Source organism: Pan troglodytes, chromosome 12, assembly GCF_028858775.2.
Source record: "Pan troglodytes isolate AG18354 chromosome 12, NHGRI_mPanTro3-v2.0_pri, whole genome shotgun sequence".
NCBI classification, from domain to species: Eukaryota; Metazoa; Chordata; class Mammalia; order Primates; family Hominidae; genus Pan; species Pan troglodytes.
Genome location: NC_072410.2, coordinates 54,408,786 through 54,665,714, shown reverse-complemented (window position 1 = coordinate 54,665,714; position 256,929 = coordinate 54,408,786). Strand labels below are relative to the sequence as shown.

The 256,929-nt window shown below is 39.0% G+C and overlaps 4 protein-coding genes, 1 long non-coding RNA gene and 1 pseudogene across 12 annotated transcripts; 3 read left to right on the top strand and 3 right to left on the bottom strand.

Moving 5' to 3' along the window:
- Positions 1-18,390: 18,390 nt before the first annotated feature.
- On the bottom strand, positions 18,391-91,027 carry DNAAF10 (dynein axonemal assembly factor 10). 3 transcript variants are annotated; one of them, XM_063789030.1, is made up of 9 exons: positions 90,697-91,027; positions 80,893-80,993; positions 78,012-78,142; positions 75,113-75,214; positions 72,149-72,264; positions 70,714-70,848; positions 68,125-68,222; positions 64,711-64,879; positions 20,823-21,993 (listed from the first exon to the last, which is right to left on the bottom strand). In XM_063789030.1, exons 1-9 carry the CDS (start codon positions 90,877-90,879, stop codon positions 21,964-21,966), a joined length of 1,065 nt encoding a protein of 354 aa, XP_063645100.1. In that variant the 5' UTR covers positions 90,880-91,027; the 3' UTR covers positions 20,823-21,963. The 3 variants fall into 3 exon arrangements, with proteins under 3 accessions (XP_063645101.1, XP_063645100.1, XP_003309090.3); XM_063789031.1 differs by lacking the exon at positions 64,711-64,879 and having other exon boundaries at positions 18,391-21,993; XM_003309042.7 differs by lacking the exon at positions 20,823-21,993 and having other exon boundaries at positions 63,256-64,879.
- Positions 37,237-42,421, top strand: LOC107973500 (uncharacterized). Its single transcript, XR_001715843.3, has 2 exons — positions 37,237-37,564; positions 42,197-42,421. It is a non-coding gene; the product is annotated as an uncharacterized LOC107973500 (long non-coding RNA).
- On the top strand, positions 56,426-59,298 carry LOC747566 (peptidyl-prolyl cis-trans isomerase A-like; annotated as a pseudogene).
- Positions 91,028-91,261: 234 nt separating the features above from the next.
- On the top strand, positions 91,262-106,759 carry PNO1 (partner of NOB1 homolog). Its single transcript, XM_003309045.6, has 7 exons — positions 91,262-91,577; positions 91,816-91,965; positions 95,117-95,200; positions 95,699-95,759; positions 95,980-96,097; positions 103,177-103,247; positions 104,561-106,759. Exons 1-7 carry the CDS (start codon positions 91,371-91,373, stop codon positions 104,626-104,628), a joined length of 759 nt encoding a protein of 252 aa, XP_003309093.3. The 5' UTR covers positions 91,262-91,370; the 3' UTR covers positions 104,629-106,759.
- Positions 106,760-108,633: 1,874 nt separating this feature from the next.
- On the bottom strand, positions 108,634-182,094 carry PPP3R1 (protein phosphatase 3 regulatory subunit B, alpha). Of its 3 annotated transcripts, none has more exons than XM_003309044.7 (6): positions 181,562-182,094; positions 146,527-146,566; positions 118,292-118,468; positions 117,029-117,088; positions 116,243-116,427; positions 108,634-110,781 (listed from the first exon to the last, which is right to left on the bottom strand). In XM_003309044.7, exons 1-6 carry the CDS (start codon positions 181,562-181,564, stop codon positions 110,734-110,736), a joined length of 513 nt encoding a protein of 170 aa, XP_003309092.1. In that variant the 5' UTR covers positions 181,565-182,094; the 3' UTR covers positions 108,634-110,733. The 3 variants fall into 3 exon arrangements, with proteins under 3 accessions (XP_003309092.1, XP_016804149.1, XP_063645102.1); XM_016948660.3 differs by lacking the exon at positions 181,562-182,094 and adding an exon at positions 180,907-181,555; XM_063789032.1 differs by lacking the exons at positions 146,527-146,566; positions 181,562-182,094 and adding an exon at positions 118,697-118,817.
- Positions 182,095-222,501: 40,407 nt separating this feature from the next.
- Positions 222,502-249,417, bottom strand: CNRIP1 (cannabinoid receptor interacting protein 1). Of its 4 annotated transcripts, none has more exons than XM_009442579.5 (4): positions 249,200-249,417; positions 248,650-248,894; positions 246,600-246,750; positions 222,502-223,518 (listed from the first exon to the last, which is right to left on the bottom strand). In XM_009442579.5, exons 2-4 carry the CDS (start codon positions 248,826-248,828, stop codon positions 223,354-223,356), a joined length of 495 nt encoding a protein of 164 aa, XP_009440854.1. In that variant the 5' UTR covers positions 248,829-248,894; positions 249,200-249,417; the 3' UTR covers positions 222,502-223,353. The 4 variants fall into 4 exon arrangements, with proteins under 4 accessions (XP_009440854.1, XP_054533906.1, XP_515523.2 ...); XM_054677931.2 differs by having other exon boundaries at positions 248,682-248,894; positions 249,200-249,377; XM_515523.9 differs by having other exon boundaries at positions 248,650-249,404.
- Between the last annotated feature and the right edge of the window lie 7,512 nt (positions 249,418-256,929).

The following is a 256,929-nucleotide window of genomic DNA, read 5'->3' as shown; positions in this document are numbered from 1 at the left end:
AAAAGAACAGAAATTATAACAAACTGTCTCTCAGGCCACAGTGCAATCAAACTGGAACTCAGGATTAAGAGACTCACTCAAAACCACTTAACTACATGGAAACAGAACAACCTGCTCCTGAATGACTACTGGGTACATAACGAAATGAAGGCAGAAATAAAGATGTTCTTTGAAACCAATGAGAACAAAGACACAACATACCAGAATCTCTGGGACACATTTAAAGCAGTGCGTAGAGGGAAATTTATAGCACTAAATGCCCACAAGAGAAAGCAGGAAAGATCTAAAATTGGCACCCTAACATCACAATTAAAAGAACTAGAGAAGCAAGAGCAAACACATTCAAAAGCTAGCAGAAGGCAAGAAATAACTAAGATCAGAGCAGAACTGAAGGAGATAGAGAAACAAAAAGCCCTTCAAAAAATCAATGAATCCAGGAGCTGGTTTTTTGAAAAGATCAATAAAATTGATAGGCCACTAGCAAGACTAATAAAGAAGAAAAGAGAGAAGAAGCAAATAGACACAATAAAAAATGATAAAGGGGATATCACCACCGATCCCACAGAAATACAAACTACCATCAGAGAATACTATAAACACCTCTACGCAAATAAACTAGAAAATCTAGAAGAAATGGATAAATTCCTGGACAAATACACCCTCCCAAGACTAAACCAGGAAGAAGTTGAATCCCTGAATAGACCAATATCAGTTTCTGAAACTGAGGCAATAATTAATAGCCAACCAAAAAAAGTCCAGGACCAGATGGATTCACAGCCGAATTCTACCAGAGGTACAAAGAGGGGCTGGTACCATTCCTTCTGAAACTATTCCCATCAATAGAAAAAGAGGGAATCCTCCTTAATTCATTTTATGAGGCCAGCATCATCCTGATACCAAAGCCTGGCAGAGACACAACAAAAAAAGAGAATTTTAGACCAATATCCCTGATGAACATTGATGCAAAAATCCTCAATAAAATACTGGCAAACCAGATCCAGCAGCACATCAAAAAGCTTATCCACCAGGATCAAGTTGGCTTCATCCCTGGGATGCAAGGATGGTTCAACATACACAAATCAGTAAATGTAATCCATCATATAAACAGAACCAAAGACAAAAACCACATGATTATCTCAATAGATGCAGAAAAGGCCTTCAACAAAATTCAACAACACTTCATGCTAAAAACTCTCGATAAACTAGGTATTGATGGGATGTATCTCAAAATAATAAGAGCTATTTATGACAAACCCACAGCCAATATCATACTGAATGGACAAAAACTCAAAGCATTCTCTTTGAAAACTGGCACAAGACAGGGATGCCAGCTCTCACCACTCCTATTCAACATAGTGTTGGAAGTTCTGGCCAGGGCAATCAGGCAAGAGAAAGAAATAAAGGGTATTCAATTAGGAAAATAGGAAGTCAAATTGTCTCTGTTCGCAGATGAAATGATTGTATATTTAGAAAACCCCATAGTCTCAGCCCAAAATCTCCTTAAGCTGATAAGCAACTTTAGCAAAGTCTCTGGATACAAAATCAATGTGCAAAAATCACAAGCATTCCTATACACCAATAACAGACAAACAGAGAGTCAAATCATGAGTGAACTCCCATTCACAATTGCTTCAAAGAGAATAAAATACTTAGGAATCCAACTTACAAGGGATGTGAAGGACCTCTTCAAGGAGAACTACAAACCACTGCTCAATGAAATAAAAGAGGATACAAACAAATGGAAGAATATTCCATGCTCATGGATAGGAAGAATCGATAATGTGAAAATGGCCATACTGCCCAAGGTAATTTATAGATTCAATGCCATCCCCATCAAGCTACCAATGACTTTCTTCACAGAATTGGAAAAAACTACTCTAAAGTTCATATGGAACCAAAAAAGAGCCCACATTGCCAAGACAATCCTAAGCCAAAAGAACAAAGCTGGAGGCATCACGCTACCTGACTTCAAACTATACTACAAGGCTACAGTAACCAAAACAGCATGGTACTGGTACCAAAACAGATATATAGACCAATGGAACAGAATAGGGCCCCTGGAAATAATACCACACATCTACAACCATCTGATCTTTGACAAACCTGAGAAAAACAAGAAATGGGGAAAGGATTCTCTATTTAATAAATGGTGCTGGGAAAACTGGCTAGCCATATGTAGAAAGCTGAAACTGGATCCCTTCCTTACACCGTCTACAAAAATTAATTCAAGATGGATTAAAGACTTAAATGTTAGACCTAAAACCATAAAACCCCTAGAAGAAAACCTAGGCAATACCATTCAGGCCATAGGCACGGGCAAGGACTTCATGACTAAAACACCAAAAGCAATGGCAACAAAAGCCAAAATTGACAAATGGGATCTAATTAAACTAACGAGCTTCTGCACAGCAAAAGAAATTATCATCAGAGTGAACAGGCAACCTACAGAATGGGAGAAAAATTTTACAATCTACCCATCTGACAAAAGGCTACTATCCAGAATCTACAAAGAACTTAAACAAATTTACAAGAAAAAAATGAAACAACCCCACCAAAAAGTGGGCAAAGGATATGAACAGACACTTCTCAAAAGAAGACATCTATGCAGCCAACAGACACATGAAAAAAATGCTCATCATCACTGGCCATCAGAGAAATGCAAATCAAAACCACAATTAGATACCATCTCACACCAGTTAGAATGGTGATCATTAAAAAGTCAGGAAACAACAGGTGCTGGAGAGGATGTGGAGAAATAGGAACACTTTCACACTGTTGGTGGGACTGTAAACTAGTCCAACCATTGTGGAAGACAGTGTGGCGATTCCTCAAGGATCTAGAACTAGAAATACCATTTGACCCAGCCATCCCATTACTGGGTATATACCCAAAGGATTATAAATCATGCTGCTATAAAGACACATGCACACGTATGTTTACTGCAGCACTATTCACAATAGCAAAGACTTGGAACCAACCCAAATGTCCTACAATGATAGACTGGATTAAGAAAATGTGGCACATATACACCATGGAATACTATGCAGCCATAAAAGGATAGGTTCATGTCCTTTGTAGTGACATGGATGAAGCTGGAAACCATCATTCTGAGCAATCTATCACAAGGACAGAAAACCAAACACCGCATGTTCTCACTCATAGGTGGGAATTGAGCAATGAGAACACTTGGACACAAGGTAGGGAACATCACACACCGGGGCCTGTCTTGGGGCGGGGGGAGGGGGAGGGAAAGCATTAGGGGATATACCTAATGTAAATGACGAGTTAACGAATGCGGCACACCAACATGGCACAAGTATACCTATGTAACAAACCTGCATGTTGTGCACATGTACCCTAGAACTTAAAGTATAATAATAAAAAAATAAAGAAAGAAAGAAAGAAAAAATGTGGTCATATCTGTAGATCTTCTGATTGGCCTTAGAGAAATATATATTAAAAACAAAAATTAAAAATATGCCCAAGATTTAAACTCAGAGTTATTAATTGTGGTTTTATTGATTAGGAAGAAAAATAGAGTGTTAAATGCAATTTAATGATCTATAGAGTGGATGCCTTAATAAGCTATGGTTTCATTGATGAGAATCTATGCAGCCATTCATAATTATTAAAAGAAAATAGAACAGCATAAAAGAAAAATCCTATAGTATGTTGTTAAAGAAAAAGCAAGTTATAAAGTACAATCATTTCATTTTGTTTTTTTAAGCATAAATATATCAATGTAAAAAGGTATTTATATTTAATCCTTATCAAATGCTAGTTAAATTCCTGGTACTCTAATGAATGACAAAACTATAATTATATCAAGTGTTCACAGAAAATAAGGATTTACTGGAAAATAAAAAAAAATGTACTACACTTGGGGAAAAAAAGGAAGGCAAAGAGCTTTAAATTGCTAATCTGTTGGGGAAAATAATTAAGTTTTCACCTTCATGTCACCATAAAAGAGAAAATATATTTCATGATTATGTTGAATAATACCTTTCAATTGTATGGTAACTAAACTATTTATTATATATTACAATCAACACTGTTATTTGGGCTATTTACTTTTCAATTCTTAAAATCAGACAATAAAATGAAATATAAACTTCACAATAAAATTTCTAAAAGGCAAAAAAATAAAATAAAGTTTTTAAGTGGCAAATGAGCTCGTTCCTGATTACTGTATAGCTGGATTAAAGACAGCGCTTCTTGCAGAGCTTGCAGAGGATAGCATATATTTTAAATGTCTCCTCTATTTTAACACTGTAGTAGGCACCAGTCTCCCATCACTACATTGATAGGAATGACAGGGAACATTTTAAAGCTGTTTTAGCAAGCCAAGGATGTTCATTTTTAACTAAAATGAAACAAATCATGTCATATTTTCAGAATTCATTTTAGTCCTTCATCAGTTGCTATTTCCAACAATTTATCCTTTAAAGTTGTCATTACGTTTAAATTGTATTTTGATAAAATAAATCAATTCCAGATTTTATACATTGTTAGGATCATGATTACTAAACTAAGCTGAAAATATCACAAATTTTAATGTAGTCCTACTGCACATGACTGGTACACAGTTCATACAACATGGGACTCACCATATGAGTTCAGCAACATCCAAACTAATTTTTGTCGTATTCAAGATAACCGGTTCACTGATCACCATTGTTTCAGCAATGTACAATCGCTATAAAATTCTCTAAGTGATTCTTCTCAATTTCTGCACTCATCTTGTGGAGAGGTAATAACAAATAGCTCACGGACTGACACTTATCCATAGACCATACTTTGAGTAGTGCTTTTGTCCTAAGGAGTTAGGTACAAACTTCAGCGCAAAGACTAAAGACATGGGAAGACTTAAATATCACTCAGAATAACTCAGAACCTGACAGTTTGTCCTAATAATGAGGCTTTAATGCAAATTGTCACACCTTGTGTCATTTGAGTCCTTCAGGAACCAAACACTGAAATGGTGTTAGGAGTACAAAAGGTTGGGGGCAGGGGGCACTGCTCTGAAAAATAAAATGTTACTTCTCTGATCCTCAGTTTCCTCTTCTGGAAAATAGAAACAATAATGGTATCTATTTCTTAGGTACTATGAGGACCAAATGAGACAATGTGTTTCAATGTTAATCCTAGTGCAAGGCACAGAGTAAACACTTAATAAATGTTAATAAACATTAGTAACAGTAGTAGTAGTACTATGTTATCACTATAAAGGAAGAAATTAGAAACTTCTGATGTTGAATTTAGGAAGTTTGTTAAATCTTAGTGTTCAAATTATGAGTAACAAAATTGGCTCCCAAACAATATCAGAATAAAATATTAGAATTCTTTTTATTTTCTGAGTGATAGCATAAGAAAATCACCATCTTACAGACGTCATAACAATAATTGACTTAGGTGAGACTCATTAATAGATTCTGAAATTATTGTGTGAAAGTTTGATGGGGAACAGGATATTTATACCACCTTAAATCATCACAGATTATTTTTGAATTAACTTTATAGTAGATAAATCTGCTAGACATAGAACCAAGTTAACATAGACAGAGAACCAAGTTCTAACTTAGACATAGAACCAACTAGACATAGAACCAAGTTCTGTGTTAACATCACTCATAATGGGGCAAATTGATGTCATGTGCCTCCTTTTGTGATATGCCAGGAAAGACTATAACATTGCTTATGTATTATTCCTGCCAAAAAGGTATTACCTGAATCTGATCCTCAGGAAATATCAAACACACTCAAATTAAGGAATAATATTTTGTTGTTTTTTTTTTAAGAGATGAATCTCACTGTGTCATCCAGGCTGGAGGGCAGTGGCGTGATCATAGCTCATTACAGCCTCCAACTCCTTGACTAAAGTGCTCCTTCAGTTTCAGCCTCCTGAGGAGCTGGGACCACAGGGGTGTGCCACCATGCCCAGCTTTTTTTGTTGTTTTTTTTAATTTGTTTGTTGTTTGTTTGTTTTTGGAGGGCCGGAGTCTCACTATGTTGCCCAGGCTAGTTTTGAACTCCTGGTACTATGAGTGATCCTCTTGCCTCAGCCTCTCAAAGTGCTGGAATTGCAGGCATGTGCCATCATGGCCAGCTGAATATTCTTTAAACAACAACAACAAAAAAACTGGAATGTATATCAGAATGTTAATGTCATGAAAGAAAAAGAAAAGGCTGAAGAACTAGATTTAAAAAGTAAGAGACATGACAGCTAAAGACAATGTGTGATCCTGGATTGGTTCCCAAATCAATTTAAAAAAACGTTATAAAGAATGTTATTGGAGCAATTGAAGAAAATTGTAGATAGATTGCATATTGAATAATAGTTTCAAATCAGTATTTTCTGAATTTCATCATTGTACTGTGGTTATGTTAGAGAATAGTCTTGCTCCTAGGAGATGCAAACTGAAGTATTTAGATTGGTGATAGAGAGGTATTGTCTACAATTTACTCCCAAATAGTTCAGGAAAATTTTTAATAGTAATATTAATGATAGTAATAATATGTGGAGAGAGATACCAAATGTGGCAAAATGTTTGGTTCATAATTGGCAAATCCAGGTGAAGAGTATATCAGAGTTCATTATATTAGTTTGCCATTAAAGTTACCAAAATCGCAATTACTTTTGTGCCAACCTATTATTCTTGCAACTTGTCTATAAATTTGAAATACAAAATAAAAGAAAAAAGCATGAGGAGTCAGGAGATGAGAGGCAGAGCGAGCCTCAGCTGACAGGCAGTTGTTTAGCTTTATGGATAGTTTGCGTACAAGACTTCTTCTGGTCTTGTTTTTTTGACCTTGAGGACCTGGGGTGAAAAAAGTGCCACAGGTTACAGCCTGTGTATTCATAATATTACTTTGCAGAATGTTTTCCATGGTCACTGTCCATAATCCTCCCCAATTTTAAAAAGAAAAGCACAGGCCATACTAATGTTAAGAATTCTAATATCAAGCTTTGTTCCTATATAACATGAATTCAAAGATAACTCTGAATTGGTCCACTTGACCCTGTTGGAAGCATGTTCTCATTAATTAATTTCACTTATTAATTGTTGAGCCAAATGTGGCTGAATCACTCTCCCCCACCCTTCTCTGGTTGGGTATTAAGAGCAAATAGGCAAGTGAAAGCTGGTTTAACACTCAACCTCACCTCACCCCCTTCCATCTTCTATCCTTGCAGGAGAGCAGGCTTTTCTCACACAGTCAGGAGCTGAGGGATGGAAATCCCTGTATGAAGGCTTAGCCCCACTGAGTGTCATGACCTGCTTATTCAGAAGACAATTGTCAATCCACTCTATCTGATTTGACTTTTCCTCTAAGAATTAGCAAAGTTCCAGAGAACAACAGTTTAGCAGCAAATAAGTTCAACAGAAGTGATTAAAGTTCCATGACATCCTTAGGAAGATAGCCCAATAATGAGAATTATCTATCTTGAAACCAAGAATGAGAGGAGCAATTGATGCTGTTACCATCTCTTTGGTTTGTCTAAATAATCTCAATAAGGAGAATGAATGGGTGATATGGTTTGGCTGTGTCCCCACCCAAATCTCATCTTGAACTGTAGCTCCCACAATTCCCGCGTGTTATGGAAGGTAATTGAATCATGGGATGGGTCTTTCCCATGCTGTTCTCATGATAGTGAATAAGTTTCGTGAGATCTGATGGTTTTATAAGGTTGAGTTTCCCTGCACAAGCTCTCTCTTTGCCTATGGCCATCCATGTAAGACGTGCCTTTTGCCTTCTGCCATGATTGTGGGGCCTCCCCAGCCACGTGGAACTGTGAGTCGATGAAACCTCTTTTTCTTTATAAATCACCCACTCTCAGGTATGTCTTTATCGTACCTGAAAACAGAACAAGCAACACGAAAACAGACTAATACAATGGGCTTCTTCCTCTTTTTCCTGCTTTTTGTTTGTTTGTTTGTTAGTCTGGGTGTTCATGACTATTTGATTCATTTGAAACATGCAGGTGGAGTAGGAAAATTTAAGATAGGTTGTCAGCTCAAAAGTTATTCTAAAAACTCTGCAAAGTTGTATTTGTTCACTCATCTTCACCTCTCTGTGCTTTATTTTCCCAAATGGTTTACATCAAAAAGTGGACTAAAGACAAGATTTCAAAACCTTTCTAGAATTAGCCATTTCAAAAGATAATTGTGAAGAGGCAATGCTTATTTAAGAAATTGGTTTGCCATACTCCTTTAAAAACCCCTTGAAGCCTTGCCACACAATAACATCCCTTAAAAAAATCAATGTTTATAGGCATAATGAAAATAAATATATTTATTTATTACTCCAAGTAAACTCTTCCTGTAAACTACATGTGCTGTAATTCCAAAACTGCCTCCTACCATTCCCACATCAAGACTAACCTGAAGAGCTGGCATGGTGTTTCACACTTATAATTCCAGCACTTTGGGAGGCCAAGGCAGGCAGATCACCTGAGCTCAGGATGTCAAGACCAGCCTGAGCAACATGGCAAAACCCCATCTCTACCAAAAATAGAAAAATTAGCAGGGCATGATGGCACACACCTGTAGTCCCAGCTACTTGGGCGGGGTATGGGGAGGTGCCTGAAGCAGAAGGATCTCCTGAGCCTGGGAGGTCAAAGCTGCAGTGAACCGTGTTCATGCCACTGCATTCCAAGCCCTGGGTGACAAAGTGAGACCCTGTCTCAAAAAACAAAAACAAATAAAAAAAACCCCGAGTTTTCTGGACTGACTCTTAAGAGTATTCAGGGAAAGAGCTTTGATCCAGTTGATCCAGGGTCCAGAGACTGGATCTTACCAAAAATGTGGGGGTGTGTGGTTCAATGAAGTGCACTGAACCTATATCAATCTATAAAATGGTTGATTTCTGACCTACTAATTATAAGGAAAAGTGAGACTTTTGTTTCTTGTTAGTGAAGAGAGCACCTGGTGGTCATCAAGCTGACCATGCAAAGACTGTGACCTTATCTGAGGAATTTAGAAGTAATTAGACTTCCCCATTATCCAAAGCAGGCATCTGGTTCCAGGCTTCTTTCCCAAAAATTTATAAGTAATGAGAATTTCTATACATCTCCAGAATGCATGCATGTAGAAACTCATTGTACAACCCTTGCTGACATTAAGGCACCAAAATATCTACAAATGTAATCATTTATCATGACCTACATGGCTTACGTGGTCCAGACTACCCTTATGCTCCCGCTTTAAGGTCCATAGGTACCCCTAAAGAAAAATCCACCATGGCACTCTCAGTCCTCTCTTGCTGAGACAGCCTGCTCCACCCTTCTGCAGCATCCTTTCTATTTAATAAAACTCCTTTTCAAACCTATACTGTTGTCGATAAATCCTTTTACCAACCCATGAGTCAACCACTTTCTGATGCCAGGCCTCTGACACCTCGCCTAGCAGTTGGGAGAATTGTTGGAGGAAAAAAGAAAAGGAATGTGGGAGTACACTGAAAAGTATAAAAATGTTAGGTGTTTTAACACTCTCAGTTGATCCTTAGCTACTGCATGTTGCTAAAGATCATATGGACAATAACTCTTACTTTTAAACTATTCAACTTGGAAATGTTGCGGAAGTTCTCGGCATATTTGAATTTAATTTTCAAATGCTTGAATCTTGTAAATTATTATTATTATTTAGCAGAGTCTTGCACTGTCGCCCATGCTGGAGTGCAATGGTGCAATCTCGGCTCCCTGCAGCCTCTGTCTCCTGGGTTCAGGCGATTCTCCCTCAGCCTCCCAAGTAGTTGGGATTACAGGTATGTGCCACCATACCCAGCTAATTCTTGTATTTTTAGTAGAGATAGGGTTTCACCATGTTGGCCAGGCTGGTCTCGAACTGTTGACCTCAAGTGATTCACCCACCTTGGCCTCTCAGAGTGCTGTGAGTACAGGTATGAGCCAAATATGTACTATTTCTAAAATATGAATGGAAAACTATTTTTCAGAGCTACTTAGACAGAAAGTTTACCTAGATTGCCAACTAGCATCTCCTTTTTATCAGGTTTCTGTTCTTCTCTATGCATCTCATATGTTGTAGCTCTAGAAAAATATAAATATTGCTTTGTGTGTGTGTGTGTGAACAATGACCCCAAAAAGAAATCTAGCTGCTGGTGCAAGTAGTAAAAGTGAAGAGATCAAATGGAAAATGTAATTAAAGGATAAATCTTAGTATGAAAATATGATTTGTAGATAAATCAGAAAATGTAATGTAGAATTCCATATTAGCTAAATCTAAGACATAAATGAGTTCACATATACAGAAGAATTATCTACTGATGATTCTAGCTAGTGCCAAAATTGTTTATCACATGAATAATTTCACAAAAAAAGTTTGTACAAGTCTGAATTGCTGTTGAATCGTTTCTAAAACATCGTGTGTTTCCTATGCAAAGTTTCACACCACATATTAACCTTTTTTTTTAAACTCCCACCAGTGTAGGAGTTATAAAACAATTAAAAGGCTGAAGTCAGGGTGGAGGGATTACAGTTCTCAGTAATGTTTTTCCTAAATTTTATGCCAATAATTAGGTGCTATATCTTATAAATTTAAGGATTTGAAAATGTTTTTATATGATTTCTTATAAGGCCAGGCTCTACTGAATTTTCAGCATTGTAGGTAAGCTAGGCCACTGTTATGAAAAAATTAAATAGTTTAAACAAACAGCTCATTGACTGATGAGCTTTCAGCCCTCTCTTTGACTATGTCTTTTGCCATATGACTTCGTTGTTCCTCCCATCAGCGGGAAGAGTATATTTTCCCACCCCTTGATTCCAAGTTTGATCACTTCACTTGTTTTGGCCAGTGGGGTAAAAGTAGATGTGATACAAGAAGAGGCTTAAAAATGTGGACTTCCCGTGTTGTGCTTCTGCCATCCCAGTAAGAAGGATGAGCCCAGCTAGCGCAGTGTCCCAGCAGGAGGATGAGGGACCCATGGAACAAACCTGAGTTGTCCAGCCAAGATGACCCTCAACTCACAGCTGACTCATGGCCCATTCCCTAGGTACATGAGTGAACCCAGCCAAGATCAGCAGGTAGTACAACTTAGCCGAACCCTTCAGGCTCCAGAGAAATAAACATATATTGCTGTATTCACCTGCTCAGGCTGCCATAACAGAATACCACAGGCTGGTTGGTTTAAATGACAGAAATTTGTTTTCTCACAGTTCTGTAGGATAGAAGTTCAAGATCTAGTTGCCGTCATGTTGGTTTCTGATGAGGCCTCTCTTCCTGGCTTGCAGATGGCCACCTTCCCACCATGTCCTCCTCACATGGCCTCTCCTCTGCACATGCACAGAGTAAGTGAGATCTCGGTGTTTCTCTTCCTCTTCTCATAAGGATACCAGTCCTACTGGATGAGGGCCCCAGTTTTACATGCCATATAACCTCAATTACTTCCTAAAGGCCCTATCTCCAAATGCAGTCACATTGAGGGTTAGGGACTCAACATAGGAATTTTGGGGGCATTCAATTGAATCCGTAACAATTGTATGCCACACAACAATTTGATGGTACTAACTGCCACATTCAGTAAAAATATATAATGGAGAAGTGAGTTTGGCTTCTTGGAAAATGTTAATTCTCTAAGACATAATGAGAATATTTTCTCAAAGTAAAAAATTTAGATTTGCTTTACTTCCAATATATAAGCTACCTATCCACTGGAGCATGGTCTAAAAGTGACATTGTTGAAGTACAAGGAATTATTTCTACAGGATAAGTTTGTTTTCCTTTTTTGGGTGTATGTAAGTCCTACTGGGGAATTTATCTTTAAATAATATTATAGATCCTGTATAAAATGAATTTTTTAAATTCTGAAAATGACTGCATTTAGAAGACACAAACATTTATAAAGAAAAAATATCCTACTCAAAGAACAATATAATATTAATCTTGGTCCAAAAGAACATAAGAATATAATCTTATTAAAATGTCAAAAGAGCCTTCTGCTTATTAGTGGAAAAATCCTATCAGTACTTACAATCTTTAAGGACATGCTGTTTTTAGTGAAGTCAAGAGCAAGTCTTTCTTTCACTTTTTAATACATTAAAAGTCACAGGCTTTTTATAAATTTAACTCTCAAGCTTACTAGCAGTCATTTGCAGCTCATTTCTGTTAGATTCAATTTATCTTTTAATTAGGAAACCAGAGCCATTTCTGAATACTCCTGAAATTAATGAAAGACTCTTTTTTTTTTATAATGCTGCATACCTGTTTGAAGGTATACATTTGTGTAACAAGAGAGTAATGAACATCTGATAATGCAGTACTATCGGGGTATTCATCTGAGGCTTCTATAATGCATCAAAACTATTTTGCTTTATTAAATTATTTTGTATATCTCAAAGACTGCATATTACAGAGTTCCACTGACTATGCAGAAATCAAACTCACTTATTCTTTTCATCCATAGATCCTCATAACATGTTGTTTTAAATATTTTAATAAAGCACTTCTAACAATTTTTGTAGTTGTCCAAGGTGAGTTAGTATGATGGAAGTCAATTAAAGTTTTTTTTTTTACAAATGGGAAGCAAAATTTCATAGTAGCTTGTATAAGAAATGATTTGATTTGAACTCCAATTTGAAAATTGAAATTTAAGATATTACTAAAAATTTATCATTTAACAAAATTCTGGTTATAACTGCAACTCTTTAATTATTAAAATAAATAAAGACTGAATCAAATGTTGATTGGGATTTTTGTTATATAAAATTTTTATGACAAAATTGTTAGGTGCTAAATGCAATGCTGTAGCCTGGATTTGATCCTAGAAGAGAAAAAGGACATTCATGGAGAAAAATCAGTGAAATCTGAATAAAATCGGGAGTGTAGTTAATAGTAATATACCAATGTCAGTTTCTTAGTTTTGACAAATATACCATGGTAATTTAAGATGTTAACATTGGAGAAAACTAGATAAGGGATAGGCAGGAACTCTGTATTATCTTTGCACTATAAATCTAAAATTATTCTAAAATAAAATTTATTAAAAATTATTAGATGACCTGATATGATATTCTTCATTCAGTTTAGCAGCACAGCCATAAAGAGATTCATCTTTGCAGAAATATGTGAAGGCTGTACCAATTTTCCCAAGAGCCTCTCTTAATCCCCTGAAACACAAATCTTCCTTTCTTGAAAGCACACAATCCTTGTCATAATCCTTGTAGATTTTCTCTTCTTTAACAGTAACTGCTCTTGAGTCTGCCATATCCTCACTGTCTATGACTTTCCATTTTATCCATCACTTTGCTCAATTAAATGAAGTCTAACATCCTTTGCAATATTTATGATTGCACTTCGTAGTCAATATGTGCTCCCCACCCCTTCTCATAGCACTTGAAAGGAAAATGCCTGTTAAAAGATGATAGACTCTAGAGTGAAGAGGGGAGAGAAGTTGGAAGGCAGACTAATTTTCTAAGTAGTCAGTTTTTTGTTTTTTTTAACAAAATGGCCTACATAACCTTATAACTATAGGAACACCGGTAATATTTGGAAGGCAAAGAACCTTATGTTTCTACTTTTCCTGTAATGTAAATATATAAAGAATTGAAGAAATAAAGCAGCTAATGAGAATTGGCAGCCAATTAAAAAAGAAAAAAGACTCAAGAAAGATGCAAACAAGAGGCACAAACTATGTACACAGATTTTCTTCCTTCTGTGGAGCACTGTGTCATAAGAAAGACTCCCAGAAACAGATGACAAAAATGGCCAACTTTCAATCTTCCCATAGTTATGTTTCCATAGAAGGTAGGGATGTACATAAACCTACACTCAGGCCTAAGGGAAGTTCAACACAGGCCCTTACCCAGTTATAATGTGATCATTCTGATACCTTTATGTTTGTTTTTTCAGGCTACCCAAAAGGGAAGAACACAGAAACCCAGGCTAAAGTGCTGCGATTACAGGCGTGAGCCATTATGCTTGGCCCTGGCAATCTTTAAGTGGAGACATTTGTAGTAATTTATACAACGTACTGTGCTGTGGTGCAGTGTATGCTGTGATCTTTATTAACTGGAAAATAAATAGCTATTAATGAAGAGGGCCCCATCCTTTGGTAGATTTTCTGTAAAGCCCCTATCCCTAGAGTAAAATACTTGCATCTGTGTATAAGAGATAATGGGTTTAAAAATCTAAATTACCAAAAATTGGCTTAATCTCATTGATAACATAGTTAATTCTCTGCAGTCAGAAACAAAGTATTTTATGTAAAGGAAAAGTAGAGTGTTCTATGGTTTTATTTGCTTATTTTGCTTTGTTTTATAAGGTTGGTAGTGGAAACTTATTTTTATTAGCAACCATTATTGATGAGTGTTTCTTGAATTCCAAATGAGGGAGAAACCTCTGTTTTTATGTCTTATGTCAATAACATATTTTATTCCCTTCATATCAGGTAATAAATGATAACTCTCTAACTTATTAGTGTTATGTTCACTTCATTCCCCAAGTACCTATTAGCCCTAGGGACAAAAATCTTGAAAGGATCAAGTCACACTGAATCTCTCCCATGGTGGCCAACATACAACTGCCCTGGGGGACCCTCCCCAGGGTGATTTCTCTATTACTTACTTTTCACTCTCACTTTTATCAGTGTCCTTGACCATAGCTGCAGTCATCTAATAGCAATTCAAAGGAGGTGGCATAAAAATATAATGTGCAGATAAATGCAGCAGGGAATCCAATCTGTGTCCAGATCTGGCACTTCCTTTGTAAATTACTCAACTAGATTTTGAAGTTCTTAAGGACAATGACCTCTTTTCTGCCTCTCTCGTGTCTTTTTCTGTGCCTGGTATGTTTCTATAATTCTATCTAGTTTTTGACTGGTTAGTTGATTGATCAGATTCATCTTTTTGGCTATCATACAAAAAAGTCTATAAAATGTATATAAACTAGTTAATATAAAGAATTCTGACATCATTTTCTCAGCATGAACAAAAATATAGTAGAAATGTTATTATAACACAATTGTTGGCCAGAAGAAATACATCTGTATTTTGAAGGAAAAAGAATATGTTCTGTTCAATCAGTACAACTAAATGTAACGTGTAGAGAAACTCAGAAAAAAATATATAGTTATATAAGGTAATTATATTTGAGTGATGTTTTTAAATTCTATTTCTCAAATATTCTATGAAAAATTTATATTATGTTAAATGTAAGAAATACAAAGGAAGAAGCATGGTAGACACAATTTCATTGATTAAAAATGTTTCTGCTCTTTCATTAGAAAATTTCAGAATTAATAAATATTTCATTTAAAAATAGGTACACAGAGTCTGGGTGTGGTGGCTCACGCCTGTAATCCCAGCACTTTGGGAGGCCAAGGCAGACAGATTGCCTGAGGTCAGGAGATCGCAACCAGCCTGGCCAACATAGGGAAACTCCATTGCTACTAAAAATACAAAAATTAGTTGTGTGTGGTGGCATGTGCCTATAATCCCAGCTACTCGGGAGGCTGAGGCAGGAGAATCACTTGAGGCAGAGGTTGCAGTGAGCCAAGATCACAGCACTGCACTCCTGCCTGGGCAACAGAGTAAGACTCCATCTCAAAAAATTAAAAAAAATAAAAATAAAAATGTACACAAAAAAAGTTAGCCTTGAGAAACTTTCCACTGTGAAAGAGGAAGTAAAATTATATTGATTTAAAAAATTGTCATCAGTTTATTGGTAGAGCTATGGCTACTATAGCTTCGGAGATCTTAAAAATAGACTTTGCCAAAGCAACTACAGCCACCATAGTATTTCAGATAAAGGATCCTTTCTAAATAGGTGGTATTTACTTTATGTCCTTAATTGTAAACCAATGAATGAATGAACAGTATAGCTGAACATTGAGTACATAACGTTTGTCTTTATCTAAACATTTGCCTTAAACCCTAATCAATTTATTAATTATGCTTACATAATAAACCTTGACCTAGATCAAAATAACATAGTAGGCAGGAAAAACAGGAGAGAATTCCAAAGACTTGTGGCTTGAAAGACAGTGGGACTTGTTGAGATCACCACATTTTTAAGTCCAAACCCCATATCCCTACATTAATTTGTAAACAACTCCTAGAATTGTGTCCCCACAAAAGATGTTGAAGTCTTAACGTCCAGTACTTGTGCATGTGACCTTATTTGGAAATAGGGTCTTCACAGAGGTAATCAAGTCAAATAAAGTCATTAGGGTAGACTCTAACCCAATATGACTGGTATTCTTATTAAAAGAGCAAATTTGGACACAGAGACAGACATGAACATGGGGAGAATGCCATTGAACATGAAGGCAGAGATTGGGGTGATGATTCTACAAGTGAAAGAACACCAAAGATTGCCAGCAAACCACAAGTTATGAGAAAGGCATGAACAGATTCTCTCTCAGCCCTCAGAAAGAACCAATCCTGCTGACACCTTAATATTAGATTTTGGGCCTCCAGAACTGTGAGACCACAAATTTCTGTTGCTTAAGCCAGGGGTGCCCAACTCCTGAAACTAGTCCGTGGCCTGTTAGGAACTAAACTGCACAGCAGGAGGTGAGCAGCAGGTGAGTAAGTGAAGCTTCTTCTGTATTTACAGCTGCTCCTCACCACTTTCATTACCACCTGAACTCCACCTCCTGTCAGATCAGCAGCACCATTAGATTCTTATAGGAGCATGGACCCTATTGTGAACTGTGCATGCAAGGGATCTAGGTTGCATGCTCCTTATGGGAATCTAATGCCTGATGATCTGTCAATGTCTCCCATCACCTGCAGATGGGACCATCTAGTTACAGGAAAACAATCTCAGGGCTCTCACTGATTCTACGTTATGGTGAGTTGTGTAATTATTTTATTATGTATTACAATGTAATAATGATAGAAATAAAGTACAAAATAAATGCAATGCACTTGAATCATCCCAAAACCATCCCCCACCAACCCAGTCCATGGAAAAATTGTCTTCCATGTAACCTGTCCCTGGTGCCAAAAAGGTTGGGGACTGCTGTTATAGACTACACAGGTGACTGAAAGAGGAAGTTTAGGCTAAAAACCAGTGCGGTGTGTATACACACCAAATGTATTGAAAGCTGAGAATATATCATGAGGAACCAAGGAGGAAAGTGCTTTAGGTCATCAGATTTTTTTAAAATAGTTTTTTCAAGATTAATTTACTTACAATAAATTGCATACATTTCAACTGTGCAATTCAATGAGTTTTGACAAACATGTAGACCATCCCAATCAAGCTATAAAACATTTCCCAGAAAGTTCACTTTTGCGTTTTCCAGCCAATCCCCTCTACAGCTATGGCTGCCAACCACTACGCTTCTATTACTGTAGATTGATACTGTCAGTTCTAGAACTTCACGTAAATAGATTTACACAATAGGCACTATTTTGTCTGTCTTCTTTCACACAGAATGATGGGTTTTTATGTTTGTTTTCTTTCTTTTCCAAGACTATTTCTTAGTGTGAACAGCATGATTTTTTTTTGAGTGAATAAATGAGTCGAAAAGCTATGAACATTCAGGTACAAGTCTTTGTATGAACATATATTTTCCTTTCTCTTTGGTAAATACCTGAGAGTAGAATAGCTGGGCCACATGGTAAGTGTATGTTTATTTTTATAAGAAACTGTCAAACTGTTTTCTAAAGTAGCCATACCATTTTATACGACTACCTTTCCTACATCAAGGGTCAACAAACTTTTCCTGTAAAAGGCCAAAGAGTAAATAAACATGTTAGGCTTTGTGGGCCACGTATGGTGTCAGTTACATGTCCTTCTTTATTTTACAACACTTTAAAACTGTAAAAATAATTCTTAACTCAAGTGCCATACAAAAGCAGGCCATGGGTTAGACTTGGCTCCAATGAAAATTCTGTATCAAGTCAGGGTTCAACCAGAAAAACAGGACCACCAGAAGATATATCTAGAATTAGGGATTCGTTACAAGAGTTTGGCAGTATGTAATTGTTAGAAGCTGGTTAAAAGTTTTGCTATTTTCTAAGGTTGTTGTCTCTATATCTTGTCCTGGAGTTTGAAATTCACAGGGCAGGCCATCAGGATGGAAGATGGATGTACAGTGGGGGAGGTTAGGAATAGACTGGACTTCACACATCAGTTGAAGACCATGAGGAGAGACTGACACCTGTGTCAGTTCTTGTTGCCACTGACCTTGGTAGTGTGGGTATCTGACAGAAATCAGAACCTTCAACCACACCCTCACCAACACTTGGCATGGTCAGTTTGTAGATTTTAGCCATTGTATTGAGTGTATACTGATATCTCATTTTGGCTTTAATTTGCATTTCCATGACAAGTAATGATGCTGAGAATATTTTCATGTGTTATTGGCCATTTGTAGGTCATCAGATTTTAAGGGCACTTTTCTTTTCTTTTCTTTTCTTTTCTTTTTGATAAAGCAATATGAGGTCAAGAATAGCTCTACATGGCTGGGTACAGTGGCTCACGCCCGTAATCGCAGCACTTTGGGAGGCTGAGCTGGGCAAATTGCTTGAGCTCAGGAGATCAAGACCAGCTTGGACTACATAGCAAAACATAGTCTCTACAAAAAATAAAAATTAAAAATTAGCCCAGTGTGGTGGTGGGCACCTGTAGTCCCAGCTACTTGGGAGGCTAAGGCAGAAGGATCACTTGAGCTTGGGAGGTTGAGGCTACAGTGAGCCGAGACTGAACCACTGCACTGTAGCCTGGGAGACAGAGCAAGACCCTGTCTCAAAAAAAATAAATAAGTAAAAATAGAAGAGCTCTACAGCTTATTTCAAAAAGCTACTTAGCATTTGGAGTCTTAGTTATCTTCGACATTGCTAGACTGACAGTTAAACACCTGAGCAATATCATCAGGTAGGCCTGGGTCAAACCCTGACCCTGCTGCCTCCTGGCTGTGTGATCTTGGGCCAGTTCCTTAACTTCTCTCAGCTTCAGCTTCTAAATGTATAAAACAATACCTACCCCATAGGTTGATTATGAAGCATGAATGAGATAAGATCAAGTCACTATTTGGGGATTCACACAATATGTTCACATAGATATCACAATCCTTTACAGTCTGGTACAGAGTAGACGCTCAATCAATGGTAGCACATTGTTCTGTGTCTGAAATTTAAACTTCCACCATTGGGATTGTGGAGAGAAATTTAAGAAGGGAAAGACAGTTGTCTCTCCAAAAATGCTGTAGCTGTGGTAGTACACATTTGTTGTTGTTGTTATTGCTGTTGTTACGCTTTCTTTTATCCCTTTTCTTCCTTCTGGATTCAGTGTCCTTCATAAAGTACATCCTTTAGAAGCTCTTTCAGAGAGGGTTTATGAATGGCACACTCTCAAAGCCTTTATTTGAAAGTGTCTTCATTACACTCTGTCATACAAGAGTGAGGACATAATAAAGACCCTTTTACATTTTTATTCTGTATCATACTGTGATTCCAAGAAGAGACTCAGCTCATTAAAAATGACTGCTTCAGCTACAAGAAACCACATATGTTTTAGTTAGGTGAAGCAAGTACTTTTAATTGTTGTTGGCACTGTCATTTACACCCTTTTAAGTGGATCTACCATCTCAAGGAATAAATTTGTTCAAATTTATGTTAAGGAAATTCATCCTTAGTAAGCAAGTATTGAATAATGATGGAAAATATGACCTGTATGCCAGAAATATTCTGCAGGTTTCAGGTTTCCACTGCCCATCAGAGGCAGCATTGGGCAAGGTGTATTCAGCCTTTGCAGAATAGATGAACTTCCTAGAATACAGCTGACCTGGTTTGTATACCTTATCCATGCAGTGAAACAACGTGGTTAGAAAATAAAACCACCACTGAGAATACAAAAATGCAGTGGTTCTCAAACTCGAGCACGCACCAGAACACGGAGGGCTTGCTGCAACACAGCTTGCTGCCCTGTCACCCCAGAGTTTCTGATTCATCAGGTGTGGGGCAGGTTGCTGAGAATTTTCACTTCTGACAAGTTCCCAGGTGACAGTGACACCTGGTTCAGGACAACACTTTGAGACCCAAAGATCTATGGTATTTAAATAAACTGTGGCCATCTATGCTGATCATCAGAATTTAACAGACCTAAGTTCTTTTTGGTTTCAGGATGTAGATAAGTTCTTTCCCTGATATTGATCACTACTGAAAATAATGGAGGAAATGTTTTCAGTAAGAAAAATCATTGCCTATTTGGAAAATTATTTGAAATCAGTTATTAAGGCTTGAAGATCAACTTACTATTTGGGTTTCACATAGTATGAACAATCGTAATGAAAATGACACATTGAGCGAATGTTGAAAAAGCTACTAGAAAATATGTCTTTAAAATGAGACTATAGGCCAAGTGCAGTGGCTTACACCTGTAATCTCAGCATTTTAGGAGGCTGAGGCATGCAAATTGCTTGAACTCAGTTCAAGACCAGCCTGGGCAACATGGTAAAACTTTTGTCTCTACAAAAAAAAAAAAAAATTTAGCCAGGCGTGGTAGCTCATGCCTGTAGTCCTGTAGTCCCAGCTACTGGGGAGGCTGAGGTGGGAGGATCACTTGAGCCCAGGAGGTCCAGAGGTTGCAATGAGCTGAGATCTGCCACTGCACTCCAGCCTGGGCAACAGAGCCAGACCCCGTCACAAAAAAAAAAAAAAAAAAGACAGAGAGAGACTATATAAATAAGTCAATCTTATTCATTTATCTTTGGAATAAATATCCTGGGCTATAGCAGAACTTCAGGCCTGAAGTAGGTTAAAAATATAAATTAACAAATTTAAACAGAAATATTTTTACTTTCTCCTACTTTTTGTCCTTGTCTTTACCTTTCTTTTCATGGTGCACCTTTTGTTTTCTGCTCTTTCTCTTTTGGCTCCACTTTACTAAATACTTCCAATGTTTTTTTTTTCCTTTTCTAGGGTTTGATATGTAGTACTACATACCAAATAAACAAACAGGATAGACTCCTTAAAGGAATCTGTTTCAAACAGCCAGACTTACTGGGTTTGAATGAAGTCCATGTGTCCTCTGCATGGATCTGAATAACTTTTCCAATCTAATGCTATTATGATGTCAAGTGGAAATGGCTTCTCCAACCCACCCCATCTTAATGAGATCCTGACCCTCTGTGCTTATCTAATAGTGTGTATCACACAAAGTTAAGCTGCATGTGTTTAGCCTACACATTCATTCGAAGGGGAATAGCGAAGTCATCGGAGCAGGGCTGAACTATGAAAAGAACAATTCCTTGTGTTTAAAGGAGCACAGAGATTACATTGATTAGCTGGCTCAACCTCTGGCAATTGCATTTTACCACTGTCAAAGCAAACTTATGGAAGCTTAATCTATGTTTTAGGAAAAGAGTCATTGTAAACACAACACCTTACTTCCTTTACATAGTTGATGTCTATCCAGTGAGTTGATCTATTTTATGAAACTCCCATCAGTATGGTTTGTCAGACCCAAACATCTAACTTTTACAGAACCTTGTTTGAACCCAGCCATCTCACTTTGCAGGGACTGGGGGGATGCAGGTTATTCTAATGAATCTAGCACATGTGGGTGCTAAGGCATCGCTTCTGATGGTAATGATCCATTTCTACGGGGCTCTCAGCCCCCACCAAAGGACATGCCATTTGTGTGAAACCCAGAGTCCTTGAATAACAAAGGCAGCTTCTAGCCCTGGGTGGGCCAAACTGAGCGCTCCAGGGTCACAAGCGTTCTCTCAGAGCAGGTGACTCCTGTCATCCTGTCGCCTGTCGTAAGTATACTGCTGTCTATCTCCTCACAAAGCTTTTAACCATATTTTGGTTTCTCTGTGGTGCTCTTTACCAGAATTGATAGGGTTAGAACTTCAGCTGCCTCACTTCTCTCTTGTAAGGTGGGGCTGATAATACCAACCACCCCAGGTTGCCGTGTAGAGTAACGAGGTGATGAATGAAAGCACCTAGAACTATGCCCTGTCCATGGCTCCACAGCTGTTTTGCAAACGTGAGTATCACGCTCCACTTTGATTTTCTACCGATACCTATAAAAAAGAAAAAAGTGAGTTCATTATAACAAGCAACCTCTAACTCATTTTTTAGAGCCCAATTTTTTTGTGTGAGCTGCTTGAAATAGCTGCGCCCCCCAAACCAAAAAAAATGCTTCTCATGGAAGCATTCTATGAGAACACTGCAAGTGAAACTGTCTGTTCAGAAGGTGCTGGCTTACTACATATGTTAATGAATTGTTTTCCATCCTATAGACATAATCTGAATCAGAGACCTGAACAGAAGATGCAACTTCAGGCGCAGACCTCTGGGAGCCCTGAGATGGTCCAGATTCTGTTTAAAGGGTTTGTCTTAAAGAGTTAGAGGTAAAGATGAGCCTCTCCCTGATTTCTTTACATAAACAAAAATATAGGACAGTGGGGTAAGAGGTTTTCAAAACATTTTTATTATAAAAAATTCAAATACACACAAGAGCAAACAAAATAGTGCAATGGAGGGGGTTGTTTTTAAATAGCTGAAATTATATTGCAATGCAGGGAGTAGAATGATAAAAAGAAAATATTTAAATGCTATGTTTATGCCTTCTGTGATGAATAGCTTATTTAAGTAATTATATGTTTCTATTCAAATTGTTATATGACACTCTCATCAGCAGTGACTAGCAGAAACCACAGTAAGATATACACGTGGCCTAGACTTTATGTATGACTAAGACCAAAGTTTTATGAAATGATTCTTAGTATTTGCAGTGCTCTCTTGATTTATTCACTGACTTCTTCATTTGTTCAGTATATGTTTGTAAGATTAAATAAAATAGGTGTTATAACATTTGTTTAGAGAACATCAATATAGAAAAGAGAATACGCACCCCATTTAGTTTCAATTTTCCATCCATTCTTTCTGAAGATCTAACTAAAATTCTCCAGGGTACATAATTTCTTTTCTGCTATAGAACAAAACGTAGCTCACAAATCTAATATTCATGTGGACAGTTTATTGCAAAGGAACTTCTAAGCATTTTTATCATCATTTTGTGAAAAAGAAAACCTAGGAACATAGAACTTATATTCTATGACCTGTCCTTGGTCAAAATGCATAATCTCAAAGGAATGGCAGGACTTCTACCCCAGGGCAACACTCTTTCCACTTCATACTCAACACTGGCCTGTCCTGGTGGATTTGAATTTTCCACTGCAAGGTAATTATGGCCTTGTATATCCAAGCAGCTCAGAAAAGTCCTAAATCTGAAACAATCGAGTGTACTTTTTGCTTAAGCATTAAGCAGACTCCCATTCACCTCTGTACCAAGAGAGACAGAGAACATTTGGATATGTCTAGCTTTGGTAATATAAATTAAATTAGAATTATTCTTTATCTACCCATCTAACACTTTTTCCCTCCCTCTTCTTTTTAAGAAATAAGCACAAATTAGCTCATCAAGATAGCAATGACTATGCGGTTTGAAAGAAGCAGCCCATGTTTGATGTTGCTTTGTTTCTAACAGAATTTTAAAAAAATGCTAAACTCAAACCCTATAATTCAGCCCAACCTGTTGCTATTCTTTGATGAAAGCATTTTTTAAAATAGCAGATAGGAAGCTGAGATTTGCATTGAGATAAAGATAGCATAGATCAAAAGCAATCATACATATGTCAGTTAGATTCAGTGATAAGATGTGGTAAGTGGTAGGTCCCATATCTAGTTACTTTACGTACAACCACATTTGCTGAATGCAGGCACTCTAATAGGCTAGACATTCATAGATGGAAATTAATGGAAGGCAATCTATGATGGTTAGACTGTTTGTTCTGGTATAGATCCAAGACTACATTTCTCCTAATTAGTAATATTACCGTAATTTTTTATAACTGTCTATGCTGCCCTGCCCAGAATAGTAAATTATCTTTGAAACTTTTATCTGGCATTTCTGAGGGGGTCAGCATTATTTTATAAGTACTCTATATCCCCCATACAGAAACTTAGAACTTAGACAATTTCCCCAATTTATTAGAAGGAAAAATATTTTAAGTTAAATTTTAAGGGGAGGAAAAATCCTCCCCTTAAAAAATCCATATAAGGCATTTTAGGGGGGAGGGTGCAAGTAATATAAAATAATGTCAATATCAATAGGACCCAGAAAAGAATGCTAAATTGGTTTTGAGGTGAAGTGGGATTGTGGAGAGGAGAGGATGAGAAGTAATGGTTTACTTGGTAAGTAAAATGGAAGAGTCATACAGTGGTTATTTTTCTGGAAGGCTGAGTTGTAGCAGAAACGTATTGATGCAGACCACGGTTAATGCCACATGTTTCTTTGGGATGCCAGCCATACATTACCACTCATAATGAAGATAATCTTGGATAATCAAAGCCAGGCTATAAATCGCAGAGATTAAAAACCCATATTAGGGAATTTCTATGCAGCTCAACATGGGGGTTGCTTCCTTACTTAATATATTCACTAAAGTCTAAAATTCTACAGCTGAATCTTCTCATTTACTTTCACCAGGCTTGAACACCCCTCGTTTGTAATAATCAAGCCAAATTACCTTTTAGCTAAAGTGGTGTTCTGCCATTGATGATCCAACAGGCCAGGGCTAGTGTGAAGCAGCCGAGGCACTTACCTCGAGCACAAAATTTAAGGTAGGGGGTGCCCACAGCTTCAGTAATCAAGATAAATAACATTTTAACTTCCCTACCATAATCCTATCTCTGTTGAATCCTGTCTTTATTTAAAATTTTGATAGATTGTCCACCATGGATTTTTTCGCATTGAATTTGAGTTTTAAAATATTATTTTTCTTTATTACTGAGATGTGGGGCACTCTTTCAAATTTTGTTCCCTGAAGCAGGTGTTTCACACGGTCCGTAGTAGTCCTGGGCCTATAACCTTATTCTTATATTTACATCACTTCAGATTCAAAAAGTTATTTCTTACTTCTAGCCCAGAGTTTCCCAGCCTCAGCACTTTTGACATTTGGGGCCAGATAATTCTTTAGTTATAGGGGTGTCCTGTGCATGGCAGGATGTTCAGCAGCAACCCTGGCATCTCCCCACTCAATGCCAGTAGCAATGCCAGATGCCTCCCCACCCCCACAGTTGTAATAGACCAAAAATGTCTCCACATATTGCCAAATCATCCCCAGTTGAGAACCACTGATCAAACCAACATCCCTCATGCTGCAACCACTCATTTGCTTCCCATTGCTTTCCCAAGAGAGATGGGAAGCAGCTTTTCTTCATCTTCTAAATAACAACCCCATGAGATTCTTTGCTTTGTAGAGCATGTGTTTACTTTATAATCTGATTAGAGTGATGATAATTACATTAGCATGTCTAGACTTACTAAGGTCAAACCCTTGGCCTCTGTAAAGTTTATTCCTGTCTAATATCTGACATCTCAGTAGACCACTTGACCATCTGAAGCAGTGGCCTCTCCCGCAATTCAGAAATGCCTTGTAATCATAACCCCCTGTCAAACTGTAAACTCAACTCCTTCATTGCATTATGCCACAGGGATTAGTTACTCCCAGCAACATTCTACTCCCTTCAAAGTGAATTTCATCTTGGAATTTATCAGTAACCTTTATGTAAACTATCATCTTTTCTTCCATCTCAGAAGCTAAGGCTCTAATGAGTCAGCTTATATTAACTAATTCAGCAATTCAACTTCCTCTGTGATCTTATATTTTAACTACTACAATTTCAGGAAGCCATTTTGCCTATAATGAGCCAGAAAGATATTTAGCATTTTTCTTTCTGATCATTCAAAAGGAAAATTTATAATGAAATTTATAAAGCCCAGAGTCAGATTATACTGGAAGGTAAAAGTCCTTTTTTGGACGTGAGTTTTGTAAGAATATACTAAAAAGTCCTATAACCATCCATGCAAATTGCCATATGAATCATAAGTAAGTAGTCAGATGGATAAACTAGAAATTGTTCCTAATGATACACAATCTGTCACATTCACCCTCTGCTCTGTTGAACATTCACAAAATTCTGGTTACTTGTGTGTTTTTTTTCTTCCAGGTAAGAATAATGTATGTGAGAGTCTTATATTCAAGATAATGAGTTTGGATATTATACCAGTCAGAGTTGTTTACTGCAAGCAACAGAAAATAACTCTAGCTGATTTAAGCAGAGAAAAGCATGTGTTGCTGTGTTGTTCAATAGCTCAAGGCATTTCAACAGTGTTGGAACCAGGCTTAGAAAAGGAGGCCAGACAAGGGAAGCTAGGCAGCAGGTGGACAACTAAAATCACACCACTTAACCCATCTAATGGGAAAACCACCATCACTCCCCTCACGCTAAACACAGATATCACAGGTTGACTGGCAGCCACAGACACAGGACTTTGAATGTGCTGCTCCACCTCCGTGCCTCTGGATTTGCTGCTGTCTCTGACTTTATCTGTCACCAGCTCCCAGTTCAAAGGCAATAGCAGGTACATCCATTTAGTCAAGCCTGGGTCACATACCTGCATCCTAGCTGCAAGGGAGGCTAAAAAATGTGTGGAGTTTTCAGCTCCTAAAGTGGGAGTCAAGCAGCTAAAAAAAGAGAGATGGTTTCCACTGAGATGCGACAAACGGAGGTAATTAATAATAACAGATGAAGTCTTGGGCTCTGGAGTTAGACTGAATTTGAATCGATGCTATGTGACCTATGTGACCTTGGATAATAAATCACTTAAACCCTTACTTGTTTCTATTTCCTCACTTCTAAAATAGAGATAATACCATTATCTGCATTAGAGACCCTTGTGAGGATTAAATACAAACATCCACGTAAAATTTCTTAGCACAGGAACTGGCACATAGTAAGTATTAATACTTCTATATTTCTGTGTGTGTGTGTGTGTGTTTAAATGAACACATGTTTATACCAACACATAACACTGATAGCAGAGACAGAGCTTCTCTACTCCCATTCTCTTTCCCTTTTAGAAACACCTACCAAATACTGAGAGAGTACCGCATATCTCAGACATTCATTTAGTTTAATGCTAGGCAAGGCAACTCGATTTAACTTTGGTCTCCTCCCTTAAAGCATACATGATCTAGCAGAGAGATACCAAGGATTAAAGAGTTATAATTCTACATATGTTATAATATAATAAAAACAAAAGTTCAGAGAGGGATAAGATTAATTTTATCTAGAGAGCTAGAAAAGATCATATAAAAGGAACTCAAAAGGGAATGCGAAGAATAGATAATAAGAATTTTCCAGAGAATAGAGAGAAATGGTTGTCTACCAAGCAGTGAGAATACTCCCAGCACAGCGGTATAAATGCAGGGTGTCTGGCAATGGGGAAGAATTCAGAAAGACAAGAGCATGGGTTGATGGGAAAGTAAACAAAGATGAATTGAGAAAGACAGATTAGGTCCAGATTGTCAAAACCCTCTGGGGTCACGGTGGTTATCCTGTCACCTGCTAACATGCATGCTAGCAAAACTGCTAGGAACTGACCCAAGGCCCTAGCAATGTGCCACATCATTGGCATCAGTATCTTCATATCTTATTTGTTCTTTTTAAACTCATTATTCAGAAGTTAAATCCCAGGGATTAAGGTTGGCCTAAACAAAACAGTGGAATAGGTAAAGTTTCTCCTACTCGTTCCTTTTGTTGGGTCTTCCTTTCTCCCTTAACCTCCATCCCAGCTCCCCAATGCCACCTGAAAGCCTCTGGCTGTGCATCACACCCATTGCAATGCTGCCAAAGCTTCAGGCCCTCATGTGTATTGCCAGCTCCAGATCCTCCCATTCTTCTTCCTCCACCAACACACCAGAGCCCTGATTTCTGTTTAGCTGTCAAGACTGAGAATGGGCTAAACAGATAAACCAGACTTAACTTCCGTTCCTGTCAGTGGCCCTCTTAATAACACAGTATCCTGATAGTGACAGTGGCCTCCCCAGAACAGTTCCCCAACATCAGTTTCTGTCAGTTGCTACACCTACATCTTCCCCAACCTCTCCACCTCCCCATGCCCACCCTGCCACCGTTAGAACACATGCTCTAATATGGACAAAATAATTCTTGTAGACCACAAAATAAGAATGCTCAAAAGCAGGATTGCTCCAGAAAATATGAGGCTAGCCACTGCTTCCTGGTTTCTTCTCAGGAAACTGAATCTGCTCTTCCCTCTGGACCAGAATCTGATCTCAAGTTCTCTAAGACCATCAACCCGGGGCTAGGAGCCCAGTAGCTCCAGCATCTGCGTGACCAGAAATGGGATGATGTGGCTCCTTGCTGGAGATGTTTCAGCACATTGATTGCAAAACCCAGTGAGTTTCTCTCAGGTTTTGTTTCAGCTGCCAAGAGCCCAGGGCCTCAAGCCTTGTGAGCAGCTCCAGGAACCTCAGGGAATCGAGAAGAGACCCAGGACACTGGCATTGGCAAAATGTTGCTGGTGTGGCCGCGTGTAGCACTGAAGTGGCCTGGAGGGTGCGGCCCATTCGGAAGAGCTGTGGCTGGAAGGAGTTTGTACATAAGGGACAGGTAAAAATGAGCAATTATATTTGAGACAGATCCATTCATTCAGTGGCAATATATTTTTCTTCACATGCTTTTCTTTTCACAGCAAGCAAATGCACATGAAGCCAGTGACTATGAAGTCAGTCAAATTGAATTGACTCAGTTTTTCTCAAGTCTTCAAGCGTGAAGCATTGCAAACCTTTGAGTGTACACTGGGGAAAGAAAGGAAGGGAAAAAAAGGACTCCACGGCAAAACCTAAGGAAAAGCCTGTGAAAAGAAAACGGCAAGATAGAGCAACACGATTTCAAATCTTAATCTCCTGAAATGGTGCTTCTAAAGCTGCACTTTCCACATTTCTAAGTGAGACTCTTCAAAACTCTCTGTCAAATCATGTTATAACCTTGCTTCTTATCTGTCTGCGATGGCTTTCAAGGGCCAGTAATTCCCCACATGCAGCAGAAAAGTTCACAGTAGAGATTTGTGCACTTGGCTAAGCTTCCCGCCTTGCTTTTTGTGGAGTGCTGGTGAAGGAGAAAGATTTCTTTTCCCTTTCAGAACTAATGCAACTGCCAAGGACACAGGCTAGAAGCAAACCAAATCACTCACTTGGACACATAATCTGCAGGACAACAACTTAATATTAGACTCTCTGCTTTTGTCCAGTAAAACACATGGCCTGGTAGAATGCCCCTGCAATTTTTTAAATTAAAAACTGGCAGACAAGACCACAACTACAGGGGAGACTTTTTTGCTGCCTTCTTGCTAGACACCCTCCCTTGCCCCATCACCAGAGATGACCTGGAGTCTTGGGCACTGGCTGCTGGGGTGACAGTGGTGCAGGGGGCTGAGGAAAGAAGAGTCATGGAAATCTTAATAAACTGCAGAGAGAGGGTGTCATCTGCCATAGGAAGGGTGGAGGTCACCTCACCGTCTCTTTCTCTACCTGCCTACTGGCCCTTGGACTGGCCTGAGGGTTTGCACAGGAAGAGGCAGGCGTGAAGAGCTCTGAACAGCATTCCCTGCATCAGGGGCCATAAATACAAGTGTCAGCCAGGGTCTGGCAGGTAACATCAGCAAGTAAAATGGGTGAGGTCTAAGAAAAGAAAAGGAAGGAAGACATTATCTACTATGTTATTTGTTTTTGTTTTTTTAATAAAGACAGTTTTATTTCTTTAAAAAAAAATTAAGATGGCCAAGGCAGGTGGATCACTTGAGGTCAGAAGTTTGAGACCAGCAGGAGCAATATGATGAAGCCCCATCTCTACTAAAAATGCAAAAATTAGCCGGGCGTGGTAGTGGGCACCTGTAATCCCAGCTACTCGGGAGGCTGAAGCAGGAGAATTGCTTGAACCCAGGAGGCAGAGGTTGCAATGGGCCAAGATTGCACCACTGCACTCCAGCCTGGGAGACAGAGAGAGACTCTACTTCAAAAAATAATAATAATAAAAATTAAAATAAAGATGACATTCTGAAACAAAAACAAAATTAATTCCTCTTGGCAAGCTGATACACTTTCTTGTATTAGGCACGAGATGTATTGTTCCCACTTTCCCTTGACTTCCAAGAGGCTCAAAGCTATATTTTGTGCTTCCCTTTGATTTTTTTTGGACCCATCTGTCTTTCTCTCATTCTCACCTGTCTCCTCTCCCAATGTGTACTCACATTTTATACACATACATCATATACACACATATATATGCCACATACCCATATACGAGCATCATAGGCTCTTCTATTTTTACCTCTGGCATTTTTCCCTTTATTGTAAGTTTTATCACAAATCCTTATGACAGTATGCAGTGTGAAGTAATAAATTAATAAAATGAGTGCTTTCTACATTCAGGAGGCTGATGTTTCCAATTCTTTAATCAGACTACCACACCATTAGCTGCCAAGGAATCCAGACAACCTGAAAACACAGATCAGATTCCACCCTTGGTTCCTAGAGTGGTACAGAGGACAAGACCTACAGGGTTCTGCCCACTCTTAGGTGAAAAAGGACCAAAATAGCAGAATCCAGAGCCCTATTTTTTAACCACCTTGAAGCACACTCTCCTATTCCTCCCACTCTCTCACTCTCTTTCTCTCTTTCTCTCTCTTTCTCTCTCTCTCTCTCTCTCTCTCACACACACACACACCTGGTAGTCTACACAGATGTGGCATAGATAACGGAAGTATAATACTAGTTTAAACATTCCAGAGTTCTTAATTCCTTACTATCAAGCCCTGTATTAATATGTGCCAAATTGGCCAGGCATGGTGGCTCACGCTTGTAATCCCAGCACTTTGGGAGACAGAGGCAGGAGGATCATTTGAGCCCAGGAGTTGGAGATCAGCCTAGGCAACATAGCAAGACCACCATTTCTACAAAAAAAAAAAAATTATAATTAGCCAGGCATGGTGATGCATGCCTGTAGTCCTCACTACTTGGGAGGCTGAGGAAGGAGGATCACTTGAGCGCAGGAGTTCAAGGCTGTAGTGAGCTGTGATCGTGCCACTGCACTCCAGCCTAGGCAACAGAGAAAAACATTGTCTCTAAAATACACACACACGCATATATAGAGAGAGATACATATAAATAAATGCCAATGTCTTATTTTTTATTTTCTTCTGTTTTAGGCTTTTGTTTTTGTTTTTGTTTTTATTCTGGAGATGGAGTCTCACTGTCACCTAGACTGGAGTACAGTGGTGTGATCTCATCTTATTGCAACCTCTGCCTCCTGGGTTCAAGCAATTCTCCTGCCTCAGCCTCCCGAGTAGCTGGGATTATAGGCGCCTGCCACCACTCCTGGCTAATTTTTGTATTTTTAGTAGAGACGAGGTTTCATCATGTTGGCCAGGCTGGTTCAAACTCCTGACCTCAAATGATCCACCTGCCTCGGCCTCCCAAAGTGCTGGGATTACAGGTGTGAGCCACTGTACCCAACCCATTTTAGGTATTTCCATATAAAACTCTGTACCAAATGTCCAAATTCAATGGAAAGGACCATTAAATTAATTCCAAATTCTAACTCCAAAAGTATTCTGATTTTTAAAACATCTTTTTATTTTCATTTTAAGGATTCGAAGGATTTCTCTTTGGAAGTTTGTTGCTTTTATTTCTATTTTTACTCACTATTTTCTCATAGAGATGATATACATTAGGAAGGAGCTACAGATTCAAAATTAATCTCCACCAAAGTTAATTCCTGCATAAATTAAGCTGAATTTGTTTTTTCAACACCATGAATCAAGTTTAATAGCTATAAATAAAACATGAATTTGAGTTTCCTCATTTATAACTTCAAATCCATGACACTTTAGCATAGGAAGGGTAACGTTTTCTTTTTTCTTCTTTTTTAGAGCTCTGAGGCTAGTCATCTGAGAGATTGTAGTAAATATTGTTGATTCAAATAAATTCCTCTCTATGGCTGAAAAAGCTAATACTAAGAAGCCCACAGAAAAATTATCTCTGCATTCCTTTGTATGCTTATGCAAAACATCATGATCCTCCTCTTGGGACCAGCAAACCAGTAGAAAAATTGCCAGAGATGTGAGCTTTGGGGGTTGGGAAGGCTATTCTGCTGCATGAAGCGCATGGCTGGTTGTTGGCCTCAGGTTACTCTATGGCTATAATTAGTTCTTGGAGAAATCGTGAACTGGGATTAAAATAGGATGTCAGGATGACCCTGTTGAGACCTAACCTGTAGTAGGTGCTGTGGTGCATCCCTACCCCCTTTGCTTGGCCCAGTGCACCCTCCCCAGCTGTGTGAATGTCTGGTGCCAACACACTTACCACAGAAATTATGCCCCACCCCACCCTCCCACCAAGGCCAAGGCAGCCCACAACCATTGAGAGCACAAGAGGACAATCCCCTTCCCTCAATTTTGTCTTGAGGTTTACACTCCATAACTACATTGTTTGATGTGGTAGCCATTAGCCATATTAACTATTTAAATTTACATCGAATTTAATTAAACATTTAGTTCCTCAGTTATACTAGCCACACTGCAAGTGCTCAATGGCCATAGGTAGCCAGTGACAACTCTACTGGACAGTGCAGATTCTATAGAACATTTCCATTATCATGGTAAGTTCTACTGGCCAACACTGCTTTAGAGTCTACCCCTATGGATCAGACCAACGTGAGGCTTCCCCTGAGGCAACGTCCTTGCTCTCTTTCCCTCTCCCTATCCTGCTTTCATGCCGCCCCTTTACGTTTTTTAATTCTGTTTCTGAAGAACACTCCCTCAATAAGTCTTCTGCATTTGAATCCCTGTTTTGGACTCTGCTTCTAGGGAATTCTATCCAAGACACTATCTCTATTGCTTTCAGCTTATCGTAAACCAAGGAGTAAGCGTTTAGGCATGGAAGCCTTGGATTTCCTTACTCTAGAGATAACATGTAGTCATGCTTTCTGAAGTATAGCCTCGAAGAATCAGTGGGCCTAAATTTCATAAAAGGAAAGGGGTTCTGAGAACGTAATGGAAAGTTTCATTTTCACACCTGAGAGGAAGTGACTGAGGGGTGCAAGTCTCTGCAAGAGGCCGGGTCCTGTGCTCCACTTGCATGCAATGGCAAGATGGGGGCACTAGCTGAGGCATGCTGGGAGAGTCCACAGTAAGAGCCACGGGTGTGAAAGCAGAATACATGGTCCGCGGTGGGAGACAAGCTGTTGATGGTAGAACCAAGCAGAGGAAAGGGGCAGTGGTAATGATGTGGCCAACAAGGACTAAGCGGTAGGCCCCCACCACATTTGTATCTGGAAGTAAGGTATGCTCTAATGACAGAGGGGAGGGAGCCCCAATACTAATACTGAATAACCAGCCTGGTGAGTGGACTTTCAGAACTGGATAAAATGTGTTATAAACACACATGTGTAGCCATCAGGGAAATGTAAATCAAAACCACAAGCGGATTTCACTTTACACCCATGAGGATGGCTACGCTCAAGAGGAAAAAAACAAATGTTGGTGAGCACGTGGAGAAATTGGAACCCTCAAGCATTGCTTGTAGGAATGTAAAATGGTACAATCACTTTGAAAAACAGTCCAGCAGTTCCTCAACAAACTACACATAGAGTTACCATACGACCCAGCGATTCCACTCCTAGGCATGTACCCAAAAGAAATGAAACACATGAAATGATACAAAAAAAAAAGTGTGTAGGTGAATGTTCATAGCAGCATTGTTCATAACAGCCACATAATAGAAACAACCCAAAAGTCCATCAACTGGTGAATGGATAAATGTGGTATAACCACACAATATTATGCAATGACCAAAAAGAATGGAGTATTGACATGTGCTACAATGTCAATGAACCTTTAAAGGACACAACATGAATGGATCTTGAAATGTCAAGAATAGATAAATCTATGGAGACATAAAGCAGATTAGTGGTTGCCAGGGGCTGGGGAGGTTTGGAGGAAGTGTGGAGTGACAGATAATGAGTTACAAAGTTTCTTTTTGGGGTGATGACAATGTTCTAAATGTGATTGTAGTGATGGTTGCGCAACTCTGAAAATACTAAAAAAACACTTTAAATGGGTGAATTGTATGGGATATGAATTACATCTCAATAAAGCTGTTAGAAACACACACAGACACACACAAGCAATGTGAGTTTTTTGCACTGTAGCTGTGTGACAAAATCATTTACATTGCAATATTTGTTTATCTTTAAATTTATACCTGGGGACCCCTCCTGTACTTTTTCAGATGAGCCCGTGACTCAGGCTGAATGACTGGCAAAGGCACAATAACCTCTCAATTTCTTGAACATGTTCTATTTTATCTCTCTCTTCTGAAGTAACTGGTCAGATAAATATTAAATCAGACATATTGTCTGATGAATCGATCACCAAGAGATTCATGCAAGGAATGTAAAAGCTAGTGTGAAAATAAGGGCATGCCACATTCATCCTCAAACAGGAACACATACTGGGAAGATTATGAAATGTAATAGCCTCAAAATAAACTTTCTCATCCTAAACAGGAAATAGATGTTAAATAGAGAAAATCAATTTATTCCCTATTCTGACCTAAGTCTTCCCTTTGAGTCTTCAAATAAGTAGGTTTCCCCTTCCCAAATAGTCCAACCTGGAACTGTTCAATAGAAATAAAATGCAAGCCACACATGTAATTTTAAATTTTCTGAAGGTCACATTTTAAAAAATCAAAATAAAACTGTGAAATTAATTTTAAGAGTATATTTTATTTAACCAAATAGATCCAAAATATTAACAATTCAACATGCAGCCAATATAAAAAATTATTGAGACATTACTTTTTTTAGTATTAAGTCTTCAAAATCCTGTTTATAGTTTACACTATTAGTGTGATCTAATAATAGATCTCAACTTAAACTACATTTCAAGTGCTTGTGGTTGCTGTATTGGACAGTGCAGTTCCAAATACTACCTTAAACTTAAAATCTATCCATCACTCTGCCAGGTGCAGTGGTTCACGCCTGTAATCCCAGCACTTTGGGAGACCAAGGTGGGTGGATCACCTGAGGTCAGGAGTTCAATATCAGCCTGGCCAACATGGTGAAACCCTGTCTCTACTAAAAATAAAAAAAATAAAATAAATAAAAAATTAGCTAGGCATGGTGCCAGGCACCTATAATCCCAGCTACTTGAGAGGGTGAGGCAGGAAAATCACTTGAACCCAGGAGGCAGAGGTTGCAGTGAGCTGAGATCACTCCATTGCACTCTAGCCTGGGCAACAAAACTGAAACTCCATCTCAAAAAAAAAAAAAAAATCTATCCATCAGTCAGTAGACCAGTGATTATTTTCAGTGATCAAGCACAGATAAGTTTGTCTTCCAGGGCCTCATCTAAAACTACCTGAACCTTAAGATCCCTTTAAGCTATAAAATTCTGAGGCTCTAGGATTTCTCATTCTAAAATCTCCTCCAGCATATCTAACCAGTCTGATTTTTAGTCATGCCTCCTACCAATCAACCAAGATTTGAAATACTTTTGTATGTGTTTGGGCCTGTGTAAAAATTGGCCCATTTTCAGATGATGTGGTCCATCTGCAAATTAAGGAATGAGACAGGCCGAGGAAAAGAGAATATTTTGGTTCATGGCTTAAGGATAATTAAATCAATTTTTAAACCATTTTTTATTTAGTTTAAAAGCAAAGAGCTTTACCTACATGTGTGTGAAATGTAATAATGTATCCATTAAGTAAATACAAACATATAGGCTGGGTGTGGAGACTCACACCTGTAATCCCAGCACTTTGGGAGGCCAAGGCGGGCAGATCACCTGCGGTCAGGAGTTTGAGACCAGCCTGGCCAACATGGTAAAACCCCGCCTCTACTAAAAATACAAAAATTAGCTGGGCGTGGTGGCAGGTGCCTGTAATCCCAGTGACTCGGGAGGCTGAGGCAGGAGAATCGATTGAATCCAGGAGGCGGAGGTTGCAGTGAGCCGAGATGGTGCCACCGCACTCCAGCCTGAGTTACAGAGTGAGACTCCATCTCAAAAACAAAACAAAACAAAAACAAACAAAGAAACAAAAAACAAGAAAACTAACAAACATACACACAAGGATATTTATTGCTGTGCTTTTATTATAGTAAAATACTAAAAATTAATTAAATGTTCACCCAAAGACAGTTTTTTTTAAATGAGTGACACAATTCCAGACTAAGGTTGAAAGATCCCCAAGATATTCTGTAAACTGAAAAAAGCTAGATCCAGGACAATGGATATCTTTACGTGCATGAGGAAAAAAATGTGTTTTTATAACATATTTTATCCAGTTCTGAGCCAATTTCTTGCAATTTCTTATAATAATTTCTTACAATTTCTTACAAATTCTTATAATAAATTTATACACATACACACACATTTAGCTATTGATTCTATTTTTCTAGGGAACCCTGACTAATATAGGTAGTTCATACAAAAGCCCATCACACAGTGGTATTAACAAGTGTTCAGTAAGTGGTTCTGCGGTTAAGGCTAGCTTCTTGTAACCTCAGGCATTCCTTGATTTGTACATTCATCGCTCCAATCTTCCATCTTTACATGGGTATTTTCTCCCTGTGTGTCTTCACATTACCTTCCTTCTGTGCATGTCTATCTCTATGTCTGAATTTCCCTTTTTTATGAGGACATCAGTCACGTTAAATAGGGCCTAGCCTAATGCCCTCATTTTAAACGGACTGCCCTTTTCCTATTAAGTTGCATGACCCTATTTCCAAGCAGTTACCACATTCTGAGGTAACTGTGGGTTTGAACTTCAACATCTGTTTAGGGGGACACAAATCAATCTATTACATGATCCAATGACAGCATCCAGGGAAGACAAAAACCTGAGAAAGGGTTGGGAGCCAGCAGCCACAGGCAGAATTACTACATTAGTCATCATGCTGTAGATTGCATTTCATTAGAGAGTTAGGGTTTGGCGGGGAATGGAGGCAGCTAGATATGAGCACCTCCTTTCATCTTTGTTTCTAGCCAAGGAAACCAACTGCAATTCTGAAGAACAAAAAGGGAAGCACTCCAAAACATACTGCAAAATACCTATTCCCTGAGGCCAATGCAGTTGGCCTGTGCTGTACTGAAACTAAAATGAAAAGAAAAAGTAGGGGAAAATGCAACTTTGTACTTATTTTTCTCCAGTCCCAAGGATATAATAAAAACAGACACTTTCAGCTCAAGATTTTGCTGCCAGGATTCTAGCCAGATTTGTCATAATGCCCTAGACAACTATACATTCATTATTTATTGGGAATCCAAGTTCCAAAGGAGGCATTTTCACAACCCATTCAGATCCCATCAGCATCCAAATCTTCCTAGAGGGGATATTTGCTGATTTTATTTCATCCAATTGAGTATCCTGGTTGGAGCCCTTAAGTAGGCATCGCTTAGATATTACTCACTCAGAGTTTCATTAAGGACCAAAGAAAGCCATCCAAACACATTCTGAAGCAATAGCCGGATCTGCTGAGCCCTAAAGCAAGGAAAATTCTGGCCTTTCATGCTTAAGATTCTCTTCTTGGCAACCATCTTTAAAGACAGAGCATCTTTAAATGGTCTGTCAGACAAGCCCTTGATGCTGTTCATGTTTATATTTGTGAGATTACTTGTGAGGTGGGAGTGGAAGGAAGAAGGTAAAGATGAAGGCAAAAAAGGTGAGATACGCTGGGGAGGTGAAGGTGGAGATGAGTGTATTGACACCCTGACAGATGGTAATCAATGGCCTTGATTACACACAATGACCGCTGTGAGGGTAAATTCAGAAGTAAAAATAATAATAATAATTTATCCTTGCATTTACTGAACACTTATTAAGTGCTCTGAGTATTATCTTATATAAGCCTCATAATAACTATGAAGTGGGAACTATTATTGCTCCCATTTTAAGGATGAGAATACTGAGACTTAAAAAGATTAAGTGATTTACCCAAGGTTGCACAACCACTTAAGTAGTAGTGCCCGGACTGAAAACCAGACACTCTGACTTGGAAGCCAGCCTCGCAACTCCCACTATTTATTATTTTTTATGTAATACTTGATATATACAATGTATATATAAGACACATATGTTATCGTCTTAGTCTGTTTTGTGTTGCTATAAAATAATACCTAAGGCTGACTACAAGAAGCATGGCACTGGCACCTGCTTGGCTTCTGGTGAAAGCCTTGGAGTGCTTCCACTTATGGCAGAAGGTGAAAGTGATCCAGCATGTGCAGAGATCACATGGAAAAAGAGGAGGAAGCAGTGGCAGGCTGAAGGGAGTGGCAGGGAGGAGAGGTGCCAGGCTCTTTTTAACAATTGGCTCTCTTGGAAACTAATGGAGTGAGAGCTCACTCACTCTCAAGGGAGGGCATTAACCTTTTCATGAGAGATCCACTCCTATGACCCAAACACTTCCTATTAGGCCCCACCTCTCAACAGTACCACACTGGGCATGAGGTTTGGTGGGAACAAACAAACCATATCTAAACCATAGCAGTTATAAAGCACAGTAATAACATAAACACCTGTGAACCTATCATGCAACTTAAGAACTGTCCCTCTTTGTCTGATACCTTTAAGTCACCTATGTGCCTCTACTCATCCCCTCTCCTCTCTACCCCAGCAGGATCCATCATTTTGAATTTTGTGTTTATCATTCTCTTGGTTTTATAAAATAGCTTTACCACATAGGTAAATATCCTTAAAATTTTAGTTTTAGTTTGTTTTTTGAGCTTCCATAAAATGGGGTCAATCTTCTATATACAATTTCTGTCACTTTTTTTTAACTCAATGTTATTTACCTAAAATTTGTTAATGTTGTATCAGTTAGCTGTACTTTAATCATTTTCACAGAGTCCATTTGTATAAATAGACCACAATTTATTTATACATTCTCCCATTGAGGAGCATTTGGGTTATTTCCAGTTTTTGCTGTTACAAGCAATGATGCTATAAACATTCTTGAACTTGCTAATGGGTGCATATGTGTAAGAATTTCCCTGGGGTATTGCATGGTGGTAAAGCATAGTTAATTTTATGAGATAATGTCAAATTATTTTCCAAAGTTTTTATACCCATTTACACTCCTCACTCATGTTGTAAGAGTCCTTGTTGCTCCACATACTCACCAAAAATAGATATTGTCAGGCTTCCTAGTGTTTGCTAACTTAGTGGGAGTAAAATGATATCTCATTTGGTTTCAGTTTGTATTTGTACATTATTACTGTTATTATTGTTACTATAAGTCACATCCAGACAATATTTGTTTGCATTTACCTCAGTTTAACCCTCATGTTTACTGGGTATTTCTGAAACTGGCCCAATATCCCCATATAACTGATGCTTATGGTCTTTGGATAGACATAGAAATTGACCCTCTTGGTCTTAAAGCTTGAAATTTACATTTGTCTTATCTGAGTTCCTTTCTCAGGAAACTGATCCTCAGGCCTCCTAGATAGTATCAAGGAAATGAAACTTACCAGATCACCACATCCAGACAATAAGACACCAGACCCCTCATCTGTCATGATTGCTTCCTTACTGTTCCCTAATTCCTGTTTTCCCACACATAGTTACATTTCTTCCCTGCTATATAAATCCCTAATTTTAGTCAGTTGAGAAGACAGATTTAAGACTTACCTCCCCTTCTCCTTGGCTGCAGCACCTTGATGAAAGTTTCTTCCCTGGCAGTGCTTGTTGTCTCAGTGATTGGCTTTCTGTGCAGTGAGCAACAGGACCCAGATTGAACCCCTAGCATTTCAGTAACATTTCTGTTCCTCATTTTTGCTTATATTTCTGAACTCCCTACTGGAATAATTTTTCTTCTTCCTGAATTACATCCTTTAGAACTTCATTTAATTAAGAACCATTGGTTGTAAATTATCTCATTCTTTGCTACTCTGAAGATGTCTTTATTTAGCCCCTTTTCCTGGGAAAGTACGTTTCCTGGAACACAGTAAGTTAATCAGTTTGAAGATATTATTCTATTGTTGTCTAGTTTCCCTTGTCAAGGAGTCTCCTGTCAGCCAACTTGTTTTTATTTTGTAGGTGATCCTTTTCTCTGGCTTTTTTAAAAGATCTTCTTTTGGCCTTTAATATTTTGTTCTATTATATAAAAATGTGTCTAGGTGTGGAATTTTAGTCTGCTTAGTGTATGTTGGTCTTCCTATAGCTGTGGATTCATGGCTGTCATCATATTTGGAAAATTATAATCCATGATATGTCAAATGTTGTCTCTCCTCTATTTGTTCATTCTATCTTTTGTATTGCTTAACTTCTCTGTCATACTTTTTATCTCCCTATCTAGCCCTTATCTAGCACTAACAATAATTTCTCATATTTTTTTGATAGCTCACCAATTTTAACCAATCCGTTGTGTTATTAATATCTAGGTTATGGCTGGGTGTGGTGGCTCATACCTGTAATCCCAGCACTTTGGGAGACCAAGGCAGGAAGATCACTTGAGCCCAGGAGTTTGAACCTAGCATGGGCAAGATGGCAAAACCTCATCTCTACAAAAAATTTAAAAATTAGCCAGGTGTGGTAGTGTGTGCCTGTAGTCCCAACTAGGAAGGCTAGTATGGGAGGATCCCTTGAGCCCAAGAGTTCAAGGCAGCAGAGAGCTGTGATCACACCACACCACTGCACTCCAGCCTGGGTGACAAAGTGAGACCTCGTCTCTATTTTTTTAATTACAAAAATTTTATATATATATAATTCATATATATATACTTATATATATATATCTACTTACCACTCAATGCTATGTATACATATATATATATATAGAGAGAGAGAGATGTTATAATTTTTCATTTCTTCATTTTATTTCAAATGAGAAAATGAATGCCATTTCTGATTTTCCAGGTCACTTTATAGTCTCTTCCATGCACATTTTCTAAGTAAATTTTTTTTATCTTTGAATTTTCTTTAAAATGCTACGTGTCTAATAATTACAATGTCTGAAATCTGTGGGGTGTGGGTCTATATCTGTTTTTAGTTTCAGCTGACATTCAATATGTATTCATTTCCTAGTGAGTTCTATAACAAATTACGACCAAATTGGTGACTTAAGACAACACAAACTCTTTCTCATACTGTTTGTGGGGTCAGAAATCCAAAAGCGCTAAGCTAAAGTCAAGGCTGATTCTTCTGGAGGCTGTAGGAATGATGTTCCCTTGCCTTTTCTAGCTTCCAGGGGCTTCCATCATTCCATGGCCAATGACCCCTTCCTTGCATCATTCCATACTCCAACCTCTTGCATCTTCTACTTTATTTATTTATTTATTTATTTATTTATTTATTTATTTATTTTTGTAAAATGAGATGAGGTCTTGCTATGTTGCCTAGGCTGGTCTTGAACTCCTGAGCTCATGCGATCCTCCCACCTCAGCCTCCCAAAGTGCTGGGACTACATGCATGAGCCACCTTGCTTAGCCAACATCCTCTACTTCTGTAGTCACACTTTCCTCTGCCTCCCTCTTATAAGAACACTTGTGATTACATCTAGGACCCATTTGGATAATACAGAATAATCTCTTCATTCAAGATCCTTAACTTAATCACACCTGCAAAGTCCTTTTTGCCATGTAAGGTGATACTAACTAACAGTGCGGTGTGACAGGCTGCCCTACCAGGTTACTTAAAAGTATATGCCCGCTGCCTGAACCCTGAAGGCCAGATAGTAAGTCACGGCCATGGTACCCAGCTGAGGAGCAGGTGTCCCTGAGAGCCTAAACATCCCAGGGAGTATGTGAGAACCTACCAAAGGAAACAGTACCATCACACAAACACAGTAGGCAAAGAGCCCGAAAATTAGCTTAAAAGCAGCTTAGAGAAGGGAGGTGGCACAGATCTCTTGAGCTGTGCTGCTGCCACTCAGGAGTGCCCTGCCCTGTATGTCTCAATAAACTCATCTACTTGCCAAACGCAACTTCTCTAAATCATTCTTTGGTCTTTCGGCACCTTCCCGACTTGGGAGGGAAGGGGATGTTACAGTCTCAAATTTTTCTCATAACACACGGATCCAGGGCTTAGGACTGAGATATTCAGGGGTGCCATTATCTAGCTCATTACACACTTACTGTGTCAGAGACTCAGTTGACGACAAGCATCCATTCCCCGACTCCCTTGCTAGTAAGGAAAATACTAATTTTTAGTCAAGCTTATTGTTGGCCAGTTAAAACTCCCTAGTTTTTGTTCACATCAAGATGTGATCATTGTGGTTAAATTTTTGACAATAAATTTTAAGTGGCAGTACTGTGTGCAAACTTCAGAATGTTTTGGTTTTTTTTTTTTTAAATAGGCCTGCCCTTCATCCCTTTCCTTCCACAATTGGCCTGGAATGTGCGCATCTGGAGCTCTAGCTGCCATCTTGGGTCACAAGAACAAGGAGCATAACGTAGATCTGGGATGATTCATAAACTGTAAAGAAACAGGTCCCTAATGAATTTCTGATGAATCTGTCCTGGACACCTACCTCATGACATCTTTTAGATGAAAACAAATAAAACTGTGTGTGTCTAAGCCACCATTATTTGTTTGTTCTGCTGTGTGAGGCTAAACTTAGTCCTAATTCATATCATCATTATGTCTTTTGTTTCTTTGTATATTTGGGGATTTTTTCATTGTAATTATCCATTTGGTTTCACATAGTCTATAGGAATCCTGAAATCCTGAATTAATGACACCTTCCTCCAAAAGGGATTTGAATTTATATATTTCTGGAATTACGTATGCTAACAACAGGGGACAGCTTTAGCCTCCTTAATTAGGACACAGGGCCTGGTAGCAGCCTCAGAGCTTAGCTTTCAATCCCTCATTTGTGACTGACATTGGCATTTCTCCTCCAAGTTTTGCAGTTTGCTTACCACTCAATGCTAGTTTTAGCTTACTATGCATGTTTGCATGTTGTTTTATTTTGTTTTGTTGACATTGGAAAGTTCCCTTTGTTTCTTTTAAGAGCTCAACGTATTTTAAAAAATGTTATAATCTGACTATGTTGCCATTGTAGTGGACTATTACTTCAGAGGCATGTTCACCATTCACCCAGAAGCGGCACTGACACCCTTCCCATGCCAGTTTCACCATTAGATGTGCTACGAAGGCTTTATGTCAGATTGACCCATCCAATACTTTGATGCAAGCTTGGTACAAGCAGAGCTCTTCTGAAAACAATATTGTTACCACTTTCTATGTGGTAACAATTCACTCATTTATTTGTATTGGGGATTCGGTTTGCACTCATTGCTATTACTTTCTTTTAGAGTTTCTGGGACCTCTTTCAAATTACACGAGTTCATTCCTCTGCCTGCAAAGATTCTGATCCATCCCCAGGGATGTGTATAATACAGTCCTACTAAGGGAAATACACTATTACTCTGCAACTTGCTTTTTTAATTAATAATATGTCATTTTGCCTTTCAGTACTTATAGTCACCTCATTCTTCCTTCATAGCCGAATAGTATTCTGTGGTACATACCACAATTTATTAAACAATTTTACCATTGATAGACCTTTAGGTTGTTTCCAATATTTTGATATTATTAATACTGCTGTGCTATAATAAGCATATATATACTTGTATATGTGCACATATTTCTGAGTAAATTTATAGAAAGGCTCTGCAAAGATATACTTATTGGTTCAAGGGGTATGAATATTTAACATTTTGATGGATGTTGCCAATTTGTCTCCACCAAAAGCCATGCTAATGTAATGTGTTTGTGACAGAGACTACTAATGCCAACCTAATATTAATTTTCCCAAATTCTATACTGAAAGAATCCCTATTTTGTTTCAGAGCGGTGGTATGCCTAGCCAAAGGCAACATTTCACAGTCTCACTCTGAGCTAAGTGTGGTGACAGGACTAACTTCTGTCCGCTGAACTATGAATGAAAGTGTCGTGTGGGGTGTGCTGCAGTGCCACTTACTGGAAGATGTGCCACTTTCCACCCTTCTACCTTTATTCCTTCTTCAAACCTTCTCAGTGGTTTGATGGCAAGGTCCTTGCAGTCATCATGAACCATGAAATCATCTTGAGGATAGGGGTAGTGGAGAAAAAAGAATGGAGCCTGAATCATGGAGAGCCACTGTGCAACTTTAGACTACCTACAGCTTGACTTTCATTATAGGGGAGAATTAACCCATTATTTTCCAGGTCTTTGCTACATGCAGGTAAATACTATTTCTAAATAACACAGCGCCCCTTTCAATCATGTAAACAATACACCAGTCCCACTGAGTACTTGCTGTGGTCCCCATCATGTGCTGTAGACTGTCACCGCAGAGCCCTTGCTCACTACCACAGTGGCCATCCTTTCTGCATGGGTCAGTGCAATCAGGTAGGTGGGCTTGTACATTGACTCCTCATCCTTTCCTTCCCAATTGGTGACCTCGGTTCACAGGACTAGTAGAACAAACTTTAAATTTTCATTTTTGGCTCAGATCATCTAGGGAAATTAGTCTACACAAATACACACACACACACACACGCACATCCAGTACATACAGAAAACCAAATGGCTTTTCAGAATCCACAAATCTTCCCATACTTGAAGCAATCCTTACTTCAGTCTGAAGAGTTTTCCAAAATAACCCCTCAGCCCCTTTTAAGAGAAGACCTATCTAATGAAAAATATAAACGTTCTATGGAATAAAACATTGCAGACTTAATAATTCAAAACTGCTACTAAATCAATGTACTGCTTGTTGGTTTGTCAATATAGCTTTTTCAATTAGACAATTTTATTACAGTGATGAATACCAATGGCACAATTAAGAGACTGCCATTCTAAATTATGGTCTCTTTAGCCTAACGATCCATATTTGCTACTGAATAAATGTGATGACTATAGCCTCCTAAAGATGAATGGGCCTCTATTGGCAGCTGCACCTGTCCCTGGTGAGGACTGGGCAGGAATGACTCTCATCATATTCCTTCATGGGATCCTTCTGGCTGACCATTGTAATGGTATGTCACCTCCCTTCACAGTGCGCTCTCCTACACCAGAACACCTACGCTGCTGGTGATGGGTGTTGTAGATAGTGCCTGACAAGTAAGTTCCGAGTTCCACACCAAATCCCACTTTTCCTGGTAAATGAAAACAGCACATGAGGTGAGGCACATTGGCTCTTTTTCCCAGCACTTAGGGAGGTCAAGGCAGGAGGATCGCTTGAGGCCAGGAGTAACAGAGCCTGGGCCGGGCGTGGTGGCTCACGTCTGTAATCCCAGCACTTTGGGAGGCCAAGGCGGGTGGATCATCTGAGGTCAGGGGTTCAAGACTAGCCTGGCTAACGTGGCAAAACCCCGTCTCTACTAAAAATACATAAATTAGCCAGGTGTGGTGATGCGTGTCTGTAGTCCCAGCTACTTGGGAGGCTGAGGCAGGAGAATCACTTGAACGTGGCAGGTGGAGGTTGCAGTGAACCAAGATGGCGCCATTGTACTCCTGGTACAGCCTGAGTGACAGAGTGAGGCTCTGTCTCAAAAAGAAAAAACAAAACAAAACAAAACAAAACAAACAAAACAGAGCCTGGTTTCCCTTTCAGTAGAATGAGGATAATAATCTCTACTTTCTAGAGTTGTAATAATCACATTATAAGTGTGTGTGCATTCCTCTGACACATAGCAGATACTCAGAAAAGGTTAGTTGACTTTGAATCTATCAAACATATGGATACAGCAATCCCTATTCCTCGAGGAAGGGGCAAGAGCCTCCACTTCTCCATGGCAACATTGTGTTATTGCTTTCCTCCTCATCCTTATTAGAAGTACCTGCTTTGGGGCCCATAAATATCAGTGGGCAGCATTTTTGCTTCTTCCCTGACTTTGCTGCAGGCTCTTAGCTTCCAAGTCTTCCATGTTTAATGCCAAAACAGGGTCACCTGCATTTAAGTGAATGACAAAACACCAGAAGGCAGACAACTTGGCTTCTTTCCTTGTTTTATGCCCCCAAAGCATGGGCAGGCAAGGTCCGAGTTGTCTCTGTTTGCCCTCCGTACCCACCCTCCCTGACACACTTCTGGGCCTCTCCTGGGAGGCTCTACAGAGGACAATTCAATTCAGCTCATAAAGGTGGGGTAGAGCAACCAACTTATCTTGCTTTTCCTGGGAATTTCTGTTTTTCACATTAAAAGGCCAGCAGCATCCCAGGACAGATGGTCACCTGAGGTGGGGGGCACCACGGGCATGTGGATCTGAACGGCTTCTTTTGGGGGGCTTTGCCTATTGGGTGTGAAGCAGGCCTCGTGAGTCAGTGCCTGACCCTCTGGGTTTCCACTGGCTTCCGTCTTGACTTCAGAGACTCCTCCCTAAGGACCAGCACCAGGGTCACCGCCTCTGGTCTTGCTAGGCCTTGTAAATAACAACCCAGCCCGAGGGAACAGCCATTCTCAGCGTGCCCTTTCCTCATGGCAGATTGGCCGTTAGACGTGAGCTGCAGTACTTAACAACCCCCATTTTCCCCTCACTTTCCCAGGTTGCTCATAACAGAACCATGAGGAGAGGGAGTTCCTGGGGCCCCAAACTGAAGCCTGGTCTCCCCTGCTGGTAACTAATGAGAGTCTCCAAGGGCTGAGGCCCGCATTTGTTACTGTGTTGACTCTTTTGTGAGCTATTTATCCTTTGGTAACATATGCCCTCATATAACTATATAAATATATATATATATATATATATATATATATATATTTTTTTTTTTTTTTTTTTAAAGGTGTAGTCTCACTCTGTCTCCCAGGCTGGAGTGCAGTGGCGCGATCTCAGCTCACTACAACATCCGCCTCCCAGGTTCCAGCAATTCTTCTGCCTCAGCCTCCCAAGTAGCTGGGACTACAGGCACGTGCCACCACACCCGGCTAATTTTTTGTATTTTTAGTAGAGAAAGGGTTTCACCATGTTAGCCGGACTGGTCTCGATTGCCTGACCTCATGATCCGCCCGCCTCGGCCTCCCAAAGTGCTGGGATTGTAAGTATGAGCCACCGCACCTGGCCTATACCCTCATATTTAACATCAAATAGTTACTTAGCACCCACACTAGCTGCCCAGCATGGCACCATGGGGCATATTCCCCTGCCCTTGAGGAGTCCCTTGTCTTTGTTCTTATGTCCTCTTCAGGGTTCTGTGACACCCATCCTAGGCACTTTATTTCTCACATACTTGCTCTGGCTGGGTGCCATGGCTCAGGACTGTAACCCCAACACTTTGGGAGGCCAAGGCAGGAGGATTGCTTGAGTCCAGGAGTTCAACACCAGCCTGGGCAACATACGGAGACCCTGTCTATACAAAAAATAAAAAATTAGCTGTGCATGGTGGCACATGTCTGTAGTCCCAGCTACTCAGGAGGCTGAGTTGGAAGGATTGCTTGAGCCTAAGAGGAGCTGCAGTGAGCCATGATTGCACCACTGCACTCCAGCCTGGGTGACAGAGTGAGACCCTGTCTCAAAAAACAAAACAAGGCCAGGTGCGGTGGCTCACGCCTGTAATCCCAACACTTTGGGAGGCTGAGGCAGGCGGATCACTTGAGGTCAGGAGTTCAAGATCAGGCTGGCCAACATAGTGAAACCCCATCTCTACTAAAAAAACACACACACACACAAAATAGCTGCATGTAGTGGCACGTGCCTGTAGTCCCAGCTACTCGGGAGGCTGAGGCAGAAGAATTGCTTGAAGCCGGGAGGCAGAGGTTGCAGCAAGTGGAGATCCAGTCACTGCACTCCAGCCTGGGTGACAGAGAAAGACTCCATCTCAAAAAACAAAACAACATAAACACACACACATATACTTGCTCTAAGTGTTCTTTCTTGTCTGATCAGGCTGGTCTTCTCTTAGCAATGGCTCTTAAGATTTGCAGGCGGCTCTGTCTCTTCAGAGAGCCTATGCAGACCTTATCCCGTTTGATTGGCAGACTCTCTACCGCCCGTTTTTCGGGTTGCAGGTAGAGGCCTGCAAAGGTGGAATGACTTATCCAAAGATCTAGAGTTCATGAAGAGCCAGGCTGGAACTGAGCCCTCTAAAGGCATCTGCTGTTCTTGCCTGCCCAGTGTCAGTTCCCCTTCTCATGGTGGCAGCCTGACTTTGCTGTGGGAACTACCGCAATACCCTCTCTGTTGTTTGAAATTTGTGGGCTCATGATTGGGCCTGAATAATGAGAGCACCCATTCTCCTTGACTGTCACAATTAGCTCAAGGATGGGCCGGTAACCCAGCCAGGCCAATGAGCCTCAATCCCAAGGCTTTTGCAGGAACTCATGGAGGGGAAATTGTTCTCTGCCCACTGGGGTTGCTCAGCTGGGATGATATACACCCAGTCATTTTTGCCACCGTGGAGGGAAAGCCTGCCTGAGAATACAGTCAACCCAGAGGAAAGAGATCCAAGACTCTAATAGACACTGCCCTGGCAGCATGATTTGAGCTTTGCACATTTCACTCAGCCATGCCAGAAGATAATTTATCCCTGCACTTCATGGTTTCACACCTCCTCTTTTTGTATTAACTCAGTGTGAGTTGGGTTCCTGCATCTTGAAGCCAAAAAGTCATTACTAACACAACCACAGCCTCTTTCTCTGTGATCAGTGTCTCTCTTTCTCCCAATATGCCACATGCATTCCCATCATCAACATCTTCACTCCAGCTGATCTCCCCTGGCCTGTCCCACCATCCCTCCACCCCCGGCCAAGTCTTCTTCCTCTCTGTCCAGCCTTCCTTAGCTTCCGCGTCCTTCACTGCTCTGACCCCTTCTCAATTTCTGTACATGCTGGCACCACACAATTTCACACTTAATGCCACAGTTGTTGGCTCTTGTTTCCATATGTTGCTCTTGTCTCCAATTAAATCTTAAGTTCTTCAAAATCAGAGATTGTGTCCCACCCTTCCACAGATCCTGAAGCAATGCTGGGAAATAGTAACTAAATTTGTGTTGAGCACATACCGTAGGCCAGTCACAGCCCTAAGACCATTACATGCATTAATCATTAAATCCTCACAACAAACCTGTGAGGTAACTATGATCATTACCCCTATTTTACAGATGAGGAAAGCAAGGCATAAAAAGGTTAAGGAACTTCCTCAATTGGCTAGGAAGGGGTAGAATTAGGATTTTAACTCAGGCATTCTGGGCTCCAGAGCCCAGACTTAATTACTACACTACACAGCTTCTTAATGCATCTTTGATAAATATCAATTGATTCAACATACAGAATTGCAGAGTTACACCAAACCTAAAACAGTAGGTGGTAACCTCTAGGGAGTCACTCTGATCATCTGAAAGGTTTTGTACCCTTCTAGAAAGTGCATGTGCACACACACACACCACATGCACACCACACGCACCCCTGACAGAAAGAAGAGTGGTAACCAGAAGCCCTGATTCTGGGGCTGCTTTGCTATCTTCACCCTAAACTTCAGTCCTTTGTTATGATTAGGTATTGGGAAAAGTATGAGAAAGATGTTGTCTCCACTCTCCAAAAGTTTGACCTCAGAGTAAGGCTAGAAGCTGACATGAGCAGCAAACAAATTGGTTTTCAATGCCTCCTGCCTCCTTATTCTGTAGCATTCATGGGGCAGTGAGCATTCACCACGTCTGCCTACCCAGCATCCACTTCCCTCACTCTCATGACAGTGCTTTGATTTCCATTTGGGGGACCACCACTCCCCCATTGCATGCAACAATATTGGACAGTCAACCAACTGTCCACCCTCCTCTGGCCAAGGAGTAAGTACATGACCCACATGAGCCAGCTGGACTCTGCCCTGGGAATTTGAGCAATACAAGGAGGAAATTCAGTTGGAGGCAATTCAAAGACTTAGAGCATGAGTGCCCATCTGCAACACCAAACCGCTGAGCTCCTTTGCTTTCTTTCCTGTCCGAAACCTGATTCTTGAGCTTTCCCCTCAGTTCCACATGCTACCTGAGGTGGCTTTATAAATGCCAACCTGGCGAGGCTGAATTACATTTCCCAGAATTAGTTTTCCTGTATGTTTCCAGTTAGGGTGGGCCATGTAGAAGCTCCTGGCGTGAGATTTGCAGGGTGGAAGTGAAGCAGCAGCAGTTTTTGTAGCTTGCACACATTGTCACTTTCCGCTGGCTCACCGCGTCAGCAGGAGGCAGGGGCTGGGCCTGTAGCTGCTCTACCCTTCCCAGGATCCTCCTTCAGCTTTCCCGACTTCTGAGCCAGACAGGTCTGCTTAGCACTGTGATGAAGTATCCTGACTTCTGCAGGAGAACCATGCCACCCAAATCAGAGGCACGGTTTCCGTCCCTCCTCATGGTCTCCAGCGGGTGGTTTCCAGCTTTTTCTTGTTCACCCCCACCTTACACTCATCTCCCTGGCCCAGCTGCCTGCCCTGCGGACTGCAAGCTTCAGCATCAGACCTGAGGGCAAGAGCCTTACAGAGACTGTGTCAGCAGCTCCCATGGGTAGGTAAGATCAAATCCTGGTAAGAAATCCCTAGTGCTGATTCCTGTTATGGCTGCTTCCTGGAAGGCAGTGTCACGTGGAACCTCTAAATTGCAGCATTCGGGGCTCCAGGAAGGGAAAATTTCAAGTTAAATAGAATTCTATATACCACGTCTTTGGAACCTTCAGCCCTCAAGATTCCAACATCATGACCTCTGTTTCAACACCTTTGTCCTTAGTCCTCATGTCATGCCTTTGATGCTGCCTGTTGTCGAAGCAGTAGAAGCCTGCGATGCAATCACTCTCTTGTTAGGTGTGGTTCTCAGCATTACAGGCATTTGTGCTTGCTTGAAGGTATATACAGAAAAGAGATAGGGCAGATGTGACTTTGAAGGGTTTACTGAATCAAACCTCACCCTGAAAACCTTTGTGCTATTGAGGCTAAACCTGAGCTTTGGTATCTGACAGTTTCCAAGAATCAGTAAATAAGGGAGTTTTACATTCGTCATGGTTTCCATGAAATGGGAGCAAACAGATACATATATAAACATTAAAAAAAGTTTTCTTTACAACAAATAATGCACTGAAAAATGCAGCCTATAATTTGTATTTGCTGTTTAGAAAGGAAGTCAAAGAGGTAAGATGGCTGAAATTGACACAAGTAATATTTCATAGTTTTAGAATTCTCAAAGCATGTGAAATAGGAAGAAGGAAGTTGTTGCCTAGAATCTTAGGAAACCATCACTGTTCAGTTATAATCACTGCCTCCTGAATCATTGAGGAGTCTTTTCTCCATATTTTTATTCGATTTTTGTTTTGTTGTCTTTCAAGGTAATATTGTATTTAGATATCAGATAGCCAAAAATGGAAACTTTTATCTCTGGGGGAAAAATGTTTAGAAAAATGTATTCAGTGTATCTAATATTGAAGTGAAATGCAGAAAAGATTTAATATTAAAAAAAACACTATAGACTGGGCACCGGTGGCTCATGCCTGTAATCCCAGCACTTTGGGAGGCCGAAGAGGGCAGATCACCTGAGGTCAGGAGTTCAAGACTAGCCTGGCCAACATGGTGAAACCCCGTCTCTACTAAAAATACAAAAATTAGCTGGGCATGGTAGCACGTGCCTGTAATCCCAGCTACTCAGGAGGCTGAGGCAGGAGAATTGCTTGAACTGGGACCCAGACCCGGGAGGAGGAGGTTGCAGTGAGCTGAGATTGCGCCACTGCACCACTCCAGCCTGTGCTACAGAGCAAGACTCTGTCTCGAAATAATAAATAAATAAATATAAAAACCAGAAAAAACAATATTGACATTGACATAGAAAAGAGATTTAATGTTAAGAAAACAACTTCATATTAACTGAGTACATCCTCCTGATGAGAAGTACTATAGTAAATATAAACCCATTATGTTATTAAAAAAAAAAAAAGAAAGAAAGAGGCTGGGTGCGGTGGCTCACATCTGTAATCTCAGCACTTTGGGAGGCTGAGGTGGGCAGATCACTTGAGGTCAGGAGTTCAAGACCAGCCTGGCCAACATGATGAAACCCTGTCTCTACTAAAAATACAAAAATTAGCCAGGGGTGCTGGCACGTGCCTGTAATCACAGCTACTTGGGAGGCTGAGGCAGGAGAATTGCTTGAACCTGGGAGGCAGAGGTTGCAGTGAGCCAAGATGGTGCCATTGCATTCCAGCCTGGGCAAAGAAGGGAGACTATCTAAAAAAAAAAAGAAAGAAAGAAATCCCTAGTGCTTTGCTTCTCTAATTGATCTCTGTCTAATTAACTACCCTAAATCTTCCTAAGAGTCCTCTTTCATATAAGTTATTCAGAGTCTATTTCTGTTGCTTGCAGCCAAAAAATTCCAAACTGTAGACACTGCATAATATATAAGAAAATATTTGCAAATTATAAAGCACCACATACACGCATGTCCAATTACATTTGTTAGTATAGACCATGCTGGAAAGATGAAGTCTTGGATCAGACAGATTCAAAACCGAATTCTGCCAGGTAATATTTGCATGTCTTTGGACAAAGTTACTTACTTTCACTGAGCCTGTTTCCCCTCTGTAAAAATTTTTAGAAGTTAGCAGCTAGTAGTTAGGGTTAGGTCTCTGCTGTGGTTTAGATATGGTTGGTTTGTCACCACCAAAGCTCATGTTGCAATTTGAGCCCCGATGTGGTGCTCTTGGGGCACGGGGTCTAGTGGGAAGTGTTTGGGTGATAGCGGTGGATCCCTCCTAAATGGCTTGGTGCTGTTCTCCCAGTAGTGAGCTCTGTCTCTTGTGAGACTGAATTAGTTCTCGTGGGGATGGATTCATTCCCCTGAGAGTGGGTTGTTATAAAGTCAGATGCCCTTCGGCTTTCCCTCTCTTCTCACATGTCTGCTTCCCCTCTGATCTTCTCCACCATCTTGTGAGGCAGCATGAGTGAGGGACCTCACCAGAAGCCGGGGCTGTGCCCTCGAACTTCTCAGCCTGCAGCACTGTGAGCTAAATAAACGTCTTTCTTTTATAAATTACCCAGCCTCAGGTATTCTTTTATAGCATCACAAAATGTACGAAGACATTCATTCATGAATACAAGGGAAAGCCCTAACCTCTTATTGGCTTAAACAAGAAACAAGTATTTTTGTCTATTGTCAAAGTCATCAAGGTAAACAGCCTAGGGCAGGTATGGTGGCTCCCAAATCACCAGGGCCAGACTCCTTATGCTTTTGTTTTTACCCCCTCTGGACGACAGGCCCATCCTCATGCTATCAGCAAGGCCCATCCACACCTATCAGCAAGGTGTGGACAGGGAGACTGGGAGATACAGTCTTTATTATGTGCTGTGATTAAAATGGGCTCCTGTTGTTGAGGTGGGAGGGGAGAGTGGGCATGGGGAGGCAACCTGCTGCTCTGCTGCCGTGGAGACGGTAACAGGCTGTGGCGAGAGTGTGTGGAAATCCCTTCCCCCTCCTCCCCTTCTTTCAGGCTCCTGTGCTCTTTCCCTGTTCTCCCCAGCACCCTTCCCAATGCCAACATTCACTGTGACAACAATTTGTAATAGGACTTTCATCCTTAAGTCCAAGTAGCAAAATGGATGAAAAAAGTGCTCTGACAACCTCCACTTATATACAAAAATGGTGAGGTTAAGAGTTTATTATCACGCCTGTAATCCCAGCACTTTGGGAGGCCAAGGTGTGTGGATCACCTGAGGTTAGGAGTTCAAGACCAGCCTGGCCAACATGGTGAAACCCCATCTCTACTAAAAATACAAAAATTAGCCAGACATGGTGGCTCACACCTGTAATCCCAGCTACTTGGGAGGCTGAGGCAGGAGAATTGCTTGAACCTGGGTAGTGGAGGTTGCAATGAGCCGAGATCATGCCACTGCACTCCAGCCTGGGCAACAGAGTGACTCCATCTCAAAACAACAACAACAACAACAAACAATAGTATTTACCCCAGAGTTTTGTGGTGGGGATTTAAAAATACAACATGAGAGAAACAATATAGTAAGCACTCCACAAATATTAGCAGCTATTATTATTATTATTGTCAACATTATCATCTTTAGAAATGTGATCCTGATCAAGACTCTAGAGACAGGCCACTGGTTTCCCTCCAAGTTTACTCTTCATTCACTGTCTTTTTTTCTTTCTTTCTTTCTTTTTTTTTTTTTTTGGAGATGGAGTCTCACTCTGTCACCCAGGCTGGAGTGCAGTGGCGTGATCTCGGCTCACTGCAACCTCTGCCTCCCAGGTTCAAGCGATTCTCCTGCCTCAGCCTCCTGAGTAGCTGGGACTACAGGTGCAAGCCACCACATGCAGCTGATTTTTTGTATTTTAATAGAGATGGGGTTTCACCATGTTGGCCAGGCTGGTCTCAAACTTCTGGCCTCAATTGATCCACTTGCCTTGGCCTCCCAAAGTGATGGGATTACAGGTGTGAGCCACCTCACCTGGCATATACTGCTTTCTTTAGCTTCCATAGCCTCAAAAGTGAGCAAGAGAATAAGGCTTCTGACATTCTTCCTAGGAAGCTTTACGGAACAGATTGGAAAATTCATAACAAGCCCTAAGTGGCCCATAGTGGATTAGTGGGGACTGTGGCCGTCAGGACTCCCCCTAGCTGAGGCTTCTGTGTCTTCTGTGTCTGCTTTCTTAGGGTCCTTTAGCCTGTGAGCTCTTAGGAATGCAGGAAGACCCTCTCTTTCCCCCTGGGTGGTAACAAAATTTCCCCTGGTCCATCATTCCTGAGCCCTAGTTCAGTCCGTGTGCGGCCAGGTCAGCGCTCAATAGGGTTCCAAACCTGTTGGCTGCAAGCACAGACTCCGAGTGTGAATGTTATCTCTCACCAGATGAGGGATGTGCTCAGCCCAGATCAAACACTTGTTTATCTACAGGGTGGTGAGAGCCAAAACTCTGCTTCTGTTTCTCCCTGGTGGTTTATTTGCTTACCCTTATCACCTCTGAGCAGTGGTGTTGTTTGCATAGAGTTCTCGGTTTCTGGCATGTTAAATTTAGAGGTACCCCGGGCTTCTCGGAGGGATCAGAGTGTTGAGCAACTCCTCAGGGAGGTGCAGGAGAATATCACTGGATGAGGGGTCAGGAGATGAGGGCCTGGGTCTGTCTTCAAATGCAGAAATTGAGTGCAGAGGTCTCAAAGGCCTCTTCTGGCACTGACGTTCTGACTGGCCATGAAAGCCTTGGGTGTCATAAAGAAGAAAAGTTGAAGACTTAAAAGGAGGAAGTGTGAGTGTCTTCAGCCTCCGGTGTGAGGGAGAGCTGTGAGTCTCTTTTGACCACAGTTTATTTTGCGTTGCTTCTTTTAGCTGCATGGTCCATACGCCAAAGGTGGGCAGGTGGAGGGCTGCTACTCACTAACTTGGTAGTGCAGAAATGGCTTTTAAAAACAGTGGCTATATGGCTGCGCACGGTGGTTCATGCCTGTAATCCCAGCACTTTGGGAGGCCGAGGCAGGCGGATCACTCGAGGTCAGGAGTTCGAGACCAGCCTGATCAACATGGAGAAACCCCGTCTCTACTAAAAATACAAAAATTAGCCGGGCGTGGTGGTGGGCGCCTGTAATCTCAGCTACTTGGGAGGCTGAGTCAGGAGAATCGCTTGAACCCAGGAGGCGGAGGTTGCAGTGAGCTGAGATCGTGCCATTGCACTCCAGCCTGGGCAACAAGAGCAAAACTCTGTCTCAAACAAAACAAAACAAAACAAAACAAAACAGTGGATCTGGTGCAAAGAAGATGGAGAGAAATTCTAGAATTCCTGCAGGAAGTTAAGTGATGGTATAAAGAAGTCCTTACTCTGAGAAATGCTTCGTTAAAATCAGAATTTACAGAATAAACGGTTGGTAGGAGATAGAGGCATGTACTATTTACTTTACAAAATAATTCCTCACTTTATAAAAATCCAAATATTTTCTCTTGGAAGTTAGCCTTGTGATGCTACCAGTAAGACTGAATCTATAATAAAGCTAATGATCCAACTTTTGGTTAAAAAAACCATTCTGTAAAAACAAGCATAGGCATGCTATGCAGTGTTGTTATATACAAAGTGGGTTTTCTTCATAAACACAACCACATTTTTGGAAGACATTTCTGTAAGATAATGTCTTTCTCAAGGTCCAGTTTGGCTTGCGTGCCTCCTGGGAATTAAACAGGATAGATTTTTCCAGCTGCATTTGAAAGACAAATTCCGTTTCCTTGTGTTGAAAGGTCTGCAATGCCCACATCTCCCACAAGGGGGCAGCGCACCACTGGGTCTTCAGGTACATGGACGGCCTGGGATTCGGAACGTGCGGCTGAGGGGCCTCCTTCCCAGGGGAAGAAAATCCACTGAAAGTCGTGAAGAGGCGGACCTTATGTACCACGACATAATTGAATTTCATATCGCACGAACCGTGCGTATTTGCCAGAAACTTTCGGGCCGTTCTCATTCAGAAAAGGATGAAATCATTTTGTGTGTTGGATAGTCCTTAGACATTCCCAGAAAAAAAATTATTTTTCATGTATATATGCAAAGTGTATCCAGCTAAATCACAAGAAAAAGTGATTTTAAGCAGGTACCAAGACACGCCGGATCATAAAGACACTGTTCTCCCTTCAAGCTCCTTTGGTGAGTTTATGGACACGCATGAGGTAAGCTGCACTGTTCATGTTCTACTGAGCGTGACTTTGTACTGCCCCTGAGTGGAAAAGGTATTTGGGATTCGAAAGAAGTTATTATTAAGTACAAATAAATTCCCAAGAAAAGAAATGTAGTATGAAGATCAATTTGAGTGTGTAGGGGGAGTTTTCCTTTCCTGTTTTTGTACTGGGCTGGGCTTGCATTGGTGCACATAAAGGATAATAAAAGTAACTTAAAAAACCAAGGGATTCCATGGTGTCTGGTTTACAACAGCTGATGGAGAAGATACAATTGCCAAAAGGGAGTATTGGGTGCCAAGACCCAGATCTGGCCTAAGGAAGCACGCATTGGTAGCGCCCTAGTTTTCACCTCATGGGAGGACGCAGCCAGGGAGGCCGTGCTTGACGGCTCTGTCAGGGCGGCAGAATCCAGTTACACCGCCCAACATCCATTTCCCTGCTTCCTCAGGACCAGAACTCCCAATTGGTAGCCGGGTATAACACTGCACACAATCAGGTTTATCCTTCTCGGTCTCTCTGTGATAGGTGAGACTGAGACACAGGACCAAATCATGACCAATGGATACAAGCAAAAGTGCTCTTCAAAGTGGCAAGATGTTCTTTTTCTTACTTTTCCTACTTTTCTGATGTCTGGAATGTGGATGTGATGGTTCAACTGGAACAGGCACACTGGATAATGCGTAATCTTTATTTTGGGTTTTCAGTTACCTGCAGCTGAACCTAACCCTAATCAACAACAATGCCTTCAAAAAACAGGTCAGAGGTTAAGATGGACTTTTTTTTTCTGATTACTTGTTTTATCATTATTTTATCATTTTAATCACCCACCAACATTTGCTTTTATATATTTATTTATTTTTGAGACAGGGTCTCTCATTTTCCCCAGGCTGGAGTGCAGTAACACAGTCACCACTCACTGCAGCTTCAACCTCCTTGGCTCAAGTGATCCTCCTGCCTCAGCCTCCCAAACAGCTGGGACTATAAGCTGTGCTACCACACCCAGCTAATTAAAAAAAATTTTTTTCTGTAGAGACAGTGTCTCACTATGTTGCCCAGGCTGGTCTTGAACTCCTGGCCTCCCAAAGTGCTAGGATTACAAGCGTAAGCCACTGCGCCTGGCCCAACATTTATTAAATGTTGTATTAAGGGGCCAGGGGCAGTGGCTCATGCCTATAATCCCAGCACTTTGGGAGGCCGAGGCAGGCAGATCACTTGAGGTGAGGAGTTCGAGACCAGCCTGGCCAACATGGCGAAACCCCATCCCTACTAAAAATAAAAAAAATTAGCTGCGCGTGGTGGCACATGCCTGTAATCCCAGCTACTTGGGAGGCTGAGGTGGGAGAAGTGCTTGAACCCAGGAGGCGGAGGTTACAGTGAGCCAAGATCACGCCACTGCACTCTTCCTGGGTGACAGAGCAAGACTCAGTCTCAACTAAAATAAAAAAGTGTTGTATAAAGGGTATTGCTGAGTGATCTGGTTTTAAGTTGGCTTAGGGATAGAGTTGGATCAGAACACCATAAGCAAAGTTCAGTTGTTAAAGAATCCTTCATAAAATTCCTCCACCATGACTGTATAAATGCAGCTGTACTTGGTCACAGCCCTTTTACCTAGAATCTCCTCTTATGCTTTAAGTTAAAAACACAAAGTCAAAATCCTGTTCCTTCATTCAAGCTTGATGTTTGATGTAAAATATACAAAACCTATGGACAACTGCATTAATGGCCATGCACTGTGAGGATAATCTGCATCTGCTTTCACTGTGCTGTCCTGATTAATAACCATTTTTCTGGTTCTGGGGTTGAGGACAAGGGTTTAGCCTCTAGATCCCTACACAGTAACAAAGATTCACAGTTTTCATACTGCCATTTGTCCATCCTAGACCCAGTAGGGAAAATGGATGAGTAAAGAATTTCTCACCACTCCAGGCAATATGCAGGTACTTAGGGTGGAATAATAGAGGACATTGTCCTAGCAGCCCTGAGTCCTCAGCTGGTTGGACAAGGCACAGGGCTTCTGTCAGCAGGTCCTGATAAGTCTGAGTGCAGCATGGGCCCAGTGCCCCCAAGCTCTCAGAGCAGCATTAAGCCCCGTTTTATTGGGACTGCTGGGTATGGCCCTGAGAATGGCGCCTGGCAGTCTGGTCTCATCCAAAGCAGGGAGGTGGGGCTCCACAACACAGTGAGAGTGGCCAGACATTCAGAGATAGAGGTTTCCTGGGTAAGCGTAACCAACCCGCCTTTTAAAAAAACATAGCTAGCAGATGCCGACGCCACTGGAAGCCCTGTACTACCAGCGTGGTCAACTCCACCGTGTTCTTAGAAATTGCCATCGACAGTGAGCCCTTGGGCCGCATCTCCATCAAGCTGTTTGCAGACAAGATTCCAAAGACAGCAGAAAACTTCTGTGCTCTGAGCACTGGAGAGAAAGGATTTGGGTATAAGGGTTCCTGCTTTCACACAATTATTCCAGGGTTTATGTGTCAGGGTGGTGACTTCACACACCATAATGGCACTGGTCCATCTATGGGGAGAAATTTGATGACGAGAACTTCATCCTGAAGCATAAAGGTCCTGGCATCTTGTCCATAGCAAACGCTGGACCCAACACAGATGGTTCCCAGTTTTTCATCTGCACTGCCAAGACTGAGTGATTGGATGGCAACCATGTAGTCTATGGCAAGGTGAAAGAAGGCATGAATATTGTGGAGGCCATGGAGCACTTTGGGTCCAGGAATGGCAAGACCAGCAAGATCACAATCGCTGACTGTGGACAACTCTAATCAGTTTGACTTGTGTTTTGTCTTAACCACCAGACCATTCCTTCTGTAGCTCAGGAGAGCACCCCTCCACCCCATTTGCTCGTAGTATCCTAGAATCTTTGTACTCCCGCTGCAGTTCCATGCTTTCCTTATTCCCTTCCATGCCTAGCTGGATTGCAGAGTTAAGTTTATGATTATGAAATAAAAACTAAATAATAACAACAGCAACAAAAGCATAGCTAAAAGCCAATTGCCCACATATTTTTCGAACGAGCCATAGCGCCTGATTGCAGATTGCTATGTTATAATCAGGTTGCACAACCCAGCTTCATATCCGAAGCCTGCATGTTTCACTTACTTTAGAGGACAGTCTGGTGGCCAAAGGAAAAAAGAAAAACTAATTACAAAGTAGCATTTCCCTGGAAGGTTCCAGGCCACCCCATGAGAATTATTCCAGAAATCCCTTACTAAAACACTCTATAATTTACCACCACACTTAGCAAAGTGCTGTAAGTTAAAGAATGGAAACATATTTGCAGTAAAAATTGCACAATAGCCTAGAGCTTCAGGGTTCTGAGACGGTTTTGTTTTTTTTTAGGCTTCGCTAAGGTCTGGATGCATTATTTTAAATACTGTCAACACCTGTCTCTAATTCCACTCTCACAGAAAGACTTCAAAACAATTACACAGAATCTCAGATAAATGGAGATGAACAAGGTTCTCATTTGGCAAACCTAGGCATTTTGGCACCTAAGGGTTCATCCCTCACTACATATGAATGATGCGCCATTTTGGTTTTTTCATCAGTTTGGTTTACATGGTCTAGTGCTGGAGAGCCTCATCATTTCTTGGCATACTGAAACACAAAGCCACGGATTAGGGGAGAGGAGTGTCCAATGACTCCTGGTCCAGGAGGCTACCTGTTTTTCACAGGGCATCACTCTCTAGATTCAGGAGAGTAAACCCATTTTATCTCACTTGCCAGCAGTTGGTAGTGGCTCCTAGCAGAGTGTGATAAAGCTTGTGAGGCTCAGGAAGAATGAGTGGCATGATTGATTAGTCATGTCTGCAAAGGGAAGGGTGTACGTAGATGGGGTAGGAGTATCTGCATTTGAAGCAATGTATTTCATCAATTCAAATGAGCACATCCTTCTGCCCATTTATGCATCTCTGAAATTAGGATGCATCTTATAATCACTGCACCAGATTGTCTTTTCCAAAACTAGCCACAGTATTTCAAGTCTCACATGCTTTTTTTTTTTTTTTTTTCTGTTTTTTGAGACGGGGGTCTCACTCTGTCGCACAGGCTGGAGTCCAGCGGCACAATCTCAGCTCACTGCACACTCCGCCTCCCAGGTTCAAGCAATTCTCCCACCTCAGCCTCCCAAGTAACTGGGATTACAGGGGTGTATGACCACGCCCGAATAATTTTGGTATTTTTAGTAGAGACAGGGTTTCACCATGTTGGCCAGGCTGGTCTCAAACTCCTGACCTCAGGTGATCCACCTGCCTTGGCCTCCCAAAGTGCTGGGATTACAGGCGTGAGCCACCACGCCCAGCTCACATGCTCTTTCAGAACCTAGCCAAGACCCCATCAAAAAGTAGAATTTACTTCATCTCCACAGGGAATTTTAAACATTTAGCTGGGTGTTGCAGCATACACCTGTAGTCCTAGCTATTCTGGAAGCTGAGGTGGGAGGATTCTTTAAGCCCAGGAGGTTGAGGCTGCAGTGAGCAATGATGGTGCCACTGCACTCCAGCCTGGGCAACAGAGCAACAGAGTAAGACCTTGTCTCACACACACACACACACACACACAAAGAAAAAGGAAGTAGAATGTATGTACTCTGCCCTTGAACTTGGGATAGGAGGTTGTGATTACCTCAACTAATAGTGTGGCAAAGTGATTGCTAAGTAAATTATGAAGATAGGTCATTAAAAAAACAAGATAGCTTCTGCCTGGTCTTCTCCTGGGATGCTCACCCTTGGAACCTGGCCACCATGCTCAGGAACCCTATGCCATGTGGCGAGCTCAGCCCTTGCTTCTCAGATCTGGTTGAGGTCCCAGCTAACAGCCAGCACCAACTTGCAAGTAATATGAGTGAGTGCCATCTTGGAAGCAGGTCCACCAGCCTTTAGTAGAGCTGCCTGCCTCATGCTATATGGAGCATAGATGAGCCTTCCTTGCTGAACCCTGCCCAAATCATAGACTCCTAAGCAAAATAAATGATAGTTAGTGTTTAAGATATGAAGGTCTGCAGTGGTTTGTTATACAGCAATAGGGAACTGAAATAATCGTGGTCAGCCAGGCTGCAGGCTTGACAGTTGTCACTGCCTGCATGTATGTATACACAAAAACATGTTGAAGAAGTGTCAGTGAATTGAAAGAAAACCCTGAAGGCAATAGTGGAACATGTTTTAAAGAAATGCTACATCACAAACACTTTTATGCACAAAGGACAATATTATAAGGAAAACCATGAACACTGATGGCTCTGAATTCAAAAAGTGATTTAGAAGAATTAAACTCTGAATATGAAGGAATCTAAGGAATAGCATACCAAATTTATTTTGTATAAATTTTTCTTTAATTTTTTTATTTCCATAAGTTTGGGGGGAACAGGTGGTATTTGGTTACATGAGTAGGTTCTTTAGTGGTGATCTGTGAGATTTTTGTGCGCCCATCACCCGAGCAGTATACACTGAACCTGATTTGTAGTCTTTGATCCCTCACACCCTTCCCATCTTTCCCCGAGTCCCCAAAGCCCACTGTGTCATTCTTATGCCTCTGCATCCTCACAGCTTAGCTCCCACTTATGAGAACACACAATGTTTGGTTTTCCATTCCTGAGTTACCTTACCTAGAATAATAGTCTCCTGTTTATGTTGTTCTTTTTAAGGATGCACACAAGTGATACACAATGGAAAAAAAACTATGTGGAAATAAAATTAAAAGAACACTCAATTAATATAAAGCAAATAGTAAGTGATAAAAAGAAAGCATTTTATCACAGTTTCATCATACCAGCCTAGCATCAGTGATATCAATGACATCTTAGATTTAATGAAATACAGGTGTTTATTGTTGTTGATTCTATTATATTACCAAATACAAGTGTCCTAGGAGAGATTTCCACAAATTTTCCATTTTTTTCTTTGCAAATTAAAAAAAAGTAGATATAAACTTTTTTAAAAGTTCAATTTAATTTTTACTTTCATAATTATATCCCATTGTTCTATAAAACATTGGGGCTGGGTGCGGTGGCTCACATCTGTAATCCCAACACTTTGGGAGGCTGAGGCGGGCGGATCACCTGAGGTCAGGAGTTCAAGACTAACCTGGCCAACATGGTGAAACCCTATCTCTACTAAAAATACAAAAATTAGCAGAACATGGTGGTGCATGCCTGTAATCCCAGCTACTCAGGAGACTGAGGCAGGAGAACTGCTTGAACCCGGGAGGCAGAGGTTGCAAGTGAGCCGAGACCGCCTGGGTGACAGAGCAAGACTCTGCCTCAAAAAAAAAAAAAAAAAAAAAAAAAAAAAAAATTGGAAACAACAACAAAAAAAAGCTTAATTTTCTCAACGTAATATTCCAAATAAGTGACTCTCCATGATCACCTGAAATCACATAAATTTTACATATTATGAATGTTTTAGTTGGCTCCGTTTTCTTGAATGGCATAGCATCAGTGATATTGATGACATCTTAGATTTAATAAAATACAGGTATTTATTGTTGTTGACTCTATTACCAAATACAAGTGTTCTAAGAGAGACTTCTAAAAATTTTCTAAACTAAAAAAAAAAAAAAAACCTTAATTTTTTTAACTTAATATTCCAAATAAGTGACTCTCCATGATCCCCTGAAATCACATATACTTTACATATTGTGAATGTTTTAGGTGGCTGCGTTCTCTTCAATGCAGGTGGGGGAGGGTAGGCTTAATGAAAATGTGGTAAAGTCAATAATTCCAAAAGGCTTAGCTAAAGATATGTTGAACATTAAAGAAACAAAGTGAATTAAAACTACTAATTAAGCATTTATAAAGCAAAATGATGTGACAATGTTAACTTTATTACTACTGTTCAGGTAACAGAATCTCAAAAACAGAAGTTTATTCGTAAAATGCATTTTTAAAGTATGACCAAAAATAAGACTACAAAACCCCTACAATCTTGTACATTTCACCATCACTTACCACAGTCAATAACCAAAAGTCTCACCAATTCAATTCCTGTATTTTAAGTAAAAAAGAGCTCTTTAAAATCAAAGCATTTTGTTTTATGAATTAAATTGCAGAAAATAGCTACCCAAATCTAGACCAACCGTGCCGTTTTGAGATATATATATATATATTTGTTTTTTTTTTTTTTTGAGACGGAGTCTCACTCTGTCACCAGGGCTGGAGTGCAGTGGTGCAATCTCGGCTCACTGCAATCTCTGCCTCCTGGGTTCAAGCAATTTTCCTGCCTCAGCCTCCCAAGTAGCTGGGATTACAGGCGCCTGCCACTAAGCCCAGCTAATTTTTTGTATTTTTAGTAGAGACGGGTTTTGACCATGTTGGCCAGGCTGGTCTCGAATTCCTGACCTCGTGATTCACCCGCCTCAGCCTCCCAAAGTGCTGGAATTACAGGCGTGAGCTACCACGCCTGGCCCACCATTTTGATATTTTATACAAAAATATTATGTCCAGAAAATTACTCACACTGAAATCTCTCAAAATGTACTTATGACGGTTAATTCAGTTTTTCCAAGGCAAACTCTTTTAAACCAAATGAAATGATTCCCACCACAACATTATAGACACTAAAACAACACAAGCATAAAGATAGAATATGGAACTTCAGGGACACAGAACAAATCTGAAATATGTTTAATTATAGACAACTATTGACTTAGAAATGGAAGGGAGAGAAAAGAACTGGCCCTGGAGATAGTTTACTTGGTGCTTCTGATACCCACGTGCAGCAGCAAGTCAGCAAACACGCCCCGAGAGAGGCTGGAGGCTGGCCCAGAGGCTTGTGGCTGGGGTCTTTTATCATCAGCCAAATCCAGCTTTGTTCAATGAGGGTCAGAGGACTCCAGAACCTATCTTAAATTGTGTGAGTGTTCCTCTGGAAGGTTTCAAGTCCAAAGTCTCTCTTTTTTTTTTTTTTTTTTTTTTTGAGACAGAGTCTTGCTCAGTTGCCCAGGCTGGAGTGCAGTGGCACAATCTCGGCTCACTGCAACCTCCGCCTCCCGGGTTCACGCCATTCTCCTGCCTCAGCCTCCCAAGTAGCTAGGACTACAGATGCCCGCCATGATGCCCGGCAAATTTTTTTTTATATTTTTAGTAGAGACGGGGTTTCACCATGTTAGCCAGGATGGTCTCCATCTCCTGACCTTGTGATCCACCCGCCTCGGCCTCCCAAAGTGCTGGGATTACAGGAGTGAGCCACCGCGCCCAGCCTCAAGTCCAAAGTCTTGAAGTCAAATTTTATTGAGCTTTGTAACGATCAGTACTCTCACCGTTTGGTCAAATGAACTACAGACGCAGAGACCCCTTTTATCTGGACTCCAATCCAAACTTGAAATGGGCTGGGTGGACAACGTAACATTCTGCAGAAGGCTTACAGAACCTGCGACTCCCATTTCTATTCCCTCAGAATCTTTCTTTGACCGCTGAATAGGGTATTCACTGAAAACAAGATCAAAATGGTAAGAGCGCATAAATCTTAGCTTTCACCATTTTATTTTTATACATACACTTCAATGACTCTATTTCTCAGTTGGTTACTGGGACTAATAAATACTTAAAGAATCTTTCTAATACTCAGTAGTTTGCAAATAAAGAGACAATTTCAACCTCAATCCTATCCCAAAACACGTCATAAAAAAGGGTTATTAGTTCTACTAAAAACTTCTAAAAGTCATTTCTGCTCAACGTGTATCTGTATTTTCTCTTTTAATATGAAAGTTCTAGGTTGATCTAGGATTCTTTAATACATTTACTTGGTGCTTTTGGCAATCTTTTATTTATTGTAATTTTTCTCCAGATATAGATTGCTGGATATCACAGGCAAACAATGTGCAAAGGCAATGGCTGTAAGTAACATTTGCAGAACTTCATCTAAACACTTCCAGAATGAAAAACTGATGCCAGCTTCTAACCCTCGAGCTCCATTACACGGACCCAAGCCTAAGGACCTTTTGTGTACCATTTCTATGGGAAGGCGTCACAGGGTGGAGATGTTAGACCTAAATGTAATTGTTTCAAACAAGAAAAAAGTGGTTCTGAGAACATTTTTTTTTCAGCTGAAAATATAAATTTATACAGTAAGAAAAGCAGAAGGTTAAAGTCATAAATCCTATTTGGTCTAGATTTGAAAAGGGGAAAGAGAACACTCCTCCCCAATAGAGATGTGTTCCTAATAAAATACAAAAGTATCACTCCTCAGAAGGCCTTTTAAAACCTACTACTATCAATTATGACAACATCTTTATTTCATACATGCTGGCAAAGGCCAAGAACGTAAGAAGCACAAAGCCAATCAGAAGCAGAATGGAAATGGAAGAAGAATCTACAGGTGGATGATCTACTATTTTCTCTTCCTCTCAAACCCTACAAATCATTTTGATGAAAAAAAATAAAACATTCAGATGAATAATGGTTTAAATACAGACACCTTTCACATATCTCTTGGCAAAGGTTGCAGTTATTTAGTATTCAAAAGATAACATAAAAAAATTTTAAAACTCTCCATATTATCTGTTGAAGTTTTAAAAGAATATGTGTATATGATTCAAATACTTGAAAAAAAAAATCAGCATGTTGAAGTTTTTCATTCAAAAAACAAGTCGTGAATAACTAGATGATTTCTTCTAGAAGCTGTTGGTTCAGTGGTCAATAAATATTTACAATTTAATTGCATTACTACCAAGACAGACTGGCAAATGAAAATAAAGCTAAATATCATTGTACTTAAACCAATTCCCTTTGCTGGTACAATACTTGACAGTAAAACTCCAAACCGATTTGAAGATTAGACTGGACATCTGTTCTGGTTAGGTGTAAAGTTTACATTGCGCTAAACTTCAAATTTGCATACAGACCTAACTTTACTGACGGAACTAAATCCGCTGTAGTAAAAAATTCCAGTTGCGAAAGTGTTCGTGTGTCTCATGGAATACAAATCCATGTGTAGATTACAAAGAAAACTGGGACTAGTTCTTCAAGTGAGCAGCCTAAAGAGTTTGGTCACCAAGTAAAATAGTGACGTGCCATCACATGGCTTCACTAAGGGGACTGGCAGAGTCTAACGTGGGGAGGAGACCGGGATGGAAGAATTAGGGAAGAACAACAGGCAGAGGTGCTAGAAGAAGGGAAAGTAGCAAGTGATCTCTCTACCCCACATTCTCCCAGAACGCCTCAAACTTTTCCTCTGCTTTTCACTCAGAAACCATACTGGTTGTTTGTTTGTTTGTTGAGACAGAAAAAGTCTCTGTCGCTCTGTCTCACTCTGTCACCCAGGTTGGAGTGCAGTGGTGCGATCTTGGCTCACTGAGACCTCCACCTCCCAGATTCAGGCAATTCTCGTGCCTCAGCCTCCTGAGTAGCTGGGACGTGTGCCACCACGCCCGGCTAGTTCTTGTATTTTTAGTAGAGACAGGGTTTTGCCATAATCATACTGTTTCGATCTAAAGCGTTCACTCTGGCTGGGTGCAGTGGCTCACGCCCATAATTCCAATACTGTGGGAGGCCGAGGCAGGTGAATCACCTGAGGTCAGGAGTTCGAGATCAGCCTGGCCAACATGGTGAAACCCCGTCTCTACTAAAAATACAAAAATTAGCCAGGCGTCGTGGCGGGCACCTGTAATCCTAGTTACTCGGGAGGCTGAGGCAGGAGAACCCCTTGAACCTGGAGGTGGAGTCTGCGGTGAGACGAGATCATGCCACTGCACTCCAGCCTGGGTGACAGAGCAAGACTGTCAGAAAATATAAGATAAAGCGTTCAATCTGCTTTTTGCCAGTGGTATCCCTGCACACAGTACTTTAACAAGTACTTTCCAACTGTAGCCCTGTTTTTCAGAACCCCTTCCAGCTTCTCAAAGGAGCTAATAGAGAAGAATTTTATAAATGTGAAAGTCCCAGATATATGGAGGATGGTGTTTTTCTTCTTACATTATTAATGAAACTTTATTTTTGAAATATCCTTCATTTATGGGCTTGCTGTTTTTTCCCTGAGTGATGTTTAAGAAAGATGTAATTTTTCCCCTCCAAGTACATATTGCTTAGCTAATAAAGTATTCAGAAGTACCATTAACTCACAATTTTTATCAGACCTTTAATTTTTGTTTTGTTTTGTTTTGTTTCCTTTTCACAGGCCAACCCTGAGCAAGGATATGAGACCTTTTAAATGATCTAGTATCTGTGATGTTAGCACCCTTGGGATTCAGAAAGTGGTGTGCATAGTAAAAGCTTTCATTGTAACTCACCCTGCCTAGATATGCAGAAAGCAAATTCAGTGATAAGATCTTTCCTGGAGACCAATCAGGAGCCTCAGGCTCTGTTGGGGTCTATCACAATGATGTTATCTAAATTTAGGCAAGGAACCCTTTCCCCATCTTTTAGAGGCAGTGAGTGTTCTAATCACTTCAAGACAGTATCTGATAAAAGTCTTGGGCCAACTTTTTCATACTTAGAAGACACAACTAAAATGATATACTAAAATGTATCAAAAGAAGATTAGTGTACACTCTACTAAGTGTAAAGTATATTCATACAAAATGCTTAGAAAACAAGTTATGTAACACCATGAAATTTTAAATCATATCAAAATGAACTAAGTCAAAGCAGGAAAAAAAAGAAAAAAAAGTTCAATCTAATCCTACTTTACACCCACAGGTAACTTTAAAAGGAGCAGTGTGCACTGGCAGACTTACTACTTCCAGAGGTGAAGGCCGCCGGCGCCTCCAGCTGTCAGAAAGAGCTCCCTGTTCTGCGGCAGGTGTCGGACCTGCCACACAGTAGATTTATGAGCCTAAATAGAACAAGAGGCATACAACTGGTTTATATGCTAAATGGTGCCCTGGAAGAGAAATGCTGCAAATAAAAAACTCTTACAACTATAATTTCAATGGTTATAAAAGCAATTAAGGTTATTTTCTGGCACATCTCTTTATAATGTCTATAGAGATTTATAGGAACACATAAGAAATTAGAAAAAGCATCATTTTTCTTTATTGCTTTATGAAACAAAGTTCTACTGGATTTTTAAAAAGACAGGTATTAAAATCCATTTAAGTTTATAGTATCAAATACATTATGAAAATAGATTTTACATATTTAAATACCTCTAGTTCATTCTGAGGGGGAAAACGAAATATAAAAACATATACTTTTGTTTATATATACGAAAAATGTGGACTGAATTAAAAAAATACACTTTAGTTCTGAGAGCAGTTTGAGGTTCACAGCAAAACTCAGCAATAAGTATATAGACTGAATTTTAACTAAAATTTATAGACCGAAATTTAACTAACAGCTCCCAGAGCCTTATTTTCAATTTATTGCCATTTACCTGTCCAGTCTTCAAAATAAGGACCATGAGGACTTACAGACAATGTTTATGGTCATAATAAGCTAAGGTCTTTATCATTCACATTAGACTAAAAGATTAAAAACCAGCAACTGGAAGGTTAACAGGTTGTTAGCACCTCAAAAGCAGCCAGTAAATCCATCCCGGCGCCACTGCATTAACTGGGGGGAACTTAGGGGAGAGAGAGAGACAGAGGGAGAGAGAGAAAGGAGGCGGGAGGGAATGAATGACTGCTGCTTTGTAGAAGCAGTGGGGCTGGCTATCGTGGTACACCACATTTTAGTGAGTGATTAGTCTTGACCTTTGATTTCAATAGTCTTTTGAGAGAATTACCATTAGCAGATAAAGACTCATATCTCAAAACACACATTTTGAGTGTGTAACAGTCTCTCAGTGATTAGGTTCAAGCTGTCGAAACATTTTATTTTGTAGCTTAAACTTCTCTTCTTCTTCAGGAAGTTGAGAAAAACACAAAAAGCAAGAGGGGAAATGACCTCTTAAAATACACCAGAGTCTTCTATTTGGCAGATTTAGCAATTACTGGATTAACTAAATATAATTTTAAAAAACTGGGCCAGGTATAGTGGCTCACGCCCATAATCCCAGCACTTTGGGAGGCTGAGGTGGGAGGATCACTTGAGGTCAGGTTTCAAGTCCAGACTGGGCAACACAGCAAGACTCTGACTCTATGAAAAAAAAAAAAATTCTAATTAGCCAGATATGGTGGCGTGTGCCTGTACTCCCAGCTACTTGGGAGGCTGAGGCAGAAGGATCACTTGATCCCAGGAGTTTGAGACTGCAGTGAGCCATAATCATGCCACTGCACACCAGCCTGGGTAAGAGGGCAAGATTCTGTCTCCAGAAAAAAAAAAAAAAAAGCCAAACAAACAAAACAAAAAACCAGAGATGACACTATTATGTATAGATAATGAAATATGTGTTGCAAATTATACATGGAACAGTTTAGTAAAGTGATTTATGGTGTTGATAGATAATATATTCTGAAATGACAAAAGCAAACCAATATTATAATTTATAGCTATCTTGTTAAGAATTTAGTTTTCATAAGGAAGTGACAATAATTTACACACAATAATAATAATGAGACAAAATAGAAAGGTTCAAGAAATCCTACTGAATCCACAGGAGAGAGAGAAGCAACGGAGTAAGTTCTTACTTCCTGAGCAACTTGTATATTTTAATCTTATGGAAACAAGGAATCTGTAACTGATCTTTCTTTCTTTTTATACTTGAGGAAGTTCAAATCACATTTCCAATCCATTTCTTGTGAATGACAGGACCTTTCTGCATGAATTTTCTGTAATCCCCCCAGTCCAGAAACTATCTTTTTTTTAAACCAGTATTTTCCCTTTGCCCTGCTTTCCTCATCTATTGGTCTAATGCCGTAATACCGTATTTCCCTCTCAGCTACCTCAAATGCAAGGCAAAGTTAAGTAAGTAAATATTTTTGAACATCTACTATAACCACAGTACTCAGTGATTCAAATAATTTCATTTAATATAGCAAACTGGAATATAAAACAAAGTGTAATGAAATGACATCATGTACATATAGTTTATTTTGAAAAATATATAACCAGGTATTAGCACAAATATTATATACTTATTAGGAAACACCAGGCTGGGTTTTGTTGATCAAATTCCTAATATCAGCTAGGTTTCTTCTAATTGCTCCTAAACTACAAAATAAGATTCCTACCTGAGATCTTTATTATAATCAAGAAGTCTAAAGTTGATAAACTTTGGGGAAGTACTCTTTGCACAGAAAAACTTGTCAAGATCTCACAGGAATATATCAAAAATAGCTCCCTTCACATAAAGACCTGGAAGAAACCTTGGTGACTAATGCTACTTATCAGTCTAAACCAAGCTATCATTCTTCTTCATAGAAAGACATTTCCCTCATATTTACCTTTTCTGAAACAGAGGCAAAACCTTTGGTTGGATGCTGTGTTCTCATGTCAAAAACATGGAACTTTCCTTCCAGAGATGTGGCTACTAACTTATTCATACTTATGTCTTTTCTGTCAAACTCCAAGCTACACACCTGAAAACAGAGAATACTTATTATTGGTAGTCTCACCAGTATTACTCAGGAGGCTCTTTTATACTAAGTAAAACAGCTTTAAAATGGTCAGATAATGTGAAAGCACTCCAACAATCATTTTATCTTTTAACTTTTCCCATAAAAAATTTTTTCCAGCCAGGCGCGGTGGCTTATGCCTGTAATCCCAGCACTTTGGGAGGCCAAGGCAGGTGGATCACGAAGTCAGGAGATCAAGACCAGCCTGACCTACATGGTGAAACCCTGTCTCTACTAAAAATACAAAAATTAGCCAGGCGTGGTGGCGTGCGCCTGTAGTCCCAGCTACTTGGGAGGCTGAGGCAGGAGAATTGCTTGAACCCGGGAGGCAGAGGTTGCAGTGAGCTAAGATCATGCCACTGCACTCCATCCTGGGCGACAGAGTGAGACTCTGTCTCAAAAAAAAAACATTTTTTTTTTGGCCAGGCACAGTGGCTCACGCCTGTAATCCCAGCACTTTGGGAGGCCGAGGCAGGCAGATCACGAGGTCAGGAGATTGAGACCATCCTGGCTAACACGATGAAACCCCGTCTCTACTAAAAAATATGAAAAATTAGCCGGGTGTGGTGACAGGCGCCTGTAGTCCCAGTTACTCGGGAGGCTGAGGCAGGAGAATGGCATGAACCTGGGAGGCAGAGCTTGCAGTGAGCCAACATCGCGCCACTGCACTCCAGCCTGGGCGACAGAGCAAGACTCCATCTCAAAACAAACAAACAAACAAACAAAAAACCCATTTTTTTTTCCATTAGTAAGATCAACAAAACAATCTTGGGTTCCCATGCTCAGTGAATGCCTTTGGGGAATCATTATTTAACTTTTTACATTATTTAACAGTTAAGTAAAGGCTAACAGTAGAAAACAGGAGGAAACCACATTCTTTGCTAAAGGTGCACAACTAAGGAACCAAAAATCTGAGCTGGGGAGGTGACTACTGTTTCAGGCTTTCTGATATTGGCATAAAAAGACCTTTTACTTGCTTATTTTGAAATCTTACTACATGGCCCACAGGGGTCTGCAGACAGGCTGAAGGGGCTGGTGACTCCCCCAACACTGTGCAAACCACATGTGGGTGTGAGCTCATTTTCTGAAGAGAGGATCCAGGATTTTCATTAGATTCTCAAACGGATTTGGCCTCAAAAAGTTAAGAACCATTGGCAGAGGGGTTGACTCAGATGAGTTACTAGAGGTGTTTTCCTTTTGTAGTAGTTCAGAGGTGAATGGAAACATGCTCAGAGAAACCAAAAAGCCTCAGAATGTACTTTACCCCATTTTTGATGTTTGTCTCCCACCGTAATGCCATATTTCTGAGATCAAATAGTTTGATATCCCCATTGTCATAGCCAGCACAAACAACACGTTCTTCTTGATTATAAGCATTGCCTGGAAATCAAGATACAACATTTCACATCCTTATAAATGCATCCTTATAAAGGCTGCTTTAAAAAAATCTTATGAAACTACACATAAAACTTATATTAAATCAGATTTTAAAAATCACACTGGGTAGAATCCCATCTTACCAATCCTGAGAGGACATCAAGATTATTAATGTGGTATCCATTAGTTTTTTGTTTTGTTTAAATTTCTGATAGAGTTTGGATATTTGTCCCCCCAAATCTGATGTTGACGTATGATCCCCAATGTCGGAGGTGGGGCCTGATGGGAGGTGCTGGGTCATGGGGCTGGATCCCTCGTGAATGGCTCAGTGCAGTCCTTATGGTAATGAGTTTTCGCTCTTCTAGTTCATGTGAGGTCTGGTTGTTAAAGAGTCTGGCACCTCCCTCCTCCCCTCTCTCTTGCTCCCTCTCTCGCCATGTGACATGCCTGCTCCCCTTTTGCCTTCTGCCATGAGCAGACAATTCCTGAGGTCTCACCAGGAGCAGATACTGGCACCATGCTTCTTGGATACTCTTGCAGAATCATGAGCCAAATAAAACTCTTTTCTTTATAAACTACCCAGTCTCAGGTATTCCTTTATAGCAATAAAGCAATTCAATGCAAAGCGGACTAACTAATATAAGCTCATTCACTGTAATTCCATACTGAAAGGATATGTGAAAGTGTTTATTGAATTCAATTTAAATAAAATGCTTTATAGGAGATCGAGACCATCCTGGCTAACACAGTGAAACCCTGTCTCTACTAAAAAAAAAAAAAAAAACAAAAAAAAAAACAAAAAATTAGCCGGGTGTAGTGGCAGGTGCCTGTAGTCCCAGCTACTCGGGAGGCTGAGGCAGGAGAATGGCATGAACCTGGGAGGCAGAGCTTGCAGTGAACCAAGATCGCGCCAATGCACTCCAGCCTGGGCAACAAAGCGAGACTCTGTCTCAAAAAAAAAAAAAAGAAAAGAAAATGCTTTCTACTATATCTTGGAAAGGCTAGCAGGCCAACTACAGCTCAAACACAAAGGGGTCTCAGAGAATAAATACAGTTATACCTCTATTGCTTTCTTGGCAGTAACTATATTTGAATGCAAACAGAAACTTTAAAACTAATTTATCTTGAAAAATGTTGTTCTGGTGTGATTCCATCTTTACAAGGAAATCTGAAATAAGATGTAGCACACTGTGACATATTTTTAGTAGTGTGGATGATCATACCTGAAGTAAGTTTATAATCTGTGGTTAAACTCATCCTCCTGGAATTAATTCAAGGATTTTTTTCCAAGTATCTCTTGCTGAGGAAAGAGTGTTAAGTGAGAAGGAGGCCCCTGTCACTGTGCTATGCTATCTGGGCATCCTATCCCAATGCTTTCATTCCCTACTGCCCCTAACTTCGTTTTTCTCATAAACTCCAGCCCTGCATTTCCACTGTGGGCCCCACCTAGATGGTACACCATCATCTTAAACTCATGATGTCCCAAAATGACCTTACCATTTTCCTTTACAAATTATCCCACCCCTTGTATAATTTTTTCAATTAATACCATCATTCACCCCACAATCAGCCTGAAAACTCAGTCATCTTGGACATTATCCTTTTCTTTGTTCTTCATATCCAAAAACATTCCCAAATTCTATGTATTCTGCATAATATTATCTTCTGAATCATCCACTCTGCTCCCTTCTCAGTGCTTGTAACTTAGGTCTTCCCTGGAATACTGCAAAGAGCTCTTGAACTCATATTCTCTGTACCACTCATCACTCCCGCTAAATACCACTAGTTCATTTTCCTAAAGCTCGGATTTCATCTCTTCTTTGCAAACACCATCAAAAACTTAGAACTATCTTCAGGCCATCCTAACACCTCTGGCCATTGTCCTGAGCCATCTCTAAGGATATTCCTACTATTACTCTCTTCTACCGTTGGCCCTCCCTATCCATGGGTTCTGCATCTACAGGCAACCAACAATGGATCGAAAATATTTGGAAAAAAATTTGCATCTACACTAAAAACGTACAGACTTCTTGTGCTTGTCATTATTCCCTAAACAATACAACAATGACTGACACAGCATTTATATTATATTAGGTATTATAAGTAATCTAGAGATGATTTAAAGTATACGGGAGGATGTGTTAAACCATTCATGAGAACTCCGCCCCCATTAATCACCTCCCACCAGGCCCCACCTCCAACACTGGGGATTACAATTGGACATGAGATTTGGTGGTGACATAGATCCAAACCATATCAAAGGGCAAATGTCAATTAGTCTTCCAAAATCAATATTCATTTTAAGTAAATTAATGAAGGAATACAGTTATCAAAATTTATAAGAAATAACTTTGTAATGGCAAACTATTTTCTAGAAAATAAACATACTCCGTATATAGCGTAATGTATGATTTGTTAGGTAACCGTTTGCATTTGAGGCTTGGTTTATCCCCATTAATGGTGTCTGACTTTAAATTAGGTCAATATTATCTAGTTAAACAGGAACACATAATAATAAGCACAATTCTCAGCACTTTACATGTAATTAACTCATTGACTCTTCATGACAACACAACTAAGTAAATTCTATTATTAATTCCATTTTATAAATGAAACAACCAAGGAACAGATAACTTTGGTAACTTGCTCCAGGCCACATGGCCAATAAGTAGCAGGTGAGAATTCAAACTCAGGCCCCAGAGGCTGACATTAACCACCACGTGTATTTGCCTCAGTAAACTATTAGAATAATCCACAAAACAGACCATAAAGAGACTACTGTGAAATTTCTTGCAGCATCGTGCTTTTTACCATCTGATAATTCAAATGCAAGAATTCTTCAGTAATTTACCAAATGCCACAGTCCAACAGTCTCTCTTGTTTTCTCCTTGTACAGGTTCCATATTAGCAACAGGATCATCTTTTTGCCTTGGGTCCCACACCTTCACAGTTCCTGCCATGCATAAAAGTGAGTTGGCAAAAATTCAAAAGTAAATGATTATGTTTCTTTTCTACATTCTTCTTCTATGGCTTCCTGTGTACATGGCAATATGACAGATGTTATGACATCTGAAAATATCCACATTGTTCTGACTTCTAATTGGGTAAGTTGTATTTAATATCAGAGATATCACCCATATGTAACTATCTGACTTGGTTTCCAAATTAATAGACACACAGAAAAGCCAACAAGTGTTCCTAAGTTATCTACGAGTGATGACTGACAAGGCAAATGTGAATGTTACGTAATTCAAATCATGAGCCTAAAATGAATGTGTTATTTTTTAGGGAAAATACCAGTGTTGTTTTAATTTTTACTTTTTTCCTTATTACCCATTTTAACCATTGGCATGAATACACTCTAATTTTGAATTAATGGTTTCTTATGTGAGTTCTAGAATACTATTTCTTTTTCTTTCTTTCTTTTTTTTGTTTTGAGATGGAGTCTCACTCTGTCACCCAGGAGTGCAATGGCGTGATCTTGGCTCACTGCAACCTCCGCCTCCTGGGTTTAAGCGATTCTCCGTCCTCAGCCTCCCAAGTAGCTGGGACTACAGGCATGCACCACCACGCCCAGCTAAATTTTGTACTTTTTTAGTAGAAATGGGGTATTGCCATGTTGGCCAGGCTGGTCTCAAACTCCTGACCTCAGGTGATCCACCTGCCTTGGCTTCCCAAAGTGCTGGGATTACCGGCGTGAGCCACTGTGCCTGGCCTGGAATACTATTTCATATACAGTTAAGTTTAATTTTCCTGTGGCAAAAGTGAAGAGGAAAATGTTAAATAAAATTAACAAATTCTCAATTTAATTTCAACCCCCTTGTTTTAATTCATATTATGGGACTACTTACTAAAATAGTGTCACTACCTACAAAAAATGCAAATGCATGTAATAAAATGGCTAAAAGGCAAGTACCTGAGAATAAGAAAAGGGCAAAAAAAAAAAAAATCCTTAAAAGGAAAATAACTCAGGAAAGGTGGAGGTACAACATTAGATTTATCTCCAGGGATAAAATAAAGTTGATCATTAAAAGGCTGCTTTACTTTAATATTTATTTATTTAGAGACAGGGTCTTGCTCTGTCACCCAGGATGGAGTGCAGTCGTGCGATCATGGTTCACTGTAGCCTTGACCTCCTGGGTCCAAGTGATCCTCCTACCTCAGCCTCCCAAGTAGCTGGGACTATACCACCATGCCTGGCTAATTTTTAGTTTTTGTAAAGATGGGGTCTCCCTATGTTGCCCAAGCTGGTTTCAAGTGATCTTCCCACCTCAGCCTCCCAAGTGCTGGGATTACAGAGATGAGCCACTGCACCCACCAAAAGCCTGTTTTAAAAAGAAAAAAAGAAATCCCATATATAGAGATAAGAGATTATCTTTCTCTATAGGATTCACACAAATTGATAAGATCTCAGCCCACTTCAACCTCCCACTGCCAGGTTCAAGCAAAACTTGTGTCTCAGCCTCCTGAGTAGCTGGGATTACAGGTGTGTGCCACCACACCTGGCTAATTTTTGTATTTTAGAAGAGACAGGGTTTCGCTATGTTGCCCAGGCTGGTCTCAAACTCCTGGTCTCAAGTTATCCGCCCGCCTCAGCCCCCAAAGTTGTGGGATTATAGGCGTGAGTGACTGTACCTGGCCCAATAAATTTTTTTAAAAATCATAAAATATATTTATTCCAAAAGAGTTACACATATGACAATACTCATTTACTCATTATTTTTAAGCCACTCTCATAAGACAACAAACAAAAAAAGCAAACCGAAGGCTTATAAGGGAATGGTTAAGTATGGCCATATGATGGAATATTATATAGTCATTAAAATGATAACTGTGGAAACAGCAACATTTGCATATGACAAAACATTAAATAAAAAAAGTTTCTAAGATACAAATTCATATTCACACTTATAACTATGCAAAATTATATATAAGACCTAAAAGGAAAAGAAAAATCTAATGGTTGTGGTAGTGTGGTAGACTGAATGTTATTTTTCCCTCTATACTCAATATTGCTTTTATGATTAAAAAAAATAAGTGATTTCTAAAACACAGCTGCTCTTGAGTACCCACTAGAAAATTATATCTCAATTTTCCTTTAAAGCAATTTCCTCATGGTCTTGAGCAGCCATTAAACAACTAGCCAAATCAATTATAATAGGTACCAAATTTCTCATGTTGTTGCCTCGTGAAGCAACAACATTTCTGACTCTATTAAAGTCATGCAGTACCACTTCGGACACCAAAAGACCTGGCCCTTGTTGGTCACTGCAGGGTGGAAGAGCTGAGTTGGTGCCTTTGGAACTCTCTATAATGCTTAGTGGATGGATCACAGAACTTCAGTTTTCAAGCAGCTGTCAATATGACAATTTTCACAAGTACTAATTCTGCCTTTTAAAAAAAGAAAATGAAAAGCTGCCACCCACATTATATAGTCAGCTGCCTCAAAAACCTGTAAAGACATTTTAAATCCTTCAAGGTTCAGAGGAAACCATCATTGTTAGTAGCTGAACCAGCTCAACACTAAAATAGTGTTAATAAGTGCTATGAATCTATCTCAAAATAGCCAAAAGTCTGAAACAATCGAGAGATAAGCAATCAAACTTGCCTGTTAAAAAAGTAGCAGCAAGACTGTTAGATTTAGGGAGTCAAGGTGACTGAAGGGGATTTTTTACTCAGAGAGGATGTACTGCTGCATAGAGATTTCCATTAAAATAAATAAACAAAATACATAGAATACAGGGACTCACCATCTCGGCTGCCAGTCACAATTTCCGGTGCTCCTTCTCCAATTCCTAGTCCACCTACGCCATCTATGGCATTTATAATTTCTTTATGGCCCTTTACAGAATATACTGGCATCTCTGGAGCTTCTAAATTCCTAAACAACAAACACAGCTTCTTACACCACATATCCCAAACATTTAAGTCTACTACTGAAATTCAAAAAGATATATTATAGTTAGATTTTTTCTGTATAGAAATTAAGGTTTTGCTATGAAGATAGTTTATACATTTATTTACACTTCTGAAATTTTCTCTCCATTCAACTTCTTTCAAGCCCCCAATGAGAACTGTCATCATTCAACTTGAAATTCCAATCCTGAGCTCACCATACTTAGTGTTCTTCAAAGACGATCTATGCAAGACCCCCACAGATGAATTACCAGGTTTGCTTGTTGATAAACGTGGACTCATGGGCTCCTCCCCAAACATAATGAATCAGGATTTCAGATGGGTCCCCAAAACAATGACTGTGGTACACTGAAGTCTGAAAAAATACTGCTTCAAATATAGAGTAAAGCCCAGGGAGGTCAAGGCTGCAGTGAGCTGAGATCATGCCACTGCCCTCCAGCCTGGGTGACAGAGCAAGACCCTGTTTCAGAAAAAAAAAAAAAAAAGAAAAGGAAAAAAACAACCATGTATCTGAGGACGTGGCTCTCAGGACAGTTTTTTTCAATTCTGGGTTTTAGTGGCTGTTACAAAAATATGGGAGGTGAATAGAAGATGGACACCATTAGCTGGCCTTACTAAATCATCATACTCATTGTTAAATTCCACCCACCAAATATGCAAAGGTTTTTGTTAAAACGCAGCTAGTATATTTCTATCTAAATATATATATATGTAAATTCAAAGTGATATAGAATTCTTCCAAAGTAGGCCTCAGTAGTTGGATCTTATGACCTTTTTAAAGGATAAAATATGAGTAGTGTTTACTTTGTACACATTTCTTCCTTTATAATGTACTATTTTCCCACTGAAGTCCACACTGATTTTCTACTGACATATTTTTCAGTGTGTCATCATACTGGTAACAATATGTATTACTGCAAGACAGGCTGAAGTTCGTCTAATAGGTCAATTCACAGAAAGGCATTCAGGAAAGTACTGATTACCACAACTGCACTACTGGGCAATGAATGGCTTGACTAGGTGATCCTCACACATTCCTTTTCTTGCCCATCTCCATTTCTCCCCTTCTTTTGCTTTTCTACGGGAACTTCTATTTACATTTCTCTTAATAATTTAGTTTTCAATAACTTACAGATTTTTTAAATGAATGTGACTATACATGAAATATAATTCCAATTTATTATTGGGCCAAGATTTATTAGTAAAACCTTACTAATAAAAAATCTGTGGCCAGGTGCAGTGGCTCACGCCTGTAATCCCAGAACTTTGGGAGGTCAAGGTGAGTAGATCACCTGAGGTCAGGAGTTCGAGACTAGCCTGGCCAACATGGCGAAACCCCATCTCTACTAAAAACACAAAAAATTGCCAGGCGTGGTGGTGGGCACCTGTAATCCTAGCTACTTGGGAGGCTGAGGCAGGAGAATCACTTGAAACCGGGAGGTGGAGGTTGCAGTGAGCCGAGATCGCATCACTACACTCCAGCCTAGGCAACAGAGCGAGACTCCATCTCAAAGACAAAAAAAATTTTTTGAGATATTTCAACCTAGTTTAGAAATGACATTTATCATCATTATGAACTAATCAAGAGATTAAACAAGATTGTGGTTCTACTTGAAATGACTGTTTTACTATTTTATAGACTTTAAAACATTATTTTTTAACATGAAATTATAAGATTTATCAATGAAAGTAAATTGGTAATATCTGTACTATACTAGGAAACTGTATTAGAAAGATGGTCAATGGTACTATCTAATATTTTGAATACTCTTGTGTTGAAATATATTTATTTTTTAAAATAGCATTCAAACTTGCCTTTCTCACAGTATCTCTCGAAGCATATGACAAAGCATCTAAGAACTAATGAATACATGCTAATTTAATTATTAAGGAGTTAAAGCAAGGAGAAATTAAAGTAGTTCCATTTTGTTTAATGTTATGATTCTAAGACAGATAAATATGTTATAAGTAATGTAATTATAAAGTAGCAGGTTCTAAGCGAGACTCAAGAAAGGTCATGTTAGAAAACATGATGCAGGGAAGATGGGTTTTCTAGAACACTCTAGAACTTTCTCCATAATATTTTAGAACACTGCTGTATACTTTAAATGATTAAAATAATAGATTTTCCTGCAAAGTAATTAAAAAGGAATTTCAATTCATTCCACTCTAAATAAGAAACAACTCTAGGTAAAACACGAAAAAGGCATTTGGCAGAATTGTGATTTTGCCCATTCAAAACAAGTTTATTTTGATTTGTTCAACAGATATGTTTCTAAAAAGTTGTGCTTAGATGTTAAAGCTTTAAAAAACAAACGTTCTGCAGTGCTAAATCTCTTGCTGAAATATAAATAATATCTACTTTTTCAGTGTTATTCATATGCATTTTTATATACTGTATTTTTAAAGTTGGAGGGGGAACAGACCTTTACTTACAAATACATGGCATTAAATGCTAGCACCAAACTGCGTGTGTGAAAATAAGCATTGATAATATTATCCAAAATATCTAAAGAAAAATAGGTTAGTATTTTTTAATGGATTTTGAATATGAAATCTAGAAATATATATTAGAGACAATTCTCATATTTTTATAGTTAAAATGGAACATAGAAAGATTTTAAAATTAAAATTCTCTCTTTCAGAGAAAGAGTAATGAAACTATCAAATAAATTGCCTATCTCATCTGTCTGAATACTGACTAAATCATCTTACCATATATGAAGGTTTCCACCAAAATCTCCAGTAGCTAAATATCTCTGCTGTAAAGATGTTGCACCAAATGTTCCACATTTAATAGGTTTGGCCTTTTCAATCTTGATAGAAGGGAGGAAGAGAGGATATATTATTTATGTAAGCAGATATTTATAATCTATTAATATCATATTTATGGCTCTATTATGGCATTTAAATAAGACAATATAAAAGGCAATTAAAACATCTTCTGATGAAAATAATCTTGCTTTTTCCTTTACTCATTTTTCTTTAAAATATGTAACTGTCAAAAAGAAAAAGTGTTAATTTGCCTTTCCTCTCCTCTCACTAATGAGACATTCAAATGCTGACAGCTCTACAATCTCTATTGCAAATATGAAAGTTTCAGCATTTCATGTGATATTCTTTAAGATCCTCAGCAGAAATGAGAACATAATGAAGATATTATCTTTCCAGATGGTTATGGGAACAAAAATGTTATGTGTCTCTTATAGTTTTCCCTGCAGAACCCTATAAACTAAAGATGTTTATGTCCCACTTTCTCTGGGGCCTTTTCAATGCAGAGAGATTTATAAACTTGTGTGTACCAAGGCGCTACTATTAGTATGGATCAGCCAATCTTTTGAGGTTTCTTTACTTTAAAAGGCTACTGCACCAAGTATCGTATATAGTCACATTAGTAAAACAATCACATACGAATATATTATTTAACGTATGGGGTTTATGGAAATCAGGTGAAGAAGACTATGTAGCCAAAAAGGTCCTTGGAAAGGATCTAACACAATACCCTCCTGTCATAAAAGGAGACCAAAGCATAGGGCTTTACAGATTTGCCGAACTCATACAACATTCAACATTTAATGGTTTCTACCACATGCAAGTCACTGAAGTAGGCAAAAGAGGATACAAAGATGAATGAGATTGGCCAGTCCCTCAAAAAGCTAACAACTCAAATATCAGTTCTTATCTGGTTCCTCCAAAATATACATATTCGTTATACTACTCCTATGCCTCCCTGGGTCTTCTATTCACCTTCTTTTACTTCCTGATGTTTCTGATTTCTCCATGGCCCCTCCTGCCGCCAACTCTACCTGCCCAGGTCACTGAAGTCCCTCCTACAGTCTAACTGCTTTTCCTGCTGCCTTGGCTCCCGAGATCTCTGGAATCTGGAATTAGATGAGGCCACTGATATCTGTCCCACATCACACTCTTGCCATATAACACTTCCCACTGACTGTCAGCCTCAATGGGGCAAAACTATTCCTCTTGGTCTCTAACAATTTTTACATTTTTAAATTCCTAATGTTTATAAAAGTAATACCTGCTCCCTATAAAAATTCAAACAAAACAAAAGGATGGAAGGAAAAAGTGAGTCCCTTTAACAATCTCCAGAAGTAATCCCCACCCTTCTAGGCCTTCTACGCATTTACAAACACACATGATTTTGTTTCAATACAAGGCAGATCATGGTACACTGTCCTTTGATTTGTTTCACTTAACAATACATCTGGATAAACTTTATTCCTTTTGCAGTGTTCTCCAGTTTCCAGGACATCTCCCCTTGTAACTCTTCAGTTCTCTTCATCCCTCCCAGGTTGGCCTGTTTCAAATAATTTTAAAAATAATTTCCCTGCCACTTTCAATGTTTATCCAGGCATTTCCATATAGGGTATATTATCCATATAAGGTATACATAGCAATTTTCACGAATAAAATAGAAGTCACTTAACACAAACTATAACAACTTTCTTTCTCTGATTCAAAGGTTACCATTATATGGTATAGGGCTTTGGAAACTCCCAGACTGTTGAACTTTCCTATTGTTTGTGATCTAGATAAATTGGAGTTACTACGTGGCCAAGTCTAAAAGCACTCATACCTTCCTCAGAATTGTCTAGTAAACGAAATCAGCCATGTACAGTAACATGTTTGTAAAAGACCCTATTGATGAGAAGCACGGAACCACAGAATGTTTCTCTTTTTAATGCACAAGTGGACTGAGATGGCATCGGTTATTCACTGCAGCAGAAAATTAATATTCATTTATTCCCATTTTTTCCCAATTTTATGAAAAAGAGTATCTGAAAATGGGGCAACACAGAGGATCAAAATTTTGTCAACAAAGCACACGGTTTCTAACTGCAGGCAATTTATGTTTTCCTCACCATTCCCCTCTCCTCAAATAAAAGTAGCTGAAATAATATATTAACAGTGGTAAAGCACTTAATCACTATTAGGGCACGATTTCTATGGTGAAATTAATTCTGAGCTCCAACCTATGCCAACTGGTAAGACGGCTATCCACTCTTTCCTCCCCTTGGTCTCACACTGAACCTGGGTCTTGCCAGCTCTAAGCCACTGATAATGGCTTCCATGTTCTGAGGCAGAGGGTGGAAGCAGACCCTCTGAGGTAAGAAACTGGTGGTCTTCATGCACAGCAATGTGGTTCCAGGAGACAGGGGATTAGAAGCTGTGGAGAACTTGCATCATCTATTGACCCAATTCTCTGGGAACATTTTTCTCAGAGAAGCACTGGGAAGACTGGTCTCCCATTTTCTTCCCACCAACCAGCTAAAGCATTCTGCTTCCCAGAATTCCACTGCTGTCCCCTCAAACCTCTGATGAGGGTTTCTGTGATTCCTAGGCCATAGAAGAGGTAAAAACTAACCTACACTCTTTGGTTCCCTACAGTGTTCTAAAATTTTACTGCTGGATAAAAATTAAAAACTGGAAGCAAAAACTTTCCTCCCTGTTATTCTTTTACCCAACTTTCACTTTTAGACCCTTTAGACTAGAGAATCTCAAACTATACTCCTGGAACACACTGATCTTCTGTTACTAACATAATACATTAATCAGAAAATTCACCAAGAACAAAAGCTGATGCATGTGTTGTTTTCAGATTTTAAAGTTTTTTTAAAAATAATTTTCTTAGCTTGCCTGGTAGAAAATACTAGCAAATGAACACCAGTTAAAAAAACTTGGACTGTGTGCAGTGGCTCACGCCTATAATCTCAGCACTTTGGGAGGCTGAGGCAGGCGGATCACCTGAGGTCCGGAGTTCAAGACCAGCCTGGCCAAAATGGTGAAACCCCCTCTCTACTAAAAATACAAAAATTAGCCAGGCGTGGTGGTGGATGCCTGTAATTCCAGCTACTGGGGAGGCTGAGGCAGGAGAACTGCTTGAACCCAGAGGGCGGAGGCTGCAGTGAGCCAAGATCTCATCACCGCACTCCAGCCTGGGCGACAGAGAGAGACTCCGTCTCAAAAAATAAAATAAAATAAAAAAATAAAAATAAAAATAAAACCTTGGAAGTGAAGACTTAAAAACTGTGTGGTTACTTGTGATGTAAAAATCGGAATCTCTATCTATTTATCTATCTCTATATATAGTCAGATTTTTCTGCTGAAAATCTCTTCCCTGTGCAGAGATAGAACTGACTACTCCAATATTTTATGGTGTTCCAAAAACAGCACTGCAATGTGCAGATTCTTTGACACCTGCACATGTCTGAGAATTGCTACCTTCAAAGGAAAGAAACCAAACTGACAACCAGTCTACACAATAAGCTCTATACATTTTCACAGTTGTCATTGCATCCCTTCTAAAAGTATGTCTTTATTACAAATATAAAGGAAAGAAGTAAAATGTATCTACATTGAGAAGCACAGACTCACAAGAGTGGCATGAAGGCCTATGGTATACAAAATGCAAAAAGTCCTTTGGGATCTGGTCTTGTCTGTGTGACTTCATTTCCTGTTTCTTGCCTTCTCTACTAATTCCAGCCACACCAGTCAGCTTGCTTTTTGTTCTTCATACTTGTCAAGGTCTCTTCCACTTGGGCCATTTGAATTTGCTGTTCCCACTGCTTGGACTACTTTTCCCAGGTCACCATGCCTCTATCCTTCTCTTCATTCAGATTTCAGTTCAAATGCCACATCTCCAAAGAGGTCTTCCTTGTCCCTCCAATCTGAAAAACCCCTAAATTACTGTCACTCACCCTGTTTAATCATCCATTATACTTATCAACAAAATTATTTTATTCATGCAATTATGTCCCCCTTTCTAGAATGTGAGCACCATGAGAGCAGGGCCTTGCCTAATTTTTTTAACGCATAGCAGGCATTCAACATTTGTTGAATGAAGGTATAAATGACCATCCATGAATCTCTCAGCCCTAACACTAGGGACAGACAAACCAGGGCTGGAGTTCACTTTCTTTGCTCTCTCTTTTCTCCTACCATACTTTCATGTGCCAGGGTTCTGACAAACTGTTCAGTTTCTGGTGTCATTGACATGCAATCATGAAAATAGCAACCATCTATTGAACACCTACATTTCAGATACATTTTAGATATTCTTCCAGTCTAGACCATCCCTTTTCTAATATATACAACACTGCAAACTAAGTGTTCAGAACACCACTTTCAAGATGACAAAACAGGTTCAGAGGACTGAGTGACTTGCCTAAGGTCCCAAGAGCCAGATACAATCCAGACTTTTTCCTCTAAACTAGGCTGCCTCCAGGCTTATATGTAAATCAATTAAATAAACATTTTATTATTGGAGTCCTCATTCTGTAAACCTGAGCGTTATTGGAAGTATCAAAGAAATGTTCCGATCTTGATTGCTGAGGTAAATGGCACAACGGCATGAATTAAACCTACTTTCAGATCTCTGCCCTTTGGTTTTTACCTTCATTCATGTCTTTACAAGATATAAATATATGATATTATGCTTCCCTCATGTTCTTTGTCCTTTCCTTAAAGAAACACAAAGATATTTATAGTCATTAGTGGTCTGCTGTGCAAGAACCAAATTAAACTCAAACTGTATATCTTCAACGTATTAAACGTATTATGAACATATTAAACGTATTAAAACTTATCATTTGTGTGCACTGAGGACTGCACTTTGCTCAGAAGGGCCGAGCTCTGTTGGCAAACTGACTTACAAAAGTAGCCATGTTTCCTCTTTCCTCACACATTCATGGAAATAATAATAATAGCTAAATTAAGAGGACACTAGTGAAGCTAATTTTTCATAGTTCACAAACGGGTTCCCTCTCTGCCCCATTAGATAGTTTATCTACAGAAAAGAAAAGATGAAAAGAAGTTGGTGGTAAATCAAAATTTTTCTTGCTGGAAAACAAGCTGGCAAAAAAAAAAGTAGCTCTATCTTGCAAAAATTGTTCAACAAAGAAAATCAATATATACTAACAATTTTTGCTATGTGATACTGAAAATGGCCATCAATGATGGTCATAATTGACCTAGCTGTTCATTTTCTTGCTATAAGAAGTTAAAATGATTAAAGAAGCTCAAGATCAGTAATTCCTGTGTGAGCTATTTTTGTTCTGCATGTGGGTGGGTCTAGTACAGCTTGTCAGTATTTCCTCCTCCACATCCTGGCAATACTTAATTAACATTAAAAGATCTAGCCAACCAAATGCTAACAAGCAGTAAATTCGGTAGCACAGGGGCTAAAAAAGCAGAATTTTATTAGCTTAGTGCTATTTTTTTTTAATATAAACATCTACAACTGTGTTTCCATTTTTCAGGGCCATCCCTAGTCCATATGGTATCTTTGTGCCAATGAGAAAAAAGTTGCCTTTTATAGGCTGATGAAGTCTCACACATGTAAGGCTTGATGAAGGAAAAAGAGCTTTTAGCTCCCACTTGAGCACTCAGCCAGACACCTTTGTGTGGTGCAAAAAACTGCTCAACTGAACACGGAGGCCCTGCCCTCCATTCCCTATATATCCTTTTAGAACTAAGATAAAGAAGACTTCAACAAAGACTGATATGCTGATATGCTTCCTTTACATCTTTTCTTCTTAGATGCACGGGCTTTGTGAGCTCCAAGTCAGTGATAAATTAAAAAAAAAAAAAGAACGATGCATGAGTTTTGGAGCACATGACTTAAGGGTAGATCTACGATGATACATCAAGTCTGTTTCCTAATATTTTAATAAATGACCCATCTAGCTCAATGGTTCTCAGCTCTGAGACTCATTAAAATCACCTTGCGGAAGTTTAAAAATACTCTGATTTCTAAACCTTACTCCAGATGCAACAAAGTTGTACCACTGTGTCAGAATTTCTAGGGGTGGGACCAAGGCACAAATGTTTTAAAACACACACACACAAGCCACAAAATGCACTCAAATGATCCTGATGCACAGTAAGGAGTGGGAGTTACTGGACCAGTATTTAACCTATATTTAAAAATTTTTTTCCATTGCACCAGAACAGCCAAACACAATGAAGTTCTTTTTTTTTTTTTTTCTGGAGACAGAGTCTTCCTCTGTCTTCAGGCTGGAGTGCAATGGCGCGATCTCGGCTCACTGCAACTTCTGCCTCCCAGGTTCAAGTGATTCTCGTGCCTCAGCCTCCTGAGTAGCTGGGATTACAGGCACGCACCTGACCACGCCCAGCTAATTTTTGTATTTTTTAGTAGAGATGGGGTTTCACCATGTTGGCCAGGATGGTCTTGCTCTCCTGACCTTGTGATCCGCCCGCCTCGGCCTCTCAAAGTGCAGGGATTACAGGTGTGAGCACCGCGCCCAGCCCAGTGTAAGTTCTTAAAGGTATTTTTGTATTAGTTTTACCCTCTTTTTGGACAGTAGGCTCTTTAGGAGAAAGGACTCAACTTTTAAATCTCTTCAGTCCTTGTTAAACACAGTACCTTGACATAGTGTGTTCTCAGACAACTCATAGTAGAAAAAAAGAATATCCAAAGGATCCAGGTGAAAATATACTTCTTTTTTCTTTTTTTATTTTTTGAGACGGAGTCTTGCTCTGTCACCCACGCTGGAGTGCAGTGGCGCGATCTCGGCTCACTGCAAGCTCTGCCTCCCAGGTTGAAGCCATTCTCCTGCCTCAGCCTCCTGAGTAGCTGGGACTACAGGCGCCCGCCACCACGCCCGGCTAATTTTTTGTATTTTTAGTAGAGACGGGGTTTCACCGTGTTAGCCAGGATGATCTCGATCTCCTGACCTCGTGATCCGCCCGCCTCAGCCTCCCAAAGTGCTGGGATTACAGGCGTGAGCCACCACACCCGGCGTGAAAATACACTTAGTGGTTATTCCTGGCATTGAGATTATGGGTAATATTTTCTTCGTTTTCCTATTTTCTAAATGTTCTATCATGGACACATATTATTTTTGCTACAAAAGAAAATTATCTTTTTAAAATTTGCTGAAATTCCCCAGAGTCGCTACAAAAGAGAAACTACTCTATTCCACTTGATGGAGTAAGTGTACTTTTGAAATACATACAAATCATATATTTTCATTTTATTATTTTTTGAGACAGGGTCTCTCTGTCACCCAGGATGGAGTGCAGTGGTGCGAACACAGCAGCCTTGACCTCCTGGGCTCAAGAGATCCTCCCACCACAGCCTCCCAAGTAGCTGGGACTACAGGCTCGCATCACTATGCCCAGCTAATTTTTGTATTTTTTTTATACAAAAAGTAGAGACGGGGTTTCCCCATGTTGCCTAGGCTGGTCTTGAACTCCTGGGCTCAAGCAATCCACCCCACTGCCTCCCAAAGTGTTGGAATTGCAGGCGTTAGCCACTGCACCAGGCCTGTTCTTATTTTAAAAAGTCACAGGTCTAAGCCCTGATCCTGCCACTGCACTCCATCGTAGGCAAGAGTGAGACCCTGTTTCAAAAAAAAAAAAAAAAAAAAATTTCAATCATGTCCCATTTTTCTTAGAAAAAGGAATAAATGGCCGGGTGTGATGGCTCATGTCTGTAATCCCAGCACTTTGGGAGCCCAAGACGGGTGGATCACCTAAGGTCAGGAGTTTGAGACCTGCCTGACCAACATGGTGAAACCCCGTCTCTACTAAAAATACAAAAAAATTAGTTGGGCGTGGTAGCATGTGCCTGTAATTCCAGCTACTAGGGAGGCTGAGGCAGGAGAATCGCTTGAACCCGGGAGGCAGAGGTTGCAGTAAGCCAAGATCACGCCACTGCACTCAAGCTTGGGTGACAGAGCCAGACTCCGTCTCAAAAAAAAAAAAAGAAAGAAAGAAAAGAAAAAGGAATAAATCCTTTAAATACCTTTTCTTTTTAATGGTGGCTCACACCTGATCCAGCACTTTGGGAGGGAGAGGCGGGAGGATGGTTTGAGCCCAGGAGTTCCAGGCTGCAATGAGCTATGACAGTAGCACTGCACTCCGGACTGGGACAGAGCTACGCCATCCCTAAACAACAACAACAAAAAACAAAAACAACCCAAAATGCAATGTAAAGAAATTTTACTTTGTGTAGAAATCAGAAAGGGCATCATACATTAGATAATCTGAACTGAACATTAGAATAGCAACAGGTAGCCAGGCTTGGTGGCTCACGCCTGTAATCCCAGTATTACGGGAGGCCGAGGTAGGCAGACTGCTTGAGCCCAGGAGTTGGAGACCAGCCTAGGCAACACGGTGAAACCCCATCTCTACCAAAATAAAAAATAAAAAAATAAAAAGTACAAAAAAATTAGTTAGGTGTGGTGGCACACACCTGTAGTCCCAGCTACTTGGGAGGCTGAGGTGGGGAGGCGGAGGTTGCAGTGAGCTGTGTTTGCACCACAGCACTCCGGGCTGGGTGACAGATTGAGACCCAGTCTCAAAAAAAAAAAAAAAAAAAAAAAAAAAAAAAAAAAAAAAGCCACTGGTTACCAGAAGCTAAGTGATGAACAATACAAGGAACGAAGGAAAGGTAGAAAAAAATAAGCCATGTTTCATGTTTGTCATTCAGGGAAACTTAAAGCGGGATGGGGTCTTACATACTTTCTATTCTAGGCTTAACAGTCCAAATTGTATTCATCCTTTATCTACCAGTTTAATCCCTACCTCCTCCAAGCAGATTCTCTCCATAGATTTTGATCCCCAGAGTTCTTAACCTACCCTGCACTTGTAGTCTATTACAACCCTGATCTGATAATGACTGATCATTTTTTCAGGTAACAAAATCAACACTTTTTAAAAACTCTAAACAGCTATAAAATGCTAGTTACTATCATTATTCTCTAATTCTTTCACTAGTAATCTTCAAAAAACCTTGCAAACCTAATCTTTCCACACCCTGCTTAAATCCTTTCAGTTGTGTCCGTTTTTTCTTAGAAAAAAGGCATAAATCCTTTGAATGTCCTACAGATCTTGCAATGTCTGGTTCCTGCTTATCCCTCTAGTTTCTTAAGGAGATAAACTTCTTCCCATCACTGAGCTTCTGCATGTGCAGAAGCCCTGGAAACCTTGTCCTTTACTACTAGTTTGACCTAGTTAGCTTCTGCACATACCAAAATTTGTTTTCATTCACCCCAAATCTGTTTTCACTCTCATTGAACCGTAACCGTGTTCCTTTGTGTGAGACAACTCATCTAGGTTTGTATTTATGTATCGTTGCTTTGATTATTGAACCGAGTATCTCTCCCACTAGAAAATAAACTCCATGAGATGGGGGACATTGCCATTCACATGCCTGGGAATACCAGGCACTCAGTTGATACCTGTCGAATGTGTTAGGTTGCCTCTTCCAACCACACTGCAGGCATCCTGGTGCCCGCTTTGGCTGGACTGCACTGGGGGTGGCAGGACGGTTGGGCGCGGAGGAACTACCCCGCGGATGAGAAGAAAGGTTTTAAATAGGAAACATTCCTCAGTCGGCGGTCAGCTTCTCTGGTCTCGCGCGGCTCAAGCCATGCTTTGGGGGACGCTGGACGAAGGCTCTGGCAAAGAGGAATGCAGACCCCAGGATCCGCACTCGCCCCCAACGGCAGTCCGGATCCTCGACCCGGCACCCACCTCCCGAAGCAGCTTCAGGTCCCCGTGCTGGATCTCGTACAGCTGAATGACGCCGGTGCCCCGTGCGAAGTTGCCCATGGTCACAAATTTGGCGCTGCAGGGCACCCACTTACAGTCAAACACCGTGTAGTTGAAGCCCTTCTGGATATGGGCGATGATCTGAGGCTTCTCGAAGGCCGACATGGTGCAGCCAATTTCAGCTACGGCAACCGCCACACCCAGAGCCCCCAAAAACGGCAACCTGGAAACCAGACTCCAAACATTGGCAATTTGTCCCTCCCGCTTTCCGTATTCTGCCCCGATGCCCTGGCATGTTGGCTGTAGTTATCCCCGGATAATGCCAGATGCGCTCCTGCGATCGCACAGAATGTTCCTTCACAACAGCACGAATTTGTTTATCGCCTTTACCCACTGCCTTTCGCACACATACATACTAGAGATTACAAAATACTTGGGCTGGGAGTTGCGCGGCTGGAGTGAGCCCAAGAGCATCAGGCATATCTTAGGACAGCCTAACCCCGTTTCCCCCCGCCCCCGGCCCCAAATCCTGCAGGTCCCCGGCCTGTGACGTTTTAGGAAAGGGGCGGAGCTGCAGGGGTGGTTGGCTGAGGCTGGCTTCTGCGTGGTGCAGCTGCGCACGTGTTTCAGCCGGCAGCGCCTTAAGATTCCCGGGGATGGAATCCGAAATGGAAGCGCAGAGCGCCGGGGCAGAGGAGGGCTTTACCCAGGTCACCCGCAAGGGTGGCCGACGGGCGAAGAAACGACAGGCTGAACAGCTGTCCGCAGCGGGAGAGGGCGGGGATGCGGGCCGCATGGACACAGAGGAGGCCAGGCCGGCGAAGAGGCCCGTCTTCCCACCCCTCTGTGGGGACGGGCTCCTGGTATGTGGCCGGGACCCTAGGACAGCAACGAGGCAAAGGCCAGACGCGGATCAAGCCGATGGCCTCTGGAGAATGTTGAAGCTGCCGTGGGGCTGTTCTGCCGTGATGCTCAGAGAGAAGTGATTCTTTGAAGTGTAACTAGTTCAGTTAAAGGAGGCCCTTTGTGGATCAGATGTCATTTTAAACTCCATCACCGTCCCTCCATAGCCTTCTGAGTTGTGTGTTCTTTTATTTACAGAGTGGGAAAGAAGAAACAAGGAAAATTCCAGTCCCAGCTAACAGATACACACCATTGAAAGAAAACTGGATGAAGATATTTACTCCTATTGTGGAACATTTGGGACTTCAGATACGCTTTAACTTGAAATCAAGGAATGTAGAAATCAGGGTAAGGAAAATCTCAACCATTTCCCAATACACCAGGCTTTCTCTCCTACAGAGATGAAAAGGCATGAATAGGCTTTACTTAATGGGACTTTTCTGTTGTATGGTTTTTGTCCAGTTTAAAAATTTACCGTATTGAGTTTGAACTTCCCAAATGCCTTAAAAATCTGCATTCGATACAAATATTAATTGAATTTGTAAATTAGTTCTGAGATCACACCAAAATACTGGCTCTTCTTCTGTGTATCTTTTATAATGTTCTATGTCAAATTGAGAAAAGGTCGAGTAAAGAGATTATCATAAACAGAAGCAGGTAAATAATGAATATAAGCACTTGCTGCTTTACAAGAAGTATATACAGTCAGCGTCGGGAATATGTTCTGGGATATGTTTTGTCAGATGACTTAGTCCTTGTGCGAATATTATAGAGTGTACTTACACAAACCTAGATGGTATGTGTATATTTGTTTATATATTTTTTTCATATGGAAAACCAAATGTCCCAGGACCATTACTGAATATCAGTCATTTCATCTACTTGATCTGCATTGCCGGTATCCAGTGCCATATATCAGGTTTCTGTATATTCTCCATTATACTGTTATGAGACCACCATGGTATGAGCGGTTGGTCACTGATCAAAATGTCATTATGCAGTGCATGACTGTGTTTTAATGGTGCTCTTTTGATTAAAAAATGTATTATTTTGATAAGAAACATGCATATATATGTGTGTGTGTGTGTGTGTGTATATATATGTTTTTATTTTGCTCTTTCACCCAGGCTGGAGTGAGTGGCATGATCTCGGCTCACTGTTAACAGGTGCCCGCCACCAAACCTGGCTAATTTTTGTATTTTTAGTAGAGACTGGGTTTTAGCATGTTGGCCAGGCTAGTCTCGAACTCCTGACCTCAGGTGATCTGCACATCTCGGCCTCCCAAAGTGCTGGGATTACAGGCGTGAGCTGCCCCACCGAGCCTATGTATATATTTTAAATTCTGTGCTATCAATCCGGGAATTAGACATTTAAATTTACTTTGGGCTTTCTTTTCTGGGTGCCAATTTCATACCAGAATCGATAACCGAAATTAATTATATTTTCCTTTTTAAGGATTCTTTTACCATCATCCGGACTGGTATAGTCTCATCTCTGTTAATGGAATATAATAATGGAACAAAGAAAGGCACTATTCTAAATAGTTGATAAAGTGTAAAATATCATAGAACATGATAGAGTAACTCCTCTTTGTCCCTGTTGCCATTCTCTCATTCAGGCTTTTATGGTTTCCTGCCAAGGAGTGGTTTCGTTGTAGGTTTCCCTTGCTTCATTGTTTGACGTCTCTCCTTTCTCCACTCATCCATCTGCCAGTGCCAGATTAATTTTCCCAGATCACAATGCTTTTATGACATCCTGGCATCTTCAAAAAACAAAAAAAATTTTTTTTTTTTTTTTTTTTTTGAGATAGAGTCTTGCTCTGTTGCCCAGGCTGGAGTGCAGTGTCGCGATCTCGGTTCACTGCAAGCTCCGCCTCCCGGATTCATGCCATTCTCCTGCCTCAGCCTCCTGAGTAGCTGGGACTACAGGCACCCACCACCACGCCCAGCTAATTTTTTGTATTTGTTAGTAGAGACAGGGTTTCACCGTGTTAGCCAGGATGATCTTGATCTCCTGACCTCATGATCTACCCGCCTCGGCCTCCCAAAGTGCTGGGATTACAGGCGTGAGCATCTTCAACATTTCTAAAGGAAAAAGTTTTGGACTTAACTTGCTTTTCAAGTAGGAGACTCAGTCACAAGTTTGTCTCTTACGGATCATAAAGTTTGTTTATGTCCATACTTTTTGGGGGCTTTGGCCTTTGAAAGAGGTCCTCTCCTCCCTACTCCTTTCTCTTTATACTTCAGTTCCAGTATCTTTCCGGGTCTAGCTCAAGTTCTTTCTCTGTTATGGTATGTCCATTTTTCAGTCATATCTTCAGTGCCTAAACTTTTCATGTGCTTTATTGTCCTATTTATTGCAGGATAATCACTTTGGATTCCACTAACATTTGTTGATGCTGCCATATACCAGACACACAGTGGTATTACACCATGCTCTACATCATTTAGTCTTCAGGATATTCCCATCTTAAAGATGTGAGGAAACTTGGCCACAGTCATCAGTCTAATAAGGGAAATTTTCTATTATACTAGTAGGGAACACTCAGGATCTTCTACTCTGACCTCCTCATTTTACTGATGAGAAAACTCAAGACCTAAAGTATCTATGGGACTTGTCTAAGGTCACATATAGGATTGGAACTAGGGTCTAGTTTTAAATGGGAAAGCTCTGGGGACTCTCCCATTACACAAGCCCATATGGTTTTACATTTGTTGAATACGTGATCTCTTCAACTAGACTGTGAATGTGCATGGGACAGTGGAAATAACAGTTTTGAAATCAGATCTGTGTTTAAATCTTACCTTTTTTGCTTTTTAGTACTTCAGTTTCCTCACATACGAAGGTAGTCATATCACTTAACATTCAAAGTTGTTGTGAAGGTTAGAGTTATGGTGTGTAAAGCATGTTATTTATAGTATGTGTTATTTACAGTGGTAGGCTTTTTATGAATAACAGTTATTTCTGCATTTCTCAAATAAACTTTGAGGACAGGTTCAGTGCTTCATTCATTCTTTATTTCCCCAATCAGTGCATGCAGGTAGTTAGGCCTGGAGCTGTTGGTTTAAGAAACATCAGCATATAAATGATAACTAAGAAGATTAAGTCAGGAATCCCAGGGAAGACTGCCTTGAGAGAGAAGAGAAGAGGACATTGGGCATTGAAGGGATGGACAGAAGGTAGAGGTTCTTCAGAATGCGAGAGATTGGGTTGTGCCAGAGTAGTCTTGCTGTTAACCCCAAAATCTGATCATATAGTGCGGTTAGTTATTTGACACTCTTTGGGTGGAACAGCCAAGCTTTGGAGCTGAGAACGTTTTGTTTTGCAAATAAAGTACAGCACTTATCTGACCAGAACCTGTGTCATACAGAATATATTAGGGAAAGGTGGTGGTGAAGGAAATTCTCCAATAATGGGAAAGGACATTTCTAGTATTTTGTTAGGACATTTTCTGTTTGATTCTCAACGGTATTTTGTACCCTTTTTTGTTTTTTAACAGACTTGTAAAGAAACCAAGGATGTTAGTGCTCTGACAAAAGCAGCTGATTTTGTGAAAGCTTTTATTCTCGGCTTTCAGGTGGAGGTGAGTAATTCCATGATATCTAAAATGGGGACTTTAAAAATATTCAATGTGAACATTTCAATGGATTAGGCATTTAAAAAAAAAAAGGCCAGGCACAGTGGCTCACACCTGTAATCTCAGCACTCTGGGAGGCTGAGGCAGGTGGATCACTTGAGGCCAGGAGTTCAAAATAATCCTGGCCAACATGGCGATACTCTCCATCTCTACTAAAAATACAAAAAAATTAGCTGGATGTGGTGGTGCATGCCTGCAGTCCCAGCTACTTGGGAGGCTGAGGTGGGAGAATCACTTGAACCAGGGAAGCAGAGATTGCAGTGAGCCAAGATCACACCACTGCACTCCAGCCTGGGCGACAGCGTAAGACTCTGTCTCCAAGGAAAAAAAAAAAGCTTTCTAGCTCTAGAGTTTGTGGATTTTAGTTCCATAGTGCTTTGCACTTTACTCTTTTTCAGGTATGCAAATGGAAGGGGCTTCACGGTGTTTGTTTTTATATTATAGGATGCACTTGCTCTCATCAGGTTGGATGACCTCTTCTTAGAGTCTTTTGAAATTACAGATGGTGAGTGTGTGTTGGTCTGTGCTCTTGTGTCGCTGACTTTGTATTGTGATGTGACTCTCAGTTTTCTAATAGCATCAATTGAGCTGTATTTTTAGCAACTTTTATATATATATATACACTTTGTGTCCTTTAGAGAAATTTAGTTTATGATTAAACTTTATGTGGAATGGGTGGTACACTAGAATGGCTTGCCTCCTGAGATCTTGCTTTTCTTGTTTAGTTAAACCCCTAAAGGGAGACCATCTATCCAGGGCAATAGGAAGAATCGCTGGCAAAGGAGGAAAAACCAAATTCACCATAGAGAATGTGACACGGACAAGGATAGTTTTGGCTGATGTGTAAGTATCTGATCTTGAGAAAATTATTGTCATAATTTATATTTGATCTTTTGTTTTAAGAAAGTCATAACAGTTGTATTTTATGCATAATGTTGCTGCTAAATCTTTGTCAGTGCAGATGCTCCTCATAAATCCATCATAAATTGAAAATATCATAAGTCTAAAATGCATTTAATATGCCTGACTTATGGAACATTATAGCTTAGCGTAGCCTATCATAAACATGGTCAGAACACACATTAGCCTGCAGTTGGGCAAAGTCATCCGACACAAATTCTACTTTATGACAGAGTGTTGAATATTGAATACTGTACTAAAAATGAAAAACAGAATGGTTGTATGTGTATTTGAAGTAGAGCATTCTGAATGTGTATCACCTTTGCACCCTTGTAAAGTTGAAAAATCCCAGTTCGAACCATCTTAAGTTGGGAATCATCTGTATACTTTTGGGTGAATAGATGGTCAGCAACTTTGAAAGAGGCTTAAGTTGAGAAAATTTAAGAAATTATATATTCTTTTCTCATTTAACAATGAGGAAATGCTATTAAAAGAAATTATTACAGGTGAAGATTTAAATAATATCTCGGGTTGGGCACAGTGGCTCACGCCTGCAATCCCAGCACTTTGGGAGGCTGAGGCGGGCGGATCACCTGAGGTCAGGAGTTCGAGACCAGTCTGGCCAACATGGTGAAACCCTGTCTCTACTAAAAATACAAAAATTAGCCGGGCATGTGGCATGCGCCTTTAGTCCCACCTACTCGGGAGGCTGAGGCAGGAGAATCACTTGAACCTAGGAGGAGGAGGTTGCAGTGAGCCGAGATCATGCCACTGCACTCCAGCCTGGGCAACAGAGTGAGACTCTGTCTCAAATAAATACATACATACATACATACATACATACATACATACTCAAGGGAATCTATTAAATCACTAGGGGAGAACAAGCAATCACTATTTCAGATGCCCTTGTGAGTCTTTAGAAGTATATATCTACTTTATATATATACATATATATGTTAAGGCCTTTTATAAAAGGAGGGGAATATCGTACATTAGGCAAAACTAGAGAGCAGTTATATGTAAACATAAATAAGATGATAGGGGCTTAAAATAAAGGTGCCAGAAGTGAAGCTGGGATTACCCCTGTCTGAGGTTGAAGCTGCCCAGGCTGGGGATCTTACTGGCAGATGGCTCAGAGATTATATAATGCCATGAAGTTGGGAAACTGAACAGTTGACTGAGAGGAGGAGGGTTCTGCCTGTGACTAAATTCTGAAATAATTTCATTTAATATCTCAATTTTGCTCCATACTGAAGGACTCTTCATTATATAGAACCTAAATTTTGTACATTCTTTACACTTTAAGGATAACTATACTACTGTGTTGGTGGCCCTCTTTACCTGAAGCCAGGCATATAATTATATTGTTTGATCTGTTATGGATTGAGCCTAGAGTCAGAAATATGGAGCCTTGGGAGAAGCTATTTTGAACTGGAAATGTGCAAATGCACACCACATTTAAAAATATGGCCAAGCATGGTGGCTCACATCTGTAATCCCAGCACTTTGGAAAGCTGAGGCAGGTGGATGGCGTGATCTCAGGAGTCTGAGACTAGCCTGGGCAACATAGTGAAACCCCTTCTCTACAAAAAAATACAAAAATTAGCCGGGTGTGGCGGCCCACACCTGTAGTCCCAGTTACTTGGGAGGCCGAAGTGGGAGGATCACCTGAGCCCAGAAGGTTGAAGCTGCAGGGAACCACGATCATGCCACTGTACTCAACCCTGGGCGACAGAGTGAGACTCTAACAAAATAAAAATAAAAATACCACATATAGTCTGGGCTCAGTGGATCATGCCCATAATCCCAGCACTTTGGGAGGCCAAGGTGGGAGGAAGGAATGCTTGAGCCCCGAAGTTCAAGACCAGCCTGGGCAACATAGGGATCTCCATCTCTACAAAAAATATAAAAATTAGGCGTGATTGTGCACACCTGTAGCCCTAGCTGCTCAGGAGGCTCAGGTGGGAGGATTGCTTGAACCAAGGATGTCAAGACCACAGTGAACCATGATGGCACCACTGCACTCTAGCCTGGGTGACAGAGTGAAACCTTGTATCCAAAAAATAAAAAATTAATTAATTTAAAATCCATATACAGATGTTCCTCAACGTATGGTGGGGTTACGTCCAGATAAACCTGTTGTAAATTAAAGATCTCATAAGTCAGAAGTTCATTTGATACTTCATTTGATATCATAGGATACTTCTCTTTGAAAACTGAAGAGCATTCTGAGTGTGTATCACTTTGGCGCAATTATAAAGTCAAAAAAAAATCTTCAGTTAAATCATCATTAAGTCATGGACTGGCTGAGTAGCCCTGAAAGCTTTCATGAATTTAGAAATCCATGGCCCGGCACGGTGGCTCACACCTGTAATCCTAGCACTTTGGGAGGCCGAGGTGGGCGGATCACCTGAGGTCAGGGGTTCAAAACCAGCCTGGCCAACATGGTGAAACCCAGTCTCTACTAAAAAAACTAGCTGGGTGTGGTGGCACATGCCTGTTATCCCAGTTACTTGGGAGACTGAGGCAGGAGAATTGCTTGAACCTGGGAGGCGGAGACTGCAGTGAGTCAAGATTGCACCACTGCATTCCAGCCTGGGCGACAGAGTGCGACTCCATCTCAAAAAAAAAAAAAAAAAAAAAAAACGGCTGGGCGTGGTGCCTCACACCTGTAATTTCAGCACTTTGGGAGGCTAAGGCGGGTGGATCACCTGAGGTCAGGAATTCGAAACCAGCCTGGGCGACAGTGAGACTCTGTCTCAAAAAAAAAAAAAAAAGAATTTAGAAATCTAAAACTGTAACTGATTTGCCAATGAAATTATATAGTCTGTCATTAAGTTTATTACTGGTAAATTTATAAGTATATTTATAAGTGTTAACCTAAAATTTACTAGTTAAACCAATGTTTTAGAAGTTTATTGTGGCATAATTTACATACAATAAAATTCTACTGTTTTAAGTATCCCATTCAATGAGTTTTTGGCAAATGTATATTGTAGTCCCATGACACTCATACAGTTCTCTTACCCTGAAAGTTCCCTCGTGCATCTTTATGGTCAGTTGCCTGCCCCCACCCTTTTCTGGGACAACCATTGCTCTAGTTTCTGTCACTCTTATTTTGCATTTTCTAGAAATTCATATAAATGGAAATACACAGTATGTAGGCTTTGGTGTATGACTTCTCTTAATTAGCATGTTATTTTGGATTTCTCCATTTTGTTGGGTGTATCAGTAGTTCCTTTTTATTGGCAAGTACTATTTCATTGCACAGGTATACTGTTGACCCTTGAATATTGCAGGGATTAGGGATGCTGAACCCCTAACATGGTTGAAAATCCATGTATGTATGACTTGACTCTCCCAAAACTTAACTACTCCTGCTTTTGGCTGGAAGCTATACCAATAACAAACAGTTGATAAACACATATTTTGTATGTTATATGTATTATATACTGTACTCTTTCATAAAGTAAGCTAGAGAAAAGAAAATGTTATTAAGAAAATTATAAGGAAGAGAAAATCTGTCTACTCTTCATTAAGTGGAAGTGGGTCATCATAAAGGTTTTCATGGTGAATAAGCTAAGGAAGACGAGGAAGAGGGGTTAATCTTGCTGTCTCATGGGTGGCAGAGGAGGAAGATGTGGAAGGCGAGGCAGGAGAGGCAAGCATACTCTGGAACTTTACAGAAATACATTGTAATTTCTGACTTTTTTGCCCTTTCACTTCTCTAAAAATGTTTCTGTAGGGTACCAATCCTCTTCCACAGTTTTTAGTTTCAGTGCCCACATCATAAAAGGGTCTGTCATAAAAGATGTCAAAAGCATCTTGAATAATCAGAAACCTTCTGCCAAATTGTCTAATGTCACCTTGTTTTCTGACACTGCTGCTTCTACATCATCTTCCTCATCACCCGGCACTGCTTCAGAAGCACTCACCTCCATCAAGTCGTCTTCTGTTAATTCCTCTGGCATAGTGTCTGTTAGCTCTTGATTTCTCCGTGATCCATATCTTGAAACCCTTCACCCCTCACTTTTGGCCATATCCACAGTCTCTTTCATGATTTCTTGTTTGGCTCTGTCGTAAATACTGTACTGTCATGCAAAACCTCTGGACATGGTTTTCTCCAGCAGGAATTTATAGTTGCAGGCATGAGGCTTTCACAGCTTTTTCCATAATAATGACAGTGTCTTCAATGGCATGGTCCTTCCAGACTTTTATGATGTTCTTTCCATCGAGTTCTCTTCCATAGCATCGACGCTATTTTCCATAGAGTAGTGTGTGTAATGAACCTTAAAGGTCTTTATGACTACCTGTTCTGGAGGCTGAGGCAGGAGAATGGCGAGAATCCGAGAGGCGGAGCTTGCAGTGAGCCAAGATTGCGCCACTGCACTCCAGCCTGGGGGACAGAGCAAGACTCCGTCTCAAAAAAAAAAAAAAAAAAAAGCCAAAAATTTCTACTGCCTACCTCCATTTCACCCTTTTCAGGGGAACCAATTTCAACTCTTTTAGCTTATCTTAAAAAAGTATTTCTCTCTGTATTTCCAGATATTTTGTTCATATACAGCCTCTTATTTTTCAGATTCACTATTGACTTTCTACCATCAAAGATGAAGATTTAGCTGTCTTTCACCCTCTTACTTCCACTGCACACACTCAGCCTTTCTGACACTCCGATTTATTCTTCTCTGTCCTCCTGATGGTCCCCTTGCGGTTTTTGTTAGATTCGTGTTCAGTATTACCTGAAAACAGAAATCAGTGCTCAGTGTACTTATAGCTGAGCCAGGTGAAATACTGTGACTGCCTTATCTTTCTTTTGCAGCATTGTTTTCACTTGAGGAAGTAACTCTTATGTGTCTATGTCCTTTCTTCATTTTCATCGTACTAATTCAGTAAGAAGCTATACGTTGTCTGTATCTCCTCTTGATGTATTCGAATGCATCTAATATTTGAGAAATCTCTGCTGGAGATGTCTGTTCCAAAAACGCCCCCATGCTTTCTGCCTGCATTCTGGCTGCACAGCCATCATCCTGGGTTCCCTGTCGCCTGCCTCTTGGAGTCTCTTTCCCAGAGTTCTGCTTCTTGATATTCCCGCTGCTGATTTAGGCATCAGTTGACTTGGGTCTGCACAGTCAGTTCCATCTCCTCCATCTGCTTTCCACCTTTTTGGACTTTGCTACTGTTATTACTCTCTTCTTCCTTTTGGGCTTACATCTTTCCTGTCATTTTAGTGGAGTTTGAGGAAGGAGCATTTGTAAATGTTTGTTTTGTTCATCTGCAGGTGTCTGGAGGAAGAGCATTACAGAGGAAGGGGAAAGCACAAAGATCTTGAGTTGAGGGCACATCTGGCAGTGAGCGAGGAGGCTTGACCAAGGATGAAAGGGAGAGAGCGGAGAGTGATAGATGAGTCAAAAATAATAGGGCCTCACTGAGGTCATCATAAGGACTTTGGCTTTTACTTGGAGTGAATAGGAAGTCATTGGATGATTGTGAGCAGAGGAAGGGAGGTGGGATGTGAGGGGGCGAAGGGCAGTGAAGGTGAGTAGGATCCATAGATGGGAGGTCCTGGGGTAGGGGTGAAGGATTATTTGTGTTGATATGAGCTGGAATGACAGAAAGTGGTGAAGGGAGAGTTGGATGTTTGAAATCGAAATTATTGGGGGGGTTGCAGTTTTTGGTAATGACCAAGTCCAGGGTGTGACCATGGATGGAAGAGGCTGGAGTAAGGTGGAAAACAAGACCCCATGTTGGCATAAAGGATATCAAGGACCTGAGAGGCTGGCATGTTGGGATTATCATCTTCATGGGTATTGACATGATCGAGCATGGTGATGGGGAATAGCAAGAGAAAGACAGCGAGCCAAGAGCTAACATCTTCACAGGTGATCTGCAGGGGCAGCTGAGGACCGCAGCCAGGCAGGGTGGTGGGTGATGTGGCCTCAGAGCAGATCCAAAGCCAAAGGGTTTTTAGGGAGGCAAGAGGGAGAGCATGTGGTCTGGATGTGGCATGAAGACACCTGCACCTCCCCCAGGCCAGAGGTACCTGGTTTGTGGAGGAAGAACTGGCCACCATTTGAGATCTGGCCTTAGTTGAAGCCAGAAGGTGAAGGGAATATTAACAGGGGTTGAAGATACAGAAGCTTTAGCTGATTTGTACAGGGCACAGTGAAAACAGTTTGGAAGATGGACTCAAAAAGGCAAAATTGTATCTTGTCAGTTTTGTCATTCAGTAAAGGATGCCCATTAAAAGGGTCTAAATGATCCTCAGAGCCCTGAAGAAATTTAGATAATCTTTAGGAAACTTTGCAGTTGAAAACCAATTATGTTGAAATTGAGTACAGTATTGCATTTATGGGTATTCAGTAACCAGCTCTGCCAGTGTGTCATCTTGGGCAGGCTTTTTGATTTCTTATAAACTTCTCTCCTCGTCCGTAAAACAGGAAGGTCATGTGAGGATTAATGAGGGCATGCATAGAAAGCCCTGGCACATAAAGCACTCATAGGATGGGAGCCATCATTAACCAAGAATCTTCACAAATTTTTCTTTTTCAAACAATTCTTTGTCTTTTCTAATAATTTTTTAGTGGGATACAATTCATATACCATAAAATTCACCCTTTTAAAAAGTGGTTTTTAGTATATTCATGGAGTTGTGCAGCCATAACCACTGCCCTCATTAAAGAATCTGACTCAAATATCATGATTTTCCAGCATTTTTGGAGTACAGGACTTAGGTAAGGAAATGCTTTTTTGTTTACAATGTCTTTTTTTTTTTTTTTTTTGAGAGAGAGGGTTTTGGTCTGTCACTCAGGTTGGCATGTTGCACTCTACAGGCACGTGCTACTACACTCAGCTAACTGTTGAATTTTTTTGTAGAGATGGCGTCTCATTATGCTGTCCAGGCTTGTCTCAGACTCCTGGCCACAAATGATCTTACCTGCCTTGGCCTTCCAAAGTGCTGGGATTACAGGTGTGAGTCATTGCATCCCAGCCACTAATTTGTCTCATTTTATTTCTTTCAGGAAAGTTCACATCCTTGGCTCCTTCCAAAATATCAAGATGGCAAGAACTGCCATTTGCAACCTAATCTTGGGTAATAGCAGTTTCTTTCTTTGGTGTTTTCTCTGGGAGGGATAGGAAGTTAATTGAGGAAGTCAAAACCACATTTGCAAAGCGATTTAGGGTAATATTAAAGATCGCAAGTAGAAACCCTTGGGAGTTGGCAAAGGTGGGCCTAGAGAAGGAAGTAGAATTTTTTTTTTTTTTTTTTTTTCTAAGCCAGAGTCTCGCTGTGTCGCCTAGGTTGGAGTGCAGTGGTGCGATCTCGGCTCACTGCAACCTCTGCCTCCCTGCAACCTCTGCCTCCCAAGTTCAAGCGATTCTCCTGCCTCAGACTCATGAGTAGCTGAGACTAAAGGCGCCCGCCACCTTGCCTGGCTAATTTTTGCATTTTTAGTAGAGACGGGGTTTCACCATATTGGCCAGGCTGGTCTCGAACTCCTGACCTTGTGATCCGTCCACCTCAGCCTCCCAAAGTGCTGGGATTACAGGCGTGAGCCACCACGCCCAGCCAGAAGTAGAAATACTTTTGCTTAGATTCCATTTGTCTGCAAGAGAAGAGAAGGTGTTTATTGGGTAATATTGCTTAAATCTTTGCTGCCTTCTTGATAAGGTGCAGAGAAAAACCATTCCAGAATAGCAGGGAACATCACATTTTAGGTTCAACAAAGGAAGAGCTGCTGAACAGCTTCAGGCAATTTAATTGATCCACTTAACCCATTTTCTTGATCCTGCAGCAAGTTGCAGGATCTTAGCGGCTTGCTCAGAAAATTGGGATTTTCTGGTTCTCAGGCCTCAGTGATTGGCTTCTTTTTGAAATATTTTAACAACTCAGTGCCTTTCGCTTAGAAGTTTAAAATATTTTTTGGAGAATATTTGGGTATTATTTCTGTTAAGGTTTTTTTTTTTTTTTTTTTTTTTGTAATTTCCAATTAAAATGTCTCTGTTCTTTTTAGGGTTCTAGACCCTTTTTCATGTACAGTCTGCCCTCTGTCTGCAAGGTCCACATCTGCGGATCGAACCAATGGCAGATCAGATACACCGAAAAAATATATATAAAAATAATGGCAAATTAAAAATAATACAAATTTTAAAACAATACAGTACTAACTATTTACATAGCATTTGCATTGTATTAGGTATTATAAGTAATCTAGAGATGATTTAAAGTATATGGGAGGATGTGGGTAGTTAATGTGCATATTTTTTATATAAGAGACTTGAGCATCCAAGGATTGTGGTGTCTGTGGGAGTCCTGAAACCAGTCTTCCTTAGACACTGAGGGACAACTGTAGGCGCTATAAATGTGAGTTTATTTGTGTATATACTTTTTTTTCCCCTTTGCAGGAAATCCTCCTTCCAAGGTTTATGGCAATATTCGAGCTGTGGCTAGCAGATCAGCAGATCGATTCTGATTTCAAGTCAGAGACTTTTTATCTTGCCTTTGGACTCTGGTGAAAAATACTTTACAGTAGTCGGTCACAAGAAACCATCTGAACAATTTCAGTCATTTGAAGCCTCCGTCCCTTCTTCCATTCTCAGCCAGAAGCATAAACAGAAAAGAAAGATTTAAGAGTATTCACACTCAACAGGTTTTAGGATAATTTAAATATCAAAAATTGATTCTGTTATACTTACACATTAGGTATAATTTATCATTTATCTGAAATCACATGTAGCAGATTGCATAGGCTAATCCTCTCAGAGGGAAACTTCTTCTTTAAACAGCTCTATATGGATTTATACTTTATTTATAAATTTATAACTTCATACAAATTTATAAACATTTCTTTATAAATGGTAATTTAATAGATTATCTTAGAAAAACCTCTCTGAATGATGACCCTTCCTTAATACTGGGTGATGTGTGAATATTTGTTTGTTGGCAGACGGGGTCTCACTTTGTCACCCAGGCTAGAGTGCAGTGGTGCAATCTCAGCTCACTGCAGCCTCTGCCTCCTGAGTTCAAGTGATCCTCCTGCTTCAGCCTCCCTAGTAGCTGGGACTACAGGCGTGCACCACCATGCCTGGCTAATTTTTTGTATTTTTTGTAGAGATGGGGTTTCGCCATGTTGACCAGGCTGGTCTTGAACTCCTGGCCTCAAGGGATCCGTCCGCCTCAGCCTCCCAAAGTGCTGGGATTACAGGCATAAGCCACTGCGCCTGGCCTTGATGTGTGAATATTTGAGAGGTCATAAGCAGTGGTTTTGGCCATAGCGTATTATACCATATACATCAGTAAGAGCTCATCTTGGAACCTGTTTTGCAGTTTCAAAAATTAAAGACCTACATCACAGGGTTGATGTGAAGAAAGCTTTATTTTTCAAATGAGTATTTAATGAAAGTATACATAACCAATGTTGGGTATACAGATGCTTCTCAACTTATGATGGGTTTAGGTCCAGATAAGCCCATTGTGAGTTGAAAATACCAAAAGTCAAACATCATAGCTTAGCCTACCTTAAAAGGGCTCCGAACACTATATTAGCCTACAGTTGGGCAAAATCGTCTAATACAAAGCCTATTTTATAATAAAGTATGTTGAATATCTCATGTAATTTTTGAAGATTACATTGAAAGTGAAAAACAGAATGGTTGGGTACTTGAAATACAGCTTCTACTGAATGAATAATTCTAAAGTTGAAAAATAATAGTAAGAACCATAAGTCTGTTTCTTCTAGTAAAGGTGAAATGATGAAAGAATGCTTTTTTCCCACCCAAAAAACTATGCTCTATAAATGCAGATTAGCTAGTTTCTGCCTGTTTAAATGGTATTATTTTATACATTACAAAATGGAAGGAACTTACTTTATTAAACTTAACTTTGATACTTCTCTTATGCATCTCTAAAACCCTTGATGAAAACATGTAAACTTCAGTAATGGCAGTATTAGAAAGTTCATGTAGGAACTAAAAGAAAAATTGTTAAGCTTGTTTCCTTTGTATCAGTTACATATCCCACTGTTCTAAGCTAGTTTGTACAGTATGTGGGATTGGATATACTTAGATATTTTTTAAAATTTCATTCATTAATGCTTTTTTTGCAAAATGCTCAACTGGGAATCCAACTGGAAATTGCTGAGTATGTCCCACCTCAAATTATTTTTTTATCCTTTGGCAACAGCAGCATGGAGCAAGGATGTGTACAATGATATCAGATCCTTTTACTCATACCTTTTTGAAAAAGATTTGGGACTTTTTTATTCTGGAGTCTGAACAGGTTTTCAGAGGTACTTGCCTACCTTCATCCTTTCCCCAGGAAGTTAAATTCAAAATTGTGACTATTTCATTTACTTTCCTGGGGAATGGGCCCATGCCTGTAATCAGGTTTTCCAAGCACTTGGACTGAATTGAACCATTGCTAGGTGACCATAAATGTTTTGAATCGACTTTCAAGGAATGGAGGAGGCAGGAAGTTAAAAGCATCATTTCAACTGCGAAAATATGGGTTATCTGTATTAAAGGGAAATAACGTTTTGGTATTATCCAAATTACTTCCCCTTTCGAATAAAGAGAGCAAATATATTTCCCTGGCAGCTGCTAAAATTTGGAATGCTGAACGTTGGTTTAAGGAGTTGCTTTCACCTCCTCCCCACCCCCGCCCACCGCTTAGTTAAGCGTTTGTATCTCCTGTTCCCCAGTAGTAGTAGTAGTACTACTTGGGGCTTTTGAAAGGGAGAGAAAATGTTAGGGGAACCCAATTAATAATTCTTGGGATGGGAAAGTATGAAGAAGGAATAGAGGTAATAAATTTGACTATCATACTGGCAGTTGATCTTAACCTGGGTCAAATAACTTCATTAAACCCTTCTCTAAGGCCAAGACACTAAATCTAATACTTCCAACCTTACCTGTTTCTATGGCGCTTGTCACTCTATATTGTAATTATTGTGTCTGCCTGCCACCCTAAGGCTTATATTTTGGATACTCAGTATCTGGTATGATTTTCTGACATATACTTTACATATGTATTCACTGATACATTGCCTGGAAGATGGGCCTGAGAGAAGAGCATTTTCTTAGGTATTCGTGGCTGGCAAGAGACCCATGGAGTTTCCTCCTAGTCACTCGCTCCTGAAGAGTTGGGCTCCAACTCTCATGCCACCTAGAACTAGGAATGGTATGCAAGAAAGCTCATGCTCCTTGGATAGTCATCTTGTCTATTTTTAAGACTGTCAGAAGTAGGTTTAAAAAAAAGGGCCGGGTGTGGTGGCTTAAGCCTGTAATCCCAACACTGGGAGGCCAACATGGGAGGATCGCTTGAGCCCAGGAGTTCAAGACCAGCCTGGCAACATAACAACACCCTGTCTTAACAAAACAAAAACAGCCAGGTACTGGCACGCATCTGTGGTTCCAGCTACTCTGGAGGCTGAGGTGGGAGGATTGCTTGACCCCAGAAGACTGAGACTGCAGTGAGCTGTGATCATCCCACTGCACTCCAGCCCAGATGAACAGAACAAGACCCTGTCTCAAAAAAAAGAAAAGGAGCTCTGGGCCTTAAATCCATCTACTTGCTTAGGTCTAACAAACCTTTACTCCTGGGATGTTTTAACAAGTTACAGAACCCATTGTAACTAGTGCACATCTGGTGATACAGGTGTTCTGGATATAAAACATCCCCAACTTATCTGGCCCAGGGATGTCATTTGCCACAGCATCTCAAGTGCCTATTACAGTGATGGACATGTAGTAGGGACTGTAAAGTTGAATAAATGAAAGCAAAGTTACCAAGTAAATGTAATCTCAAGAAATGCCAATTTTACCTTTTAAAAATACTGAATAGCATTTATTATAAAATCACAACCTGCATAAACAGGGTATCACATTAATTTATTAATTATTTATTGGGTAAACACTAAGAACTAGGTTATACTCTGGACAACTGGGCTGGGGCTATCAGTGAACAAGAGACAAATCACTACCCTTTTGGAGCTTTCATTTTATTCAGTAGTCAGGGAATACAAAATACATAAGTAAACTGTGTCAGAAAAGAATAAATGCCATTGTAGAAGGAAAAATATAGAGGAGGAAAGGAGAGCCAGGTGTATCTGTATTTTTTAATAGGGTAGCCAGGACAGTTCCTTTTGAGCTAGGCTGTAACTGAACAAACACCTGAAGGCATTAGCTATGAGATACTGGGAAAGGAAAGGGGCAAAAAGGGACTGATAGCGCAAGGGCCTAAGAGACACAAACCCAAGACTCCAGGTACCACAGGAGGCTAACATGGCTGGAGTAGAGAGAGGGGTAGTAGTAAGGGAAGTCATGGCAGGAGGTGATGGGAGAGTACTACAGGAATTTGTAGGTTTTTATAGAGATTAAATGTCACTTTACCAGACTGTTTTTAAGAATTTAAAAGACTGAGAGGAAAAAAAATTCTCATAGCTATGGAAAGCCATCAAAGACCACTGAATACATTCAAGCAAGTTTCAAATATTTTATTTTCTTATTCATACAGTATGAAGTTTTCTAAAGATCCCACAACATGACATATCATGCAGAAGAAAAACTAAACATTCAACATAAACCATCCCCTCCCCTACCCACCCCCACACACAAACTAAAAAAAAAAAAAAAGAAAGAAAAAAAGAAAAAACCCTCATTCCCCGGTAAGGAAATAATGTTTACACTATTTTTCTGTAACGCCAGCCAAGATATGCACAAGCAAGAGAAATAGAAAGCATTTGCTAAAATATTTGTAACAAATACTTATGTACAAAAAATTCACAAAAGACTAGTTCCCCCTTGAAGCAGAGCACATGGCAGTTGACACTGGAACAGTTCAAACCACTGGCTGGGATTATAAGCCATGCCACTGATCCAGAGGAAGAAAGTTACATGTAGTGGAGATTTTCAGTCTGAACATTAACATTTCCAAAGTTTGGCAACATTATCTTTTAAGATTATGCAAATTATGTAAACAAGAGGTACATTTTAAATTGATCTACATGCAAAACTCCATGTCATGCAAGGACACCAAGCACCAGGATTTTTCTCTCACAGACAGAGCCCATGATGTGCAGCACTCAGTTGAAGGAACAGCGATGGCAGGCAGGTGTGCTCAATTTCAGATTGATTCACCTTGATTCAACCTGCCCTTTTCCACTGATTTTAAAACCAGTTTTTATAGAGAAACTATAAAGGGAAAGACTACTGTCATACAAAGCTAACCAAAATGTTTTTCTTCCAGCCAACAGTACCTTTGCAGAAATGGGAAGGGATAAGATCAAATGGTAGAACATGATACACTACTTTTATATCACACAAATTTATTAAGTTATCCATTACCAATTATATGGGCAAATCAAGAAAAAAAAACCAGTATGCATGCTCTATCCCTCGTGGTAAAGAAATTCAAGTGGCATAAATTTGGATACAATTTTGCTCTTCTGTGGCATATAGGTTAGCAAGATTTCTCACACTTAAACCACAAATATATATGGGTGTTTAGATACATACATGCATATTAAATATCACCAGTTTTTTAGATTAGCTGCAAGTCTTTTGAAACAAGGGAATTCATGATTCAAACACAAGTTTAATGACAAATTATTTACCCATGTAATCAAACAAATGGATATCCCTTATAAGTAGTTACATGATCACTTCAGGTATTCTTCAGTAAGTGATACATACAATCAATCATGATTGCCTCAGACAGCTTCTGGCCTTTATGTATAAAATCACAACTAGCACTTAACGTTACTGAGGGACATTTAATAAATGCAATGGCTCCTAGTTACAAAGTAACAGAATGAAGCAGCTATAAGCCCTGTGCAGTTACTATATGAACACAAGAACTAGCTCTTGGCAGTAGCAATGAACTAGACTTTCTCCTCAAGCAGAGGTATTAAAAGCTGCTCAGCAATGAGAAGTAGTCCCTGGATATATTCATAAGTATAAATAAAGTTACAGACTCCTTTGTTACAAAAATGTAATTAAGGTAAATAATAGGACGTTAACAAATGCTTTGTCAATCTCTCAAAGGAGAAAGCACAGGAAAAGGAAAATAGCTGGCCTAACACCCGGCTCAAATTGTACAGTCTTCTATCTATATATAAAACTGTGTGAAATAAAAGTAAGGATGTTTTATGTTCTGCTTGGCACTTTTGTACTCTATTGTTTTGTTTCTGAATCAAGTATATTAAATTAAAGCCAACCTACTACATATAAAGCTACATATATCTATATATAAATATTTACATATGTATATATAGATACTTTCTTGTTATAAAAGATGAAGAAAAATAAATTAAAAAGCCAACCCCTTCCCTTTCTCCACCACATTGATATGCTCTTTTCATGTTGCTGTCCTTCAGACTTTAAAGTGCTACACTGAGTTATTGAGAGAATTACAGTTCAATAACACTTAGTTGGCTTCATGAGGCTCATGTTGGAAAATGTGGCTTCACAGAGAAAAATACTTCCATTTAAATACACAGAGAGCATTGCTGGACGTCTTGAGCAGATCTTCAGAGATGGAGAAGAAAGCAAAAGTGTTGGGTGGTACTCTCTGATAAGAGTCACACATCTACCACCATCTTTTTGTGGATATCTAGGCCACCTACAACCTGCAACAGACAGGAACAAATCAAGCTTCACAGTGTCTGAGAAACTCCTCATTTGTGGTCTAACTACTTCGAAGATCAAATTACAATTTTAAAAAATATTACTAGGGGGCTGGGCGTGGTGGCTCACACCTGTAATCCCAGCACTTTGGAAGGCCAAGGCAGGTGGATCACAAGGTCAGGAGATCGAGACCATCCTGGCTAACACACGGTGAAACCTCGTCTCTACTTAAAAAATACAAAAACTTAGCCGGGTGTGGTGGCGTGTGCCTCTAGTCCCAGCTACTGGGCAGGCTGATGCAGGAGAATCGCTTGAACCCGGGAGTTGGAGGCTGCAGTGACCCGATATCGCGCCACTGCACTCCAGACTGGGCAACAGAGCGAGACTCCATCTCAAAAAAAAAGAAAAAAAAATTACTTTAGCTATATTCAGAAGGTGAATTTAAAGACACACAAAAAACCAAAACAACAAAACTTGAGTGACCTCCAGTTAGAATTTTCATGGTTTCTTTCTCCTAGGATAACAGGCATTACTTTTTGGGTGTTCTTGTACAAGGGCCAGTCTTGTAGGCTACATGTAGTTTCTTTCACATTTTCCTTTTTTTTTTTTTCAAAACAACACTTCAGGTAAAAACGATTCTTAGTTCAAAGACAGACATAAACAGGCTATGGGCAGGATCTGGTTTGCTCTGTAGTTTGCTGGCCCCTACTTCAGTAGTTTAATATTACACGATAACCAGATATTATGACAAAAACTGTCCTCACAATCAAATATGTGTGTCACTCTCAGTCTGTTCTAGACAATTTAAAAAGTACCAAGTGAATAAACATGTCTGTATATTATTTTTCTGTAGAGTCAAATACATGTAGTCATACACATCTCAGTGAATACTGACATGGTAATGTGTAAGTGTAGTATCTGTATCATTTGGGGGGAATGTTTTATTACATTTAATCTACATAAAGAGAATGCATAGGTCATAAATGTCCACAGTTTGATGAATTTTCACAAAGTAAACACCCAATAACCAGCACCCAGATCTTCCAGTCACCAGACATCTCCCCTCCTCCCACCCCCCCCGCCCCCCCCCCCCACACACGACCAGTAGCTACTATTTTCTGTTTCTGTACATTTTATAAATGGAATCTCTTTCGTGTCTGGCTTCTCTCAACTTTATGCTTGTGAGATTAATCCATATTGTTATGTGTATTTGTTATCTGTATTATTTTTAAATTCAAACTAAAAAAATAGTCCCTTTATTTGAAAACTAAAGCATAAAGTGCCAACGAATTCTACAACTCCTGCTGTGGGAAAAAAAGCAGTTTGTCACCCTGCCCTCATTCTCTATTTGCTTTTATGCAGTGGCAATAATTTAAAGTTTTCAGCTGACTTGCACTATTTACCTCCAGGTCTCTTAAGATTTTTAGCTTTCACATACTTCTCTTCCCTCTATCTCCTACCCTACACACTTCACAAACTCTGTACCATTCCAATGGCTTTATCTTTATTTTCATCAGAAATTCAGCATTTTTCAGCCGGGTGCGGTGTCTCACGCCTGTAATCCCAGCACTTTGGGAGGCTGAGGTGGGCAGATCACTTGAGGTCAGGAGTTCAAGACCGGCCTGACCAACATGGTGAAACCAGGTCTCTAATACTTAAAAAAAAAAAAAAAGATTAGCCGGCATGACTCCAGCCTGGGCAACAAACTGAGGCAACACTCCCTCTCAAAAAAAAAAAAAAAAAATCAGCATTTTTCATTGTTATAACTATACAATACAGATAAACAGAACTATGTATTATGATTACTTTTTCTTTCCTGCACATTTGTTTGGTACACAGTTAATTCCTTTGCTGGGTGTTCTATGTAATTATAATACAACCCCTAACTTTTGTTCTAAATACATTCAACTAAAAATATTATGTAATTCTATCAATTTTATTGTCTTGAAAGCACTCTTTGAGCCTTCCAACCTGCTGCACTCTAGACTTTTTGTCTCCAGGCCTGTCATCTCTGGCGCTCTTCATCATATTGGGGATCCTCCCTCTCACCATGCTGGACCCTCTGCTTCCTGGATCCTACACTCTCTACTTGTTTGATTTATGACCTTATTGCAGTGGGAGCACATCCTCCAGTAGTTTCCAAAATGAGAAGGCCTTACATACCTAAAAGTGTCTTTCTACTACCATTTGAGTGTATAGAGAATTTTAAGTTGGAAATAACTGTCCCTCAGAATTGCAAAGGCAAAATGCTCCATGTTCTTGTGGGTTTCCCACACTGCTACTAAGAAATCTGGTGCCATTATGACTCCTGGTTGTTTATATGAAGCCCTTCTCCCAGCACTCCACCCTACCACCCCAGCTCTTTGGAAATCTGCAGAACCAGTTATTTGTTCCCACTGTCTCAAAATTTCATGACAGTGTGCCCAGGTCCAGATTATTTTTACAGACTATGCTAGATGCTCCATTAGCCCTCTCAGAAAACATATTATTTTTGGCTTTGGAGTATTGTCTTGATTCATTTTTGATGATTTATTTCCCTCCATTTTCCTTCTGGAATCCTGGCATTCGGGTGTTACAACTCCAAAAATAGGTATGTAAAATTACATTCCCAAGAGCTTTTTTATATATTATCCAACTTTTGTTTCAAAAATTCAATATACAATATCCCCAAGGATAATGACAGGTTTCAGTTTTCCTTTTAAAATTTTTACTGGTCTTGTCTAATCTGTTTGTTTTGAACTTATTTTTTTGGACCTGGTTTCATCTTTATATTCCATACACAGAGGTTTCCTTCAGTGTTTGGTGAGATCCTTGGCTTTGCTTCTGTAGAAAGGGCACTGGAACTCTGGGTGAATGATGGGGCTGTTGAGTGAGAGTTATACTTTGAATGATCTGGTAGCACCATTTCTTTGGGGAGATAAGATTTCCTAAAGAGGGCTCTTTCCCATCTCTTACCTAGACAGTGTAAGTCCAGCTGCTAGGGAGTCAGGAAGTCAGGTACAGAACAAGGGCACAGATGCCAACATGCAAATATGCTTACTGTCACTTAGCTCCCCAACACATATACCTCATCTCTGCCTCATGTTTCCCAGCCTAGAGACTCTCCCCAATCTCTTGATAGGGTGCAGGAGAGAGAGCTGTCCAGGGGAACAGAGTAGGGAAGGCGATCTTGTGTGTTCCAATTCCTTCTTAAAACAGACTTTAACCAGTCTTTCTGTTTTTAGCCTCACTTTCATCCTCACTTCCAGTTGCTTGTGCCATCAATTTCTGAGCCTTTCACGGATTCTCCATTATAACCCAGCTTGTTTCTCAGATTTCCAAGCTGATAAAGCTTAGAATCATTCTGCTAGGTTAGTTAACCATTCAACTTTCTAAACGTTCTAAATTACCAAATTTAGAGCTGTCTCTTCTCTGCTCTTCATTTTTGTCCTTGTGAGTTCATAACCCTTTCTAATTCATTGCATTTTATTGGAGTTTGGGGAGGAGGTAAAAATAAATTATACATGGGTTCAATACACCAACTTTAAGCCTGTCACTAATCATCTGTAAGAATTATTTGTATACATTAAGTACTCTGAAAATTTTAAAGTACATATATAGTATGCAATCTTTTAAAATAACTTCCAATCTTTCACTGTTATAGCTTGAGAAGTCAACATAAAAAGAACTCAATGAAGCCAGTTACAAGCGCTTGATCAATGTTTAGAAAAGTTGGTTTTAAAAACACAACGAACATTTTTCTCCACTCGTAAACTATGCCCCTTAAAAATACAAGCAAAAGGCAACTGATTACAAATACTGGTGGCCAGACACAGTGGCTCGTGCCTGTAATCCCAATGCTTTGGAAGGCTGAAATGGGACGATCGCTTGAAGCTAGGAGCTGGAGACCAGCCTGGGCAACATAGCGAGACCCCTGTCTACAAAAACTTAAAAATGGGCCAGGCGCAGTGGCTCACGCCTATAATCCCAGCACTTTGGGAGGCCAAGGCAGGTGGATCACAAGGTCAGAAGATCGAGACCATCCTGGCCAACATGGTGAAACTCCATCTCTATTAAAAATACAAAAATTAGCTGGGCCTGGTGGCATGTGCCTGTAATCCCAGCTACTCAGGAGGCTGAGGCAGGAGAATCACTCGAACCAGGGAGTCGGAGGTTGCAGTGAGCCAAGACTGTGCCAAAAACTCCAGCCTGGTGACAGAGTGAGACTCCGTTTCAAAAAAAAAAAAGAAAGCTTAAAAATAAACTAAAATAAATATTGGAAAATAAACTCGAAACTTAGCTTATGTCTTCAATATAGATAACAGCATTATTTCTATATATAAAAGATATATTTTAATTTCCTTCCATTGATGTGATATACTTATTACATTTTATATTTGCTAAATGCAAGTAATCTTCATTTATATATTATATTTATATATTTATATTTCTTATATTTATATTATATTTATAATTTATATATTATATATGTAAAATATACATAAGATATATATGATATATTATATACATATTATATATATCTCCCCTCTTCCAATACCATTGAAGCCAAGAATTTTCCATTTATTTTATTCCCCTAAGGCTTAGAATTTCTCTTCTTTCCTTCTTTTGAAAACTGGCTGCTATTTATGATGGCACAACCAGCCTGGTCTCATGTCACACTCCACCAAATGCCAGTTCACAGTGATCCTTGGCAATGGTGAAGGAGGTAAAACGGAAGGGACAGAAATGGCTTGCGGTAGCGCCCCCTGGGAGTAGTTCAGTGTCTTAAAAGTCTCAAACCCATCTAACTCTTCCAAAAAAAGACGCAGTCTATTCTTTACAGTGCCACCCCACTTTTTGAAAACATAATAAAAAGATGGTTTTTGCTTAAGGATAATATGAACTTCTACTTAAAGGTCAAAGTAGCTACACTTCAGTTCTCGCATAACACACAACTATCAAAATCACTTGTTTTTCCTTAGATGATTTACATTTAAAAATAAAAAGGAGGAAGAAAACCTTTCTATGGAAGCATCCAATCATTACTGACAGAAAAATTTCAGAACTTTGTTATCTTTGCCTCTACTCTGGATGCTCTAGTTTTCTCTAGTATCTCTAGCTTGCAGTTTAAAATCCTTGTAACACATCAAAAAGCCTACTCTCTGTTTTTAGGGCATAAGTAGAGAAGAGAAGCTAAGTGGTTGTGGTTGTGCTTCTGTTCAGAAGCAATGAGTGATTAAATGAACCTTAAGAGTATAACCTAGTTGTAATTTGAGAGGCTACCAACAATAAGTAAAGTAGTATCCTTGGGAATAATAATTGTTAATTAATAATTACAATGAAGAACACATTTCAAAACAATACGGGCAATTAGGAAAAATCAAATATTTAAGTTTTTAGGACAAAATATGGAAATTCTCTATTAAGTGGTTTTTAAAATATGTTGCTGAAACATAACGGAAGAACCAGCTCTTTTGTACTTACAGCACAGAATTCTTCAAAGGATATTCTTCCATCTCCATCCTTATCTGCATTTATTATGGTTTTGTCTACAATTTGCTGTAACTGTGTATCTTTCAGATTGTTCCCCACCATCATCTTCAATACCTGGAAGAGTTCCCCATTGGAAATATAGCCATCTTTATCCATGTCATAGATACGGAAAGCAACTAAAAAAAGGGAAGGAAAATCAATTCCAATTACAAAGCAATCACAAGTAAATGCTTTCAGTAAGAAAGAAAATAGTAAACTGACAAACATCAAAATTATGACTATGAGGATGTCTCCTTCCTTAAAATAGAGTTGTCCTTAGGCACAGTTTAACATAGTTGGTTAAAAGTATGGGCTTTTGAGACTGCCTGAGCAGATTTAGTGGAGCTTAGAGTAGGTTAACTATCCCTGCTAAGCTTCAGTTTCTACACAGATAAAACTGGATATAGTAACAACTCCAACCTCTCCGGTTCTTTAGAACATTTCTTCCCACTTTCACTAAAAAAATCTCTTCTCTAAATTACATATGTAGTTTACATGGCTGTTTTCAGCAGAAAGAAACTGTTTTCCTTCTATCCAACTAAAAGCAGCAATGACACATTATTCAAATATAGTAGTTGCAAATGTCCTAAAAGGATTTTCACCAGAATGTAAAATTTCAGTTATGTCTAAGGATCTGGAATAAAAGACATCTTTTTCATTATTTTAAAAAGCATTCTATAATACAGTATGAAATGATGGTAGTATAAGAGAATGAAGTCAGTGAAGAAAAATACTTACACCTCAATTTCTGCTCCTTATCTCCTTTGACACTGAACTGAGAGACGCCCTCAATGAATTCTGAATAAGAGTTAAAAATGTTCACAAATCAGAGCTTCCAATTTTTTACACAAAAAACATATTTACCTTACATACCCACAAAAGGATATTTCCTTGCTGCAAAACAGAAGTACTACTAGCAACGTTTAAAAATAAAATTGCCAAATTTGAAACCTCAACAAACAAGGTCTCTCTGTATTTTTTTTATTTGAACTTGGAGTAATCTAAGGTCAATCAATTTGAACAAACATTTGTTAAGTGCAAGATAAAAGAACACTCAAAACATATTATTTAAGTTGTTTAACTCTTTCCTCTTAGAATATGACTGTAACAAGGGGCTTAAAAAAAAAAAACCCACTATAAATTGTTCTGACACACACAAAAAACTTTAGACTTGTTTCAAAATTGTGAATCAAATATGCTGTTAGAAGTTTCATGACAAATGATCATTTTTCTTCACTGCCTGATAAGCACTAAATCATAATCAGTTTTATATCCCTCCACTTATAATTCTGTTCTCCAAACTAAAATAAAATCTATTGACAAATCCCTTGTGAAATGTTTATTTACTTGTTAAAACAAACAAAAAAAAAACTGGCTTGGCCCAGTGGCTCATGCCTGTAATCCCAGCATTTTGGGAGGTTGAGGCACGTGGATCACTTGAGGTCAGGAGTTCGAGACCACAGCCTGGCCAACATGGTGAAATCTCGTTTTTACTAAAAATACAAAAATTAGCCAGGTGTGGTGGCACATGCCTGTAATCCCAGCTACTCAAGAGGCTGAGACAGGAGAATTGCTTGAACTCAGGAGGCGGAGGCTGCAGTGAGCCGAGATTATACCACCACATTCCAGCCTGGGCAAAAGAGCGAGACTCCATCTCAAAATAAATAAATAAATAAATAAAAGGAATTGCAGCTTCTAATGTATATACGAATATACAGTATTGCCCTAAAGTGAGATTAATTTTCTAAAAAGAAAGGAAATACTGAGTCTCCCCTGCTTTTTGGTAGATTATACTAAAGAATGACTTAATCATTTATGAACCACAAAGTAAAATGTCCTAGTTCATTAAGGTGTATATGCCACAGACGCTGAGGTTTTAACATAATCTATTATTGTAAGGTCACAAGGAATATAAGCACTTTTTTTTTTTTTTTACACAGAGCTGTAAGAATACAAATAGGTTAGATAACTTGTGGTTATAAAAAATAACTACTTTCTTACCTTTAAAGTCTACTTCTCCATTCCCATCTGTGTCGAATATATCTATTACTCGCTGTACTAAAGGATTCTGTTGTAACTCAGGCAGAGACATGAACTCTTCCACACTCAAAGAACCAGAATTGTCCAAATCAAGCTTCTTAAATCTCTTTCCTAGCCTTTTAATTTCATCCGCATCAACTAAAAGCAAACAAAAAAGGAAGCAAGAATTTTTTAAAAATGTTCCCAAATCCTTTCTAATGGGCAGTAGCAAGATTTTAAAAAATTTTGTAATAGTTATAGGGGGGAAAAAATCCAACAGTTATCCAATAGTTTAATTTCCAATTTGATAAAAAGAGGTATATATTATAATGTTAACGAATTTATTCTAATAGAGTAAGTACAGCATAAATACTTGTATTTGGTTACCTTTCTGTTTGTTTGCACCTGCCATTACATACATCCGCTGTATGCTGAGTCTCAAGATATTCCAGGCCGGATAATGCTAAGCTGATCATGGAGGTCACAAAAGATTATTTCAGGACTGACAATGCTAAGCTGATCACGGAGGTTCTACCAGACAGGTTCAATCAACCTCTGTTCTGTAAACCGAAGTACTTTCATTTTCATTTTTCTTGTTAAATTTTAATTTACTTTATTTCTAATAGTTCATGGCTCAAAAATTCAAAGGGTATTCAAAATTCAAAGTTTCCCTCCCTTCCCACCCCGAGATATCCATTTCCTTTCTCTGAAAGCAACGTTGCCAGTTTCCTAAATATTCTTCCAGAGATACTTTGCAAGTTTGAGCAAATAAGCCAGTTTTTACTTAACAACCAAATAGCTAACAAAATTCACTTGTCAACACTTTAAAAGAGAAAGAATAACTAAAAAGAAATGTTTACATTAGTTTGTAAGTAATCCATAAAAATTCAGTGTCAGGTCTCTTATATAAATTCTTGAAACAACAGGTTTAAGCTATTTTCTTCTAAATTACATCATTTTCATTCCTTTAAAATATCTGACTAATATACATAAGTAATTTTGATCATGACTTTATAGAAATAATTACAAATATATTTTTTAAATTAAATACAATGGGCCAGGCGCAATGGCTCACGCTTGTAATCCCAGCACTTTGGGAGGCCAATGTGGGCAGATTACTAGAGGTCAGGAGTTACAGAACAGCCTGGCCAACATGGTAAAACCCCACTTCTACTAAAAATACAAAAATAAGCCGGGCATGGTGGCACGCACCTCTAATCCCAGATACTCACGAGGCTGAAGCAGGAGAATCACTTGAACCCAGGAGGCGGAGGTTGCAGTAAGCTGAGATCATGCCACTGCTTTCCAGCCTGAGTGACAGAGTGAGACTCCATCTCAAAAAATTAAAAATAAAAATAAATTAAATACAACAACTTTTAAAAAGAAAATTAAGAAGGCAAATGTTATACTGCCCATGAGTATATATGTATTATGGCCCACAACACTAGAAAAGAGTACAAATACAAGCTGTTTTGACAGCTTAAATATATGGCATCCTCACTGTAAGAACTTAAAAATTAAAGCATATATTTTAAATATAAATTATATTAAAATAGAACTATATACTATCAAAGTAAAAACTACAGCTACAAGATGGTGTTCTAATATGAATTAGTTCACACGTAATTCGTAAAGAGGAAGGAGAGTAGTATTGTCAGTAATCATGGAAATTTCATTGGTTCACAGGGATTTTTCACAGTAAAGGATCAGGGCAAGTTTCTCTAAAAAAAAAAAAAAAAAAAAAGGCTGGGCGCAGTGGCTCACACCTGTAATCCTAGCACTTCAGGAGGCCAAGGCGGGTGGATCACCTGAGGTCAGGAGTTTCAGACCAGCCTGGCCAACGTGGTGAAACCTCGTCTCCACTAAAAATACAAAAATTAGCCGGGAGTGATGGCAGGGCGCCTGTAATCCCAGGTACTTGGGAGGCTGAGGCAGAAGAAGCGCCTGATGGGAGGCGGAGGTTGCAGTGAGCTGAGATCGCGCCATTGAACTCTAGCCTGGGTGACAAAAGGGAAACTCCGTCTCAAAAAACAAACAAACAAACAAAAAAAACCCCTCAATATATGAAGACCTTAAGAAAACAATAGTGAAGAGGTGCCTTCCTTTAGAGAAAACAAGTTTAGGGGCTTTAAGAACCTCAAGTCTTTCTAAAATTGTTATGTTGTCTGGTGAAAACTAAGGACACAGATGAAGTTGTGAAGACAATTTCTTTTGTTTTTATGCTCCCCCTCACCCCCACAACTATTAATAAAGGTAGGCATACATTGGCTCACTACTGAATTTTAGAAAAGTAGTTTCTACTAAAGCAAATAACTTCAACCTGTACCATACCTTAAAAGAAGCACAAGTCCCCGTTTAAGGCTCATAAGTGATGGGCTATGGTGTTTCATTTGTACAGTTAATTTGTACTTGCATTTTTAAGATCATTACTGTTTATGTTAATACTCTGTTACAAACAAAGCTGCGTAATTTGAATGGTCTACTCTATCCATATTTTTCCCAGATGTGATTTCATGGCATCTGAGGTTTTCTAGAACACATGTATCAGAAATGCTGTGATGAAAAATTTATCTAAATACTGCTGCAAACACCAAAATACACATACAGTCAGTCATGCGTCACTTAACGATGGGGTTACATTGAGAAACACATCATTAGATTTCGTCATTGTATGAACATCAGACTGTACTTACACAAACCTATGTGGGACAGCCTACTACACACCTAGGCTATATGGTCCAGCCTATTGCTCCTAGGCTACAAAATCTGTACAGCATCTTACTGTACTGAATACTGTAGGCAATTGTAACACAATGCTAAATATCTGTGTATCTGAACATATCTAAACATTCAAAAGGTACAGTAAAAGTATAGTATGAAAATTTTACTTAAATGGTACATCTGTATAGGGCACTTACCATGAAAGGAGCTTGTGGGACAGAAGCTGCTCTGGGTGAGCCAGTGAGTGACTCGTGAGTTAATGTAAGGGCCTAGGACATTACTGTAGACTTTATAAACTCTGTACACTTAGGCTACACTAATGATGCATTACTCAATGCAACTCGTTGTTAAGTGACACATGACTGTACATGTATTTTCAGCTCCATTATAATCTTACGGAACCACTGTGTATATGTGGTCAGCCACTGACCAAAAATTATTATGTAGCACATTAATGTATATAAATAATCTGATAAAAAAGTTCATATAAGCACTTCATAAGCACATCAACTACACAAGCATTTTATCCCTCTATTAAAGAGTATTCCTTCTTTAATGGAATATGTGACATAACTGCAAACTGTTCAAATAAACCTTATTTCCCCATTTTCTATCTATAAAATGACACACCCTTACTCTTGAAAGAGAAAAAATATAATGAAAGTCCTACAAATGCTTTTCGCTTATTTATTTATATGTCTACTCCACCTCAGGGCAGAGTCCATGACTTTTTCATTGGTGCTCTGAGCATCACATATAACAGGTGCTTAATTATGGTTTTAATAATGTTTTAAGTATTAATAAGTATTTCAAATGTAAAACTTACTGATTAAAATTCCATCAGTATTTAAAACTACTAGCTAACCAGGTACCAATCAGCAAACCATTCAGAACAGTGTCTCAAAGTTCATAGATTTTGCTGAAGAGCTACCCTCTCCACGCTTGCCTTAATTTTTTACACATATACCAAGGATTAGTTAATTATTTTCTTCTTCCAATCTTGAGTTTTGCCTTAGTTTACAACCATAGACTAGGAAAGGTGACAGGGAATTTAAACATAATAGATCACAAAGGTGATCTATTATGAGTAGATAAGAAAAGATAATGTCTCCACAAACTTTAAGTGGACAAATCAGGATCATTTCTTCTAGGCTGTATGATTAATGGGAAGAGGAAAAGCAGAAACGTAGTATCATAATATTTATGCAAACTATTTATTAGTCTATTTATTGAAGTGGGGACATTAATTATAGTTTAGAAAGTTGTTTATCAAGAAACTAAAATTTAGGCACTTAAAGGATTGTTTTGGCTACTCAGAAAACTCCTCCAATCAAGAAGATAGCATTTCAGTCTTAATAAATGAATAAAAAATATTAAGAATACTTGAAAATCATAATCATAAATCAAATAAATATATGTGGTTCAATCCATCTTCTTTACATTGCCAACAGTAATCTTTCTAAAAGGCAAATTCAGCCAAATGGCTAGCTCCTGTGCTTTACATTTTCTAGTGGCTTTCTAATACAAAAAGTCTAAAGTCCTTGGCAATACTTAGCCTCAAATTTAAATTTCCATCTTATCTCTTTCCCCATTTCCTTTTCTTTGGCTACAATGCTCTTGGCACATCTCTGCTAAAGTATAGATTTTATACCTCCATTTCCTTATAAACCTCCTGCTGGAATGTCCTTGCCTGAATTCTCCATTTATGAGACACCTATCAATTTTTCTCTGATAAAAGAAAGGGGTTACTAATGATTTATCTTATAGTTGTATCATTATCTCACTCCCTGGCAAAGGCCCTTAGAAGGAGTAGTTAAATTTTATTTACTTGTTTTAATATCTTATGAAACATTATAAAGTAGTTGATATCTGCTCTGGATGAGTAGTCAAAACTTTCCTCAAAGGCAAAGCAATGTGCCAGTGATCACATTTTACCTTGACAATAAATGACTTCTTAAAAAGCCCCTTTAATATGACTAGGAGGGAACAAGCTCTATCTAATCTTTCCATTCATCATCATTCCCACATACCCCATGTAGCTAAAACTGATCTTGAGCTAAGAAGCCAGTGCAGCATGTATGGAGGCAGTTATCTTTTCTCCAACCACTCATTTATTTCCTCATCTCCCTCCCCTCCTTTCAGCTACGATTACGATGATGAGTAAGATGGACTAAATACTCAGTATTTACAATCTAGTCGAGGCTGAGCAACTAGAGGAATCCATACCTAAATATCCAGAATATTTTTAAATGGCCAGCTTGGAAAGCAAAGCCAGGAAAAAATTTTAAAGCCAAGATCTACGAAAGTCAGCTTTCAAGAACAAATGGTAAATATAGTTATTTTAGGTATCAAACAAAATGATTTATTTGGTCATTACTGGCACCTGAGGGGCAGTTATTTAAGCACTTCCACTTGCCAGCAGTGTTGCTGTGCTGCAGTAGGATATTAGAGTATGAAACAGAGTTTTAATTCTTGAAATATCGGCATTAGCAATCACCTACAAATTAGGAACAGATCTCTAAAGCAGATCAAACCCATCTTGTTAGCACCATTAAATTTAGTTTCAGTATATTTATAGAAGATCTGCACTTAGTACCAGTTAAATACTGAAGAACAAATTCTAACTTTTGGTGCCAATTTTCATTAAATATATTTTTTTCCTACTGCTTAGGATCATATTCCCTTAAAAGAGATGGACAAGGAAAAACAAACCTCACCCTCTTGACTCATCTTGTGACTCAGAGATACTCATTTTCATATGTTTTGCCAGGTTGAAACTCATGTTATTTTTCTACTTTTTGGAAGGACAACTTTGGGAGGAATGCCTTAACAGTTGAAAATGCCTACATATTCAATTGACATTATATTAGACAAAATATTAAAATAATCTTCAAGTCATATACTGTTATCTAAAATTTAAGCAAGGTGGCAAAAACTTAGATATTTTAGTCAGAGTTTATAAAACATAAAAAGTTACTAATAAGGAATTGGTAGATTGTTTATACAGAAAACAGGCTGTTGAGACTTAACCTCGATCAATTGCACTCTGACGGTTCTCACGGATAAATGTAAAATTCAGATGGTAACTCATTTTAAAAAGTGACTTCAAGAATCTTGTTAATGTTACTACATAAAAGTATTAAGAACTTGCTTTTAGAGAGCTCATGTTGCTACACTAAATTTTAGTATTTTCAACTGGACATATTAATACTGCAGCAATATAATATTAATAGAAATAGAAGGTTACATATTCATTCATCACACTTTCAGATGATGAAACATAAATCATTTCCCTTATATATTTCTCTCATTTAGAAAAAAAGAATACAAGAAATTTCAAAATAGTAAGGAAGAGACCACAGTCTTCTGGTTCTGAAAGCATTGCTATTAATACATACACACCAAGCTGCTATTCAACTGTTGGGATTAAAAGTAAAGACAACTTAAAGCAGTGTGAACTGTTTTAGGTGATGCTAAAATTTTTCAGAATGAAGAGAAAATGAAATAAACAGAATGGTAGAAAAACAAAACTTTCCTCAAATTTTAGCCAATTCCCAATAACTGTATAGTAGAAAAAAGCAACAAGACTATTGCTTCATCAGGAAATTCTTTTAATAGCTACTTTACAAATAACTTATTACCTATTAATACACCAACTGATTTAAAACAAAGCAAGTATCTCTAAATTCTAACAATAATATTTTGAAAGAAACAACTATATGTAATGTGGGATCCAGGAGAGAATCCTGGAAAAGAAAAAGAACACTCTCCAAGTTTCACCATTTTTTTCACTCATGTATGTGGTTTAATATTCTTTAGCCAATGTTAATTTGTTGATGTTGATAACTGTACTATAATTCTGTGAGATGTTAACATCCCCACTTGGCTGAGGGGTATTCAAGAACTCTATTATCTTTGTAACTTTTTTGTAATTTCTCCTGAGTCTTGGCTCCAATTTGTGACAACTCTTGATTGATTGTCTTTCATGACCTTGAAACTTTTGATCCAGTATTTTGTAAAACTTCCCTCAGTTTGAGCTTCCTGTTTTCTCATGATTAGAATGCATTTAGGCATTTGGGGTAAGAATACCACAGAAATGATATTGTGTCCTCCAGTACACTGTATCAAGGGGCTCATGACATCAATATGTCTTATTACTAGTGATGTTAACTTTGATCACTTGGCCAAGGTGGTGGCTGCCAGATTTCTCCACTATAAATCTACCATCTTTTCCTTTGCAGTTAAAAAAATATCCTGGGAGGAGAGGGGGTAGGGAATACTTTGAGACTGCGCAAATACTCTTTTCTCCTCAAACTCTGACCTAATTTTGGCATCCATCAGCAGGTCCTGTCTGCCACATTTATTACCGTGGTATTTGCCTAATAATAAATTTATTTTCCCGTCTTTCTTTCTACATTAATTGGGATGCTCCTGTAAAAAAATACAAAACCAAAACCAGTGCCTTCTCCACCATTTATTTATTAAAATACTTACATCAGCATGGACTCATGAGTATTTTAGTACATGAATTAAAATCCAATACTATCATTATTTTGTTAGTCAAATTGTTCCAGCTTTATTAGGTCTTTATTAGATCTTCAGGTTGGCTCCTATGCGGCCTTTCCAACAACCTCTTTTTTTTTTTTTTTTTTTAGTACTTCCTTAATTTCTGGCACCATAATATGTTCAAGGCTTATCCCAACTATACGTACTATTTCTAAGACATGATTCTCCAATCTCTTTTGTACAGCAAGAAATTTAGAACCATATTATAGGATGAGAACTATTAGAAACTACTACTCCAATACAGGATCCCGGAATCTGACTATCTTAGAGGTATTTTGGAAAAAAGCCATCAGACATGGCAAAATTATCTATGGAAAAGCTTGTACTGAATAACTCCTGTGAAGATCACAAAAAAAAAAAAACCTCATAGTGTTATCAACAGAAGTTACTGAGAAGTTTTTCAACATAAAGATTAACTTAAAAGCTTTACAGTTTTTTATAAAGACACCTCCTACGAAGGTAAATGGCTGTATTTTCATGTGACCCCAATGAGAAGTAAAATCCACCAGGGGGCGCAGCAGATAAAACCTTCAAAAAGCTCCAAAAAAATTCTCCAGTTTTATAATGATCTTGTTGTGTACCAAGTAGAAGTTTAATATTTATATTCTGCAGAGTTTGACTACCAAATGAACAAAGCAAAGAGAGCACCCTATCAGTATTATGACAGACTTGAAATAGTATATTATGAAATGAACACAGGTCATACATGTATGTGTTGTACCTTTTCTTAAATACATGAAAAACTCATCCACTTAAAAGGTCTACATTCGAGAAATATAATCTTAGACTGCAAAAAGTAATGAGTCTTTTTGGAGCTCCTAGATTTTTTACATACTTTAAAGATTATCATGCAATTGTCAAATATGCAAAAACTCGGTATCACCACCAACAAAAGAAGTATCAAATTTTAATAAAAATGCTATTTTTTTTTTTTAATGGAGACTCACTCTGTCACCCAGGCAGGAGGGCAGTGGTGTGATCTCAGCTCACTGTAACCTCTGCCTCCTGGGTTCAAGCAATTCTTCTGCCTCAGCCTCCGGGGTAGCTGAGATTACAGGCGTGCGCCACCACGACCTGCTGATTTTTGTATTTTTGGTAAAGACGGAATTTCACCATGTTGGCCAGTCTGGTCTTGAACTTCTGACCTCAGGTGATCTGCCCACCTTGGCCTCCCAAAGTGCTGGAATTACAGGTGTGAGGCACAACGCCTGGCCTAAACATGCTAAAATAATTTAAGCCAACTTTGAAAAATAACTACCTTCAAATGATGCATTATTAAGTATATGGTTCTATAGGTTTTGACAAATGCATATACCTATGGAAGCATCACTACCATCAAGATAAAAGAACATTCCATGACCCCTAAACACTCCCTTGAGCCCTTTTGCAGTCAATCACCCTTTTCTTACCACCCTAGGCAACCACTGTTCTTTCTATAACTAAATTCTATCTAGAATTTCATGTCTACAGGATCATACAGTAGGTACTCGCGTCTATCTTCTTTTACTCACCAAGTTTTTGACACTAATCCATGTTGTTGCATGTGTCAGTTTGTTCCTTTATACTGCAGAGCAGTATAGTCCATTATATGGATATACCACAATTTGTTTATGCATTCATCTGTTGACAGACATTCCTGTAAAGCTACTATAAATATTAATGTGTATTTCTGTAAACAAATGTTTTCCTGGAATTGCTGGGTCACAGGGTTAAGTTTTCAGAAACTGTCAGTTTTCCAAAGTAATGTACCATTTTACTCTCCCATCAGCAATATATGATTATTTCAGTAGCTCCACATCCTTGCTAACAAGTGGTATTGCCTATTTTTTCATATATTTTTATTAGTGAATTGTGCTTTTAAAAAAAAGCGTTATCTAAAAGATTTGTGAAATTCTCTATATACTGATCCAAGTCCTTTGTTAGGTATTTTCTAATAGTATTTTCTCCCAGTCTGTGAGCTTGCCTTTTCATAGGTGTATTTTTAAAACCAAAACCTTTCAATATTAATGAAATAGAATTTTTTCCCTTTATGATTCCTGTTTTGTGTGTACTAAAAGTCTTTACCCATCCTTGATCATGAAGATTTTCTCCTGTTTTCTTCTAGATGTTCCATTGTTTTATGTTTAAATCTATGACCTACGTTATATGCCTTTTAAATATATGATACATATAGAAAAATAGATGACTTTTTATTCCATACAGAAATATAGCTGTTTTGTTGAAAAGGCTCCCTTTACAACGGCATCTTTGGCAAAAAAAAAAAAAAAAAAAAAGCATATATATATGTAAACATATATATGTAAATATATGTAAACATATGTTTACATATACAATACACATATATGTAAAATATATACATATTATATGTATATATAATATATATTTTACATATATGTGTATACATATATACATTTTACATATATACGTATACACATATATGTACATATATACATACATATGTGTATACATATATATGTATACACATATGTATACATGTACACATATATGTGTACATGTATATGCATATATATGTATGCATGTGTATACATATATGTATATATGTATATGTATATATGTATATGCATATATGCGTATATATGCGTATGTATATATGTATATACATATATATGCATATGTATATATATGTATATACATATATATGTGTATACATATATGAATGAATGAGTCTGGACCCTCTATTCTGTTTCATTGATTTTAGTCTACCTTATGCCAGTACCACAGTGTTATGTTTTATGGTAAATCTTTAAATCAAGGAGCTGTACTTTTACTTTGTTCTGTTTAAAAATGCTGACTCTTCTAAGACCCGTGCATTTCCACATGGAATTAACCATCAGTTTGGTAAATTTTTTAAAATCTTGTTAAGAATTTGATTGGGAAGGTCTTGAGGAAGCTATAGATAAGTCTGAGTAGAACTGACATCTTTGTAACAAGTCTTCTAATCTATGAATGCGGTATATATCTTCATTTGTGTAGGTCTTTTTAAGTTCCAATAATTTTCTGTAATTTGGAGTACAGATTTTACACATATCTGGTTAAACTTATACCTGAGTATTTTACAATTTTACTCTATTATGCATGGTACTTGTCCATTTCATCTTTATTTGTATTATTATTTTTTTAAGATGGAGTTTTGCTCTGTCACCCAGGCTGGAGTGCAGTGGCACGATCTTGGCTCACTGCCACCTCCGCCTCCTGGGTTCACACCATTCTCCTGCCTCAGCCTCCCGAGTAGCTGAGAATACAGGCACGTGCCACCATGCCCAGCTAATTTTTGTATTTTTAGTAGAGATGGGATTTCACCATGTTGGCCAGGATGGTCTTGATCTCCTGACCTCGTGATCTGCCCACCTCAGTCTCCCAAAGTGCTAGGATTACAGGCGTGAGCCACCGCTCCCAGCCCCATTTCATTTTTAATTGTTCTTTACTATTATATAGAAATTACACTGTTTGGGTATATTATCCTTGTATCCTACAATCTTGCCAAATTCACATCAGTCCTAGTAACTTAACATTTGCTATATATATAAAACCATGTCATCTGGGAATAAAAACAATTTTACTCCTTCCTTTCCAATCTCAAGTCTTTTTCTTTTTCTTGATCATGTTGTGACTAGGACTTCAAATACAACGTTGATTAGAAGTGGTCAAGAGTGGAAAATCTTGTTTTCTTCCCCAATCTTAGGTAGAAACCATTCAGCCTTTCATCATGAGATATGAGTATGAACAAAGTAAAGGTTTTTTAGTAGATGCCCAATATCAGGCTGAGGAAGTTCCCTTCTATTCCTAATTCGCTAATATCATGAATAGATATTACATTTTGCCAAACACTTTGCTGTAATTACTGAGAAGATGTTTTTCTCTTTTGTCAAAATAGTAAATTACATTAATTTTTGAATGTTAAAATCGCATTCCTGGTATAAAAATCCCCTTGGTTGTGTTTTATCATCCTTTTTACACACCACTGAATTTGACTTGCAAATACTAAATGATTTTTTGCACATATATTCTCAAATAATGTTGGTTTATATTCCATACTGATTTTATTATAATGTCTTTGGTATTACCATCAAGGTAATGCTAGCTTCTATTTTCTAAGAGTCTAGATAAGACTGGGTTTCTTTCTTTCTTTTCATTAAATTTGATAGAATTTACCAGTAAAGCCGTTTGACCTTACTATTTTCTTTGTAGAAAGATTTTGAAATATGAATTCAATTTTATTAACTAATAAAAGGCTATTAAGATTTACTATTTCCTCTTATTGTCAGTTTTAGTAATTTGTTTTGCAAGGAATTTGTCCATTTCATCTAAGGTATGGAACTTATTGGCATAAAATTGCTTCTAACATTCTTTTGTTATCCTTTTAACATCTGTAAGGATCTGCAATGATTTCAGTGCTTTCATTACTGATACTGTGATTGCGTTTTGTTTTCTAGATTGCTCCTTCAAAATATAAATACCACATACCACTGACTTCCTCCTTATATAAAAAAATGACTAAAAATGACCAACACACTAGAACTCATTCACCCAATGGTGTCCAAAGATGTCACAAAAGAAGCTGAACACTTATAACAATCCTAAAAATACATTCTTAGAATTATTTTCAGTGCTCAGTGAGTTTCACGAGAAAATCTAGCATAGAAAAGCCATGTAACGTAAGCAGTCACAAGAAACCTTGAAGATGACAAACTCAAGATGAGGAAACAAACCCAAGGAGTGAGGTAAGCTGCTCGATGTTATAAAGCTTGATGACAAAGTGAGGTGACTGGGATTTCTTGAAATACTTTCTGATCTAATTTCTTTTCCTATGTTAGTTCCATCTGAAGAGTCAGCAAGGAGCCTTAGGCATCATTTCTATTCCCCCAACCTGCATTTCTGGGCTAAATGTGGAGAAAAGAGAATAAGAGTCTTCCCACTCTAGGTTGATAAAAATCAGACCATGTTTTACTAAGACGTCCTTTCTAACCCTTCTCTCAACATGTATATTACCGTTTTTCCTACTGAAGGCCTGTGTGTTATTGTTTTTCTCCTTTTGGTTTATCCACATTATGGTTCAAATCAATACAGGCAGTAAGTTAATGAAAAGCATGTATTCATAATATCATACAAATATACCTTCAAGTATTCTGTTATTAATAACCCTGCTTAAAGATATACTGTTTATTTTTTTAAACTAAAATGTATACTGCTTAGTTCAATGATACATCTTATTCAAAAGATCTGGCTCCTAAAGCATTTCTTTGTTCTATATATTAAGTCCAATCCCATCCCATTACATCACATTTTCCAGATCTTCCTCTTATTTTATCTACTGTTCCTATGTGATGTTGCATTTGAATGTTAGCTGCACCTTTCTTTAGCTTTGTACCACACTCCACTCCCCACCCTATTTTCCTTTAAAAAAAAATTATATTTCCACAAAAGAATGCATATTTAAGAGTCTTCTTTTACTTTCAGCCTCCATTATTCAAGACTTACTTACACGTATGGCTCCTCCAAAGCTTAATGTGGTTTACTGCCAAGAATGTCATACTGCATCCCCCAGTTTCTTTTTTTTCTCTCGTTGACTTTTATCTTAACATTAAAAAATTCCACCACATAATTCATATAACGGCTTTTACTTTCTTCTTGAAGACATTCTTCACAGACAACTCTGCCATTTCGTTCTAATTTGAACCAACTGCTTTCTAGGCCTATGGCATAGTTGTTATCCTGAGATTTTCACTGGTGTGTTAGTTAGGAATTCCGTTTCTGGGGTCTCATTTCATCCTCTTTCTTGAACTTCTATTTCATTTTGCTAGGTACATATTCAAGAACTCGTTTAAGTTAACCTTCCCAAGTCCTTAAATTTCTGAAAATGTCTTTTTTTGTTCTCACATTTGAGTGATCATTTGGCTGTTATCAAATTCTGGATTAGAAACTCCGAACTTTGAATGTATTACTCCACTGCCTTCTACCAACTACTGCTGCTGTGAAGAAGTCCAATGCCAGTGGACTCCTATTCTTTTTAGGTAACAACTTCTATGTCTGGAGGCTTTTAGGGTTTTTTTACTCTTGAAATTTCAAAATTACAAAAGTTGAAACTAAACATAGATGTTCTTTCATCTAATCTTGGCAATCAGAATGCTTTTAAACAAAAGATTCAATTTTTCAAGAAAGAGAAATTTCTCCTTTTATTTCACTGATTATTTCCCCTTCTATGTTATCTAATACAGCTCCCGAAATTTCTTTCAGTCAGCCGCTATCACTCTGTGTTCTCCAAATCATTCTTTCCTTGCACATTTTTCCATATCTTTTATCTTTTGCTCTAACATTCTGAGAAAGATTCAAGAAGTTTTATTTTTGTTACGCAGATAGCTAGACTTTTTCACTAGCTAAAGTAACTGATTTCTTCAAATTACTCAAATTTGTGCTAGATAACGAGATTACTATACGTCATGAACCTCATTACCGAAACTACAAATTTCTTAGTGCTGCCACAATACCAAAATTTGACAGTGTGGATAAAGCAAAAAAAGCTAGTCCTTCCTTTTCTTTTTTCGTTTTGTTTGTTTGTTTGTTTGTTTGTTTGAGATGGAGTCTCGCTCTGTCTCCCACGCTGGAGTGCAATGGCACAGACTCGGCTCATTGCAACCTCTGCCTCCTGGGTTCAAGTGATTCTCCTGTCTCAGCCTTCCAAGTAGCTGGGATTAAGGGCACCCACAACCATGCCCGGCTAATTTTTCTATTCTTAGTAGAGACGAGGTTTCACCATGTTGGCCAGGCTGGTCACGAACTCCCGACCTCAGGTGATCCACTCGCCTCGGTCTCCCAAAGTGCTGGGATTACAGGTGTGAGCCACTGTGCCCGGCCAGTCCTTTACTTGAGACTACTTGTTTAAAAACTTGAAATATTTAATATATACTAGAGAGTTCAGGGAATTTTTTTTTTTTTTTTTTTTTTTTTTGAGACGGAGTCTCGCTCTGTCGCCCAGGCTGGAGTGCAGTGGCATGATCTCAGCTCACTGCAAGCTTCGCCTCCCAGGTTCACACCATTCTCCTGCCTCAGCCTCCCGAGTAGCTGGGACTACAGGCACCCACCACCATACCCGGCTAATTTGAATCCAGGGATTATTAAAAACCGTCTGTAACACTAAAACAAGGTAACCCAAACTATTTAAGTTCATGTACTATACTTAAGAAAATCCTTTGTTCTTCTCGTCATTACTTAATTCTAATGCTTTACTGAGAGCAAGCAAAGCATAAGTAATTCTCAGTGACTAGGTGAATTAAATCAGAATTCAGATCACTAAATTACCAAGTAAATGATAAATGACAGCTGGTAAATTGTCTAAGAAACATTAACTGTATAATAAATTTATGAAGATGTTAATGTAAAGCAACAACTGCACAAGTCAATTTCAAAATTAATGGCCTACAATGTTTTAACAATAAATGGCATTTTAGGGCCAGGCACAGTGGCTCACACCTGTAATCCCACCACTTTGGGAGGCCAAGGCGGGTGGATCACCTGAGGTCAGGAGTTCAACACCAGCCTGACCAACATGGTGAAACCTTGTCTCTAATACAAATACAAAATTAACCAGGTGTGGTGGCACACGCTTGTAATCCCAGCTACTCGGGAGGCTGAGGCAGGAGAATCGCTTGAACCCAGGAGGCAGAGGTTGCAGTGTGCCGAGATCGCGCCATTGCACTCCAGCCTGGGCAACAAGAAAGAAACTCTGTCTCAAAAAAAAAAAAAAATGCTGAAATGAAAGAGGAAATCAAATTAACTACAGATAACCTTTTTCTCTGAAAACACTGTTTTCAAAACAGCAAACCTCCCTGAGACGAATGTAATTAAGAGCAGACATTAACAGCAAAGTTATTATCCTTAAACTTTCACATCACCTGTAAATACTCAAACCAGAAACAAAACTGCTTGAATGTGAAACTGTTTACTAAAAACAGAAACAGCGTTCTAACGGCTAGAAAGGTTTCTACTGGCAGTTCATTATGCAAAAGGAGAGGTTCCTTCAGAGTCTGCCAAGCTCTTCTTAGGGGACCTTCTAACAAAAGAGAGATGAGACATCTTTTTAGATAGAAGATTTAATCTTTCACCTACATTTAGTCTACAAAACAGCCCTTGTGTTTACTAATTTTATCTAAACCATTCAGAATTACACTGGCTTTATCAAAAATTAGCTGAATCTGATTTTCCACTCTTACTTTCAATTGTGCCCCAATCTAGTCTTCTGCTTAAATTATCTAAAGTAATATCTTGCACTCAGTCACTTTTCCAAAGTTATCATGCCAAGTTAGAACTAAGGCTTCCACTTTGAGCAAATCACCTCAACAGAGTACACATTTCCTAGTCCAGAGAGGTTAGCCAACAGACAGAAATAAAGTCACAATGGCCTAGAATAAATTCAATAAAAATCCAACACTGAATTGAATGACATATACATATATATACACACACACACACACTATATATATATTCTGATATATATATATTCTGATATATATATATCAGAATACCTATGTCTTAGACAAATCTAGTCTTGCCTAGAATTATTCATGTAGACAATTATAACATTAATTTTGTAAGATTTACTGAAGACAGACTATATAATACTATGATTAAAAATATTGACTATGAAACATGATGGCCTAAGATCAAATCATGGCTTTGTTACTTCACCTGCTGTGTGACTTAAGCCAGTTATTTAAAGTCTCTTTGCTTCTATTTCCTCATCTGTACAATGGGGAAAGTAATTGTGCCCCTCTCCTGAGGCTAATATGAGGATTAAAAGAATTAACGTATGTAAAATGCTTAGAATAGTTCCTGGGACATGGTAAGCACCCTACCATTATGGATTGTTATTATTTATGAAAACAAATGGGGTGACTAGTAACTAGGTTTTCCCAAAGGTATACAGCCTTTAAAATTATCCAACGAGTTGTCTATGTAATCCAGCTCTGAGCTCTTGCTAGCTGATTCAGTCAACCAATATTTACTCAGCATCTGCTTTATGCCAGGCATTATGCTTCCACTGTCAAAGTCCCAATTCTTTTACTGGTGAAAATTAGTTTGAACAGCCACTTATTATTAAAGTTTACAGTCTGCATGCCATTCTGAATTGTAATTAAATAATTATTTCTTATTGATTTTATTCTTGGTTACTTCCTTCTCCCCTTTTCCATTTATTTAAAAAGCCCCAACTTTTCAATAATAGAAAATTTCAAACACACACACAGTTTGAAAAAAGACTATAATGAATTCTATATGCTCATCATCCAGTTTCAACCATTAAACATAAGAAAAATGTTATCTATATCCCACCCCAGTTATTTCAGAGCAAATCCCAGACATATCATTTCCTTGTAAGTAATCAGTATTATCTTTTTTTTTTTTTTTGAAACGGCGTTTCACTCGTTGCCCAGGCTGCAGTGCAATGGCGCAATCTTAGCTCACTGCCACCTCTGCCTCCTGGGTTCAAGCTATTCTCCCGCCTCAGCCTCCCAAGTAGCTGGGTTTACAGGCATGCACCACCATGCCCTGCTAACTTTTTACATTTTTAGTAGAGATGGGGTTTCACCATGTCGGTCAGGCTGGTCTCGAACTCAGGTGATCCACCCACCTCGGCCTCCCACAGTGCTGGGATTACAGGGGTGAGCCACTGCACCTAGCCTAAACAGTATTATCTCTAAAAGATAAAAACTCTTTAACACATCGTAACATTATCACACCTAAAAATTAATTATTTGGTATCAAATAATCAGTGTTCAAATTTCCCCAAAGGTCACAAGTGATTTTGTAGATTTTTTAAATCAATCCAGATGTGGCAATTAGACAATGTGTTGATAAAATGAAGATGACCTTGATAGCAGTGTCAGTGGAGTTATAGCAGCCGAAAGCCAGATTGCAGTAGGCCAAGAAATTAGCAGAAATAAGGAAATAAAGGTGATTGTGTAGGCTCTTTTTTTTTTTTGAGAGGGAGTTTCGCTCTTGTTGCCCAGGCTGGGGTGCAATGGCGCGATCTCGGCTCACAGCAACCTCCACCTCCTGGGTTCAAGCCATTCTCCTGCCTCAGCCACCCGAGTAGCTGGGATTTAGGGATGCGCCACCACACTCGGCTAATTTTGTATTTTTAGTAGAGACGGGGTTTCTCCATGTTGGTCAGGCTGGTCTTGAACTCCGGACCTCAGGTGATCCGCCCGCCTTGGCCTCCCAAAGTGCTGGGATTACAGGCGTGAGCCACCGCGCCCAGCGGCTCTTAAGAGGTTCAAATACGTGAAAGAACAGAGAGAAACTTCCAGGTACATGCAGGATCAAAATCAAAGAGAAGTCGACTGTGTTTATAAACTGAAGAGAGGAAGAAGCTGAAGACATATGGGAAAATAAAGAGAAACTTAACAAAGTAAGATCCTAGAGATGAGACAGCACAAGATCAAAAGCACAGGGGAAGGGCTAACCATGAAAAAGGGAGGCCTGATACTGAAGGAAAGGAGGTTAAGATTAAATGTGAGATCAGACAAGTTTCTCTTGTGGCAGGCAGAGGTGAGGGGGGAGGCCAACACTTAAATCATCCCCAAGTTTTCTCAGTCCCTAGTTTTCTCAAGCATTAGGAGCAAAATCATTTATTAAAACCAGGTAATGCAGGCAAGTTTGGGTAGAATGCTGATGATGTGGATAACATATAAGGAGACTGAGAGAAATAACTACACAGGTCAAAGAATTAATCCACATTCTAATCCTACACAGCTTTCAAATGTCACCCCTTCCAGGAGGCTTTTCTTAATTTCCTTAACCAAAGGTAATTTTTCCTCCTTGGAACCTGTGTTTTTATTTCTCATAATAGTTTACCCATACTGTAATAATCTATGTATTTCCCTTTTTCCCAGTGGCTAATCCATAAGTACTTGGTAGGTGCTTACTTATCTGTGTGGCACAGGAAAGAATACAGTATGTTACAGCATATAATTTAGAGTCCTGTTAAACTTTTTTAAAAAGTAGCACAACTTTACACTGAAAGAAAAAAAGCTGAGAGGACACTGTGGCTGGGGCAATTAAATAAGGCCAAACAGAGAACACTGGCTTGAGCTAGGTATGGAAGGGATGAGAAGGCATGACAGGAATTAACCTAAATAGGGAAGTATAAATAGTGAAGTGTGTCAAGGACTGATTTCAACAATCTTATAATATGAAAGTACTATTCACAGATAAAACTAAGCTCTTCCAATAGTAAAGAGGTTTTGGGGGAAAAAAAGCAAAAAAAAAATTACTACAATGTGTGGGTGAACAAAAAAAGTGGCAGTTTTAATGTGGAGAAGGTCATTTTTGGGAAATTGATCCAAATAGTAAGGAAAATATGATTAAAAAAAAAAAAGCATATAAGATTCTAGTGAACCAAGCAGGAAAAAAGAACTATGTAACAGACAAAATAATTTAGATAGATTCACAGCTGGCTGAACAATGACAAGTATAGATCTTTAGTGACAAGGCTCAACAGTTTAATCAAAGTATAGATTAAAGTGATAAGAAAGAAGACTTACTACTAAGTTCTGAGGATTAACTGAAAAGGATAGCTTTAACAGTGTATGAAATCTTATTTCAAATGCTTATCACACAAATAAAAAACCATGACTTTTGCCATCCCAGATGTACGTAAGGAACATCCATCTGCCTTTTCCCCTAGGACATTTTTCTCTGGCCCTCAGTCCCAGATTTAAAGAATGAGCAGCAGAAAAGAATCTGGGAACTATGGTTCCCTCAAGACTTCTGTTCTTTGACGGAGAAATAAAAAATTAATGTCCTAGTACCTCAATCCCCATTGGAGTTTATGCTAGCCACAACCAATCCCAACTCTAATGCAGCCTAAAGCCTAATTACAGACCTCTGCACCTCTTTCTTTCCACTATCAAGTGGAGGAATAATTCATGTCACATGCTCAAACTAAATGGTAAACAGAAGCTCAATTTTGAGTGGAACTCTTTCAATTCTAGAGAAACTATAAAACAGACTCATTGCAGGGCGCAGTGGCTCACGCCTGCAATGCCAGCACTTTAGGAGGCCGAGGCAGGCGGCTCGCCTGGGATCAGGAGTTCGAGACAAGCCTTGCCAACATGGTGAAACCTCATCTCTACTAAAAATACAAAAATTAGCCAGGCGTGGTGGTGGGTGCCTGTAATCCCAGCTACTTGGGAGGCTGAGAGAGGAGAACTGCTTAAACCCAGGAGGTGGAGGTTGCAGTGAGCCGAGACCACGCCATTGCACTCCAGCCTGGGCAACAAGAGCAAAACTGTTGTCTCAAAAAACGCCTGACTCACTGACTTTACCAGAGACAAGTATTATAGATCTACATAACACCCAAAGCACCAGTCTGTAACTTCTGTCTAGATCATATTCTGTAGATAAGTTAACTGTGCAGTAATGACTCAAATAATAGTTCTCAAGTCCAGAAGCCCACTATAGTCTACAAGAGTGTTCAGTAAGCTTTTTTCTAAAAGGCCAGGTGGTAAATATTTTAGGCTTTGTTGACCATATGGTCTCTGTTGCAATTACTCAACTCTGCCACTGCAGCACAGAAAACAGAAAAATGGGCATGGCTATGTTCCAATGGCTATGTTTTATTAATAAAAACTGCTGGCAAGCAGCAGTTTACCAATATTCCTGGTCTAGAGGCTAGTAATTAGGTCTAGTTTTGGTCAATTCTAACACTATTCTAGATGTAACATTTTATTTCATGTTTTAAAATAGAAATATACATGCCCTCATATGATCCTAATTATATTAAAAATTCATAAAAAGGTTGGGTACAGTGGCTCATGCCTGTAATCCCAGCACTCTGGGAGGCCAAGGAAGGTGGACTGTTTGAGGCCAGGAGTTCGAGACCAGCCTGATCAACATTTTTCTACTAAAAATACAAAATTAGCCAGGTGTGGTGGCGCTCACCTGTAATCCCAGCTTCTTGGGAGATTGCGACACAAGAATTGCTTGAACCTGGGAGGTGGAGGCTGCAGTGAGCCGAGATTATACCACTGCTCTCCAGCCTGGGTGACAAAGCAAGACTCTAAAAAAAAAAATTTTTTTTTTTAATTAAAAAAAAATCATTAAAAAAAGTCTGGGAGGAAATAGCAAAATAAAATGTAAATAGTGATTGGGATGGAAAGATTATGGATAACTGGTCATAGGTATCGCCATTTTTTTTTAATTTAAAAAACTGTGGAAGTTACAAAATAGCAGATAAATTAATAAATAAGTAATTTGGGTTTAGGTCAACTGCTATTAAAAAAAAATAAAGGCCAGGTACAGTAGCTCATGCCTGTAATCCCAATACTTTCAGAGGCTGAGGTGCATGGATTGTTTGAGCCCAGAAGTTTGAGACAAGCCTGGTAACATAGTAAAACCCGGACTCTACAAAAAAAAGTTTAAAAAACTTAGCCAGGAGTGGTGGTACATGCCTGTGGTCCCAGCCACTCCAGAGGCTGAGGTAGGAGAATCGCTTGAGCCCCAGTGAGCCAGGCTGCACCGAACCATGGTAATGCTACTGCACTCCAGCCTGGGCAACAGAGGCCAACTTTGCCTCCCTCTGTCGAGTTTTAAACTCCCTCTATCCAAGTTTGTAAGACACAACAACAACAAAAAAGCCCCAACAAAAACAACTCAAGGTACTTATTAATACCTGAGAGTTGAAGGAGAATGAAGTTAGTCAAATAAAGAGCTGACCAAAGACCACTCTACCCAAACTCATAAACAAGCAAAGGTGGTAATAGGAATGAAAGAAATTGACAAGTGTTTTGGGGGGAAAAAAAGGAGATTGCTGAAACATAATGAGCAATGGGGAAAGTGGTCTTAACAATACAAAACAGAAGTGACACCTCATCTCAAGGTAAGATGTCTCCTCAAGCAAGGCAAGCCCAGCCTCATGAAACAGGGGCTGAAGAGGCTATGTCTGCTTGCAAGGAAGGTTCAGAATGGTTGTGGCAGTTCCAGAACCTCATATCTTAATCTATTGGCCTCTATTCCAATTCTTACAATCTCCTCTTTCCCAACCACTGTCCTTTCACACAAAAGATCTTATTATTTCTCTCAATTAACATAAGCTCCCTGGGTCATCTTAACTGGTCCTTCATTCAAGAACTTCTAAGCATGTAATTTTCTTTAAGTTCTCCAATACAGCCAAAAGTAACCAGCCCATCCACACTCCTTATACTCCTCATTCTCCCCAGCAAATATTTGACAATAGCAATTTGGTCTACCGAAGTTCTGCCTTCAATAAGAACTTTATTTTACGCAACCATAAAATAAGTTAATGTTCCAATTTGTTCATGATAATGGGATCATTATTATCTTCAAATCCAACTAAGTCAGACAACCAATCTAGATTTCCATTACTTTGAAAGTGTGCAGACTACAGCATTCCTGGAATTATATTTTTCGAGGGTTCAACAGACAAAAAAATCTAACTCTAGGTAGTTGAAGCAAAGGTTGTTTTTCAATGTTAGAAATTGTTAGGAGGCTAAAAAATTAGTCTGGGTTGAACTTTTAGGAAAAATTCACAAAACCAAACTACAGAACGAGGCCATCAAAAAACATACAGTTTGGCCATCCCAAATCCAAAAATCCAAAATCCAAAATGTTCTGAAATATGAAACTTTTTGAGTGTTGACATGGCATGCAAAAGAAATGGTTTTTGGAGCATTTTGGATTTCAAATTTTTAGATTTGGGATGCTCAGTCAGTATATATAATGCAAATACAGGCATACCTCAGAGACATTTTAAGTTTGCTTCCAGACCACCACAATAAAGTGAATAAAGCGAACTACATGAATTTTTTTGTTTTCCAGTGCATATAAAAGTTATGTTTACGTATTACTGTTGTCTACAAAGTGTGCAATAACATTATGCCTAAAAAACAACACATATACCTTAATTTAAAAATACTCCATTGCGGCTGGGCGCGGTGGCTCACGCCTGTAATCCCAGCACTTTGGGAGGCCGAGACAGGCGGATCACAAGGTCAGGAGATTGAGACCATCCTGGCTAACACAATGAAACCCTGTCTCTACTAAAAATACAAAAAAATTAGCCCGGCGTGGTGGCGGGCGCCTGTAGTCCCAGCTACTCAGGAGGCTGAGGCAGGAGAATGGCGTGAACCTGGGAGGCGGAGCTTGCAGTGAGCCAAGATTGCGCCACTGCACTCCAGCCTGGGCGACTGAGCGAGACTCTGTCTCAAAAAAAAAAAAAAATACTATATTGCTAAAAAATGCTAAGGATCACCTGAGCTTTCAGTGAGTTGTAATTGTTTTGCTGTTGGTAGGTCTCACTTCAATGTTGATGGCCACAGACTGATCGGGGTGGCTGTGACAATTTCTTAAAATAAGACAGCAATAAAGTTTTGCCACATCATTTGACAATTCCTTTCATAAAAGATTTTTCTGTAACATGCAATGCTGTTTGACAGCATTTTGCCCACAGTAGAGCTTCTTTCAAAACTGGAGTCAATCTTTTCAAACCCTGCTGCTGCTTTATCAGCCAAGTTTATGGAATATTCTAAATTCTTTGTTGTCATTTCAGTAATGTTCACAGCATCTTCACTAGTGGACTCCATATCAAGAAACCACTTTCTTTACTCACCCATAAAAAGCAACTCCTCATCTGTTCAAGTTCTATCATGAGATTGCAGCAAATCAGCCACATTTTCAGGCTCCACTTCTAATTCTAGTTCTTTTGCTCCTTCTATCACATCTGCAGTTATTTCCACCATGAAAGCCCTGAACCCCTCAAAATCACTCATAAAGACTGGAATCAACTTCTTTCAAACTCTTGTTTATACTGATATTTTGACTTCCCATGAATCAAGAATGTAATTAATGGCAAATCTATAATAGTGAATCCTTTCCCGGTTTGTTTGTTTTTTTTTGGAGACAGGGTCTCGCTCTGTCGCCCAGGCTGGAGCGCAGTAGTGTGATCTCTGCTCACTGCAACCTCCACCTCAGGAGTTCAAGCCATTCTGGTGCCTCAGCCACCTGAGTAGCTGGGATTACAGGCATGTGCCAGCATGCCTGGCTAATTTTCATATTTTTGGTAGAGATGGGGTTTCACTATGTTGGCCAGGCTGGTCTCAAATGCCTGACCTCAGGTGATCCACCTACCTTGGCCTCCCAAAGTGCTAGGATTCCAGGTGTGAGCCACTGTGCCTGGCCCTTTCCAGAATGTCTTTAATGTACTTTGCCCAGGTCCATCAGAGGAATGCCTATCAAAGGCAGCTACAGCCTTACAAAATGTCTTTCTTAAGTAATAAGACTGGAAAGTCGAAATTACTCTTTATTCCATGGGCTACAGAATGGATGTCGTGTTAGCAGGCATGAAAACGTTACTCTCTATGTACATTTCCATCAAACCTCTTGGGTGACTACCTGCACTGTCAATGAGCAACAATATTTTGAAAGAAATCTTTTTTTCGGAGAGGTAAGTGTCAACAGTAGCCTTAAAATATTCAGTAAACCATGCTGTAAACAGCTGTGCTGCCATTTAGGCTTTGTTGTTCCATTTATAGAGCACAGGCAGAGGAAATTTAGCATAATTCTTAAGGTCCTATGATTTACAGAATGATAAATGAGCACTGACTGTAACTTAAAGTCACCAGCTGCATTGGTCCCCAAGAGGAGAGTCAGTGCCACCTTCATCTTCTGGATAACTTGTTGCAGCTTCTGCATCAGCACTTGCTGCTTCAACTTGCAAGTTATGGAGATGGCTTATCTCCTTATACTTGAAGAACCAACCTCCACTAGCTTCAAACTTTTCTTCTGCAGCTTCCCCATCTCTCTCAGCCTTCAGAGAATTGCTCTGCACTAGGCTTTGGCTTAAGGGAATTTTGTGGCTGGTTTGACCTGCTATCCAGACCATAAAAATTTACCCATATAAGCAATAAGACTGTTTCATTTTCTTATCATTCGTTTGTTCACTGGAGTTAGCACTATTAATTTCCTTTAAGAACTTTTCCTTTGCATTCATGTCTTGGCTAATTGTGTGGCACAGGAGGCCTAGCTTTTGGCCTATCTGGGCTTTTGACACACCTTCCTCAATAAGCTTCATCATTTCTAACTTCTGATTTAAAATTAAAGATGTGTAATTCTTTCTCACTTGAACAATTAGAGAGCAGTGTAGGGTTATTAACTAGCCTAATTTCAATACTGTTGTCTTAGGGAATAGGGAGGTCTGAGGAAAAGGAGAGAGTTGTGGGAATGGCCAGTCAGTACAGCAGTCAGAACATAGACAACTGGACTAAGTTCACCATCTTACATGGACACCGTTCATGCTGCCCCAAAATGATTACAATAGTAACATCAAAGATCACTAACCACAGACCACCATACAGATATAATAATGAAAAGGTATGAAATACTGCAAGAATTACCAAAATGTGACACAGACAGGAAGTGAAAACATGCTGCTGGGAAAATGGCAGAGACAGACTTGCTTGGCATAGGGTTACCACAAACCTTCAATTTGTAAGAAACACAATTATCTGCAAAGTACAATAAATCAAAGCATAATAAAATGAGATACACCTGCATACTACCCAAAGCAATTTACAAATTCAATGCTATTTCTATTTAACTACCAATGACATTCTTCACAGAATTAGAAAAAACTATTTTAAAATCCGTATGGAACCAAAAGAGCCAAGGCAATCCTAAGCAAAAAGAATAAAGCTGGAGACATCACAAGACCTGACTTGAAGCTATACTACAAAGGCTACAGTAACTAAAACAGCATGGTACTGGTACAAAAACAGACATACAGACCAATGGAACAGAATAGAGAGCCCAGAAATAATGTTGCACACCTACAACAAATTTGACAAAAACAAGCAGTGCGGAAAGGACTCCGTAATTCAATAAGTGGTGCTGGGATAACTAACTATATGCAGAAGACTGAAACTGGACCCCCTTCCTTATACCATATACAAATCAACTCAAGGTAGATTAAAGACTTAATTGTAAAACCTAAACTATAAAAACCCTGTAAGCTAAGCTAGAAAATACCAGTCTAGATAAAGGATCTGGAAAGATTTCATGACGAAGACGCCAAAAGCAATTGCAACAAAGACAAAAACTGACAAATCAGACCTAATTAAACTAAAGAGCTTCTGCCAAAGAAACTATCAACAGAGTAAAACAGACAACCTACAGAATGGGAGAAAACATCTGCTAACTACGCATCTATCAAAGGTCTAAGATCCAGAATCTCTAAGGAACTTAAACCTAAAAGCAAAAAAAACAACCCCATTAAAAAGTGGGTAAAGGACACGAACAGACACTTTTCAAAAGAAGGCATACATGCGGCCAACAATCATATGAAAAAAATTCTCAACATCACTAATCATTAGAGAAATGCAAATCAAAACCACAATTAGATACTGTCTCACACCAGTCAGAATGGCTATTACTAAAACATCTAAAAATAACAGATGCTGGTGAAGATGCAGAGAAAAGGGAACGCTTATACACTGCTGGTAAGAATGTAAATTAGTTCAGCCGTTGTGGGAAGCAGTGTAGCTATTCCTCAGAGAACTTAAAACAATTACCATTTGACCCAGCAATCCATTACTGGGTATATATCCTAATGAATATAAATCATTCTAACATAAAGACACATAGACACATGTATTTACATTATTCACAATATTATTATTCACAATAGCAAAGATATGGAATAAACCTAAATACCCATGAACAGTAGACTGGATAAAGAAAATGAGGTACATATACACCATGGTATACTACGCAGCCATAAAAACACGAGATCGTGTCTTTTGCAGCAACACGGATGCAGCCGGAAACCATTATCCTAAGCAAACGCATGAACAGAAAACCAAATACTGCATGTTCTCACTTGTAAGTGGGATCTAAACAACAAGAACACATGGACATAAAAATGGGAACAACAGACATCAAGGCCTACTTGACAGTGGAGGGTGGGAGGAGGGAGAGGATCAAAAAACGACCTATCAGCTACTATGCTTATTACCTGGATGGCAAAATGATCTGTATACCAAAGCCCCGTGACACACAGTTTATCCATATAACAAACCTGCACATACCCATGAACCTAAAATAAAAGTTTAAAAAAAAACATGAGGTACACCTATATTCCAAAACCCCCCCCAAAATTCAAAACCCAAAACATTTCTGGTCTCAAGATTTTTGGATAAGGGATACTCAACCTGTATTCCCTGTCCATAAGGAAGCCGCATAGTAAATTTGAAAGCTTCGGGCTCCAGAGCATTGCACACACCAACAAATCCAAATCACAACCAGAATCCTACCAGCAAAAACAGTAAAAATAGGAAAAGAACAAACTCTGACTCACTTCTACCTTCCAAATCTCACAAGTATATCTGTGGCAGAAATAAAGTAACATTATTAACTCTGACTGCAAAGGGATCTGAGATATGTACCTGTGAGTTTTACAGTTTCTACATACCAGAAAGTTTGAATAGTATTGAATACCTTTGGTAATATAACATGAAACTCTGGTTTCCACACCAACAAACATACTACAATGGGAGAATATAGAAGACAACCAAATTAAGGGAATGAAGTTGCTCAGAGGATATAAAGAAATTAGGATTTGAAGATGGAGGGGAAAGTGGGTGGGGAAAGAGTAGAGTAGATAGGGCTAAATAAATAAAACTACCATGTATATGAACAGTGTAAACAAGGACTTAAGAACTACTAAGTCCTTGTCTTGTATCAGTAAATACTAAATTATAAATAAAACACACTATAAGAATAAATGTTGTTTTATACATCAATTAGTTGTTTTTTAGACTTAATTCTTAACCCTAAGAGCTAACAGTAACCAAATAAAACTAAAATTTATATTGTAATGGAAAACCATAGAGGGACGATCCTGTATTTTTTAAAGGGATGGCAAAATGAACATGCCCTTTATACAACGTCCCATTAACAGGTACCATCAAATTGGATATGGTAAGTGACCAGACCACTGGTCTAAGCTAAGTCTTAAAAAAAAAAAGGAAAAAAAGCTTACTGGGATATTAATACAAGCAAATTAATTCTAAATTAACATCCAATCTTTCAAACATTAAGCTTCTATCAAAGATATACATTAAAGACCTTTTTCAAACTTAAAAATAAGACATTTTAAACATTAGAAAAAGGCTTTAGACAACAGAATTTTATTCTGAAAGTTTCCTGTTCAGTCAGAGAATCACCCCTACCCATCCCTAAAATGTGAAAAACAAAAAACTTAGTGATTCTATTTGTTCAAAAAATTAAAAAAAAAAAAAGGACTTAATGAATGCTGTGTGCCTTGTCTGTCTCTTCTTCCAGAAAATACGGAAAGCTGTACTTTCAAGCCCCAACAGTGGCTGCATACCTAGCTCTGTCCCATAAATATGAAATATGAGCACCAGTGATATAAATCACCTCTGGGCCAAGGCAGATAAAAGCATTGCCTACAGGTCCTTGGATTTCCCTCTTCCTCAGTGATCTTGGGAATATGCATTAGAGATGGTGGCATTCCAAGACAAGGGAGCCTGGATCACTGAGTCACCAAAGAGAAAAGAGTTCCTACAAATCCACTTTGAAACTTCACTTGAAAAACTTCTGTTAGGTTAAGACACTGAGATTTCACGGTTTAATTATAACTATAGCACAGTGTAGATATGAGTAATAAAGAAGTCTATTTAAAAAAAATGTTCCTACTCTGGTAACATAAATAGACTGTATGTCAAATTCACTATCCATTTTAAATAGTTAAGGGCTAACATTGCTACAAAGGTAAGTAAATATACATTACAGAGGTATGATACACACACACACGCGCGCGCGCGCGCAGAGAGAGAGATAAGTGAATAAAAGTAACTTTTGGTAACAAGAAGATGACTTACAGTGTGAGCACATTTCCAAAGGATAACTTGCCTCATTTCCCTGGGGGGAAAAAAAGAAATAATTAGTCATAAAATAGGCACAAATTTGTTTAAAATATTAAACCTAAATATTTTAAGTCAAAAAACATAGGGAAATAAGCCATAAACTAATAATATGACATCTATAAATTACATTTATATTTTTAAAAAATAAGAAAACAAATGATAATGCTGTAGAAAGAGTTCTTGAATCAAACTGTTCTGACTTATGACTCTGTCACTTAGGATTTACGCAAATATTTGATTGCAATATATTTCAAATATTTTCTAATACCCTAAATAAGTTATACGCCAAATTTTAACACATTAGGGACTGTCAATGTTCCAACATGTCTTGCTGGATGAACTGATTTTGCAGTAGAGATTAGAACAAAGATTCCCTTGCCAACTCTAACTGAAGAGTTTCCTGAGACTGCAAAATGAGCTGTTAAAAACAAAAAAACAGAAACCTGTTACCATTTTTCCCTGCATTGAAACATAATTTTCTATACGCTGAGCAACTAAAATAAGAAAAACATTAATGGAAAGGTGAGTCTAACTTGACACCCAGCCACTTGAAAACCATTTCAAATTTTTCTTTTCATACAAAGTCTTATTTCATGAATAGAATTAACATAATTTATTCATATTAACATAATTAACATAATTTATCTGAGCTCCTAATTTATATATAAAAAAAGTAAAACTATCCGTTTTCTATACTAGGATTTTATGTGAAATATATTTAAGAAAAAAAGTGTTCTAGAAAAACTAGAGACCTGGGTCAATGCCTACATTTAACAACTCTTGAGAACTGGGACCAGGGAGGTCAAATATCTGCTGGAAGATCACACCATTTGATTAGCAGTGGAATCGAAAGTACTTCTAAATCTAAAACAGTAATATCTCAAGTAGTATAACAGACTCAGAGGTAGAATCATTAAGGTCTCTAAAAACGTCTACAGAATTTAAAGTAATATAAATTAAGTTTTTAAAGTTCAGTGGTAAATTGAATACGAAGCATCCTATATTCTATTTATCTAACCTTGACCCTGCCTAGCAATTAAATAGCAGTAAGTATACAGTTGCTATTAATTTAAGTGTACAATTAACATGGGCATATTTAAATATATATCTTCAGAAGCTACTGAAAACCTGAATTCTTTTTTTTAGTATGACTGGCTGGCTTTTAAACTCCTCAACGTACCTTTAATCCTATGTAAACTTAAAGGCTAATCAGTAAATTACCACATTCAATTAACTGACATGTTGCCAATGGCTAGTCTTTTTCTTGCAAGTTATAGCAGATAATTGCAATTTTCCAGAACTGGTTAATTTAATATTAGGTCACTTCAAATATCAAATATATGTTAAAGTGAGGATAAAAGAAAGCAAACATTAATAAAGCTTGATATTAATGAACAGAGATGGATTTCTGCTTACTTTGCACATTACTTAATTGATCTTCTTACCATGATTCTTATCTTCACTGCCTTACATATTCTCGCTTGTCTTAATTTTTTTAATGTTTTTTTTTCCTTATTCCACTCCACCTTAAAGTTAAGTATGTTTCTTGCAAGACTCTCAAGAGCATACCGGTATTTTATTTACTAAAATTTGCACTGTCACTGTGAGTTGTTTTTTTTTTTTAAATAAGTATCATTACTGTTTTATAAGTAAAGGTAAAAAAGTGTTATGTGGTGGTTTCAAGTAGGATTTTAAAACCAGGTCCTTGTTTCTCCAGTTCACTGACCTTTACAGTGTTATCAATTCTTTATAAATGATACCATCTATCTCACCTATTTATCTGTATCATTCCCAACTAGACAACGTCCACAAGACCTAAGAACCAACCAGTCCAGGGCTCCTAAGGACTTTCCCATTAACAAAGAATAACTCGTCTTGCTCCTAAACTTGGAAGGCATATATCCAAAACGCTACTGCAACCACAATCTGTCCCAAACTGACCACATCACATCTCTGCTAAAATTCAATAGCTCCCACCTGCCTTCAGAATAAAAACCAACACTCTTTAGAAAGCTAAGTAAAGTCCTTTAATTAAGAGAACTCGTATCTCTGTAGTCACTCTCCCAAGCAGCACCACCATCTCTATCCTACACTCCCCACTTTTTACTTCAAATTCTGTATTGTTTGAACTTTCACAGCAAGAATGTCTTCATAGTCTACCTTCCATTTAAAAAAGGAAACCAAAGCAAAACATGGCAATATAAAGATAATTTTGTCAATATGGTCAATATAATTTTGTTCCACGTTCAGTCTTCCTCATGCTTAGTCATTAGTAAAAACAGGAGTTTTGGAGATTCCCCTTTATACTCCTCTCCACACCCCCTCACGTTCAGCTTCTTAAGCTACTACCTGGGAGTATTACATTTATCAGTAATTGTTTCATTCAGGTTTGGTGTGTGGGCTATAGTTTATTGATCCCTGAACCTAATGCATAATTATATTTAACAAAAAATACACATCAGTTTGTAAATTATTATATCAGACTTAACTGGAAAAAATAGCATTTCTGAAGGTAAATTAATTCTGCAGTGAATTTGTAGCCAATAGCTCCAGTCTAGGGTTGGGAAATACTAAAATAATGATAGATACTGTGAGAGACATACCCAATAAGGTACTGACATTTACTTCTAAGAGAACCACTCAACTAAACAAAACCATAAAATTATATCTAAATATGAAAAAAAGTTCTAAAGCTAACATGTTTTAAGTTTACATAAGAACACTTGAAGAATTCAAACATCATGCCACATGACCAAGTTACTGACAAGATCACTTGATGATGAGGTCCTTAAATAAATCCATTTGCCTGAAGTTCAAGATAGACTCCCCTTACACTATACTGATTTAAAAATTCAGTAACATCTGCCCATGAAGGAGAAATGCTATATGAACCACTTGACCAGTGTTAAAAAAAACTAGTAAATCAGAAAAATTTTATCAAACAACATTTATCAGGCATTATCTGTGATCACCTATATAAGAAAACAAAAGAGGTAAAGCCCTTAGGATCTATGTCCCAGCTTACTGTCTGGAGAAAGTTTCCAGGTTGCAGCACAGGAACAGAGAACAGAAACACAATCCCGAGACATCGCCGAATTGAGAAGTCAGAGATACATGAAGTTCGTATGGCCAAGGAGGTTAGACTTGTGAGGAAGAGTACTTCAGAAAAGGGAGACACATGAGAGACCTTTGGAGATCTGCATAAAAGTCTCCTCCAGTCTCTGCATAAGTTTGAGAGGAAACTCCCCAAGTCCAGGAAAAGAACTAGTAGCAGGTTGAATAACTTTTGGGAGTTTGCACAGAGCTAGGAATACTTCATGATCCCATGGGCCAAACTGGAGAAACTTGTAAATACACAGGGAATTGGGTCCAGTCCTCAGAACGACTATATTGGCCATGAATTAAAGGCTGTTCTTTACTTACCTTAAGAAAGATAGAAACAAGTCTCAGATCAAATTTGGGTCTCAGTAACTTAAGTGGATGGCAAAACAAACTCTTACGTTCTTTAAAGGAATAAAACAAAATCTAGCACAACAGCATAAGATTCACAATGTATGTATGACATCCAATATAAAACATAATAGGACGCTACAAAATGGATGAACTTCAAAATCATGGTAAGTAAAAGTAGCCAAAAACAAAAGGCCACATTTTATGATTCCATTTATATGAAATATACTGATAAAGAAAATACACAGAAACAGAATGTAGAGACTGGTGGGTGCCAGTTACACAGAAACAGAATGTAGAGACTGGTGGGTGCCAGTTGCTGGGGGAGGACGAATGGTGAACAATTACTTTTTGGCTATGGGGTTTCCTTTTAGGGTGATGAAAATATTTTCGAACGACATAGAGGTGGTGGTTGTACTACATTATAAATGTACTAAATGCCAGCCTGGGCAACATGGCAAAACACTGTCTCTACAAAAAATACAAAAAAGGCCGGGCATGGTGGCTCACGCCTGTAATCCCACCACATTGGGAGGCCGAGGCGGGCAGATCACTTGAGGTCAGGAGTTCAAGACCAGCCTGGTCAACATGGTGAAACCTGTCTCTACAAAAAATACAAAAATTAGCTGGGCATGGTGGTGGGTGCCTGTAATCCCAGCTACTCGAGAGGCTGGGGCAAGAGAATCTCTTGAACCCGAAGGTGGAGGCTGCAGTGAGCAGAGATCGCACCACTGCACTCCAGCCTGGGCAACAGAGCGAGACTCCACCTCAAAAATAAAAACAAAAACACGAGCCAGGCATGTTGGCATATGCCTGTAGTCTCGGCTACTCAGGAGGGTGATATGGGATAACTGCTTGAGCCTGATAGGTCAAGGGTGCAGTGAGCCTTGAGCACACCACTGCACTCCAGCCTGGGCAACCAAGCAAGACTTTGTAAATAAATAAATAAACAAATGTCACTGAACTGTTCACTTTTAAAATGACTTTGTTATGTGAATTTCACATCAATAAAACGTTTTATATGCTGTTTAAAGAAATAATGGCCCCAAATCTTCCAAATTTGATGAAAACTTTAAATCCCCAAATTCAAGAAGTTCAATGAACTCTAAGTAGAAGAAACATGGAAAAAAAAAAAAAAAGCCACATAATAAATTGCTGTGACACAGAAAATCTTAAATATAATCAGAGGGGAAAAAAGATAAACTACATACATACAACATAATTACTACAGCATATTTCTCCTTAGATACACCAAGGACAGGAAACAATGGAATCTGTTTAAAGTGTTTAAAAAAAAAAAAAACTATCAGTTTTTATATCCAGCAAAAATATCTTTCAAATATTATGGCAAATGCTTTTTCCAGATAACAAAAACTGAAAGGAAAGATTAGGCTTCAATATGTGTTCACTACAAAAAAAAAGTCAAAAGAAAATTCTTCAGGCAGAAGAAAAATGATACCAGATGGAAAGCTGGATCTAGACAAAGAAATGAAAAATATCAGAAATGGTAAATAAAATAAAATAAAAGATATTTTTCTCATTTTTAAATGTCTTTAAAATATGACTTTTAAAAGCAAAGATAACGTGTTGTGGGGTATATAAAGTGAACATATGACAACAGCACAAAAGGGTAGAGAAAAAATGGATGTATGCTGTTGTCAGGATCTTACACTGTAAGAGAAACACTGTATCATTATTCGAAGGTACAGCATGGTATATTAAAGATGTATATTGTAAACTCTAGAACAACTTAAAAAAGGAGACGAAATAAAATGGTATCATTGTGATGGTTAATTTTGTGTCAACCTAACTGGGCCAAGGGATGCTCAGATATCCAGCTAAACATTATTTCTGAGTGAGAGTCAGCTAGGGTGTTTGTGGAAGAGATTAGCATCTGAACTGGTGAACTAAGTAAAACTGATTGGATAACATCCTATCTGTCCAGCACCTAAATAGAACAAAAAGGCAGAAGATTCAATTAGTTCTCTGCCTCACTGCCTGAACTGCAAAGTCAAGCTTTTCCTTACCTCAATGCCCCTGGTTCTCAGGCCTTCAGACTCAGACTAGAATTTATACCATCAGTTCTTTAGCTCTCAGGCCTTCAAGCTACAGCACCAGCTTTCCTGGGTCTCTAACTTAAAGACAGCAGGAACAGAACTTCTTAGCCTCCATAATCATGTGAGGCAATATCATATAATAAATCTCTTTCTAGACATATGTATCTCCTACTGGTTATTTCTCTGGAGAACCCTGACTAATACAATCAGAAAGAATACTCAATCCCACGAAAGGCAGACAAATAGGTACAAAGAAAAAGCAAATGAGAAAAAAAAGAAAGTAAATAGTAAGAAGGCAGATTTAAAAGCAAACATTTTGAGAATTATACATTTCATAATGCTAAAAAAGAGCCAATTCATCAGAAAGATGAAGTCCAAAAACATACCAATCCTACACAAATTATTTCAGAAAGCAGAAAGGAAGGGTACTGTCCTGAACTCATTTTATGAAGCCAGCATTACTGTGATGCCAAAATCAGACAGTGTCACAAAAAAAGAAAACTATGGCCGGGCGCGGTGGCTCACGCGTATAATCCTAACACTTGGGGGGCTGAGGCAGGAGTATCACTTAAGGTCAGGAGTTCAAGACCAGCCTGGCCAACATGTTGAAACCCATCTCTACTAAGAATACAAAAATCAGCTGAGCATGATGGTAGGCACCTGTACAATCCCAGCTACTTAGGACGCTGAGGCAGAAGAATCGCTTGAACCTGGGAGGTGGAAGTTGCAGTGAGCTGAGATCACGCCACTACACTCTAGCCTAGGCGACAGTGCGAGACTCTGTCTCAAAACAACAACAACAAAAGAAAACTATATCTAATGTTTCTCTATGACCAATAATGTAAAAATCCTTAAAAATATCTTAGCAAATTGAATCCAAAAATAAACATCATGACTGAGGATTATTCCAGCAATGGAAGGTTGGCTTAATATTCAAAACCAACGTGATTCACAACATTAACAGAGGGAAAAAAAAGAAAAAAACATGGTCAACCAAACAGACGCAATAAAAGCATCTGACAAATTGCAACATCCATTTTTGATAAAACAAGAGTAACTCAGCAAACTAGGACTATTTCTCTATCTATAAAATGTTATCTACAAAAATTCTCCAAAAAGTGTCATATGTAATAAGATTCTCCCTAAGATTAGAACAAGATAAAGACATCTGCACAAATACAAAAGGGAAGACAAAAAAAAAAAAAAAAGTATACAGATTGGAAAGGAATAAATTGCCTTTCGTTGCAGATGACATAATTGTGTATGTACATAAATCCTAAGCAAATTACTAAAAAGCTATCAAAACTAATAAATGAATTAAGCAAGACGGCAAGATAAAAGGTCAATATACAAAAGTTAAATATATTTCATATTCTGGAAACATGGAAAATGAAATTAAGAATGCAGTTCCATTTACAAAAGCATCAAAAATACAAAATAGTTAGAAACAGTTAATAAGAGATGTGCAGGGAGTACACATGAAGACTATAAGACATAGCTAAGAAAGAGATCTAAGAAAACCCAGCTATATTTGTTCATAGATCAGAAGGCTCAATGCTGTTAAGATGGCAATTCTTCCCATAATGATCTGCATATAGAAGACAATCCCAATAAAAATCCCAGAATATTTTATAGAAATCAATAAACTAATTCTAAACTTCATATGGAGATGCAAAGAACCTAACAGCCAAGGGATCTGAATGAAAAAGAACAATGGTGAAGGACTTAACAATATCTGACTTAAAGAGTTATGAAGGGCTGGGTGCGGTAGCTCATGCCTGTAATCCCAGCACTTTGGGAGGCCAAGGCGAGTGGATCACTTGAGGTCAGGAGTTTGAAACCAGCCTGACCAACATGGTGAAACCCTGTCTCTACTGAAAATACAAAAAAAACTAGCCGGGCGTGGTGGCAGGCGCCTGCAATCCCAGCTACTCGGGAGGCTGAGGCAGGAGAATCACTTGAACCTGGGAAGCAGAGGTTGCAGTGAGCTGAAATCGCGCCACTGCACTCCAGCCTCGGCAGCAGAGCAAGACTCGTCTCAGGAAAAAAAAAAAAAAAAAGTTATAAAGCTAGTCATCAAAAGAGTGGTACTGGTGTAAGAACAGACAAATATCAATTGGACAGAATAAAGTAAACACACACACACAATTTTCAAGAAAGGTTTCCAGGTAATTAAATGGGGAAAAAAAATCTTTGCAACAAATGATGCTACAACAACTGAATAGCAATATGCAATTAAAAAAAAATGACATGAAGACTTGAATAGATATTTCACAACAAAAGATATGATTAACATCAAATAAACACATGAAAAGACGTTTAATATCACTAGACATTAGAGAAATGCAAGTTAAAACCAAAGTGAGATATTACTATACAGGCAACTGGCATAATAAATATGGCTATAATTTAAAAATGGACACACAAAGTGTAACTGAAGATGTGGAATAAATGATTATGTGGTGAACAGAATTCTTAGGTAGCCCTTTGAAATTCTGAACCCCCTGTATACATACAATTTCTCCCAATTACTAAATCAAACACTCATCTAGTTACTGCTGCAGAAGGATTTTGCACATGTAATTAAGGTCCCAAATCAACCACCTCTGGATAAGATTTATCCAGGTGGCCCTGACCTGTAAGAGCCCTTTAAAAGCAATTTTCCCTGTGTGGTCTAAGAAGGTGAAAATGAAAGAGTCAAAGCAGGAGAGGAATTCAACACAAGGGAAGTGGAGAGGCCACATGGCATTGAGTGCAGGCAGCCTGACGGGGATAAGAGTGACCTCTAGTGAACAGGAGCAAGGAAACAGAGTGCTCAATCTCATAAGGGCAAAGAGCTGAATTCTGCCAATAACGTGAACAGCTTGGAAAGCAGACTTCCCCAGAACCTCCACAGGAGAACTTGGTCTGGATGGCATCTTGATTTCAGCCTTGTGATACTCTGAAGGGAACCCAGTCATGCAGTGGTGAGCTTCTGATTTGCAGAACTATGAAATAATAAATGAGTGCTGTTTTAGACTACTATGTTTATGGGAATTTGTTACACAGCAACAGAAAACTAATATCCAAACTTATAGTGTATGCGGCTAAAAATAAAAACACTGACATACCAAAGTGTTGGTGAAGATGTAGAGCAAATGAAAATTTTATATCTTGCTAGTGGGAACTCAAAATTGTACTGCTATTTCAAAAAAACAGTGTGTTGGACTCTTAGTGTAACCAGAAATGAAAACATGTCCACACAAAAATTTGTACTCACATGTCCGCAGCAGCTTTATTCAGCTTTATTCTTAATAGACCAATCTGCAAACAACCTAAATGTCTTCAACTGGTGAACAGATAAACTGTTATATCCAGACAATGGAGTACTATTCAGTAATGAATAGGAAAAGACTACTAATACACCCAATAACATAATGAATCTCAAAAGCAATATGCTAAGTAAAAGAAACCAGACACAAAAAGCTATGTGCTGTATGGTTCCATTTATAAATGCTACAAAAAAACAAACTACAGTAACTGAAAGTTAAGGTGTTGTGGGGTAGAGGGGGAGAACAGGGAGTGAACACAAAAGGGTACCAGGTAACATTTCAGGGTGATAGACCTATTCTACATCTTGACTGTGGTGATTACAAAACTATATACATTTATCAAGGCACATTAACTATGCACTTAAAACTAGTTAGTTTTTACCATAGGTAAGTTGTACCTCAATAAAGCTGATTTTTATAACTCAAAATATTAAGGACCTTAGTCCCAAATATAATGGAATTGCTTAATACATAATTTAAGTCTCCAGTTTAGAATCAATCTCATCACTTTCTTTAAAACAATAAAGTTTCACAGCTGTCATATTATTCAAAATTCAAACTATATGGATTTATTTTTATAAGACACATTTCAAGGTAATGTATTCATAGCAAATAACATTTTCCAGATTAATCTTACAGAATCATGAGACACCAAAAACTATTTACACTTACAGTAATCTTGACATTTCTAATTCATCCCTTAGTCTCCTTCCCTGATTTTAAACTCCATGAAGGCACCAACTGTCTTACTATCTTTTGATATCCTTTGCCAGATTTAACATTGTCCTAAATTTACTTTAAAGGAAGAATTTGATTAGGTGCATGGTAAAAGTCTGGAATGGTTTAAGTCCTAATTAAGCATCAATGCGTTAAAGTACAAGGTTAGATTAAGGGCACTAGAAGACCCGAATTCTTAAAAGTCCAGTTATTCAAGCACTTTAGATTTTCTCTTTCCTTTTGATGCTCACTTTTTATAATGAGTATTAAGCATTTGGATCTGCATACATTTTAAATAAGCAAACAGTACTCTAATACTGAAGTAATATTTATAGTTCACAAAGAGTCTATAACCAAATAAGGAAATGTTGTCATCTCTTAAACTCTACTAGATAAAGATAAATGTCTAAATATTCTGACTGCATATTCTCTGAAATATTCAAAGCTTTACAGAATGCATCTATAAAATTTATTTTTATTCTTTCAAACCTTGTCACTTTAAGATCAAAGTAACTCTAAACCAAAGAGAACCAAGTTTTTTTCATTTCTTTGCCAGAAAATTTCTTTAGACATTTTCCTGATTCCTACTGATTTGATCCCAAAACTGACAATCGTAATAGAATATTTTTTTAAAATGTTGAATAACATGAACTTGAAAAGTAAGTTATCTTAGGAATCAATCCAAATGTCTTTACCTGCTGAAAGCTTGATGACTGCACAATTAATGTAATTATTATAATGAAATTAATTTTTTCTAGGGTAAAGTCACTGACCATCTTAGTAACTGTTCTAGAACAGATTCTTCTTATTCTTAAATACAAAGCAAAAGGCATTTGGATGCATGAATGTCGGGGACAGAAAAGATCAAAAGACAGAAACAAGAGATAAAAACCAATCATACCTATGACAGATCCAAGCTTCTTTAATGATTTTAGGAGGAAAAAAAAAAAAACCTTAAAATTTCTAGTCTGATAAATGCTGCCATAATTACAATCTATAACTTGCGTGAATCCATCTAGCAAATGTTTGAAGGCACATAATATGTTTAACTATTTTAAAGATCCTATTACTCACTTTGACAGTTAAACTATATTTCCTATTAAATGACACCTAAATTACCCCCATTCCTGTTTTTCCTTCTACTATTTAATGTTAACAACAATTTTTGTGTTTATCTTGTATTGTGCACAATTTCGCCGAACTTATTCATTAGTACTTTTATTTTTTGTAGATTTCTTGAAAATTTTCTATGTAGATAGTCATACCATCTGCAAACAGGATCCGTTTTTCTTCTTTCCAATCTGTATGCCTTTATATTCTTTTCCTGCATTACTGCACTGACTAGAACTTTCAGCACTACGCTAAAAAGGGCAGAAATCCTTGCTTTGTTACAGATCTTACAGAGAAAGTACTGTCTTTTGCCATTAAGTATAATGTCAGCTGTAGGTTTTCACAGATGTTCTTTATTCAACTGATAACATTTCCCTCTATATTTTTCTAAGTTTTTGTTTTATCTTGGGTTTTATTCTTTAGCCTATTAATATAATTATACAGACTAAGTTTCAAATAGTGAACCAGCCTTGCACCCATAAAACCACCATAACTGATTATGGTGTATAATCTTTTAAAAATATTAACTCTATTTGTTAATGTTTTAAGGATTTCTGCATCTACACTGACATGAGGATGTTGGTCCATAGTTATCTTTTTTGGATTTTGGTATCAAGGAAACAGGGCTACTCAAATTCTATTTCACACTGGAAGAGGTGTGATAGTTTGTGTTTAAGGAACTGGTTCATTACTTCAAAGTTGTCAAATTTATGTATATAGAATTGGTTATAGTAACCCCTTATCTTTTTTCACATCTGCAGGGTCTACAGTGATGTCCCCTATTTCATTCCTGATAATGGTAATTTGTGTCTTATTACTTGTCAGTCTTACTGATGTTTTTGAAGAATGAGCTTTTTGTTTCTCAAAGGGTTTTTCTCTATTGCTTCTGTTTTTTATTTCATTTACTATGTCCTTCCTTCTGCTTGCTTCAGGTAGATTTTTCTCATCTTTTTTTCTAGGTTCTTGAAGTGGGAGCTTAGATTATTGATTTGAGGGGGTTTTTCTTTTCCTCTTCTCAAATGTGTGCATTTAGTGGTATAAATTTCCCTCTCTAAACTGCTTTAGTTGTATCCCACAACTTTGGTATGTTGTATTCTTATTTTCATGAAGCTCAATGTATTTTTTAAAATTTCCCTTGAGACTTCCTCTTTCACTCATAGATTATTTGGAAGTGTTTAGAGATTTTCCAGGTATCTATTATTGATTTCTAGTTTGATTCCACTTTGGTAGGAGAACACATTCTTTGATTTCAATTCCTTAAAATGTGTTTATGTTTTCTGGGGGGTTTTCTGAGACAGGGTCTCACTGTCACTCAGCTTGAGTGTAGTGGCATGACATGGCTCACTGCAGCCTCAAATTCCTGGGCTCAAGTGATCCTCTCCCACCTCATCCACTCAACTACAGGCATATGCCATCATGCTCAGCTAATTATTTTTTTTTTTTCATGGAGACTGAGTCTTGCTACATTGCCCAGGCTCGTCTCAAACTCCTGGCCTCATGCAATCCTCCCACCTTAGCCACCCCAAGCATTTAGGATTATAGGCATGAACCACCATGCCCAAATGAGGTTTACTTTTATGGCCCAGGACATAACTTTCCTTGGTATATGTTCTCTGGTCACTTGAAAAGATGAAGCATTCTATAAATTACATAGCACTGGTTGATTACATATGTTGAGTATCTTTCTATATCCTTGCTGATTTTCTTGCTTGGTTACTCCACCATTTATTGAGAAATAGGTGTTGACGTCTCCAATTATAATTTTGGACTTGTGTATTTCTCTTTTTAGTTCCATCAGTCTTTTTTCATATATTTTGCAGTTCTACTGCTAACACATTTAAAACTGCTATGTCTTCTTAGTGGATTGATTAACCCTTTTATCATATAATGCCTAGTCACTGTCTCTGGTAACTGCTTTGTTATGAGGTCTACTTTATCTAATATTAAATATAACCATACCTGCTTTCTTTGGATTAATGTTTGCATGATATATCTTTCTCCTTCCTTTTACTTTCAACATGCCTATATTGTTACATTTAAAGTAAATTTCTTACAGAAATCATATGATTGGGTAATGTCTTTAATTGATTCTGCCAGTATGATTAATTGCTCTGTGTGTGTGTGTGTGTGTGTGTGTGTATGTATGTGTGTATGTATATCTATATGGGTGTGTGTGTATATGTGTATATATATGTGTGTGTATATGTGTGTATATATGTGTGTGTATATATACACACATATACACACACATATATACACATATACACACACACACACACACATACATATATATATATGGAGACAGGCTGTCACTCTGGAGTGTAGCGGCACAATCTTGGCTCACTGCATTCTCCACCTCCCAGGCTTAAGCAATGCCCCCATCTCAGCCTCCTGAGTAGCTGGGACCACAAGCACTCGCCACCATGCCCAGCTAATTTTTTGTATTTTTGGTTGAGACAGGTTTCACCATGTTGCCCAGGCTGGTCTCAAACTCCTGAGCTCAGGCAATCCACATACCTTCCAAAGTGCTGGGATTACAGGCGTAAGCCACCATGCCCGGCCTTCATTTCTGTTTTCTTTATCCTGTCTCCTGGTGGGTTAAACATTTTTTAAATTCCATTTTGATTTATCTATAATGCTTTTGCATGTATCTGTAGAGCTTCCTTAGTGGTTGCTCTATGTACATTACACAGATAACTTTTCACAATCTTATTGGTATCATCATTTTACCCTCTCCCTGCTTACAGCTATCTTAAATATTTCCTCTACGTACCTTTAGAACCACATCAGTATTGTAATTTTTGCTTCAACACTCAAACATAATTTAAAAACTCAAAAGGAGAATGTCTATTGTATTTACCCATACTTTTACACTTTGAATTGTTCCTTCCTCTTTCCTGATGTTCCAAGATTCTTTCATCATACCCCTTCTGTTTTCAGAATGTCTTTTGTTATCTTTCTAGGGTAAGTCTGCTGGTGACATATTCTCTTCGTTTTCCTTCATATGTCTTGATTTCCCTTTCATTCCAGAAGGATGTTTTCTCTAGATACAGGTTTCTGAGTTGACAGTCCTTTTCTTTCAGCACTTGAAAAATGTGAAATTTCCTTCTGATGAGAAACCTGCTATCATTTGAACTGTTTTCCACATCTACATGAAGTGTAATTTCTCTTGTGCTGATTTCAAGACTTGTCTTGTTTTTATAAGTTTTACTTTGAGATATCCTGGTCTGGATGTCTACAGGTTTATCCTGTTGAACATTCACTTGGCTTTTTAAAACTGTAGCTTAATGTCTTTTGCCAAATTCGCAAAATTTTCAGCCATTATTTCCTTAAGTACTTTTTCAATCCTGCCCTCTCTCTTCCTCTCCTTCTGTGACTCTAACGACACAAGTGTTAAATCTTTTTATAGACTCATGGTTCCCTGAGGCTCTGCACATTTTTTTTTTCAGTCTGTTTACCGTTGTTCAGACTGGGTAACTACTTCTGCCTGTTAGTTCACTGATCTCTCCTCAGTCTGGTCTATTTGATATTAAGCCTACTCACTGGGCTACTGTATTGGTTATTATATTTTTCAGTTCTAAAATTACTATTTGGTCTTTCTTTATGTCTTCTATTTCTTTGCTTAAGTTTTCTTTCTTTTTTTTTTTCCTGTTTCATGTACGTCAGTTTTTTCTTTGAGTGACACAAGCTTGTTCATTTTTGAGAAAATGTGTGCCAAATACTCAAGTGTGAATAATAGATTTTATTAGTTGTTCTCACTAGTAGTTTTGGTATTCTATGAAAAAAAGCAGCTAGTTCAGCTTACAAATCACACAAGTGCTTGTTTTTCCTCAAAACTACTATTACAATTTCACATGTACAAGTAGTGCTTTACACTTTTATCATTTTATCATGGAGAATATTTAAAATACGTGTAGTTATTGGTTGAGATTTAACAAAATATTGCTTTATCAGTGATATTCTTAAGCAAAAGTGGTGTTTTTTAAAATTGCAAGTACACAGTAATAAAGAACACAACTTCTAGTAAAGTAGGGTGCTTCTGTTTTGATTCATGCTAAGGTACCATCAAGTTTTACTAATGATTGCTTTTGCACCATCAGTATAAATATAAACAGTCAAGACAGGTAATGTTTTAGTGTTATTATGAAAACAATTTTGACCTCATGTGCTCCCTAGAAAGTGTCCTGGGGATCCCCAAGTATCCATGAACCACTCTGAAAACTGCCAATCTAATCTTAAGATCTTATTTAGGCGGGGCGCCGTGGCTCACGCCTGTAATCCCAGCACTTTGGGAGGCCAAGGCGGGCAGATCACCTGAGGTCAGGAGTTCAAGACCAGCCAGGACAACATGGGAATACCCGTATCTACTAAAAAAAAAAATATATATATATACACACACACACACACACGTATATATACACATATATGTATATATATACATATATGTATATATATACACATATATGTATATACATATTATATACAATATGTATATAATATGTATAAATGTGTGTGTGTGTGTGTGTGTGTGTGTGTGTGTGTATATATATATATATATATATATATATACACACACACAAAAATTAGCCAGGCGTGATGGCAAGCATCTGTAACCCCAGCCACTCAGGAGGCTGACACAGGAGAATCAGTCGAACCTGGGAGGTGGAGGTTGCAGTGAGCCAAGATCACACCACTGCACTCCAGCCTGGGCAACAGAGTGAGACTCTTGTCTCAAAAAAAAAAAATCTTATTTAGATTTTGCCATTAGAGAGTATCAACATGTAAAGAACTGAAAGAGAAATGTATCAAAGAAAAAGAAAACCCATACAGCAACAGAACCAGTAGACTATGGATCTACTCTATTTGTCCTAATATTCTATTACAGTGTTTTTGTTGTTGTTGTTGTTGTTTTTGAGACAGAGTCTTGCTCTGTCACCCAGGCTGGAGTGCAGTGGCACGATCTCAGCTCACTGCAATCTCCACCTCACAGGTTCAAGCAATTCTCCTGCCTCAGCCTCTGGAGTAGCTGGGATTACAGGCATGCACCACTTTGCCCAGCTAATTTTTGTATTTTCAATAGAGATGAGGTTTTGCCATATTGGCCAGGCTGGTCTCCAACACTTGATCTCAGGTGATCCACCCACCTCAGCCTCCCAAAATGCTGGGATTACAGGCTTGAGCCACCACACCTGGTCTCTACTATATTTCTATAATAATCTATATTATCCTGTAATACATATCACAAAGATATCCTAGCCAGGCTACTATCTACTGTAACCTACTATAATATACAATCACGAACACTTTCTTATTTACTTATTCTTTCTTTCTTATTTCTTATTCACACAAAAGCAGACCACATTATTCTGAGTTTCTCTCTTGTAGAAAAATATTTTCTCAGTTACCACACAATTACTTTGGCTACGAATGAGACAAGATTCTATCTTAACTAAGACCTAAATTAAATGCAAAGAGATGTTTCCACACATGGCATCAGTTTCTCATTAACTCACTATACTTTAAGCTCCATGACAGCAAAGCACTTGCATGTTTTGTTTACTCTTCAGTTCATGATACAGAGAAAATAATAAATATCTTTGAATTATCATTAAATATGCTTTTATAAGTAATTATTAAGTAAATCCCTTTTATTTCTTTGGGAAAACATATTGACTCCAGAACAACTGGAGTTTTAGCTTCAGATATAGTTCACTTGCAAGTGGATCTTCCTCTGCATGCCAACCTCAATTTTTCTAGGAATGAGACTTCCAACATTTAGGCAAATTCTCAAAATACTGAGTATTATGTCCCAAAAGGTAAAAATAATATTTTACAAACTGCTTAGTACACTGTAAGCAATCAATTAATAAATCCAAATATTCAAAATTAACACCTCACTCCCAAAGGTGTATTTCCCAAATCGTAGTAATTTTTTTTTAAGTCTACAAACAAAAAAAATCTGATAGCTTTTTTCTTCTGGTTTTCTTCTAACCATGGAATTTCTTTTCTACTATTCTTTAAGTTCTAAAATCCTTCAGATACCTCAGATAAACTAATTTACATTTCAATGACTTTTTTCAAACTGAACATAGAATAAATGTTGCTTTATCAAGTTTCAAAATTTTTTTTGTAGGTAGAAACTAATGGACCTAGAAAGTAATCCTTAAAAGTTAAAAGTTAACTCTGTGACTATAAACAGGGATGGAAAAAAGAAAGTTAACATTTACTGAATACAAAAAAAACAGAGAAATAACATTTACATGCTGAGCACTCTATTAGAGACTTTACATACATTATCTCATTTATCCTCCCAAACAATCCCCTGGGTAAACAGAGGTTATAAAGAAGCTTAAGGCCGGGCACGGTGGCTCACGCCTGTAATCCCAGCACTTTGGGAGGCCGAGGCCGGCAGATCACGAGGTCAGGAGATCAAGACCATCCTGGCTAACACGGTGAAACCCCGTCTCTACTAAAAATACAAAAAATTAGTCGGGCATGGTGGTAGACACCTGTAGTCCCAGCTACTCGGGAGGCTAAGGCAGGAGAATGGCGTGAACCTGGGAGGCGGAACTTGCAGTGAGCCGAGATTGTGCCACTGCACTCCAGCCTGGGGAACAGAGTGAGACTCCGTCCAAAAAAAAAGCTTAAGCAGCTTGCACAAGGTCACGCAGCTGGGTAGTGGTAGAGACCAAATTTGAACTCAAGCTAATATAAATCCCATAACATTCTTACCAACATATCATAAAGCCGCAGCCATTCTGTATTATACAAGAGGAGCAAGAAGTTATTACAGCCATTTTCTTCTCATCTTAGAACACTTAAATTCAAGTGGCTTGTTACTGCCAACTCACACTGGCATAGCAATTTTAAATGTCTTCCATATATCTAAAACAGGAGTCACAATCGCAGAAACATGACAGTGAGAGGGTGTCAGGTGAAGACAGCTGAGGAGTAAAATGGATGAAAAACGTTAAATACTATTACATGGAAACTTTCCAACAACTTCCTGCAGGTAGCAACAATAATTTGGTACTACTTTCTAATTTAAAAACATATATAATAACCCCCTCAAAAACCAGAAAATGATATATGTATGGCATTTTCAATAATTATAATTGAGAAAGTAATCTCAAAACAAGAAATAAAGTCCTAGCAATGGGACAGTTCAGATAATGATAAGATACCATATTGACTATGGCTATAGTAAATAGCTGAAGTAGAGAGAAAACTAAAGGTTAGTAAAATGGAGGTGGTCAACAAACACTAAGGCTAGAATGTCCATAAAGATGTAACCTGATGGTGGAACACAGAGGGAAAATGTGAGACAAGTATTTAAATTTTGAATGAAAAATTGAGTAACGAGAAAGATTTGAGTTAGCAATGAGAACAGATAAAGAATGGCTTAGCAGGAAAATGAAGAATAATCTATTATGGGTCAGCAAGCTTTGGCTTGCTGGTCAATAAGCCTACCACCTGTTTTGTTTTATTACCGCTTTATTGAAATATAATTTATATACCACACAAACCATCCATCTAAAGTATACAACTCAATGGTTTTAGTACATTCATACCATTGTGCAGCCATCACCACAATCAAATTTAGAGCATATTTATTACCCACAAAAGCCTGTATCTACTGGCAGTCATTCCCCAACTCCCCCTCAGGCCAGCCCTAAGTAATCACAAATCTACTTTCTGGCTCTACATATTTGCCTATTCTGGATATTAAATACAAATGAAATTATACAATATATGATCCTGTATGACTGGCTACTTAGTCGAGTATTTTCAAGGTTAATCTAATGTGTTGTAACAAGTATCAACACACTTCTTTTTACTAATGAACATTTCATTCGTATGAACATACCATATTTATTTATCAGTTAATAAACATTTGGACTGTTTCCATTTTTGGCTATTATGAATAATGTTATTATGAACATTCATGTCCAAGTTTTTCACTGCATTTCACATGTTTCATTTCTTTTAGGTATATACCCAGGAATGGAATTACCAGGTCATATGGTAACTCTATGTTTGACATTTTGAGGAATTATTTTCTAACGCAGTTATAAACATTTACATTCCCACCAGCAAGGTTTGAGGGTTCCAGTTTCTCCACATCCTTGACAATACTTATCAGTCTTTTTTGATTATAACAATCCTAGTGGGTGTGAAGTGTTATCTCGACATTTTGATTTGCAACTCTCTAATGACTAATGATGTTGAGCATCTTTGCATGCACTACTGACATCTTCATATCTTCTCTGGAGAAATACCTACTCAGAACCTTTGCCCACTTTTAAATTGAGTTGTCTTTTTATTGCTGAGTTATAAGAATTGTTTATATATCCTGAATAGAAATTTCTTATCAGATAACGATTTTGAGAAACTCCCCCTTTCTGAGAATTGTCTTATTTTCTTGTCTTTTGAAGCTTAGATTTGTTAATTTTGATGATATACAATTTATCTTTTTTTCTTTCATTGCTTGTGGTTTTGGTATCATATATATTAAGAAACTATGTGAACATGCGTTTGTAAAGTTTTATTGGCATACTGCCACGCTCATTCATTTATGTACTGTCTATAGCTGCTTCACACTACAATGGCAGAGTTGAAATGGTGCAACAGACTGTATGGCTCCCAAGCCTCAAATATTTATTATCTGGTCCTTTGCAGAAAGAGTTTTCCAACTCATGATCTGAAACAATGCCAACAACTCCTAATTACCCCTAACCTAAAATGAACAGCTATGCTCCACTTGAAAGAGCTTCGGGGAGACGATAACCTTCAGAGAGGAAGTAGAATTTTGGTTACAGTAACTAGACAAAATTTTTGGTGAGGAGAATGACAACATGAGGGATAGCTATGTACTGGTGAGGGAAGAGGTCAGTATAACATCAGAAGCCAGATATAGCTTTTACTATTTAAGATCCCATCAGTAATCTGGGACCATTATTCAGAGTACCTAATAAAATACTGATGAGGTTGTTTTTACTATCATATGGCCTAGACTCTGGTGATGGAAAGTAACCTAGGGCCAGGTTATAAAAACTTAAATGCCAGAGTAAGGAATGTGGCCTTTTTCTAGTATGCAAGAGCCATTGAGATACAATGAGACCTAAGGAAAAACCTCCTATGAGACTTTTAAGAAAGTTTTGCTCCCTAATAAGTACTCTTCTTCGGCCAGATGTTGGTATCTAAAATTGGGGCAGCCCAAAGTAAGCAAGTCTTATGTTCTTGATGAAACTGAACTGCTGAACCAACCCTGTAACTCTCTGGCTCTGAGCTTCTCATTCTGTGAAATAACAAACTGCTTATTATTTAAGTCACTTTTAGTTAGGTATTGTTACTTGTAGCCAAAAATACCCTGATACATTCTTGACTTTGTTAATCACTACATTTCTGAATAGTGGGCTGCAAAGAAATTAGGATTATGAAACCTAGACCTGCCAAGAATACTACATACTGGTTTCCAGTAGTTCAATTGATTCTTTAAAAAATGTAAAAAGCATTTTACAATTTATCAAACATCTTAAATAATTACCTACACAAATACTCAGAAGAACTGTGAATCGGGCAATCTTGTGGTGGTTATTTTACAAATATAACTTTTTTTTAATTTAGAGTACTCCAAAACAGGCCTTCCAATTCCATAGCCCAATCTTGCTCTACCATATCATGTTACTTCTCATAATATCAAATTAAATTTACTGATAAGCAATGTAATCAACAAAAAAATTATAGTATTCTTTCAGCACTTGAACAATTACTTGACATTATACAACTCTATGAGTAATGTGACGAGAATGAATAATAAAATACCAAAACAGCTGCTACATGTTAAGTTCAAACTGGACAAGCAGAGTAGCCAGAAGAAATCTAGCACTTCATAGTAGCGCTACTGAAGCACTTACTATAATATTTCCCTCCACAGTTTCTGGGGCTGTATCTTTTTTTCATTCATCTTTATACCTGAAACTATGTTTGATATATCTAGTAAGTGAACATTAAATGTTTGCTAAGTGAAGGATATCAAAGATGTAGACTTGCACTAACACTTTATTAGCTGTTCTAGAATCTCCAGAACAGCAACAAAAAAAGGTTACAATAAATCAGCTTAGGTAAACAAAGGTAAACACTGTTCATAAATTTTGAGTTTCCTTTATTTATGAAAATGTTTACTTATTGAAAGTAACAATCTGACATATAAGTCTCTACTCAGATATGTAACAAGAATTTTGAAGCATAAAAGAAGATCTCTTTTACAATCAATAGCAGTTTCCTTTCTGGTAGCTCTCCTATTTGTGCCTAACACACTGGGGGTTTTCTAAACATTTATCCACAGGACTTGCAAAGGTCTCCCTAGTCCTAGACGACTAATATAACTTAGCTCCATTGCACCTCTGCATTAAGTGACAGATACCACAACAGGGATTAGATTTACAAAGATGATAAAAAAAAATGCATCCACCGCCCTCGAGGAGCCAACAGCTTAGGAGGGCAGGCAATTAAACATAATGAAATATGGAATGTACTACAGTGAAAGTTACTTACAAATGGCCATTAACTGCCTGGGAGAGTTGGGAACATTTTCACACAATGCCACTGTGGATCTTGACGTTTGCCACACAGAGAAAGGGGAGAGACATTGCCAACAGAAGAAAGAGTACAAAGGCATCAATAAGTGAAAAAGGATAAGGAATCTGAGAAAGCAGCAGTTTGAACCAGTTACAGCATAAGGATGGCTAGAAATAAGGGTCAGAGCCCGACTGTCATGCAGAACAGTTTAGATTTTTAATTCTCAAAGACGTAGCCTTGACTTTCAAATGAAAGCATTGACATAAGATTTCCTCATCCAAAGAAAAACTCTCATGGCAATAGGTAAGGCAGAATGAAGGAAGAAACCACAGGCAAAAAGAAAAAAGTATTATGTGGGCTATCAAAATAGCCCACCTGAGAAATAAATGGTAGCACAATGATGTCAATGGCAATGGGGATGAAGAAGTAGCAGATTCAAGTGGCATTTGGGGGATCTAAATGAAAAGACACGTTTGCTATATAACATGATATTTATGTCCCTGAAAAAAACCTCGTGTTCTTAAAACCACCCATTAAAAATAACATGGCTTAAGGAAAATTCAGTCCGGAACAGACACTTAAAACCTATGCAACTCTGTAACCACAGTACTACAAAAACAATACAAATCCGAATAAAAATACTAACAAAGCTGTGCTGAATAATAAACATAATAAAATACTTTTAAAGGTACAGACGAAAGTAACAGAAAAAGATGTAAGGATTATTTGAAGCAAAGTTATTAAAACAAGGAAAAATGCATAAAGATCTAGAAGAGTTGTGCAATAAATTGTTCCAACACAGATAAATAGCCAATATGAGTCAAGAGGAAGGATGTGAACTAAACGGACAGTATACAGTACCGTATTCTGTAGCTTGCTGCTTTCAGCTGTGTTCCTATATTTTGGATTCATCTACCACCACTTGGTGACACAAAACATAAATATGCTGGGAATATTATGTTTCCCTGTTTACTGACAGAATATAAGTCAATTTGTGTTACAGAAATAAACAATATATGAAGTGCCACTGAAAACTGCCTTAAGACTTAGTAGTGAAGAGAGTAAAAAAGTATGACTGTACAAGGTTTCCAGGTAAAAGTGCATGGATAGACACTGTTTCCATTAAGAAAAAAACAAATAATGAAGCATCAACATGAAGATAAATGAATGTGGTTTTGGTTACATTTAGTTGAGTTTGAGGTGTCTTAGAAACAACCTTATTTAAATAGTATCCAGTAAGCAGAACTATGGACTGGAGAAGAGAATGATGTGGCCTGAAAAATACGAATGAATCATCAGTACACAAGAAATAGATGAAACTTTGGGGTGGGGGGAAAAAACAAGGAATTTGTGCATTCACTCAGGAAATATTTACTGAATTTCTATAACGTGTAGGGTCCTATGCTGGCAGCAGCGGCATATAAAAGTTGTTAAATTAGCCTAAATTTGGCCTCAGGATGCCTCTGCATTTGAGTCCTTACATAATCACAGCCTAGCTCAGTAAACCAAATGAAAACCTAAGAGTATACAGATGGTCGCTAACTTAAAGCGGTTGATTTTCAACTTTACGATGGTACCCATAAAACCATTGTTTTTCACTTTCAGTACAGTTTTCAATAAATTATGTAAGTATTACAAAACAGGCTTTGCGTTATCTATTTTACCAACTGTAGGCTAATGTAAGTGTTCTAAGCACATTTAAGGTAGGCTAGACTAAGATGTACATTAGGTGTATTCAATGCATTTTCAACTTACAATGGGTTTATCGGGATGTAACCCCAACGTAAGTCAAGGAGCATTTGTAATTTTATAACACAACTGAGTCTCAGCCAATTACAGCAGCTGAGCTTCAGTCAATCGCAGGCAACCAATGACTCAAATAAGACAAACGACCTGTAACCAATTAAGCTCTGTACCTCACTTCTGTCTTATACTTCACTTCTATTTTCTACCTATAAATACTACTAGACCATGTTGCTTGTTGGAGTTCTTAGATCTGTTCTGATTCTGAGAGCTATCCCATACGCAGAGTTTTCTTTCTCAAACTCTGCTAAATTGAACTTGTATGAAGATTTTTTTCCTTTTAACAGATGAAAAACAAAACAGACAAGATGCCCATTCTCACAGAGTTCACATTAAATCATGGGGAGACAGAAAGCGACCAAACACCTCAAAACTAATCAATTATGTGCTACAAAGGACACATTAAAGGTACTAAAAGAGTGTAACATAGAACATGACCTGACCTGCTCTGGGAGTGTGTGGCTCCCCCTTAGTTAACTGAGGGACTTTTGAGGCATTCCAGTAGCATATGCAAAGGTTCAGATGGTGAATAAACATAGCAAACGATACTGGGTGAATGACACAAGGCCGAGCGGCTAGAGCACAGAAAACAAGTAGGAACATGGTGGAAGGGACAGAAGTAAGCAGATGCAGAATTCATGGAGTCTTTTAGGCTATGTTGAAGATTTCAGTCTTTATAATGCCGGAATTTTAAACGGGAAAGTAATACAATCATATTTGAGAGAGTCTTGGACCAAACCTACATCAAAGGCTGGAAACAGACTAAAAATGGTCAGAGAGGTAGAAATAGCAACTAGCAATAGTAGAAAAGGTCGCAGAAGCCAAAAGAGGAGAATTTCAAGAGTTCCCGACAAGGTCCAACATTACAAAGAAGAAAAACGTTAAACCAAATGCATTTAATGAATACCTATGGGATCTCTAGACGCTCTACAGTGGTCCCTCAGTATCCACTGGGAACTGGTCCCATTTCCCCACCCCCACCTCTTAGAAACCAAACTCCACAGATGCTCAAGTCTCTGATATAAAATGGCATAGTATTTGAATGTAACCTATGCACACATCCTCCTGTATACTTTAAATCACCTCTGGATTACTTGCAATATCTAATACAATGTAAATAGTATTTATACTAAATTTTTATTTGTATTATTTTTCATTGCTATTTTTTATTTTTTTTTCCCAAGTATTTTCAATCCATGGATCCAGAACTCATGGGCATGGAAGGCCAACTGTATATGTCACAATTTAAGGTGTTGTTATTCCCACTTTTTATACATATGTACTGCACTAAATAAGGTCTAGAGAGCTTATGATATTTGTTCAAGGTCACATTGCTAATAAATGGCAGAGCCAGAATCTAAATTCAGATCTTCCCAACTCCAAATCTCATGCTGGTAATTAGAAGATTACTGACAATGTGGCCGGGCACAGTGGCTCAGGCCTATAATCCCAGCACTTTGGGAGGCCAAGGTGGGCGGATCACCAGGTCAGGAGCTGGCCAACTTGACCAACATGGTGAAATCCCGTCTCTACTAAAAATACAAAAATTAGCCAGGCACGGTGGCACATGCCTGTAATCCCAGCTACTCAGAAGGCTGAAGCAGGAGAATCACTTGAACATGGAAGGCGGAGGTTGCAGTGAACCGAGATTGCACCACTGTACTCCAGCCTGGCCCACAGAGTAAGACTCCATCTCAAAAAAAAAAAAAAGATTACTACCAATGTAAGTTTCATTGACATGCAGGTGCAAAATCATTGTAGACAAGCAGTATCTAATGGAAACTTCTGCCACAATGGATACATTCTTTATCTACACTAACACAGTAGCCACTACCTACATGTAGTTATTGTGTCCTCGTAGATATTGTGAAGAACTGAATTTACACTTTTACTTAACTTTAATTAACTTTAAAATTTAAACAACCACATACAGCTAGTGTCTACTGAATTAAACATCACTGAACTGTGGTGGACTGAAAAACAAGAAATGCACCAGGCGCGGTGGCTCACGCGTGTAATCCCAGCAATTTGGGAGGCTGAAGCAAGCGGATCATGAGGTCAGGAGTTTGAGACTACCCTGATCAACATGGTGAAACCCTGTCTCTACTAAAAATACAAAAATTAGCTGGGCGTGGTGGTGCGCACCGGTAATCACAGCTACTCGAAAGCTGAGGCAGGGGAATCGCTTGAACCCAGGAGGCTGAGGTTGCGGTGAGCCAAGATTGCGCCACTGCACTCTAGCCTGGACAACAGAGCAAGACTCCGCTTAAAAAAAAAAAAAAGAAAAGAAAAACAAGAAATGTACGAACAGACGTTAACAGTCCAGAAGCAAGGTAAAAGCAGCGTGACTGCCAGACAGCAAGATACAGCTGAAGTATTCCTCTGATTATAAGCTCACTCTTTACTTGAGAAAGAGTATAAGTTAGTTTATAATTCATGAAATTCTATTTGTTAGGGAACACAGGTGCACCATGAACAAATATGTAAGTACAGATTTACCTTATTGCCCATTATCACGTGTTTTTCCTGAGATTCCAATTTTTATTAAAGATTGCCTTACAAGAAATACTAGACAATGCCAGCATACTGCATGCCTAAAATAGGGGCTTGCTTATGGCATTACACTCAGGAGGATATGAAAGAAAATCATCCCTGAATCTAGACAGATTAAAAATAAAATACTAATGGATAGCGCTAGTAAGGGCCAAGGGTAACATCCTTTCTGTAGGCTGCTATGCTTCATTCTATTGTAACTAGGTTTTAAAATGCATACCTAATTCTAACATAAAAATAAAAATGAATACTCTGTGTTCTTTAGAAAAAGAGCTGGTCAACGCACCAGTGATGTTACCAACACCAGAAAAACAAGTCAATGTAACATCTCATCTACAGGAATGTTTTTTTGGGATACCAACAGGGCTACCAATTTGGCCCTCTTTTTACTACTTACAAGAAATATTTAAAAAACAAAACAAAACTCTATGAGGAAGAACAGTATAGGAATCTATGAATTGTTTAAATTATTAGTGCTAAATTTCAAAAGATTTCCTACAGAAATCTTCAAACATTTTAAATATTTCATAGTACAAGACTATAAAATCCAAAGACAAACCCAGGAATACATTTATCAAAATGTTATTCCTGCGCCAGACCTATAAATTAGTCAGAATTATACTGTCAATTCACAAACACTGAGGAGATGTTGACCATGAGTTTCCTTTATTATGGAGTCTATGGAGAAAATTCAGAAAGAGAAGAATAGATGAGGGCTACTGGAGAAAAGGCTTACTTGGAAGGGTAAAAATGAGGAATAAATTTTAAACAATCAAGCTTGAGTTTAAAAAGACGCTTTATCCATTATACTTCAGAAGTTATTTTCTCTTTTAATAATTTGTTATCCATGTGATGTTTAATAAGATATTAGGTAGAAATAAGTACAAAAAAAAAGTTCTAGTAAAATGTTATTTTCCCCAGAGTAATTTCTTAAGAACATGGTCATAGTTCAGACCCTCGTTAAAGTAACAACCTCTATCATTATAAAATTGCTACCTAATTAGATTTATCAATTATTTCTGACTCATTGTTTACATTTAAAATACCATTAAAACTTTGGACTAAAACTGATTGTAATGAGTAAACGATGAGTTTACTTATAGTTTGTAATAAGTAGCATATCATTAAAACTCTTTTACGATCAATCTTTTTAATAAGAACTAAATTATAATAAAATCCATATGTTGCCATAGGCGGGAAAAAAAAGGAAGGAAAAAAAACCCCACACAAAAAACTCTTCGAAGAATATATAAACAAGAAACTTAATACTGGGGGAGGGGTGGCCAGGGAAGACTTACTTTCCATTTTAGATCTTTCAATCTCATTTGAATTTTTAAGTGACTACATTAATGTAGTGTCTTTAGAACTTTAGGGAAAAAAAATTAACATACGGATCTAAAACATGTTTCCCCTTCCTTAAAAGCTGAACTCAAAAAATGATTCCTTTTAGACCTATGTAAATTGATCAGAAGAACAAATAAATCTGAGTTAATAAAGCAAAGACTGCCAAAGTATTAAGCTCTTTTCTGGTTAAAACCCCTGTTTTCTAGATTTATTTCCTAGGTCACTGACCAACTGCTGCCTTCTCCTAGGTCCTAGCTACCATTTAGTTATATTTATTTATTACCTTGTTAACTGCCTAACAATTCCCCAAACTGGATAACATGATCCTCTTCCACAGCCCTCACCCCTCAAAACCACCCCAGTTCCTTCAGGCTCAATGTCAACCTCAGCAAATTAACTTGCCTCAAATTATCCTGAGATACTAAGATGATTTAGGCCACCTGCTATGAACTCCATTATTAAAACATATCTGTTGCCATGGCCTATTTCTCTTCACTCTGATTTTTTCTCTCTTTTTTAATGTCTATCCTTTCCTTTTATCCTCTTCTTTTTAACTTTTCTAGAGCTCATTCCATTAATCACGCTCTTACAGCTCCCTCTCCTGGCTTTTCTAATTCTCAAGAATATCCCCATCTTTCTCTTACCAAAAAAGAACTTACTCCAACTGTAAACCACTGAAGTTAATTATCCTTTGTCTTTCTTTCATAAATGTCTCAAAAAAAAAGAAACTGACACTCACTGCCTTCAATGTCCGATAAACACCTTTTCCTTTATTCCACTTCACATACTCCTTCAAATAGTACTTAACATCTACCATATACCAAGTATCTGGAATATAAGAACGAAAAGACAAAGACAAGGCTTCTGCATTCACAGAGTTTACATTCCCCTGCAATCTTATGTTTGTCACCTAGGACATGACTGAAGTTAGTCTTAAAAATTATCAATATTCTTCTAATGACCATTCCATCAGTATTTTCTTAATCTTCATCTTTACAACTATCCAATCAGCTATTACCCTGACTCAAATATTCTACTTCTAGGCCAGGCCTGGTGGTTCACGCCTGTAATCCCAGCACTCTGGGAGGCTAAGGTGGGCAGACTGCTTGAGCTCAGGAGTTTGAGACCAGCCTGCGCAACATGGCAAGACCCTGTCTCCACAAAAGTTAGCTGGGTGTAGTGGTGTGCACCTGTAGTCTCAGCTACTTGGGAGGCTGAGGTGGGAGGATGGCTTGAGCCTGGGAGGTGGAGGCTGCAATAAGCTGAGATCGCACCACCGCACTCCAGCCTGGGCAAAATAGCAAGATCCTGTCTCCAAAAAGAAAAAAAAATTATTCAGTTTATTTTCCAAGTACATTATCACATTTGTTAAATAATTACAGTATAATGTCTCAAGCCTATCAAATTAACTATCTAAAACCAAGCTCACCTTCTTCTAACACTACTTTTCACCAGCAACTCACTCTTACTTTCCTGGTTTTATTTGTAATGTGCTATCTTTACATCTAATCACTAGGTTGGGTCATCCTTCATGACTGTTTCCTCATCATCAGTTTCTAACTCTTTTCAACTCTATATTTAAAATGCCTCCATTTTTATTTGCTTTCAAATCCTTATAACTTCATACTTGTAATACTATAAAGCAGTATTCCTTTGTGGAACTCACCTCATCTAGTTTCCACCCTTTCCAAGTCACCCAGCATCTTATTTCCAGATTAATCAATGGTTCCCCAATGGGACCAAACTGAACTCACAACAGTTAAACCATTTACAACTTAACACATGACTTCCTTTCCAGCCTAAACTCTTATATGACCTACATAATAGTTTTCATCTTTTTCTCCTTCTCTTTCATGTTAAAAGGATGAGAAAAATTCCCCTTCTTGTCTAAGGAGAGTCATAAACTCCCTTCTACCTCCTTGGAGACATTAAGTTGTCAATAATCCTGTCTTTTCTCTTTGAAAAGATTCAAAAGATAATCTCTCCCTTTTTACTGACTTTTTCTTTCTTTCTTTTTTTTTTTTTTTTTTTTTTGAGACGGAGTCTTGCTCTGTCGTCCAAGCTGGAGTGCACTGGTACAATCTCAGCTCCCTGCAACCTCCGCCTCCCGGGTGCAAGTGATTCTCCTGCCTCAGCCTCCTAAATAGCTGGCATTACAGGCACGCGTCACCAAACCCGGCTAATTTTTGTATTTTTAGTAGAGACAGGGTTTCACCATATTGGTCGGGCTGGTCTCTAACTCCCGACCTCATGATCCGCCCGCCTCGGCCTCCCAAAGTGCTGGGATTACAGGAGTGAGCCACCGTGCCCGGCTCTGACTTTTTCTTTCAACCCCAAGATAAATCCTTCCTCAAAACTAAATTCTCTAGCTTTCACCCTCTCTGCTACTCAAAGCTTTAAAAAGCAATCTAAATTCAATGTCTCACTACCTCCTGGCTTCCCTTGCCACCATTACAACAAACTACTATTGACCAAGTCATCAAAACTCTCCTGTTATCTCCAAAAGACATCTTTAAGTTCTCTTTCTTGATCTCTGCAGTATCTATTCACTGCTGACTCCTTCCTCTTTAAGACTCCCTTCAATCTGGCATCATGCTATGCTGCTCATTTCCCAACTATCTCTCTGGCTATTCAATGACAAACTTCACAGGCTCCTCATCCTCTACCTGCCTTTTTACATGCACCATCTTTAGAGTTCACTCTCTTCACGTCTCATTTTATATTCTCTCTACACAGGATTTCACCCAGTTTCACGGCTTCAACTACTACCTAATATAAATGCACAGACAATGCTCAAATCTTTAATGCAAGCCCCAGATGTCTCTTATGAGCTCCAGATATAGGTAGCCAATTACCTGTTGGCCATAATCACCTAGATAACCCAAGATTACTATTCCCTGCCCACCTCCCGCCCCCCAAAACAGTCTTGCTCTGTCACCCAGGCTGGAGTGCAGTCACACAATCTTGGCTCACCACAACCTCCACCTCCCAAGCTCAAGCCATCCTCCCACCTCTGCCTCCTGAGTAGCTGGAACTACAGGCGTGTGCCACTGTGCCCGCCTAATTTTTGTATTTTTGTACAGATGGGCTTTCACCATGTTGCCCAGGCTGGTCTGGAACTCTTGAGCCCAAGATCCATCTGCCTCGGCCTCCCAAAGTGCTTGGATTGTAGGGATGAGCCACTGTGCCTAGCCCACCCATGATTCCTTTAAATTCAGCATGTGCAAAAATAAAAATTCTCATCACTCCCCCAAAACCTTCTTCTCCTACATCTCCTAGGAGAATGTGCATTTCTAACAAGGTCCCAAGTGATACTGATGCTGCTAGTCCAGGATCCACTTCTTGAGAATCACTGTTCAAACACATGTGCCTCTTTCTACCTCCAGGCTATCAAGTTCTTTCTGTTTCTCCTAGGCCATGAGATGTATGTAGCAGGCACTGTTAATATTTCACAGCACTCTATCCTATTGAAATTGGAGTCTTGCAACATAGCATCCCAAGCACTAATTACCAAATAATAGAAGCCTAGAGATGAAACAATAGTCATCCCAGCAAACTGGAAGTTTCTCGAGGACAGGAACAGTATTCCCCATGTATTCCTAAAACCTAACCTAAACCAAGTAGGTGCTCAACAAATATTTGCTGGGTGGATAGCATTATCCAAAGCCAGAAACCAAAGCAGAATTCACCACCTCTTTTCTTCCCCATAATCCAATAGTTACCAAGTTCTTTCTTCTACCGCCTAAATGTATCTCCTGTAGGATCCCTACTATCTATCTGCATTGTTACTGTATTCTTTCACATCCTTCTGTCTCATATAAATTACTATAATTATTTCTGAATCCTCATGTCTAGATTCATCTATCCTATTATCCACACGGCCATCAGAATGGTCTCTTTAAAAAAGTAAATGAGACAATGTCATTCTCCTGCTTGAAAATAACTTCCCACTGCTTTTAGGAGAAAAAAGATTAACTCCTTCATGATATGCAAATCCCTCTATGATCTAGTGTCAATCCACCAGACACTACCCCCTTCCTCTCCAGCCACGCTAAACTAACACTGTAGTTCTCTGGATGGCTTGTATATCTCATGCTTCCATGACTTCGAACAGAAGCTATGTGGTGTGCCCTTCCTCAATGGCTAAATACTCATCCTTTCAAGACTCAGTTCAGACACCATTTCTTCCAGGAAACTTTAAGTGACATTCATCCCCAAATGTGGATTAAGCCTCTTCCCTGCCATGTGCTCTTACAGCATCCCATGTTTAGTCTGTTAATAGCACATAGCACACTGCATAATCACTGTCTTATTTACCCTACTTGATTAATTTCCTTGTAGATAACAATTATGTCTTAAGTACATATAGTTAGTGCTAGGTACATTAAGAGACACTTGACTAAACTTTACACATTCCTTCCTATTCTCTAAACAGTGGTTCTCAAAGTTCAGCCTATATCACAATCACCTGGAAGACCTATAAAACTTCAGACTGCTTGGCTCATCTCCAGAATTTTGGATTCAGTTGTTCCAGGGTGGGGCCTGACAAGTTTCCAGATGATGGTGTTGCTGTTGGTTCGGGAACCATCAGTGCTCCAAATGTACATTGTCTCTTCCTCCCTTTAGGATTTAAAGTGCCTTCTTCTAGATGCCTCCAACTCTGCCTACTGCAACGCTGATCTTTTTAGACCCAGCTAGCTCAATTATCACCTCCTTCATAAAACTTTTCCTAATCCCAGGTGAAAATGATCTTGCTCCTTCTTAAATTTCTATCATGCTTTGTGTGTACTATTCATATGACACTCATCACATGCTAACTTACTTCACGGTTACTGGCATTTGTCTTACATTCTCTACTTAAATGAAGGTAGGAAACCTGCCTTAATCATTGCAATATCCTCCACAACAGACAGCACAACAACCAGTAAACGGCAGACAAAATCTACGAGTATTTGTTGATAGGAATGAATCCCTGTTGCTTGCCCCAGACTCCGGGCCCACTGTCTGACTTAATATCCTCCTGGCCCAAGGTGACTTCCTTATACTGCCTTACTACCTATAACAGTTGCCTGATCCTTCCATACTTGTCTGTCCCTCTCATTGCTGACTGACCCTTAGTCAGCTTCTTTACTTTATACCTTGAACCATTTTAATTTTCTCATTCACTATGGGACAAAATGAGTGAATAAATTTTCTCAGGACAGATGTGAATTTTAATTCCGCTGGTCATAAGACAGGTTTTTTTTTTCTAAAAAGTGGCCTTTGCCACAGAATCTGAACTAGAATATGTTGTGTAAAATTCTACATACAGTTATAGACGGCAATAAATTTGTTTTAAGTTCTAGATGCAGATCATGGAGATAACAAAAATTTAAAAGTTTAAAAGCACAAAGACATGAAAAGGCCTTTATAAAATTTAAAGTTCCCTTAAGAAACAAAACGTAAGACAATTACCTTTATATTATGTTCATTTAAGTATCCAGAACAAAATCCGTATTATCTATTTCAACAAAAACATATATAAAACACCTCGTTCAGGGGAAATTCCTAGGAGCTCACTATTTACAAGATTTTTTTTTTTTTAACATATAACCTTCATTCTCCCTGGACGCTTAACAATTTAAAACTCAAATAAGGGTGAAGGGAGGGAAAGACTTTAACTTTCAGAAAAAAAAGAAATAAACTACGTTTAAGGCACCAACTAAAATTAATACCTGTCAGAAAAGATCCTTGAGAGTACATTTAAATCTTACAAGCCTTTTTACTTTCCATACTTGAATTAACTAGTGATATTTCATAAATACTGTAAATGCTGTTGACAGAATGTAAATAATAAGAGTTCTAACAGAGATTTTCCAAAGGGTGTGAAAGTTTTCAGAATTGTATGTTCATTTAACCAGAAAAATTAACCAGATCACTCCAAAGCCTGATTTATTTGGGTTAATCGACATCCCATATGGCAAAGTTGAGTTATGGGTATGGTCTTGATACTTTCAAACCAGTACTGTATTTAGCAGACCAAAATAACCCTAAAGTTGGAAAGCCACTGCCAACATTACGTAGGTCCTGAAATGGTATTGGGAGGATGAAAGAGGAAAAAAAAACCCAACAGTTGAATTAGGAAATAAATAGTGAAAAGGGAGCTGGGAAGAAAAGGAACATAATGACCTCGCAGGAAACAACATCGTCTGATACACCGTAAAATATTTTAAAAGACAAGAAAACAGAGTTAACAGGAAAATAAGAAATTTAAGAGCTAAAAGAGAACTTCCCAGTTTCAGTCTGTTGTTCAAAAAACAGAGGACGCGGTGCACCGCAAGAGAGTTACTATTTGGAAACCATACCACTTCGCTGTATAATATATAAACAACAAAAGGCTAGATCATTGTTCCTCAAATGTGCTGTTTATAAAGCTAAGTAAAAACATTCCCTGCAATGAACAAAGATCTTCAAGATCCTGACCTTCAAGTAAAGCATGTGCATAAGGAAATTCTATTAAAGCACTGAAATGCAATTCTTCACTTCAAAAGACTATGCCAACAAAAAGATTATATGATGAATGGCTATGATCTTCCTAAATTGTTTTGTGACTTTCGAGTGCCAAAGTTGCCTCTCTGAGCTGCCTCGCAAGTTGGCAAGGAAAAACTTTCTCTACACATCAAAATCGGCAATCATTTAAGTCTGCTCTTAATCTGGGTTTTAAGTGCACCAGTAAGCACTTACTCATTTGCCCTATATTTTAAATAAAAGCTGACTTACCTGAATATTCTAATTTCACGTTCTTCCCTTAAAATCGATTTCACCAAATTGATTTTAAGTTGTAAGCAACAGCATTCCTCCCTTCAGTAATCCACCACATACACTGAAGCACTTAAATTCTACATACTGGGTGGGATACCATACAGTGAAAAGATGCGAGAAATTACCCACCGTCAACCAGTTTAAGTCTTCTGACAACTGTTCAAAGACTTTTAGAGAAAGCCTAATAACTGAATCACATGATGGAGTATCTGATATACGCCGAATAGCACTCTGAACTTTCTCTACTGTGTATACAACTCTTGATTACAAAGAGGAAACTAACGACTAGGGCTTCCCCGAGCGAGAGAACCGGTAAGGTAACAGGCTAAAAGGGCGTCGTTGATTTCTTGGCTGCAGCGACAGAGGCGGGAGACACACCCCTAGCGTCGGTCTGAAACACTACAGCAGCGAATTCTACCTAGGGATTAATGTGAGGGTAAGGAAAGACAAATTAAAATCGCCATGATTCAAAAACAACCACTCCAAGAGAGAGACACAAGAAGGTAGCAAAGAAAATGAAAAAACCCTTGGTAGTAAGGGAAGCATGAAAAATTAAGCGCCCCCATTTCTCCCAGACCAAGTTCGCGTATGTTTTCGTGAACAAACACCTTGGATCTTTCCGGTTCGCCAGGGCAGCGAGCAAAGCAGCAGCGAAAGGAAACCCCGCAGGGCTGCGCACCGCAGCTAAACCGACGCTCGCAGGAGAGGGGAAGTGAGTGGCAGGGTTCCCTGCCAAGACTCACTGCTGGGAAATAGGCAGTGAGTGGGAGAAGCAGCAGCTCTGGAGAGAAAGTGGGTCTTATGTAAAGTGCCATTTGCCACATATTGTTATTTCCAAAGGATTTCAGAATACCCTCGAACTCGAAAAACAGAGTGAGTGTGGAGGGGAGGGGGGTGCTCCACGTGGAGGAGGGTCGCGAGACGGCGAGTGCGCCGGGCTGATGGTCAGGGGTGCCCGCGGGGGTCGATGCCGGGCGGGACCGGCGGCGCGGGGGTGGGGCGACGGCGGGGCGGCGGCCGAGCGGCAGAGGGGCGCCCCGCAGAGGCCGGGGGCGGGCGCGGGGGCCCCGCCGCCGTCCTGTCAGCAGCCGCCCCGCCGCCCTCTCCGGCTCGCCCGCAACCGCCGCGGGACCCGCCGGGGCCGGGTCTCTGGAATTTTCCACGGGGGACAGCCGACCGGGGGCGTCGGGGCTCGCCCCCGCACCCGACCCGGACGGCGGCAGTAGGGGGAGGGATGGTGCATCGAGGAAGCCAAGGTCTCACCATTTTGCTCGGCGGGTCGGCGGCTCGCTGGCTCTCTGGCTCGGAGAAGTGTTGCGCTCAGGCTGGCTCGCAGGAAACGGCGGCGGCGGCCCAGCTGCGGCCCTCGGGTCGCCGGCGGGGAGGGGGCGCGCGTGGGGGAGGGGAGGCGGCGCCGCGGGGCCCGCGCCGGCCGGGCGATTGGGCACGCGAGGGAGCGGGCAGGGTAGGGGGAAATAAATTAAGGTCGAGATTCAGAGCCGGAGAGCGCGGGAGGAGCAGCGGGGAGAGGCAGGAGAGGCAGAGAAGAAGAAAGGAGGGGGAGAGGGGGCGAAGAGGGCCGGGAGACTCGGGGGCTGCAGCCTCGCGCTCGCGCCGGAGCCGTGACGGACTCACTGCAGTGGCTCGCGCTGACCTGCAACCTCAAGGCACGAAAAAGGGGGAGGACGGAGAGGGAGGGGAAAGCGGAGTGCTGCAGCGCGCGGGGCGGAGGCGGGGGCGCGCGCGGGCCGGCGGCGGGGGCGGGGCTTCCGCGAGCGCCGCACATCCGGGAACCCGCGCGCCCCGCTGGGCGGCGAGTGCCGCGGCGCTCTGGCGAGCTCTGGTTGGGGAACGCTGAGCGCGCGGACCACGTTCGCCCCTCAGCCGGCCGCCCCTTGCGTGCAAGGTAGGGGGAGGCCAGGGGCGGGGGCGCGGACGTCGGTGACGTCGCGTGGCGGAGCCCTTCCGGTCATGTGGCTGGAGGCGGGCGGGGAAGAAGGCAAGGCTGGGAGGGGAAGGAGGAAATGCGAGGGTTCCCTGGCGGGAGGAAGCGCGAGGGGTGCGCGAGTGCTAGCGAAAGGGGGACAGGGGCCCTGGAGTGGAAGCCTTGCGGGAGAGGAGGAGCAGAGGAGCAGTCTTAGGGTGTCAGAACCACCCGGATGCCGCACCAAAAAAACAGGAAAAATCCAAGTCCTGCGAGAGGCAGTCAAAGGTATCTGTGCATCCGTGTACCGACTTGGATCCACTACAGAATTGCACGGCCCGTCAGGACTGCTGTCACCCCGGTGCAGCACCCGCAGGCCCATCTGTAATATGAACTGGCAGAGTCAGGAACCAGGTTGCAAAGACAGAGAAGCGAGCCAAAGCTGGCCGCAGCCCGAGGCGTGGGGAGAACCTGGGCAAACGAGGAGAAGGGATACTTCCCACTCGTAGAAAGACTTTCCACCCAGCTCTGCATTCCCGTAAACCGTCCAGACTCCCCTTTGGCGGAGTCCATCAGTCTTTGTTTAAAAAAGAAAAAAACTCGAATGTAGATTGCCCGCTTATCCTTTTAGTAGAGCTATATCCACTCCTGTGGCAATTATCTTCCCAGAAAATTCAGATTACAATAGGAAATTACATCCAGAAAAGCATAAGAAGGGAATTTATGTTCGAGAGAAGAAATAAAGCTGTCAGGAGAGGTGTGATGAGGATAACGAAGAAAACATTTTGCAACTATTTTAACCAGTTATTCCTTTACAAGCCTTGATAATCGCCCGCACTCGTGTGTGTTTGAGAGTGTGTGTGTGTGTGTGTGTGTGTGAGAGAGAGAGAGAGAGGATGTTTTCTGAGTGATCGGAAACTCCTTATTGATAAAGCCTTTGAGTCATTTTATAAAAAGCCATTGTGTTGTTTTTTTTTAAAAAAAAGTCTTAATGCTCCTTACATGAGAACTTTATTCTTTTTATGTGCTAATTATTTTTCCATATGATGAGCATGCATTTTTTTCTAATAAACGCTCAGCGATTTGCCCTAGGACTAAATGGTTCCTGTCTCTCTTTCTCTCTCTGTCTTTCTCTCTCTCTCAATCCCCTCCTCCCCGCCCCTCCATCCCTCCCCTTCCCCCTTCAGGAGCTACTTTGCTTCTGTGTCAGGATGAATAAGGAAAAGAACTTAGACATAACAAGCTGTGTCACACAGTGAATGTATCAAGGAAAGGCCAAGAAGGGACACTTTCTTCCACAAGTTTCTTGATTTAAATATGTTGCTATTTGACACTAACATATTACAGAACAAGAAAAAGTCCCTAGGGTATATGTGTAACGTTTTCTAGGTATACTATTTAAAATTAGTTTTTTATCATAAAAAGACGTGCTTTTTAAGAAAAAGTACTGTATGCAAAATTCTTCCTCTCTCCACTTACCAGAGGTAATCATGCTAACTGCATTTGTTTGTGTCCCTTGGACATTTTCAGTGAAAATCAAATTATCATTTTAACTAAGGGGTATGCACTAAGAAGGAATTCGAGCTATTTGGAATACAGTGGATTTAAAATAACCCATAATTTTGTTGTGTTGGAGGCAATTTATACTAGTCTCAATTCAGTAAGATAAGTAAATCCAAAATGCACCTTTAATAGGTTTTTCCTCAAAAGGCTGAGGGGAAAAGTATGGTAAGTAGTCATTCTCCTTTTTGTCTCTTTCCATTAAATTTTGATGTAAAGCTTAGTGTGAGTGGGAACAGGTACCAAACAGTCCTGCAGAAGCATATGTGTTTTTAAATATGTATGTACCAAATAGCCCTGCTAAAGGCATACATGTTTTTAAATAACTAGATAAATGAAGAGGTAATGGACATATCTTTGTGGCTTATTTTTCCTAGAAAATTTAACAAGCTCTTAGATGATTATCAGAAAGAATTATGTCAGATAAATTGAAGGGAGAAACACTTAAGACAGGGATGCCAGTTACAAGAATTAGTAACAGGTAGGCATGAGGTGATAAGGGATACCAATGGCAGAGGAAAGGAAAGGCGAGTATGAACAACATGAAGCAAAAATGGACTGACTATGCAACATAGTGGATGTGTGGAACAGAGAGGGAGAAATAAAAGGTGACCAGTTTTCGTTTTGATGACAGGAAATAGTGTTAACATTAAGAGAAATGGAGAGGTCCAAAGTTTGGCTATTGAGTGAGAAGAGATGAGTTTAGATTTAAAGATGCAAAGTTTTAGTTGCTGATGAGCTATCCCAGTGGAAGCACCCAAATAGAAGCTGAAAGTGCAGGTTAGAAAGGAATAGAGATATGGGAATCAACTTTTAAAAAGATTAAAATGAAATCTTCAAATTTTTCCTTATTTAATTAGTGATAGGAGAAGGAAAAGACCCAGAGATGATAATAAAGCTGCTAGGTAGAAAATTAAAGGAAAAGAAAGTTTTAAGAAAGAGAGAGTAGACGGGGCAAAGTGGCTCACGCCTGTAATCCCAGCACTTTGGGAGGCCAAGGTGAGTGGATCACCTGAGGTCAGGAGTTCAAGATCAGCCTGGCCAAACTGGTGAGACCCTGTCTCTACGAAAAATACAAAAATTAGCTGGGTGTTTTAGTACGTAGCTGTAATTCCAGCTACTTGGGAGGCTGAGGCAGGAGAATTGCTTGAACCTGGGGGATGGAGGTTGCAGTGAGCCAAGATCGAACCACTATTGCACTCCAGCCTGGGCAGCAGAGCAAGACTCTGTCTCAAAAAAAAAAAAAAGTGGGTAATGTTTACAGTCATGTTTGACCATAGGCAGCCTCAGACTTCTGTGTCTCCACAATTACCATTAGGAAGTTAGAAATGTCACAAGATATTATTTCCTCTGTAGACCTTTAAGATAACAGTGACATCCAGAAAGTTGCCTTACTCTTAAAGGACTGATCACTGCCATTACTTTATATATAATATTTAAGGGTTTCAGGAGAAACAAATTACCATTTCTGTAGTTGTTTAAGGTATTTACAGTATTACTCCCCAAATGGCCACTTTTAGTAATGATTATATTTACTAACATCAACTAGAAACTATGTTTGATTTTTCTACTCTTCTTGTACATAGGAAGAAAATGCCAATCAAAAATGAAAGTCAGTTAAAACCACTTGAAAGCAATGTCTGTTCCTTTTTAGAATGGAAAGTTGGAGGAAACTTCAGCCTCTCCTCTTAGATAAAATGCATGCCCCAGGTTAAGAATACTTTGTACCTTTTTGCCACATAGTTCCATACCACAAGATTCCCTTCTCAGTGGACACTGAGGTTGCATAGGGAATAGACCACCTTCCTTCTCAGAATTTTTTTTGGAATGAGGAGAACGCAGGGATGCAAGCTAGCCCCCTACTCCAGGGTGTGGTTGAGAAAGGGCTCCCAGGCACCTGAGATGCCAAGAGAAGTGGGTCATTCCCTTCCTGCTAAGCAGCAGAGGTTTTTGCCAAGGATCTAAATTCCATCTTGGAAACTCATTTCTCCATAGAAACCATTTCACAAAGAGTTCTATAAACAATGGCCTTCCTGCAAAAAGCCTACTTAAATTACAATGTAGCTGAAATTCTGTATATTTGCTACTAAAAGTTCAATAGTAGAAAATAATACTCTTAAATATATATATCTTTTTGAATTAATGCATTTGGGAAAAAATGTATTCCAAGTACTAGATGGGTTTTTTTCTTTAATTGTACATATAATTACTTTTAAAATTATGGACTTTGTATAACTTTTCCAGTTCCCACAAGAGAATTAAGAATATTGAATTTGTTCAAAATTAAGCCTTCTATCACTTACTTTTTAGATGAAATACAAATTAGGACAGTTTTTAAATTAGGAGTTTCCTAATAAAAAAATTATATGATAAATTAGTTACATAAGTTGTTTCCATACTATGCACTGGAACAAAAAGAAAAGGAAAGAAAAAGACTTCATAAGATTTATTCCTAAACCTCTTGCATTCACACTAATTTTGTGTGTTAGAAGAAAAGCCCACAGTGTTTTTAAACACAGTTTGTTAACACTCTTTACATAATGAGCTTTATTCTTTTTCTATGCTAATTATTTTTTCATGTATGAGTACATTACAGTTGGGTGATTATCTACATAAAAATGACTTGAAATCAAGAAAGAGAGGACGGAGATCAGAGAGTTTAAACAGTAAAGACCTGGGGCAAGGCAGAACTAAAGGGAGCATCTACGTTTGAGTGGCAGAAGGAAAAAGAAGTGATAGGAAAGATGATGAGCAAACCAGAAGGGCAAAAGACCCAGTAAGGATACCCTGGAAGCTGAAAGGGAGGAGTTCAAGATCAAAGGTTGATCAACATCATCTAGTGGCTGGGGGGTCCAGCAGTGTGGTCAGAGAGGACCAAGACAGATGGAGGTGTCCATTGAGGTGTCCTAGATTATGTCATGACGTTGTTTATCTGAATTAAAAGTGTGTCTCATTTATTTGGTCTTTTGCACATAAAAGTGAATACCAAGAAAAAGCCTGGTTATTTGGACTTTGATAGTATTTCCATTTTACTAGTTTAGTAAGAGTATTTTATACCATCTTCTTAAACATAACAGAAAATATAATGTAAATGTAAAACAAAACTATTATGGCACTAGAGAATACCTATCTGTCATACTTGTTGACTCACTAATGCATGTATGCACTCAAAAATATCTGCGTGCTTAGCTCCACACATGAATCAGTGAGACTGGAGTGAGACCCTAGTTCTAATCTCACTTCTGGTTCCAGGACATTCCTGTGTGAATTTTGGATAGTCATCTAGCCTAAGTTGCCTAATATGATAGTCAGTAGCCACTTTTAGCTATTTAAGTTTACATTAATTTAAATGAATAAAAATTCAGCTCTTCTGTCTTGTTAACTACATTTCAAATGCTCAGTAGCTGCATACCTAGTGGCTATGGTATTGGACATTAAAGAAAGTTCTTTTAGGCAGTACTCATGTAAGTTCTTTGCCTCAAAGTGTTCATCACCAACCACTGATATAATGCTTGTTTATTATAAAGGTAGGCACATTTCAAATGTAATGAGTTAATTTAAACTACCTTAAGTGCTCTTAACAATTTGAACAAACATGCAATTAAATCCCCCTTTAAAAAAAAAAAAAAGGCCGAGCGTGATGGCTCATGCCTGTAATCCCAACGCTTTGGAAGGCTGAGGTGGGCGGATCACGAGGTCAGGAGTTCAAGACCAGCCTGACCAAGATGGTGAAACCCCGTCTCTACTAAAAATACAAAAATTAGCTGGGCATGGTGTGTGCGCCTGTAATCTCAGCTACTCAGGAGGCTGAGGCAGGAGAATCGCTTGAACCCGGGAGGTGGAGGTTGCAGTGAGCTGGTATCACACCACTGTGCACTCTAGCCTGGGCAACAGCAAGACTCCGTCTCAAAAAAAAAAATATATATATATATATATATATATATTCAAGCAAATGAAAACATACTAATATCAGAATATATATATTAGATTTTATAAATATGAGAGACTGAAGACAAATGTTGTCAGTACTTTTACCAAAATTCATATATTCTTTATTAAAATGTGTCAAACAATATATTACAATGTAAAAAGATATTTCGCAACAAATGCAATAGAAAATGTTTAATTTATAAAAATATTTTAGCAACTGCATAAAATTAATAGTTAATTTACTTCAGAAATTGTACTTTGTTTTCATGAAAGATTTTTATTTTTCCCTATAATCCAATTTTCACATTTTACCCAAAGCCTTAAGATATATTTCAAGTAGCAATCAGAACACTATAGAAAAATTTTTAATGGCTGGGCACGGTGGCACACGCCTGTAATCCCAGCACTTTGGGAGGCCAAGGTGAATGGATCACGAGGTCAGGAGATTAAACCATCCTGGTCAACATGGTGAAACCCCGTATCTACTAAAATACAAAAAATTAGCCGGGTGTGGTGGCCCACGCCTGTAGTCCCAGCTGTTTGGGAGACTGAGGCAAGGGAATTGCTTGAACCCAGGAGGCGGAGGTTGCAGTGAGCCGAGATCGTGCCATCACACTCCAGCCTGGTGACAGAGCAAGACTCCATCTCAAAAAAAAGAAAAAGAAAAAAAAAAATTTTAAATGCAGAGGGCATGTGGTAAGGGATATTTGGGTCATCTCACAAAAATTCTTAAGATTCTTTAACAAAGGATTAGGATTTCAGTTGTATATTCTATCTAAAAATATAAAAATAACATTTCATAGTACTGAATCAGGACTTTGTGCATGAACATACTGAATCCAGTTCTTTCAATTGTCAAAATTTTTCTGAGGGAACTTTGATGGTAGACTGTGGCTTCCAAAGAAAAAATAAGAGTACAAGCTATTTTTGGAAGAAAAGAAAATGAGTAAACTAGTTTAAAAAGATTGGTTTGGCATGGAATATTCATTCGTTAACTTAACTCATCTGATGCTTGAAAAGGTATATACTCCAGGATCAGGCTGACCACTAGAAAAGGGAACATTATTTTCAAACTATAATTCACGTGTACTAGGGATTAATAGGTTTTGGATGGCAGACCTCAAAAGTCCCCACTGACTCCTCTTGGGAATAAGGAGCAAATGCCACTGCAATGCCATTCAGTCGTGAGTAAACAATGACGAGAACATAACTTAGGGTGGCATTTTCTAGGTGGGGATATATACAGAGCAGGGGACACTGAGGCCATATATTGGGCATTAGTAACCTGCGTTTGCATGTCCTTTACTTCTGTTGTTTCCACTAGAAGAAAATACTCTGAACATTGCGCTATTGTTTTTGAGCAAGCCTGTTCTCTCTTTTGCCTGACTCTGGACACTGCATAATTGTTTAATGGCGTAAATGGAATAGCTTAATTCTAAAAGATCCTTAGGCGAAACAGTACTGGATCATTAACATGGTTATTATAGAAGATGTTTTAAATACGGAAAAGGGTAAAGAAAGGAAAACCATCTGTAATCATAACACCGTAATCACTATGTTTGGATGTATAGCCAATCATATATATATAATGTATAGAGATGTATTTATTAATTGGGCATGTACTGTTTTATTAAATACTTTTTCACTTAATATTTGGGGAATATTCCTCACATCTTTCAATATTCTTTATGAATATTTTTGATTGTGTATATCCAATTATGTTAGTATATGCCTTAATTTATTTAACAAATCCTTTATAAATTTTGATTTTGGTTCTTTTCAGTTGTTTTCTATTATAGACAATGATATATATATCTTTTTTTTTCTTTTTTTTTTTTTTTTTTTGAGACAGAGTCTCACTCTGTCACCCAGGCTGGAGTGCAGTGGCACGATCTCGGCTCACTGCAAGCTCTGCCTCCCGGGTTCACGCCATTCTCCTGCCTCAGCCTCCCAGATAGCTGGGACTACAGGCGCCTGCCACCACGCCCGGCTAATTTTTTGTATTTTTACTGGAGACGGGGTTTCACCGTGTTAGCCCGGATGGTCTCGATCTCCTGACCTCGTGATCTGCCCACCTCGGCCTTCCAAAGTGCTAGGATTACAGGCGTGAGCCACCGCGCCCGGCGGATATATATATCTTTGACAAAGTCCCACTTTGTGGCCAGGCTGGCGTGCAGTGACACAATTGCAACTCACTGCAGCCTCAGCTTCCTGGGCTCAAGCAATCCTCCCTCCTTAGCCTCACAAGTAGCTGGGACCATAGGTGCGTGCCACCATACCTGGCTAACTTTTGTATTCTTTTTTTGTAGAGATGGGGTTTTGCCATGTTGCTCAGGCTGGTCCCAAACTCCTGAGCTCAAGAAATCAGCCTTCCTTGGCCTCCCAAAGTGCTGGGGCTATAGGTTTGGGGCACTGCACCCGGCTGGGCATAAACATTTTCTTAAGTTTGTGACCCCGTATATTTGTGCACCCATATAGGCTGAATAATAGCAGTACTAATATATAACCCAAACATTACCATCTTTAACCTAATTATTTATTTTATCCTAACAACTACTGCATTCCTAGCACTCAATCTGAATTCAAGCACCACAGCCCTATTACTATCCCACGCCTGAAACAAACTAACATGATTAATATCCATAATTTTATCAATTTTGTTATCCCTAGGGGGCTTACCCCCATTTACAGGATACCAGCCTAAATGAATTATTATCCAAGAATTTACAAAAAACAAGAAGCACCCATTTTTCCACAACTATACAAACTATATGTTGATATTTCCTTTAAATATAGGCTTTTAAACAAGTGGCATCTCATCTTAATTTGCATTTCTTGGTTTTATGGTAATATTGAACATTTTTCCAAAGTTTTGATCTTTTACATCAACCACTAAGAATATATCCCTGTGACTTACCTGTTCAGTGCCCACTTTTCTTGAGGAAATTTGTCTATACATTTTGTATATGAAGGATATGAACCCCATACATTTGTTAGGATGACTCCACCAAGTTTATAGTTTGACTTTTGATTGTTTGTGGCATTTTTAAAGTTTATTTTTCATCCTATATATGGGAGAAAATACAACATACAGATGACAGCTAAAGAGCTCATATCCTTAATATATAGGTATCCTAGTTAATTGAGAACTATTTTTTCTTATTAATCTATGACTTCTATGCTGAAAATTGCATATGTATATTCAATGACTAGACTTGAAGGTAAAATAGTAAATAAATAAAAACTTTTACTTACAGAACATGGGTTAATTCTTACTTGACATTGGCTACTTTACTATTGAATAACTAATCAAATTCATCGAAAACTTCATTTTTACCTTAAAAATAAGCAAAACTAATGTATCCATCATTTTTTCAATGAAGGGTCAAGTAATGTATGCAAATACTACATTAAGGCCACATAAAGAGCTACCCATACAACTGACAAATGAAGTCTTCAGAGATTTTTTTTAGAAACAGCTGAAGATAATATGGTCTGAAAATGTCATATGATATAGGGTCAACTGCATGTGTTATTTTGTTATAATTTGTACCAATTACACACATAAACCACATATGCATCTGGTTATAAAATGTTCTATATGTCATATACATTGCTGTACCGCATTTCTCTATCCAAGCACATACACCATTCTAAAAATTATGCAAAATTTTTTTGGGAGGCTAAGGCCAGTGGATCACGAGGTCAGGAGATCGAGACCATCCTGCCTAACACGGTGAAACCCCATCTTTACTAAAAATACAAAAAATTAGCCTGGCATGGTGGCGGGCACCTATAGTCCCAGCTACTTGGGAGGCTGAGGCAGGAGAATGGTGTGAACCCGGGAGGCGGAGCTTGCAGTGAGCCGAGATTTCGCCACTGCACTCCAGCCTGGGGTACGGAGCAAGTCTCCGTCTGAAAAAAAAAAAAAAAATTATGCAAAATTTTATATCATATTGTTCTTTCTCTCCATGGTACCCTAAGTAAAGTAATTGACAGAAAATAAAACCAGCCACTTATTTGTACCTAAAGGTAACTGCAACATTGTTCCTCTATATCTATGTTCTGTGAATGTAATAGAAGGATTTGCTTCAACAAAAGTAACATCATAACTAGATACAGTTACAAGTCTGATTTAAGTTTTAGGTAGTTAATTCTTTCTGTTTTCCTGGTAGAATAGATAATTCCTTGTGCATATTCTAAATTAGAAATATCTTTTATAAAAAAGAATTGACTGCTTATATCGGTTCTCTTTGTAATAATTAAACTTGTCATATACATTTGTTTTTTATTTTAGAGCAAACTTGTTGGAACCAAACTCAAAATATTCACTAGCACATTATCTATAATGCTGTTCTTCCAGGAAAATGAAAGTAATCAAAAAGGTATATTTCAAAGAAATATACTTTTAGAAATAAATACATATGATATAATTTATGTATATATGATATTGTAAATTGTTAAGATATAGTAAATGAGCCATGCCTCCTTGTTCAAAATTATATCACTAAAATTAATCAGTGTGCTTTAAAAAAGTCTACTCTTTTGAAAATAATTTATAAATTTGTATAAGATATATAAAATTTATAATACTCTAAGAATTTATTTTTGCATAAATGGCAAATTGCACTAGTGCTAAAATTCTCAAGGTCAGACCTGAAAATTGCACTGTAAATACATTTTGTGCATTTTATCAGAATGGGGAAGTTGGTTGCATTTCTAAGAAAATATTTAAAATTGTATATTTTTTAATAAAAATGAAATGTTTGGTAAATAAGTTTTTTTTTCAGTGAATTCCATGTGTTCTTTGATTTTAAAGAGCATGTTCAATTCCTCACAAAATCAAAAAGAGTTCTGTTAACTACTCAAGTGACAAATCTGAAGGAAGAGAGGCATTAAAATGTAAACAAATTACCTATATTCAAAAGCAATAGAGTTTCAGGGCCCATTCCACTTTAGGCACAAATTTTGTCAATGGTGATTTTGCTTAGTTTCAATTTGTTTTTCCCATTATATATCAAAATTGTTGCTCATTTTAGTTCCAAGACATCACTATAGTCATTAGTTACCCTGTCTAAGAAGAAAAGATTCTTACTTTTACTATAAATCAGTGTATTTACAATTAGCAGGGACCTGTGTCCTTTCCCATTGTCGGCATCTGTGTAAGCATGGTTTGCCAAGAAAAAAAAAGACTTTGCAAAAAGCAATGGGGAATAGTGAAGTGTGAAGAGTGAAGAAGCAGTAGAGCCTCCAGCATAACAATTGCAATCAGGTCCTCCCAGAAACTCATGCTCGAGCTATATACTTTCTGGCCATCATCCCTCCTTTCTTGCCTACACTAATCTCAAATCCTGAGCTTTGAAATCCCCAACCTACACCTGTTTCCAACCCAGTCTTCTATCCTTGATTCTTTTTATGAGATCCTATAAAGCACTGAAATTAGCAATTATAGTGGATCTACCCAAGAGCCAGAGGATGGTTTTATTTGCAGAAAGCAGGTAACAGAAAGCACTTTAAAATTGATTGTGCTGTCTACAATGCTGTGTAAACATTTGGTATGACTAAACAGAACCTCCCCCTGTCATGTAATTGGATAAATTGCAAAGTAAGAGTACAGCCCACCGTGATATTTTGTAATCTCCTTTTCATCACAAAAACTGATGTTATAGAAAAAAGACCTTTCTTCTAACTTAGAAGCATTAGACCCTATGGTCCTTCTTTAAATGTGACTACATTTCTTATTTTTCATCTATCTTTCTTTCTTTTCTTCTTCTTTTTTTTTTTTTTTTTTTTTTTTTTTGAGACAGGGTCTTGCTCTGTCACCCAGGCTGGAGTGCAGTGGTGCTATCTCAGCTCACTGCACCCTCCACCTCCCGGGTTCAAGTGATTCTTGTGCCTCAGCCTCCCCAGTAGGTGGGATTACAGGCACGTGCCACCACACCCGGCTAATTTATGTATTTTTAATAGAGACAGGGTTTCACCATGTTGGCCAGGCTGGTCTCGAACTTCTGATCTCAAGTGATCTGCCCGCCTCAGCCTCCCAAAGTGCTGGGATTACAGGCATGAGCCACCACACCCATCTTATTTTTATCTATCTAAGTTATACAGCAACACAAGAAACTCTTCTTAATGGTATATCATAAAGAGAGATGGCATAAATGAAACATCGCATAATGGTATTCATTTTAAATTAAACCTAAATATGTAAATATCCAAGGTCTAATTAGCAATGGATATTCTTAGTGTACAATAAAACTGCATTAATCTGGACACCAAAGATGTTGAATCATTCGCCTTTAGAAGATGCTTTGAGAAGATTGGTCTTTGGAGACTCAAACAAAAAGATCCTGGTGTTCAAAGGATATGTGTTTAAGAATAAGGATTTATGAAGTTAAGGTCATGAGAGGAGTCTCAGAAGACTCAAATCAAGGAGTGATAGAGATGGGCATGTTCTTATAATAGAGTAACATAGGCATTGGCTAAAAAAGTTCTACAAGATGTTTAGATAGTGATGGGTAGGCAGGTTAGACACTGTGAATACTGAGTTTAAGAACTTTGAACCACAACAGCGTACTCCGGGACCCAGCATTGGTGGAGAAGCATTGAGAGGTCTGAGCCTGGCTGGTTAGTGTGGAACGAAGAATCACAGGTATGGCTGGAAGAGCATGGGAATGAGTATTTGTAGTTTATAAAGACACAATTTTAAGCACTTTGAAGCCTCTACCATGTGCTATTTTTAAGTCTTCTCAGTTGATTGAGTCTGAGAAGAGTGAAGATTAAGTGCTGGGGCTGAAAGTTTAACCTAGATCTGTGTGACTCCAAAACCCAACCTTTTCAGCACTATGTTATACTGCCATTTGGTGCGTAACTATGGGACGGGGGGTGCAGATGTGCGTACACATGCATTATACATTTCATTATATATTTCATTTTCTTTTTTAAATAAAATAGGATCATGCTGTTTTGTAACTGTTTCTCTCATCAAATCTTGTGTTCACATAACGCATTAAGTTTTGGAGAGCTTTGGTAACAGTGGTTCAAGATACCCGAACGTAAGCCTAAGAACAAAGTGTAAATAAAACCCAATTCCCTCCACAAAGAACAGTCCCAGAAGGCCATACTAAAGGTACCAGTGACTTGGGCAATTTGTCTGTCATCCAATAAGCCCAGAAGTTGCCATGAGAAGAGAGAGAATGGTCCAATTTCTTTGACTTTGTCAAAACAGTCAAATCATGGAGACATTTTAAGACATTCATGACCACAAATTCAACAACATTTTCCCATTTAGAACATTTTGGGCTATTATGCAGAAATCGCAGAAATACAATCTTCTCTATTGTTTCCAAATAAGTTTCTACTCATTAGATGGTAATATGCAACAGTAAATTTTTTAAGAGTTACAATGTTGCTTATACAATAAATAAATAAGTGTATTTCCAAGATATATGGGAAGCAGATATGTGGAGTAAGAAAATGATTTTTTAAACTATCATTTCTTTGTTTAAGCCACAATCATGCTTTGGTCCCATTGCTTGCACATGTAATCCTGCCGAATACTGTTTTGTTATTTCAAAGTTGGTGGTTGTATATATAAAATATGATATTGAAATAAAAATCTGAGAAGTAATTGAAATGAAAATCTGAGAATAAGGTAGTGAAATGAAAATCTGAGAAGAAAAAGTTTTTAAAAATCCATTTTTATTACTCATATCTCCAGTTTCACAAGTTTAACTGTTACTCTTTTAATAAAATCCATGAAGCCCATTATAGAAATCAAAAGAGGCAATAAGCAGCTCATAAATGAAAGAGCCTAAAAAAGGAAACATAAGAAAACAGAATAGGGAGAGTGTTTTTGTTTTGTTTTTTTTTAAGCGGCCTTTGTACAGACCTCTTCTCTTATCTGGAAAGGCTAGTAGAGCATTTGGGATGTGGGTGAGGCCATGTTTTAAGTTAAAGCCTTTATTTTTAAAGGAATGATTTACTTACTATTTATTATTAATAAGGTCATTATTGAACAAAAGCCAGAGATCTTAGTGATTTTTGAAACGTGAAAACTTTTCATTACTTTCTATTTAACATTATCATTTGTATTTCACTCTTTCCAATACAGAAAGCTAAAAGAAATACCTCCTCCCTGAAAACAACATTATCCTTAACTGGTAACTGTTCAAAAAGTCCATTTTAATTTTTTCTGAAAGTCTTTCTTTAAAGGCTAGATGATAATAAGATGTACTATGGTGATATGTTGGTTTTAGACACAAATTTCATTTAAAACTTAAGATTTCATATTTGGAAGTTTTTATCAGGTTGGTTCTGTTACTTGAGGTGCTATCCACATTTTGAAGTTGTTCTTAATTTATAATGATAAGGGAAGTTTTTAAATCAAGGTAAACAATTTGCTCCTAAATAGAAACAGACTGAAGTTGATTATCAAAATCTTAGCATGGCAAGCTTCATTTATTTACGATGACAATGTGGGTACTTAAAATCAGCCTTAAATTGTGACATAATTTTTTTAAAAAACAACATACATATGACATCCTAGCCAGATCAATCAGGCAAGAGAAAAAATAAAAGGCATCCAAATTTGAAAGGAGGAAGTCAAATTATTTGCTAGCAATATGATCTTATACCTAGAAAACTTTAAAGACTCCTCCAAAGACTCCTAGATTTAATAAGTGATTTAGTAACATTTCAAGATACAAGATCAGTGTACACAAATCAGTTGCATTTTTATACACCAATAACAACCAAGCTGAGAACAAAATCAAGAAGTCAATTCCATTCAGGATAGCTCCAAAAAACAAAACAAAACAAAAAAAACCCCACACAAGATGCCTAGGAACGTATTTAACCAAGAAGGTGGAAGATCTCTGCAAGGAAAACTATAAAACATTGATGAAAGAAATTGTAAATGACACAAACAAATGGGAACATCCCATGCTCATGGATTGGAAGAATCAATATTGTTAAAATGGCCATATTGTCTAAAGCAGGGCAATCTACAGATTCAATGCAATTCCTATCAAAATACCAACTTCATTTTTCACAAAATTAGAAAAAAAAACAACTCTAAGATTCGTATTAACCAAAAAAGATCCCAAATAGCCAAAGTAATCCTGAGCACAAAGGACAAAGCTGGACGCATCACATTACTGGACTTCAAATTATACTACAAGGCAAGAGTAACCGAAACAGGATGGTACTAGTATAAAAACAGACACATAGATCAATGTAACAGTATAGAGAATTTGGAAATAAAGCCAATTACCTACAGCCAACTGGTCTTCAACAAGATTGACAAAATCATATATTGGGAAAGGAACATGCTATTCAATAAATGGTGCTGGGAAAATGCGGATTGCCATATGCAGAATGAAACTGGACCCCTATCTCTCACCATATACAAAAATTAATGTTGATTAAATACTGAAATGTAAGACCTGAAAATATAAAAATACTAGAAGAAAACCTAACCAAAAACTTTGCCAGACATTGGCCTTGGCAAAGAATTCATGACTAAGACCTCAAAAGCAAATGCTACAAAACCAAAAATAGACAAATGGGACTTGATTAAATTAAAAACTTTTGCACTGCAAAATAAGTAGCAGAGTGAACAGGAATCCTGAACAATGGGAGAAAAATATTTGCAAACCATGCACCAGGCAAGGGACTAATCCAGAATCTACAAGGAACTCAAACAACTCAACAACAACAAAAACCAAGTAACCACATTAAAAAGGGGGAAAACGACATGAGCAGACATTTTTCAGAAAGAGACATATAAATGGTCAGCATCACTAATCATCAGAGAAATGCAAATTAAAACCACAATGAGATATTATCTTATGTCAGTCGGAATGGCTATTATTTAAAAAAAAAAACATGTTGGCAGGAAAAGGGAACACTTATACACTGTTGGTGGGAATGTAAATTAGTACAACCTCCATGGAAAACAGTATGGAGATTTCTCAGAAAACTAAAAATAAAACTCTCATTTGATACAGCAATCCCACCCAAAGGAAAAGAAATCATTATATCAAAAAGATACCTGCACTTGTAGGTATCTATGGCACTATTCACAATTGCAAAGATGTAGAATCAACCTGTTTCCATCAATGGATGATTGGATAAAGAAAATATGGTGTATATCTATACCATATATACTTAGCCATAAAAAAGAATGAAATCATGTTTTTTGCAGAAACATGGATGGAACTGGAGGCCATTATCTTAAATGAAATAACTCTGAAAGTCAAATACCACATGTTCTCATTTGTGAGAGCTAAAAAATGTGTACACATTGACATAGAGTGTGGAAGAACAGACACTGGAGACTTGGGAGGATGGGAGGGTTGGGAAGGGAGTGAGGGATGAGAAATTACTTAATGGGTACAATATACACTATTTGGATGATGGTTACACTAAAAGCCCATACTTCATTACTATGTAATATATCTGTGTATCAAAACTACACTTGTATCCCCAAATTTATACGAATAAAAAAATGGGCCTCTGAATTTGGAACACCAGACTTTGATATCCTAAGAATATATCTCTATTTTGGTTTGTGTATTTCAAAATTATCAAGTGTATATATTTTAAGTCGCTTACAGTTTGCAAAAGAAACATTTTTGCTTGTGGTGTTGTGGCTTCTATATATGGATTGAGTAGAACATCATATAGATGTCCTTCTCACAGTAACATAGTTGGAGGATGGCAGGCCTGTAATTAGGGAGGAGTGATGTATAAAACTGAATTCAAAGCAGTTAGCGTATTTCATCGTCCTAAAATGTATCAAACATCAGTTAATATAGGATGTTTAGTTGAAGGACAAATCCCTCAGAAATGCTCACGGAGGCTGGATGAATATCAGTCCTAAACATCATTAAATCTTGTTTTGGTATTTTAACATTCATTATTTGAATCTGATTTCTCCTCTTCAGCTTTTTCAAATGTGTTTGAATTAAGATCACTCATTGGTTTATCAGACATAAAATGAGAAAGGGGTTCCCGAGGTGGGTGCAGTGGTGCAGATGTGTAATCTCACTTAACTGGGAGGCTAAGGCAGGAAGAATGCTTGAGCCCAGGAGTTCAAGGCTGCAGTGCGCTCTGATGGTGCATGTGAATAGCCACTGCACTTGAACATGGGCAACATGGTGAGATCTGGTCTCTTAAAAATAAGAGACTTCTTATGGAAGGAAGTAATCAATGCATTCTTAAAATCAGGTAATGTGTTTTATAAATACAGAGGTTGGTGAATCAAATCCAGGTCTTTAAGTTTTGTTCTGTATTTTGCTCTGCATTTTCTTAGTCCTTTCATAGGAACAAACTAAAACTTTGCCCCAATTCCTCCACCATGTGGATAGAGCAATCACAGCACATTTTGGGGTCCCAGTCCATTGGTAGGATATAATTTTTTTTTTTTTTTTTTTTTTTTTTTTGAGATGGAGGCTCCCTCTGTCGCCTAGGCTGGAGTGCAGTGGCGCGATCTCCGTTCTCTGCAAGCTCCGCCTCCCGGGTTCACGCCATTCTCCTGCCTCAGCCTCCCGAGTAGCTGGGACTACAGGCGCCCGCCACCATGCCTGGTTAATTTTTTTTTTTTTTTTTTTGTATTTTTAGTAGAGACGGGGTTTCACCGTGTTAGCCAAGATGGTCTCGATCTCCTGACCTCATGATCCGCCCGCCTTGACCTCCCAAAGTGCTGGGATTACAGGCGTGAGCCACGGCGCCCGGCCGGATATAAATATTGCTAAAGTGAACTTGAATTAAAAATGGCCTTTTAAAATGAGCAAAAAGTCCAGTGCAGTGGCTCATGCCTATAATCCCAGTGACTCTAGAGGCTGAGGCTGGAGTATCTCTTGAGCCCAGAAGTTTGAGGCTGCAGTGAGCCACGATCGTGCCACTGCAATTTAGACTGGGCAACAGAGCCAGACCTCCACTCTAACAAAAAATTTTTCTTTTGTTTTTGAGACAGGGTCTTACTCTGCTGCCCAGGCTAGAGTGCAGTGACATGATCTTGGCTCACTGCAACCTCCACTTCCCGGGCTCAAGCGATTCTTATGCCTCAGCCTCCCAAGTAGTTGGGATTACAGTGCGTGTCACGACGCCCAGCTAATTTTTGTATTTTTTTGTAGAGACAGGGTTTGACCATGTTGCCCAGACTGGTCTCGAACTCCTGACCTCAACTGATCCGCCCACCTCGGCCTCCCAAAAGTGCTGGGATTACAGGCGTGAGCCACCACGCCCAGCCCAAAAAATTTTTCTAAAAGGGAAAAAAATAGAAAACACTCCTCTCAAAATCACAGTCCCTGTCTGGGATGCTTTTTTCTCATCTCTAAACTGAGAAGCTTAGAAGAGATGAAGGCTAAGCTTCATCCCTTCCACTTCTAAAGGTCTATGCTTCTATTGTTTCCAGCAGACCTTTTGAAACCTAGCAGGGAAAAACCAGGCAAGGTCCAACTGCAGCCTCTAAGAGGAACACAGAAGAGCCTCTTAATTTCTTGGGCTCAGCAACCGTTTTACTTCAGAATATTATTTTAGTCTTCTGGCTACAGAACTGAATTTCCAACCTGAATCACATGGATCAATGTCAGAGTGAATCAGGCATTCTTATTCAAAATATACATGTGAACATATATTTTAAAAATAAATCTAAATAATATACCAATATAAAAATGTTCCCAGAACAATTTTTTTTTTTTTTGAGATGGAGTCTTGCTCTGTCACCAGGCTGGAGTGCAGTGGCACAATCTTGGCTCCACGTCCCAGGTTCAAGTGATTCTCCTGCCTCAGCCTCCCGAGTAGCTGGGACTACAGGCCAATGCCACCATGCCCAGCTAACTTTTGCATTTTTTTAGTAGAGACGGGGTTTCACCATGTTGGCCAGGATGGTCTCGATCTCTTGACCTTGTGATCCACCAGCCTTGGCCTCCCAAAGTGCTGGGATTACAGGTGTGAGCCACCACGCCTGGCCACAAAATGATTTTTAAAAGGGAAGACAGGTAAATGGATCGTCATGCATGCCTGTAATCACCATTTACTTGGAAGGCTGAGACCGGCGAATCATTTGAGCCCAGGAGTTCAAGGCTGCAGTGAGCTATGACTGCGCGACTGCACTGCAGCCTGGGTGACAGAGCAAGACCTTGTCTCTAAAAAAAAATAAAAAATAAAATTTTGTAAAAGGGATCATCAGATATCTCTGAATCACAAATTGCTTTTATTCCTGGGAATAAGACAAAACCACCAAACCTCCAAAGACAGCATTCAAAGATGCCTTTTGCAATTTCGAAAGATCCTTATTTCTGCCATGATGCAGCTAATAGAATATGTACAATGGCCTTTTTTCTCTTTCTTTCTTTCTTTCTTTTGTTTCTTTTCTTTCTTTCTTTCTTTCTTTCTTTCTTTTTTTCTTTCTTTTCTTTCTTTCTGTCTTGGAAGAAGAAAGGTCAGTAGTAGATTAGACTCTAATGTTTCAAGAGATTTCTTGGCATAGAAATTATTTTCAATGCCCAGAATGATGGAGGAATAGAAGATAAATGGGAGAGAAAACGGTTTGGATATATTTAGAAATAAAGATCTCCTAAAATAGCAAACACAAAAGGAGAACTAGTGGTAAATTTTGTGTAATTGTGGAAGATGTTTAAAGGCTTTGTTGTCTTTCTTCACTTATGACCAAATTATTTTCTAAATTGTTAAAACTCAAAATACTCAATTTATCCTATATGTACTTTACATGCATTAAATTATTATGTAATAATAATTTTCTTGAAGATTCCATCAGCAACACAGTAACAGTAAATGCATGGTACAAGACCTCATATTATAAATCATACTTAATGTACAGTATCAAAAATAAATTCACAACCTAACAACCAATCTGAAATCTAACTTCTCGTTGGAGGAATGAGATGTATTTTAATTATAGGTAATTGATTAGGTTTAATAACAAATTTAGAAAGCTTCCAGTTTGCCAGCAGTCAAAGTTATAACTGGGGCATACCAGCAAAAGGTAGCACTGGAATTAACACACAGACTCAAATGTTAGTTCACCCACATTCTGCCTACTATCCCCATTCTCCTCCTGAACTACACCCCCATGTGTCTTTTGCACACAGAGCTCTCTTTGAAGCCAGCAAGTGTTTCATGCGTGGGAAATCAGGGGAATCAAAGCTACCTTATACAAAAGCATATGGTTAGGAGGCCAGGGGATGCTGAAAAAACACTGCATACATACTTACAGTGTCCCTATGGGGAGCTCATCTGACTATGAGACCCTCAAGTTTTGCATTTCTTATGCCTACGGTGTTTAAATTGGTGGCCTCAATTTTATAACACCAGGGTTTGTTTTCACATTTAGTTCCCTGGGATTTTTTTAAACTGACTTTGACAAAAAGGAAAAAAAGAAAAAGAGAGTGCAAAATAGGAAAAGAAGGCAGGGAGTGGGGAAAGAATAAATCATTATGCAGCTCTCAGCCTCCACAGGGAAACAGCAGTCCAAACCCACAGATCCAGAATTGTCAAGCAATGGGGCTGTTTGTTTACAAGTCACAGAATCAGTTATGTAACTAGGGAAGTTAAAGAAACCTAGTGAGTGTGTGAGAGACCGATTCTTTTGAAATAGTCAAGAGACTTCATCTCTGAAATAGATTCATACAGATGTTCTGTTTTCTTATTTTTGGTTGCTCTATAAATTTAGTTTTTGAGTTTTCCATGTAGATAATGACCCTTTATTCTTTATTATTATTATTAGATACACTAAAACACTTTCTTACCATGGGAGTTGCTAAAGTATCAGCATGTATTTTTAAGGGAAATTGGAATAGCTTTTTATCTTCTGATGTATTACGTTGGTAAAAAAGTAATTGCGGTTTTTGCCATTGAAAGTAAGGGCAAAACCGCAATTACTTTTGTACCAACCTAATAGAATTCTTGTCTGATTTAGCAGGAAAAATGTATTACATGACCAATAGATCAGTTCCAATTTCTGTCCACCCTTCACTCCGTTACTTCTTCTTTTAAAAAAATTGTTTTCACTTTTATTCTCAAAGGAGGTGATCTTCTTTTTTTAATTGATTTTTTTTTGTTTGCTTGTTTGTTTAAGTTCTGGGACCATAAAGTGTTTATAAGATGCAGACCTTTAAAAATATTTCCATGTAAGCCAGGAACAGTCGCTCGCCCTTGTAATCCCAACAATTTGGGAGGCTGAGGCAGGAGGATCACTTGAGGCCAGGAATTTGAGATCAGCCTGGGCAACATAGCAAGACCTCATCTTTAAAAATATAAAATGTATTTCCTTGTAAATACATTTTGTTTTAGATCTGAGACAGTGTAAAAAATTCAACTCTAAAGAAAAAAATTAGAAAATCAAATGATTTAAATAAATCATCATATTGGGTTATAGTAAATTTCATAAATAAGTTATTCTCAACAAACACCTTAGATAAGAAAGTTTTTATGATCTGTTTAGTTAATATCTGCATTTATATTTAATACACTTTAAAAATGTGATTTTTTTCCTGAAAACTTAGAGCCACAATTTCAGGGCTATATTGGTAAAAATGGGAATTGACTCTGAAAGATTATAATTAATCAACTTCTGATAGCAAATTAAACTCAAACTATTGAGGTTGCAAAGTCAGTAACTTTATGAGACATTGTTTTTCTTTCTCATTCAGCTAACTCATTCTTCAGTGGGGTCAGTTTGGTGTCATATGTTACTCCATGGGGAAAAACCCTAAGGGGATTGATGGAGAAGGAAAAATCCTAAGGGGATTGATGGAGAAGAATTATGTTTTTCACCATGCAGAAAAAAGCCCTGAATTTGGTCCCTCAGGAATCTTCTCAGGGTATTTTCTGCTAGTAGTACCAGAGCCCTATGGCCCTATGGTGCCAGAGCTCTATGCAGTTCCAGGAGGGAACTGCGCCACTGAGACTCAATACCCAGAAGGCTGCTCAGCTCTTCTTGTTCCTGCTACAATCGACACTGAGGATAGGGATTAAAGCCTCATTAGTCTTTCGAGGTATGTGAGGAATGGCTATTTTGTTTTTGTTTAATTAGGGTGTTGGTATACAGCAGGACATTTAGTGGCCTATGTCCTTCTGTCCAATTTAAAGGTAGGGCTGAGCTGATTCACTCTCTAGAGATGAGTAGTGCAATGAGCTACAATTAAACAAAAATAATAATAAGAACCTTTGCTCAGGGAGAATGTTTCAGTAACTTATATGTTCCCACCAGCAGCATCATAAAGCCTCTGCAGTTGGGCGTCTGATATTTACTATCTTAGAACAGTGGTATGAATTAGCCAAGGTGTCTCCATTTATTTGGTTGTCAGTGAATGCTAAATAGAAATAAATGAGTCAAAATTAAAGGAAAAGATGGATATCAACTTGGCATGAACTCCTCTGAATTATTATTCAAATTCTTGGGTCCTTCTGGACTTTAAGACCATATTTTTTCTATAATGGGCAAGAAAGATGATTTATGCAATTTAGAGGTAAATTTTATGGACAAAATTTTATACACATCCATACAATATGTGAGTTATAATCATTGTTTTAAGAAACAATGATAGCATACAGAGGTGCCTGCAAAGTTTTTATTTAAAGAGTCAGGGTCTCTGTCACCCAGGCTGGAGTGCAGTGGCGTGATCCCGGCTCACTGCAACCTTGAACTCCTGGGCTCAATCAATTCTCCCTCCTCAGTCTCCCAAGTAGCTGGGACTACATGCACATGCCAACATGACCAATAAATTGTTTTTTATTTTTTTCAAGATGGGGTCTCACTATGTTGCCCAGGTTCAATTTTAAATATTATCTTTATCTTTTTTGCCTGCTGCCCAAAGCCATAAGAAAATGTATCATTATTACTTAAAATGAAATCATAGCTGTAATAATACTTTACTAATAATATTTTAATTTCAATATGGAGCTTAAACTTTCAAAGCACTCTTAGATATGTAGGCCAATTTATTCATTATTTGAGTTCTTTAGTACACATAGTACATTCCTCTGAGATATGAAATGGCAATGATATGTACTCGTCTTATTACAAAGTGAAGATGGGATAGATTTTAGATATTTCAAAAAATGAGTGTACTTTATTTCTGTTTGTACAGTAGTCCCCCCCTTATCCATGGTTTCACTTTTCATGGTTTCAATTGCTCAACATACAATACAATAAGATATTTTGAGAGAGAGACCACATTAACCTTTATTACAGCATATTGCTATAATTGTTCTATTTTGTTATTGTTATTGTTAACTTCTTACTATGCCTAGTTTATAAATTAAACTTTATCAAAAAGTTATGCATGTATAGCAGAAAACAGTATCTATAGGGTTCTGTACTATTTGCCATTTAGGCGCCCAGTGGGGGTCTTGAAATATATCCCCCACGGGTAAGGGGGAACCACATACTTCAATACAAAGTTGAAAAAGCTCTGACCATATAGTATTCATGTTAATTTGATATTAAAACATCACTAAAACTCAGTGAACTAATTCTCAAAAAAAAGGATATGTGTAGCTTTTGTTTCTTCAATAACAATGTATAGAAGTGTCTTTTAAGAGTGATTTTAAACTACTTGTCTTTCAAGATAACTTTTAACTGATGACTTGGGGGCACTCATAAGCTCTCTGGGGATAAAACTGAGATTCCATTAGAATATCTTTGTTTAGGTTGTGGACAGGGGCTCTTGCCTGTAATCCCAGCACTTTGAGAGGCCAAGGCAGGAGAATCGCTTGAGCCCAGAAGTTCGAGACCAGCCTGGGAAACATGGTGAGATCTCTTCTCTTAAAAAAAAAAAAAAAGAAAAGAAAAGAAAAAAAGAAAAAAGAAAAAAAAATTGGTTTAGTTTCTAAGTTCAAAGAGAGAGAGAGAGAATAGGGATAAAGAAGAGAAGAAATTCCTTTCTGTACAGGGCAGCTTTAAGTATAACTTCTTGGCGGTGTCTGAAGTGGCAGAGAGAGAATGGCGTCTGGGATTTGATTCTCTGCACTGTGATTTAAGTTCACTGAACCTTGGTTTCCTCATCTATAAAACGAGAATGTTGTCTTGAAGAGCAGGTGCTTAGTACTATTATAGTAAGCAAAGGAGTTCAATTAAATTACTTCTTGGGTTTCTTTTAAATGCCAGAATTAAATAATTGTAAAATAGATGAACCAATTTCCCTTCAATTGTGAGTAGTTTAAAATGCCACTGAAGATGGCAGAATAAGCCATTAAAATGGCTTTTATAAAACTTTCTTCCTTCTGCTTTTATCAACTATAAATTAAAGCTATTCTATTCATAGTCTAAAGCTGAGGAAATAAGCTTTTGTAACCTGCTAATATTTTCACCCCAGGAAAATAATTGTTCTTAGAAAAGCTAAAATGGTCTGGGCACCATGGCTGTCGCCTGTAATCCTAGCACTTTGGGAGGTGGAGTCAGGTGGATCACCTGAGGTCAGGAGTATGAGACCAGCCTGGTCATCATGGTGAAACCCCATCTCTACTAAAAATACAAAAATTAGCCAGGCGTGGTGGCAGGTGCCTGTAATCTCAGCTACCCAGGAGGCTGAGTCAGGAGAATTGCTTGAACCCGGGAGGCGGAGGTTGCAGTGAGCTGAGATCGTGCCATTGCACTCCAGCCTGGGCAACAAGAGGGAAATTCCATCTCAAAAAGAAAAATAGTAAGAAAAGCTAAAATGTTCCTATGCTTAATCCTACTGTTGGAAGCATAAAGAATTGTTATATTTCTTGCATGGGTTTAAAAACCAAGGACTGTTTTCAAAACTTAAAGCAATGATCAGGTGCCATATAACTGTCAAGTTATACATCACCTGAGGACCTTAATGGAGCACATAATAAATACTAATTAATTTAACCAACACCCCTGTGGTAAACGCATTATTACCACTACTCCCCTTTGAACAGGCAGGGAGACTGATTCCATGAGACCAAGCAACTCACCCTGGGGATGTGTGGAAGAAGTTGCTGAGCCAGAAAAAGGAACCCAAGAGGTTGGAATCTGAACCCTATGTATTTACAACTTAAGAAGAGTCTCGGCCGGGCGCTGTGGCTCACGCCTGTAATCCCAGCACTTTGGGAGGCTGAGGCAGGCGGATCACGAGGTCAGGGGATCGAGACCATCCTGGCTAACACAGTGAAACCCCGTCTCTACTAAAAAATATTCAAAAAATCAGCCGGCGTGGTGGCGGGCGCCTGTAGTCCCAGCTACTCGGGAGGCTGAGGCAGGAGAATGGCGTGAACCTGGGAGGCGGAGCTTGCAGTGAGCCGACATCGCGCCACTGCACTCCAGCCTGGGCGGCAGAGCGAGGCTCTGTCTCAAAAAAAGAAAAAAAAGAAGAGTCTCATTCCTTATGGATAAAAACATTTCTGCTCCCCTTTAGATTGATATATGTGTGAAGATAGAGTGGATTGTGTATATTACTGAGACAGCCACCCTTCCCAAATGTTAGCTCTTTGTTTCCAGGATGTGCAATGACAAATAATTTGTTGGTAATGCTAACACTTCAATTAGTTAGATCTACACTTACTTAGTAAGCTTCAAATTGTTCCTATAGATGGATTAGAAAATGGAATTTAATAAGAACAATGAAGACTGAAAGCAACAAGGTAAATAAAACAGATTTCTCCATTAAGCAGGTAATTTTTTTATATTTTATTTTTTGAGACAGGGTCTCACTCTGTCGCCCAGCCTGGAGTGCAGTGGCGGAGTCATGGTTCCCTGCAGCCTTGACCTCCTAGGCTTGAGTGATCCTCCCATCTCAGCCTTCTAGGAAGCTGGGACTACAGGGGTGTGCCACAATGCTGGGCTAATTTTTTGTATTTTTAGTAGAGATGAGGTTTTCCCATGTTGCCCAGGCCGGTCTCGAACTCCTGGACTGAAGCGATTCCCTTGCCTTGGCCTCCCAAAGTGTTAGGATTACAGGTGTGAGCCATCACGCCTGGCCATGCAGATAATAGATTTGCTTTTTTATTGTGATTTTACTTTTATAATTTTTTTCAATAGTTGTTACTGGTAAGGTAGTCTAGGAATTATTTTGTGATCTCCTCTCCTGTCCTACCTCCTCAGTTTATAGAGGGCACTCAATAAGGACTTATTGGCTGAAACATAATACTCCTCCCAGTCATACATTCATCAGTGACTAATATAGAATGTTGTACAATGGTTAATACAATGTTTGAGCAATTTACTCATTCTAGCATTCAGTTAATATTGTGCATTTACTCATTTGATCAGATAATTTGTGATTAGAAGAATCCAAGAAATAAACCAGAACTAGCCATGTTGATTTCAACTCAGTTAACTTTGACAAACACCCAGTACAATTCTTTAGAAGCTAAAAATTTGATGATTTGGTGACTATGACTTATGATTTCTAAAAAACAAAAAGAGATTGAATGTGTCGAGAGCCAGTATAACATACATTTGCCCAAATTTTATTTTCCAAAACATCACTTTTCCTAGCCAAGAATAAATGCTAGAGGCTGCCTGACTACCACTATTGGGTAGCATAAAGAAACAGAATTCACCATCATTGGGTAGTTTTTTTTTTTCCATGCTACACTGCAATACTGGTTTATTTAGCATATGTATAAGCTCCTTTCTGTCATACTTTTGGAGTTTTGATGTATAAAATAACACCTTGAAATTGTTAGTTATAATACAGAAAAATAAAATTGAATTTGGTCAACATCAAGGTACTGCAGTGTACTTCTGAAAATAAGCCTTGCAAATGTTTTTCCACTAGAATATTTATGGATATAGTAATTTAGGTAGTCATTCACTAGAGGAGATTATGACATGCCAGTAGCTGAAAGATGAGAATAAAACCTACGGTTTCCAGTTGCAACTAGAGAAAGATGTAAAAACAAAAACAAAAAAACCCAAAACACATGCACTTTTTTTAAGGACCTTTTTTTCCTTTTCTTTTCTTTTTTAGATTGGTACTAAGTTTAAGAGGTTTACACATTTGGAAAACTGTATGACTATTTCTGAAAGACCACATTCTTTCCTGTTTAAAGTTAAATAACTCCAGAGATTTTAATTTTAGTTTCTCAAGCAAGACAAAACCAGTTGAACTGCTTTATATTATTTCCTGAGTCAGGAATTGAGGCCAACAGTATTGAAAAGGTAACCAAGAGTTGACTTTTTGTGTTTTGTAGGTTAATACTAGCAAAGAAAAGGGCAAGTTGTTTATGTCCTTAAAAATAATTTCAGAAGAAATTAAAGAGTCTTCATCTTACTATTAATCACATTCTTTCTCACCCCTTTGTCAGAGGAAGAATTTATAAATGTCAGTAAAGTCCTTTTTATGCAGAAATTATTGAATTTAAATACATGCTAATTGCTGCTACTGATAGCTCTATCTGCAACAGGATTAAAGCTGTTAGAATATATTTTAAGAGTCTTGGCAGATGAATGTTCTTATAATCATCACATTTTAGAGACCTTTCTAAATCATGAGTTACGTGAAATAAAGAACCTAAAACAAATAAGCAAGATCGTTTCATTTGTACGTATTATGTGCCAGGTATTTTTTGAAGTAAAAAAAAAAAATTGTTTCAGCAGGCTTCCCTTTCCCTCTGGGGCCTATTAAATACTATACAAACAAGTCTGCCTCTTACTTTGGCTTATTTGGCGTTGGTACACACCTCTTAGGCAAGTGGGGCCAGCTCTCTAGAACTGGCTGTCTTGTCTTGAACAGTTTGTTATTCATATTTCAGTCCTCTTTTTTTCACACCTGTTTTTCATTTCAGGATATCAGAGTATCTGATATTGATCAAATCAATGGAAAGTAAACTGGGATACAAGCATTTCAGACTAGTACATTAGGACTGGGTTTATCTCACTCACTGACACAAGCTGTATGATATCTGAAAGGGAAAATATTTGTTCAGAAATGTCTTTTCACCTCTCTGTCAGGGTTACAATGGCTTGCCAGGCCAAGCATTGAGCAGAGAAGAAGGGCATCCATTTTGAGAAGCCGCATACTTTAGATGACATATGCAGAAGCAACATGCATTGGCATTTCATCATTTAGAATCTTATCCCAGTGCCAATATTTATCGTAACCTGGAAGGGAAGGGTGCCAAAGTAAAAAAATGTGTTTACTTTGGCCTCATGAAATTCATGCTTGGGCAAATCTTAGGGGTATACAGTCTTCTGTACGTTCATGTGTAACACCCATTACTGTTAATAGGAGTTACCACATAGGTCCAAAAGAAAACATAGCCTTTAGAATTGAACTTAGACCTTGGGGATCAAAAGATCTCCCTAGCTAATAGCTGATGGGAATTGTGCAGTTTCAAATTTGCTCCCTGCTAACCTGACATCATTGAATTTGGAGAAGCAGAGCAAGGTTCATTCAGGGGTGGCAGAGAGAGAGAAAGTGGAAAAAAAACTGTTTTGAAAATAAAAGTGATTATAAATCAGGCTTTTAAATTAAGTCACAGAAATCCCTACCTAATTATATCATGAAAACAAGTTCCAGCTCATAGTTCTTAGAAAAGAGAAGGTTGTGACAGATTTATTCTTGTTTACTACTTTCAACCCCAAGCACTCTTGATTAATTTTTCTCAAAACAATAAAATGAGACTCAGCTAATAAAATTAGACTCATCTAATAAAATAATATTTAAATTTGGAGTCAATTTACTTTTAATTTTCAGGGATTCATGGTAAGGGAAATCAGATGGTCAAAATAATCTGACCTACACAAAAACACAAATTTTGATTTATATCCCATTACTAACCTTCTCAACCCCAAATGTGAACAAGGGGCCAGCCAGTTACTGAAGCAACAGAGTGTTAAGAAACTGCTGTGGGCGGAACATTATGGGAGGTGCTGAAGGGAGACAAATGTAATAGAAAAGCATAGTTCTTGTATTCAAATAAATGTATAACTAAGGCTGAATGTCAGTACAAAGCATATGGATAGGTTTACATTTACTTTTTTGCTTTGACCTTGTCTCTGTCCTTTGAAAAGCGTAGTGAACTAGGGGATAAGGGGGAAAAAAGTAAGGTCCTCAGCAGTCTATTAAATGGGGATACGCAAAAATCTCTGAACAATTAGAGCCCTTAACTGTCTTCAAAATAGGATAGGAATTAAGAAGACAGGTTTGAAAATAGATAAGCCTGAACCTGTTGCTTGAACCTTTCCAAGTCCCTGTTTTCACATTTGTAAAATGGTAGCAACAATGCTACTTTTCAGGGCGGTTGAAGAAATTGAGTAAGAGAAAATATATGAAGAATTTAGCACGGGGCTTGGCAAATAGCAACAGTTCAAGTAAACAGTAGTCTTCATGGCCAGGTGCAGTGGCTCATGCCTGTAATCCCAGCACTTTGGGAGGCTGAGGGGGGCAGATCGCCTGAGGTCGCGAGATTGAAACTAGCCTGGCCAACATGGTGAAAACCCATCTCTACTTAAAAATGCAAAAATTAGCTGGGCGTGGTGGTGGGCGTCTGTAATCTCAGCTACTCAGGAGGCTGAGGCATGAGAATCTCTTGAACCCAGGAGGCGGAGGTTGCAGTGAGCTGAGATGGCACGACTGCACTCCAGCCTGGGCAACAGCACAAGACTCTGTCTCAAAAGACAAATAAACAAACAAAAAATAGTCTTCATTATTATTAACGACGGATAGCGGCTAATATCCATTTAATAGCTAATATCCTATGCATGGAATGTTCCTGACTTTCTTCTCTAGTATTTATTGGTGGCTCAAGTGACCACTCAGGGAATGTCAAATACAACTGTATAACCTTGGTCAATTTCTTCTTGGGTTCCATCCAAAGACTGACTCTGCAAACTGCCCCTGCTGGAGGTGACGGAGTTTGGGGTGGGGTGGGGTAAGGGGGTGAAGAATCATGCTATACTCTGTGAGGATTACAACCAGGAGCATGTCTTAGCCAAGTCAGAGCCACTGCAGGCACCTCTTGGCTTTGCACCTATTAGGACTGAGTAGCGTTGTGTGTGCCAGGCTGGCCCCGTGGGTATCCTTAGTAGATCATGTGAGTGTTGTCACTGTGTCCGTTTTAGACTATGGAAACTCCAGTATTGGGAATCTCATTTTGGAATGAAGTGTTGTTTTCATACAAAGGAAAATACAGTAGCTAGTTCAGACTATTCCATGATATAAGAGGCAACGAACCCTGCTTAAAAGGAAAAAAAGCCCCCAGAAGTGAAATCACAAATGCTGCATTATCATGGGTTGCAATAAACATGGGTGTGTGTAGAAAGAGGCTGTGGCAACACTTTTGTCTCCTGCCATGTCAACCGAGGTGATGGAAAACATGACAGCCTAAAATAATTAAAAGTAAGTGGTTGGAAAGAAAAGCCAGTCTTGGAATTAGGGAAAACAGGTGTATGGTGCCAGCACAGAGTTTCATTCTTTTTGTGCATGTGATTAAGATTTGGATTGGGAATATCATTGTAAAGTGAAGAGCCTGAGAAATATCTAGATATATGTGAACCAAACTGTGTGCAGCTTAGATTGATGCAGAAAGAACACTTTTTTACACTTGCAAATGTTTTGATACAAATTAAATACAGAAAATACTACATGTTATATTGAAGGAGAAAGAAAAATAGTCTGTGGACCTTGACCCCTAAGCTCTGAAGACACATGCTAATAATAATTGGCAAAGGTATTTGTTTTACTCTATAAAGTTAAGAAGTTAAACCCACATGCAGGTGTCTAAAATTCGATGGATATGCAGGTGTCATGGATGAACGCAGGAAGCTTAAAAGCTGTCCAATCTGTCCTGCCACTAGTACCACCTAGTGGTAGCCAAGAAGATGTGTAAGCATCTTTTTAAAAATTGCTTTAAAAATTTTTAAAAGCAAGCATCAATAAAACTCATTGTTTAAAACAATTGAAACATGCACAAGAATTCAGAGTAAATTGTCAAAGGTCCTTCAATTCCAGTCTCTCCCAACCCCACTGTTCTTCCTTATTAATAGTGCCTTTCCTATGCATTTCCTCAAATTTCAGCCTCTCTCTGTCCCCTTTTTTTTTCTCTCTCTCTCTCTATGCGCTTAACATTTTGAAAACATAAATGGAATCATTTAATCATATATTTTATGGGTGATGTTTTTCACTTAACAAATATCTTTAAACTTATTCTCTAGCACAGTAGAAACTATTGCTAATGGGCGCAGACACTAGGATTTGCTCATAAGCGCAAGTATCAGGTCTACTTTCAGATTCTGAGCTGGAAGAGTTATCTGGCTATTGAAAATGCCTTCCCTGGATGAGGTTCTTGACTCAGACTAGCCTTTATCAGACATGGTCAGCTTCCCACCTCCTCCTTCCCTCGTGTACTCTCATCATCTGTTACTCCACCTCAGAGACCCCAGCTGCCATCATCCTTATTTAGCTTCCCCACCCCTCACCACTGCAGAAGACTCTGTTCTTATCTCCTGCCTCCAAACTGCCTCCAGGAATATTGCTTCATAACTCAAATATCATCCTATCATTTAATATTTAAAAACTTCCTCTGGTTCCCACTTTCTGTAGAACTAAACTTAAACTGCTCAGCATGTGTAGAAGGCTCCTCATAGCCTTGCCCCAGCCCATGCCTCTCTCTTCCCTATGCTCCAGCCACACAGATCCACTTCTTCCAGAGTGGATCATGTATTTTCACATGCCAATATCCTGCAGTACCTTCTCTGTGCCTGAAAGCAGCTCAAATATCATCTATGAAGCTGCCTCCAATTCCCACAGACGACTCCTCAATGCTTTGATGTATTTTGTATTTTTTCTAGTATAGCACTTGCCTCATTTTATTGTAATTATTTGGCCATAAGCAACTTGATTACTTATCACACTCCTATTGCCATCTCCTGCCCCCACGGGACCTGGCACATGAATGCTTATTGAATGAATAACTGAACTTTAATAAGAAGGAGTACAGTGAGTAAACCCTTGGGTAGTGTTTTCCAAACTTAAATGTGATAAGAATCACCTAAAGTGCTTAATAAAATGCAGATGCTTTGGATTTACTCTCAGAGAGTTTGCTCAATTTAAGAGGTCTAAAAAGGTAGAGTTTAGGAATCTACATTTTAACAAGCATCCCCAATAATTCTGATGGCCTATGAGAAGCCCTCCCCTAGAATGCAAAGCAAATAATTTGGAAAAAAAAAAAAAAAAAAGAAAATTTGTTCCTCATGATGGCACACATTGAAGAATGTGCTTATTCTTCACATTCACATGTAAGAGAGATCTCTTGGGGTCGTTGTTCCAGGCACTCCTGAAAATAAATAGATACCAGAATAAGTTTGAGAAAACCACAGTTGGCTAGGTGCAGTGACTCACGCCCGTAATCCCAGCACTTTGGGAGGCCAAGGCAGGCAGATCTCTTGAGGTCAGGAGTTCGAGACCAGCTGACCAACATGGTGAAGCCCCATCTCTACTAAAAATACAAAAATTAGCTGGCTGTGGTAGTGGTGCACCTGTAGTCCCAGCTACTTGGGAGGCTGAGGCAGAGAATCACTTGAAGCTGGGAGGCAGAGGTTGCAGTGAACCGAGATTGTGCCACTGCACTCCAGCCTGAGTGACAGAGCGAGACTCTCTCAAAAAAAAAAAGAAAAAAAAGAAAACCACAGTGAAGCGAATTCTGTGAAGACTATAAAGAAGCATCAAGCTCTGTGTAAAGGGCTAGATTGTTTCTTTGTAAGGACAATTGTCGTCAAATCCCATATGTTTGTTTTGTTAAAATAGCCACTATTTAGCCAGGCCCAAGCTGTTTTCACTAATACACTGCATTTGTGTCAAGCTTCTCTTTGGATGTTCTCCAAGCATTTTAGCAGCTTTAAGCCTGTCTTCCCTTGTTCCCTGAGGGAGGAACAAGCACAAGTTCACGCCAACTCATTAGAGAGACATTGCTCAAGAGCAGCTCCTGGGGCACCAGATGCAGGCAGGAGCGAGGGAGTGGGATCCCTTCCAGGCCCCTCCCCTCTGCGCTGTCTCATTTTCCCCACCCACCCTCCCAAATGCTCATTATTGTCTTCAGCAGATGGCTTCCACCCCTGCCTTCAAGTCTGCTCAGACAATCTCCCTCCCAAGATAGACAAGCTCCAAAAAGATTCACAGGTTCTACACAATGCAGAACTGCCAAGGACCACGTTGGCCAAAGCAATGTCTTCATACAATCAATCTTAAGGGATTTTGCAGAGACAATGGTAAACGTGGATTAGGCTTTTGATCAGAAGGCAGAATATTCATGACCAGCCTGGGCAACATGGTGAAACCCATCTCTACAAAAATTAGCTGGATGTGGTGGTGGCCGCCTGTGGTCCCAAATACTTGGGAGGCTGAGGTGAGAGGATCACTTGAGACTGGGAGGTTGAGGCTGCAGTGAGCCAACATCGCACCACTGCACTCCAGCATGGGCTGTTACAGAGCAAGACCCTGTCTCAAAAAAAAAAAAAAGAAAAGAAAAGAAAAGAAAAGAAAGAAAGGCAGAACCTTTAGGCAGCAGATGTCCACCAGAGGTATGTGTGCATGTGTGTGCATGTGCACGTGTGTGTACAGCCATATGAGTTTTAATACATGTATAGATTCATTCAACCACTGCCGCTATCAGGATACAGAACAGTTCCATCGCCCCAGAAAGCTCCCTCCTGCTACCTTTTTGAGTGTATCCAAGCTTTATTTTAAGGCTTTAATCTTATAAAAATCTCCAGGGAAAGGTGAAATGCTATAGAAAAGTTAAAGATAGTCTGTGTTCAATTATTTGAAGAAACTTGTCATTCAGGGTTAGATTATTTCTATAGGGTGAGGACAAATTCCCATTACCTATATAGGTACTTACGTTGTCTTTTCAGGCAAATTTGGTTAGCTATCCCCTCCTACCCTGTCAAGCAGTAGCTATCTAGCCCACAATAAACTCTCTGAGTGGAAGCCTGATGATTTAAAGTTATGTCTACCATACCCATTATTTTTCGACTAACAATAGGAATCCAAAATCATTAGCTTGTAGCCATGAAAATTCTGAAAATAGACTCTCAGTGTGGCCATATGAATTACATTTCAAAGTGTAACCATCTAGATTTGGGGAAATTAAGGACCTTACGAACACACACACACACACACACACACACACACACTCATATACACATTATATAGATCTACTTCACACCAAACACAGGCATAAAAAATAAACTGGGAAAAGATCAAGATTCCAACTGGGTTTTGAGTTGGAAAAAACAACATTAGTATTTTAAAATATATGTTTTGTCAAAGAAAGTGACTATCTGATAAAGGTAAAGGAAAAATCAGCTGTTTCAGTTTTGGGAAATTCACAATGCTCCTTTGTTTAGTGGGCTTGTTGAACTTTTCTGAACATTCAAAAAATATTTTTGTCAAATAATTTGGACATTTCAAATTCTGCTTCAAGCATGAAGGGAGGTTGCCACTAACACCATTGTTACCTCTTGGGCCATGGTCCCCCTTGGGATGGTCATTTCAGTGGGAGGAAATACCCTTGGCTGTCAGAGGCCAAGGGTCTATAAACTTCTAGATGAGGGTAAGCGTGTTGAAGTCATACTGATTTGGATTTTCATTCTGTCTCCTCTACTCACAATAGCTATATGACCTTGGGCAGGTAGCCTAACCTCTCTGAGCTTAATAGCCTCATTTTAAAAATGGAAATCATATGTACTCTTCAGGGTGATTTTGAAAATTAAATGAGATCATATATATAAAATGTCTGCCATACAAAAGATAGTCAATGAATGCTAATTTTGTCTTTCCTTTCCTCATTTAATTCATCTCTCTACCTCCAAATACAGCCTTATCAAAACTAGGTCAGTCATAATTTATCTTATTTTTTAAGACCATGGAAGGAAAAAAAGATGGTTTAATCCTTCTCCTAATCCACATTGTGACTTCTAACTTTCTCTGGCAGGAAATGATTTCTTAGAACCAACTTCAGACCATTACTTTTTTCTTTTTGGAGAAGTTTTACTTTACTGTCTTCAGCAGAAAAGGAGAGTAGGTGGTCTGGATTCCCCAGATGTGGATCAGGAAAGGCAAGGTTATGCTGAAGTAATGAACAACCCCAGAATCTTAGTGATGGTTTATAGAATAGTTTCTTGTTCATCTCTCCACCCCAAAAAAAGCAGATTGATACAACATAAAGGACAGATAAGGGATAAAGCAAATATAGCAAAATGTTAACTGTGAAATCCAGGTGATAGATATGGGAATGTGTGTTATGCAAGTCTTTCAACTTTTCTATACATTTCAACATTTTTCACGATAAAATATTGGGAGAAAAGTTTATTTCTCACTTATGCTATGGGTCCAACAAAAGGTGGCTAGGGTTCCATGCCGTATCTTCTCACTCCAGGACCTAAGGTGATCAATCATCTTGAAAGTGGCTATTTGCCATGGCAAAGGGAAAGAGAGTTCTGTTGGCATTGCACAGACTGTTGGATAATTTCAGCCTGAAGTGACATGTGTCACTTCTGCTTACAACTCATTGGCCAGAGCTACCAGCACATGGCCTTAGCCCAGGCCATGGAGGTCAGATCCTATCATGTGCCTCGACGGGGGAGGGCTGGAAACATTTGGTAAGCAGCACAAGTGATTACCCTGATGAAAATAAACAACTTCATAAACTTCAAAGAATAACATACCTTAGGACTATCATTAATAATACGAATGTGACAAGGCAAATTCACGGGAAGCAACGTCAGTAAAAGAATTCAGAAACTTTTTTCTTTCTCATCCACTTTCCTTCTTTTAGTCTCCTTTAAAGGGAGCAGGAGAACTAACCCCGTAAAGGCTAACAGATTGCAAACTTCTTGCTGGCTGGTTTGCAGCCGGCCGACCAGCCAGCCAGCCAGCCAGCTCTTTCTAGAATCTCATCACCTTTTTGTTGAGTCAGCTCATTTTCCCTGAGTCAGTAAGAAGATGTGGAAGCTGTCCAGAGATCTTAAGAAAAGCAGAAGTTAGGTTGAGGGTGGTAAAGCTTTTCAGAAATAGGATAATAAAATATCTGAGTAAACAATATTTCAATATTTTTCTTGACTCAACGTTTTAGAGGAGTCAGGAAAGACTTCATAGTGACATTTAAGCTGGCACTTGAAGGCATTTGCAAGGTAGGAAATGGAGTAGGGCGTTCCAAGCAGAGGGAACAGGCTGTGCAGTGGCAAGGAAACTGCTTTGGACTTGGTAGATCTGCAGGAGAATAAGAAATTCACTATGACCAGAGACTAGAATGCCTGTCAGGATTACTGTTAAAGTACTAGCGTAGGGCCAAAAATACTGTATTTTTCATTTGTTAGCAAGTGGGAAATGAAATACCCTACTTGTTAAGGAAAAATTTTAGTCTTACCTAGTGCTCTAATAGTAGTTAACATGGCTTCAAAGAGAAAAGATTATATGCAAGTAATTTGCTATAAAGAGAACTATAGGCAAATGAGTTTCTAGCAACTGAATACTTCTGTTTGTTGGCAACAATTGTTGGCAACAATTAATATATCCACAGAAACTTTCTTTGGGAAAACAAGTTACCTGCTAGGCTGCAAACAAATTAAGGCAAAACTACCAGGTTATAAAAACAAACACTGCAGGAGAGTGGGCAGGTAATGAGGTGATTTTAAATGAAATACATTTGTCAAGAGAACAGTGATGGGGAGAAGAAAAACAAGGAGCTTTACGTATGATATATCATTTAATCCTAACACATGTTGTGAAGTGAATGTTATTATCACCATTTCATAAATATGAAAACTAAAGATCAAATAAAGTAGCTTCTTATAAAATGAGCTGTTTAAATTTGAGCCTTATTTTTGAATCTCTGAGACATTTTTCCTCTGTAAAATGGAGACATGACACATCCTGCCTACCTCACAGGGCGGTTAAGAGGATTAAAAGAAATGACAAAAGAAATTGACATCATTCTTGACCTTGACTTTTTAATCAGAAAATCTTAAGTTTTCTGATTCTGTCCTGATGTTTGTATATTCTTCAAAACTATGTCTTTATATAGGAAACTTAAGATGGCTGTTTGTGGAAAAAGTCTTTCTAGCATATCTTAAAATATGCTATTTTAAACTATTTTTAAATACTTAAAAATTTTACCTTTCCAAGCATCAAAATAGAGTATAACATTTGGCCATTATCTGAAATCCATTTATGGAATATTTTAGGAAAATAAGTTTTATTTTTTAAACTCCTTTAGTTTTTCTCTTGGCATTTTAAATAATTTTGTTTGAAAATGTATCGCTCCTTTTCTTTTTCTTTTTCTTTTTCTTTTTTTTTGAGACAGAGTCTTGCTGTGTCACCCAGGCTGGAGTGTAGTGGCAGGATCTCAGCTCACTGCAACCTCCACTTTCAGGGCTCAAGAGATCCTTCCACCTCAGTCTCCTGAGTAGCTGGGACCACAGTTGCACACCACCACACCCAGCTAATTTTTGTGTTTTTCATAGAGATATGGTTTGGCCATGTTGCCTAGGCTGGTCTCAAACTCCTGGGCTCAAGCGAGCCACCTGCATTGGCCCCCCAAAGTGCTGGGATTACAGGCATGAGCCAACGTGCCCAGGCTCCCTTTCTTTTTTAATGAAATATACCAAATAATGATGTTATGTGCCAGGAACTGTTCTGAAAGTTTAATGCACATTAACTTATTTAATCCTCATAACCATTCTGCAAGGTAAATACTATTATCTCCATTTTCCAAATGAGAAAATTGAGGCACAGAGGTATTAAGTGACTTGCCTAAGACCACACAGCTAATAAACAGCTGAGCTGGGATTTAAATTGAGGTATTTTTGCCCAGAATCTGAACTTTTTTTTTTTTTTTTTTTTGAGACGGAGTCTCCTCTGAAGCCCAGGCTGGAGTGCGGTGGCATGATCCCGGCTCACTGCAACCTCCTCCTCCTGGTTTCAAGTGATTCTCCTTCCTCAGCCTCCCAAGTAGCTGGGATTACAGGCGTGCACCACCATGCTGGGTAAATTTTACATTTTTAGTAGAGACAGGGTTTTGCCATGTTGGCCAGGCTGGTCTTGAACTCCTGACCTCAAGTGATCTACCCACTTCAGCTTCCCAAAGTGCTGGGATTACAGGCGTGAGCCACTGCGCTTGGCGGAGAATCTGAGCTTTTAAACACTGAACCATGATACATTACTGATGATAATGGGCCCTCTTTCTAAGTGAATCAGGAATATCATTAGGCTTATCAATTTTTATTTGATATATACAGAAACTACTGTGGTTTAATACAGGATTATTTATGTACCTACAGGATACAGTTGTTCCCATCTACTGTTCTTTTGACTTACTTTGTCTGCTTTTATAGTTTTCTCTGTCCTCTCTGAAAAAAAAGGAATATTTTCAGTATATCTACCTCTACAAATTGTCTTCTTCCCTTTCATGTTCTACTTCCAATTTCATAAGAGTCAGAAACCAGATCACCCCACATGTTAGAATTGTGTCTAAAATAGGAGTCAAGAGGCCTTGAGAGAAGCCCCAAGCCTTTAGTGAATGGACTTTGTGACATCTGTGACAGGGATCTTTATTTTTTGGCATGTTTTCTGTTCTTAACTGTGATCCAGATAGTTTAGATGGCTGGATAAGTGACTTCTCAGTAAGCGAGGTGTCACAAAATATAAACTCAAGGCATTTCTATTCTTCCACCTGTTCAAAAGTGTTTTAGTCATCATCATAATTGGAAGGATGGCCTAGTTCCTCAAGCTTCTGGGTAGCCATCTGATGCTTGGAGGTAGAGAGACGTGGCTACAACTTGTATAAAAATAGCCCTTCCAGATGGCTGAGGGGCAAAGTTACAACTCAGCAGCTCGATATAGCTGAGCACTCAAATTTTGGAGTAGGAGGAGAGCTATGTGAGAAGTAGCCAGAGACTGGGCTGGAGCCCAATCATAAGTAGAACAGTATATGCCAGGAGAGATCACTTAACGTGCAGATTAGCTGTTAAGTTTTTCTGTTACTTCATCTCCATCTCCACCCCACCTCCCTTGATTCAACCTTACTTCTGGCCCTAAGGAAACACATACACATACGACATACACAGATATGCACACACACTTTCCCTTTTTTTTTTTTAAAGGAGTATAAAATAGAGGAACAAACCATAACTCTTAAAAGGCTTCAGAATTCTACTAGTCTAACCCTTCATTTTAGAGATAAGCAAACTGAGGCAGAGAAAGGTGTGGTGACCATCCAGGATGTGAGCAGGACTCCCACGCTCCAGGTGCTCTGCCAGGGCTCATCTTCTGGCTCGTTTGTGGGACAGTGATAACAGCGCAGCTATCCCAGGACATGTTTCCTCCAAGTCTGCTTTGACTCATTTCAAACTCTAAATAAAGCCTTTAGTTAAAAAAAAAAAAAAAAGTATGGGCCCAGCGTAGTGGCTCACGCCTGTAATCCCAGCCCTTTGGGAGACCAAGGCAGGTAGATCACGAGGTCAGGAGTTTGAGAACAGCTTGACCAACATGGTGAAACCCCATCTCTACTAAAAATATAAAAATTAGCTGAGCGTGGTAGTGCACGCCCGTAATCCCAGCTACTCAGGAGGCTGAGGCAGGAGAATTGCTTGAACCTGGGAGGTGGAGGTTGCAGTGAGACAAGATCATGCCACTGCACTCCAGTCTGGGTGACAGAGTGAGACTCCATCTCAAAAAAAAAAAAAAAAAAAAAAAGAGTGGATTATTGCAAAAGTCATGATAATGTCTCCACCCTCAACACAAATACTCAAGCTCTAGTCACTGGCTTGAAAACCTGTTTCACCAGTGAAAATATTTACTAATCAAATTAGTAAATATTAAATTAAAATGTGTAGTTCCCACTTTTTATTTTAAATCTTTTATTCACTCTGCATTTCTATTGGATATTCTGGAAGAAAAACCTCTGTAGTAAATCCATTGTTTTAAATATCTCAATGTCTGTTCAAATAATTGAGTGTTGGTTTTAAAAAATAGTGATTAGGAATGGGTTAGTACTTATGTTTTAGCAATTGTAATGAAGACTTTAAAAACAAACAAAAAAACAAACAAAAAACACAAGCTTATTGAGAAACATGTTACACTCCTTTAACATCATTTATGATCCCCAAAGGCAAGGCATTGCTGTTCCCTGGTGGCTGTACAGCATCACTGCAGGTAAGCGATTTGGAGGTAGAAAAGGTGTTGAGTGCCAGCCTTTCAAATTCAGTTCTACAATGAATCAACTTTTTAAAATACTCCCAGTAGCTTGCATTTTCTTATAAGAAGGGTTTACAGGTAGCAAAAACAAACAATCCCCAACCAACTTTTTCCAATACAATAGGATTTGTGCTGCCCAAGTAAATATTACATTATTGGAAAATAGCATGTTACTTTTCAAGAGGAAGTTTACTTCCTTCTTATGGAATTTATCCTTAAACTGTATGGTATATGGGCTTTGTGCAAGGTGCTGGAAGTAGGCAAGGAGGCCTCAACCATGATGTACACACACTATTATAGCACCATTGCTCTCCTGCTGCTGAGCCACATAGCTCACCAACTGGGGAGGGGTCACCACAGAAAGAGTAATGGAGCGAGATAGGTACAAGCATTTTTTGATTGCCCGCCAAGCACCTGGGCCTGTGCTAGCCCTGTTAAACTTGGCTGGAGCAATCCTGCTAAAAGGTCAGGCTTGATTCATGAATAGGTGTGCTAATTCTACTCCGGATACATCCCCCTCATCCTGTAGCATACAGGCCTGAGTAAAGCTGGCCTAGAGCAGGGATTCACCTGCTATATAATTATTGCCCAAATTAAGAATGCAAGTCAGGGCATGATTTTCAACGCCTTTATTAAGAAATATCAAAAGTTGATTACAGGTCCATATGCAGTTTTACAAAGTTCAAGTGAAGAAGACTGTAGGGATGCCATCAATGTGCGTGTCTGAAGACTATGGAAGCTTGTCAAAGGGGTAACCCTACAACTCCTGTCACTTTAACAATGGTCCACAGCAATGCTTTTCCCCCATTTCTACTAGGCTAGGCCATTGCACAATACCTTAAGCTACTTAAAAGAGTTTTAATACGTTATAAATACGTACATATTTGTCCTTCTAGTTTGTTACCATCCTTCCCTGAAAGAGCGGAGCTGTTTATAGGAAGCACAACATTTGAGTCCCATTCACTGCTGTTTGTATTACATTTTCACAAGGCCTGCTTTGAAAGCTGGCAAACACTGCAAGTTACATGTTACCATATTACACATGGGAGGACCCATACACATTGTTATTTTTAAATTTAACATTGAACAAAAAAAAGGAGGAATCACTTAACTTGGAAACAAAACACCAAAGTTAGTCAGTGGAATGGTCAAGAGCAGGACAAGCCTGCCAGGGCCACTGAACTCCAGTCACAAGTGGTCAAAAGTATGACCGAGAACAACTGGATGCAGGAACATCAGCACAAAATACAGATGGGAATATTCTCGGGAGTGGTACATCACCATCTTGTATGTGAGGGATATTGTGTCAGAGGGGAATTACACTTTCAAAATAACCAGGGCTAGTAGGTCATTAGTACCAGATGGGGAACAGCAATGGTGTGGCATGCCTTGTTTAAGGCCTGCGCTGGTTTATCTAAAAGTAGATTTCTGAAAAGATTGTCCAGTAGCATCAGAAAGAGCCACTTTCAGAGGAAGGACTCCTTGTTCACCCACATCAGACTGCGTGTCTCGTTGGGCTTGCATTCATACTCAATGACAGAGAAGGGGCTTCCCCACTGGCAGTGATCCCGCTTGTGGTAATTGTAGAACTTGACTTGCCACACTGTCTCGAAGGTCCCAATGTCTGTGAACTGAGGGAAGAGAAACATGCCTGATAAAAAACCTCATTCTGCCACGAGCAATAGATGAGAGCTAACATTAGTGATGTAGCTCCTGGATAATCAAGCAGACCCAGTCCAGATTCTCTTGGTCTGCAAGGCTCGGAAGGCTTTCCTTTAGTGGTCTAGCTCCCTCCTTTATGATGGGAGATATTTTCCTAAAAAGCTGTCTGTAAACCATTCTTCTCTATAAAATCTGATTCCCATTGCAAACGTGCCACTCGCTATCATATTGCTTTTAATAAAAATAACTGCAAAGTTTATCTTGTTTTTCAAGTTTAATTTTTTGAAAACTTAGAATTTTAAAGCTTACTCTAAAATGGCCCCTGCTGGCCAGGTGCAGTGGTTCACGCCTGTAATCCCAGGCTGAGGCAGGATGCTAGCTTGAAGCCAGGGGTTCCAGAATAGCCTGAACAACAAAGCAAGATTCTGTCTCTAAAACAAACCCCCATGTTCATCCCCCAAATGGTCCCTGCTACAGAAGGGGAATGGCGAAGGGAAGAGAAGGAATAAAGTTTACTGGCTTTTCTCAAAATACAATGGTACAAAACAACCTATCTACAATACATCTACATAAGATATAATTTCCATCATTAGTTTCAATTCCAAAGAAAAATATTTCATTCAAAGTGATAACCGAAAATATTTCATTGGAAGTGTTAAAGGCCGTATTTTAACTATTAAACATTGAATACTTATAAGTCAGGAGTCCATGCCTACATCTTGGGCTTAGATTATACATTACCCAGAACCATATTTGAGTATCTGCTATGTACCTTGCATGTATAAAAATTCGTATAAGGCAGGATTGTTGCTCTTAAGAAGTTAGCATTCTACTTCCAGAAGGTAGGCCCTGTAAATCACTGCACAGAACTCTCCTGAGGTATAAAGTACACATTTCTCTTGCAGCTGAGAAGAATACATGGAATACCCTGGAGGCCACTGGGCAGATGCTCAAGTGGCCTGTGGGGTAGCCTGACCCTGCTACTGCCTTCTGGAGCTATTTAGGGGATCTGGCATTAAACTGCATGATGCCTGTCGTTATTTTCTCCTCTGACCCTCCCCTGTCATGGGAGGGGACAGGGACTGACTTGGCAGGATTCTTAGACTTGTCTGGAGCCAGAAGACGTGGACAGAGGAAGGCAGTGAGCATTAGGAGTCTTATGCTTCTTGCTGATACAGGAGGAGGGTGATCAGGTGCTTTCCAGATAGCTTTCCAAGATGCTCTCAAAATTATATCTTGCACCATTGCCTCATCCTGCTAATTTGATCCCAAAACAAGATCTAGGCTTTCCTTTGGGAAATTTGCTTGATTTGAAATAGTGGATGATATACCTAGAGTCCACAGACCTCCCAGGTATGAAAGTGGATTACCTCTTTTTAGAGAGTCATGGCTTAAAGACCTATATAAGCATACAGCAGCTTTATTCACAATAGCCCCAGGTTGGAATTGACCCAAATGTTTATTCACATGTTGATAAGCAAGTTTGGTATATTTATAAAATGGCCTTTTGCTGAACAATAAAGGAAGACATGCTGATTCAAGCAGCAACAGGGATGGATCTCAAAGACATGCTAAGCAAAATAATCTAGGCCCCCAAAATACATGCTGTATGAATCCATCTACATAGTGACAGAATGTAACCTACACTGACAGGAAACATCTGTGGTTATCTAGAGCCTGGGGTGAGAAGGGGAACTGATGCAAATGTGCAAGAGGGAACTTTTTAGGGGTGATGGAAGCATTCTGTATCTTGATTGGGATGGTGGTTACATGGCTGTACATATATGTTGGTCAAAACTAATTGAACTGTATGCTTAAGATGAGTCCATTTATTACATGTAAACTATACCTCAAAGTTAAGAAAAATAGAAATATCCATTTTTAGTGAGCTATAAGAAAACAGGTATTCTAAATGCTGCTAATGGGAATTGAATTAGCCTTTTGGAAGGATCATTTGCATGAAGTTAAAGGTGTGAGTACATTCAGGCCCAGCAATTCCATTTATAATTTATCTTAAGAACATCACAAAGTTTAGAGTAGTAAACAATGCAACACTAAAGATCCATCTTTAAGGCACTATTTGTGGCATATCTATATAATGGAATACCATGTAATATTTTTAAATGTAAAGTATTTAACAGTTTTTATTTTATATTGTTACATGAACTAAGCAGAATACCATGAAGAACATGAAGTATTAATTCAGTTAAAATTAAACTTGGCTAGGTGCAGCAGCTCACACCTGTAATTCCAGCACTTTGGAAGGCCAAGATGAGAGGATCGCTTGAGACCAGGAGTTTGAGACTAGCCTGGGCAACATAGTGAGACCCTGCCTCTACAAAAAATGTTTGAAAATTAGCTGGGTGTGGTGAGATAGGAGGATTGCTTGAGCCCAGGAGTTTGAGGCTGCAGTGAGCTATAATCATGCTACTGCATTCCAGCCTGGGCAATAAAGACCCTGTCTCAAAAAAAAAATGTATGTGTATATATATGTGTGTGTGTGTGTGTGTGTGTGTGTGTGTGTATTTAATGTTAGAAATCCTGATGGACTGTTTTATTTTCTCCTATGTTCTTTTTTTAATTTTTATTATATTTTTGAGATGGAGTCTAGCTCTGTCGCCCAAGGTTGGAGTGCAGCAGCACGATCTCGGCTCACTGCAACCTCTGCTGCCCGGGTTCAAGCAATTCTCCTGCCTCAGCCTCCTGAGTAGCTGGGATTACAGGTGTGTGCCACTACGCCTGGCTAATTTTTTTTGTATTTTTAGTAGAGACGGGGTTTCACCATGTTGGCCAGTCTGGTCTCGAACTCCTGACCTCGTGATCCACCCACCTCGGCCTCCCAAAGTGCTGCCGTGAGCCACCACACCCGGCCCGACTTCTATATTTTTTAGCAGAGACGCGGTTTAACCATGTTGCCCAGGCTGGTCTTGAACTCCTGACTTCAAGTGATCCACCAGCCTCGGCCTCTCAAAGCGCTGGGATTACAGGCATGAACCACTGCACCTAGCAGATTTTCTTCTATATTCTTATTTGTATTTTCAAAATTTAACGATTACTTTACCAGAAAAAAAATTAAACCAAAACTGTATTTCCCAAAAGTATTACCAAATAGTCATTATCCTTAATATAAAGGACCATATGCATTATTAGTAAGTACTATGAGGAACATTGGAATAAAAAATTGGAATGGTTCATTAAAAACAAAACAAAGCAAAGCAAAAACCATAGGCTGGGCGCAGTGGCTCATGCCTGTAATGCCAGCACTTTGGGAGGCCAACATAGCAGTACCACTTGAACCCAGGAGTTTAAGACCAGCTTAGACAACATGGTGAAACCCTGTCACTACAAAAAATTAAAAACATTAGCTGGGCATGGGAGTGTGTGTCTGTAGTCCCAGATACTCAGGAGGCTGAGGTGAAAGGATCGCTTGAGCTCAGGAGGCAGAGGTTGCAGTGAGCTGAGATCTTGCCACTGCATTTTAGCCTGGGCAACAGGGCAAGACACTGTCTCAAAAAAAAAAAAAAAAAAAAAAGGAAAAAATGACTAACACCTGCAAAAACATTCAAATGTAATTAGTAATTAAAGAAATATAAACTTTTAAAGAGATACTATTCCTCTAACAACTTAGTGACAATTTCTGAGTGCCAGAAACAATCTAAGCATCCAACATTAGGAAAATATGAAAATGGTGGCATATCCATATGATCAACTTACAGAGCAATTAGGAATTTAGGGTTGTCGATGATTCAAGGAAATGCTTAGAACAATGTTTAAAGGAAGATGAATTGGAATGGTTTATATACATTATGAGCTCAAATATGTAAAATAAGATGTATAGAAAAATGAAAATTACCTTCTAAGTAAAGAAATTGAATTTTTCTATCTTTACTCAGATTTTTTCTACAATAAATGTTACTTTTAAAATCAGAAATTTTTTAAATGGTGAAATGGATTTATCATCTTACAATAATATATACAGCCTGCAAGCCTAAGGGATTTTATAAATTCTATTAAAAATATGTACATTCTAATGAAATTATGACTTTGTTCACAATAGGTTAGTGGTGGTATGTATAAATCAAAATCTCATTTTATAATTTACCAAGACTTTTAAAGAGGATTTAGTATTGATTATTTTTGACCAGCACAAGGCATTGCACACTTTAAATGCAACTGAATTTTACAATTCAATTAACATTTTAATTCCAAATTATAAAAATATTTTGTAATAAAATATACACTGAAATATAAACTTTATACTAAAAATATTTTATAATACTTTTCAAATGCCAGCTAATATTTTGAAGGAAGCAGCTTAAAATCATGCTAGGTAACAGAGAAACAACACTGAGATTTTTATTTTTTGAAATAAAAGTTGGTTATAAAAATAAAAAGCCCACCAAGCTGATTACAACCAGACAAGAAAAACATAAGGCTTATGTCTAAAAAAATTTTCAAAAGTCTCAATCTAAGAATTCTCAGTAACAAAGGAGACCAAAGTTAAAATCTGCCAATAGCAACAGTCATAGCTAAAGATATATTTAAGTGTTCATATTAATATTTCAAATTTGGTTTATTAATGTGGGACCTAAGGTCACGTTGAAGTAAATGTAACTGCTGGTAACTATGCATATGTCTTCCTCTCCCCGATGCCTTAGCTGTTTATACTTCTCATTAGCCGTCTTCCTATTCTTTCTTTTGGAGCTCTATTTCCTGGGCCTCTTACTACCTAGCTCAGAATTTCTTCTTGTCTGGCTAGAAACAGATGGGGTCTTGAAAGCTGACATCCTTCTTAAAGAACAGGAACAACTATACAGGCTCTTCACTCCCTCCCCGCCCATCTGTCCCTTCTAAGGAGAATGTACCCAGGCAGGCTCCTGGGTGGTACAATTTATGCACAGGTATAATTCTGTATATTTGTGTAGCACCCTATTTTATGTGATACTTTCACATACATCATTCCACTTTAGTCTTGTGCCTGGTTTTATTATCTCCAGTTTATGGACAAAAAAACTAAGATTCAGAGAGGTTAGATGATTTGCCCTCAGTCTAGACTCCAAAGCCAGCCAATGATAGGGAGCAGGACAAAAACCTAGGTCTCCTAATTCCTAGCTTAGGAGCTATTTATCACTGTACAAAACTGCTGATATAAATGGTTATAGTGGACAGTTATTTTTCTCCCTGAATGAGAAATTACATGAATTGTCACAGGTAGAATGCTTTAGGGCATTGCTATGGACTGAATGTTTATGCCCTCCTCCAACCCCAATTCATATGGTGAAGCCTAAATCCTAACTGTAATGGTATTTGGAGGCAGGGCCTTTGGGAAGTATGAGGGTCATGAGGGTGGAGCCCACATGAATGGGTTCAGTGCCCTCATAAGGTACATGAGAAAGATGATCTCTTCTTCTGCCGTATGAGGATACATCAAGAAAGTGTCTATGGACCAAAAAGAGGGTCCTCACCAGACTACTGCCTTGATTTTTGGTCTTCCCAGCTTCCAGAACTCTGAGAAATAGATGTTTGTTGTTTCATCCATCCAATCTATGGCATTTTGTTTTAGCAGCCCCAGCGGAGACAACACTCTACCTGGACATTTTATTTGCTGTAGTGTTCTTACGAGTTGCAAGCCTGGTCCACTTTTTACTTCACAACTAATGTGGAAGAGAACACATCTGATTCCAAGGAGAGGAGACTCATCTCTTGTCCTCAATAACAAATGAGGAATCTGAAGAGCTTGTTTTAAACAATTTTGGTGGTCTTACAACCCACTGGCATAGAATCTCCAGTGTACTTCTTTCTATTCACCATGCCACCTACTTCTACTGCAGACATGAAATTAATCAAGATCACGTAGAAATCCATTGGCTTGGGAGGACAGAACAATCTTATTCATTGAAACATGATGTTACTTTATTAGTAAACAAATTCAGTATAAATATGCATCTGTGACTTTTAGTGTGGTGTGACCTATCAATTTCCACTGAATTTCAAGCCTTTCTATTCCTGAATTGTTTGAGGTTTTATTAGTAAATGTTTCCCATTTCTCTTCACTAAATAGGACTAAAAGTTCTAGGTCTTATAAAGTACATTTGTCTTTATAAGCAACTGTTAAACTTTTCCTAAGTGATTGTGCCCATGTTATAGTCTCACCAGCAATGAGAATTTCAATTGCTCTATATCCTCTCCAATACTTGGCACTGCCAGTCCTTTCAATTTTAGCCAGTCTGGTGACCATATAGTGATAAGACAAAGAAAGGAAATAAAGAGGCCGGGTGCAGTGGCTCATGCTGGCAATCCCAGCATTTTGGGAGGCCAAGGCAGGTGGATCACAAGGTCAGGAGTTCAAGACCAGCCTGGCCGAGATGGTGAAACCCCATCTCTAGTAAAAATACAAAAATTAGCCGGGCGTGGTGGTGGGTGCCTGTAATCCCAGCTACTCCGGAGGCTGAGGCAGGAGAATCGCTTGAACCTGGAAGACGGAGGTTGCAGTGATTTCAGATCACACCATTGCACTCCAGCCTGGGCATCAGAGCAAGACTCTGCCTCAAAAAAAGAAAAAAAGAAAAAAGAAAAAAGAAACAGCAGAAATCAATGAATTAGAAAAGAAAGACTATAGAGAAAACAATGAAACTAAAATCTAGTTTTTTTGAAAATATCTTTAAAATTGATAAAACCCTAACAAAACTGAGTAAGAAAAAATACAAATATTAGGAATGAAAAAGAGGACATCACCATGGATCCTATAGACCTTAAATTAGGAAAACCTTATACTAATAATTTCAACAAAATGGACAAGTTCTTCCTTGAAAGACACAAACTATGAGTTGACATCTACCTAATGAGGAAATTGAATTTCTAGTTTAAAATCTCTCAGGCCCAAATGGCTGCATTGATAAATTCAGACATATAAGGGGAAAAAGCCACCAATTCCACATAAATTCTTTCAGACAGCAGACAGAACAGTTCTCAAATAATTTTATGAAGCCAATATTGCCCTAATTCCTGACAAAAATATTACAAGAGAAATTATAGACAGATTCCTCATGGGCATATATGTAAAATTTGTTTATAATTTTTATTTGCTTGAAGTATTGGTAAATCAAATCTAGCAATATATACTGAGAATAATATATCAAAACCAACAGGGATTTATCTTCTGAATTCATAAGTGGTTCAACATTTGAAAATCTACCATATTAACAGAATAAAGGAGAAAAACCATATAATTATATCCATAGTTGGAGAAAGAGCACCTGACAGTGCATCATTGATTCTATTCTCAGCAAAGGAAAGTTTTTCAACTTCATTAAGGGGCACTGACAAAAAACCTATAGCTAACTTTATCCTTAATGGCAAAAGACCGAGTGGTTTCCCTGTCAGATGGGAAACAAGGCAAGAATATGTGTTCTTACTGCCCCTATTCAGCATTGCATTCCAGGTCTTAGCCAGTACCTTAAGGCAAGAGGAAGAAAAGGGCGGTGGGGAGAGTAAAACGGTCCATCCAGTGAACAACTGTGTCCGCTAAAAATACTAAGCAATCGCCGGGTGAGGTGGCTCACGCCTGTAATCCCAGCACTTTGGGAGGCCGAGGCGGGTGGATCAAGAGGTCAGGAGATCGAGACCATCCTGGCTAACACAGTGAAACCCCGTCTCTACTAAAAATACAAAAAAATTGGCCCAGCGTGGTGGCAGGCACCTGTAGTCCCAGCTACTTGGGAGGCTGAGGCAGGAGAATGGCGTGAACCCGGGAGGCGGAGCTTGCAGTGAGCCGAGTTTGCGCCACTGCACTCCAGAGCCTGGGTAACAGAGCGAGACTCCGTCTCAAAAAAAACAAAAAAACAACAAAAAAAAAAACTAAGCAACCTTAACAAATAGCGAGTAGAATAAGTGAATTTAGCAAGGCTTCAGGATACAATATTAACTTATAAAATTCATATTTCATAAAGAAATATGCCAGCCCTGAACAATTATCTTTATTATTTCACCAATTTTACATGAAAGTTGACATTGTATTACTTACCAATAGTGAGATAAAACCATTTTTCATATATTTATTGGCCACTTGTATTCTTTATAAATTGCCTATTTATATCTTTTGCTTATTCTTAATTTCCTACATCTTATGATTATCTCTTACTCATTTCTAATAATTTGTTGTGTAAAGTCACAGCTTTCACCAAATACTAGACCAGACAGCTGTCATGAGAACCAGCTTCTATATTTGGAAGGCTATTTCCCTCCACTCACACATTCTCAGCCTCATTACCACCTCATATACCTCCCTGCCTTCGTCCTCCAAACTCTCACCAGTCTCCCAGTGAAGAGGGCCAACAAAAGGGATTATGATGATGATTCGTGCAGACAGACTCTCTATCTGGCCTTTCTCCTTGGAGGGACTGACTGGGAATTAGTCACACTGCTCTGTGAAATGGGGTTTGAGAGGCATAAAGTTGGGTATCACTTTATTAGCTCCCAGTACCAGGGCCTCTAGAATTATCTGAAGATCATTGCCATTAATCTAAGTCAGATGGCATTTGACTATTTCCTGACTTCAGTGGCCACTCACAGCTTCAGCAGGCAGTAAAGGGCTGTGAAATGTCATTGACAGTAGCTGCAGTGTCACGATGGGCAGTGGCAAATCAAGGCAACACAGCTTAGGAGACTACACATGTTACCAATGATTTTTTCACCAGTTCACTTCGAAGTGTGATATCAGAAAAGAACAGTAACGTTTCCCCCAAATAGCCAGTTATCCCAGAATCATTTATTCAATGATTTGAAAAACTTTTTTTTTTTTTTTTATTCAGACGGAGTCTCCCTGTCGCCCAGGCTGGAGTGCAGTGGCGCGATCTCGGCTCACTGCAGGCTCCGCCCCCCGGGGGTTCACGCTATTCTCCTGCCTCAGCCTCCCGAGTAGCTGGGACTACAGGCGCCCGCTACCTCGTCCGGCTAATTTTTTGTATTTTTAGTAGAGACGGGGTTTCACTGTGTTAGCCAGGATGGTCTCGATCTCCTGACCTCGTGATCCACCCGCCTCGGCCTCCCAAAGTGCTGGGATTACAGGCGTGAGCCACCGCGCCCGGCCGAAAAACATTTTAAACTACTTAGTATCAACTTTGGACTCTTAAGCAAGACTCAAAAGACAATAATAGCTAGGATATGTCATCAGAGTTGAAAGGAAATATTAACTTAAAGCAGAACTGCAAATACTAAAATTGCCAGAATTTTAATGAGGTCTTAGAGGGCCAATAAGCTACCTTTCACTTAAAATATCCTGAGCACTGGGTAAGTGTGGAGAAGGTCATCATAAATGAGACTCTTTCCTCTCTTCCAAGTACTCAGAGGGCAGAGAGGAGACCTCCCCAACTCCTCTCTGGAGCTGACCTGGCTTGGGGAGACCTGAGCTGTAATTTCCTGTTCACCTCCTCATGCTACTACTGCTCCCTCTGGGCCTCTGGTCTTAGCAGGTCGGATTCACACTTCTTTTGCTTTAGATGTAAACAGAACACTAGGAAAGAAGATTAATTCAAACAGTTTCAAAAGCACTCGATTCAAAACTTCTTCCTATTTGGATCTGTAAAGTAAGAATTTCTATATCTTTTTGAATAGCTGAAGCACAGGGTCTTCTTTTGTTTTAATGTGAAAATGATTCAGACTTAGTCATTAAAACAAAGATGTTATTACTTACCATAAGTCTTATTTGCCTGTCCAGGCATCCATTAAAAGGTTGGAGAGTCCAGGCGCGGTTGCTCACCCCTGTAATCCCAGGACTTTGGGAAGCCAAGGCAGGCAGATCACCTGAGGTCAGGAGTTCGAGACCAGCTTGGCAAACATGGTGAAACCCTGTCTCTACTAAAAATACAAAAAATTAGCTGGGTATGGTGGTGCATGCCTGTAATTCCAGCTACTTGGAGGCTGAGGCATGATAATTGCTTGAACCTGGGAGGCAGAGGCTGCAGTGAGCCAAGATCACACCACTGCACTCCAGACTGGGCGACAGAGTGAGACTGTCTCAAAACCAAACAAACAAACAAAAAAGCCAGCCAGGTGCAGGGGGCGCATGCCTGTAATCCCAGCACTTTGGGATGCTGCGGCAGGCAGATAACCTGAGTTCAGGAGTTCAAGACCAGCCTGGCCAACATGGTGAAAACCCCGTCTCTACTTGAAAAAAAAAAAAAAAAAATTAGATGGGTGTGGTGGTGGGTGCCTGTAATCCCAGCTACTCAGGAGGCTGAGGCAGGGAGAATTGCTTGAACCTAGGAGGTGGAGTTTGCAGTGAGCCAAGATCACGCCACTGCACTCTGGTCTGGGTGACAGAGTGAGACTCCATCTCAAAAAAAAAAAAAAAAAAGTTGGAGAGCCTTAGCTTAGTTACTAGATGATTTGAAGGTATGTTTTAAGAAAAAGGTCTGCGGTCCCTAACTGTAACTCGTGAATCCAGCAGTAAAGGCTAGGTTTCTATATGTGAATTTTCACATCTAGAAGCAGCAGCTGATTGACAGTTGATTGTTCCCCACCATGATCACATAGGTTTTGGTTTGAGCACTGGTCATCTGGTTGTATCTTTTTTTTTTTTTGAGACGGAGTCTCGCTCTGTCGCCCAGGCCGGAGCAGTGGCGCGATCTCAGCTTACTGCAAGCTCCGCCTCCCGGGTTCATGCCATTCTCCTGCCTCAGCCTCCCAAGTAGCTGGGACTACAGGCGTGTTTGTATCTTATTTCTAATAGGCTGATAATAAAGAAAATGATTGAAAATATAGGTTTTCTGATCAAGTCACCAGCTCCTATATTAAGTTCAAATTTTTATTCTAGTCTTGAAGCTTTCAGATAGCCAACACAATCCAATGACATTTTAAAGTCACCAACATTTCAAACTTATGTATTAAAAAATATAGACACTGGGCCGGGTGCGGCAGCTCACGCCTATAATCCCACCACTTTGCGAAGCCGAGGGGTGTGGATCACCTGAGGTTCGGAGTTTGAGACCAGCCTGACAAACACGGAGAAACCCTGTTTCTATTAAAAATACAAAATTAGCCGGGCATGGTGGCACATGCCTGCAATCCCAGCTACTTGGGAGGCTGAGGCAGGAGAATTGCTTGAACCCGGGAGGCAGAGGTTGCGGTGAGCCGAGATTGAGCCATTGTACTCCAGACTGGGCAACAAGAGTGAAACTCTGTCTCAAAAAAATATATATATATATATAATGTGTGTGTGTGTGTGTGTGTGTGTATAAAACATATATATTTAATATATATTTAAATATATATAGACACCACACTCTCATGGACAATTGTGAAAACTTGACATGTCCAAGTAAATCCAATCAATTAATTAGCAAGTCCCTGGATTATTCAGAGTTCGTCAAGGGAAATGTCATCAGTGTGGGTGCCTAAGAAAAGTCAGAAATGTCAGAATTAAAACGGGAAGTAGGCCGGGGGCGGTGGCTCACGCCTGTAATCCCAGCACTTTGGGAGGCCAAGGCGGGCAGTTCACGAGGTCAGGAGATTGAGACCATCCTGGCTAACACGGTGAAACCCCGTCTCTACTAAAAACACAAAAGAATTAGCTGGGCGTGGTGGCGAGCACCTGTAGTCCCATCTACTCGGGAGGCTGAGGCAGGAGAATGGCATGAACCCGGGAGGCAGAGCTTGCAGTGAGCCGAGATCGCACCACTGCACTGCAGCCTGGGCATCAGAGAAAGACTCTTCCAAAAAAAAAAAACAAAAACAAAAACAAAAAACAAAAAACACACACACACACCTGGCAATAAAGAAGATATTAAGGCTGGGCACGGTAGCTCATGCCTGTCATCCCAGCACTTTGGGAGGCCGAGACAGGAGAACCACTTGAGGCCAGGAGTTCAAGACCAGACTGAGCAACATAGCAAGACCTTGTCTCTACTAAATATAAAGAAGTTTTTCTGGGTATGGTGGTGCATGCCTCTGGTCCCAGCTACTTGAGAGGCTGAGGTAGGAGGATCACTTGCCAGAGGTCAAGGCTGCAGTGAGCTAGAATCATGCCACTTCATTGCAGCCTGGGCAGCAGAGACCTCACCTCTACAAAAAAAAAAAAAAAAAAAAAAAAAAATTAGCTGGGTGTGGGTGGTACGTAGTGGTAGTCCTAGCTACTCAGCAGGCTGAGGTGGGAGAACCGCTCGAGTCTGGGAGGTCAAGGCTGCAGTGAGCTATGATTGCGCTGCTGCACTCCAGCCTGGGTAACAGTGAGATAACAGCCTGGTAATAGTGAGATCCTATCTCAAAAAAAAAAAAAAAAAAAAAAAAAAGAAAAAAAAGAGTATCAGGATACTGTTTACCTCTAATTAACTGTGTGATCCTAGACATATCTGAACTTGTCGGGCCTGAGTTTTCAATGAAAAGTGTATTCCACTATCTAATCTCTAAGGCCACTTTTAGCTCTATCATGGTATAAAGATTACAAATGGTGACCAGGCACAGTGGCTCACTCCAGTAATCCCAGCGTTTTGGGAGGCCGAGGTGGGAGGATCACCTGAGGTCAGGAGTTTGAGACCAGCCTGTCCAACGTGGTGAAACCCTGTCTCTACTGAAAATACAAAACTTAGCTGGGTGTGGTGGCGGGTGCCTGTAATCCCAGCTACTCGGGAGGCTGAGGCAGGAGAATCACTTGAACCTGGGAAGTGGAGGTTGCAGTGAGCCGAGATTGCACCATTGTACCACAGCATGGGTGACAGAGCAAGACTCCATTTCAAAAAAAAAAAAAAAAATTACAAACTTACCCTTAAGGGTATTGCATTAGTTATTTTTTGAAGAAAGTCAGATTCTCGAATACTGTCATTTACAATCACACCAAACAGGACAGAAGGCCATTCAAGTCCCTGCAGAATTCCTTTTTGGTTGGGCACAGAGGAGAAGGCTAGGAATGTGTCCCAGCATCTTAGATGATTTGCATGATTTTAAAAAGTGAAATAAGATTCATAAATTTAAGCAAATTTTTAAAGTGGCAGTAATCCTTACATTTTGATTCAGTTGATTTTCAGATCCCCTTCACATATACATATTTTACAGTTGCAATTATTTAACATTAAATGTTATACAATTGTATGTATTGTCTAACTACATATCATTGTTACAATTTTGTCAAAATGTTATACAATTGTATATATTGTCAAACTATTCATTGTTACAATTTTGTCAAAATGTTATACAATTGTATATATTGTCTAACTACATATTCTTTGCTACAATTTTGTCAAAATGTTATAGGATTGTATATATTGTCTAACTACATATCGTTATAATTTTGTCCTTGTTTGTTGAGGCAGGATCACTCTGTGGCCCAGGCTGGAGTATAGTGGTTAGATCATAGCTCACTGCAGCCTTGAATGCCTGGGCTGGAGTAACCCTCCCACCTCAGTCTCTGGAGTAGCTGAGACTACAGGCATATGTCGCCACGCCTGGCTCATTTTTTATTTTGTAGAAATAGGATTTTGCTATATTGCTCAGGCTAGTCTTGAACTCCTGCCCACATGCGATCCTCTTGCCTTGTCCTCCCAAAGTGGTGGAATTATAGGTGTGAGTCACTGTGCCTGGCCTCATTGTTCCAATTTTAATGATGACATAGGACTCTTATCATGATGTATCATGACAATTAGACTACTCCCCAGATATTAGATATGTCAGTTGCCCTCTAACAAAAAGTGCTTTAATAAATAATTTTGTATATATGTCTACTTTAATAGGAGTGGAATTATTTGGTCAAAAGAAATGAATCTTTATGGCTGTTCCCACATATGACCATTTTGGTCCTTTTAAAGTATACAAACCATTTTACAATGTTAACAGCAAAGAAGGCATTGTTTAGAAAAATGATATCATTGGGCCAGGTGTGGTGGCTCACCCCTGTAATCCCAGCACTTTGGGAGGCCGAGGTGAGAGGACTGCTTGAGCCCAGGAGTTTGAGATGAGCCTGGGCAACATAGTGAGACTCCATCTCCACAAAAAATTTAAAAATTGGCTTGGCGTGGTGGCATGTGGCTGTAGTCCCAGCTATTCAGGAGTCTGAGGCAGGAAGGTCTCTTGAGCCCAGGAGTTTGAGGTTACAATGAGCTATGATCATGCCACTGCACTCTAGCCTGGGTTACAGAGTGAGATTCTGTCTCTTATTAAAAAAACAACAACAACAAAAAAAACCGATGTCATTGGGAATTACTTTTAAAAAATAGATTTCCTAGTTTACTTTTCACTACCATTTACAAGAATGCACATTTCTACATTTTAATTTATTCTTCTGGAAAATGTTTTGTCAATATTTCTGTTGAAGATTGGTATTTTTAAAATATCAGACTCTTGAAGAAGTGTCATATTTCTATTGTTTTATTCTCACTTTATACTGTGTAGAGACATAATTTCTTATTTTTATGATTTCTATTTAAAAATCAAGTTAACTTTTCTAGTCTATGTTGATTTTTCCGTAATTTTAGATTTTATAATTTAACTTTCCCACCTTATTTAATCTTAATTTATATATTTATACCTATATCATTTTACAAAGAATTTAAGAAGGTATTTAGCATTTTATATAAAATGAAAAAACACACATAATGATGGTCTGAAATATAAGCATATTAAACATAATGCTTGGTTTGAGCTTAGATTTGATGCTGGGCTGTCTGGTTGCTGGTGCAAAAATTAAAAAAACACAGATTGTCAATTGTCAGTGATTTTAATGTTTTTCAGAACTTTTTTTTTCTACCCAATAAGGCAGCACATGACTAGATGAACAAGAGAGATGCCTGCCTCTCCCCACCCCTTTCAGTGAGCACTGAAATATCTCAGGTGGACCCAGACTTCAGAAAACAGTCCGAAAAAGGAGTTAAATCATCTCATCATTAGAAGGGAGAGAAATATTCTGTTTCCCAGAAGAAAAAAAAGTTAAAAAGCCTTTCTAGCTCTAATTTGTAACAAAACAAAACAAAAATAAAAATGAAAACACTCCACATGAAACATTTAGGGCATTTAGCTGTGAGCTGTTTTTACACACAGCTATTTCTTAGAGCAAACTTTCATAACCTTTGAAAGCCCAGTGTCAATGTGCAACTCAGTTAAAGTGCTTCTAAACTTGTTTAAGGGTGTTGTTTTTGATGGCTTAACTGGTCTATCAGTAGCATTTAATATTTCTAGAGGTCTAAAAATACATTTTAAAATTCTGTAGAAATGGATGTTTTCCTCAGAAAAACATAATAGTCACTCAATAAAACCCCCAAAAGGCAAAAGTCATGGGCTAAATTGAGAATTCAAGACATTCCTTCTAAATATCTTTATTTTTGGTCCTGACTTTTATGGGAAATTTCTGTCAGACTTTCAAGTAACAGTTAAGTCCTATGGTATGTAAATTGTTTCAGAGCATAAACTATAAAAAAGTTCCTAATTCACTTTGCAAAGCTATTAACCCTAATACCAAAATTTAAGACTGCAAAGGCCTTCTAATTGTTCTTTGCTTTTCTGTCTCCACTTCTAATCTAAGCACTGGCACTAGAGTGCTTTTAAGGTGCCTGTCTTATCACATTACCAGAAAGGGGTACTTCTCAACCCCTTGAAAGACTGGCAGGAGAAAATGACAGCCCTATCTGTTGGAAGTGGCAGAAGACAGCATCAGGACTGGCAGAGAAGCTGGAAATAACCTAGAAAAATCCTGGAAGAAAGAGATCTGCAGAAGGAATAGAACCCCAAATCTGACTATAAACTCTGCTGTAATCCCTAGCTAACTGCATATGAAGGATAGTAGGACATGGACACCCTACAGGGGCCATTGAAAAAGCAGACAAACCAGCAAAAAGTCAATCCTTGAAAGATAAAGTTGTGCTAAGATTAATAGCTGCTTTATATTTATGTATGTATGTATGTATGCATGTATGTATGCATGTATTTTGAGTACATTCCCTAACCTCAGAAGTAGGTATCAGAGTAAAGAGTTTTGGATTGGCCAGGCACGGTGGCTCACTCCTGTAATCCCAGCACTTTGGGAGGCCGAGGCAGGTGGATCACTTGAGGTCAGGAGTTCGAGACCAGCGTGGCCAACATGGTGAAACCCTGTCTCTAATAAAAATACAAAAATTAGCCAGGCGTGGTGGCACGCGCCTGTAGTCCCAGCTACTCTGGCGGCTGAGGCAGGAGAATCGCTTGAACCTGGGAGGTGGAGGCTGCAGTGAGCTGAGATCGTGCCACTGCATTCCAGCCTGGGCAACAAAAGTGAAACTCCATCTCAAATAAAACAAAACAGTTTTGGATTGACAGAGCAGCTGGAGAAATAGGGGAACCTCAGGGTGGGTATATCCAAAAATCTCAGTATAAGCTCTCCAGTTCCTTGGCTGACTGCTAAGCTCCATGGGCACAAAAGGAGACCAGGCTAGAAAAGCAGCAACTGGAAGTTATAAAAACTGAGCAAAGAGATCAGCTGCTGCATACTGCTGGAAGACAGAATTTGAAGTTTGAGTACAGGAATGTTTACTGCCAGCTAGAATACAAAAAACCAGTAATACCCAGAAGAATAAAGCAGAAACTAGAGTTGGTAATAAACTATCCACAATGTTAAGTTTGTAGCCAAAAATTACCAGACATGTAATGAAACATGAAAGTGTGACCCATATTCAAAAAAAAAAAAGTCAGGCTGTAATAATTTACTCTAACTAGAGCCAGGTGTTGGATTTATTAAATACTTCAAACCAGCAATTACAAATGTGCTCAGATAAATTAAGGAAAACATGGTCTCAATTAGCCAACATAAGGAATCTTGAGAAACTGAAACTATAAAAAAGACAAATGAAAATTCTAGAGCTAAAAAATGTTATAGAATTTAGAAGATAAGCACAAGACTAGAAATAGAAGAATCAGTGAACTTAAGGATACATCAGTAGAAATGATCTAATCTGAAGATCCATTTAAAAAAGAAAGAAAATTGAACATGTCCTCAAAGACTTATGGGATAATACCAAGCTTTTCAACATATGTTTAGTTGGGGTCCTACAAAGAAAGGAGAGAATGAAGTATTAAAAAAGTATTTAACAAAACAATGGTTAATAATACTCCAATTTTGGTGAAAACATTAACCTCTAGATTCAAGAAATTCAGTGATCCCCAAGGGGGGAAAAACCAGTTAAGATGCATCGTAACCAAACTACTGACAAGCAGAACTCTATGAAGGGATCATTTTACTGTATATGCATTATACTTAAGTTAAAATATTTCAAAGCAAACAAGGGAAGGGAATAAATATAGGATTAGAAAACAATGAAGTAGAAAAACAGAGTGAAGCATGTGAAAAAAAAAAGCTAGGATTTTGAAAAGGCCAATAAAACTGAAATCTCTAGCTAGACTAATCAGAGGGGAAAAAAATAAAAATTTTGAATAACAAGAGTGAAAGAGTAGGTCGGGCGCGGCAGCTCATACCTGTAATCTGAGCCCTTTGAGAGGGCAAGGTGGGCGGATCTTGTGAGGTCAGGAGTTCGAGACCAGCCTGGCCAACATGGCAAAAGACCATCTCTACTAAAAATACAAAAAATTAGCTGGGTGTGGTGGTGCGCACCTGTAATCCCAGCTACTTGGGAGGCCGAGGCAGCAGAATTGCTTGAATCTGGGAGGCAGAAGTTGCAGTAAACCGAGATTGCACCACTGCACTCCAGCCTGAGAGACAGAGTGAGACTCCATCTCCAGGAAAAAAAAAAAAAGAAAAAGGATCAAAGAGTAAAAGAGTAGACATTATTAGAGATCCTAAGACACTGAAGAATGGCGGAGATTATAAACAACTTTATGGCAATAAAGTTGATAATTTAATTGAAATAAACGACTTCAAAGATAAATTACAAAAACTCAGGAAATAAAACCTGAATAGCCCGATATCTATTAACGAAATTGAATTTGTAATACAAAATCTTCAAATAAAGTATAATCTATGCCTTCATTGGTGAATTCTGACATTAAGAAAAATATCATTTCTATATAAACTCTTCCAGAAAATAGAAGAATGAACACTTTCCAAATCATTTTATGTAGCCAGCATTACTCTGACACCCAAAACTAGACAAAGGCATTATAAGAAAAGCAAACCATAGACCAATATCCCCCCCGGAACATAGATGTCAAAAATCCTTAACAAAATATTAATGAATCAAATCCAGTTATACATACCGAGAATAAACCATGACCAGTGGTATTTAACCTGGGAATTCAAGGTTATTTTAACTTTGAAAAAGCAATGTAATCTACCATAAACAGAATAAAACACCTTATGATCATTTCAAAAGATACAGAAAAACTATTTGAAAACATGTTATAATACATTCATGATTTAAAAAAATTCAGTAAACCAGGAATAGAAGAGAACTTCTTTAACCTGATAAAAAGATTTACAATAAAGACCCTTACAGCTACTATATTTTGTATTGAAAACCAGAATGCTTTCTCCCTCAGACTGAGGGACAAGAATGTCCACTCTCACCATTTCTATTTAGCAGCATACTGCGAAGGTCCTAGCCATTGCAATTAGGCCATAAATAAGATGAATACAGATTGGAAAGAAAAGAGAAACTATTTACAGATGACATGATAGCATATTTAGAAAATCCTAGGGATCCTCCAAAAACAGCTATTAGGATTAGTAAGATTAGCTAAGTCTCAGGATTCAACATCAATATACAAAAAAATCGATTTTATTTCCATATACCAGCAAAGATTCCATTTACATTATTCAAAAATATGAAATAATAAATTTAACAAAGTATGTATAAAGTCTGTAGAGGAAATACTGTAATATATTGTGGAGAAAATTAAAGATGACCTAAGAGATATTTCATGTTCATGGTATAGAAAACTCTATATTAAGATGTCAAATATCTTTAAGTTGACCTATAGGTTTAATGGAAACTCTATATCCCAATTTTTGGAGGAATTGACGAGCTCATTCTAAAATCTATATAAAACACAAAGGACCTAGAATAATCGAAAGAACTTAGAATAAACAAAGCTAGAAGATTTATGCTACCTGTTTTAAGGACTACAATATAGATCAAACAAGTTTGTTTTGGGTCTTCTATGTCTTTGGAATTTCCAAATTAAAAAGACATACATTGAGTATGTAAAGCAACTAGAATTCTCATACACTGCTGGTGGATATACAAAATGGTACAACAGTGTGGATATTTCTTACACAGATAAACACATACTTACCATGTGATTTAGCAATTGTCCTCTTAGGTATTTACTCAAGAGAAATGAAAATATGTTCACACTGAGACTTATACTCAAATGTTCACAGCAGCTTTACTCATAATAGCAAAAGCTGAAAACAACCCAGATGTCCATTTATTGGTAAAGGGAGAAATTATGGTATATCCACACAACATAATATACTACCCAGCAATAAAATGAACCAACTACTGATATGTGCAAGATAGGTGAATCTCAACATTATACTAAGTGAAAGAAGTCAAACAGCACTGTTCTATTTACATGAAATTCTTACATAGTTAAAACTAACATATTGAGATGGCAAGCTCAGGATAGGTTAGGTTGGGAGGAATTAACTGCAAATAATTTTCAGGGTAATAGAAGTGTTCTGTTGTCTTTATTGGGGTGGTGATTATATAGTAGCATCTACTTGTCAAAACCTATGTAACTGTAAAGTTGGTGCATTTTATGTTAATCATATCTCAAAGCTGATTTCAAAAACTTCAATGATTTCCTATAGTCATTAGGATAAATCCAGTGGCAAAAAGGTTCTATATCATCTAACCCCTACTTACCTCTCTGGCTTTATCTTATACTGTCTTTGCCTCACTCTATGCCCGCCATGTTGGGCTTCTCATCCATTAGAACACATACGCTGTCTCCAGCTCTTGACTTTTACAACTACTCTTTCCTCAAATGCTCTTTCTTTCCCCAACTCTTATTCATCCTTCATTTTTTCCTCAAGAAAACCATCCCGCAAATCTTGGACTAGGATAAGACCCTTGGTATATACTCTAACAGCACTACTTTTTCGCTATACTTTTCATATTAGCAATTATTTACCTTATCATTGATAAGCGTGTATAAAGTATGTTTCCACCCTCGAGATCAGAAATTCTATGAAACCCGGGTTATCTATTTTGTTCACCACTCTTCCCCCTGAGTCCCTGATATACAGGAAATCCTCAAATATTTGCTGATAAAGCAAGCAAATTTTAAAAATCTAAAAATTCTAAATAAAAGAGTGTATAGAATTTAGCAATATATTAATAATACATGTTTAAGTAGGGCTTATTGTAAAAAATAAGGTTTAGTATTTGGAAGTGTATTACTTTATGTAATTCATCAAATATATCAAATAAGATATATTATCTCCAACTACTGCTACTAGCTGTAGTTGGCTGCTAGCAGCAGTCAACATTATTCTAGAAACATTAGACAATGCAATATGACCAGGAAAAAAAAAGACAGTTATATTCAGATTCTGACCATCTATATGAAAAACCCAAGATGATTTGCTGAAAAATTTTAGTAAGCAAGTTCAGTAAGGTGGTCAGTTACAAAGTATATGAATACATATTACAAAAACAGTGTATCTAAAACAATGCAGTATTGGTGTAACAACAGATAGATCAATGGAATAGATTAGGGAGTATAGGAGGAGATAATATTTTTGCAATATAAGAAATTTCTATGAAACTGACCTTTGGAGAAGCATAGATTATTTAAGTAATTGTATTAGGACATTGTGGGCAAATACTTTCCAATATAAAAGTATGAACTGAAATAATATCTAAATCTGTAATTCATCTAAAATTTAACAAATGAGACCATAAGAGTTCAGATGAAAATACACAAATGCCACTGTGTATACGTCTATATATAATTAATTAATCTGGGAGTCAAGGAAGACTTTCTAAGCTGGATCTTAACTGCAAAATAATAAAGGAAAAGGCTAACATGTTTGACTACAAAATTTATATTTTATATTGTAAACAAAATAAAAATTAAAATATTAAATGAACACTCAAGATGTGATAAAAATGACGATTTTAAATTTATAAAGATTTTTCAAAAAATCAATAAGATACACTTAAGCAGAAAAATGGGTGAAAACTATGAACATATAATCCATGAAGTAAATACAAATAGTAAATGAACATGTCAGGATTTCAAATTAACAGTAAGTAAAAATTAAAGTATTTCAATCAGATTAAAAATATGTAAACATGACAAACTATACCTAGTGCAGAGAGAAATGGATACTTAAATACAGATGATAGGAGTGTAAATTGCCTAGCTTTTCTGGAGGTCAGTGAGGCAGTCTTATAAAATGCCTTAACATGCACATTTCTTCTAGCAATCAAGAAAACATTAGACAATTGTACAGTACTCAGTGATTTGTAATGTGGTTTTCTTTATAATACCAAAAACCAGAAATAATCAGCAATAAGTGACTGAGGATAATTTGATACATTCATAAAATACAATACCCATACAGACTTTAAAATGACATTCCATATATATATAGGCATATATTTGACATCAAAAAATGTATACAAGTAGAAAAAAGTATATATATGGAATGATACTCAAATATATATATTTAGTGACAGGGTCTTACTCTTGTCACCCAGGCTGGAGTGCAGTGGTGTGATCATAGCTCACTGCAGCCTCAACCTCCTGGATCCAAGTGATCCTCCTGCCTCAGCCTCCCAAGTTGCTGGCACTACAGGTGTGGTATCACCACACCCGGTTAACTAAAAAAAATTTTTTTAGAGACAGGGTCCCACTATGTTGCCCAGGCTCACACATATATATTCAAAGACATAGAAACAACTTTCTAAGAACATTTATTGACATGTTAACAACACTTCTCTCTTGCAGGAATTATACATTTCCCTCATTTTTGTATTTGTCTATGTTGAAGGTTCTTTGACAGAACAACAGCACTTTCTAAAAATAGTTCAAACATTGGATGCAAAGGGATGAGCTGCTAGATTATTTCCTTATGTGACTGTTGTGGTTTTAAAAAGTGTATTGGGGACTGGGAACAGTTTAAGGTTCCAAAGGTTAGATAGGCATTTCTCAAAGTGCATTCCCACACCATCCTCTTCAGGATCTGGTATGCTTGCTAAGCGTTTCTCTGTCCCCACCCTAGCTCTACTGAGCTAAGATCACTGGAGAGGGAACCTAGGACTGGAATTTTAAACAAACTCCCAAAGAGATTCTCATGCATACCGATATTTGAGAACCCTTGTGATACTTCCTATAAAGCTAGAGGGCAGACAGTTGAAGGTTGTTCTTGCAGAGGGAAAAGGCTGCCCAGTTTGCAAGCAGCAGTTTAGGTGAACCTTCCTTTTCCTGTGCTTTAGCAAGCTTGCTTCATCACCTATTTATTATGTTTGCACATATAGTTAAATCTATATCTTGACTCTATCCTTTCTACCAATTTTTTCTTACTTGGGGCCATATTACCAGGGTATATCATTTTATTATATATGATATCTGATAAGATTACCAGATATTATATATAATAGGTATATATAATATAGGTATATATATTATATAGGTGTATATATAATAGGTATATATTATATAAAATAGGTGTATTATAGGATATTATATAAGAGGTGTATTTTTCCCATGACAATTTTTTTGGCTCCTCCGTTTAGCTTTAAGTAGCAAAGTGTCATTCGAATCAGCTTTCTCTTAACCAGAATATTGTGGCCTACTTGGAATCAGAAACTTTTCGCAGCCAATTATCTAAACCAGTTCTGAAGCAGACTATAACTGGGAAAATGGCAATGTAGGTTCTGTCTCTTCCAGAACCATCTGCTTCTGCTTATGGTGTCTTTTCAGCATCTACAGGGTCAGTGTGTCATGCAAAAGAGCATTAATTAAGTAGTTCTCCCTCCAGCAGATACTTGAAGGAAATCCACAACTCAATTTTCACAGTAATTGGCTCCCAACACACCTTTTCTTAGAGAGAGATAGTGATTGTTTTCTTTTCTGTGGTTTCCATTTTCCGTGGCACCATACTCCTATACCCGCAAGCAAGCCTTACCGGCATGGTGATCTGGATGGGTTGCCGTTCTCCACTCTTCGTTGGGGTCACACCTTCTGTGTCATACGTACCCGTATAAACAACTCTGTCCCCATCAGGCTCTTTAGACTTCAGTTCCAGTGGGACAAGCACACCGCCAATGGAAATATTCCTGCAATAGACTTGAGTTGACCACATACGGTTGAAATTAGCCTAGGCACCCTGTCCTGTTTTGGACCAAAACTCTAGGCAGGAAACTTACAGGGTTTCACTAAGGGGGGCATTGTGGTGCGGGAGAAAGTTCTGCAAGTTCAGGGGGCAGTCCTTCTCCTATTTATGAATTAAAAACCTACCTATCCCCAGCCCCAGACATTAGGATTCAGTTGGCCTGGGATGTAGTTTGGACACTGGTACATTTATTTTAAGGTTATCTAGGTGATCTTAATATGCGGGTAGGATTGAGAATACTGAACTCGTCCTCTAATATTTTTTTTCTCCTGTTCCAACAATCAGGGGTCCTATGATTTGCAGTACCTCAAGCCTTCTACACCATCAGAAATTCTCACTGGCATCATTCTTTTGTGTTAGGATAATGGTTCTCAAATCCAAGTCCCTGGACCAGCAGTATCAGCATCACCTGCAGACCTTAGAAAACAAATTCTTAGGCCCTACCATAGACTAAACTAGAACTTCTAAGGAGAGCTCCAGCATCTGTGTTTTAACAAGCACTCCAGGTGATTCTGATATATACTCAGGTTTGACACCACAGGATTAGAGTTGAGAAATCCTTGATAGCATTAAAATGTAACCAGAAAAAATAGTTTTATTCCTAACAAATTAACTTTTAGATTAGTTTGAACACTAGAGGAATACTCTAAAAAAAAAAAAAGGAATATATTAACAGATAACTCCGGGGATAAGGTTGGCAGGAAAGAAGGGAAAGGAAAAGCCTGGATTATATCCAGGTGCACAGAACACTGGGAAATGTGAGAATAAAGGATGCATGGAGCTGTGGGGGATGCTGACAAATAGATGAATCAGGAGTACCAGAAACCATCCAGATTTGGTTCTAGGTCCTTGCACCTTGGAAGGCTAATACAAGTTTACTGAATTAAAACGTAAGCTATAAGTAGTATCTGATGAATTCAAAGTCCTTCCACCCCCGCAATAATGCCCACCATATGTAGTAGATACAATAAATGCTGGTTTATTTTCTCTCGCAGACTAGACTTTGGTAGGTAGAAACGAGAGGTAAAGGGGCTCCACCCGCAGTTCTTCCCGGTAGGCTACTGCATGCTCCCACACACTTTCCCGCCAGAGGTCTACTGGGTGCATTATCCAGCGGTCGCTGGCAAGAAATCGTCCCTGACATGGATAAACCAAAAAACATCCTCTTGCTGTGAGGATGTTGCTAATCCCAGGCACCATCACCAGCCTGAACAGAAAACTCAGGAGAAAAAGAACAGCATACGGCATGGAAAACCGTGAAACTAGGCCAGAGAAGGGGCGGCCGCTCTCTTACTAGTGTCTGCTGCTCCACCCCAGGGTCCCAGCCACTGAATGGCGAAGGGAGTGGGGAGCATCCCTCAGGGAGCCCCAGTAACCACCCCTCCCCTGCCTTTCCACCTCATTCCTCCTTTCTCCCTCCTTCAGCCTTGCGGGCAGACCCGGTGGGCCGCCTGGACCGCGCGCAGGAGGGCTGGGATTGCGGTGGGTGAACCCTGCGGACCTCTCCCATCTGCTCCACCCCGACCGCCTGCGGTTCCGCGCCCAAGGCTGGACAAATTTATAAGAAATAGACAAGCAAAAACCCTGGCTTCTTGTCACTGATTTTAAAGAACCCACTGAGGTCACTGCGATGGGTGGAGGGAAGCGAGATTGGAGGAATACAAGCCAAAGGGAAGGAAGGGGACGAAGGCGAACAGGGAGTGACCTCTTCCTCCAACCCCCGGGCCCGCTGGGAGCGGCGCGAGGCCAGAGGCCCTTGAGAGGCTCGGGCTGTCCTGGGGGCCTCAGTCCTCCGCCTGTACCCCATGGGGGACCCTGCTGCCACCAGGCGCCCCGCACTCACTCGACCTGCAGCGTGCTGGGCTTAATCTTCACCTCAACCTTGTAGGAGGAGCCGGTGAGCAGCTTGATGGTGCGGTTCTGGCCGAAGCGCTGCCCGTCCACCTTGTAAAAGACCGGGCCGTCATTGGGCTGGATGCGCAGCGCGATGGAGAGGCGCACGAGGCCCGGCAGGTCCCCCATGTCTGGGCGAGGGTCTGGCGCGGCGGCTCCGGGGGGCGGAGGACAGCGCCGGCTGCGGCCGAGTGGCTGGAGCGCGAGGGGCGGAGAGGAAGCGCGGGGAGGGTGAGGGAGGTGGTGGAGCTGAGGCTGCCGCTAGGAACCCGCGCCGTCGCCGCCGTCCGCCCGGGCTTTTGAGGAGCAGCTCCTTAGGCTGTGGCCCCCCTCCCCACTCGGCGAGGAAGCGGGCCCAAGAGACGGCTCCAAGGCCGCGCGCTTCCCCATCCCCCGCTCCAGTGCTGCGCCCTCCACGCACCCGAAGGCTCGCTCTGGCCCGCAGGCCGCCGCGCAGATCCGCGCAGCTGGGGGCGAGGGAGTTAATCCTGTTTACGCACCACAATCCCCTTCAGCTGGGGAAGCGGACATTTAGGCTCCTCCTAGAACAGCCCCGGGCAGGAGGAGGAGAGGTTTGGGAGGCACTGGGAAGGCGCTGGAGTTAAGCGACCACTATGCCAAGGAGCGAGACCCCCGGAATCTGGATACCGCCTCGGCCAGCTACGTGAGGTGGACACTGCTGCTCGCGGATCCGGCGCCAGCCAGGCGGGAGGAGGCTGAGGGGGGGTAAAGGGAGGCGGGAAGGGGGGGGAACAGGAAACCGCTAGCCGGTGATTAAAATTTCAGGAAATATGAGTCTTTCCAAAGCTTAGGGGAAATGGCCGAGGAAAGGCGCAATTCCACGTGATGGAGCCACGCTGGATTAGGAATGGATGCAAGAGAAAGAAAATAACCATATTCAAGGAGCTACATCTTCTTGTGGGTGTACATTTCCATTATACGTATGCTCGTCCCAAAAATGACACATACATAAATATATGTAATGAATCACATATATTTACACAGATTTTGAAGGGTGAGCTATTAACCCTGTAAAAGGCAACTGACATGAGCCTAAGGCATTCTGGTGACAAAATGGCCAAGAGGTGGGATGGGTCAAAGGATTATTGGCAGGGGGCCATATGCGACACCGCAGAGTTTAGATTTGCATATTAAGCGTGATTAGACAGTTTTCGTGGCAGAGGTCGGTAGACAGCTGACTTTTGGAAGCGAGGGGAGACTTAGGGGGTGAGGACTGTACTGGGAATGGCTTCCCGGAGCAGAGAGAGCACCTGCTTCAGCACCACCCAGATGGATAGTACCAGAGCCAGGGAGCACACCTGGGAAATGAAGTGGGCTAGTGAGAACAAATGGGTAGGGATGCGTTTCCTTGGCAGTTTTTGTTTACCCAAGTTAGACTGCTTTTTTTAAAGAAATAATAAGCTATACATATAATATATATGTAATATGGGTGTTTATTGCAACATTGGTTGCAAAAATAAAAATAAAACCTAAATGAAATGTTAACCAATAAATAAATGGCTGAATAAATTCTTATATACCCACACTATAGAACGTTACACAACTATCAAAATAATGAAATATAGGTTGCATTGGCAAACACACAGGCAAAAACTGTTAATGATAAAAGTGGGATGGCTGGGAAACAAAGCCTGAGGGCGAGCATTTTGTCTGTTTTGTTTGTTGCTGTTTCCCCCAGCATGCCAAAATAGTGCCTGACACATAGTAGGTGCTCCAGAAATCGTTGTTGAATTGACTTATGGTTGTGGTCTTAATCATGTCCATATGTAAATTCTTTCATATCTTTAAAATTAATTAGATCCTTGCGATTTACCTGGAATGATGAAAAGAAATCTAATTGCAAGTAGCATCTCTAGTGTTTTAGAAAAATGAAAATTTAAAAAGAATATAAATGTGTATGTTTGTATTAGCTCTTTTAAAAGAATGAGAGAGTTACACAGTAAACTTAATGTTGGTTATTATGGTTTATGAGTAGTGGAAAGAGGGTGAGTATCTTTTTGGGGTCATTTAAAAGCCTTTTTGGAAATTTTGCCTTTTTTCCTCAACCTTTTGTTTAGCAACCCCACAATCTCAAGCCAACTTCCACCTGTGTATCAAAAAGAGCATTGGACCTGGAGGATGATGACTCCATTTTAAAACCTGGTTCTAAGGCCGGCATGGTGGCTCATGCCTGGAATCCCAGCACTTTGGGAGACCAAGGAGGGCAGATCATTTGAGGCCAGGAGTTCAAGACCAGCCTCGCCAAAATGGCAAAACCTGTCTCTACTAAAAATACAAAAAATTAGCCAGGCGTGGTGGCGCATGCCTGTAGTCCCAGCTACTTGGGAGGCTGAGGCATGAGAATCGCTTGAGCTGGGGAGGCAGAGCTTATAGTGAGCCTAGATCATGCCACTGCACTCCAGCCTGGGCAACAAAGTCAGACTCGATCTGAAAAAAAAAAAAACCCACACAAAAACAAAAACAAAAACTCTGGTTCTAGCCTGGCTAGGTAGTGCACTCTTGCAGTCCCCACTACTTGGGAGGCTAAGGTGGGAAGATCACTTAAGCCGACGAGTTTGAGGCCAGTATGGACAAAATAGTAAGACTGCCATCTCATAAATAAATAAAATAAAATAAAAAAAAACGAACTCTGCCACTTTTTAGTTTCATTATGCAAATAACTTAACATCTTTATGTTTCATCTTTGTAAAATGAGGATTAAAATACCTCCTTCCCAACATTGTGAGAATTGAATGAGGAAATGGAAATTGTTTGAAAAAAATAAATTACTTTTCAAATACGAGGTGTTACTAGTGCTGGGCAATATCCATTAGGAATAGCATTTTCAGGACCATACAATGTAATGTCTTAAAATGAAATTAATAAATGTAAAAGTAATTGGAAAATTTATCATCACTGATACATATGTGCAAAGAATATGAATATGGAGTCTGATGGATCTGTGTTTGTGTTGCCAGATCTGTGGATTACAAACTGAGTGACCTTGAGCAAAGCTGCTTTAGTCTCTTGGAGCCCCAGTTTTTTCATTTGTAAAATGATGATGGTGACATAGATGATGCTCATAGAACCAAATGAAATTGTGTAAACTATGCAAGAATATCAGGCCCATAGAGACACTCAATACATTGTAACTATTTTTATTTAAAAATATACTTGCTGAATATGTAGCAACTTTTAGTTTAGATTCAGGTTTGTTACTGGAGCGTATTGCATGATGCTGAGGTTTGGAGTAGAAATGATCCCATCATCCAAGTCCTCAGTGTCTATTGTTACCAATGGAATGAAGACTACTAGCCAGGGAGGGAGGGAGACAAGTAAGGGTTGAAAAACTGTTTTATGTCCATGGGTACCCAATGGTTAGCACCCACTAAAAATGAGAACATGCGGTATTTGGCTTTTTTTTCCTGCATTAATTCATTTCTTGCTATATATTTTTAAGGTATCTAGTGCTTTCAGTCTTATTGTAGATTCTTTAATTATTACCTCAGATTGGTGATCTTAAACATTGTCTGTCTAATGGACAATGCTTATTATCATTCTTTTGAAAACTGTGAAATTGAGCCCAAGTGAACGATGGACTTAGTTGTCATTCAGAAGAATCACATGCTATGGTTCAAACGATTCTCCTGCCTCAGCCTCCCAACTGCTTGTGTTCCCCCAAAATGGCTATGTTGAAACCGAATCCACAAAGCAATAGTATTAAGAAGTGGGTTCTTTTGGAGGTGATTAGGTCATAAGGGCTCTTCTGCCCACGTGAATGGGATTAGTAGTACCCTTGTAAAAGGGGCTTGAGGGAGGTCGTTTGCCCCCTTCTACCATGTATGGATGCAGCGGGAATTTGCCATCTATAAAGCAAACAGTGAACCCTCACCAGATACCAAATTTGCTGGTGCCTTGACCTTAGACTTCCAAGCCTCCAGAATTGTAAGCAATAAATTTCTGTTGTTTATAAATTATCCAGGCTAAGGTATTTTGTTATAACAGCATGAACAGACTAAGACATTGTGCTAACAACCGTTCCATATTCGCTGTTCCAGTCTCTGCTGAATTCATAATATAGAGTTCAAAAACAGTTAGAATTATGACACAGGACATAGTTGTGTGCATGTATATGAAAATAACGTAGTTAAGAGTGCTGGGACTGGGTTATACACATACATATGTATACACTCAATTATGTCGTGTGTCATAATGTGTCCTGGGCTTGGGTTATACACACACACAAACACATATACACAATATAATACCAGCACATTTAACAATGTATTTTCCTTTGTATTCATGTTTGTATTCAGGTACAGTTTAACATCTGCAGGAGTTATTTCTTATTTTTATTCTTAAATTAGTGTCAATGACTTATGAGGTGCTTGACTCCTTCCCTTTGCCTACCTCAGAATGTCTTAGCATTAGAGATCTTAACTGGTAAATTTTACGTTTTATTTTATTTTATTTTACTTTTATTTTTGAGATGGAGTCTAGCTCTGTCACCCAGGTTGGAGAGCAGTGGTGCAATCACAGCTCACTGCAACCTCTGCCTCCCAGGTTCAAGCAATTCTTATGCCTCAGCCTTCTGAGTAGCTGGGATTATAGATATGTGCCACCATGCCCAGCTAATTTTTTTTGTATTTTTTAAAGCAGAGACAGGGTTTCACTATATTGGTCAGGCTGGTCTTGAACTCCTGACCTCAAGTGATCCACCTGCCTCAGCCTCCCAAAGTGTTGGGATTGCAGGTGTGGGTCACCGTCCCCAGCCAGGTACACTTTACATTTATATCAGGGCTTTCTTTCTGGCTAGATTTAACAGACATAAAGACAAAGCCATCCTCCTGGACCAATTCTGAAGAACCTAGGTCCTCCCTTAGACCCAAAGGATTTTGTAGCCATGGCAATAAGCAGTAGACCTCATTTGTCTGCTAGGCTCTTAGGGGATCTGGTTACCTCCTTATATAGTCACATGCACCTTGGTCAGGTGACGGCGATCATAATGTCAGTTTTGTATTTTGTTCTGGGCCAATTTAGCATAGCAATTTATGTTCCAAATAATACTTTTGCTGTTTCCCTACATAAATGTTATCTTTCCTGAACAACCAGGACAGCTCCACTCACTTTTTCTCCACAAATGAAAGTAAATACTCAATTAAAACTAGATTCCATGAAGATAGTTTTCTACTTTTCCTGTTCTTGACTCCTTTTGTGAGGCTGGCTAGAGTTCCATTGAAAAAGAACACAAACCTCCTTACATTAGGTGGAAATATCTGTATTATTTCTATCACACCGATACTTCTAATTTTATATCTCCAGGTTCAAACATTTGTCTAAGTTCCAGATTCACATAACCAACTCCTGACAGAATATCTCTACATGCGTGTCTGATAGGTTAACAGGTGTCCCACGCATAACATGGCTAAAAGTGAATTCTCAATTTTTTTAACCTCAAATTCATTCTCCCTGAGGGTTACTTTTTTTTTTTTTCTGGAGACAGTGTCTCACTCATTCTGTCACCTAGGCTGGAGTGCAGTGGCGTGATCTTGGCTCACTGCAATCTCTGCCTCTCAGGTTCAAGTGATCTGCCTGCCTCAGCCTCCTGAGTAGCTGGGATTACGGGCACCTGCCACCATGATGGCTAATTTTTGTATTTTTAGTAGAGATGGGGTTTCACCATGTTGGCCAGGCTAGTCTTGAACTCCTGACCTCAAGAGATCCACTCGCCTCGGCCTCCCAAAGTGCTGGGATTACAGGTATGAGCCACCACACCCCACCAAAGGTTTCTTATCTCAGTAAGAGGCATCATAGTTTACTCAGTTGCTCCGGTAAAAAAAAATTGGTTTATTCTTGATCCCTGTCTTTTTAACCCTTTGCATCAAATCTATCAGGAAGTCCTATCAGTTCTTCACAAGCAAGCTGTTTCCAGGCACTTCTCACCATTCCTACTGTTACCACTGCAGTACAGGCTGCTATCACCCCCATGCAGAACACTGCACATGGCATCCTGATGTCCATCCCACTCCCACTCTTTCCCCTTACAGTCTGTTGTGAATATTTCCCCGCCTGTATCATACTCCAGATCCTCACTCACTGTATTTTTCTTCAGAGCACTTGTCACCAACTGTAATTACAAAAGAAACTTGCCTACTTGTATATTGTACCCCCACTGTCCTCTGCAACCCCAGTGTATAAATACCTTTAGGACAGAGATTATATTCTGTTTATAACTATATTCCCAGTACTTAGAACTGACCCCACTGTATAGGGGTGCTTATATTGGTTCAATGAATGTACAGATACATTAATTATTCAAGATTGTCATTCTTCTCCTTCATCAAGGCCCGAGTCAAGTTCTTCCTTCTCCTTGAAGCTATAACCGACTAGTCCAGCCCCCACAAACACTCACTTCCTTTGAAGTCCTACAGCAATCATGGTATGGGCAACTTTCAATTAATCAAAATGTTGGGGGTCATGGAGGGCTGGGAGAAGATAAGGCAGCATGGATAATCCAAATCTGTGGTAAAAATGAAATTAGTAAAAAATCCAGTACAAAATTTATATAATATTTATAATATACTTAATTTTTAGGGCATATTTTCCCTGTATAGATTTCTTTCAAAGGTAAAAATGATACAGCTACTTTTAGGAACACAAAATGTTACACAAATTGTTAAATCAAAAAATAGCAAAGTCTTCTTTGGTTTTCAAATAATACAGCGAGGTCCATGGCATATGAGTGTATCAATGAACAAACTGTCTTTTCAGAGTTCTGTATTTTCCAGCCATAGTCTGTGATATTGAGCTCAATTTTGTTTTTGCTCTCTGCTTTCCAAACACCATCATTTCCCATCTTCACACTGAGCAAACTCACAAAGCTGTCATTTTTCAGTCTTTGCAAACAAGGTTTCCATGCATTGGACCTAAGCCACTGGTCATTGCCATTTTCTTCAGTGTGTTCTCTGAAAAACTAATGATATTGTGTGAATATGGTTATTGAGCAAAATAACACATTAAAGTTATCTTCTATTCTTTTTTTTTTTTTTTTTCGAGACGGAGTCTCACTCTGTCGCCCAGGCTGGAGTGCAGTGGCGCAGTCTTGGCTCACTGCAAGCTCCGCCTCCCGGGTTCACGCCATTCTCCTCCTGCCTCAGCCTCCCAAGTAGCTGGGACTACAGGCGCCCGCCACAACGCCCAGCTAATTTTTTGTATTTTTAGTAGAGACGGGGTTTCACTGTTTTAGCCAGGATGGTCTCATCTCCTGACCTCGTGATCCGCCCGCCTCGGCCTACCAAAGTGCTGGGATTACAGGAGTGAGCCACTGCATGCGGCCAAAATTGTCTTCTATTCTTAAGGCTGCAAATATTTTTTGTTTAGTGCAGATCAAACCAAACAAGGGCCATTTCCCGAGTCTCCTGTGATGGATCCAATCCATTACATCTTTTTCTCTTCCAAGAAAAACAATTTTCCATAACGTTTTCTTTCCTTCTTTCTTTCTTTTTTTTCTTTTTCTTTCTTTTTCTTTTTTTTTTTTTACTCTGTTAAACGCAAGTGACAATGATTCAGGTTGCTTACCATGTGCCCCTCCCCCCATTTTTCTAATTGTTCAAATATTTCAAACATTGTTAAGATGCTGACGTTTTGATTACTGAGGTTATTTTAATTACACTTAAACTTTCAAACGTTTAACAACAGCATATAGCTCAGATTTCCAGAGAACAGTGGCAGAATGTCAGGCTGTGGCACAGTAGGTTGTATCTGATCGGTGAGGGGTTTAATGCTTAGCAGGTGGTATTAACTAACAGATGTTTTTAAATATGCAGGTGTTATGGCAATTTTAATATTTTTCCACAGATGCAATATTGCTTTCTAAATGCAATTATGTTGCAAACCAATTAATATACCACTAAATAATTAGTAATTGTTACCATAACAATTATATTTATTTACTATCTTATATGATTTTCTATTTTTTTCTTTTTCATATGTCTTATGTTTTAATCAGACTATAATTTCCTCTTCTTTTATATATGTCACAAAACCTAGCACAGCTGAATTAGTCAGGATTCTTTTGCAAGTGGTTGTAAGTATAAAAATTCAGTTCTAACCAGCTTAGGGGATGATTACCTGGGCATATTATGTGACAAAAGGAAGAGCTGATGAAGCAATACACAAGAGACAGAAAGGATCAGCTGGACCTCAGGAATAACCAGAACTAGAAACTTTA

Bases quoted from the DNA above. Each gene is read 5' to 3' on its own strand.
- PNO1 (XM_003309045.6), top strand. From the start codon at position 91,371: ATGGAATCCGAAATGGAAGCGCAGAGCGCCGGGGCAGAGGAGGGCTTT. The intron at 91,966-95,116 runs GTAAGGAAAATC...GTTTTTTAACAG, and splicing joins CAAGGAATGTAGAAATCAGG to ACTTGTAAAGAAACCAAGGA. The intron at 95,201-95,698 runs GTGAGTAATTCC...TTTATATTATAG, and splicing joins TTCTCGGCTTTCAGGTGGAG to GATGCACTTGCTCTCATCAG.
- PPP3R1 (XM_016948660.3), bottom strand. From the start codon at position 181,122: ATGTGGCAAATGGCACTTTACATAAGACCCACTTTCTCTCCAGAGCTG. The intron at 116,428-117,028 runs GTAAGTATTTTT...CCCTTTTTTTAG, and splicing joins TAAGGAGCAGAAATTGAGGT to TTGCTTTCCGTATCTATGAC. The intron at 110,782-116,242 runs GTAAGTACAAAA...TGTCTGTTGCAG, and splicing joins CCTTTGAAGAATTCTGTGCT to GTTGTAGGTGGCCTAGATAT.
- CNRIP1 (XM_009442579.5), bottom strand. From the start codon at position 248,828: ATGGGGGACCTGCCGGGCCTCGTGCGCCTCTCCATCGCGCTGCGCATC. The intron at 246,751-248,649 runs GTGAGTGCGGGG...AGTCTATTGCAG, and splicing joins CCCAGCACGCTGCAGGTCGA to GAATATTTCCATTGGCGGTG. The intron at 223,519-246,599 runs GTAAGGCTTGCT...CTCTTCCCTCAG, and splicing joins CCATCCAGATCACCATGCCG to TTCACAGACATTGGGACCTT.
- DNAAF10 (XM_003309042.7), bottom strand. From the start codon at position 90,879: ATGTCGGCCTTCGAGAAGCCTCAGATCATCGCCCATATCCAGAAGGGC. The intron at 78,143-80,892 runs GTAAGATGATTT...TTTGTTGTTTAG, and splicing joins GGTGGAAACCTTCATATATG to GAATTTAGAAGCTCCAGAGA. The intron at 68,223-70,713 runs GTAAATATGAGG...TGTTCTATTTAG, and splicing joins TTGCCTCTGTTTCAGAAAAG to GCTCATAAATCTACTGTGTG.